General features: G+C 46.4%; 1 protein-coding gene across 4 annotated transcripts; it reads right to left on the reverse strand.

Annotated features, from left to right (window-relative positions):
* Positions 1-10,134: 10,134 nt before the first annotated feature.
* On the reverse strand, positions 10,135-204,392 carry ANO1 (anoctamin 1). 4 transcript variants are annotated; one of them, XM_088461500.1, is made up of 26 exons: positions 204,184-204,392; positions 108,955-109,127; positions 79,493-79,825; positions 62,513-62,611; positions 60,003-60,154; positions 59,431-59,485; positions 58,502-58,553; positions 52,810-52,865; positions 49,833-49,871; positions 47,605-47,669; positions 47,364-47,498; positions 45,221-45,381; positions 37,758-37,840; positions 35,302-35,373; positions 31,553-31,630; positions 24,611-24,685; positions 23,772-23,973; positions 23,412-23,523; positions 23,141-23,198; positions 22,802-22,902; positions 22,563-22,708; positions 18,888-19,040; positions 16,154-16,206; positions 13,606-13,790; positions 13,384-13,489; positions 10,135-12,841 (listed from the first exon to the last, which is right to left on the reverse strand). In XM_088461500.1, the coding sequence occupies exons 1-26, from the start codon at positions 204,245-204,247 to the stop codon at positions 12,581-12,583; spliced, it is 3,069 nt and encodes a 1,022-aa protein (XP_088317626.1). In that variant the 5' UTR covers positions 204,248-204,392; the 3' UTR covers positions 10,135-12,580. The 4 variants fall into 4 exon arrangements, with proteins under 4 accessions (XP_088317626.1, XP_088317627.1, XP_088317628.1 ...); XM_088461501.1 differs by lacking the exon at positions 31,553-31,630; XM_088461502.1 differs by lacking the exons at positions 108,955-109,127; positions 204,184-204,392 and adding an exon at positions 91,644-91,772.
* Between the last annotated feature and the right edge of the window lie 83,966 nt (positions 204,393-288,358).

Raw genomic sequence — 288,358 nt, forward strand, 5'->3', positions numbered from 1 at the left:
TATTGAGTACGGGACCACTGGTATCAACACTGGTGAGGGAAACCCATTGGCGCCCCTGGGTGGTGACTGGGAGATGACCAAAAGAGAATGCACAAAAATCTGTCACGTTGGCTTGTTAGTGAAAGCTGCTGCGTTCTCAGACACAGAGCCGCAACCGCAGATGCAATGTTCCAATGAAGATACTGCACCTGCAGGGGCAAGTGTTGATGGTACGCCGATGGTGGAGTGTTTGGAACCACCGGCGGAGTTGCACCACCCATGGGCATTGAAATCGGACATCTCCTAGGTTGCACAGTCCAGTGATGTGTATTATCGCCGATGCGGCTCCGCAAAGAGACGCAACCGCTGTGACGACTATGCGCACATCTGAAAAAGGCCCATAATTACTAATTTCAGGCCCCCCCCCCCCTTCCCTACCCCATTAGTTAGGGCACGTAAAGGATGTCCTTGATTTTTAAAAAAAAATTTCTTATTTATTAAAGTCACAATTGAGAGATGCCGCAAATACTGTTATTTTGTTTGATGGTTCTTTGTAAGGAGATGCGGCCTTTAGAAATCTTAATTCTGGATGTTCTGTGCTCACTTCAAATCTTTGAAACAGTGTAATCCAGTGTCTGAAAAAAAAATACTGCGGATCCTTTTCTCCAGCAATAAGCGAGAGGTCTTGAAATTCGGATGTGATGCACTGAGTGAGTAGTAATGGCGAGGTGTAGGAAGCTGGTTTAGAGAATTTATCCCACATTACGTAAGCAAATGTCATAACTAGGTCGAAAATAAACAGTTCTAGCCCTATAGATTTGGGGTATAGTAAAGAGTCTTCCAGAGTTACCCATGGGGGAGCTTATTGTTCCATTCTTACTTAATTTTGTTGATCCAAATGACCACATTTAAGTGCGACACCCGTTTTTTTATTTTTTTTATTTTAATCTACATTTTTACACCATGACGTCAAATTCCAAAAGCTAGACAGTAAAGCATCCCCATTGCAGGATCTTACTAGGCAACACTGCCTATTGCAACAGACAATGTTAGATCACGACACCTTCCTTACTAGGGTCCCCACTGACCCTGCGGTCAGTGGCAAGTTGTGACAGCAGATGTTACCCCCTACTTGATGACAGGTACCCTGTGATCTAAACCTAAAGCCGGAGGATTTTCAGAAGCTCTGATATAAACCTCTCTTGCTCTTGAGAAACAATGGAAATGTGCTACATATAGCCAATGACAAAAACAATCAGAATCTACTGTAGTCAGGACCGTACAGAGGGCCTAATTCAGACCCGCTCGCAAGCGCATGGGCACGACGGAGGCGGCTCTGTTGTGCGCATGCGCGAGACCCGAATAACAACGGCCAAGCCGTCGTTATGGGTCTCGCACCAAAGGAGGTGTGCTGTCGATGGTGAGTGACAGCACGCCCCCTTTGGTGGGCGTGGCTGCCCAGACGGAGGCGTTCCCATGGGAACGCCTACCGTCTGGGGCCGGCCCCACTGACATCACAAGTGATGTCAGTGGGAGTGCTTTTGGCTATGATAGAGCCAAAAGCACTCCAGGGCTTGCGGCAATGAGACCCTACCGCAAGGGTCTCGTCGCAAGCGCGATGGTCGCGATGGTCTTGACCATCACAACCATCATTTTGGCCTCTCGCTATTACCCACAGCTATGCAAGTGGCCAGAAGGCCGCTCTTAAATTCAGAAGGCCGGCCCTGATTCAGAGCGAGCGCTCTGTCAGAGCGTCCATCGACAGCACCAATCACTCACCATCGACAGCACGCCTCCTTTGGTGCGAGACCCATAGCGACGACTTGTCCGTCGTTATTCGGGTCTCGCGCATGCGCACGACGGTGCCGCCTCCGTCGTGCGCATGCGCACTTGGCCAACATCGACCCGCTTGTGAGCGCTCAGCGCTCGCAAGCGGGTCTGAATTAGGCCCAGAGGGCATTGCAAACAATGTCACTGCCCAGTGTGCAACGCGGAGGGGCAGCACTGTTACTACTTTGGTGGCACCTGTGTGGTGCCTTGATATGTGGCTGGCTGCCTTCTCAAGACTTCCTCTTAGCAGTCCAGGTGACATCATGACCTCACATGCACTGGTGACGGAGGTGATGGCCTTACCAGGGTCCTAGTACAGCACTGACTATAGTAGGTCAATCTTATAGAAGAGGGGTAGTTAACTGACGCATTTCAGTGGTGGGCCAATAACTTAGTAGTGGCTGCATATTACCCAGAATCTCAGTACAAAGTTAAAACCATACATTTAACAAAGAGACACTTCTCTGTAATAACATATTGGCAGGCATTAACAAACAAGCCATAACAAACACCTTTGATAATAAAGAAGGAAGACTCAGGGTTGTCTGTTACCCATTATTATCATAGAATGTTATGGTTCCTAATTTACCAGATTTAATTATCACCAGTGTCGTTAAGGTGACATTTCCTTTTTTAGGATAGATATTAACATACAGGGAGATCGATACCGTACTTCTATTCACACAGACATTACAGCCAGCCTAGCACCTTATTATTTTATATGAAAATATTCTTCAGCTGTTATTTTGTTTCCAAAGCAAAGTGACCTCAGCAAAAGAGAAACATTTACATTTGTTAACACCAGGCAGCGAAAATGTCTCCTCGGATCACAATAAGCCCATACATGGACATGGCACAAGCCAAAAATGATACACATACATCAATAATCACACTAAGTTTATGCAACACAGGGATCATCTGCAGCCTCGTCCGGCCTAGGAAGTAACACACCAACAAAGCGTGACTGCTCACATTGCTCATTCTACTGAGAGTTCTCTAGAATAAGCCTGGAGCAGTTTCTATCCATAGTACATAGCGAAGGCTACAATTACACAAGGTATAACAGTAGCAGGTTCTGCCTTGCACTATAATTACACCTTTATTCCTATGGGTGGATGGAAAATAAGGATAATGGCCATCATGGACAAGCTATTACAGAACTCTTTTTGGCAGAGTAATATGGATTTAGCATGTGTCATTGCAATCACACGCTGGAGCCAAAAACCTAACAAGTACCAGAAATAACAATGATATTGTTTAAATTATATTCTTTATCTACAAGGCTGCAAAAAACTGCAAATCACTCAGTCCCAGTATAAAGCATATAGCACACAATAAACGTTTGTACAGAGCTGCTCCTTAAAACAAGTATCTGTTATTGTCACTTCAGGTCCCATTTATCATTGTATAATTGCGCTGATTGTGAAGCATTCCGGAGATTAACCCCATGGGCCACACATCGCGGATTCAACCGGCAGAGGGTTCCCCCGCAACCTTACCCGGAAATGTGCGGGAGCGCCTGTCCCTGCGGGTGCTCTATGATACATCCAGCCAATGTAATCGCATCCTGCAATGCGATCATGGGCGCTAATATCACGCCCAGAACGCATATTGCAAATGCCATTAATAATTAATGGGCCCCCAAGACATTTACTGATAACCCATTGTGGCAAAACAAGGGGTTAATGTCACCATAATCTGCCTCTCTCACATCAATGGGGATATGATGCTATAATCATTTAGGTTGTATACTGGTGCCAGAGAAAGCTAGCTTTTTATTATAGTCACCAAATCGGAGTATAGCGGGCTGCACAGAGGTGATTTACTATCCAAACGGAGCTGCTGCGGAACTACTGCACCCAGCAAAACACTGTCTTGCATATGCCAATGTAACAAGTAGTTTTTAAAAGGAAAACTGTATTTGTATTTTATTCTGAGTTTATGACATATTTAGGATGCATCTGTGGTGTATTTCTTAATTATGTTATTGCCATTACATTGCTGCCAAGGTGAAATGCATACAGAATAGTCATGTAACCTCTATCCTATATATGTACGTATATATGAACTGTATTCCATTGTGGTGTATTGCGGAAGCTGTGTATTGTTTATCGTCTAGGCCAGAGGTTCCCAAACTCCACCATTACAGTCCTTTGTTTGGAAAACTCTGTTGTAGGTTGAATGGTGTGGTTGTGGTTACATTGTTGTTACAGTGTTATAATGTGTCCAAGTGATTTATGGGTAACTATCAGGAGGGTCCTGATCAATGACGTGTGCGGTATCCTCCCCTAACACCCAGAAGATGAGAAGTCCCATTATCAAGGGAAAGTGCGTAAGGGGTTAACCATGGAGTCAGATACATCTAAAGCCACCCATGTCTGGACCTGGGAGCATGGAAGATCTAACTAACTAAAAGTAGGGCCCAGCCCTCAAACAGGTAATTCTGCAGTATGCAGAGGAGATTGTAATTTTTGGAGTAGTCCATGCTGTGGAGTCTGGGACTCCTGTTGGGCTAAGCCATACTTACCTACCCTCACACAGAACACCCATAGGATACCATCATTGTTGGGGAGTTCCACAGACTGCTGAAGGAGTAAGTCACCCTCCTGCATCCCACCCACTTCCTAATGAAATAGGTGGGATTGGGGATCATGATGGATGCAGTCAGTGGCATCACTAGGGGGGTGCAGACCGCACCAGGTTACACCATCTGAGGGGCTGATACCACAATGACGGAAGCCAGGCTGGGAGAGTCTCTGGGGGCGGCCCTGCAACTCTGGGAGTCCTGGGCATGCCCCCAGAGGGATGAAAACGGGGGCATGCTGCAAGGCCGTACCCCCCCCCCCTTTTTCGGGAGCACACTAGGTGACACCAACCCTAGTGATGCCACTGGACATCAGGGAATCATGTCATCTTGGCCCTTCCCCGTTTGTGTACTGTGATTTGCTACATTATGTGGGGCCCAGTGACTAAATCTGCCCAGCCCCGCACCCCAACGTGCTCAACTACATCTCCCCTCCCAAAACTCTCACAGAGGGGAAAATGTAACATCCCGCTACCACTGCTGCAAGTCATTGTACCTTGTGAGTCTTGTAACTAGGTGGCTGGTAAGCAGGGGAACTTTATACTTGGCTCCTACTATTTTGTTAGAGAGGTGGAAATCTGGACTCTAGGATCCGGACTATAGTCCCCTAGAGCTAGAGCGGGAGGGTACAGGGTATCTGCTAAAACGGTTATTATTGAAATAATATACCAACGTCTCATTTTTTTTTTATTTTAAATAATGAACCAAAACAAATTCATTACATTCCACATTTTATTTAGATTGAGAAAAAAAAAAAATAGAGTTGCTTATTTAAATTTTAGCAGAATTCTGAAATCTATAATATCATAGTGTATGGTCTCTCCCATTTTAGTGATGCGCAGTGGGAACTGGCACTCTTACCCCCCCCAAGGACCCCCACAGCTGTGACGGACGGGGTATAGATGGGACACCTGCAACACTGACCCTACTAACTACAGTATGAAGGGTCAAAAATACTAGCATATATATCGAACAACATACAGTTGGAATATATGAATCAGATTTGCAGATGCTAGCCTTACCAAGCTTAGCCTTGATGGATTTATGCAAGTAAAGCAAAATGCACCTTGCATTTGAGATTTAAACACAGATTCAGTCAACACACCAAGAGCCCCATAGTGTGTATTGGAAATTGTGCAAATTAAACTCATACCAAATGAATAATGAAAAGAGGCTGATCATAATTAAAGTATTCTTAGTCGTTTTAGTCTTCTCTCCTCCATAAGTTAAAATCATTTCCTTACACCTAGGGAGAGAACTGGTAGGTGCACTAATTGCAGGTTAGACTCTTGGGGGTAAATTTACTAAAGTGAAAGTTTTTAGAAGTGGAGATGTTGCCCATAGCAACCAATCAGATTATAGCTATTATCTTCTAGAAGGTGCTAGATTAATGTTAAGTAGAATTTGATTGGTTGCTATAGGCAACATCTCCACTTCTAAAAACGCTCACTTTAGTAAATATACCCCTTGGTTTGTAACAAAAAAACATGTAAAGCAGGAATAGGATTTTGGCATTTCAAGTGTAAGGTTGGGGAAGAGATTGGTGTACGGTAGATCTGCAAGTGGCCAAATTCAAAGCAAAAATTTGTGTCAGCTGACTAATTAACCCTGAGCGGATTGATTAGAAAGTGTATAATATAATGCTACATGTTTATGCATCATATTTATTTTTATTGTATTTGGAAAACAAAGACATTTAAATTGATACTCATTTACACCTAGGCAAAAGTGCTACATAAATAATCCTGGGCTTCCTGAAGCATCTTTCCGTGTTGGATTGGAGAAATCTGTATTTTCCAACCCAACACACAAGGTTTTGTAATTAAAAATAAATAATTGTAGCTTTAAATCCCGCTGCAAAAATCGCTGAAAAAAAAAGATCAGAGATGTTGCAAAGTCAAATCATATTAAATAAACCCCGGAAAGTAAGCTTGTGCCTGGGGCACAGACATGTGAGAGTGCCCTATAGCTATCCAAACGTGTTTTATTACTTTCAAGCTAGGACCCCATCCATAATTGTGTCATTGTATACCCCCAATTTACCCCAATTTGAGGGGACTGTCCCATGGAGCTGGAAAATACCAGTTTTTTGGAAATACTGCTCAAGACCCAAGGGGGATATATGGCGCACTCCATGGCACAAGCTCACATGCCGCGTGACCATGCTCAATTTGCAACCGTGAGAAAGACTGGGAAGTATGTTAGCAATCTGGGACCCCCAAAGTCAGTTCCAATAGAATGTGTCACATATCTGACAATCGGGGGAGACACCAAACACAGGCCCAATTGTTGGCTCTTTCTTCTGCCACAGAACTTGGTTTCTTCTACAGTAGCACGAAAGGTTGTTTTGCAATAAAAATATTAAGAAAAGTAAACTTGAAAATATAAAAAGGTCCCGGATCAGTATTTTTAATCACGCAGTATGGGACATAAAATTACATTACACCGCGGCCTGATTTATCAACGAGAAGTCTATGTTACACTGAAGCTTCCTTGTCCTGCACCTTCCACCCTGCGTCATTATTTCATGTTTCCAATTAATTCCAGTGAAGAATAGGTCAGGGTGTATTCTGTTCCTGAGACAGGAAATACCTTTCCATCCTGCTTTCTGTCACCAGTGTCTCAGAGATTCTGTGTGCGAGTGTGTTCCGGACAGAGCGTAAACGCTCCAGTTTTCTAGTACTCAAAATAGCCACCAATACTTCATTAAGTTTCTCACTGGAAACATCTCGGCAATAAAACTAAAATGCATGCCAGCCGTCCGAGGTCAATGGCTTGCTAATTCATAACTTTCAGCCGTTACATAAAAAAAAAGCTTATTTATGGACCTGGATTCCACACGTTGAAGTTAGCGAATGTGATGTTCTCATCTGGGCTTCGAACATCTGGCCAAGTTGTTGAGTCACTCGGCCACAGTATAATGAATAGGAGAGAATCTGGGCTGGAGGCTGCGTTCCGCCAGGCACTGCCCTAGTGATGACTGACAACTCTGCCATCATATATTTTATTAATGAAATCAACATTCCAGTCTAGACTAGCAACGAGGATATTCCTGGGAATTCGTCCTCGGCTCAGACTCTTCATCATTCCTAAAAAACGAATATTGCCAGGCTGTGACATGAAAGGCCATAGAGTCGTCAGTGCCTGCAGCATGTTGCGAGCGGAAGGATTTTGACAAGTCAGATTAGAGGCCTATGCCCCTCTGCCTAAGGAGCTGTACAGATCCAGAACATCTCAACACATACAGACTTACAAGCTGTGAAATCAGGTTCTGCGGACCGTGAACACTCCCTGCAGGCTATTCGTACCAGCAAATGATTCATTTTACCCAGAATTTTGATGAAATACCTGTTTGTAAGCCACCCATCATCCACGGTCTCTTTTTTTTTTGGAGCACATTGTCAGATTGCGGTAATAGGTTTTCTAACTGATCAGAGGTTCTTTAAAAAGATATCTATATCATGATGTCACTTAAACAACTTTTTGCACATGCGGTGGAATCTGGCAAACACAGTGCATCTGCCAGTATGGTCAAGGGAAGATGCATGAATTTTCCTTTTTAATTTATCTTGATGGCAACTGTTGGGAGGAGAACGTATCACAATAGTGTATAAAAGTCTTTCGTTTTTGTCCTAGTCACGCACAAATAAATGTTGAGATATTCCAGACACCCCATACCATTCCTTACAGATCTCTATTACCTAAATTCCAAGTACTGTTGACAAAAGATTTTGAAATGGCCGATTTCATAGTATACCACCGGCTGAGGTCTCAGCCTCTTCAACCCGGGAGCCAGTTTGTAAAAGCACAGGAGTGACCAACATAATCTTAAAGCACCTCATGAACCTAGTGGGGAGGCGTCAGTCCTTCATACAATATGCATTTTAGAATACAAATAAGGATTTATCTTAAATGCTTTTTATGTACTTAATAGTAAATCACAGTAGACTTGTAACAATGTAGACATTAACATTGGCCTCCGTGCTAGTGCTGGACATGACTGTACTCTAAGCTATTGTACAATACAGAACACTGCAACCAATCTTACCAGCTGTAACGTGTGTGTGTCATCGGCAGCTAAATAAGAGAAGAACATATTAGAAGCCAGATGAATAAGCCTACCAACAACCTTGTTTCATAGGTGTCTCAGGGAGGGCGGAAACTTACAGTATTGCGACTATTGGCACACTAGCACTGCAGTCCTGCATGCGCAGATCACTAAACTTCGGAGATGTGCACCAACCATCGGGTTGGCATGCATCTCTGAATCAGGCCCTGCGTCAGTTTACGGAGCCGGCTGATGCTGTGGGGGAGAGATTGGGCTGATCCCTCTCCTGCAAGTCAGGTCTCCATAGGCTTAAAGCGGTTTACACCATCTGAAGAGTTTGGTACATATGGGTCAGATCGTAGGCCCCAATGTAGTGCTGATTAGCATTCTGCAGGGGATTTGTGTGAAAACCTTAAAGCTGCACTTTCTACATAATTCTTTAAAATAAAGAAAGCTTGATAAATAGGCACCTATTCAGTATTACTGGCGTCGTTGTCCCAAATATTAATTGGGCTATATAGTCACGATTTTTTTTTGCAATCATCAATTTTTCAGCATTATGGTATGCAAGGACAGCAGTTGCGTTATCATGCTGTCCCTGCAAAGTTACAGACGACATTGTTTTCGGACTTCCAAAAATAAAAACCCACCTACCTCGTCAGTCATGCACAGTGTGATGGGATATAAATTTAGAGATAAAAAAAATATATATATTCCATATTTACATATCGCATATTGATAAATGCAGAATGAGTAATATAAAACCCTTGTAGACATTTGTCTTAGAACACTGCAGACACTGTTTGCGGCTTAAACATGGACTTACTTCCCGCGGAGCACAAAGGAAGTAAGGCGGCCAGTGGGGCGGAGCTACACGATCCTGCAGGGACTGATAGGAACGTTTCCATCAGTCCATGCAGTTCTCGTGAAAGAAAAGGATTTTCTTCATACAACGGCATTCTCAGATGGCGTTATAGAAAGTGAACATTCATGAAGGAGTTTAACACTTTAATGTTATTTTGCTATTCAGCAAACCAAAAAGCACTGGTGAAAGCAATGACTTGCTCTCTACAGAGCAATACTCTGTGATGGGTATTAACGGAGAAGGTAATAGCATTATTTTTTTTTCCATTAACAGATTGCTGAACAGTGAAAATGCGTGAAAAAAAAAAATTAAGTAAATAATTAATTGCTGAACAGAGCCCTAAGTGATTTAATTCACTAGGAGATAAACAACTTGCACCTTTGCTGTATGCCTCAAGGGGCGCATCCACTAGCAGACTGTGAAACGACTGCACGATTACGACATTGTAATCGTGCAGTCGTTTCACAGCCTGTGCTGTGCGATCGGTCGTTCAGTGTAGGCACCCTCCCTCATCCCCAAACATGGCCAATCTGTCGTTATCAGCAGATTGACCAGTATGTTCGGGCGATGATAGAGGTCAAAAAACGACCAGCGGGAGGGCGCATCGCTGGTCGTTTTTGACATTTGCATGCCCGATTTATGCCAGATTAACGAGCGTTTGAACGATAACGATGTCGATATCGTTCATTCGCTCTGTTTAATCGGGTAGTGGATGTGCGCCTTCAGAAACGTAACTAGTTCCCCAGTGAGCGACTAAGAACGTCCCTACAAATTGCTGGTCATTAGCATCGTCAAACTGGAAAAGAAAGACATTTTTATAGAACTGCATCTTAAACTTTATTATGAATAATATTTACATCCTTATCTAGAACAGGTTTGTATAGCTTTTTAACTTCTTTAAAAAAAAAAAAAAAACATTTGAGGAACTTCAATAAATCTCTTAATGTGCCACGGGTACAGCATATACAGAATTCCATTTACATTCAGAGGCAATCCATGTTACGATTTCTTCTACAGCAGTCTTAGATGTACATTGTCTGGGATTACACAAATATGCAGGAATGTCATTGTTTAAAAGTCACTGAATGGCGTAAGCACCAAAAGTTTAGTCACAAAGGCGTAATATATAAAAATAACGACCCAAGCTCATCATGACCTGAATGTGAGTGTTCTCTCTCTGCGGAATTACCGTCGCTTTTTACCGTGTACTGCCCAATGTGCGCTGTAAAATAGTACGCCAGTATTCCACTACTGGGGTACAATCAACATACGGCATTTGTCTATTAATTGAGCAGGTAGATACATTTTCCAGGCAATGGATCGTGGAGAACCTCAGACACTGAACGCTTATTACAAAACGGTAGTAGTGATGCTTGATAGTAACCTGTGGACTCTGTATGGACCATCCGCTTGCAACAGAGCGTAGAACAGACCAGTGTTCGTTTAATGTGAGTTTCATGGTACTGAATAGTCACACAGAAGTATTTTTAAATAATCCATCAGTCTTCCACCCTCCATTTAAAAATTTATTTTTACAGTTTAAAAAAACAAAACATTTTGTATAAATGAGAATATCCCAGAAAAGGTTATTCCACAGCTCTGGCAGAACATGAGACATAACAGAGTGATGAGCACAGTATGAAACGCGTCGTGCACACTCTCTGCTGACACAAACTTTGTTTGATCTTTGCCCAAAATTCCCATTCAAGGCTTTAGAAAGCTTGGCGTGTCTGCAAAATACATCTCTAAATACAGTATGCATGTGTGAGGGACTCTTTCTTACACACGTATGACACATCACAGGCTGTATAGCCAGCTATACAGTCAGTCTTCAGTAAAGATACATCCCCAATGAACAACATTCCTGTCAGATTCCCCTATACAACTGCTAAACCCTTTTACTTCTTTGGTAAGAAACAAGTAAGTTCCAGGAAAATACGTTTAAAAGTCCAACTATTGCCTACAGTAGGGGGGCATTCATTTTGTACAACGAAACAGTATGGGTGATAATTCAGCCTATTACCTCACAAGGACCTAGTGACAATCCAAGAGGTACTTTCTGAAGCACTTCTAAATGGATAGGCAGTTTTTTTTCAGGAAAATTGGTTGAGCCCACAAAAATGGCTGCCGCTACCCTGACGTACTCCACCGTTATGTTTTATGTTCCTGCTTATGTGAGAATGACGAAGATTAACCTACAAGACGTTGTGACTCAAATCGGATCCCAGCTCATATAACCTCCGGGATGCAATGGAGAACCACTAAAAAAAGACACATCATTTATATATATAACAAATACAAGTACCATATAATATAAAAGTAACTCGCAAAATTTGCTACCAGATCGCTGAATATCGCAGAATTAACTCTTTAGGCGCTAACACGAGGCACTGAAAAGAATGGACGCCCCGCCAGCTTTACCACTTCATAGGCTAAAACAAGAATTGCAGTTTTTGCTTCCCAGCAGGAATAGATCAGTTACACCACCAAAAAAACAAAACAAAAAAATGTATCAATAAATAGGTATAAAAGTTTTGTATAAAGAAAAAAGTCGTCTTTACATTGCATAGGTAGTATCTAAAAAAATATTTTCTCTGCGAGCGCAACCCCTGAAGTGCCAGAGGAGAGGTTCCTGCCAAAAGGAAGCTGAGGAAAGGATCGTCCATGGCCACAGAATTGGGGGACCATAACTTGAAAGCTGGAGCAACTAACAACAGACCTTGCAAACAAGCTCACGTTTGGCTCTTAAAAGAGAACTCCCAAGATTCTCGTACGATAGGATTCTCTGGGTGTGTTCAAAGATGGCTCCTCTGGAATGTCAGCAATAAGCTGTCCATCATTGTCAATGGATCCATGAAATCATGCGTCCTTGTCCCATCCAAGCGTTACTTGATATAAAAGACCTATGTGCAGCTTTATTGTTCTTTTGCCTATAGTGGTCTGCAATACACCCCAGCAGATGACCAGGCTGATTTGTTTATACAGGCTTGAACAATTTTGCAAATGACTCAGCAGAAGGCACAAGGTATATAATACAGAGGAATTGTATTCTACTGCTACTGTATAACACAACAGCAGGGTATACCGGTCACCGAGCAGTAAAGAGATCCCTCCCACTGCTCATCTCGGAAACATGGTCCTCTGTCCACACGAGGATGGAACCAAGAGAGGCTGCAAAGACAAGAGCTCAACGGATACTCAAGAATCAGCTCTCAAGCGGCGTTTCTGCCAGTGGAATGAATGTCCGATCATTACGTCCTCTGGGCTGCTTGCCCTAAACGTCCACACGGTACGAGTATGCCGAAGTCGTACTCCCGGTGTTGCTGCGGGAGAGTTTGGGGCTTTGGTTGTTACAATTCTCACCTCTCTTCTTATCTTGTTCTCTCCAGGTTTCCAGCATTTGTAATTTCCCCTGCTCCTCTTTCAAAAACACCTCAACCATTAAGACCTTCTCCCGGTGAATCTGCTCGCTGATGTCTTTGGGAATGTCTGGGATGATCCAGTCAACAAAATCGCTCATGAACATGACCAAGTTCTGCAACAGAAACACAGATAGAAACACAATGAGACTGGGGAGTACGGAGCCCACATTGTTGAAATGAAACTTAATTTCCAAGTACGGGTCCCCTCTGTAGCATTTCCAACCCTAATAGGACTATAATGGCTGCTGCCAGAACAATGGCTTCTGATGGCCCCAGCTTCCCTAAGGCATTAATGGACTCTGATGACATCGCGTTTCCAAATACAAACTGCACCGAAGAATATGCCATAAAACTGTGCAATGCTATTAGTTATATTGTACGTCTAAAGGCCACAAAAACATGTTGGAGCAGCTTTATTTTAATACAGTAATCTAGAGTTGAGCTAGAAAACTTTTTGATACGTTCACACATTTTAAATCTGCCCCCAACCCCCCCTACCCGTAGCACAAGCTTTTCACAGGTGGAAAATCACTTCCAAAAATGAGGCCCAAGGTGATTACGATGCAAGATATTTCGACAGACCTTTTATAGTTTTGCTATAACAGGTTTATCAATCATTTCTACGGGAATAGCTAAATCTATGAGCGGAGGATACCTGAAAAACGATGACAAATGCCAGTCTTGCAGCCAGAACGGCCCAGAATTCCTTTGTGATATCGTATTTATTGTCGGACCCCGGTGGCTCCCTGTAATCTTTGTATCTGAATATAAACAAAAAAAAAAAAGTTTTTTCAATGAATAGGTCACTCTTGTGATCACGGAGCCAGCGGACGAGGCGAGAAGGCGCAGTCTTATACACACAGCCCTCCATGTCTACCTGCATATCTCCACCGGGTATCCTGGGTCCTGCTCAATGTTGGGCCCGGTGCCAGGTACAAAGTCACTGACATTAAAGTAGGCGAGCGTGTTGTTCAGAAAGCCATGCATGGTGCCATCAGGACTGTACATGTACAGGTAGACCAGGCGTGGAATGAAGTCAGAGGTGAATGATATCACAAAGGCCTGAGCGGTGACAACAAATTACATCTGTTAATCAACTTGCGACGGCTTCTTACCGTAAAGATCTTTCGCCAACTTTTTTTTTTTAAAAACACCCTAAAAATGACAGTAGTACCCTCCAACATGCCCTGATTCACTGTGGGCCCGATTCACTATGGATCGCAATTCTGCTTATACGCACACACCGCAGTTGCTAATATCAGTGGCGCTATTTATATGTTTGCATTCACATTACGATCGCAAGCAGACATAAGGACGCCCACTTCCCCTTACATCCGTATACTAGGGCAACAGTGAAACAGTCGGTAACATCGGACCCATTTGCACAAGCCCTGACCTTACTCAGGGATTGATAACAGCCACGTCCGCTATCGGTGCTTAGGCAGCTTATGGCAAGGGTCTTCAACCCGTGGCCCGCCGATGGTTACTGTAGTGCAGAGCGCAGTAAGTGCAGTCTGCACTACACACAGAAACAAACACACCGGCGCCGGCATCAGCGTGTTTGTTTTGACAGCCAGCCAATGAGAGTCAGACAGACTCTCATTGGCTGCTGCGCCCACTGCAGGAGCCGGGGCTAAAGCTCACTCATGAGCTCCATCTTCCGGCTCCCGCAATGGGTGATGGGAGAGACGTCCCATAACTCAGAGCAGGCTGGCGGAGCGGACGGTGGCGGGAGCAGGAGCGGGGATTCAGGTAAGTGTTTTTGGTTTTTTTTGTACATGTGTGTCTTTGTCTGCACTGCTGGGGGGTGGTGGGGGGTGGGACACCACTACTGGGGGCACTGCATCGGGGGTGAGGGGTGGTGACTACTACTACTTGGGGCACTGCATCGGGTGGAGGGGGGCTACTACTACTTGGACCACTACTGGGGCACTACTAGGGGCTTGCATAAGGGGGAACACTACTGGGGGCGCTGCATAGGGGGACTACTACTGGGGGTACAGCAGGGGGTGATTACTACTGGGGGCACTGCATAATGGGAACCACTACTGTGGCCACTGCATAGGGGGAACCACTACTGGGGGCACTGTATAAGGGGCACTACTGAGGGCACTGCAGAGTGGGGCACTTATGGGACATAATTAAAATTGAGGAGGGGCAGTTATGGGTCATAATTGTGTGAGGAGGGGGCAGAGTTTAAATACCGCAGTATAGCTTAGTGGCCTTGGCTTCGTTGAATTTTTTAATGTGGCCCACACTGCCTTAAAGGTTGAAGACCCCTGGCTTATGGCCTCGCATTGGATAATTTATGCAAGCCCCTGCAACGGCATTGCAATGCACTAGCACGCCTGCGTTTGCCCGATCACACCCCGTCAATACCCATAAATGGCACTTCCGGTCAATCACTCTGCCATTGGTCTGCTTACCCTCTGCAATCGCAGTTCCAAGCAAAGTGGCTAGTTTGCACATGCGCACTGTGATGCAGGCGCAGTACGTAACAATCGGCCAATTGCGTGCGTATAAGCAACTGTGTTCCTTGCTGAATCAGGCCCTTGGTACCAAGTGACCGGCTGCAGATTTTCACTTTTTTTTTTTTTTTATCGCAGGAAACTTGGCCGAATTAAGTTTTTTTGTTTGTTTGTTTTAATTATAATCCGCATAAAAAAATTTTTTTAAAAGGAAAAATCAAGAGCAAATGTGTCCTACAATGTTGCAGATATTGCACCTACGCTATGACATGTTATAGGGCGACCAATAACCAGCTTTTATAGATTTGCTAGGAACCAGCGATGTCACGGAGGTACAAGGCCCAAAGTCAGAAAACCCCAGTGAAGGGGATAGGTGGCAAAATCAGTTTAGCCCACAAAATCGTCCTCAGGGCCACTTCCTTGGGTACAGCCGAGACGGCGTAAAGGAGATCAGAAGCCGTATATCAGTAGAAAGCATGTAACAGCACAGGTGGTGTCCTTTCTATGAAAGCCTATCTCTTATACGGGAACACATGATATTGGGATATTTACAGTATGCAAGTCTAGAGAAAGAGGAGACCGTTCATGTAGATATCTGCCGTCTCCCATTTCTGATTTGAGACGCCACCGAGTGTCCCAATACAGAGCGACTTCAATCATGGTTCCTGTAATCCTTATTTTTTATTTTAACCAATGATTATGTTTTATTAAGATGACCATTTAACGCTCACCAGCATTGCTCGGTAACTATGGGAAAGGCTGATTGACAATATTAAGTGAAGAAATATGGAGCAATCACTTAAACCAGGACCATCAGCGAACAATCTCTTTACTATCTGTACTTTGCAACAAGCTAAGATCCAGGCTCCATGGCATTCTGCTGCAGACAGCCGTGTAACATAAACTAATGAGATAATCACAATGATGACCGTTCCCTGACAAAGTGAAATGACTCACATTTATTATCACTGCAAGCTTGCCAACACCTCGCAGGATGTTATACCAAATACCTGCAAAAGAAACAGTACAGGACAATTAACATCACTAGCCCTAATAGAATGTTTTCCACTGGATTCAGATTTACCATTGCTCCCCTCCAATACACACGTTTTACTGCTCTGTGGAAACATACATCCAATATACATAGCAGAGCTAATCTACGTCACATCCAAGGCCAATGCAAATAAACAGCCCTGGATGATATACAAGGCCTTGTTGGAAACAAGGAAAAGGTAAGCAATTATGATGTTTAATTTCACAATGTGGAGTGGACAAAAGTGATTGGACACCCCTTCGCAAGCTAAATACATACCATTGCACACGAGTTCCAAATGGCCACTAATGTGGCGGTTTCAACAAGATCACTGGACTGGTATACAGTGAATTTGGTACCCTGGATAGACTGGCCAGTTCAGAGTCCAAATGATTACCCCATTGAGAACCGCTGGGACAAATTGGAGCAACGGGTGCGTTCTAGGCCGACTCTATCTTCTTCAATGTCACAGTTGGTCACTGTATATAAGGCGTGATGCCAAAACACACCGCCTGCTATTGTCCAGGAACTTGTGGACAGTTTGCCAAGAAGGAGTCTGCAGTAATCACTGCACGTGGTGGACCTACAAAGTACTGACATCAATAAAATGCTGTAAGTGTCCAATTACTTTTGTCTACAGAGTTTAACACATCTCACTAATTACACCAGTGACCATTCATCACAGACACTTCCCTGAGAACCCCAGCTATAGCTCCGATATCTCTGCTTATGATGCAGTGACTGACTTATTCCGCAGTTACTAATTTGGGCGATTACAGGTACCCATTTTTCTCTCATCCCTTATTTAATCTAAAATCACTTAGGCCCGGATCTGAGCCACATGTAGTCGTCTTCGGTATCCGGTTTGATTAATGGGTATTTTATTCTCAGTTTCTTTGATACAGGTGACAGAATAAGGGGAGGAGTATTCCTCAGAAGACGCACGTTTGTCTCATCAGGACTAGGGGGTGTCTGCACAAATGTTTAACTTGCAGAACGAGATCTTCCCGATAGTGTTACAACTTATTAATAGCAGAGGGCGCAAGTTATGTAAAGTGTCTCATACAGTTTACTCCATGTCAGAGGCACAGCCAAGCCATCCTGTGACCGAGAACATTCTCCCGCAATCCTCACTTTACAATCTCCAGCTGGAGGCTTCTCTACACACTGCACATACCTCTCAGCCAGCGTCACTCCTTAAATGCCATCAAAGCAACACATTGGGTGCAGCGTTATATAGAGCTTCTCAGTGTAATGCATTCTACAGGTTAATTAACCCTCTCAGCGCTGGGGAGACCTTACAAATCCTTAAACTTTACATTAATCTTTATGGATATTAATCCCTGCATAGAATTCAGAAACATCCCATGTTGAGCTTTTATTTTAATTTTTGTAGGTTTGGATTTCTGAAGTCATGCACAGGAGTATCGGATGGAAAAGACAGGGGGGCAGATGTATGAAGCTCTGGGAAGTGATAAAGTGCAGAGTGATAAACGACCAGCCACTCAGCTCCTAACCGTCATGTTACAGGCTGTGTTTGAAAAAATGACAGTTGGGAGCTGATTGGTTGGTCGATTATCACTCTCCACTTTGTCACTTCCCAGAGCTTCATACATCTGCCCCAGAGTCATTTAATTGCCAAATCATTTTCACAGGTGGATCAAAGTAAAGAGTCCTATAAACATATAGAATGTTTGCAGCATGCAAAGAAAAAAAAAAAACTTCAACAAGTTTAATCTTGTTCCATATATTGTAAATGTCAAATATGGAGTGTAAGACTGTTTTATGGCACTTTAACAGACCATGATTAATCAAGGTAAATGGCTAAATGACTGTCTGCACTTCCCACTATCCCAGGGCTGGTTCCAGGGTTCTGAGCATCTTGTGCCAGCTCTTGAGAGCGCGCCCTAACCTCGCGTGACCAAATTTGGGGGCGCGACCTAATTACCATAGGCAATGTCCCATGTGACATTATTTGGAGGCGTGCCCGCAGGGCACACCTCCAAATAACGTCAGGCTGGAGGTAAAGCCCAGCACTCCATCACTGGCTGGGCTTCCCCCAGCCCTCTTCAGTCAGTGAATGGTTTCCGCGCGCATGCGTGCGGCATCCATTCACTCTCTGGGGGTCCGGCACCGCCGCACAGCTGGGGGTCCCCAGCCTCCCGATTTGACCACCCGCGGGCCAGTACTGTCCCGGTGAAATCGGGATGCTGGGGAGGGATGCCACCCTCTACGGGTGGCGCCCCTGTGCGACCGCACTGGTCGAACACCCCTAGAGCCGGCCCTGCACTATCCTGTCTGTCTCACCCTCCTTTAACATTGTAGCCTCATTCTTTAAATCTGGAAATAGATTAGATAGGCCCAGAGCATCACACTGCCTCCGCCGGCTTGCCTTCTTCCCATAGTGCACCCTGGTGCCAAGTCTTCTCGATGTAAATGACGCACATGCAACCGGCCGTCCATATGATATACAAATCCTATAAGAGAAGTCTAAATCCACCCACTTCTCATCACAGGTGTCATTCATTACAGCATTGCTGTTTCCCGCCACGCTATGCTGTTTAGTTAGTCATTTTTTTTTAGGCCTAGACTGGCATTAATAGACCCCTAGAAACCCTACATTAGAGCCCCATCTCTGCCTTGTGGCCAATCACTTACCAATGTCTTTCCCTCTGACCGCTACAGGCCTTCTGAGTTCCGTGATAAATTTCTTGGCATCCAGACGAATTTCGATGATGTTGTTCAGTAAAGCAAAGAGCGGAGCCAGAGGAAAGGAGGCAACAAACAGAGTGACAAATCCAAACTGAATAACTACAAAAGAGGGACAAAAATACAAATTTAGATAAATTCATCCTAGAAAGCAATAACAATATTTAAAAAAAAAAAAAAAAACACACACATTACTAATCAAAGTCGCATATCAGACCTGTGCAAAAATGCTCATTTTAATTGATTTAGAAAAAAAAAAAAAAAGATTCAGCCTCAGTTGACACATGGGGGTAAATTTTACTAAAGTGAGTTTTTAGAAGTGAGTTTTAGAAGAGATGTTGCCCATAGCAACCAATCAGATTCTACTTAACATTTAACTAGCACCTTATAAGATAATAGCTAGAATCTGATTGGTTGCTTTGGGCAACATCTCTTCTAAATTCTAAAGCTCACTTCTAAAAACTCTCACTTTAGTAATTTTACCCCTTGGTTGGGTCTGGAAAATGATGACTGTAAATGGTATTTAGTTTAGAATAGAACCTTGAACAAAAAAAAAGTTGCAATAATTATGTCTTCAAACACAACGTAAAATGCAGATTTCAAACCACAAATTTGGATCATGGAAAATTGGCAACTGTACAGATAGGTTTGTGGTCATCTAGCCAGTGAAATTCGACTGAATCTTCTGAATGGGATCCGGTCTACAGATCTACAGTGAAAAGGTAGACAATGTCCACCTCTCTCCACTACAATTGGTTCTCAATGCTGCTGCTCGGCTCATCTTCCTCTCCAGACGTTCTACATCTGCTTCCCCTCTCCTACAAGCCCTACACTGGCTCCCCTTCCCCTTCAGATGCCAATTCAAGGTTCTTACACCCGCCTACAAAGCCCTCACTAAATCTTCCCCCACATACATTTCTGACCTTCTCTCCCTTCACAGTCCCGCCCATCCACTTCGCTCAACTAATGCATGCCGCCTCTCTTGCCAACTGATTACTTCCTCCCACTCCCGCATCCAAGATTTTGCCCGTGCTGCTCCCTACCTTTGGAAACTCTCTACCTCTCCCTATCAGACTCTTCACCTCTCTACAAATCTTCAAACAGGCTCTCAAGACCCATTACTTCATCAAGGCCATCCAGCTCTCATCCTAACCCACCTCATGCTCTTTCCTCCCTATCTTCCTCTTCTGTGTCACGCATGTCTGTCTGCCCTTCCCAGGGCCAGCTCTAGGGGTGTTCGACCAGTGTGGTCGCACAGGGGCGCCAACCAGAGGGCGGCACCCCTCCCCAACATTACGATTTCAGCGGGACAGTATTGTCTCGAAGTGGCCCGCAGGTGGTCAAATCGGGAGGCTGGGGACCCGGACCTTTAGAGTGTGAATGGATGCCGCACGCATGCGCACGGCAACCATTCACTGCCGGGAGAGGGCTGGGGGAAGTCCAGCCAGTGATGGAGTGCTGGGCTTTACCCCCAGCCTGATGTTATTTGGAGGCGTGCCATGCGGGCACGCCTCCAAATAACGTCACACAGGGCATGGCCTATGGTAATTAGGCCACACCCACAAATTTGGTCGCGCGAAGTTAGGGCGCCCTCTCAACAGCCGGCACAGGGTGCTCAGAACCCTGGAGCTGGCCCCTCCCCTTAGAATGTAAGCTCTCACGAGCAGGGACCTCTTCCCTCCCCGCTTCTCTTTACATTTTCTTCTAGTCTTTACTCCCCATAAGGGCACCTAACACATGACTGCCAACTCCCTGCTGCTTATTGTGGGTGCTTTAATCGCTATTGCAGCAATGTATATAAATCGTGTCCTTGTCCTGCACTGTAATGTACTGTCAGTTACTTGTTTTTCTTGTTCACCTATTAGTTCTATGTATGGCGCTACGAAACACTTGTGGCACCATATAAATAAAGGATAATAATAATAGACACCAGATGTTAGACAGTCAATAGGTCGACAGGGACAAAAGGTCGACGCACTAAAGGTTGACTGTCAAAAAGTCGACATGAAAATGGTCGGCACAAAAAAAAAATATGGTCGACGTATGATTTTTTTTTTAAGGGTTATTCACTTACCCCAACGGTTAGGGTTAGGCACTAGAAGAGACGGTTAGGGTCAGGCACCTACCCCAGCTGTTAGGGTTAGGCACTAGGAGGGAGAGTTAGGGTTAGGCACCAAGGGGAGGGTTAGGGTGAGAAAAAAAAAGTGTCGACCCTGTACATGTCGACCTTTTGACCATTTGTACCCGTTGACCTTCATACATGTCGACTTTTAGTGTGTCGACCTATTGTCCCTGTCGACCTATTGACTGTATAACATCTGGTGTCTATGTAGACATTGTCTACCTTTTTACTGTAGATCTTTCAATCCACATCTCTTCTGAATGCCAAACATTTTGAGGTTTCATGCTACAATGGATGCAACAAAACAGCCAAATAACAAATGTCTTTCAAAGTATTTATCTGTCTGATGCCTCAAATTGGGGAAACGTGAGAAAAACAATCAACTTATTTCCTCTCTCACTATAACCCGTGTATATGGTATATTTGCAGCCATAGCTATAAAAAGACAACCACTCCAAAGAAAGCGGTGGATTTCTTCACCCCAGGGGCGTAGAAAGGGTGGTTCCAGTGGAACTCCTGCTCCAGGCGTCTGCTCCATCCAGGGCGCCGGAGATGAGCCATCAGATGGGTGGAGGATCACCCACTGCTGAACAAAGCCTGAAGCACATAAAGAGATCAGTGCCTCCAGACAGGGTGTGGGCAGAGCACCGCTTGTGGCTCCGCCCACATCATGCCCCTAGTATGGAGGCATAGATCTCTATGTGCTTCAGGCTCTGCTCAACAGCAGGTGATCCGCCCCCCGTCTGATGGCTGATTCCTAGTGCACTGCAACAGTGAGATAGGGGAATGTTAAGGGGAGGAGTGTGTATGAGTGTGTTAGGAGGGGAGATCTGTGTGTGTGAAGGGGGGTGAGAGCTGTGTGGAGGGATTTCAGTGAGTGGGGAAGGCTGTGTGTGTGAGTGGGGAAAGCTGCGTGTGAGTGGGGAAAGCTGCGTGTGAGTGGGGAAAGCTGCGTGTGAGTGGGGAAAGCTGTGCGTGTGCGAGTGGGGAAAGCTGTGCGTGTGCGAGTGGGGAAAGCTGTGCGTGTGCGAGTGGGGAAAGCTGTGCGTGTGCGAGTGGGGAAAGCTGTGTGTGTGCGAGTGGGGAAAGCTGTGCGTGTGCGAGTGGGGAAAGCTGTGCGTGTGAGTGGAGAAAGCTGTGCGTGTGAGTGGGGAAAGCGGTGCGTGTGAGTGGGGAAAGCGGTGCGTGTGAGGTGGGGAAAGCTGTGTGAGGGGAGGAGAGCTGAGGGAGAGGGAAGAGCCGTGTGTGTGGGGGATATGTGAGAGGAGGAGAGAGCTTGTGAGGGGGTACTTGCTGGACATGCCCCCTACCTGGAACACTTGGGGGGGCATGGTACCACACACATGCTCCGGGCGCCATGGACACCCGCTACACCCCTGCTTCACCCTGTAAATTAAGATTGTCCCTCTCACTAACACCACTAATGATGTATTATTCATAACCAGCCCCCTTATTATGAATGGGTTAATGATCTGAGTGATACAGAGAAGGATCTGACATACTCATTTCCATATACTCTGGTGTCAGCCCGGCAAAGGGTTCCAGGTTATAATCCATCTCGTAGCATTGCTTCCTTTTGACGTGCTCCTCATGATCCATGTAGGTTTCCCTCCTTGATTTTATATATCTGATCAGCTTCTTCATCTTCCTAAAGCAATATGTGGGTGTTAGAAACATGCATCAAAAAAACACGAGTCCGTTAAAGCCCATAAGCAGCTCATTAGGCAAGAGATAGACTCACGGGATTCCTATCTCGAAGAGATTGTTCTGGATCAGCTGTTTGCCCAACATGATGATGCTCAGCTGGATACACAGTTCCATTAGACAACCACCGGGGGCACACTGTAGAGAAGATGCACATTAATGCACAACGTCTTATCGCTGCTACATGCGTGGACTGCTTTCATTCTGAGAACACCCAAAGTTACAGAGGACCATCTGGCTTTCTGACAAAAAATACAGTTCAGCTGACATCTGTAATCCCATTCCTCACCAGCTCACTGGAAGACCTTATCCAACCGCTCCCGACAGCCAAAACCCCTTTACACTAATTAGTTTCCAAATCTCTAGACATACGTACCTCTTCCATTCTAAACGACCCAAAAATGTACAAATAGTCCCCTGGACGCCCAACAAACCTGAAAACAAGAGGAGAATTTTTTCTATGTAGGGGTCTGGCCTCTGTCGAACACATGGTCTTAAGATAGGTAGACAAATTCACGGAAATGGCTAGGTTACCAATCACAACACAGGAATTTTACAAGATAGACGGTAACAGAGTTAACAGCAGAGCGATAAATATATCCATTCCACAATACAGCACCCAAAGTACACAAGATGCTTCCACTCACCGGCCCTTGAAGAAAGCTACATAAAAGATGGGTGTATAGGCGTTGACAAACTTCAGGAGGAAAGCCTTGAATATTAAACGTTCTTCAAAAGTCTTATCCGTTTTTGGAACCTCTGTCCAAACAAAACAAACAAGTGAGCGTCTGAAGGCGGCAGTAGGATAAAACAATTACGGATAACTATTTGCAGTATGTGATGTTTATCAGGATGGTGCGGGAAGCCTTTCTTACATGCTCAGAGTGATCACATAGCATTAAAACAATGTGTTATATAATACAGAGGCCAGAAGCCAGTGACCATGTATCTGCAGCTGTATCCACTCTCCCATCCCATCACCACCCAGCTAGAGAAGGGAGACATACCAATCTGGGTGAGCCACCTTGCTATGCACCCATACACTTCATCCAGGATGAGGATCACCACCAGGTTGATGACGACGGCAGTAGCGGTTACGGTCACCCTGACATTGGAGCGGGTGGAGGCACTGGAACTCATGGCCAATGCTGCTGCAGTGGAGACCCGATACACGATGACGCCGAACACAATTGCAAACGTCAAACCAATCTAGTGTAAGAAAATGTACAGATATAGCAAACACGTGTCTATAGTAAGAATAACTAAGCTTCTCTAATGATAGCAAAGTACATATGATAAAAGATAGCAGATTTAGAGGTTGCAGACATTAACGGAAATGTACGAGAAATAGTCAGGAAACATGAAACAGACGACACAAGAACTAGATTCTCCAGGCCGCGATTGCTACAGTACATTGCAAAGTATACAGTATGAATGCGGTCTAGTGAAGGCTGCATATCAAATGACTCCAGAAGACGTACAGTACCTTGCAGGAAGGATCTACCTCCTTTCATTTAACCCTACTGCCATTTTATTTTCTTAAATGAAAGCATCACTTTATAAAGAGTAAGAGAGTAAGGACGTACTTTCCTCTAATACGTATTTGCCATTATCTAGTATTCAGGTAGGAGGCCGGTACATAGGGAAAGGTATGTCCTGCCTAGACTCCCCACTTTATAAAGTGGATATAATTCTACATTTGAATGGCGCACAATCTGTCCATATGTCCTCAAATCAGCCCCCCCGCCTACCAGTGACTCACTGCACTCAGAAATATTCCACAACAGCCATTGGAGGAACACATGCCTTTAGAGAAGACTAATAAAAGAAAGAAAAATAAAATTACCATGAAAAGGATGCCAACCAAGTTTGTAACATAAGCCGGCACTCTGTCCCGCCACGTCAGCTTCTCCTTTTCCGTCTAAAATACAGGAGGGGAACAGAGAATCAGCGGTGCATTCTGGGAAGGAGTGATTGAGTGGAGGACTTCACAATGTGCAAAACAAACAAGACTGATAGATCTATTCTGTAACCACATCCAAACAAGTGTCAGTGTGTGGTGGAATTCATGAAGCGGCTTTGTGATGCAGGGCAGGAGGTGCTGCTAGAAGTCTAAGTTCCCCATGCTTGTGCCTGTTGCTTAAAGCGAATCCTTCTCTCAACTGTGCCCGTGAGGACCTTCCCAGCCAGAAGAGTCTCATTTTGTGGTAAAAGCTACATAAATAAAAATATACACCTCTCACACGGCTATATCGCCAGCGACTACAAGTCCCAGTATAACCCATAAGCATCTGTTAGGGCATGCTAGGACTTTTAGTTCCTCAGTAACAGGAGGGACACTAATTGCTTATGCTAAAAATATAAGGCCTATTAGAATGAAAATGTGGGATCTCAGTCTACAGCCTTCTAGGAAATGTATTGGTATAAGTGACAATCATTCAATGCCATTCGGTTACAATTGGCATAACTGGGAACTTTCTAACCATGTCATTCCCCCATATTGCAGCAGTGACCTACACATGTGGAAGCACCTGGGTGATGGATCATATTGGTTTTAGTCCAATACAGATCTACCACCTTAGTGATGGAACCCACTGTCCGAACACAGAGATTCATAGTAGTAAGGCGAGTCAAGCAGACACCCTTGCGGAATCTTTGCACAGGGTAGGGTATATCCCACACCGGCAAGTATTTTATATGGAACCTCTGGAATCCACAGGATAGGGTTTGATTTGCAGCTACAGTAAATGAGATGAATTATATTGAATGTCTATCTTCTTAAACTTTAAAGGTGAACTACAACCACCATTTATTTTTATTTTTCACTTCAGGACAATAGGACAGGTTCCCATTTCCCACCAGAAACCACAGTAGGGATTATATAGAGTTCTATGGGAGAGGGATGGATAGAATGACTAAATAATCAGTATGCTGTGGGCACACCATGTGATCATATTGCGGCGGCTTCTGGTTTAGAGGAGGAAGAGGGGGGCAAGACCTACAAAAGTGAACTTCCCATTGATGTCACTCCTTGAAACAGTTGTGAATTGCCCCTTGCCTGCCATCTGTGCCATGGAGCAGTTGACAAACCCAATCTCTTCCTTACTGTTGTGTAATATACCAATTCAGCTGGCCAGGGCAACCAATCACATAAAGGGAGAGAATGGCATTGCCGGGAGAAAAAATTTAACGTCTTGGTGAAGTTCCCCTCTAAACATAATGATGAGGTAGTAGGTTTAGATTATATTAATTATGGCAAAAACTAACGTTTGTTTTCGCCATCGGATTTTTGACAAAAAAAACAGGCAAAAAGTTCTCTCCATCCCAGACCAGGAGAAAAAAAAAAAGCAAAACCCGTATTTTTGGCTAAAAATGTGGGGATTTCTTTCAAACCCTTTGGACACCAGAATGATAAATTAACCCCCAAAATGTTCCTAAAGTTGCGTATTTTGGCAATAAAAAATAACTGCGCAAATTTTGGCTGAAAAAAGCTCCGTAGTGAGACCTCCTAAAAAGGCTCCGACACGCCATACAGTCACCTCCACCGGGCATTACTATCACCCGCAGACATTTCCCCGGTGATGAGGCAGTTCAGGATTTATTTCTTAACCCCCCAGAGAGGCTATTTCTGCAGGGCCTACCACGCCTGCGACCTCCAGTTTACAGCCGGACCCGCCGCCCTCCAGACCTACACATCAAAGACCCCAGCTTGACAGACGGGTGAATCCCTGTATACCCCACCACCCCTCATTGTGGTTACCTAGTGGGCCCCGACAGCTGCCGCTGCCTATTGATCTCCTAGCGTCCGCACCCTATCCGGGACCCGCTTGCCTCCTCCGAAGACTGCTGACTGTGGAGAACAGACATAAAACTGGCTCCCCTTAATTAACTATTTCCCCTCCAGGATGCCTAACTCGCCTGAATAAGGTTCTTGCAGCCCCCAGGTCAGACCAAATTTTAGAAAGACTGGCTCTTAAAAAGATAGGCTGTGGATATTTTTTTAATCTAATCCATCAGTTAAGAGACCTGCTCTTCTCTGAAAATGCAGAAAGCTACTTAAATTCAATACCAGCAGGGAGGACCTCTTCTGCTATTTATTGATGCCGTCTACTTGATTACATTGACCTTCCACACTTATCATTGGTGTACACTTTTGCCATTACTACTCTACTGATATTCAACTCGCCTAAGATGCATTATGTCTAACAGACATAAAAAGTCCGCCCCGGGAGAGTCGGCTGATTTTTTTCGAGCCAAGGATAAGGGTAGAGCTACCTCCACAACTGCTCACTCTTCTCCCCCTTCCTTGGAAGCTGCTCCTCGATCTCCAGACAATAATCCTGCGATCGTTCTCTCTACGGCTATCACTAAAATGATAGAGACAACGATACAAACTGAGCTCCGCTCTCTGTTCTCTTCCTTAAATCCTGAATTAGACTCACTGGGTTCCAGAACGGACTCTCTGGAACGCAAAGTGGATGTCTGCCAATTTCAGGATGTTACCAGTCAAGAAATAGCTGATATGCGTTCTGAGATTGATACCCTAAAAGAGCAAATGGAAGATGCAGAAAATAGATCCAGACGCAATAACATCTGGATCTATTTTCTATAAATCCTAGGAACGTCTGCTGTACTTCTGCTATATAGGGGTCAGTTAACACAACTTTCGCACTCTCAAATGGCTTCAGCAAAGGTTCTATGAACCTTTGGACCGTGGTTGGGAACCCCTGCTTTTACTCATTACAAAATCGTGTTCTCTCTCCTTCTTCTCTCTTGGAAGCTACCCATTCGTACCATTGTTCCTGCAAACTACCCCGACTTTCCCGATAAGGCAGTCACTGTCGAGGATCTTGAGCAAACAGTGAAATCTATGAAATCTTCTTCTGCCCCTGGCCCAAATGGCTTTCCTGCGGCCGTCTAGAAGAGATTTCTCTCCCCTCTCTCCCCCTTTCTGCTGAATCTCTATAACTCAATTCTGTCTGACCTGAAATTTGATGAGGCCACCACCAGGGCAGAAATTGTGGTCATCCATAAAGAGGGCAAAGACCCAACCTTGTGTGCCAGTTATAGGCAGATTTCACTCTTAAATGTAGTGTCTTAAAATTTTCGCTAAAATTCTTGCCACCCGCCTTTCCCGTGTCATTCCCTCCCTGGTCCATTTAAATCAAGTGGGGTTTATTTCCTGGCCGTTAAGCCTCTGATAACGCTTGCAAGATTATTGACCTCATCGCTTTATCTGTCTCTAAATCTCTCCCAGCCCTGGTGGTTACCTTGGATGCGGAAAAGGACTTTAACAGGGTTGATTGGCATATCTTGAAATCCACTCTACAGGCCTTCGGTTTGCAAGGTAGCTTCTTACATGGTGTGGCCTCCCTTTATCACAATCCTTCCGCTTTGGTCTTGGCCAATGGATTTGCCTCTTCTTCTTTTAACATACACAATGGGACTAGACAGGGATGTCAGTTATCGCTCCTTCTCTTTGCTTTAAATTATGGAACCCTTAGTAGCTAGTTTACGTAATTACATTGCCATTACGGGCATCCAAGTGGGACCTACAGATCATAAGGTCGACTTATATGCGGATGATGTCCTGCTCACCCTGACTCATCTCCTACCTCCTCTCTCCCCGCTGCCTTTGAGGAAATCCACAAATATGGACGTCTGTCTAATTTTAAAATTAATCAAGGTAAATCAGAAATAATGCCCTTCTCTTTAGATATGAATACTATGTGTCAGTTACAATGCTCTTATGATCTCCGGTGGTGTACTCGCTCCCTGAAATGCTTAGGAATCCAACTGCAAACTCCTATGACAAACTTTTTGCTGCAAACTTTCACCCACTATTGGATAAGATCCACAGAGACCTGAATACTTGGGTAGCACATTTTACTTCATGGATCGGGCGTGTTAACGCTGTTAAAATGAACGGTCTCCAGAGATTCTTATATCTATTTCAAACGCTCCCAGTCGGGGTCCCTTCAAAATTTTTAACCACTCTCCAGCAACTAGTGTTGATATTTGTTTGGGCGGGTCGTAGACCTCGAGTCAGATTTCGCATCCTTTGTCACCACTCTAATGAAGGAGGATAAGGCAAGTCTAATTTCCACAAGTATTACCTAGCTGTACAGCTTACTCAAGCAGTTCTCACGCATGCTGACTCCCATACTAGAGGATGGGTAGATTTAAAGGCCCACCTACTTCATTTCCTTTCCCCCTAATCGCTTTTCTGGATGAACCACAAACACAGACCACCTTACTCGAATATCCCTCCCCCTTCACGCTTTTCTCTATCAATATGGGACAACTGTGATAGAACCTTTTCCCTTATACAAAATCAACCTTTTATGTCTCCTCTATGGAACAACAAAGGTTTTTTACCGGGTCTAGATCCTAAACCCTTTGCTCCCTGGATTATCCACAATATTAAATTAGTTTTATGGTCTATTAATTGCTCATAATCGCCCTGTAAAAGAACCGCATGAGTTGGCTTGGGAAAAGAACATGGGGGTGACTCTAGAACCAGCGGAGTGGCTGTGAAGACGTCAGTGTGTGTGCGGATTAAAGAAAACACATATAAGAGACACTATAGATGGTATTTAGTGCCCACTCGTATTCGTGCTATTGTTCCTAATTCCTCCGATAGATGTTGGAGGGACTGTGGAGAAGAGGGTACCCTAGCTCATACCTGGTGGACATGCCCCAAAGATCAAGGCTTTTTGGTCGAAAGTCCATCATCTTATTCTAACAATTACAAACGTCTCCCTCCCCTCTTGCCTCTTCTACTACCTGCTCCCTAGACCCATTTGTGGATGTGACGAACACACTCAAATACTTATCAAGCATTTCCTTAGCGCAGCTAATTGTGCAATTGTGGCCCCCTGGAAAAAGGTAGACCCCCCCCTCTAAAACTGCTCTTCATAACTCTATTTGGCACACATACAATTAAGGAACATGTTACTAGCCGATTACATGAGAACTCCCATAGACTCGGAGATTTGGGCCACCTGGCTTACTTATCATGAAGCCCATTCTTGATGTCACTGAATCTTAGATGATTTTCCTGTTACCAACCTCCCTTCTCCTTTTCCCTTATCCCTCTCTTTCAGTCCCCTACTAACACTTCCCCACCTTCCCACCTCTGACAGTCCCCCCTCTTTTCTTGCTCTTTCTGTGCCAATGTTTTTTCTCAATAGACTATATTTGAGTTACCAGGAGGCTATAGCCCCTATTTGTTATGACAAAATGTAACCAAGTTACTGTTTTCTAGCATATTCAGCTTATCTTGTGCTGATGTTTTATGCGGTGGCTTACATTTTTTATTTTTACGGTTATACCCTGTAACACTGAAAAATTTCTAATAGATCATTTTCTCATAAAAAAAAAAAAAAAATTGTTGAAAATGGTTTTAACGTATTGAATCTGATTTTTCGGTGGGTGGTGTGGATGCGTCAAGTGTTTTAAACATTGCACATGGCTGACGCAGGCGGTTCTTAAAGTTTTTTAAAATTGCATTTTTACGACACGAAAATATACTTGCTCCCATTTTAACGTACCCCCAATTCACGTAGAACAGTAATTACCTGGAAAAAAATAGCTTTCTATCATTTTCAACTATTTTTTATTTTTTTTTATGACTAAAATTTCCGCTGACATTTTTTGCCAAAGTACGCAACTTACAAATAATGTTTGGGGTAATTTATCATTAGGCGGGGTGTCCAAAGGGTTCTGAATGAAATCCCCACATTTTTAGCCCAAATTTTTTTTCTCCTGGTCTGGGATGGAGAAAGCTTTTCTCCATTTTTTTTCCTCCATTTCCGCCTGTTTGACGTTTTTTTTATGAAAATAGTCCGATTTGGCCAATGGTGGAAAAAAATTACGTTTTTGCCGCTAATTGAATATGGCCCTAATGCTGGGCATACACTATACAATTATCTGTCAGATATCTGTCCAATCTGGCCGGTTGGAATGAAAACCTGGTAATATATGGGAGCACGTGACAGTTGATCATATGGTCTTAAACACTGGAAAACGGACAAAAAACATTTGTTCAAATTGGTTAAATTTGTGTGTTTTAACCAATTTGTCTGAGTGACTATTTTTGTCTGTTTTCCAGTGTTTGTGAGTAAATGGACGATTGTCATTTGCTCCCATATATTACCGGATTTTCATTTCAACCAGCCAGATTGGACAGATAATTGCATAGTGTATGCCCAGCATTAGATGGATGTCCTAATAGCCAAGTATCATGAGATCATTATCATTCCCCCCAGAGCAGTGATAAACCATCAGCCTCAGTTCTTAGCTCCAGAGTTCCCAGATAGGCAATCCATAGATTGCCTTTCTTGGCATAACAGCGATGTGAATGACTTTGAAGTAACAAAGATCCATGTAAAAGCTGTGGTGTATAAACATACAAGTAATAGAAGACAACACTAAACCAGTCCACTTGTGGCATGCACAGTTACACAGAACACGTGACAAGTTGTGCAGCAACACACAGTCATCCACAGTGAGTATTAGCCATGCACTAACCGAGCTTGGTGACCGGGGCAAGAGGACATTGATGTGATGAAAATAAAATGTAAAACTGTAGCAGCCTGAGGGGATCATGTGGCAGCTTCGTTGGCAATGAAACAGCAGTTTATGGCTTAAGATTGACCCTCCGCAGTCTGGCAGAGTCTACGCTTCACAATAATCCCCTCAGTTTGCTGAACAAAATAAACCATGAAGTGATTTAGTTTTCTCAATAAACCATTATAGCTCCAAGGAAATTGGGTGTAGAATGTACCAATTTCACCCCAGCCATTGCTGTCTTAACTCTCTTCCTCCACTTGTTTGAGTTGTCCTCAGGATCAGGCTGATTCTTCTGATGGCATTTGAAGGAAACAAAAATGACCATGCAATAGTGTTATAAACCATCGGTCAATCAGCAGCAATGAATGAGAAACAACGTATGTTCGCACTGCACCTTCATATTACAGGCCAAGCCAGGAAGCGCCCTGGTTAGCCGTCAGGCAGATTACAGTGTCTAATCGGTAGTAGTGGTCTAGAGGATATTTATGTAGAATACTCGGGAACTGGCCTACTCTCGATATCGTACTGTCCATCAACACAGCTATCACAAGACTTTCCCCATCTAGGACACCAAAGAGGCGGCTGGACTATTATATATGTACTCTGGCTGATAGCCAACCAGGGGAAGAATGGGGGTGTTCACAGCAACATGGGTGCATGGTTGGCATATCCAGACATCTTTTAAAGTGGTTTTATGCCACGTCCAACTTGTCCAGTTTTATTTTCATGGAATGTCAAAGGAAGGAGTCTGTTTTTCCAGCGATTTGCAGTTTACATATAAAATCTTTGAACACACTTAGGGGGAGTTTTCAATTACTGGCAATGTCATATGAACTATAATTACGCTGTGGGTGGTCACAGGGTTTCAAAGAAACAGAACACTGGCACCTTGCAGCCATCGTCACTAATTGAATTGCCCCTTAAAATTAGTAAAAAAATAAAAAAAGCTAACAAACTCTCCTGACTTGCCTCGGATATATACTTATTGTGCTAGAATAACTCTGTATAATTGAATTCTTGCTACTGTAAGTTTCCTCTTCCTTTACAGTGTTTTGTTATCACGTCCCCAGGTTATTTACCCCAACGGACTCCTCTGACCATCCCAGTCAAGCCCATGGAGACTGTAAGAGGTGTGTATTTTATCCAGTGTACTAGAGGGATTTCAGGTCACACAATGTCAGGTATTATACCAGTCTTAGTTCATGTTTACAGTGGATACCATCACATAAAGTCATGTGGTATTGGGAAATATAGGAGGAGGCAGCTACCTTAATTTCCTGATATCAACTACCGCAACCGGTTTATATAAAGACTTGGCTTCAAAGAAAATCGTTAAGATGGCTTTAATATAGAGGTTTCCTCGGGAAAGTTAAGCTTTCCTTAGACAATGTATAGTTTTCTCACAGACCGTTTTATCCACAGTCCACTGTTGTCCATTTCCACCGTCTGGCCTTCACATTGAGATAATGGTGACCAGTGGAGCATGGTGACCAGTGGCAGTACTGAAGGATTATCGTAGCCTGGTCCTCATACGGTGGACAATGGTGACCAGTGGAGCATGGTGCTCAGTGCAGTACTGAAGGAGGACCGTTGCCTGTCTGGTCCTCATATGGTGGACAATGAAGGCCAGTGGAGCATGGTGCTCAGTGCAGTACTGAAGGAGGACCGTTGCCTGTCTGGTCTTCATATGGTGGACAATGGAGGCCACTGGTCAGTATCTAGCTAAGGGGGAGCTCCATATGCATGTTTTATCCAGTAACATAGGTTCTCTTCTCAAAACATCTTTAGAACTATTGTATTAGAGTGAATGTTAGTAACATGCGGCTACTAATCTACACAAAATACATGGAGCTGATCCCAGTCACATCTTAGCATAATCATAATGAACAACAGGAGATTACAATAGGACCATTTCCTCAATTTACAGGTGAATGTGCATTTGCTCTCTGTAACCTGATCTAAGCCGGCAGATCAGATTCATTTGTACAAACATGGATGCCACATTAACGCCGTCATACACGACAGGAACCCGACTGGTTTAGGATCACATTACAGAACAAACGACAAAAAACACAATAAAAGCACGAACGACTCACAGCCGTCCATTACTTGTGTTTATCCATATATATGTTGGAGAAATGAACACGCTCAGAGACGTTACATAATGAGAGGAGTCTGGACCTGATGTGACCTGCAAGCGATGCAGTGTTATTAATCTGTCACAGACAATCTAATTGGCCGCTGTATTGATGGCTTTGTTAATTATGAATGCCAATTAAGGTCAAATGCAATAATAGACAATTTAGAATAGGACTCAAACAGGCCTCAAAATTCCTGTCACTCATTAGTGGAATGCTAACATTTAGTTTAGAATCTGGCACATTAGAAATAACTATCTTGTGTATATCTGAATATTCCGCTGCATACGTTGCAGATTGCACACTGAGCCTGATGAGCGTACGCCCGTCTACATTATCTTGTATGTTTTCACACTGTACGTAATCCAGAGCCAAGCTTCTGCAAACATGGGAGATGATACAGAGTGTAACTGTGCTGAAGTGGGGCGCTGCCCTGTAGGCAAAGTTCAGAGGGCACAGTGGCACTGCGGCAGACTACGCAGAGCTGCACAGAAGCGTCAATTGTAGGGGGTATCATTTGCACCAAGTACAGGCTGGCGCATGTGCGCCCTGATGAGGACGACATATACCATGCAAAGGGTACGGATAGGGGGTGGTCTAGCTTAGAGATATGTACAACTCACAGGGGAATAGAAGTACTTATCTCTATGCAAGCAATTACGTCCGGGTGTGATGCAAAGTGTGGACGCTCAGAATGCCGACATGGTTGGAATATTGACAATTCGAACGGACGTTATGTCACCAGCCGGCATGTTGACATGGACATAATGTCAACAGTCGGCATAACAAATTTTACTGTTAAAGCCCTAACCCTACTCTAACCGCAGCCTAAACCTAACTCCGTAATGTCAATATTGTGGCTGTCGACGTTCATAAAGTTAACACAATGACCATGTCAACATTCTGTCCATGTCGAGATTCTGAATGTCAACATAATAACTAAAATACCATTACGTCCAACTTGCATTCAGCATCAGGCTCACAACGTTACAGAGATGTCCACATACATCTTTCCTCCGTGCGCAACGAGTCGCATTATACAGAACGTGTGAGCGAGGTGCGGCTCTGTAGCACCAGTCGTCTTTTCGTGCAACTTTTTCCATTAAAATTAGTCTTATTTGCACAGCGATGCGAATAGGACATACAAGAAGCTTCTGCTGATTAAAATGACATACAACATGCCTATATTCTGTGTGTGACTGCCGATGTATCTGCATGCGAAATGCTACATTATATTACAGAATCAGCAGCTGTGACACTGTAACATAGCGTTTCGCATACAGATACACCTGCAGTCACACACAGAATATAGGTATGACGCATATCATTTTAATCAGCAGAAGCGGCTTGTACCTCCTATTCGCATCGCTTTGCAAAATAAGATGCATTTTAAGGGAAGAAGTCGCACTAACAGACGCTTGGCACTACCAAATCGCACCATGGCATGGCGAGACTAGAAGGGCTGTTTACTGCGCAAGGAGGCTAGATGTATGTGGCCACATGTGTAATTACTGCTCCTAAGCCACATATCCCAACACATTTGGCAGATTTATTGTGCAAAATGAACTAAAAATTCTAGGCAGTCATGTCCGCCACTCAGCATTAGATGCGATTATAGAAGGGGTAGGTAATATTACAATAGCTAAGCTAGACCACCATTTATAGAAACCACCAAAATACACAAGAGCGAACAACGGAACTGCGCAATTTTCTGCCGGACTGTTAGAAGAAAAGAATTAGTCTGCAGTAAAAACTTGAAAAATTAGAATTGATATTAGGACATGAAGTGCTAGTCCTAGAGCAGCGTGTTAAAGGCTTTCCATACCTCCTTGCGCCTGTATTCCTTTTTCAGGGATTTCTGAAGGACTTTAGCCTCATACTCTGCCCTCGGGTGGTCCTGTAGGAGAAAACAGTTGAATTAGACAATGTGGACACTTGTCTCGAAGCCCGACGAGGCTCCTCTCTAGGATTACAGCGAAGATCTGAAGCCACATGCTGTACAGGGAGCAGATCAATACACAGAAGTGGCGCGGTGCAAGTATCTTCTGCTAACACGCAGCGTTGTGAAAACTCACGTAGTGATTTGTGATGAGCACAGACATGATGCAACATAAAAACGACCAGCCAACTGGCTGGAAAAAGACAACACGGACCAATAGTAGACGAGGTGCGAGACGGTCATTTGTTTTGGTGGCATCAGCAAAAGAATAGGGAAGAACACACGCAAGGCACATACATGTAGCACTTTGTTGGACAGGACGAGATTTGTGCGATTTGCAGCAGGATGCAAAGTAAACTTGTGGAAGGTGGAAGAAAGGTAAAAGTATTAATAAATAAGTTTTCAAACCTTGACTGTTCCCTTCAGAAAATAAGACACACGAAAAAACAAAACAAAATAAAAACGATTACTACTTTGGGCTTCAGGTAATGATACAGTAGGAGTTTGGGGAGCTCATGATAAATGGTATGAGGGCACAGTGGCTAGTATTGCAAACAGAAAAACAACACATTACATTCAGTGGGGGTTACATGTAGCACATAATATAATGTCACAATGCTTACATGTAGACAGGGGAAACTCATATACATCACACAAAAGTGTCAAATTTTATTTATCTGGGTTCCTTCATTATCTATTAGGTTGATGACATCATGGCGACACAAGACCAGTCATTTAATACAGGAAAGTCCACAAGCAAACACAGGATTATACACACACAGTGGGATGCTTTTAGGGTCGCCGTGAGTTCTATTGGAACCCCAGTACTAGGAAGCACGGCCACATTGTCTTTATACCTGTCCCCCCAACCTGCGTTCAACTCTGCCTTGGTCCCAATGTAGAAAATATAAAAGAACCTAGATCCTATTGGTACTAAATATGAGCCAGTGCTACATGGAACATGTTGTAAAGCGACTCATTTATCCACTAAAGTGCCTGATCCAATCCAGCACTTGTTGAATCTGTGTGTTGCAAATTTTGCTGGCGTTTCAACTAATTAATTACTGGCATGGGCCACTGTACTGGGTACCATTTCCACTCTGCCTGGCTGGCATCATGGATGGTCCATACAAATCAGCAGTGGCAGCGCCATTACCCACATGCTAGTTAATACCCATGACCAGTGGAGACTACGAAGGGGGATCTGTAGCAGGGACGCCATCACAATACCGACCGCGGGGATTCCGGTGCTCAGAATGCCGGCGCCAGAAGCCCGACACCTGTCAGAATCCCAGCGCCGACATCCTGAAGGAAAGTAGCGAGGTTAGGGTTAGGCACTAGGGGGAAGGTTAAGGTTAGGCACTAAGGGGGGAGGGTTAGGTTTAGGAAGAGGGAGAGTTAGGGTACCGACCAACAGGGGTGAGTATCCTAACCCTGTTGGCATGCCGGCGTCGGGATTCTGACCGCCGGGATCCCGGAGCGCTGACATTCCATACCCAACCACTGTAGCATGGTCCAAAATTCAAATAGGGGAGCAACACCAACTGCCAGCGGTGTTTGGCAGCATTTGGGGGGACAGTTAGTGTGACTTCCCCATTTAAATTTTGGACCTCATTGCAGCCCCACCTAATGAGGATGATTTTTTTTTTCTTTCTATTTTTAATTGTATGAGAGGGAAACTGTTATATTATAGAGGGGTTTTAGGTAAAGCAAACCTAACAGCGAATGTTTCTACAAAAACAATTCAGACATTTTCTAAAAAAACGTACCTCGTGGTTATGAGCGGGTTGGGTGTATCTGGGCGCAAGAAAACGGGACATAAACCTGGTGCTTACACTACTGGTACAGAGCCAGACGCATCTTCAGCATATAGGGGTAAATACGGGCAGCATTTTTTTTTTTGGGTGCCTATGTGGCCATCTCCGCATTAGGGCCGCCGTAAGCATATGTCGCCATCAGCACGCAGAGCCAAACGGGAAATTTTATGTGTATTTGGGGAGCAAAATAAGGGAGTTACGGAGTAATACCAGGTGTGTAAACGTGCATTGTAACCTATCCCCGTGTTCCTTTCTCTGTACTGTACACATTAGCTACTGTACAGACAACATTAAGGCAAACAGAATCGTCACTTACAAGAAATCGGAGCAGATAATCCTCGCATTACAGCTGCAGGAGTTGTACACAGAAACTGGCATAGCAAAGTCACTGGCAGGCAAATATGAGCTTCTCTAAACACAGCTAATAGACAGGAGTACTGGAGCGTAGACTTCCCCTAATGCACGAGACCTATTGTATCCTGGGAATATGAAATCTGCAAGGTGTTTTGTTTTCCTATTACTCACTTGCTCTTCCTCAAAGCCGGTTAGATCCCACCTGTAGTTCAGCCTCATCTGTCGTCTCTTCCAGTGCTCCATGAAGGTGGCAGCTGTAAAGAGACAAAGACACTGGGTGTCATTCACTGAACAGTTACTTAATTAAGAAACGGAGTTTATAATTAGTAGCCTAATAACCTAGTGATGGAATATGGTGATAATGGACAGGATTATGGTGTGCCGGGAAACTTCTCATTTGGACTATGACGGATCAGTAATTAAGATTTAATTTTATATTGTGTGCATGTTTTATGTTTACTCTTTTTATATAATGGTCAGGGGTCTTCAGGACCTGCATACATTGCACTGGGACCACTGGCGTGGCAATACGCTGTCAACATAGGGATCACAATCCTCTACATTAGCCTGGTCCATCATTCCAGGGTTCTTTGCAGCTGCCACAATAGGTGGGCCACATTTGGCTATGGCAGGCTGACCCCCATGCTCTCTGTTATAGTGGAAACCAGCCCAGGCTGTCTCCTAATATTGTGTCAGTTTCCATTGCAGAAAGTCTAGCTGCCCATCAGATGCATTATGCTCATGTAGCTGTCCCTGGGAGGACATGCCTGGGCGAAGGAGAATGGCGCTGACAATTAACGAAGAGCGGCATTAGATTCTAAGGGGTATTTTGAGATGGGAGCAGACCAGTGATTGTGAGTGCATGGATAAGGAATGAAGTTACAGTCATTTATGGCATAGCCATATGTAAGTTGTGGGTGTGGTATATTAAGTTGACATTAGAGCTTGATCCAATATGGTGCAAAGGGGTCGAATTGACGGGGTGTGATATGAGATAGACAGTAATTAGTTAGACAATGTCTAGATAGACACCAGACGTTAGACAGGGAAAAGAGTTCGACATGGAAAAAAGTCAGAAACACTAAAGTTAGACATGTAAAAAGTTCGACAGGTACAAAAGGTCGACAGGGTCAAAAGGTCGACACAAAAATGGTCAACAATTTTTTTTTTTTATCCCTAATCTTCACCCTAGTCTTAACCCTAACCCTCCCCTCGGTGCCTAACCCTCCCTCCTGGTGCCTAACCCTAACCCGAACAAAAAAATAAAAAAAAAGTGTGTCAACCATTTTTGTGTCGATCATTTTCATGTCGACCTTTTGTACCCGTCAAACTTTTTACATGTCTAACTTTAGTGTGTCTGACTTTTTTCCGTGTCGAACTTTTATCATGGTCTAACTATTGACAGTCTAACATCTGGTGTCTATCTAGACATTGTCTATCTAATTACTGTCTATAGTCGGGAACCCGAATTGACGTTGCAACGATGTAGAAACGACAGCAATGGCATAGCAATTCGCCACCCAAGGGAATGTCACCCCGGGCTCTTACCTTTGTATTCAGCCCTATGGTGCTCTGAACAGAAATTTGCGAGAATACAGGGGCGCTCACTCGCATGTACGAGTAATTCACTTTCAACTGGCTCGAGCCCCTAGAATGTCGACATGGCCATAATGCCGACATGCATTGGCATGTCAAGATTGACCACGTTATCATTTGTGTTGAGACTGATGAATTCTCGACATGAATAGAATGTCAACAAAATGTCCCAAGTGGTGACTTATATGGTGCGGTGGCTCCAGCAATATCTTCCGGGTCCAGCGGTCAGGTGATGACTACTTCCGGCAGATACAGCGCCAGTGGCAAACGCAGGATTTCTAGAGGGGGGTTTCCAAATGCTTGATTTTAGAGCGAGTGTGGCCAGTCCATGAAGAGGGCATAATTACCACTTATCCAGCTTTAATATGTGTCATACAAAGTGTATTATGTGTCATAATTCCAGCATATACAGGACCAGTGATCACAGTAACCCATTAGATGTGGCAGTAGGGCCATCCTGCCTGAGCTCAATGTTTTTATTTTAGATGTGGGCACCATTCCAGGGCATGGGAGCAAGTTCGGGAGTCTGGGGGAGCAGCAGAATGACCTAGCACTGCCCTGGTCATATACAGTATGTACATATTGGGCTCTATAGCAGCACATCCCTAACAGTGCATGTTTTCCAGATCCCCTAGTTGGTACACAGGTTATTTATTACTGACCGATACATGTTAAAAGATCCACAGGTGGTGCTAATTATTTCATTTATGATACTGAGAAGAACATGCAGCGCTAGTAAAATTCCATTATATTACTATTTCTATTGTGGTCATGGTGTGGGCTGGGGAGGGGGGTTTCCAGGCAGACAGAACCCCCCCTGCGTTTGCCTATGAGCGCCTAACCCTAACCCCCCCCCCCGGTAACTTGTATGTAGGACTATAGATATACTGTCTAAAGAGTGACTAAAATCTATATGCAACACAAATCACCACACTGCGATTTCATCATTAGATCCCCCGGGAGCATTTCATAGCCTGAGAAAGCACATGAGAGATTCAGCAGCCTTATACAGCTTTCTGCAGCAGATACCACCCCAAACATGTCCTGTGAGCCATGTAACATACATCAGGCATATGCTGTAAGGACACATGTGACAATGTACTGATAACTGGTGCTCTGCACAATTCATTTCTCAAATTACATTTCAATGGCTCGCTGAATGCACTGGCTCCCGACCAAACCCCTTGTATGAAACCAGATCAGAGATTATGTGAGGCTCTTTGAAAAGGGCTCTTTGTAAATTAGCACCAGTGTCATTGTACTTGGCGGGTAGATGCTCGGCAGCATCACTACTACAGATGCACTTGCTGGGCGCGGGGCACAAGCCTCTCGGTGGAATCACTTAGAACGCGGGAGGCTTATTTAGTTTAGATACAAACTTCCCAGCTCCATCCTTCACTCATGTCACAGTAGTATATACACAGAGCCGCAGTCTTTAGACTTTGTGGCACTGTACAAAAGCTTAACATCTTGTAAATGTAACAAAGCCAAATACAATGAATGCATCTGAGATAAAGAAGGTCTCCGCGGCTGGCGTTTGTTGGGATTTTATGCTGCACTAGCTGCTGTCCCTGGCACTGCCTGGGGTTCTCTCTCCCTGGGAGAGATGTATCAATCCTTGGAGAAGGATAAAGTACCAACCAGTCAGCTCCTGTCATTTTTCAAACACAGCATGTAAAGTGACATTTAGGAGCTGATTGGTTGGCACTCTTTCCAAAAAGTTTGATATATATCTCCCCCTCTTTATCCTAATTGAATAAAGTACACGGTATGCGTTCGGCATCCCTGCGGTCTGGATGCCGATGCTCCCATTACCGGCACCAAAATCCTGACGCCGGTCAAGCCCAGCGCCGTCATCCCACCCGCCGGGATACCTAAGGTAAGTATCGGGGGGGTTGCGTGCGGGGTAAGGCACTAGAGGGAGAGTTAGGCACTAAGGGGAGAGAGTTAGGCACCGGGGAGGGGGGAGTTTAGGTTCAGGCACTAGGGGGGTGGGGGATGGAAGGGGCTTTTAGGTTCAGGAACCAAAGAGGGGGGTTAGGGTAAGGAGAGGGGAAGGGTTAGCATACCGACCAACATGTGTCGGTATGTTAACCCTTTCGAGATGCTGGCGTTGGGACTCTGACAGCCGGGATCCCGAGCGCCGGTATCTCATACTGATTCCCAGTACACAATCTGATTAGGAGGAGGAGGAGGAGGAGGAGGAGTAACTGTTTGAACATATTCTAAGACACTTCTCACCGCTTCCTATACGGTTATGGAACATACTAATGTGATCTCCAGTGATAGAATAGTTGCATCTTATTTCTGCAATAAGCTCCATGATAAGAGACAATTAAACTGTATTCCTCTCATTTATTTATTATTCCAAAATACAATTTATTAAATAACGCAAATCACAAATGCGTGCCACCTACTGGTCTGCATTGGTTCTATAGAATATGTTGCAGAGCCGGATTAAGGGGAGGGGCCCACCTCCTTCAGCCAGTGTGGGCCGGGATCAGGGCAATCACCCCTTCCCATAACACTTTTTTCCAGCCCACCACCGCTAGCTGCTATACAGCAGCGCAGTGGCATATCAGGCATGGAGAGAGCAGGGGCTACAGCTCTGAGAAGCAGCCCCCCCCGGACCCACCCCAGTCCAGCACACAACAGCGCGTGTTGGCCTTGGGAGTGGGGCTGCACTGCTATATAGCAGGCAGTAGTAAAGTGTTACAGGGGTCGCTGCTGATCCCTCCCTTCCCAACCGGATCTGCCCATGCCTTTGAACCATTAAGTTACAGCTATGGAGCTGTAAGCAGGAATGGGAGGGGAGGTGTCTGAGTAGGAGGATGGGAAACACTGCACCATGGCACCATGGGAGATGGCAGGGGGTGGAACTGATACAGTGCTCAGAGGGAGGTGGACACACATGCACTATATTTTGTGCTCTAGTCTGTATCTCCGTGTGACCCTGTATGTGTCTTAGGCCATCATGTGTATGTATCACCCTATGTATTTCAGGGTTGAGCTGGAAGTAACATCACTGACACAGGTGGGAGGGAGTCAGAGGTCGGACTAATTACATTCCAACATAATTTATATCAGCTGTCTATTTTATTATATACATTAGATATATGTTAACCCCTCGCAGTTGTATTTAGTAGGACGCGTGTCTGTAAAGAGACCCTGGTACTACTATCAAATGGCATATTATAATATACTCACACATGCGCACACATACATTCTGCCATGATTATCATGCTCTAGTGTTTCTCAAAGGAAATGTCGCTCGAATCTAGCTGGGAACAGCTCTCCAGCATATGGCAAACACAGTAATTGTTAAAGAGGCAACTCCATGGAGAAGGAATGATCTCCGGGGATGTACGGGGAGCTAAATGCTAACAGATGTGTCATTTTCATCCTCGTGCATATAAAAATATAGAAATAGAATAAAGCTTGGATTGTGAAATAAGGACAGTAAATAAAGATCCTAGAGGGACACGTGAGGACGGGCGCGGAGGGTGGTGGGAGATTCCCCTGGCACTGTCGTGGAAGGAGATGGACATTTCAGAACATGAGAAATGTACATCGATCGGAAGTGCCGCTGCAGCTGGGACACTTTCTCAGATGAAAATAAAATGTATCTCCGGCTACTTATTTAACAAATGGTCGTGTTCCAAAATGACATAATCCTGGGAACAATCATTGATGCGCATCAGCCGGGATCTTGTTCTCTCGTGCAAGACAACGCGAACACTTCATCACTTCTACCCCTAACAGGACGCAAAATAGAAAGCAGCAACCTAATTGGCGGACAGGGAGACTCTGTAAGGGAGCATGGGGCACAGATTGAAACACATCATAAGACATGGGCGTAACTATAGCGGGTGCAGGGGGTGCCTATGCTATGGGACCCACTTCCAGGACCTGGATCCCCGCGTCTAGAGTATATAGAGTTTGGCCTATTTCCCAGGCTAAAAGGGGGACTCATTGGTGCTCATATAGGTGGTATTCTCTGTCCCTCCCTGTCAGTAAAGTGACACACTGGTATGATCCATCTCCCTCTGTACTAATCGGTGAGCCCGGCGATTGCAGCCATTGTGAAGATAACTGGGGGTCCGGGATTGAGCTCTGAGAGTAGCACTGTCCCAGAAAGGGACACAGAGCTGGATTCTGAGTTGGGAATAAAGCAAGAAAGAGGAAGTAACTGTATCTGGACAAATAATGTAGCAATGCAAGGGTTGCAATTACATTGTTTTGCATGCATGTTACATACTGGCTGATGTAGTCCATAAATGCTGGATAGCTTTATTATATTACACTGCAACTTAGATTTACGTTCAGACACGCCCCTCCCACATCTAAATCTCTCTGCACATTATACATCTGCCCCACCTGCAGTGCAGCATGGTGTCACCAAGGTGCACAGTTACTTGCACTTTCTTGCTTTTATTCCCAACTGAGAATCAGGCCTAGAATGGCAAAATGAAGATCTCCATTCAAAGTGGAATTTCCGGCATTTAGGAAATATTCCCCTTATATAGGAGCTGGTTGGGCCCCCGCCCCCTCCTCCCGTTTTTTAAAAATACTGTAAACTGCCTCTAGGCCCTGCAGATGTGAGGCTGCTATGTGAGATTCAAAAGCTGGCAATAAAGATGGAGCGCTTGAAACATCGCCATTGGCAAAGAAGGTGACATAACATAAGAGGTCAATTTGATATAATATTTTAGATGTCTATGTAGTATAAGGTTGCCTAGTGGGGTGACATTTCAATTTTCAGTGGGTGCTATGTAGTTATAATAGTACAGTACGGGTGGTGTGTGTAGTGGATGTTTTAATGTTACTGGGCACTGCAATGTGGCATAATCTGAACCGGGGCACTGCAATGTGGCATAATCTGAACCGGGGCACTGCAATGTGGCATAATCTGAACCGGGGCACTGCAATGTGGCATAATCTGAACCGGGGCACTGCAATGTGGCATAATCTGAACCGGGGCACTGCAATGTGGCATAATCTGAACCGGGGCACTGCAATGTGGCATAATCTGAACCGGGGCACTGTAATGTGGCATAATCTGAACCGGGGCACTATAATGTGGTATTATTTGAACTGGAGGTCACTGTAGTGTAATACAATATGACCTGGGGCACTGTAATGTGGCATAATATAAACTGGAGGGCACTAATGTAACAATATGACCTGGGGCACTGTAATGTGGCATAATATAAACTGGATGCATTATAATGTGGCATAATCTGAAATGGGGGCACTATAATGTGACATGAATTCAGGTCATTACAATGTGGTACAATATGAACTGGGGTCATTACAATGTGGCATAACATGTACTGGGAACACTTCAACGTGGCAAAATATGAACTGGAGACACTGTGAATTTAGGGCACTCTGTGGTATAATCTTAACTAGGGCAGTATTATAGGTCATAAAATTAACTACGACACTACTATGAGGAGTAACATTAAGGAGAGCACTACTATGGTTCATCAAATGAACTAGTACACTAGCCGTAGGCATAAAATTAACTATGGCACTACTATTGGTCATTAGTTGGACAACCACAATGGAGAGGTGTCTCTTGAGAAGCATTGGGGTGTGGGCCCTTTCCAAATGTTGCTATGGGGCCCACAGAGCTCTAGCAACACCTCTGCATCATAACCCAACCCAGCAAATTGGATGGTTTACGTCAGACATGTGAAGTGGCTGATTTAGTGGAGGCAGCCATTCTGTGGGCTGAGCCAATAGTCAGGAGACTTCAGCTAACCAACACTAGGAACCAGTATAGTGACTGAGGTATGAGGCACTGCATAGATGCTGAACGAATGATAAGTAGCAGATGCATGCTTTATTAATGAGGTATAATAGTGCATGGTCCAGCCTAGTATAGACCCATAGGGACCAGCGATGACGCTTTAGCCTCCCAGAATAAACTGAAATATGAAATTATGGACACGAATACATGAATACGCTTCCCATATGCTCTAATCTGGAATAGTACAGCATCATCGTTACATATCATTCAGGGGATTCCTTACCCCACAGAGCCATAAAGACGGAGAAGAAGACTGTAGCTGGGTTGTCAAAGAGATGGCTGGCACGGGCGGTGGCACAGGCAGAGCTGATCTTCCAGTAGGCACATGTCTTGTCACATAGGGGGCACATAGTAATATTGGTCCGCTGGTCACACATTTCCATGCTGGGAAAATAAAGAAACATGGTTTATACAGAAGGATTAGGGGCCCCAGTCAGGTCCAATGTATCCTATTTATATTAATAAACAAATGGGTCTCTGCTATAAAAAAATACAACTATATAAAGCAGTAATGAGCGACAGGAGGCCCCTCTGAGCCTCCACTTGCCTGCAGCCCCTTCATACTTGTTTGCTATCGCTTATAATGCTTATTTAAAAGCCCTACTGATATGTAATTATGGATAGGTGTCTTATTACTTAAATGTATTCATTTAACTAAACCTAGATTAAGGATCATTTGCTGCCCTTTTAAAAGTTAGAGGGCCACCAGATGCAGCCCCCCCCCCCCGAAGTGTATCCGGCTCCCGAACACTGACGTAGACTGAAAAAGCTTCCAGCCCTTAATTCTCCATAGGTGCACTTTAGCTGGTCCATGTGTTGATTCTACAAATGATCCCTATGACTGTGTAAGGGTCTGTCAATCATGAGTCTGCTGCAGACAATTAAGTGCGAATCCTTTATTAGAGGATTAGGTTAGATAAAAGGGAAACGAGTATGAGGCTGCTGCCCTGGCTGTACAGCTGATCTGTATAAAAGGACATTGTTGTACAGGATGTTTGCCCTCAGATTGTCAGTATTAAACCATCCTTGGTTGCCTGGTTATACACTGCTCACAACGCTGCTTTCATTTCTCCTGGCGCCTGTGTCAGATTCAGGTCTTACAGTCCTGTTTCACATTCTCTCGTGCGCCGGGGATACATCACCATGTATTATGCCCTCTATCAAACACTTACACACAAATATTTCTCTTATACTGCTATAAATTGTCCTCGTATGAAAGCCAGAAAGAGGAGGGGTACTAGACCTTTTCTGCCAGGGCTTTAATTAGGTTTGTAAATCAGTACTGCAACCCATAGCTCAATGTTTCATTAGCAATGCACTAACCTTTTAATTACTTCACTGTCTACAAATTAAGTAATTGGTTGATAAAAAAAGATAATAAGGGGGAACTGGAGACATGTATAAAAATATTAAAATGTGATTAGTAATATAGGGCCTTATTTATCAACAAGTTTTATCAAACAACGACGAGTGATCAGACTCAATGCTTATGATAAATGGTGCTCCAGCCAAAGCGTGCCATCACTCGTTGCGTATGATAAATGGTGCTCCAGCCAAAGCGTGCCATCACTCGTTGCGTATGATAAATAGGCCCCATACTAGCATACGTGCCTATCCTCCCGGAATTTGCGGCAGCCTCTCGATTTTTCGGGTAACCCCCCGCATCCCCAGCAGGACAGGCACTTCTCCAGCATTCTGCTGACTTCCTAGTGAAGTAGGCGGAATGGGGAGACTTAGCGGCGATCGGTGGGTGCGGGAGTTGGGAGCGGGGCCTAATGATGCGATCCTAGGAGAATCGCGTCATTTAGCCCCACCTCCTAATTAAAATGTGCGCCATGGCGTCGAATTGCTGTTAAGGAAACGGGGCTTAATGACGCGATTTCAGCTGGCACCACCCCCAACTCCACCCCCCCAGGCTTCTCCCGGGGAGGAGAAATACGGTCGGCAAGTACGCCCCATAGTTGGCAGCAAGGAATAGGTTTGTGGAGGGATGATTGTGGTGACCTATCCTAAATGCAGTGGCAGCACTGGGGTCCACGTCACCCAGTGCACCAAATAGAGTCCCACACGTGTGCAAAAAGGGATGTGGTCTTGTGGGAAGGGGCGTGACTTTGCAGCATGACCTGGTTTTCATCACTCTGGGGGCGTGCCTAACACTCCCGGAGATGCATGCCGACCTGCTCCTAGATACTCTTCCCGCACTGCAGGCTCCTCCTCCGTGACCAGGAGCCGAGCGCTACATATGGAGAACGCAACATATTGGTGTCACCCCCTCTGTGTGCTATGCACTCCTCACCAAAACACAGTCATTACGGGGGATATTTTGCAGATCTTCAAACAGGATATCCAAGAACCTAGAGTGGTACCTTGGGATGTCGTAATCTACAGTAGCACATCCGTAAAGGAATACGATAATCCCGACGAGGGAAGCTGGAATAAGCATCTGAGTGTACACTCCCAGCCAGGCAAAGTACAAGGCAATCTTCTCCCCAAAATATTTCCTGAGAACAAATGAATGAGAACATGTACAACATAGAAGAACCGTGCTTCTTCCGAGACATTCTCGCACTAGTTCGGGACCCCCCCACATGACGGCATGGCACTTACCGGACCAGGTCGATGGGTTGATACTTGTAGAACACGCCGTAACTGGCCCACTCGTCGCACAAGAGCTGAAATATAACGTAAAAGTGGTTATGAGACCATACAAATATTGGCACCATGAGTGAAGCCAACGTGAGGTTGGACTGTAAATCCCACCTTCCGTTCTGAGGCAGCAAACAAGACTATTGTTTCTGTGTATACATAAATACCGACATTTGTGATGAAACAAAAACATTTAAAAAATCAGGAACCACCAGAGTGGAACTTCTCTTCTTATGCTCTTTGCATGAAAAGTATTTTATACTATGGGACTCTGGAGCACAGGAAAGCCAGAGCTGGGAAGAGCCACATACATAAGTGCTCTGTAACAAATGTGTTAAATTATCCAGTGTCACAGTTTTTGTCCTATTGCCTGGGTTCTGTAAAGCTGCGGAACGCTATATCATCGGGGATTACAGCCTTGTGGATTTTGGCCAGTGTGAAACAATGAAGCACATCTGCAAAGAGATCTCCTGTTGGTTTACTGACAGTATCCGCCAGAAAACACCCCTTTAATAGCACAAAGGCATCAATGTTTAATTTTCCCATCAATCTGAGAACACCCACGCTGAACTCATGGTAAAGGTTCAGAACAAGTAACGGGTAACAAGGGATAAAAAAACAGAAACATACATCTCTTATATCTGTGCCGATGACAGAGATTGCATATAATTAGAGGATGCTACCTTAGACATTAAGGAATTATGTATCCCCAATACTTCTAGCTCTCCCAGCTCTATTTAGCTTTAGTTGTGAAAAAAGGGTCACTTGTGATTGGCAGAGCTGGGGACCTCATTCAGAGTCGGTCGATGCGGCCGCACGGTCGTGCGGGAAAAGGGGCCAGATATGCAAATGATTCCCTCGCAAGTTGCATCCCTAAGTTCGGATCGGTAGCTGGCCGACCAAGGGGAGGAAGCGGCCGGAATTTAAAAAAAAAATACGCCCCCTTCTCGTACGCATTGCACGTCATCTCCGGGCATATAAGGATTAATCGAGACCATCGCGAACCATCGGAACTGGTCGTAGAGCTTAAGGTTGACCATACCCTCTCTTAAGGGAATTGGTATGAAATACCGTCGGCCGCATGGCCGGCGGTTCGATTCCCGTCAGCGGCAGCCCGACAGAAGCAGAGAGGGCGATGCAGCGGAAGCCCGACAGCACTGGAAATCCCGATCGTGGATAGGTAAGTATCCACTAACCTAACCTAACCCCCCTAACCCTCCTTAGGGGTGCCTAACCCTAAGCCCCCCCCCCCGGGGGTGCCTAACCCTAAGTCCCCCCCCCCGGGGTGCCTAACCCTAACCCTCCCCCTAGCCTAACCCTAACCCTCCCAGGGGGGTGCCTAACCCTAAGTCCCCCCCGGGAGCCCTAAACCTAACCATCCCCCCCGCGGCTGTCCGCTCGCGGCGCCCGGCATCACTACGATCGTGATGCTGGGCGCCGGTCTCCCGGCGTCGGGGAAATGCGGGCGTCTACATCTAGACGCCCGGCATTTCACCCTTGCCAGGATAAGACAGTCGGGAAGCTGCCTGCCGGTATTTAGGCAGTCGGCTTCCCGATTGCCTCCCCTCTTAAGCTCTACGATCATGTCAGTGTAAAAACCTCCCATGTCACATGTGCCATGACACTACTTTGTTAATTATGCACTCCCATAAACCGTATGCACTCCCATAAAACACCGTTCGCATAATTAGGCACGCCTGCGTTCGGATCTCCACTCCCCCGTTTTCAAGCACCTTCCCCTGTTACCACCCACAAACCCCTCAATATGTCACTCAAACTACCAACCTGGCTGTGTTCAAGGAGAGAGAAATTTCTGATCGTAGCGGCTAGTTTGCGCATGCGCATTGCGAACTTTACGCATGCGCAGTATAGCGGACATCGATGGCGTACGACCGTGCGGCCCCTTCGACCGACTCTGAATGAGGTCCTGGTTCTCAAAAAAAAATCTCTGTCCAACAAGTTCAGTGAAAGGAGGCAAGAAATAGAAATCCAGCTTTGCCAAAACAAGCGTTATACCTGCAAATTAATTGCCGACCTGGTTGTTAAGCAAATAGACAAAACTAGATCTTCCCATGCCATCCATTGTTAAAGGTATTTATTTGCTTTACAGAAAGCATGTGACAAGTTTGAAAACCACCGATTTCAAATATTAAGTAACCTAACAATAAAACATACAATAGGAAACTCACCTTTCGGTCATTGGGTTCAGCCTCATTCTCGTAATCTCCCTGTGAACAGGAAAAGTCTGTTACTCGGGTGAGCGCGCTGCACTAGAGAACAGGTTAAGCAGCCCCAGCACTCTCTTCCGTCACTTGCTGTGTGAATGCTCATACCTTATTGTGTCACGATGCGTCATTGATGAAAGGAAAGTGCACACACAGAATGCTGCAAGTTTAGGGGATGAATGATCCCTACTACCCGGATGTGGTTGTAGCTCTCAGAATGAGCAGTGTTACTGGTAGAATGTGGGCAAATAGTCAGTGCACTAATATCAGCATTATATCCTCTGATCCCTTATCCTGCAATATTGTGTGTGTGTGTGTGTGTATGTTGCTTAAGTCCCCATTATGTTGGTATTGTGATGTGATGGCATCACAAAAGGTGCATTTAACCCACTACACCAGGGGTGGGGAACCTTTTTTCTGCCGAGGGCCATTTTGATATATATAACATTATTTGCGGGCCTGGTGCAGACCACGCTCCCTCCACTTGACATCACACGGGGCGGGGCCACGATCGTCTGTGATTACAGCAATGCCTGGAGCATCCTGAGGATGCTCCGGGGAGCTGTAAGGGCAGCGGTGTGACCGTCTGAAGCGTCCTAAGGACGCTCCAGGTATCAATGCTGCATAGATTCTGGCTGCAGGGTCCCATTCTAGGCACACGGCTAGCTAGATGAGGCTAGCAGAGAAAAGCTCTGAGGGCCAGACCAAAATGACTCCGCAGGCCTTATACGGCCCCCGGGCCTGAGGTTCTCCATCCCTGCACTACAAGTACTACAGATGTTCCAACATGAAGCAGCCAGATCCCATTCTTCTAAACATTAATTTTGCAGTTGCAATATCTGGACATGAATTGTTGTCAGCAAAAAACAAAACAGAAAAAAAAAAAAAAACTACAATCATGTCAGCTCAAAGACAAACAAAAAGTAACAGAAGAGATCTAAAACAAGCTCCGTTACCTGCTTAGACTTGCAAAAAATGCTAATGAGTCAATTTCTCAGTTACGGAAAATGTCAGTACTACTGTTATGCATATGTTGCATAGCGCCGACCCACAAAGATGGGTGTTCCCTCATATTATTAAAGCAGAGATTGACAATAGGATCTACATTAAATGGTTTGCGTGCGCAGATACCCACAACATGCACGTCAAGGTCAGACTCTGTATAACAAGTCAGACAGGCGCAGTAAAATGCAATAGGCCTTTCTCAGTACTGTGGTAGAGATCTGATTCAATGCATGAATGTATTCTTCATTTAAACTGCAACCTCTGACTTTGAATTATGTATGAGAGTTACGCAAAATGCAAGAAAGTGGTTGCTATTATATATATGAATGATTTGGAATAGCTCAAGTTCCTAATATTGAATGCACTATAGTTACATAAATTCAGTATTGCTTCTTCGTATAGAAAATACTCGGACAGGAGTATTGTACAGCAGGTAACAGTGGACAAGTTGCAAGTCAACATAATATTGAACAGAACGTATTCTATAAACAGCTTAATGTCTCTCTTACAATTGCACAGTAGTGACCCCCGTCCTCTCTATCCCATCACAGCTCTCTGGCTGCCTGCTAAACACAACCAAAGCCTCACTTCTCCCCCACCCAGGACCTGCAGTCAGCACCCCACACACACCACTGATGAGAAGAGGGGGACAGGTGACACATGGAGGGGAGGGGGAAACAGAAATAAAAAAGAAAAACACGGGGTAGCAGGAGCCTGGAGAGATACATGGGGAATGCAGGAAAGGCTGAAGAGGGGGGCCTGGAGAGACACAGGGGGAAGGCAGGAGGGGCACAGGAGTGGCTGGAGAAGCTGGGGGGGATAAAAGGCTGGAGTGAAACGGGGAGGCAGGAGCCTGGAGATGCAGGAGGGACGGGGTGGTAGGAGCCAGGATAGACACAGGAGGAAGGCAGGAAGGGCAGAGGGCATACTTGCCGACTTTACAGAATTCCTCCCCGGGAGCAGCCCGCAGAGGAGATTCTGCAAACATCTTCGTGGGGGGGGGGGCGGACTGTAGACGTCATTAGGCCCCACCACAAAAAAGTACTGCAATTTTGTGGGTTCGCGAGGAGGGGGCGGGGCTAAATGGCACAATTCGTGTCATTTTAGCCCTGCCACCCCACGGACCCGTGAATTCCTAGTAAAATTTTTCCATGCTGCCCACTTCACTAGGAAGTGGGCGGGATGTGGGAGAACTGCCTACACTTTCGGGTGGTGTGTGGGGGTTACCTAAAAAATAGGAAGCCTCCCGCCCTTACCAGGAGTTTAGGCAAGTATGGCACAGGGGTGGCAGGAGGCTGGAGAGACTGGGGGGCAGGAGGCTGGAGAGACAAGGGGGTTTGGGTAGGAGGCTAGAGTGACGAGGAATGTAAAGTCATTGCGGGTAAGAGGCTGGGGTGACACGGGAGGGAGATTTAAATTGTGCACGTAGAGATTTAGATTGAAAGGGTCATGTCCAATGGCGTATCTATAATGGGTGCAGGGTGTGCGGTGCACACGAGCCCACACAGCACCCCCTGCACCCATATAGGTTTATACTTATTTATTCACAGTCTCCATAGTGCTGCTCTGCAGCGCCAGCGCTTGTGTGCAGAGAGGAGGGGGCTGCACATGGGCCCCCTTCGCTCTTAAAATGCCCCTGGTCGTGTCCAAACTTGTATTGCAAAAATAAAGTTGACCAGCATTTGTGAGCTACATGCAAAAGCAGTCAGTATTTACCCTGTATGTAATATAATAAATGTATTTGTACATTATAAGGCGCTGCGGAATCCTTGTGGCGCCATATAAATAAAGGATAATAATAAGAATAATCATTTGCACTCCTTGCATTGTAGCATGGTTTTTCCAGGTGCAAAGTTACTGCTTTTTTTTTGCTTTGCTCCCAACTCCAAATCAGCCCCAGACTATTCATATATAAAACTTGCACCATAATACTCACGTCGTGCAGAGGATACGCAGCACTGTACACAGCATTAGCGAGTAGACTGGTAATACCTGTATTAAAAAAAAAAGTCTGTTATACAAGGAGAGCGAGGGGCACAAAGCACATTGTACATGGAGATCTACTGTATGGAGGGAAGGATTAGGTTATGTCTCTAGTATAGACACAATGTAAATTCCATTGTGCAGTTTCCGAAATATCTCTGCTCTAGGGATCCCCAGCGCTGCACGCTGTGTTCCTCCCCAAAGAGGACGAGTCTGCTTTATTATTAAAGCCAAATTAAATATAATGATAGTGCAGGCAGCTCTTATTACGTCCGGCAGGCGCATCCTCGCTCTCACCGACTTGTTATTCACAGTAAGCTGTGTAATTATCCTATGTTTAGCTGCATTTCTTTTCTTCTGTGGAACCTCAGGATAAGTGCGGCTTACACGGGTCAGCTCGCTCCGCAGCACAGAGAACCTATTCTTCATTTGGACAGGCACCTATGTCTGAGGTCCGGCGTGCTCGCTGGGAACCCCATTTATAGGAATGAGACAGCATGGACTGTGCTGTCAGGGGGAAAGGTTTAGCAGCAAGTGTGAGATAGGAGTTCTCAGCTACAGATTTTATCACACTATTACTCCCGAAAGCACATGTGCAGGCGTGTTTCTTTTATTTTTTTTACTTTGTTTTTCTTTAGGTTTCTTTTTACCCTGATCGCATTGCAAAATGCGATCCTATCTGCCGGATGTATTATCTGGGACATTATCCGGGACATGCAGGGAGACGGGCTCCGAAAAGAGCCCGTCCCTGCGATGTCTCCGGAGGGCAGTCGGGGCTTCTGCGCATGCGCAGTCCCGCGGACTGCACATGAGCGGCGCCCATTGCCGGCGGAGGGATCTGGCAGATCCCTCCGCCGGCTGATATGCGGTAAGTGCCCATAGGCTACAGCGGCTAACGCTATCGTTAGCTGCTGGGGCCAATATCGGCAATGCTTCGCATTCCTGATATTGATACATTTTGCAGCATCGCATCCCCCATAGAAAACTATGGGGGAGGCGGCTGCCGGCGGCAATGGAGGGATCGCAGCAGGTATCGGAGATACCTACTGCGGTCCCTCCTTCATACATCCGGGGGATACTTAGTATTTGTGGTAAACCCCCGAAAACAGGTGTTTTCGGGGAATTTACCTAAAATTCCCTTTGATAAATGGGCCCCATGTCCCATAAATCAGCAGTAGAAATAGAAAGCCAGCAAGTAATCTGCAACGCTCAGTGACGGCATAATGAATACAGAATGTGATATCCTGGAGACTGAAATAGATGTATGTAGACATGATGGGAGGGAATTCTAATGCAGGTGATGTCCCTACCGCCGCCAAAACACCGGCACCTCGCAGCCGCCAGCATCGACAATTCCACCTCGCACCCAAGGGGAGATTTATCAAACCTTGGAGAGAGATAAAATGGGGAGAGAAAGTACCGACCAATAAGCATCTAACTGTCATGTGACAGGCTGTGTTTGAAAATTGACAGTAAGGAGCTGATTGGTTGGTACTTTATCTCTCTCCAATGTTTGATACATCTTACCCCAATAGACTAAGACAGGAGTTTTAGCGATGATGGGCCAGCATAACTCTAAGGGATGTATGCAGCCGTACATCATTGCAGCACACTGCAGAGAACCGAATACCCTCCGAGACCTATGCCTTTTAAATCTGGCTCTTGAAACATATCTATCTATATACCTTATAAAACAAAATTAAAAACTTTTTACCTCTCTGTAGGATTCCCCACTAATTTTGGGAGGTGGTAGCGGTGGGGTTATAGTATATCAATAGTTGTTATGTTTATTATCACCCAAAAGCAAAAAGGTACTTCCACGATTTTCAACATATCCACCGACCCGCGCCCCCCCCCCCCCACCCGAAATAGAAATGTGACGACTTTTCTCCGCTTCATAGGAAAAGGGGCGCAGACAGAATGAGCTGTGTGACCGGAGCTGCCGGCAGTCTTGTTATTCTTCAAAACTATTTATTATCCAAAGTGATCCAAGTTCTCACACGTTTATTTATTTTATCAGACTGAGCTGCACGCCATGAATATTATATTGATACATGCTTTGACCCTAGTGAGAACATTTTGCCATATAAAAGAGTTTACGGAGAGTGACCGGAACAATGCTGGAATAATGGGAATATATCTGGCTGCATTTGGCCTGTGCACTGTCAGTTGGACAGTCTGATAGATGGTATGCAGGAAAAGGGTTTTTGGGGCGTTCCAACAGTATAGTTTTAGCGCTCTCCAGACCGTTCCTCAATAATACCATAAAACATTCAGATGGACGCCTATGGAAATTTGTATGCTGGAAAGAGGTACTAACACAGAGTATTTGGCGTCATATTTCCAGCTTAGAAAATGACCCGAATAGTCCGACGGGCGATAACGTTATTGGGGGCCACTGCCGCTCCATCGCTGGCCGGCATCGGCCTGTGTGTATGCACAACGGCTTCGTACACATTAGACATCGTCTAGTGTGTACCGGCCTTAAATCTTGGCTCTCAGTTCCGCTGTGCAACCATCAATATTCCCCATCCAAAGGAAGTACATTCTCCATGGATTTGCAGGTATTTGATGGTTTGCCAGCCATTGGATGCTGCTTTCCGAAGCCCATTGGATGGCTGGCAGGATTGCATGCAGCTGTGAAAACCAGGAAAGTGTTGTCCGCAGCTCAGTGTCTGTGCGCATGCACGAATCTGACTGCTTCTGCGCACATGGTAACCATCGATGGACGATGGTTATACCATCAAATGGTTTTGATGCAATGCCTTAATATGCCCAGCAACCATTCATTGCCGTGCTTCCGATGTTCATCCCTACTGAGCAACTCAAGCATTGGGAGACTGGCACGGCGAAGCAGCAAGTTAACGCTTACAGGTCTAGGCCAGTATCGTCTCTACAATATATTTCTGTTATATTGCTGCAATAACTGATTTTTTTTTTGATTTTTTTTTTAAATATCCATTTTAACGTGATTGATCACTTTGCTCAGGGTTATGATGAATACGCCCCTAAATGTGGATACTTTGCTGCACAGGAAGTATACGAGGTGGTGATTTAAACAGACTGTCAATGTTTGCCTGAAGCCTCCGCTGTACACAACATGAATGGAGCCCATTGAGTTTTCATAACATAAATGATGCCAGTATAGGGAGGGGAGGCTGATCAGATAATCTGTTCTTAGAAAGTTCACAAGGTGGGAAAGCCGAAAGCCAAGAGACGTCTAATTACTGCCTGGAGGGGGATGAAGGAGATTACTGTGTCTAGCTGTAACTAACCAGAAGCGCAGTGCTGCTACAATGCATGGATTAGATGCCGGGAGAAGGGGCGCTGTGTGTAACACACCTCCTTAGGGCATCACCTGAGCAGATGACGGAGCTTCTCCATAGACGAGGTGTCACGGAATATGAAATCATGCATCACGTGTGTGGGCGGAGGGGGCCACACCTTCTCTATACAGGTTTCACGTCACATCAAAGTGTGAGCATGTCTTCATGTGTGCGGCATCCAACCTCAACCCATCAGCAAATACATAACACACAATGAACCTCATTCAGAGCCGGTCGCACAGAGCGTGCGGTCGGTCTGAATGAGGGGAGGACGTCTTGAATTTTCAAGACGTCCTCCTTTGCGGTGGTAAGGCTGTGGGTTAACACCCACAGCCTTACAACCGCCTAAGGTGATGGTCGCGATGGTCAAGACCATCGCGACCATCGGGGCTTAAGACGAGACCCTAGGGTAGGGTCTCCCTTGTCGTAAGCCCCGGAGAGCTTTCGGCTCTGTCTGAGCCAGAAGCTCTCCACTGACATCACTAGTGATGTCAGTGGGGCCGCCCCCAAACGGTAGGCGTTCCCATGGGAACGCCCCCGTTTGGGCTGCGACCCCCCCGGCCCGCCTTCCAAACGGGGCGAGCTGTCAATCAACATCGACAGCTCGCCCCCTTTGGATCGAGACCCGCCACGACCGGCGCTGTCGGTCGTAGCGGGTCTCATGCATGCGCACAACGGCGCTGTCGTGCGCATGCTCTGTGGGGGGCCATCTACCCGGTCCGAGCGCATCGGTGCTAACGACCGGGTCTGAATGACCCCCAATATCCGGGTATCCGATTTCACAATGGCAGCTGGACGGTCAAAGGAAAAGGCTGTGTGGGTGTTTTTGATTCAGTCATTGAAGTGTTTATTTGATTTATTGCAAAAGGCCAAATAAAATTAAGTTTACGGATGGCATACATATAACATGGTCATTGCTGGATAATTTGCCTGCAGGTTAATTGCGGCTTCTCCTACATACAGGGGGGCTGAGATGGTGGTAAAGCAAAAAAATCAGCACAAGACACTGCACCTTGGCAAAACCATGTTCCACTGCGGAGGGGGGCAGATGTAAAACGTGCAGAGATATTTAGAATGGGAGTGTAAATCTAGAACTGCAGTGTAATAATAAAGCAGTCCAGCATTGTGGGCTACATGCAGAAGCAGAAAGTATTTACCCTGCATGCAAATTAAATGTAATGGATCCCTTGCATTGCAATTTGCAACATGGTTTAAAGTTACTTGCGAGTTTTTTGCTTTGTTCCCAAATCATCCCCCCCCCCCCAAAGAACCCGCATTTACCAGAGAGTCCTGTTCTGCTTTCATACAGCCTAGGCCCCCTACTCACTCCACTCCCATTCAACTATCTTCCACAAGCACATACGGCCTGATTCAGAGATGTGCGCAATGTCATATTTACGCAGATGAGCGATTGTCAGTAACCTGCGTATGCTTCCGAGTCTCCCTGCACATGGCGTCAAGGTACATTACCATAGTGGCTCGCAGCGACTATTCTCTCCGCAGTGTGATTGACAGTCAGGGGAGTGTTTGAGGGAGGTAATGGGAAAAATGCAGACTGTGACCGCTTATGTACAAAGCATGGCTCCGTCGTCTCAGTTCCCGCACATATTCTGCTGTGTTACCCAGAAGGCCGATTAGCGAAGTATCTGCGACTGATGATGCGTCATTATACACAGTCGCTTGGATATGCGCTGCTGCCGGTGGGCGTCTTCATACAAATCCAGGCACTGCGACATCTGTATATTTTCGTACAGCTGCTGTGTACGGGATCGCGGCTGAGGTGGCATAAATGTCCGTCGCTGAACCATGCCCATAGACCACATCCACATTTCCTCTACACCAGCCTGCTCTTCCCATCGGTGCCAGATCACCCCCCCCCCGGACATCCTGGCCTTTCATCCGTCACCCCATATAAATCTTCTCCCATCTTTGGCCCAAACTCCATTCCAAATACCCTTCTTTCTCCCAGTACAGGCATTTACAACGTGTCACTCCATTAACCCAAATTCACCCCCGATACTGCTTTCTCCCCCATCTCTCCTCCAACGTACCCTGCGCCCAGCAAGCTATTGCAGCCAGAACACAGATTCACAGAATGGATTTCATTCTAGGAAATCAGCATCCAAATCACAACTTGTCTGGACATATTACTATCTGTTTTTAGAAGGAGACTTAGTAGAAAAAACAACACAAAAAAAACGACTTTTCAGGCCCTATAATGGTAGATTTGTCCCCCTCCCTGGCACATATATAATAACTCAGAGGGCAGGCACTGGCGTATCACATGCTCAGCTGTATGATATGTGGAACGGTGCTCACCCATACTGTACTTGGCTTTTGTACACGTCGTCCGCTTCAGGATTTCATACACCTGGAGGAACAAGATGGTGGATAGCATGTTACCCATCCCAGGTATACAAGTCAGTAGAGCGAGTGAAACAGATTATTGTGAAGTCCGGCTGAATCGAAATCCTTGTCTGGAGCAACACATTTGTGATTGGGATCACAACAAAAACAATGTAAGGGAAAACCAACATCTACATTAGATCTTAGGCCCTGATTCAGAGCTGAACGCTCTGACCAGAGCGCTCGCTCTGAATCAGGGCCCTCCTCCATGAAAATGGAGCGGCCTCCTGGCTGCTCGTATAGCTGTGGGTGACCACCCACAGCATATGCAAGCTGCCAAAAAGATGGTCCTTGCGACGGAGACCCTGCGGTAGGGTCTCCCTGCCACAAGCCCTGGAGTGATTTTGGCTCTATCAGAGCCAAAATCACTCCCACTGACATCACTAGTGATGTCAGTGGGGCCGGCTTCAGACGGTAGGCGTTCCCATGGGAACACCTCCGTCTGGCAGACACGCCCACCAAAGGGGGCGTGCTGTCAATCAACATCGACAGCACACCCCCTTTGGTGTGAGACCCGGAGCGATGGAAAGCCCGTCGCTCCCTGGGTCTCGCGCATGCGCACGACGGAGCTCCCTCCGTCGTGCGCATGCGCAGTGGGGAACATCGACCCGCTTGCGAGCGTCCTGACGCTCACGAGCGGGTCTGAATGACCCCCTTAGTGCTCAGCCACCTGCAATGCACAGTCGAGGTCCTCCAAAATGGAGACAGTACTTCCTCGGGCTTTGCAGATACAACCACAGATGACATCAGTGTCATATATATACATACACACACACAACGTGATAACTTCTAATTGGAGTGCAATTAGCACCTGATCAGCAAGGGATGAGTTTAACACTTACAATTGAACTTCTTGTTTTGCTGTCAAAGAACAAGTCTTTGTCGGCCATGTCAAACCTGTGGAAAGATGCGAATAGTAACCAGATTAATGATGGCTGGGAGAGAGCTGAACTGGAAGATAGACTTGTACTCTGTACACTTTTATTTGCATTACTCTATTCTCAAAGGGGGGAGGGATTGATATAAAATGAAGGTAAATTAACTCTAATCAGTATATTTACTAAAGTGCGGGTTTTTAGAAATGGAGATATTGCCCATAGCAACCAATCAGATTCTAGCTATTATCTTCTAGAAGGTGCTAGATAAATGTTAAGTAGAATCCGATTGGTTGCTATAGGCAACATCTCCACTTCGAACCACCCGCACTTTAGTAAATATACCCCTAATAGTCTATAAATATAATAAAACGTATTATAATCTGCAGGTAAGTGTTAAGCCATGTTTTATTGTGCATGGAGAGTATTCACCACCATTTTAATAATCTACTTTCCGCAAAGGTATAGAAGGTCCCACACTGCAGCGCAGAGGAAAGAACCAATCACGCGGCTGGGACGATGGCATCCGCTATACTCACAGGTGCTGCTTCTCCCTGGAGAAAGGGTACGAGAGATGCTTGACTGTCTGTGGTCGGTGACTGGCGACCTTGGGCTGGATGGGCTCCGTTATTTTCTGAATGACAGAGTTGAGTTTGTGCATCAGACCTTGCGTCTGGTTTATGTGATAGACCTGGAATAACGACAGAGCGCTGTTATTCAGTTTTCTGTGGGAAATGCAAGTAACGCATTCATTAGGCAGCCAATTAGCAAGAGTCACATGATCTGGAAACGTGTGTAAATGGAGGGTCACTTATTGCTACGCTGCTTAAAGGAGGGGCTCCAAACTATGAGGGGATAATTGCGATTGTATCCCAAAAATAGAAGGCAACAGGTTTTGTGTGGCTAGTACATATTACCCTGGGTGGGGGTTTATTTTATGTGTAAAATATGAGGAGTAAAATCTTTTAGGAATGACTAAGAATTTGAGCCTCGTAGGGATAGAGGTGGAGTTGGCCTTGAAGAGATTGTGCTTAATATAGATCATAATATATTCTATGGGGCCTATTCATCAAATGATAAATGGCCTGGTAACCATGTGGAAATGCATATTTAGGTTATTGGGCTATTCATAATCAGGGGTCTGGTAGGACCACCTGATATTAAGCAAACTCCAAAAACTTCCTTTTGGCTGCTGAGAACAAGCGCCATCTTCAGACGGCGCTTGTTCTCAGATTCCCGCTCTTCCTGCGGGAAAGAGTTCCGAGGATGCAAAGAGGGATCCGAGTAGATCCCTCCGCCGCCTCCTCACTACCTCCCCGGCGGCTTTACACATGCGTGACCTCGGGCCAACGGGGAAGAGTTCAGTAACGCAGCTACTTCTGTGATACTAACTGAGGGGACAGCCGCTTTTCGGAGCAGCTGTCCCCTCACCGGAGCAATGATGAATTGCTCTGGTGTCAAGTTTCCCCCGCTGTGAGTTGAATACTATCCCTCGCAGTGAGACCAATACTTAATCATCGATGATGATGAATAGGCCCCTCTGTCTCACTAAAATAAAATAAAGTCTGGAGTAATAGGTTTCACGTTTACTATTTAAAACAGCAAATTTAGTTGCACATTATTAATAAGTTGCAAGGTTTTTTTTGTCAGCAACTTTGTTGTATATACACAAGTGCTGCTTAAAACCAGTACACCAGTGATTTATTATCTATTGCCAGTTATTCATATAGCGTATATACATATTACATAGCACTTCATAAATTTCACCATTCACATCAGTCCCTTCTCCAGTGGAGCTTACAATCTATACAGTATTCTCTACACACATACTGTATACATTTATTTTTGTCAGAAGCCAATTAACCTTCCAGTATGTTTTTTTGGTTATGGGAGGAAATCAACGCAAGCACTGGGGAGAACATACAAACTCCACAGATAGGGCCTTGGTGGGAATCCAACCCAAGACATTAGTGCTGCGATTCAGCAAGTTACCACTGTGCCACCGTACTGCTCACTGAAAAGACCAAAAAGAGACAGAGGCTCCTTGAGAATTGTTAGTACCGCTGTCATAGATACAAGAACATAAGCGTGATAGAACCCACACGACAGCTCAGGCTAATGGTATAATTGGCCCACAGACTCCGTGAGAGCGCCCAATGACCGATTAACGGCCTATTTGGCCACACACATAGGTGGTTAATGTGGACAAGATCCAGCATTGGGACCCATAAGTGGAATCAGAAGAGGCCCTCATGTGCAGGTAGACAGAGCCATCATTGGGCTCTCCAGACCACATGTAGGAATATTATTCAGTTACATAGCACCAATAGCTTATCAACCAATTTGGAACTAGTGACATCACTGAGTCGGAAGACCCTTTGCTGATGTGGCCTCATCAGGTCCGGATTTAACTTCCTCAAGCCCTTGGGCCACTTTTCACAACGGTCTGCAGGGTCCCCAGTATCCCAACACACTTCAGGCTAAACTTACTATGTGGTGCTTTTTGAAGCAGTTACTTCTTCAGCGGTTTCGGCCACTGAAGTTAAGGGGCAAATATATGCAATATAAAACCAGACACGTTTTGTGTGCAGTATAAATGCCCCTTTAAATCCCTCGGCTGAGACCGCTGAGGTCACGGCAGCTTTGAAAAGCGTTGCATAGTAAGTTTAGCCCCTTATCTTTGTAAAACAAGATAAATGTATTATAGTGGTAATTAAAATAGGACATGAATTCTTTATACTGAAGGGTTTCCAGAAAATGTTGCACAGATGATGAAACAGAGGAGCAGCGTGCTGGCCCTGCCATCCTGCTGGCATGTGCCGCCGGAGCCTATGAGACCTGCTTACCAGAAATCAGGGCCCAATTCTCCACTGTGTATATCTAATGGGTACTCTAACATTTTACTTAGAGAAAAATTCAATATTCGAATACTTTTCAGTTTGTTACAAATCATTAGTTTCACAGAAGCAGCAGACGCCATGCATCAGTCACTATATATAGCTGTGTCCAGGGTTATTTACGGGTGACCGGCCAGGCCGTGAGCACATACCTTCTTCGTGGGCATCTTGAGTTTCATAAACTCAGCTTCTCTGCACAGGACATTCCAGGGAGCGTGGATCTTTATGAATCCCACACCGTGCATTTTAGTCTGTGGCAGGAGAAAAAGAAAGTGACAATGAAAATCCAAAACCCAAAAAAACCCAACAACGGAAAGATGTGGAAGAGTTCCTTAGATGTACGAGAGTACGTTTTGCGCTGTAATAATGCTTCGTTGTCTACTGTTAGGGAACTTCCAGGAGACTCCCGGATTAGGGTAAGACGTCCTGGGCTCCTGGGAGAGCAAGCTATGCTTTTGGGAGGGCACTTACTGGCCTGCAAGGTGGATGGCGACGTGCCTCCCGCAGAGATTTGTGCAGCTTGTCGCACTAAACCGTACACACAATTATCTAGTATGAACCAAGCAGACGGCAAAAACTAGATCAAAGAAGAAACTGCTAATTTGACTGAAGCTGTGGATAGAGGACCCGAATCAGAGACCTACACAATCTAAACATTTACGCAGATCGAGCGATCGGTTACCATAGCGCACGCCTATAAGCCGCACTGCGCACGTGCTGCGATTGTTTTGCAATTATGTTGGCACACAGAATGCACATGCATAGTGAGTGGCAGGTAGTCCGCATTTGAGGGTGGTCACGGGGAGTGGCTAGGCAAACTCAGGCGTGTCCGACTGTTCAAACACTGTTTTATGGGTTGCATACATTAGCCATTGCGCTCGCTTTCACAGAATGAGACCTGTCCTGCGTGTTAGAAGAGCTGCAGTGTTTGCGGCTAGTCAGACTTGCCGTACATGCTGCATAACTGCGTGTTGAGCGTCTATGGTACCGATGTTTACGCAGGAGTGCGGAATTGGACAGATATGAGAAGGCAGCAGTGGGCGACCCTATGTTCCATTACGCTTTGGATGCATTAGCCTATTTTTGCAGCTGCGATTGCATTATCATCTATCTCTGAATTAGGCCCAAAGTCAGGTGACAAAGACCCTGTTTCCAAAAGTAAAAGCACCATAACTTGAGTGCGATTCCCGTGTCCAGATATAAACAAGGAGAAGGCGCCCCTCCCTTTGTGAAGTATATATACGGCTGGATAGCCTGCGTATCAGGAGGGAGGCTACTATAAAAGACAGCAGACAGGGCAAGACTACTTATACCAGAGGCATTAAGTGCCGGCTCCTGGGTAACATCAGTTTGCTGCTACATTTTATTACAGCTGACAAGCCTGTGCAGGAGGTGTTTAATGAGGCGTGGGTTAGATGGAGAGATGGCATGGCACCCGTCATTACACAGACTATTATGAACAGTATTAATGCACATATGATGTTCCATTATTCAGCCATTTACAAACTAGCATGTGCAGGTGCCCTATTACTACACTTCCCAGGGATGTGAGGAGGGGTCTGAACTAGCCTAGACTTACATGAGTAGAAAGATAGGTATGCTGGTAGGGATCGAACCTAAAGATAGGGACCAGTTGTGCAGCCGCATCACCTACACCTTCAACAAATTCCAAATTCTCAGCATATGTTCATCATTTATGTTGTTGAGCCATGGCCAGTGTTCTCCCCAGGCTGTTTTTTGCGGGTGCACCACCCGGCAAGAACCCACCTACCATCCAGCACTTTGGGAGCCTGCAAGTGGGGACAGTATCTGGGAGCTGTATAAAAAGGACCAGATCCTACAGAATTTGCAGCTTTTTCATAATCAGATGACTGGGCTTCTAATAAGAAGAGGCAAATTAATACATAAAATGTTATTTCAAGCTTAAATCACTATAAAAGGTCAGGGTTTAAAACATTTTATTATTGCGAAGGCCCCCACCTGGCTACTTCTTGATGCCGCCCGACTGGAAACATTTTCTGAGGAGAACACGGATGGCCATATAACAAAGCAACAGGGCAGTAATACAAACCAGGGATATCTGTAGCCATACAATTACAGTATATGAAAACCTGAGGCTGTATCTGGAATGTAGGGGGGGCACATATAAGTACAGCATTCAGTATCGGTTTTTGTGTTGTTGCTGGATGTAGATATGGTCGTCACCATTTTCCTAGGGGGCCCAATGCAGAGTTCTCTGTACACAATGCACAGGAACTTCACTGCATTAATAACATTTCAATTAATAATTGAATTACAGTGTGTTTGGTCTATGAGTGACTAGTGGGAAAGAGTGAAGGCAGATATTTAGTACATGTGGTATCTGAGCCAGTTTGGAGTTAGTGGGAACATTTTGTGGAAATTTGAAAGTATGAGGGGCAAGTGGGTTCTCAGATCTAAGAGGTTATTTTATTTTAAAGACTGATATTAATGGTAAGGTGCGACCCCTAGGAAGGTTGGAGGAGCACACATGCGGCCCTCAAAGGGTTACTGGCCGTCTATGACTGGTGTAGAATGGGTCTATTCTGTTTAGAAGGGTGACGGGCAATGGCTCCAGCTTACTGGTATCCCACACCCCACAGAGAAAGATAAAAGAGAAGTTATGTGGGAAACTGCATGGTGTCAGGACATACATGTGCCCAGGGCCTGACGATTGCTTTCCTCCATTACAGAGGGCTTAGTGGCACTATATATAGCATCGTTCCCCAATGCCCACCGTCATGTACCCAGCAGTAGTGCACAAACCACATGCATGTAAATAAACTATTACATGAGTTAGGGAATACAGATTGTAAGCAGGAACTAATGTGAGTGAATGAAATATTCTCTGGAAAACACCACAGACTGCGTGTGCTACATAACTGTATAGTGATCAGAGAAGTTATACTAGGATCAGCAACAGCACTGGGATCTGAACCAGATACATCACTAGGATCAGCTCTGGGGACATCACTAGGATCAGCTCTAGGGGCATCACTAGGATCAGCAACAGCACTGGGATCAGCATCAGATACATCACGAAGATCAGCACCAGGGACATCACTAGGATCAGCTCTAGGGGCATCACTAGGATCAGCAACAGCACTGGGATCAGCATCAGATACATCACTAGGATCAGCTCTGGGGACATCACTAGGATCAGCTCTAGGGGCATCACTAGGATCAGCAACAGCACTGGGATCAGCATCAGATACATCACGAAGATCAGCACCAGGGACATCACTAGGATCAGCTCTAGGGGCATCACTAGGATCAGCAACAGCACTGGGATCAGCATCAGATACATCACTAGGATCAGCTCTGGGGACATCACTAGGATAAGCACCAGATACATCACTAAGATCAGCAACAGGTGCATCACTAGGATAAGCTCTAGGGGCATCACCAGGATCAACACCAGGGACAACACTAGGATAAGCTCTAGGGGCATCACCAGGATCAGCAACAGCACTGGGATCAGCACCAGATACATCACTAGGATCAGCTCTAGGGACATCACTAGGGTCAATACCAGGGACATCAGTAGCATAAGCTATAGGGGCTTCACTAGTATCAGCAACAGCACCGGGATCAACACTAGGGGCATCACTAGGATCAGCAACAGCACTGGGATCAACACTAGGGGCATCACTAGGATCAGCAACAGCACTGGGATCAACACTAGGGGCATCACTAGGATCAGCAACAGCACTGGGATCAACACCAGGGACATCACTAGGATCAGCTCTAGGGACATCACCAGGATCAGCAACAGCACTGGGAACATCACTAGAGGCATCACTAGGATCAGCAACAGCACTGGGATCAGCACCAGATACATCACTAAGATCAGCTCCAGGGACATCACTAGGATAAGCTCTAGGGGCATCACTAGGATCAGCAACAGCACTGGGATCAGCACCAGATACATCACTAGGATCAGCAACAGGGACATCACTAGGATCAACACCAGGGACATCACTAGGATAAGCTCTAGGGGCATCACCAGGATCAGCAACAGCACTGGGATCAGCACCAGGCACGTCACTAGGATCAGCAACAGCACTAATCAGCACCAGGGACATCACTAGGATCAGCAACAGCATTGTGATTAGCACGGTTTTACACCTGTTTCTTATGGTGCTTTTTCTAATTTCCAAAGTTATCAAGAACGAACAAAAAGCGGACTGAATAATGCTTTCATAGACAGCACGGCCACCTCCAGTGTGTGTGTAGGAGCACACAAACGTTTGGGTGCAACCATAGAGATTGTGCATCTGCCCAAGTGATTAGGGGAAACACTGTAGTGATTAGGATTGTTGACAGCAATGAGGTCAGGAGTTCACTTGCCACTCACTGCTTATATCTGTGGAGTTTATATGTTTTCCCTCTGCTTGCGTGGGTTTCCTCCGGGTGCTCCCGTTTCCTCCCACACTCTAAAATACATGCTGGTAGGTTAAGCGGCTTTTGACAAAAAAAGTAACCCCTAGTATGTACAGTACATGTGCACTTGAACGCTATGGAAAAGACTGTTAGCTCGTATGGGGCAGAGACTGATATGAATGACATTATCTTTATATCTTTACAGGGCTGCATACAATTGGTGCAGTTACATGCTCCAATATTCAGAGTACCAGTGACACAAACTCTACGGAACGTCCAGTGCAGCGGTTTTCAACCGCTGTGCCGCGGCACACTAGTGTGCTGTGGGCAGTTGTGAGGTGTGCCGCAGCGCCATTAGAAACAGCGGTCAGGGCCACTGGTCACATTGCAGACCTGTGAACCGGGCAGTGCTGCCGTTGAGCTCCTCTGGGAGACTCAGGTGAGCCCAGGCTGTGACCTGCATGGATGCGGTGGCGTGACATCACAGGTCACGCACGCCGCATTTTTAGCCCGCCCATTCCCGATCCGCAAGCCAGCCCAGTCACTGACTCACCTGCTCACCATGCCCGCTCTGCAGGACAGAGAGTCTGCTATCCTGTCCGCTCTCACGCTGCTGACCGCTCTGCACTAACAGGTATGTGGATTATATTTTCTGTGAGGTCAGACAATGTTTTAATTTATTTGTGTGAATGTGTTTTTAGATTTATTCTGTGGGGCCTATTGATGTGATTGTTTTTTCCTGAGAGCAGCAATGTGTTTTTTTTTTTGTTTCTGTGGGGGCCAATGTATGTATTTTATTCCTGTCGGGGCCAATGTTTTTTTTTGTGTGGGGACCAAGGTATGTGCCTTTTATTCCTGAGGAGGCCAATGTAGTGTGTTTTATTCCTGAGGAGGCCAATGTATGTATTTTATTCCTGAGGAGGCCAATGTATATGTTTTATTGATGAGGAGGCCAATGTATGTGTTTTATTCCTGAGGAGGCCAATGTATGTATTTTATTCCTGAGGAGGCCAATGTAGTGTGTTTTATTCCCGAGGCCAATGTATGTATTTTATTCCTGAGGAGGCCAATGTAGTGTGTTTTATTCCTGAGGAGGCCAATGTAGTGTGTTTTATTCCCGAGGCCAATGTATGTATTTTATTCCTGAGGAGGCCAATGTAGTGTGTTTTATTCCTGAGGAGGCCAATGTAGTGTGTTTTATTCCCGAGGCCAATGTATGTATTTTATTCCTGAGGAGGCCAATGTAGTGTGTTTTATTCCCGAGGCCAATGTATGTATTTTATTCCTGAGGAGGCCAATGTAGTGTGTTTTATTCCTGAGGAGGCCAATGTAGTGTGTTTTATTCCTGAGGAGGCCAATGTAGTGTGTTTTATTCCTGAGGAGGCCAATGTAGTGTGTTTTATTCCCGAGGCCAATGTATGTATTTTATTCCTGAGGAGGCCAATGTAGTGTGTTTTATTCCTGAGGAGGCCAATGTATGTGTTTTATTCCTGAGGAGGCCAATGTAGTGTGTTTTATTCCCGAGGCCAATGTATGTATTTTATTCCTGTCGGGGCCAATGTTTTTTTTTGTGTGGGGACCAAGGTATGTGCCTTTTATTCCTGAGGAGGCCAATGTAGTGTGTTTTATTCCGGAGGAGGCCAATGTATGTATTTTATTCCTGAGGAGGCCAATGTATATGTTTTATTGATGAGGAGGCCAATGTATGTGTTTTATTCCTGAGGAGGCCAATGTATGTATTTTATTCCTGAGGAGGCCAATGTAGTGTGTTTTATTCCCGAGGCCAATGTATGTATTTTATTCCTGAGGAGGCCAATGTAGTGTGTTTTATTCCTGAGGAGGCCAATGTAGTGTGTTTTATTCCCGAGGCCAATGTATGTATTTTATTCCTGAGGAGGCCAATGTAGTGTGTTTTATTCCTGAGGAGGCCAATGTAGTGTGTTTTATTCCCGAGGCCAATGTATGTATTTTATTCCTGAGGAGGCCAATGTAGTGTGTTTTATTCCCGAGGCCAATGTATGTATTTTATTCCTGAGGAGGCCAATGTAGTGTGTTTTATTCCTGAGGAGGCCAATGTAGTGTGTTTTATTCCTGAGGAGGCCAATGTAGTGTGTTTTATTCCTGAGGAGGCCAATGTAGTGTGTTTTATTCCCGAGGCCAATGTATGTATTTTATTCCTGAGGAGGCCAATGTAGTGTGTTTTATTCCTGAGGAGGCCAATGTATGTGTTTTATTCCTGAGGAGGCCAATGTAGTGTGTTTTATTCCCGAGGCCAATGTATGTATTTTATTCCTGAGGAGGCCAATGTAGTGTGTTTTATTCCTGAGGAGGCCAATGTAGTGTGTTTTATTCCCGAGGCCAATGTATGTATTTTATTCCTGAGGAGGCCAATGTAGTGTGTTTTATTCCCGAGGCCAATGTATGTATTTTATTCCTGAGGAGGCCAATGTAGTGTGTTTTATTCCTGAGGAGGCCAATGTAGTGTGTTTTATTCCTGAGGCCAATGTATGTATTTTATTCCTGAGGAGGCCAATGTAGTGTGTTTTATTCCCGAGGCCAATGTATGTATTTTATTCCTGAGGAGGCCAATGTATGTATTTTATTCCTGAGGAGGCCAATGTATGTGTTTTATTCCTGAGGCCAATGTATGTATTTTATTCCTGAGGCCAATGTATGTATTTTATTCCTGAGGAGGCCAATGTATATGTTTTATTCCTGAGGAGGCCAATGTATGTGTTTTATTCCTGAGGCCAATGTAGTGTGTTTTATTCCTGAGGAGGCCAATGTAGTATGTTTTATTCCTGAGGAGGCCAATGTATGTATTTTATTCCTGAGGAGGCCAATGTATATGTTTTATTGATGAGGAGGCCAATGTAGTGTGTTTTATTCCTGTGGAGGCCAATGTAGTGTGTTTTATTCCTGTGGAGGCCAATGTAGTGTGTTTTATTCCTGTGGAGGCCAATGTTGTGTGTTTTTTCATGGGTCGTGCATGCCGCATCGCCGGATGGTGTGCCTTGCGTAGTGTGCCTCGCGTCGAAAAAGGTTGAAAATCACTGGTCTAGTGGCTGCAGACACCCAAGCACAGAGCCATGAAATGTGCTGCCCTGACTCACTAAACCCATCTTGGTAATCCCCATAGTGATTATCCGGCCGTAACAGTCCACAGGCCAACATTTAATAACCTCAGAAGATTCACTGTACTTACCAACACCACCCCAGTTACATAACCAGTCCCACAGACTGTGCAAAAACATTAGCTCAAACCTGTCATATGTTCAGTAACTCTACCCAGAGCCAGAAGGAAAGCTGTAATCCAGGTGCTGATCTCTGTAGCTTGTTCACAGAAGGTTTACACAGGGCTGGACAGGATCTCTCATCCAGTTTAACTTTAATGTTTAAATGCAACTATTTATGTAGAGGCCCGGATCCTGGCTATAGGATTGTATTCTTTAATGCAAACACTACAGAACACATTTCCCCAACGCCACCACCGGTGAAACGCAAAAGCCAGTCTTGGCAGTGCCATCGTCTACATACCTGGAGCGCTGTGCCTCCACCACGGCTCATTACAAAGCTGTTTCTCTACTAATGGGCCTCCGATATACCAACTGTATCAGCTGAGGATTGGAAAGTTCTTTTCATACGGTTACAAGTAGATATTCTCATAGAATTGTAACCAGTGTACAATCTGATTGGCTGGTTCAGTCTTGCTGTTCGTTATTTATTTTATTTTAAGTTTAAGGGGTCTACTTACTAAGCAGTGTTAGGAGACAGAATGAAAAGTGATAAGAAAGTGATAAGGTGCCAGCCAATCAGCTCCTAACTGTCATCTCACAGGCTGTGTTTGAAAAATGACAGTTGGGAGCTGATTGGCTGGCACCTTATCACTTTTCACTCTGTCTCCTAACAATGCTTAGTAAATAGACCCCTAAATATTAAAGGAAAATATATAATGTTGCATGTTAAAGCTTGTTTCTTTGAATCATCCTTCCATAGTCCCCCAGAGGGGATGTAGTTGACATCCCAGCGTTCGGGATGCCGGCCACGGAATACCAACCGCCGGCATCCCGATGGTAAGCATTAGGGTTTGGGGGAGGTATCAGAGGGTGGAACAGTTACCAGAGGGTAGATGTGGGTGGTCATGTGGCGAAAAGGGCAAATTGCATCATTATCCATTTTGCTCAACTTTCTTGTGCCCATATTTCCTGTACCTTAAGGTGCCCATACACGGTGCGATAAAGCAGCCGGTCCGACGGATTGGTACGATTTAGCTGCTCTATCGTACAGTGTATGGGCATGATATCGGAAAGAGCACGCACCTGTGGGGTTGTACATTGCACCCCCAGATCTTACTGCAGGTTCAGTCGATGTGCGATCCCATGCAGTGCTATGCAGGTGGGGGAGGGGGGAGTCAGCCTATCGCACCGTGTGTTGGGATATGTCAGATCCCCATCGCTTCGCACAGTCCATATCGCATCGGGTATGCAACACCCTGAGACCGGTTAGTATGTGCCACCTAAGGAGTCTTATGAAACTAGCCAAGAGGATTAATTGGCTCAAACAACAAACCCAATTCTGTTTTGAGCACTCAAATCTTATTCCACAGGGTAAATACATAAATTCCACCAATCAGTAAGAGTATTTGCTGTCTCAGTGATTGTGATAGGTAGCCAGCTGATTGGTGCATTTAGCCTAAATCCACCAATCAGCTGGCTACCTATCACAATTAGGGATACATTATGAAACTCTGAAAAAGTTGCATAAGATTTATTTCAATTTATAAAAGGGTATCGCTGAGTATCACCGGTGGCAGCCATTGTTGGGTATCTTCTTTATCACCATCTCCTATTACTTAATAGTCTGTGCAGCTAGAGGAGGGACCTGGACTGGCCGCTGAAGCAGTAAAGTGGGCCATACACTGTGATAAAGCAGCCGATCTGACGGATTGGTACGATTTGGCTGCAATATCGCACCGTGCATGGGCGTGATATCGGACAGAGCGCGCACCCGCGAGGTCGTACATTGCAACCCCAGATCTTACTGCAGGATCAGTCGATGTGCGATCCCACAGTGACTATCAACTCAAAAGCTATTTCATGGACAGGTGTGGGCTATTCCCTCGTTATTTCATTACCAATTAAGCAGGTAAAAGGTCTGGAGTCGATTCTAGGTGTGACATTTGCATTTGGAAGCAGTTGCTGTCGACTCTCAATATGAGATCCAAAGAGCTGTCACTATCAGTGAAGCAAGCCATCATTAGGCTGAAAAATCAAAACAAACCCATCAGAGAGATAGCAAAAACATTAGGTGTGGCCAAATCAACTGTTTGGAACATTCTTAAAAAGAAAGAACGCACCAGAGAGCTCAGCAACACCAAAAGACCCGGAAGACCACGGAGAATAACAGTGGTGGATGACAGAAGAATTATTTCCCTGGTGAAGAAAAACCCCTTCACAACAGTTGTCCAAATCAAGAACACTCTCCAGGAGGTAGGTGTTAATGTGTCAAAGTCAACAATCAAGAGAAGACTTCACAAGAGTGAATATAGAGGGTTCACCACAAGATGTAAACCGTTGGTGAGCCTCAAAAACAGGAAGACCAGATTAGAGTTTGCCAAACAACATCTAAAAAAGCCATTATAGTTCTGGAACAACATCCCATGGACAGATGAGACAAAGATCAACTTGTACCAGAGTGATGGGAAGAGAAGAGTATGGAGAAGGAAAGGAACTGCTCATGATCCAAAACATACCACCTCATCAGTGAAGCATGGTGGTGGTAGTGTCATGGCGTGGGCATGTATGGCTGCCAATGGAACTGGTTCCCTTGTATTTATTGATGATGTGACTGCTGACAAAAGCAGCAGAATGAATTCTGAAGTGTTTCGGGCAATATTATATGCTCATATTCAGTCAAATGCTTCAGAACTCATTGGACGGTGCTTCACAGTACAGATGGACAATGACCCGAAGCATACTGCAAAAGCAACCAAAGAGTTTTTTAAGGCTAAAAAGTGGAATGTTATGCAATGGCCAAGTCAATCCCCTGACCTGAATCCGATTGAGCATGCAGTTAACTTGATGAAGACAAAACTGAAGGGAAAATGCCCCAAGAACAAGCAGGGACTGAAGACATTTGCAGTAGAGGCCTGGCAGAGCATCACCAGGGATGAAACCCAGCGTCTGGTGATGTGTATGCGTTCCAGACTTCAGGCTGTAATTGCCTGCAAAGGATTTGCAACAAAGTATGAAAAAGTGAAAGTTAGATTTAGAATTGTTTAGTTTGTCCCATTACTTTTGGCCCCTTAAAGAGTGGGAGGCACATATAGAAACCGTTGTAATTCCTACACCGTTCACCTGATTTGGATGTAATTACCCTCAAATGAAATCTGAAAGTCTGCAGGTAAAGCACATCTTGTTTGTTTCATTTCAAAGCCATTGTGGTGGTAAATAGAGGCCAAAATATGAAAATTCTGTCAATGTCCCAATATTTATGCACCTGACTATGGGCTCTATTTATTAACATTATTTTTACTAAAATAAAGTGAAAAAGGGTGTTTTCACACCCTTTTCACATTATTTTAGTTTCACCTGTATTTATTACAGGGCAATTGGAGTAGAATTAGTAAAATTCTACTCCAACCCCCAGTATCACTTATTTTTAGTAAAGCAGATCGCATTTCCCATGATTGTAATGGGAAATTTGATCTGTGTGTAAGTTACTAAAAATAAATTAAAAAAAAATACCGGGGGAAGCCCTGTGATAATAACGCCACATGGAGGTGGCGTTATCCAGGGTCTCTCCCGGTTACCGGGCTCCCACTCTGCTCTAACGGGGAGAGCAGAGGCGGGAGCCGGTACCAGTAATCAGCTGTGTGGTCTAAATAGACCGCAAGCTGATTGCTGTAAAAAAAAGAAAAAAAAAATTAAACATTTTTTTTTTCACTTACCTGAATCCAGGGACCGGTGATCGGGCCTCCGGTGATGGCTCCTCTCCGGTCAGCTGGTCTCCCACAGTGCACTGGGGCCCGGTCATCAGGTGATCGGGCCCCAGTGCAGTATGGGAGATCACCTGATCGGGAAGCCCGGAGAAGACCACCGGAGGCCAGGAGGATGCAGGTAAGTGTAATGAAGGGAGGGGGGGGTCGCGGGGGGGGGAGGGGGGGGGTCACGGGGGTCCGCGATCGCGGGGGGCGGGGCTTAGCACCGGGGGGCGGGGCTTAGCACCGGTGGGGGGGTAGTAGCGGTGGTCGGTCGGCGCATGCGCGGGCTCTTAGTCACGGTATTTTTTCCGAAAATACCGCGACTAGAGTGCGGATGGGATCCGCAGGGACAGAGCTTTATCGCAAGCTCTGTCCCTGCAAGGGATTTATAGTAAATCCCTGTGATATTACCTGAATTCGCAATGCGAATTCACTCGGTAATATCACACTACAATCCGCATTCAATATGCGGATTGTAGTAAATAGAGCCCTATGTCTGAAATCATTATGTGTCTGAGGGGCCTATACATCATAACTTAAAAATCGATGGAGGTAATTAGGTTTAGAATTCGCATGGAATTCTACCTCATTACCAGAGGAATTAATCATTCCTCCTCCCCATAACTATCTATTTAGAAAAGCTGTCATTTTTGCGATGACAACTTTTTGGAAAATAGTTAGCCCTGTCCACACTAGCTTACCGCAGCTGGAATAAGTGCTGCGCATGCGCTGTTATATTCGTAAAACCAGCGCATGCGCAGCACTGCCTACAGCTGCGGTAATTTTGAGTGTCCTCCCCCTCCCCATACCTCCCCCCCGCCCTGCACTTACCTGCCCGCTGCAGCGCCTCTGGCTCCGGTGTCTGCACTGACACGTGTTCTCCCAGCAGACCACAATACAGTTTAGAAAAAAAAAAAAAATATATATATATTTTTTTCAAAACTGTATTGTGTTCTGCTGGGAGAACACAGTGTCCGAGCAGCCACCGGAGCCAGAAGAGGGACCAGAGCGCCGGAGGGAGACGTCGGGGGACCTGCACACGCTGACTCAGGTAAGTGTCACCTGTTATTCGCCACCTCACAGTGGCGGATAGTAACTCAAATTCCGAAAATACATAATTTTTGGAATTTGATGAATACTATAATTTCCACATCCCCATACTAATGTACTAATATACCCATACTAATGTACTAATGTATGGGGAGTGTGGAAATTAATGCAGGGGGACTTAGCAAGGAGATATCAGTGATATCTCCTGTATTAAGTTTCTTCATGAACACTAAAATAACGATAATTAAGGAAAATGTCCTTAAAAACGTTATTCTAGTGTTGATGAATAGGCCGCTAGGTCACCAGTGACTATGACAGGTAGGGATTTAAAGCCAAATTGAACAACAGATGCTCACTGGAAATGAAAAAGTCTAATTACGAAAACTTGGGTGAGTGCAGTCATCACCTGTAGGGTCCCATGGGATGGGGCTACTTGGCAATTATGCCGAATGTCCTGATGTGCGCTGGCCGCACAAATCAGGACACACCGGTACTTGTGTTACCACAAATATCAGTAACAGATTGGTGGATTCAGATCTTCCGTTCATACAGATCCATCAGTAACAGTGACCAAGACCATCCATCCAAATGTTTCCACTTAAGTTTCCGATTGTATAGAAGTAACTTGTTGGGTGATATTGCATCTCTTATACTATAATTTGAATAATACCAGCCTTCATAATACCAGCCTTCATAATATCAGCCTTCATAATACCAGCCTTCATAATACCAGCCTTCTACTAGTAGGTATGTTTAAATCACCAGGTGATGTCTCCTTCCTGCTATAAACATCTCTCTGTACCAGGGTAGCATAGCACAGCAATATAATAAATAAAAGATAAACAGTTTCTGCCCTGCCCTGATAGACCTAGAGAAACGTTAGTATAGTGCAAATCCAGAGCTGTCTCCGCCTCCACAAAAAATGGCTCAACTGTCCCGTCTGTGAGGCTGTATAATAGTTCTATAGTTAGCAAGCTGTAAAAACTCCACAGGACTTGGAAAGCGCAGACAACTGCAAGTGTGGCGGCAGCCTGCTGACATGCCAGAAAGTAAGGGAAACCACAAAATGATTCCATCCATAGCTGCCATGCTAGAGAGATCTGATGCGTATCCCGGTAAAGGAATACTCCCCTGTAAGGCATAGCAACAATTTCTGATGCCAGCCCCATGGGCTGCCATCAGAAACTGTGGGGCAGATAGCTCCAAGTGTCTGACTGCCAGGTGAGAGGTGATGGGTTTGAGTCCCGCGTATGACAGCATTTTGAAATGTGTGTGTTAAATAAAAGAGGATGTGACTGAAGGTGCTTGGGGAGATGGCCAGATGGGAGTAGGAGTCAGCCAGGGTGGAGATAGGGGAGGCCAGGAGATGTCGGGGATAAAAGAAAAGGAAGCTACAAGTGAGAATGATTATAAACAAAAAATTGAGAGGCCCAAACCACGCCAATTGCCCTGCAACATGCCCCATGTTGCACCAATATTAATTTATATATATATATATATATATATATATATATACACATATATATACACACACATATATATACATACACACACATACACTCACAGTATAAATATATACATACAGTATAAATATATATATATACACATACGCACGCATACATACACACACATATATACACACACAATGATATTGCTGACTGGAACATTGTCTGTCCCTACGGCCGTACCTTATCACCAATAGCTGCACTTGTTATCTTGTTATACATCCTGTATTACTTACTTACATTTGTGAATGTTATCAGTAGCTCGTTAATGTGAAGCAGCTTCTATTTTATACTTCGTGGTTCTTTAGAAAAACTGAACAGGACCAGACTAATACTATATTCCTGTCCAGTATCCCCAGCTGCAGGGACAGAACTGAACAGGTTATCCTGGGATGACTGGTTTATAGGGCTACCAGGTCTATGGAGACTTTGAATGGGGATATTAGTTATATACCAATACGCCAGCCAGTGGGTGCAAGTCAGAATGTCAACATTCAGAATCAAGATGTCGACACATGCAATTAGAATCAGCTGCAATTAGGGATAGCTTTAGGTTAAAATAGCAGTGTTGCCATTGACCAGGTCGACATCAGGTCAGTGTCGACATTGTGGGCATCAACATGTCACCTGCCGATGTTCTGAACATGTCGACATTGTGTTGTTCTGAACATGTCGACATCTGAAGCCCCTGTCCCTGCGGGTGCCAGATGATACATGGCAACGGTAAAAATCGCATTTTGCAATGCGATCTTGGGCGATAACATTGCGCCCAGGTTGCAATGGAAATGCGATTTTTGATAAATGCCCCCCCCCTATGTCGACTACCAGATAGAGATGGAAAAGGGGCAATTTAAATGGAGGTGAGGTCCCGGCTGAGTCCTCTTTCTCCAGTAAAGTGTCCTGGGCAGATGTGAAGCGCGATGAACCATTAGATAGTTTGATAACCTGATCTGCTCAACGCATGTCGAGTAATCTCTGTTAACAGCGTTGTGGACTAAAGTCAGATAATTCCCCTTAAATGTCAGTTTCGGAGATAGGAGCTATCCATCAGTAACAGTGTTAGAGGAGACGGGCAGCAGCGATTTGGGCTGAGTAGCGGAGGTTACTTCAGTGATACATTGGAAGGCCAGTAAGGGGAAGGTGGCATTAATTGAAAGGAGAGAAGAAGCAGAATACAATTTGTCTTTGGGTCTTGAGCGAGTAACAGAGGAATATACTATTTTGCAGCATTTTGCTAGGGATTGTCTGTAGAGCAAAAGCAGCACCAAGGTAAGGACTTGAGAGGTAGAAATAATGGTGAAATTGTTAAACTACCAGATTGATTGAGCAGCTGCCATTTTTTTGTTTGTGGTCATGAGATGCATGAATGAGCCAGCATTAGCAGGGCATGCTGGTTCTAGTGGTGCTAGTTGGAGTTCCCAAGGGTGACTTCCCAAATAAGCTGGCTTTCAATTTGGATGCATTTATGTATGTGCCTTTATCATGAGGCCTTACGTTTGCCAAAATATATATGTGCCTTTATTATGAGGCCTTATAATTGGTATATATTACATTTGGGGTGGGCGTTTGGGCGTAGGGCACCCGAGGCTACACTGGCTGGGCCTCCTCAGGGCATCACCACTTAATACACAGTTACTTTTCATATCACCTTTTATGTTTTTTTTATATTCATGTCATTTTTTCACATACTGTATATTTTAACCTTTTTCAACACTTATTAACTACTCGCACACATCTATACTTTACACTGCACTGTCACTCTCTTTCCATATTCGTGTGATGCTGTTGGGAGGTCCTGGGCTGGACGTTTTTTTGGGGTGCTCTGTGACCCGGACATGATCCCCTTAATGTTAGGGACTGCTAGTGACAGAGAAGCCGTGACGTGGCCTAGCAGCTTCCCATGTATTTGCAAATGCATGTAACCAATATTATTATTTTGTTGCAAGTATAATTCAGTGTGCTGAGGAACAATAGGGGGTTAAACCCCCCTCCCTATTCTACTTGGTATGACCCCTCCCTTTCATGCATCTGAAAAGAACTACCAGATTGATTGAGCAGCTGCCATTTTTGGGGGTTTTTTTTGTTTAAATTGTTAAACTCGACAGTGGGTAGGGGCAGATCTATTAGATTGAGGGAAGACAAAAACTTCAGTTTTATACTTTGTTTAATCAGCAATAAACTCAGGTTCATGTTGCACCCGGGAAAGAAGGCGGCTATCTGTAACTATACAATGCGCCCAGTGTACATATGCCTACTGGCTCCTGGTGGCTGGCATGGAGTAAAGAGATTTGTGCAGGTGTTAAACATTATTTTAACAGTGTAATTACTGTAAGTACATTTCTGTGCTGGCAAGGGCATTGTTTAATATACGCAGTGGCTGACTTTCTCACAATAGTTGTATTGTGCCGTCATTTGGGTGCGTCAACCTGGGTAAGGTTTGTCAGAAGCAGAACCAAGAGGAGCAGAAGCACCGCAATGTAAAACGCCCATGTGATAATAACAGAATAATACTGTAGGTACACATTGGAATCCTCGCTGTGGGTGCCAGCACTAGTTGGACGGTGGTGTTAAAATATACGTCTAAGAGCAGCTCCTGTACTCACATCCGCGCCCCCTCCGGGCGCACACAGCTGCCGCGCCCCCCTCCAGGCGCACACAGCTGCCGCGCCCCCCTCCAGGCGCACACAGCTGCCGCGCCCCCCTCCAGGCGCACACAGCTGCCGCGCCCCCCTCCAGGCGCACTCTCACTCCAGGCATGTCCCTTACAAATAATCTAGAGCGTAAAAAAGCTATAATAAGAAATATGGGACATTAAGTTGGCTCAATTAAATGTACCACTCGGAAAGCTGGTACTGAAAACAGTGACACGCCTGTCCAGAACACCCTTATCGGCTCTATAAGATGCTTTATCTGTATATTTAGGAAGCAAGGTGTGGAACATATCTACGTGGGTGGATTTTAATCATTTCTAATTTTTTCCAAATATCACATAACCAACTTACACAACGCTAAGGTCACTTGTTGAGTCACACACACACCCATATTATGTTGTTTGATCGTCGCTAAGCATTAAACAACTCTCACGCCAGCCAAAGCTTCTGGTTACTGAGTGCCTTTGGGTGTAGGCTAGGAAATCCTTCTGTTCTCAGGGACATGCATCCTGCCCCTGTTTTAGATACTTATGGACCATTTACCTCTTCATCTTTCTCCAACTCCAGACCAGTCTCTATCAAGTTTCCTTCAAACTCCTCCCTGCGGAACCTCTTGTCATCTTCGTGATAATCCATTTTACTCTCAGTCTCGGCTAACTCTACATCGCCAGCGCCGCCGGGAAGCTGGTAACTGTCTTTGCCACTCCGCAGCGACTGCACGGAGTTGTTATGCAGGGACTTTTTACTGTGCGTTCTGCTGCTGGAGGATTTCTTGTAGGTGTAGGCCAAAATGTAGTCCACTTTCCTCTGCCCATCTCGGAAGAGCAAGCCATGTTTACAGGCAGATTCCTGGTCCGCACCCAGAGAATTCAACAACTGCAAAGGAAAGGAAAAAATAAACTGATGATTCTTTGTTATAAATGTCGAATCAGTTTCGGTCAAGAAATAACCCTCTATTATTGTTGAATTGATTGTTACATCGGCAATGAGGACAGCTTGTGCTGTGCTGGTATTTTAGTTTTTTGGTGGCCACAAACATTTTTAGAGGGAAGCACCTGGAGCAATGACATTAAACGTAAACCATTTAATTATTTGCATTGCTCGGAATGAGAGAGATGAATGCTCGGGTTGTGTGTTACCTGAACCCTGTTTGTTGTCTGCTTGCAATGTGACGGTACTGGAGAGTGTTCTAGGTGAGCCACCTCCTATCTATAAGGCATGCATGCCTATTGTTGAAAAAGCATTTCACGGAATATTATATATATATATATATATATATATATATATATATATATATATATATAGGCTGTGCCTTGTACCAACCAAGTATTTAAGTTTTCCAAACCTTGTGCATATGTATTAGTGAAAATAAAAATCTGAAATGGTCACAGAAAGAGCCTGCTCAGAAGGCCAATTAGTCTGTTCTTTACCCACTAACACTACATGATTTACTATAGGTACGACTGACACTGTGCATTAAAAATATGTTACATGCTACTATTTTGTAGCATCTTAAATGACCCCTCTAAAGGCCCCCATACATCAGCAATTGATTGCAGCAATTCTGCATTTTGCAATTGTGTATAAAAAAAAAAACTTTCCCTTTTTCAAACGATTGTGGCAATTCTGCAATCGATTGAAAAAAGGAAAGAATTTTATACACAATCGATTGCCGATGTACCAGGTGTAATGCAGCACGCATCCCCCCCCGTAATGCAGCACGCGTCCCCCCCGTAATGCAGCACGCGTCCCCCCCCGTGATGCAGCACGCATCCCCCCCCGTGATGCAGCACGCATCCCCCCCCGTGATGCAGCACGCATCCCCCCCCGTAATGCAGCACGCATCACCCCCCGTAATGCAGCACTCATCACCCCCCTGTAATGCAGCACGCATCACCCCCCTGTAATGCAGCACACATCACCCCCCGTAATGCAGCACACATCCCCCCTGTAATGCAGCACACATCCCCCCTGTAATGCAGCACACATCCCCCCTGTAATGCAGCACACATCCCCCCTGTAATGCAGCACACATCCCCCCTGTAATGCAGCACACATCACCCCCTGTAATGCAGCACACATCACCCCCCGTAATGCAGCACACATCACCCCCCGTAATGCAGCACACATCACCCCCCGTAATGCAGCACACATCACCCCCCGTAATGCAGCACACATCCGCCCCGTAATGCAGCACACATCCGCCCCGTAATGCAGCACACATCCGCCCCGTAATGCAGCACACATCCGTCCCGTAATGCAGCACACATCCGCCCCGTAATGCAGCACACATCCGCCCCGTAATGCAGCACACATCCGCCCCGTAATGCAGCACACATCCGCCCCGTAATGCAGCACACATCCCCCCCGTAATGCAGCACATATCCCCCCCCATAATGCAGCACACAATAACAGTGTCCATTTCACTTGTAGCACACATCCTCATTCTATTTCCCAGTGTTTCCTCCACGGAGGGTGGAAAGTGATTACATAATCGGAATCAAATCCCAACACCCGGAGTCCGATGGTTCAAAATCCCAGTTCAAAAGCACAGGTAAGTATACTATCCCTAACCTCTCTTTCCCCCCTAACCCTACCCTAAAGGGTGCCTAACCCTAACCTCCCCCTCCCCGCTCCCTAATCCTACCCTCCCGGGGGGTGGTGCCTACCCCTAACCTCCCCCCAGGGGTGCCTAAAAATTAAACCCCCCTCCCCGCACCATAAACCTAACCCTAACACCCCTTTACCCTAGCCTAACCCTCCCAGGGGGGTGCCTAACCCCAAGTCCCCCCAGGGGCCCCTAAACCTAACACCCCCACAGCGGCTGTCCGCTCCCTACGCCCCGGCTTACCTTCATTCGGTATGCCGGGTGTCGGGATTTTAGCGGGTGGATAATAACAGGCGTCAGGATTTTGACGCCTATTATTAGTCCCATGCCGGGATATCAGTCGGAAAGTCGGCGGTCGGCATTTCGACCGCCGGCTTCCTGACCGCATACAATGGGCTACAGAGGATAGTAAGTACAGGGAGAGGGTTCCGTAGGAGCTGCGATGTCACTAATGATCTGCATTAATTAGCTGCTGGGTTCTCCCAGTCAGTCCCAGGGGCTATCCAGCAATCAGCAGCAAACACCAATGCAATCTTCAGTCTTATGTAACAATTATACAATGTTTATTAAAGGTGTGAAAACTTCCTTCTGCTAGAATAGACACATTTAGCACAACAAGCAGCCCAATTAAAAGATGTTCTGTGGATTCTAAAATGTGCATTATATATATATATATATATATATATAAAAAATTGTACTAATAAAAGTGCTTCACCACTATTAATGCTGAATGTGCAATGATTAACCCTTATAGGTTCTTTCCACTCAACACTCCCGTATTCACGGTGGCAGCTTTCTATTTCTCCAATGAGACCGTTGTTGTAGAGTCCCACAAAGATTATGTAAAACAAAAGGTGAGAAAGAAGTGCCTCATAGTGTAGTATTTCATAAATAAATGCTGATGGGGGGGTAATGTATATGCGTACCGTATATAATATCAAATCATGCACATAGTTGTATCTTTTGTCTCCACTTCCCGCTGGTTATGTGGTAGTTTGTTCCTTCCAATGGTCACATACATATACTTTGTTATGTGCATATGTGGAATAGCTGTTTCTAGGGATGTCTCACCTGTGGTAATCGGGTGTAAGATGATAATTAGCACCGATAGACGAGCGCTTTGTAAATCCCAGGTAATCACTATGAGGGGCTTCTTTCTCACCGTTTGTTTTACACACACACACATATATATATATATATATACACAATACACATATATATATATATATACACACACACACACACACACGCACACATATACACACATACACAGGGGCGCGGAGAGGGGGGGGAGCAGGTACAGATTACCCGGGCCCGGGCTTCCTGAGGGGCCCAAGTCCGGCACCGCTCCCCCTCCCTCACAGCAGCCCAGCACACAGCGTGTGATGAGCTGCAGTGAAGACTGATCGTGGCTACCAAGCAGCAGCCACAGCAGTCTCCTAGGCCTGTGGGGGGAGCGATCACACTGATCACGCCCCCCCTGGCTTTGCGCCGGGCTGAGGGGGCTCAGAGCGCCCCCTCTTCGCGGCGCTGCATATCTTTTTTTTTCCCGGGAAAGAGGCGTGGCCACGCCTCCTGCGAATAGGCCACGCCCCCTATTACCCGGGCCCGCCGCAGCTCTCAGCGGGCCTGCACATACACACACACACTCCGGACTTGCCTGTTGAGTAGAAGACCCCTCGTGCAGGCAAGTCCGGATTGTCGCCCATGGGTTCGTATATTACAGCAGGTCTCAATTGAAGACAAACTGTGGGGGGGGGGGCACGAGAGAGAGAGAGAGAGAGAGAGAGAGAGAGAGAGAGAGAGAGAGAGAGAGAGAGAGAGAGAGAGAGAGAGAGAGAGAGAGAGAGACACACACACACATACATACATATACACACACACACACATACATACATATACACACACATACATACATATACACACACACACATATATTATATATATATATATGTATAAATTTTATTTTTTTTTTCCCTCAAGAAGAGGTCAAAGCACTCTTAATCAATTGCTGTCTAGTTGGCATTGAACAGCCAGAATCCCGACGCCAGTATCCCGGCAGTGAGTATTGGGGTAAGTGGGAGGATTAGGCTCTAGGTTCAGGTTTAGGCAGTGGCGTCATGAGGGATGTGCAGGCCACTCCCGGGTGTCGCCTTCGGAGGGGGTGACACCAAAATGCCGGCTCCTCTGCAGTGATAGGAGCTGGGTGCTGCATGGTGACATTCTCCTGCAGCTCCTGTTATAGAAGAGGAGCTGACAGTGCAAATTGCCAGTCTCCAGGGGGGCAGTCCAGCATGACCGGTGATGCTGGACTGCCCCCCAGAGTGATGTTATTGGGATCCCCTGTTAGGGTTAGGCTGTGGGAGGGAGGTTAGGTTTAGGCTGCACGGGGTGGGGTTGTTAGGTTTAGGGTACTTACCGGCAAGTGTCGGTATCCTAACACGCCGTCACGATTCTGACCACCGGCATCCCAAACCCAACCCCTTAAGGGACCACACAACGGTGCATTCGTAGTCTGAATATTTGCCTCTCACACCATAACATTGAATTGGGGGTAACTGGGACTTCCAAGGACAGTGATGTCATTCCACAACTTACTAATGGTCGGGGACTCCAGTAGGTATCCCTAAGTTTGCACCCTAACTATGGTCAGCGCCTATGACAGTATCACCATTACTGACATTACACTAGCATCAGGACTGTGATTGAACAGATCACCAGGTAGTGAGGGAAGCACTGAATAGAATACGCACAATGAATATCACTCTGCGCGTTATACCATACATCTCTGTACTGCCACCATTCAGGATACACAGGTCCCGTAACAGTCTATCACCATTAAGCAGGCTCAGCAACACAGGCTGCCAGCTGGTCTCCCCCTGCTTCTAGTATTAAATAATCATTATAGTTAAATCTTAGCGATCTAATAGCTTCCTCAAAGACTGGGTTCTGGAGCATATATGTAATAGACTAAGGAACACTTTATTAACACAAGAAAGTACAATGCTTAGTTGCAGAAATTGTATAAATAAAAAAAAAGGGTTACAGATTACCTAGACACCCATTCAATATAAAAAAGGAGAAATTTAAACAGAAATACACTCAGCTTTTCTGGGCCAGGGAGCACGGCAGGGAAATGCAGGTATAGGCTTCAACTCAGAATTGTTCCCCCAAGTCTGACCCAAAAACATAATGCTCCCATATCTTTTATCACCTGTTACCCCACCCCATAAGTGATGACTGTCTGGCTTGTACAGACTTCTGGTATATTCGTGTAATTTTGGAAGCTGCCAGCTATTATAGAAATATAAATTTTTGTCAGAAACAAACAAAATATGGTGAGGCTTTGATCTATGCTCATAGTCTGAATACACATTTAGTCAAATAGCTGTTTCAATGCCCCAACATGATTAGGACTTAAAGGGGCATCAGATCTGCACAGGTAATTGCTTTATCCTGCTCACAGCATATCATAAATGACGTACATTTCAATGAAGCTACACAAGGCCACTTCATGCTTACAGAGTATAATTAAAATCCAATTGATCTGTATGAGTTGAATTTTAACAGTACAGCAAAATGACATAAAGGGCATTCAGATTACCTGCCCTCAAAGACCTTACATTTACAAAATCCAGTTCATCTATACAGTTATCATTTGAATAATAGTTGAATTATTATTAATGGGAGACATTTTCCTCTCTACAATGTCTTGACCATCACACTAATAATAGTAACGTAAATTGAATAAGACAATATTCCCGTAAAGCACTTGGGTATTGTCAGAAATCAAATTCCATAGATAGGCTATTCCTTTACAACTTTTCTGCTTCTAGTATGGATGAAACCACTTCCAGTAGTGGTTGGACTGGAGCATATACAATGTCCCCTCTGGTTCCCAGGAAGAAAACTTCTAACATACAGACTCGGATTGTAAATTTCAGTGTACCATCTACTTTGCCATCATGTCCAACCCCTTGATTTTGGGCTTAACTCCAATTTGGTATTAAAGACCGTTCCGTTCATCTCACACAGAGGCGTAAGTTCATCCCAGATGCCCGGAGACAAGTTAGAATTTGGTGCCCCCCGTCACAGCAGCGGACACTGTAATGTAGCAATTTGCATGCAGACAGGCTATAGATAGATTAAGGCAGCAGCTGATGGTCTGACATGGAACTCTCACTAGTGTATGGTGGCTTCTCAGGTGCCGGGAAGGGGTGCCATGTATTGGGCAGCCGTGATGGTATTCTCTGGGTACATAGTTACAGCCCTAAGTGGGGTGGACAAGAAGAGGTGCCCCTTCAGTGCTGGAGCCCATCGGCAAGCATCTCCATTGTCTCCCATAGTTCTGCCCCTGATCCCACAGCCTACAGATATTGGAGTTTGGGAGACAGCTGCAGAATGAGAGTGAATCCTGAGAGGAGGTAGAACCAGAGGGGAGAAAGAGCCGAGGAGCGAGAGAGAAAGTGGTTTAAAGGGGCTTGTCTACCTTTCTCTCTATAGGGCCCATTTATCAAGGTGAAGAGGTCTGTTACACAGTAGTTTCCACAGTTTTAAGTAACAACCCTCAGCATTTTGTGACCTGATGTGGCCCTTCCTGTTTTCAGCAAACAGGAACTGATGTCATCTTCAGATGGAATTAGTTCCCGGTGCCCCACTCCTTTCTATGGGAAGGTGGCCTGAGCTTCAAAAAAGAATCCATTCGCACCCCTCCGTCCCCCTTTGGCAGTGCGCATGCATTTACACACGCACAATAACACTGCCGGATCAAACCGGTATTACTCAGCTGCGTTGGTATCCACTGAAACAATTGTCTAAGAGTTCGGGAGTCCTATTGTGGCTGGATAATGAACAGGCCTGTAAATAGTAAATACTTATGGGGCTACAACTGTCAAACTTTACAATTGTCCGGATGTTAACAGTCACAATTAACATACCTCAAAAATGTGTAGTTCCTGTCAAAATAGTTACATTTCCGACCAGCTGGGGCATAGTTTGAGTGGATTATTTTGTCCCGATGGTGCGTGTCTAAATATTGGGCGGGTATGAACCTGTTATACTTCCAACGGTGATATTTATCAAGCATCGGCCAGAGTATGTACCCCTACAATGAATGTTCTGTATAGGTCATTATCCAAAAGGAAAACGCAGAAAAAAAATTATTAATGGATTGTTTTTCTTTTCTGTAAAACCTTCTTAAAATGAATTAGGCTATTTACTTGTCCCCCATAAAATAACAATAAAAGCCTAACACTTTTTTTTTGTCATCAGCAATGAAACTGAAAGTTGATGTCCTCATTACCAGTTCCACCGAACTAAGCTTACAGCATAATAACAAAATTACCTTTCTAACCTCGGGAAGGCGAATGATAAAAATGCCCCTCTGACAGATTTTAAACCACCGCGGCTATATTAAACAAGATATGTGCCGCGGGTCCTCAGTCTACTGTTAATTATGAAATTTTTAATAAACTCGTCAATTTCCAACCGATTGATGTTTAAACAAAACGTGAAAGTTGTATACATTGTGGAATGGGCTGGTGAACCCCCTTTCATATAGAGAACACAAACATCGCCATAGTTTATACAAGCGTGATATACAATCAGGGTAGAATTACAATACAAAGACACTGAACTTGTATAACCCTCTTTGAAAGATCTGATCCCTCTTAGATTCCTCTTTGTACCAGCTTACAACATTACAGACTTCAAGTGTGTTAAGTCAAGAGCGTATTAGACTGTAAGCTCCACTGGGGCAGGGAATGATGTGAATGATTTAAACGCTCTCTGTAAATATAATATTGAAATCACCTCCCAGCAGAGACTTAAGAAGTCCAGAAGGTGATAGTATGCAGACACATGGAAATAAGCCCCATTCCGTCTGAGTGTTATAGCATTAATGCAACAGTCACAGGAGACTGGCGGTGTGTTATCTCTATGACAGCCTGTGTTCTTATAAGTCTAGTAACCGCTACAATTGCTCAAGTACAGCTCAGACGCTCAGTTCCTGCATCTGGGACAGTTTTAGCCCTGATAAGACACAGAAGAAAAAGGAGGATTTCAAAACACTGCAGTAACTCAAACAAGCAAACTAGCAGCTATATTAGTAGTTTCCTGTGTACGGCCATGGGGTCTCTAGTGGGAATGCATTCAGTGTAGCTATGCCACTTTGTAGATCTTCAAGTTTCCTCCTTTATTATATAATAGCAGTTGTCTACGGAGCTGCCTGTTTTTTACATTTTTTTTTATTATTATGTATATATTTAATTGGATGATCATTCCCTGTACATTAATAACCACAGTACATTAATAGGGGGGTTAATAGATAGAAGAGCACTGCTGGTCTTTACAAGACTCCACAAGTTTAATTAATGGTTTCCACAGAATTTAATTCTATATTTACACCTGAGATATGCAGAGTAGGCGATCGTTCTAGTCGGCCACTCACGTCCTTAAGACCATGGAGAGAGAGAAGAGGTAGTGACAAGATTAATGCAGAGATAGGTCCTTCAACTTGTGTGGAACTACAAGTCCCCTTATGCCTATCCCTATTCTCAAAGAGACCTGCATGAAAAAAACAACAACTTAAATGAATTTGTATTTTGTCAGTGCTTCCCTTTGGATAATATCGTCCTGAGATGGCTTTAACAAGTCAGGTATTGAGGCGTAACAAGCACGAATGGGACAGTTACATATAAAATAGCGAATATGGGTCTTTTACCCTTGAGATGCGCTGGGATTTGTAGTTCCGCAATAACTGGAGCGCCGCAAGCTTCATCTGATTGTTGTCAGTCCCTCCCTAACAGGGTCTATATCCGTAGGCACTCTGAAACACCTAGCATACATGTCCTATTGATTCTCCTGAATGTAGAAGCAAGGCTAGTTATTAAGACCCACACGCCGAATTCCCCAGAATGCTAAACACTTCAGTTCCATCTTCCATGATTTTAATGAACTAAGAAATTCCAGCCTCACAGCAGCACAGGGAACTCTCAGAAATGTAGGTAACAAAAGGTATTTAAAACTCTAACACCACTTGGACATAACGCTGAAGCCAAGACAAAAAGTTAACAAAAGTAACTGACCAAAGGTAAGTCCTCTGAATACTCACAGTTGGTGACACCATTGAGATCTAGGATCTAAGCTGGATCTCCGCCTAGGACATGCAGAGAAATGAGACCAGCAACGTGCGACTCTGGAAAACTAACTACAGACAGATCAGCCCAAAAGTGGGTGGGTTCCAAAGTCACCCAACACCTCTCATAAACCCTTTACACATACTACAGACATGTCACATGAATCCCACTAAACACAGAGTATGCACTGTACAGACACGCAGGTCTCTGGTTCTGTGACCTGTGCTCCCAGCCAAAAAATAACACACCCACCTAATTCAAGGAGACATTCCCCAATGCAGTGATCAGGCACTGCCATCTACGGGCCAGTAGCCCCTCGGTGTCACATGCAGCGGCCATCAGTCCAGGTGGTAACGTTCATTTATATAGTGATAATTTCAGCATAACTGAACAAATATAAAAATTTGCACTATTAACCATTTCCTCCAAAACATGCTGCGTTAACAATTTGCAGGCATCACTAGGAACTTGTAGCAAATTAGAGAACTTATCAGTTACATGTACATAGCAACTGGAGGTTTTCTCTAATAGAACATGCATACTGTTATTATTACACATTTACAATCTACTTAAACAAATCTAATACAGCTACTGCAGTACCATGTGTGGACCGTAGATGGTGACACAAAGACTAAATATTCTCTTGTGAACTATTTTACGGTAAAGTCAATAGACTAAAACAGAGGTTCCCAAATGCGGTCATCAAGGCTCCCCAACAGTACAGGTTTTAGAGATATCCATGGTTGAGCACAGGTGGATAAATCAAATTAATGTACATGGATATCTTTAAAACCTGGACTGTTGGGGTGTGGCCTGTATGAGCCGCATTGGCGTGAACAGGACATCACCGAACTGTGCCTATGTGGAAATGACCCTTTCCACACCGGTTACGCCTCTCTGGTTGTATGATGAGAAGTGTTCAAAGCATGCATTGGTCTGTATAGACGTATTACTGTGTATTCGCCTTCTGATCATGCGCAGTGCAAAATCACTTAAGGTACGCCACGCAACCATACGCTACTTATTGTATATCAGCCCCATACAGCGTAACGCCAACTTTTATATAAGAAATTGTAAAGGTGAAGTTTTCCCCAAAATTTCCTGTACGAGGGCAGATTTACTATCACTGGATGGAGGTTGTTTGGTTCTCCGTAGGCCGTCTGTACAGAAGAAGTACTATATTCCCCCTTTATTTTAGGACTGATATAAGCAATGTGTAACGTGGTAGCTCAGTGCCTTTCAGTATTACTGTTCTACACTTTGGCTCATGCAGCCCTTGTACAAAGCTGAGCTGGAATGCCAATGGCTGCATGGATACATGGTAGGTAACAGAGGAAGACTGGTGTCATTGTCCGTTACAGTTGCACAAATTAATATGTAGATAAGATAACACAAGGTAAACAATGAGCGAGCAGTAGCTTCTATGGTGATTCAAGACGCTCACTTTCTAACTTACACAGCCACAGTAAGTTTAAGAAGTAGCCAAACGGAGGTTAAGTAACTTTATAATGTTGCTCCCATAAGCAGGGGCTTCAGGACCATCGCTGGGAGATACTTTGTGCGATGGCATTACTTATAACCGCCAATGGGGGACCACGGGAGACCGGAGAAGTTGCCGGTGAGGAGAAGACCGTGGCTGAAGAGTGGGATTTTCGCTGGGGCTTCCAAAGAAGCACTGGCTTGTTAGACTACAGCAGAATATCATTATGTAACATGCAGCGATACAGAATGATTGGCACTGCACGGTCTTTTTAAGTAGGGATACTGTACATACATACGATTTGTCGTCAGTTCTGGTTGTAATGTTATTTATAGCATTTTGACCATGTCAGCAATTTAACTTTAAAGCATGATCGTAAAGCATCGTTTAAATTTATAGTGCTGACACGATTAAAATACTTTGAACAGCATGAAAACCGATCGTCTTTCTCCCAATGACATCACACTGTGGACATTTTGACCATGGACAAAATACCTGTAGACTATGTAATTACAGCACGATAAACAGATCCCTAAATACTTTCATAGACAGAAAGAGAAACTGTGGAGGGCACCAAAGAAAACTAACTGCATTTTTATTTACATTTTCCACAACTAGAATGAGTTTGATCGTAATACTCTCTAAAGGCCCCCATACATCAGAGATTGATTGCAGCAATCGTGCAACTCTGCAATAGATTTAAAAAGAGAAAGATTTTTATACACAATCGATTGCAAATTGCACAATTGCTGCAATCAATCTCTGATGTATGGGGGCCTTAAGGCAGGGTTAGGCGGGTTCCGGACTGTAAATAGACCGTGATTAGATAGACAATGTTTAGATAGTCAATAGGTCGACAGGGACAAAATGTCGACAGGTACAAATGGTCAACAGGGTCAAAATATCGACACAAAAATGGCTGATGCAAATATGGACGATACAAATAAAAAATGGTCAACATTTTTTTTGTTAGGGTTAGGCACTTACCGGGGGGTTAGGCACTAGAAGGGAAGGTTAGAGTCAGGCACCTACCCCGACGTTTAGGGTTAGGCACCAGGAGGGAGGGTTTGGCACCAAGGGGAGGGCTAGGGTGAAGATTAGGTCTAGAAAACAAAACAAAAATAATGTCGACCTTTTGACCCTGTCGATCTTCTTACAGGTCTACCTTTAGTGCGTCGACCGTTTCTCCCTGTCGACCTTTTGTCTCTGTTGCCCTATTGTCTGTCTAACATCTGTTGTCTACCTAGACATTGTCTATCTAATTACTGTCCATCTTTATACCACACTCGGGTTAGGCAGCGTACAGCTTTCTGGCTGTTTTGAAACTGCAAGTCCCAGCATTCCCTCCCAGTCAGCAGCTGATAAAGCAATAGGGCTCAGACCTCTTTCTGATATTGTGTATAATTAGCAACCAGACCAAAGTGAGTGAGCTGAGCCGCTCATATGTGTAAATAGAATTACTTAACTTACTTGTACCAGTCCAATCTGTTTGGGCTGATCGGTGCATTTTGGGGCCAGAGGCAAAGGAGATTCATATACACACAGGTCATCCTCTGCTGAGCCCATCTTCACATGCACTCTGGACAAGTAACAGGGCAAATGGAGCACCTAATTCCCCAGGGTAATTAAACACCCAGCTGTACAGGGAAACATAACCCCTCCCAACAAACTTACCCTGACAGCACTTATCAGGCTCCAGAACTGCAATCCCCTTAATGACAGAATGCACAGCTCCTGTCGAATCTTCATAAGAGGGACCTTATAGAATCCTACGGATTCTGGGATGTAACAAACAAGACTCATCCCTGGGTGTATATAATAATCCAGCACATAGGTTGTTAGTAAAACTACAGAGTTGCTTTTTATCTATAACTGGAGTCAGCCAAGAATACACAGAGGGATCTATTTATCAAAATCCAGCATCTCTCCATCATTTAATAATAAAACATCGCTGGAGCTGCTGAACGATGCAATCTCTATGGTGATGCTGGCCTGGTAGAGGTCAGTACAGATTTAACCTTTCTGCCAGCCGGTCAGAGTCCTTCTTCGCATGCAGGACCTGTATGTAGATATGTGCACTGGCTTGGAAGTCTGGCCGTAGGTCTCCAGTGCTGATTCTGCACACACAAAAAGTAATACATTGAAAAGACAAACAAACAGGAAAATAGGATTTATTTAATGAAATAAAGTTACCCAGCAATGACTGCCACCAGAGATACCCAGCAATGACTGCCACCGGAGTTACCCAGCAATGGCTGCCACCAGAGATACCCAGCAATGGCTGCCACCGGAGTTACCCAGCAATGGCTGCCACCAGAGATACCCAGCAATGGCTGCCACCAGAGATACCCAGCAATGACTGCCACCGGAGTTACCCAGCAATGGCTGCCACCAGAGATTCCCAGCAATGGCTGCCACCGGAGTTACCCAGCAATGGCTGCCACCGGAGTTACCCAGCAATGACTGCCACCAGAGTTACCCAGCAATGACTGCCACCAGAGATACCCAGCAATGACTGCCACCGGAGTTACCCAGCAATGGCTGCCACCAGAGATACCCAGCAATGACTACCACCAGAGTTACCCAGCAATGGCTGCCACCGGAGTTACCCAGCAATGGCTGCCACCAGAGATACCCAGCAATGGCTGCCACCAGAGATACCCAGCAATGGCTGCCACCAGAGATACCCAGCAATGACTGCCAAAAGAGTTACCCAGCAATGGCTGCCACCGGAGTTACCCAGCAATGGCTGCCACCAGAGATACCCAGCAATGACTGCCACCGGAGTTACCCAGCAATGACTGCCACCAGAGTTACCCAGCAATGGCTGCCACCAGAGATACCCAGCAATGACTGCCACCGGAGTTACCCAGCAATGGCTGCCACCAGAGATACCCAGCAATGGCTGCCACCAGAGTTACCCAGCAATGACTGCCACCAGAGTTACCCAGCAATGACTGCCACCAGAGATACCCAGCAATGACTGCCACCAGAGATACCCAGCAATGACTGCCACCAGAGTTACCCAGCAATGGCTGCCACCAGAGATACCCAGCAATGACTACCACCAGAGTTACCCAGCAATGACTACCACCAGAGTTACCCAGCAATGGCTGCCATCGGAGTTACCCAGCAATGGCTGCCACCAGAGATACCCAGCAATGGCTGCCACCAGAGATACCCAGCAATGACTGCCACCAGAGTTACCCAGCAATGGCTGCCACCAGAGTTACCCAGCAATGGCTGCCACCGGAGTTACCCAGCAATGGCTGCCACCAGAGATACCCAGCAATGGCTGCCACCAGAGATACCCGGTGATGGCTGCCACCGGAGTTAACCAGCAATGACTGCCACCAGAGATACCCAGCAATGACTGCCACCAGAGATACTCGGTAATGGCTGCCACCAGAGATACCCAGCAATGGCTGCCACCAGAGATACCCGGTAATGGCTGCCATCAGAGATACCCAGCAATGGCTGCCACCAGAGATACCCGGTGATGGCTGCCACCAGAGATACCCAGTGATGGCTGCCACCAGAGATACCCAGTGATGGCTGCCACCGGAGTTAACCAGCAATGGCTGCCACCAGAGATACCTGGCAATGGCTGCCACCAGAGATACCCGGTAATGGCTGCCACCAGAGATACCCGGTAATGGCTGCCACCAGAGATACCTGCCAATGGCTGCCATTGGAGATATCCGACGAGGGTTGCCACAGGAGGAGATACCTGATGATGGCTGCCACTGGAGGTACCTGGCAATGGCTGCCACCGGAGAGATCAGGCTATGGCTGTCACTGGCAGAGATGATTGGTAAATGGACAGAATCCATCTTCTCTGATTGATAAATCAGCCCCTAAAATACTCTTCAGAAGGTTATGCTAGGACTTATAGTACTACAACAACTGAAAAGTCACAGGCTGGGTTATACCAGTAAGTTCCTAGAACTAGTATAACAAGTCTTACACTGTCTCAGGACTTTTCCAGCAAGTCATGTAAACAGTAAAGCAAATACTGGAGGATACGTGAGAAATGTTATAGCAGCAGGAAGCTCCTGAGGTCAGCGGGGACCTGCATTATGCCCTCCAGGTGTTATTGTGAATCTCAAAGCCACTTGTAGTGTTGTAGCTATACACAGTATTCCTGTAGTTACAGAGTTTCCGCAGACACTTACACATACACTGAAACTGCACTTTAAATATTTCACTTATAGAGAACGCTGTATGGAATTTTACAGCGATAAAATAGGGACATTTCTAGTAACATTTGTTAAAAAACTGGGGATGTCCTTGAAAAGCAGTAGGGTGGCCTAAGGTCAGTGATTACTTTGGATAGTCCATAATAGCAAAATACTGTGGGGTCCATTCATCATCGCTTAATTCCTACAAAAGCAGGTGTAAATTAACATTTGTACCTACTTTTATAGAAATTAAGGATTGGAGCTATTCATTATAAAGGTAATGGAGGAGATATTACTGCTTACCTTTCAGCCCCGATCTGTCCCGCAGTCCCCATACACTAGTATGTGGACCTAAATTCATCAAGCTCCGAAAATACTATATTCATCTTCAGAATGGATCCCTCTTTTTGATCCATTGGTCTCATGAACTCAAGTAGATTTCACTGCCACTAAGGAGTCCCGGGTTGTGAAGAGGGACTTTCGGATCCCTCCGCCCCAGTTCGACTCCTTCAGCTGGACCATGCTTGCCTAACCCCCCCCCCCCCGGAATTGACGGGAGGCTCACGATTGTTTCGGGTAACCCCCAGCACCCCCGAAGGGTAGGCACTTCTCCCGCATACTGCCCACTTCCTAGTGAAGTGGGAAGAATGGGGAGGATATTACGGTGTATCGGCAGGTCCGCGCATTGGGGGTGGGGCCTAATGACGCAGTTGTATGAGGATCGCATCATTAGGCCCCGCCCCTCTTGTAAATATCCGGCGGTAGCGGGTAATTCCTGCGGGGGAGCAGGGCTTAAGGCCGCAACTTGGCCGGCCCCGCCCCCAACTCCACCCACCTGCTTCTCCCCAGGCTTCTCCCGGGGAGGAGAAATTAACAGTCGGCAACCCTGAACTGGACGCAGGGGCTTTGTGCGCCATGTTAAGCCCAGTTCACGCAGGCGCACCAGCACTGCTAAGTCAGATTGGGCAGTGCTAAGTTCCACTGCTTAGAAAGTAGCAGTGAAGGAAATCCTGGAGACAGCTGATTTTCGGATCAGTTGTCCGCACCTTAGCAATGTTGAATTGCATCTATGACTTGTATCCTCCTTAGCGAATGCGCAAACCTCTGCTTGCTTTAGAAGCGATAGTCACAGGGGCATATTATTAATGCCCGATTGGGCCCGTGTGCAGCGAGCCCCCCTCCTCTGAGCAGTGGACCCATTCTACCTCGTCTCTCCACATCCAAACTGGTGCCGGCCAGTGGGTCCCCCCACCTACAGTACGTGGCGCTATCTTTCCAGTGATATTCAGGAGGATGGTGCATGCAAGATAGCAAAGGCTCTGGCACCAAAGTTGTCACTGGGAGGGTGGTGCTGTGTAGGAGGCGGAACCCACTTTCTGGCACCAGGTAGGTATACTCTGGGCACAGGGTGTGTGGCGCACACCCTGCACCCATTATAAATACGCCTATGGAGAGCCAGATGCCATCACAAGGCATGTTGCAGCTGATGATGATTGTACAGAGACGCCCACCGGCTGCCTACAGATGCATCATCGGTCACACTATTCATCTTCTGAGCAATCCTATGGTCGTTCAGAATATCCATTGGAACTAAGGCGCAGTACTGCAACTGCGACACGAAACACTCATGACACGCCCATAAACGCACTCTGCCTGTCAATCACTCAGCGCCCAAATCATTACTGCAACTGCATCAGTAATCTATTGCAATGAATGCACAGTATAGAAAACATTGCTCAACTGCGCAAACATCCGCGTAGCGGTCACCTCTGAATCAGTACAGGACATGGAACATACAGTACAGGACGTGGAACATACAGTACAGGACGTGGGACATGCAGTACAGGACGTGGGATATGCAGTACAGGACGTGGGACATACAGTACAGGACGTGGAACATACAGTACAGGACGTGGAACATACAGTACAGGACGTGGGACATGCAGTACAGGACGTGGAACATACAGTACAGGACGTGGAACATACAGTAAGTGGACTGAGTATGGTGAAGAAAAGCTGTGAGCTTACACATGAGAAACCATTAGGAATGCCGGGTGCTTTGCTCCTTTAAAAAGACCTTAAAGAAGAAGAACATAGATAGCAGGTAGATAGGGCCTCATTCAGAGGCGGTCGTAGGATGCAAGGGGTCGTCCTGAAACAGGGCGGCCGCTTGCATCCTGAACGGCCACCTCCATGTCGGTCGTTAGGCTTTGGGTTAACACCCACAGCTCTAACGACCGCTAAGGGTGATGGTCGCGATGATCAAGACCATCGTGACTAACGGGGCTTATGACGAGACTCTAAGGTAGGGTCTCATCAACCTTAAGCCCCAGGGAGCATCCTGCTCTGTTTGAGCAGGAAGCTCCCCACTGACATCACTGATGATGTCAGTGGGGCCGCCCCCAAACGGCAGGCGTTCCGACAGGAATGCCTCTGTTCGGCCGGGCACGTCCCCGGCCCACCCAGCAAACGGAGCGAGCTGTCACTCAACATCGACAGCTCGCCCCGTCTGCTACGAGACCCCTAACGACGGATCACCCATCGTTAGCTGGGTCTCGCGCATGCGCACGACAGAGCCGGCAACATCGACCGGGTTGCAAACTCGTAGAGCTAACGACCGGGTCTGAATAAGCTCCATAGTGCTCTCTAACATCAATATAAATGCAGCTCAACTAAAAGCAAATGACAGGCCACCAATCCCTCTAATCAACAGTAAAAATAAATAGTACAGATTTACGAAGTGCACAAAATATGCCTGTATTCAATTCCTCCTTATTTCCCCACCCGGTATTCTTCCTGGAAGTCTCTCTAGTTTCCTTGCAAGAGGACAAAAAACATCATTCAATGTTCAGAAACTGACACCCTGGTGGTGTGTGTAATAAATAGATCTGTGGAAGGAATGGGTATGTAATGCCGGCTATCGGGATGGCTCCTGTCAGAATACTGACGATGGCATCCCGATGGTTGCTATCCCGACAAGGGTTGGGTAAGTATACTTACCCTCCCCCTTACCCTCCATTCTTGTAGCCTAACCCCACCCTGCACCCTAACCCAGGCTTGCCTACCCTCCCGATTTGGTCGGGAACCTCCCAACTATCGTGTGCCGCTCCCGACCCCCTGGAAAGGAGGGCAAGCCTCCAGGCTGCCATCTGCCTACACGGACTACTAATATAATCCACCCGCAGAGGGGGGGGGGGAATTACGCCATTCACGCTGAATTGCGTCATCGTGGTCCCACCCCCTGCATCACAATGCCTTTAATTTTGGCATTGTGAAGAGGGGCGGGGCCACGATGACATGATCGTGCTCTCACGCCCCTGGCACCGCCCCCAATACTGAGTCATTACCCGGCCACACCCCCACTGTATGCAGACATTCTGCTCCCTCCCGGAAGGAGGTCGCCAATTATGCCCTAACCCTCTCCGTTAGTCAATAAAACCTAAGTCTCCCCCCTTATTGCCTAACCCTAATCCTCTCCCCTAGGAGAGCCTAACCCAAACCTCCCTCCCAAAACCTAACCCTAACATCGCTATGCTCCCTAAACCTTACCTCGTTCGGCCTGGCGTCCTTCAGCATTCTGGCATCGGGATTAAGATAGGCGTCAGTATTTCAACGCCTATCTTAGGTCCCTTGTTGGGATTCACCTGTCGGTATTCAGACCGGCAGCATCGCAGCCGTTGGTCTCATAACTACATTCCAGGTGAAATATCCAAAAAAAAACAGCAATAGGCCCAGCCTCTTATCCCAAATTAGATTACACCAACCATTTAGCGATGGGTTCACAGGGCTCTGTTAGTGATCTGTTTGATAATGGACCAATTGATTTTGACTGGTTTATTATGGCCCATCTGAACCATACAGGGGCCACACACTGCGGAGCTCATTCAGACCCACTCGCTAGATGCATTCGCTCGCTCACAGCATATGCAAATCCTGCGCACGCCCAGCAAGGCAGGCGATTGTACCGCAAGGCATTAGCACACCCACTATGGACCTCATTCAGAGGCGGTCGTTAGATGCAAGCGGTTGCTCTGAATGAGGGCGGCCGCTTGCATCTTGTAGTGCCGCCTCTTAGTCGATCGCTAAGCTGTGGGTTACCACCCACAGCTCTAGCGACCGACCAGGGTGATGGTCGCGAAGGTCAAGACCATCGCGACCATCGGGGCTTGCGACGAGACCCTAAGGTTGGGTCTCAGCACTCGCAAGCCCCAGGGAGCTTCCTGCTCTGATCGAGCAGAAAGCTCCACACTGACATCACTGCTGATGTCAGTGGGGCCGCCCCCAAACGGCAAACGCCTCCGTTTGGCCGGCCATGCTCCCTGCCCGCCTCCCAAACGGGGCGAGCTGTCACTCACCATCGACAGCTCGCCCCCTTTGGTGCGAGACCCCTATCGACGGAGCGCCCGTCGCTAGCCGGGTCTCGCGCATGTGCACGTCGGAGCCGGCTCCGACATGCGCATGCTCAGTGGGGGAACATCGACCCGGCTGCGAGTGCTCAGCGCTTGCGACCGGGTCTGAATGACCCACTATGTCTTGGCGTGCAATCACTTTGTGTATGCAGACGCCCATTTGCGCACATCATCTCTTGGAAGTGCTTGAAAACTTTGGTACATCGGGTACCATCGGATGTGCTCGCAGTGTTTGAGGTTGACTATACCTTGCCACAAGCACTGCGGTCACTTCAGTGTGAAATCCAACCAGGTGACGTGTACTATGATGCTGCATGTTAATTATGCACGCCTCTGAAACGGCGTTGAAATACACAGGCACGCTTGCGTTCGTACTTTCACTCCCCCGATTCTAGTAGCCTGCCCCTGTTACCACCCACGGCTTCTCCTGTCACTCATTCAGATGGGCTGTCTATGCTGGGCGAGCGAGCACTTCCCGATCTTACACAGTGGTTTGCGCACGCGCATTGCGATGCATGCGTAGATTGCAAATATCGGCCAGCTACGAGCGATCGCATCCTAGCAATCAGGTCTGAATCAGCTCCTGTGACTTCAGACAAACTGCCTTATATTACTGAAGATAGGGCCTGATTCAAATTTGACCGCAAATGCAGATGTTTATTCAGATTGAGCGACCGTTAGCCATTACTCAGCACGAAAGCTGCTCTGCGCATGCGCAGCAATTTATTTACAATTACGCTCACACACAGGATTCACTCGAAAAGTGAGGTAACGGAGGGCAACTAGGCAAGCGCAGGCTTCTCAGGACCGTTTAAACTCTGTCTCATGGGCGTGCATAAATTAGCTATTGCGATTTTCTTTGTAGCATGAGAGCTCTCAGCATGTCAGGAGAGCCGCAGGGAATGAGATGGGTCAGACTTACTCAGAAGCTGCGTGGCTGCCCGATCTGCGTCGATGTTCCCGATGTTTACACTGTTGCACGTTGTCGGACGGATATGAGAAGACAGCAGTGGGCGTCCCCATATTTTCGCTATTGCACTCTGTAAGAGATCGCTGCTGCAATTACATTTGCGTGCGGATCTGGAGCAGGCCCATAGAGTAGTATGTATGGCCAGTATTATACAAACAGCAGCAGTGCTTTAAAAGTACTCAACAATGGACTTTGGGCCTGATTCAGACCCGGTCGCAAGCGCTGAGCGCTCGCAACCGGGTCGATGGTGGCCCAGAGCGCATGCGCACAATGCCTCCGGCTCCGTCGTGCGCATGCGCGAGACCCGGATAGCGATGGGCAAACCGTTGCTCCGGGTCTCGTACCAAAGGGGGCGAGCTGTCGATGTTGAGTGGGCCGGGGGGGTGGCAGCACAAACGGAGGCGTTCCCATGTGAACGCCTACCGTTTGGGGCCGGCCCCACTGACATCACAAGTGATGTCAGTGGAGAGATTCCGGCTCTGTCAGAGCCGAAATCTCTCTGGGGCTTGCGGCAACGAGACACAAGGGTCTCGTCGCAAGCCCGATGGTCGCGATGGTCTTGACCATCGTGACCATCTTCCTGGCCGCTCGCTATAGCTGTGGGTGGTCACCCACAGCTATGCGAGCGGCCAGGAGGCCGTTCTAAAAAAAAAAGACCGGCCCTGATTCAGAGCGAGCGCTCTGTCAGAGCGACCGTCTCTGAATCAGGGCCTTTAATCTCGAGGTTACACTATGAGGTATATGTAATAAGCTGAAGACTGCAGGCATCTACGAGTCCCGTGCCCCATGTTTTAAAGTAGCGGTCATTTAAAAAGCAAAGCCAGGTAGATTTCACCTTTTAAATGACCGCCAGGGGCGTATATATAATAATGGGGTGGAGGGTGTGCGAGGCACATGGGTCCAGGGGGGCCCACACCACACACCCTGCACCCATATTATACTTACCTCTCCAGAGTCCCACATCAGTGCTGGTGTCTGCGCTGTAAAGAACGGCTGGAAAATGGCCGCCGTGGCCATTTTACCGTCGTTTGCGCAGTACAGGGAAAATGCCTGATGCGTCAATTTTCCCGGTGACCTGCGCATGCGCTATAGACTCTGGGCACACTCTAGTGCGCTGCCGGCCGCTGGACGGAGAGGAGGGGTCTGACTGCACACGGGCCCCCTCCTCTCTAGAAACGCCCCCGATGACCGCTACTTTAAAACATTGGGCAGCCTGGCACAGGACTTGCCGATGCTTGAGGTGCGAGCCTATTACATACACCCCCATATTTGGTTACTGTGTCATAACATTTTAACATTATGCTATTATGAATTTGAAGTTTCTTACATTTGGAATATTTTTTTTTTCTTTTTACATTTCCATAAGCATCAACCTGCTCATTATTAGAACGTAAAGCATCGTGTTTAAAGTTATAATGCAAACACCGACACCATTGCAGTGCCTAAAATAACATTACAACAGTGGACCTGGGGCCTTATTCAGCAAGGCTCAAAACTGCACGTCCGGGAATGCCTCTATGCAATCGGAAGGTAGTACACAGAGCCATCGCTGAGTGATTGACAGGAAGCACTGTTTGGGGGTTGTGACGGGGGGGGTCAGAGAAATGCAGGCGTGCCAGTGCATTTGAATGCCGTTGCAGGGGCTTGGATAAATTAGCCACTGCGAAGTCTTATGCAGCAATGTCAGGCCTGCCTTAAATGTGCGAGTGGCTCCGATGTACTTTGATGTTACCAATGTTTTGGCTGGATTGCAAGGTATTATGGATGTGCGAGAGGGGAAGTGGGCGTCTGCGTGTTGTTCGTGCGAATGCTTTGCGATTGCAATTATTAGCACACTGTCAGCGATCCTTGCTGAATGAGGCCCCTGAGTCAGACGCCATTCTGATATTCATGCAAAAGGTCAATGTTTTTTCGGGTATCCGGCTGATAGATCTACAATAAAAACATCTACAATGTCTAGGTAGACACCAGATGTTAGACAGACAATAGGTCGACAGAGACAAAAGGTCGACACACTAGATGTCGACATGTAAGAAGGCCGACATGCACGAATGGTCGACATGCGCAAAAGGTCGACATAAAAATGGTCGACTTTTGTTTTTTTAGGGTTGGGCACTTACCCCGACGGGTAGGGTTAGGCTTAATGCTACAGTGCAGCACCCGGCTCCTGTCACTGAGGGAGAGTCTGCACCATGGTGTCACCCATCGGCGGATGACACCCAGGTGCAATCCGAACCCCCTGCACACCCACTTTGTGACACCACTGCTCCCATGAGACAGATCTTGTGCTTGTTGCGGCCCAGTTCCTGCCAGGTTCAGCCCATTTCACGTAAATCGAGATCTGGCAGAGATGATAAGTGTCAGACTCACACAGATCTACATGCGTGCATATGTCTGCGGCTGTTTTCTAGGCAAGTGCGGAACTAATTAGCGTATTTTACATTACACAATCTAATGTACTGTTGGCCCATCTCAGTATCTTCAGAATGCCCTGCTTTCTGATTGGAACATTTGTTTAAATGCCCAGTGTCGCTGACCTAGCAGCCAAAAGTCAAACGGGGTAAGAGAGTCTGGGCTGAGCTATGCCAACATTTTGGCTATACACCCAGAGGTTGAAATGTTTTAATAACTGAGGCCCTGATTCAGAGTTGGACGCTCTGAATGAGCGCTCGCACTGAATCAGGGCGTCTTTTTTTTTTATGGAGCGGGCTTCTGGCCGCTCGCATTGCTGTGGGTTGCCACCCACAGCTAATGCGAGCGGCCAGTATGATGGTCGCGATGGTCAAGACCATCACTACCATCGGGCTTGCAATGAGACCCTTGTGGTAGGGTCTCGTGGCCGCAAGCCCCAGAGAGCTTTCGGCTCTAACAGACCTGAAAGCTCTCCCACTGACATCACTTGTGATGTCAGTGGGGCCACCCCCAAACGGTAGGCGTTCTCATGGGAACGCCTCCGTCTGGGCAGCCACCCCTCCGGCCCGCCCACCAAAGGGGGCGTGCTGTCACTCAACATCGACAGCACGCCCCCTTTGGTGCGAGACCCAGAGCGACGGATTTCCCATCGCTATCCGGGTCTTGCACATGGGCACGACAGAGCCGGCTCCATTGTGCGCATGCGCTCTGGGCCACCATCGACCCGGTTGCGAGCGATCAGCGCTTGCGACCGGGTCTGAATCAGGCCCTGAGTCTCAGGTTAAAACTTAAAACCACAAGTGGAAAGAACTGGTCTCTGGCAAGTCCTAAGATGTGCCCAGGGTGTTACATACCAGAGCCTGCAACCAACTGCAAAATCAAATAGTACACAACATATTAAACCTTCTATCGGATGAGGTGTTGTCATGTGTGCAAACCACTTATCATACTAACATAAAATAAAGACACTGAGACGTGGATTTGGCAGATAACTTGATGGCGATTTATTGGAGCAATAATAATTATTATTTATTTAAGGATGTATGGTGGCAAAGAAAGGACGGCCAGAAATCAGCCAGATCTGCTATGCCCACACACAAACAACAAAAGGCATAGCAGGCGTAGATCGCCCAGAGTGCATACACATAACCATGTAACTCATATCATCAACAAAAGGTAACGCTCACCCCCATCTTGACTTCCCACCCGTTTAGGTGGTGATACTGCCCCCCGTTAGGTTGGTACAGCCAACTACCAGTCAACGAAGGGAGCGCCCTTAAATCATAATTGCACCCGGACTGGCGACCTGCCGTTCTTTCCCGCCACCCAAAACCAAACCCACAACATACCAAAATTTATAGGGGAGGGAGGGTGGGGAATCTGGAACAAAGAGGCTTTGGCCCACACTTTTATCCCACTATATAATGTTCCTGTTACAAACCCGCCCCTGCTTGCCATAGGCTAACTCCCACAAGTAATTTGCATACATGCCTGCCCCCATCCTAGAGGTTTAAAACAGCTCTTTTCTTATGCAATCTTTCGGTTTCTCAACAATAACAATGTACAAATGTTCCAGCAAAACCATTAGCCTGTTACTGAGATGCCAAACAATGTAAAAAACAGTATTTACAGAGTGGGACTAGCACATTGGTGAGTCCACCCCATTCTGCAAAGCATTACATAACACACTCCCTGCTCACTTCTATGTTTGGGTGTGAATTTCATTCACTTATTTTGTTTTAATATTTGTACATAACCAAATAGAAAACAATGAGAATCTGTGTGTACAGTATTCGTGTTAAAGTGATCCCACAATCATGAGTAAAGCTGTTTATCTGTTGCTTATATGTTAGGTTAAGTTTCTGCTGTCAGACAGGAAGCACTAGATTAAGCTCATCAACCTTTTTCATTATGCAATTTGTATAATATTATGTATAACTGAACCTGGTTGGTTAATCTGTACTAAAGAGCACCTGTCACCTACTCCACTTGTGAGTGGAGCCAATGTTCATTATAATGCAGCCTATGAATTCACTAGTAATAACTAGAGACCTCACTAGTGGTCACCGAAGTAGAGGAGACAACATTCAGGAGAATGTACATCACCTATTCACCAAAGCCAGCGATAACACTGAACTACTTAGGGGTCGATTTAATTGTGGACGACACCCGCGATTCGCTGTTGCCGCGGCGGCACATGAAATCGACCCAATTGAGCCACGTTTTCACCCCCAAATCAAATTTTTTTTGATCTTCAGAACCAAACATACACAGTGTCGGAGCTACCGTAAGTAACCGCACACAATCTTCATGAATGAATCGGCATTTATACCATATATTATCTGTAAGCCTTCCCAATTGGAGGTTAATACCTATTACAGAACAGCATGACCTGCTGCGAGCCTTGAAGAGTACATCTGTTGTTTAATGATCTTATTGACTTACTGAATATATTTGTTCATTGCTCAGTAGTTTAGAAAAAGAACATTTAAGCACATGGAATTTACAGATTACTGTGTAACACGACAGCACTAGGTTCAATTTACCCATTATTCTCTGGTGCCATCATGGGTAGCGTTGCGTGCCACAAGATGCCCGCCCTTCGTGGATTGCCAAACAGAATACTTTAGTAAGAGTTTGTGGTAAATTTGTAGAACTTCACAGGATAGAAAAACAGGCCGGCTTTCCACCAACCGTTCAGATTTGAAGCAATCTCTCATACTTGCTGCAATAACCCGGGTTACTGTGCAGTGTGAAAGGGCCAGGTTGACATAACCCGTCATTTCAACCCTGGTCATGAGCAGGGTTTAACACAGGTTCAAACCCGGCTCGCGATGCAGTGAGAATGGGTAACCCGGTTCGATGCAACCCAGGTCCCTTTCACTGCTGAGTTATAATAAAGTGGCAATAAGGTGGGTCGGGCCGACAGTCTGAAAGGGGTCTCAGCCGGGTTGCACCCGGGATGGACATGTGAACAAAATCCCTGGTGCGACCCGGCATTGCACAGACCCTCCAATATGACCCCTTCCATCAGGTACAAAATGATCCGCTCCTGGAATTCCTGCTAATACCCCTTTTCCACTAGCTCCAATAACCCGGGTTTTTGCGCGTGCCGCAGCAACTCGGGCTCCTGTGCTGTGTGAAAGGGCCAGGCTGAAATAACCTGGGTCAAGCGACCCAACATTTCAACCCTGGTCACGAGAAGGGTTGAACGCGTGTTGATCCCGGCACATGATGCAGTGTGAACAGGTGACCCGGCTGGTTGGACCGCCTGTCTGACAGGGGTCTCAGCTGGGTCGCGTGGGATGGGCGTGTGAACATAATCCCGGGTGCAACCCGGTATTCTATTGGAAAAAGAGGTATTAATTTATGGTTGCAGCCACCTGTGTTGAAACCTTTCTCATCAATTAACTAGTTCAGCACAGGTGACTGCAATCATAAATAAAGAGATAAGTCCAGGATGGAAGCATTTTGTACTTAGTGGAAGGGTTCATAGAGGGTCTGCATTGCAATCTGAAAGGGGTATAAGTCTGGGGTTAAATAAAGGTGTAAATGACTGTGGTTTGAGCCGCAATAATTATATATATGGTTATATTAAAAGGCAATTTCAGATTTTTAACCACTTAACTGACATGGACGTATGGGATGTGTACACAGCCAGCTGTGCTGCAGTGTTTCTGTAGAGGCGATTTGTTCTACACATGGCGCAGAACTGATCTCCTCTTACTCCCGCCCCCTCCTGGGGACCCCGAAATTCGGATTTGAAGGAAAAATCGTCAGTCAAGTGGTTAATGCTGTTAAACCTTTCAATACATTGTTTGCCCAAACCAGCTACGGTTCTAGACTATCACGGCATGGCGTTTTATTGTGTAAATAAAATGCAGATTTGGGGAAGTTTCTCCCATAGTTGTCCTGTTCTCTGAAGGGGAAACATCAGATCACTATTCTTCTCAATTAAATCATCACAGACAGTAAATGCTTGTATAGCACCAATACCTCTCCCCTTATGTGTCTGGGGAAAAGGGACAGAGATAGATTTGGTTCTCAAATGCAGGAGGGGGGTCAGCAAGATCCGGTGACCCAAGCTTAGGTAACAGGGGTCCCTCGTTTTCCCCACAAAAAAAGCAGAAAGTTAAGTAAATGCCCAAATTTGGACAACTCCATTAGCTGATTTTTACTTTTTGTCCCTGGTTGGACTTATAATTATCTGCTTGATGGTGAGAGTTTGTTCCCTTATGTGCTGCTGTCCGTGCGTTTCCCAGGATGAGAATGCGAGCGTGCTGTATAAGTGCCTCTTTACTCACCGACTCCGTGTGCAGTTACATTGTAAACTGTGATTGCACCACCCATGTACAGACCTGCACATACATCACACCCTGGGCCTTATACAGTATAACACCAGCAATATCTAACACTACAAATTATTACAACTCAATATAATGCATTTAGTGCCTGATTCGGAGATGTACGCTATTCCGATGTTTTTTCCCGAGTTGAACGATGATCAGTAACCTGCGCACAATCCTCATGCGTCAAGGTACATTTTACTCGCAGTGTGATTGACAGTCAGGGATCGTTTGGGGGAGGTAACGGGGAGTGACGGCAAAGAATGCAGGTGTGTCACGACTGTTTCAGAGGCATGTCACATTCTACGTCTGCTATCCCATACACAAGAAGTAAGGCTCCGGCGTCTCATTGCACGCGGCCATTCTGCGGGATCATAGTCTGACTCAGGACTGCGATAATCTAATGATCTGTTGGCCTGATTCAGCCAGGATGGTAGTTGCTAATATGCCCGCAATCGGCCGATTGTTGCGTTATGCGCATGCATCGCAGTGCACGTGTACGAACACTCCACCACTGTGATCGGGACTGCGAGACAATGCAGACCCATCGCAGAGTGATTGACGGGAAGCGCCGTTTGTGCGCGGTGACGGGGGGGGGGCGAACGCAGGCGTGCCAGTGCATTGGGACAGCGTTGCAGGGGCGTGTATATATTAGCCACTGCGATGCCATATGCAGCAAGAGGGCTCATAGCGTGCGCTGAAGTTAGCAATTCCTGAGTGAGGTATGACCTGCCTTACCTGTGCGTATGGGTCCCATGTTACTCGATGTTACCGATTGTTTCGCTATATTGCCAAAGTATACGGATGTGAGTAAGGGGAAGTGGGCGTCCTTATGTTAGGCTGCGATCGCAATGCGAATGCAATTATTTGCATACCACCACTGATAAAAGTAACTGCGTTGCGTGCGTATTAGCAGACTAGCGGTCCTTGCTGAATCAGGCCCTGTGATCGATACTACGTCTTTGCCACCAGATGATTCGACATTTAACACAGATTCTTGGATTTGCAAAGCACAGGTGACTGTCTCAATACATCTCCCAGCGTCTGCGACATTAGCAAATTTTCGCTTCGCAGCTACTTACACAGACGCAGCAGTGGCAGCATTAGGGTACATCTCTGAATCAGCCTCTTAGTCATGTATAATAATATATTGCCATATTAAATGCAGACATAGTGAAAATAGTTGTCTGTATGTAACTAATCCCAAAAAAAAGAATATTACGCATGAAAATGGCGGCCTGGGATTATGCCCAGATGGCACTTCTTTCAAAACACGTGTAGGTGGTAAACCTGGCAGAACTGCAGCAAAACTGCCCCTTTGAGCTTTCCCTACTCCCACAACCACTAAGGGCATGGCTTGTGGGTGCACAGATGTCTGCCTTACCTGCGATTGTATTAATACTCTATGGGGCATATGTATCAAAGCTTGATGTGAGATAAAATTGTGAGATATAAATCACCAACCAATCAGCTTCTAACTTACATTTTGCAGGCTGTTTAAGACATTATAGTTTGGAGCTGATTGGTTGATGATATATATTTCACAATTTTAACTCACATCAAGCTTTGATACATATGCCCTATAGCTGCTAGTTCTAGGATATGAACTACTAATGTAAAATGACACAGGAGGAATAAGCACAGCACACCCTGAATCCCTACACTGACAATATGCTTACAAAGTCTGTGTAACAGCGTTAAATAATTGGAGGTAGTGGCTCTAGTGATCAAGTGGATGGTTGCAAACAGGATATTTACTAAGAAAGAAAAATTAAATTTGCTAAAAACAGACCAAACTTTTCACGTTAATAAATGGCTAATTAGGCGGCACCTGAACACTGGATAATAACACTGGATAATAAATTGCTTTTCTTACTCCTCTTTGATCTCATACAAATTGTGCATGTAAAATACTTTCGCCATTTTTATATTTTAATTCAGCCGGTTAAAAAAATATTGCCCCTGATTTGTGTAGTGTGCTGGAAGGGCAACTGAGTTATATACAAGGCGGGCATGTGATAATCAGATTATTATTATGTATATATCCCACTAGTAACCCTGTGTGCGGCAGGGGGAAGGGGCGTTGTGGAAAGGAGATTTGGCATTGTCAAAGTTAACCCCTTCATCCCAGACCTCTTACTCTTATATGTCACCGGCTATTCTATTTTGGATTGTCAGCTCCAGTTTCCCTTGTCTCTCCTGCACATGTACTGGTGAACACAAGAAGGGTGACTGATGTGGACAAACTCAGAACTGTCATTAAACATATCACCTGGGTCTCCTATAACAGTCACTGGGAGATTGTAACGGAATTCTCATGGGACTGCGAAGGGGTTAAACTTATTGTACAGTGAAACCCCAAAGGGCTTGTTCTCCAGCTGCAGACAATGTAAAAGAGCATTGCGCTCCGCACAGATATACACAGTGTGCTAACATATGTCATGCAGAGCATCTGCCACTTACCAGTGTGTCAGGTTGGATGTAGCCAATGTCTTCTATAGCCTTGATGTTGATGATGTGGATGCCCTTCTCCTCATCCGCAGTGACATGGTACTTGTCGTTCTCCTTCATTGTCTCATGGAAACTTTCTGCAGCCAGAGGATCGCCCTGCAAGGCTCCGCACACAGTGTGCTGTTCTGCAAGACACAAGAGCACATCCAACTGAGTCAGTGATCAGTGCCTGGCTCTCCCACGCCTCTTAAAACCTACTCTCCCAAGCTCAGCCTCCCAGCTCTGCCCAGCAGCTTGTGTAAAGTGAAAAGCCTGCGGGGATTCCTTGTCACAAGGTGTTACTCAGCAATCAGACAAGAAAATCACACTTTTGTTTATCTAATCAGTTCTTCCCATTGGTCCCCCTTTTCCTAGAGTATGGGTAACTTCTGTACTGGGATACGTCGCACAGTTGGGTGATGATCACAATGTTGTAACAAGGTTACTGCACCTGTTTGGGCTCCCCCTGCTCTGTTCCTTATTAGTGTTTGCGGAATGAAATCATCATACAGCAGATATGTCCTATAATGGTGTATACGAGTTTCTATTTGATCCGTTCACATCCTCTTCTCTGTCCCTAGGCATTTAGGGAATTCGCCACATAAATATGTTGTAACAAAAACTTCAAAGGATATAGAATGAGCTTAAGAAAACTTTATGGGACTGCAGCAAAACAAACATTAAGATGAATAAATATATATTATATATATATCTTGTAAGGAGTTGCGGACCTCTTGTGGTGCATTATTTAACAGATAATAATAATTGTTTCTAGGAATATCTATTCATATTGTGCATACAGGGTGATAAGAGTACCACAGTGCTGACATGGCTGCTGGTGATTGGAATGAATTCTACGGGTATGTGTATATGGCAGGCACTCCAGCATGGAAGTCACTATACCATCTTGCCTGGCAACTAGACCTGAGTTCACCAACCATCTTCCAATGTCCACTCTGGGTCAACTAGTTTTGAAAAGGAGTTACCCATTACACACACCAACCTTCTCCTCTGCTGCTTTTTGCTTCTTTTATTTTGCAAATACAAAACATTGTCTACATCCTTATCTGCTAAATGACATCTTGTTGGTGACAGTAAAGTTGCGCGTATATACTGTAGTAGGCAGTCATGAGTGGTCCTCAGGGGTCCCTACTACTTCCACTCCTAGAGGTGTATTTACTAAGGAATCGGTATGTAATGCCGCCGGATGTGTTCCCGGCAGATGTAATACCGACACTGGAAGCCCGAACAGTAGAGATCACGACTGGGGCTAGTAAGTACCCTAATGGGGGGGTATCCACTAAGCCATTTAAACAAGCGATTGCACGATAACGTTGTTGTTATCGTGCAATCACTTGCAAATCACGCATCCATCGTGCATGCATCGGGGATGTTTTGGATGGAAGCGACCCACGATGCGCGTGCCCGCGGGTCGCTTCCGACATCCGACATCACCCGTACATGCAGGTCAACCTGACGATCTCATCTGGTTCTGCATGTGCGGGGATGAGGGATGTGTCGGGACTGAACGAGTGAACGTTCAGTCTAGGCACATCACTAGCTATACAAACGACAGCACGATTGCAATGTCGCAATCGTGCTGTCGTTTGTATATCGCTAAGTGGATACCCCCCTTAACCCTCCCCTCTCCCCCCCCTAACCCTTAGTGGTACCAAACCCTAACCTCCCCCTGGCAGTGCCTAACCCTAAGTCCCCCTGGTGGTGCCTAACCCTAACCCTCTCTTGCCGCACCCTAAACCTAACCCTCCGGGGGGGCTAACCCTAACCTCCCCCCAGAAGTGTCTAACCCTAATCCTCCCTGGGGGGTGTGCCTAACCCTAACCCTCTCTTGCCGCACCCTAAACCTAACCCTCCAGGGGGGGCTAACCCTAACCTCCCCCCAGAAGTGCCTAACCCTAACCCTCCCTGGGGGGTGTGCCTAACCCTAAGTACCCCCGGGGGTGCCTAAAACTCACCTTCCCCGCCGCAGCTAACAGTCCCCACTTACCCTTGTTCAGGATGTCGGCTGCCAGTATTTCGGCGTCTGGCTAAAGATAGGCGTCGGGATTTAGACACCTATCTTTAGTACCAGGTCGGGATTCCGATGACCAGCATTCCGGGCGGCGGTAAGTTAACCGCATCCTTTTACTAAAGTGCAGGTTTATAAAGTGGAGATGTTGCCCATAGCAACCAATCAGTTTCTAGCTATTATCTTCTAGAAGGTACTAGATAAATGATAAGTAGAATCTGGTTGGTTGCTATCGGCAACATCTCTACGTCTATAAACACACACTTTAGTAAATATACCCCTCCTATCACATGCTCCATCCTCTAAACAAATGTCTGATAGGGAAATAAAGTCCAACGATCTGCAGTGTGGAAGAAGAGAGGCTCTGCGGCAGGCGCTGGGGAGGGAGGGGGGGGGGTATTTAGCACCCGCAGGTGAAGATCTTATCTGGAAAGACTATAAGGACATTGGAGGGGCTTCACATGAACACTTTGTGTAGCAGGTGCAATCAGGGAAGTCACATAAAGTCCTCCTGTACAATACACTATATGGTGCAGCTTTATTACACATGGGGATAGTGCGCCTTTAACTTGTAATTCCTGAGGGCTGTTGACAAGCAGAAGCGGCTCAGCTCTTCCATCAACGACGGACATGACATAAATAGTGGCAGTGAGGAAGGATGGAGCTGTTAGTGTGCGCCTCTCCCACTGGCTGCTGTGTTATGCTAAGACTTCATACCATCCCGTCCTGAGACAATCTGCACCATCGCTGCTACACTCTCATCTCCTGACACTTCCGGTAACACGAGCTGTGGATGTCTCGCTCTCGTCCTTTATGTCTCCGTCAAAATGACACCAGTGAAATCTCAAACAGCAGCTGTTAATGCCCCTGATGGTCCTACTGGTACAGCATGATAAATATGGCTACAAATGATAATAAGAGTATATACAGATATGTGCACATACACTTATCCTCCGTGTGCTACAAGTCGCGTTATACATAATGTGTGACACTGTAACGTAGCGTATCGCATGCAGATATAACCGCAGTCACACACAGAACATAGGCACTGCGCGTATCAATGTAATCAGCAGACGCCTGTCCTATTCGCATCACTTTGCAAATAATATAGATTGTAAGCTTACGAGCAGGGCCTTCCTACCTATATATCTGTGTGTTATTACCCAGTTTTGTTCTATTTATGTTTCCAATTGTAAAGCGCAACGGAATATGCTGCGCTATATAAGAAACGGTTAATAAATAATAAACAAATAAGACACATACAGGCGCAGTAGAAGGTGCGGCACTACCATACAGGCGCAGTAGAAGGTGCGGCACTACCATACAGGCGCAGTAGAAGATGCGGCACTACCATACAGGCGCAGTAGAAGGTGCGGCACTACCATACAGGCGCAGTAGAAGGTGCGGCACTACCATACAGGCGCAGTAGAAGATGCGGCACTACCATACAGGCGCAGTAGAAGGTGCGGCACTACCATACAGGCGCAGTAGAAGGTGCCGCACTACCATACAGGCGCAGTAGAAGGTGCCGCACTACCATACAGGCGCAGTAGAAGGTGCCGCACTACCAGATTCTGAAATAAAAACTCAGGTTGCCGACATGCAGATCAATGTTTCAGTTTAGTCTACTGTTATCAAGATAAGATACAGATATAATTATATCAGAAATTGACATATTGGGGCCTATTCATCAACACTAAATTAACGTTTTCCTTAAATAACGTTATTTTAGTATTCATGAAGCCACTTAGCACAGGAGATATCACTGATATCTCCTTGCTAAGTCCCCCTGCGTTAATTTCCACACTCCCCATACATTAGTACATTAGTATGGGGACATGGAAATTATGGTATTCATCAAATTCCGAAAATTATGTATTTTCGGAATTTGATGGAGGTACTATCCGCCACTGTGAGGTGGCGAATAGCAGGTGAAACTTACCTGCTGCCAGCTGGACAGGTCCCCCGGCGTCTTCCTCCGACGCTCTGGCTCCGGAGGCTGGTCGGACACTGTGTTCTCCCAGCAGGACACAATAAAGATTAGAAAAAAAAAACAAAACCTTTTTTTCCTTTTTTCTTATCTGTACTGTGGTGTGCTGGGAGACCATGTGACACACCAGCAGGACGGAGCCGGAGGCTGCTGCGCGGACAGGTAAGTGCTGAAGGGGGGGGGGTGAGCCTTCAGGTGAGCGGAAGGGGGGGACACAAACTTACCGCATGTGTAGGCAGTGATGCGCATGCGCTGGGTTAACAAATGTAGCAGCGCATGCGCAGCACTGTTTCCAGCTGCAGTAAGGTAGTGTAGAGAGGGATAACTATTTCCTGAAAAGCTGTTATCGCAAAAATGACAGCTTTTCGGAATAGATAGTTATAGGGAGGAGGAATGATGAATTCCTCTGGTAATTAGGTAGACCTCCATGCGAGTTCTAAACCTAATTACCTCCAGGGAAAGTTTAGTAATGATGAATAGGCCCCATTGTCTAATGGAGTAAAGAAAGTGGGAGGGTCAGGGTGAATCATATAATGCCCTCTCACGCTTCTGAATGAATAACTACAAAGTGCAAAATGCTTTATTTCCATGTCATGAGTTTCATTTTAGTTTATCGTTAGATTGCTTTCATCACAAATAATTCTTTTTTTTAGTTTGCATTTCCCGAGGGGTCTATTCAGCGATAATTTTTTGACATAAACTATGATTTCCATATTTTTAATATAAATCCCCTATAATGGGGATTATCTTCTCCATTGATTTCCATCTCGCTGAATACCGCACTGTAAGGATCAGCCATTGATCTCTCTATTCAGCAAAGCAAAAAGTGTTAAAACACTCGATACATATTTACTTTATATAACTCCATCTCAGAATGGCGTTACATGAAGAAAATACTTAAATATCCTGAAAACTGCAGGGACAGAGGGAATATTTCCCATAAGTCCCTGCAGTATCTTGTAAGCCCGTCCAGTCTCCGTGCCTGCTTCCCGGTGATCGGCGGCAGGTAAGTCCGCCTAGAGCCTTTTAAACCTGCCGAAATTGATTGATATGTGTATACAGGCTTTATACTAGCCTGTGTACATGTATATTTATATGCGATTATATATAACATTTATATATACTGTAAATGTTAAATATAATATCACATAAAAATACATGTATACAGGCTAGTATAAAGCCTGTATACACATGTCAATCAATTTGGATAGGCTGGAGCTGTACTTACCCCGTCAGCGGTCACCGCAAGCAGGGACAGAGGGGGTCATTCAGACCCGGTCGTTAGCGCCGATGCGCTCGGACCGGGTCGATGGCCCCCCACAGAGCATGCGCACGACGGCGACGGCGTGCGCATGCATGAGACCCGCTACGACCGACAGCGCCAGTCATAGCGGGTCTCGATCCAAAGGGGGCGAGCTGTCGATGTTGATTGACAGCTCGCCCCGTTTGGAAGGTGGGCCGGGGGGGTGGCAGCCCAAACGGAGGCGTTCCCATGGGAACGCCTACCGTTTGGGGGCGGCCCCACTGACATCACTAGTGATGTCAGTGGACAGCTTCCGGCTCAGACAGAGCCAGAAGCCTCCGGGGCTTACGACAAGGGAGACCCTACCCTAGGGTCTCGTCGTAAGCCCCGATGGTCGCGATGGTCTCTGACCATCGCGACTATCACCGGAGCGGTCATTAGAGCTGTGGGTGTTAACCCACAGCCTAACGACCGCAACAGAGACGGCCGGTCAGGATGCAAGTGGCCACCCAGTTTCTGAGCGACCGCTTGCATCCTCCGACCGCCTCTGAATGAGGCCCAGAGACTGTTCCCGAGTGCATGACTGAGCATGCGCAGAGGAACAAACAGAAGGGATTGTTTTCGGAATCCCGGATACAATTCCTTCTGTGACATCGCAGGGACAACGTGTTACCGCAACCGCTGTCCCTGCTCAATATATTGCTGCATAGCTTACATATTTTATCATAATTGATAAAATCTTGTGACGATGTTGCCCGATAATATCAACATCGTCACTCTTGCTGAATAGACCCCTGAGTGAGAGTGAACCACACGTTACACACACCTTGTAGCAATGACGATGACCATTACAGCAATTCTACAGTACAAGCACATAAACAAAAGTGGTGTAATGTTGTTTAGATCACGAAATAAGTATAATGATTACATGTATATGAAACAGTCATTTTGAAACAAACAATACTGTAGAAAAGGCAGCACGGTAGTGAGATGTATTGTTACGGAAGGCTGTAATATATTATCATTGCGCCAGCCAGGGGTTAGATCTTGCTAAGGACCAATTTCCAGGTTTGGGTGTCCGGACATTTCCAATGGGTGCTAATCAGGCACCTGGTTTAGCATTTATTACTGTTGATATTTTAAATCGGCAGAGGCTTTTACAAACCCTTAAATAGTAAACCTACCCCCATGGGCTCTTGGGGCCTCATTCAGAGGCGGTCGGAGGATGCAAGCGGTCGCTCAGAAACTGGGCGGCCACTTGCATCCTGACCGCCCGCCTCTGTCGCGGTCGTTAGGCTGTGGGTTAACACCCACAGCTCTAACGACCGCTCCGGTGACCATCACGACCATCGGGGCTTACGACGAGACCCTAGGGTAGGGTCTCCCTTGTCGTAAGCCCCGGAGAGCTTCTGGCTCTGTCTGAGCCGGAAGCTCTCCGCTGACATCACTAGTGATGTCAGTGGGGCCTCCCCCAAACGGTAGGCGTTCCCATGGGAACGCCTCCGTTTGGGCTGCCATCCCCCTGGCCCACCTTCCAAACGGAGCGAGCTGTCAATCAACATCGACAGCTCGCCCCCTTTGGATCGAGACCCGCTACGACCGGCGCTGTCGGTCGTAGCGGGTCTCACGCATGCGCACGACGGTGCCGGCGCCGTCGTGCGCATGCTCAGTGGGGGGCCATCGACCCGGTCCGAGCGCATCGGCGCTAACGACCAGGTCTGAATGACCCCCTTGGTCTCATCCCAATAAGAAGTTGGACAGTCGCTGTGTACGTATTGTAAGGTAGATAAATCCCCTGCTGCTGATGGCACTCACACATGCCGGCATAGAGAATACTATTTATATAAGACCACTATCTGTTCTATTATAGGACTACTTCATAGACCAGAAGCAACCTGTCAATCCTAGGTAACCTGCACCAGTGTCTGATTGTCTCTGACACCAACCACTCAACCCATAGCGTAACATAAAGAGAACTGTGGCTATGTGACTATTACAGAGTTCAGCTCATTCTAACATCAGGACCACGACCTGCGGGGGGTGCGGCTGCCAGCGGTAATGGAGGGATCACAGCAGGTATCGGACCTGCTGCGGTCCCTCTTTAATACATACAGGGGATACTTAGTATTTGAGGTAAACCCCCGAAAACAGGTGTTTTCGAGGATTATACTGTACCTCAAATACACTTTGATAAATCGGCCCCAGTGTATTCAGAATTTCATATATAATAAATGAGCAAAAAGCATGTAAAATAAAAATTGAATAAGATGCAAATACAAATTTTTTATTTTTTTGCAAGTGCACCACCATAAACCTCAGAAGTGTGAAACACTCGCTATTTACACTGTAAGCCGCTAATGTGACAATATCAGCGCACTTGGGAGGAATGTAACTGGATTCAGGCAATCGGCTAGCGAGCATCATCATCATTTGCAACTTGCACTTGGGGTCCAGCACCCACAAGTGGTCCGCCTCCAACTAGATGCATCTGGGTTTGCCTGTTACTCTATTTTCGGTAGGCTCTCGGCCAAATCGGGAGGGTGCATTCCAGATATTTGCCCCCGCAACTAAAGCTTATGGGCTACACCGGGCACTATTAGCCAGCGGAGGCATCCGCCGGAACCATCTCCGGCTATGGCGGATGTGCATGTGCAGTACACGAGACTGCGCATGCACAGCAGCCCCTGCGCTGCCCGGCAGCTCTCCGGAGACATTGCAGGGACGGGCTTTCGGAGCCCGTGTCCCTGCATATCCCAGATGATATATCTGGCCGATAGGATCGCTTTTTGCTAAGCGATCATGGGCGCTACTGGCATGCCCTGATTGCGTTCCAAAGCGATCATTGATAAATGGGCCCCTCTGTCTGGATGTGTACTAGGGATGACCATCAATCATTGATGGTTAATAACTATTGATGGTTAACCCCTGATGCCAGATACTGTAGTTTTAACATCAGTGTTTTTTTTTTTTCTTACTTACTGGTGCCTGGATATGGAGCCTAGCTCCGCCCCCTGATGTGCCCAGGTAAACCACTCCCCTACCTCTGATTGGCCCACTGCCCGTGAGTAAGGGGGTAGGGATAACTATCAGTGGGTGGTTTCATGCCATCAGTATTAACCAATAAAGGTACCATCAATGGTTAACCCACCGATGGCCATCCCTAATGTGTACTATAATGCATGGCATACTGATTTTGGGGTATTTTTCAGTATCACTGTAAAGCCACTCCTCCGACCGTGAAGCCACAGCTCCTGTCACATTCTGGGTGCATCTGCTCCTGGCGTCCGCTGATGGAAGGCGCACTTTGTTAGGTCTGCCGGGCTGGACGCATCTTATGTTTGTGGGCAGCTCTGTATGGTTAGTAAAAATGCATTTTTTTCCAAACTCATTTTACATTTCCGATTAAATGAGAATTTCAGACTTTGCATAAGACCCTATGTAACTACATTATATAAAAATAATCCTCCTTTTGTCTGATAACAATACTACAAAATAACTTTATGGGGTAAATTTACTAAGAATCGGATCGAATGAAATGAACGTGGGAGTTTTTTATCCTCGTAAATCCGGAAATTTACTAAGCACCCGTGTTTCCCGGAACCGTGTTTTCCGATGGTGTATGCAGTTGTATTTGTGAAACATGTTTTACTTGCGAGTTCACAAACACTCCCGTAAATGTCAAAGTTTTGGTTGTGGTCCGTGTTTTTAAATTGCAGCCGCATTAGGAAGAATCCGGGAGTGCACGTAAGTAGTTTTTGATTGGTAGAAAGTGTCAGAGTGGGAGTGACATGCCTGAGCCAGATAAAAACGCCCCAAACCGTCCAACCCTCGTGGATTTAGTGAGAGGAGTAGGGAGAGGTTAGTGGTTAGTGGAGGTGTGTTGGTGATTTTTCTGATTTGAGAATTCTAAATGCTGTATTGTGTCTGAAAGTTGTCTTGTCTCTTTTTTCCAGTGTTATTTCGAAGTCTGTCACATTTTTTTGTCTTTGCTTTTATTTCAGTGTACTGTAATTGTTTGTTTGTGTGTGTGTGTGTCTGTGATGTGTGTGGTGGTAGTGTAGGGGTCTGTTTGTCTGTCTTTAATGTTAAGTGTTATTTAGTGTATAATGTCAGGGGCAGAGGCTAGTGAGGTGGAGGAGGAGCCCAGGATCCGCACTCCTCTGAGGCAGAGAGTGTAGTGCAGGACAGGCCCCGTACAAGGACCAGAGCAGGCCGCAATGTGAAATTTTCATTTGCGAAGAATATGGCCCTGGTCACGGGGGTCATGAACCACCACCGGCAGCTGTTGGGCCAAGAGGCTGCACGTGTCAGCACTAGGCGAAATAACGACATATGGGAGAAGGTGGTGGCGTCTGTCAATGCCGAGGGACATGTGTACAGGACAGTCAATATCTGGAAGACGCGGCTGTCCGACATCAAACGCCGGATGAAGGCAAAGTTGGGGAAGGAGGCCAGGTCAGCATTTGGGACAGGTGGAGACTCCCTCTATATTGCCATCAGCATCATGTGATGAGCAGTCGCTTAGAGATTATCGCATCTCCGAGCGACGGGTCTCCCTATGCAGAGAACGGGACCCGGGTCACATCGACCAGGGTTACCCGTTCTCACTGCTTCATGAGCCGGGTTGAACAGGCGTTCAACCCTGCTCGTGACCAGGGTTGAAATGCTGGGTCACTCGACCAAGCTTATTTCAACCTGGCGCTTTCACACTGCACAGTAACCCGGAATGCTGCTCGCTCACGTACAAACACCCGGGTTATTGCTGGCAGTGGAAAAGGGGTATTAATCAGATGTTGTTATACAACCTTGTCCAGCATTGCCAGACACAGTGTCATTATTTTGAACAATACCTAATAACCATATATAATTATTGAAAGGCAAGATGGCTCTTGTTGTTCCAGAGAACTGAAAAGACATAACTTAAGAAGATTAGACTTTACATTCAGTAAAAATGTCTGTATAGCATACAAATTCACTTCACTTCAGAAAGTATTTTTGTGTTGCAAAATGTCTTTCACCTACTCCTTTTTTTAAACACAAAAGTAATGTGGTACTGGTACCTAACACACATGTAATGTGGTACTGGTACCTAACACAAATATAATGTGGTACTGGTACCTAACACACATGTAATGTGGTACTGGTACCTAACACAAATGTAATGTGGTACTGGTACCTAACACAAATGTAATGTGGTACTGGTACCTAACACAAATATAATGTGGTACTGGTACCTAACACAAATATAATGTGGTACTGGTACCTAACACAAATATAATGTGGTACTGGTACCTAACACGAATATAATGTGGTACTGGTACCTAACACGAATGTACTGTGGTACTGGCACCTAACACGAATGTAATGTGGTACTGGTACCTAACACGAATGTAATGTGGTACTGGTACCTAACACAAATATAATGTGGTACTGGTACCTAACACGAATGTAATGTGGTACTGGTACCTAACACGAATGTAATGTGGTACTGGTACCTAACACGAATGTAATGTGGTACTGGTACCTAACACAAATATAATGTGGCACTGGTACCTAACACGAATGTAATGTGGTACTGGTACCTAACATGAATGTAATGTGGTACTGGTACCTAACACGAATGTAATGTGGTACTGGTACCTAACACAAATGTAATGTGGTACTGGTACCTAACACGAATGGAATGTGGTACTGGTACCTAACACAAATGTAATGTGGTACTGGTACCTAACACAAATATAATGTGGTACTGGTACCTAACACAAATATAATGTGGTACTGGTACCTAACACAAATGTAATGTGGTACTGGTACCTAACACGATGTAATGTGGTACTGGTACCTAACACGAATGTAATGTGGTACTGGTACCTAACACGAATGTAATGTGGTACTGGTACCTAACACGAATGTAATGTGGTACTGGTACCTAACACAAATATAATGTGGTACTGGTACCTAACACGAATGTAATGTGGTACTGGTACCTAACACGAATGTAATGTGGTACTGGTACCTAACACGAATGTAATGTGGTACTGGTACCTAACACAAAAGTAATGTGGTACTGGTACCTAACACGAATGTAATGTGGTACTGGTACCTAACACAAATATAATGTGGTACTGGTACCTAACACAAATGTAATGTGGTACTGGTACCTAACACAAATGTAATGTGGTACTGGTACCTAACACAAACGTAATGTGGTACTGGTACCTAACACGAATGTAATGTGGTACTGGTACCTAACACAAACGTAATGTGGTACTGGTACCTAACACAAATATAATGTGGTACTGGTACGTACTGGTACCTAACACGAATGTAATGTGGTACTGGTACCTAACACAAATGTAATGTGGTACTGGTACCTAACACAAATATAATGTGGTACTGGTACCTAACACAAATGTAATGTGGTACTGGTACCTAACACAAATATAATGTGGTACTGGTACCTAACACAAATGTAATGTGGTACTGGTACCTAACATGAATATAATGTGGTACTGGTACCTAACACGAATGTAATGTGGTACTGGTACCTAACACAAATGTAATGTGGTACTGGTACCTAACACGAATGGAATGTGGTACTGGTACCTAACACAAATGTAATGTGGTACTGGTACCTAACACGAATGTAATGTGGTACTGGTACCTAACACAAACGTAATGTGGTACTGGTACCTAACACGAATGTAATGTGGTACTGGTACCTAACACGAATGTAATGTGGTACTGGTACCTAACACAAATGGCCATCTATCTGCATAAACTTAATTTAAACACATTAAAATATGTAAAATAATTGTCTAAGGGGCCTATTCATCAACACTAAAATAACGGTTTTAAGGACATTTTCCTTAATTACCGTTATTTTAGTATTCATGAAGACACTTAACACAGGAAATATCACTGATAGGGTCTCAGCACTCGCAATGCCAAGTGGACTTCCTACCCCAATAGAGCAGGAAGCTCACTACTGACATCACGAGTGATGTCAGTAGGGCCGCCCACAAACGGCAGGCGTTCCTTTGGGAACGCCTTCGTTTGTACAGCCACCCCCCCTCCCCGCCTACAAGACGGGGCGAGCTGTCGATCAACATCGACAGCCGCCCTGTTTTGTTGCGAGCCTCGGAGCGAGTGATGTGTCACTCGCTACGGGGCTTGCGCGCATGCGCATTGGCCCACTATCGGCCTGCTTGCGAGCGCAATGCCATCAGGCCCTAAATACATACACATAATTGTGTTCCAAATTTAAACCTTGAAAAACAGGCCAGTAAGGACATATGCACACAATACTCCATGGTCTTTGGTTTCATTTGCTTTAGTTCAGTTTGAAAGTCAGAATCAATCATGGTCTGAGAATTATTACAAAAACAATTCTTCTGCTTACAGTAAGAAGTCTGTCTATAGGCCCACTCCACCCCAGCAACATGTAGGTGATGGGGAGAGACCAGGTAAGTAGTGACAAATGTACGTTTTTTGTGGAGGAACATACAGAAATGTGTTTAAAAAAAATATGTATATACATTATTGTTACAGGCCCTTCTTCTGCAACACCTGCACCCCGACGTCCGCAAACAGTGGCACCATCCGGGCCCCAAATGATGCCGGAAACAGAGGAGCAGCTATTACATTCTCCACTTCTTCTGCGTGAGTCTGTTAGCAGAAAAAACATTTGTTAGCAGCATTGCAGCACACACACTTTGGCCCTGATTCAGAGCCGGACGCTCTGACCAGAGCGCTCGCTCTGAATCAGGGCCCACCTCTATTAATATGGAGCGTCCTCCTGGACACTCGTATAGCTGTGGGTCACCACCCACAGCATATACGAGCGTGCAGGATGATGGTCGCGATGGTCTTGACCATCGCGACCATCGAAACTGCGAGCAAAAGCCTGCGGTTGGGTTTTTCAACCGCAAGGCCAGGAGTGATTTTGGCTCTATCAGAGCCAAAATCACTCCCACTGACATCACTAGTGATGTCAGTGGGGCCGGCTTCAGATGGTAGGCGTTCCCTTGGGAACGCCTCCGTCTGGCAGGCACGCCCCCGGCACGCCCACCAAAGGGGACGTGCTGTCAGTCATCGACAGCACGCCCCCTTTGATGAGACACTCCGAGCGAAGGAAAGTCCTTCGCTCGTCGGGTCTCGCGCATGCGCACGACGGAGCTCCCTCCGTCGTGCGCATGCGCAGTGGGGACCATCGACCCACTTGCGAGCGGACAGCCGCTCGCGAGTGGGTCTGAATGAGGGCCTTTATCTACAAAGGTTTGGCTGTACTCATATGTTTTGCACACAGTATGCCTGGGAACCTAACAAAAAATAATGTGTAAATGCATTTTAAAGCATGTAGCCAGACATACTAGTGCAACACACAGTATTACTTAGCTGACGTTGCATTGTAGTGGCTTAAAATGTTAAATACAACTTGTTGCCTTCCTTAGGCTGGGTACACACCTGAACGACTTGTAATCGGACCGATTTCATATCCAATTTCCCTTGAAGGCAGAACATACGACATTGAGCGCACACACTGTCCAATATCGCATGTGATCTAACGATATATTATATCGTCTGATCGTATACGATTTATCGTTGCCACCATACACACTAGAACAACCGTCCATAGGATCCCCTGGAAATTAGAATAATGGGCTGTACAGTGTACAGTGGGCTGTGCTATAAAAAAGGAAATAGGGAAAACACCATTTTATCTGTGCAGTATTGCTCTGTATTTGCTGAGGGCTCGCAAGAGGAGGAGAGTGGAGAGGGCCTGCTGGACCAAGGAGTGGCTGCTGCAGAGAGACTCCATGCCTCACGTGCCCTTGCTCACGGAGATTCAGGAGAACAATCCTGATGACTTCAGGAATCTTATGCGGATGGATGATGACACCTTTGACGAGTTGCTTGCTCTGGTGACTCCATACATTGAGAAGCGAGACACCAAGTTCTGTAAGGCCATCACTGCTGAGGAGAGACAGGTGGTAACCCTACGCTTCCTGGCTACTGGCAGATCCCTGGCTGACCTAAAGTTTGGATCGCTCATATCTCCGCAAGCTTTGGGGATCGTCATCCCAGAGACGTGTAAAGCCATCGTACATGTGCTGAAACAGCGATACCTCAAGGTCAGTAGAAATAAGGACCAAGTTTTTTGTGTTTTTTAGACATTTATTTCAAACGCTGCAATTGGTGCAAACAATGTAGCTTATATTAAACATTGCGCTACCAGTGCATAACATTTGGGAATATTTTTTTTTGTTTCAATAAAGGACATTATGTCCATCATAGTATATACATACATATATTATAAATTACCTATACAAATTAGCTATACAAATTATTTGCGGTCAGCAAACATATAAAGCGGATGTTGATAACGCACTTAGCAATCAGCTATTTTACTAATCACATGTTGATGTATCAGGCAGTGCAGGGATTTGGGCCAGTGGAGAAGCCGCCCATAGCAAAAAAACGGTCTCTAGTCATCAATCTAGGGGCGAATTTACCAGCGGTCCACCTCCCTGCACTGCACAGTCCACCTCCCTGCACTGCGCGATCCACCTCCCTGCACTGCGTGATCCACCTCCCTGCACTGCGTGGTCCACCTCCCTGCACTGCGTGATCCACCTCCCTGCACTGCGCGATCCACCTCCCTGCACTGCGTGGTCCACCTCCCTGCACTGCGTGATCCACCTACCTGCACTGCGTGATCCACCTCCATGCACTGCGTGATCCACCTCCCTGCACTGCGTGATCCACCTCCCTGCACTGCGTGATCCACCTCCCTGCACTGCGTGATCCACCTCCCTGCACTGCGTGGTCCACCTCCCTGCACTGCGTGATCCACCTACCTGCACTGCGTGATCCACCTCCATGCACTGCGTGATCCACCTCCCTGCACTGCGTGATCCACCTCCCTGCACTGCGTGATCCACCACCTTTTTTTTATGATGATTGTTGAGTGCTGTATGTCCATCACCTTTAATGTGATGAAAATTATTAAACTGAACATGGAAGTCATCCTGTGCGCTATATAATATACCACTATAATTTGCCGTATGTACGTGACTAGCGGCCCATCGTGTACTGTTGGTCTCTCCATCATAGCACTTTTTTTTAATATATAAATCTCTGTAAACAATACAGCTCTATAAAAATGTACAGTGCCTGTGCACAACAAGGGCAAAGCCAAAATTTTACATAAGGAACATTTGGTCCAACATTGTTTAAACATACAAGTATTAATACAAAAACAGTATGGGGCTATAAAGATTACTGAATTTTACATGTGCTGAAAATTGGACTGACCATGATTGTCGTCCTGTGACCCATATAGCATACCACTATAAGTAGCTGAATGTATGGGAGTAGAGGCCCGTTGTGTACGGCTGGTCTCTCCACCATAGTTGTGGTATTGCTGTAACGTGTTTGGGGGGATTGTGGTTGGGGCTGAGGCGACAGTGGCATAAATGTATGCTCAGGCCTTGTTTGGAGGTTGGAGTGTTGTGTTAATTGACCAGCTAACCCTATCCTAAATACATCAAAAATAATGCGCTCTGCGTGGGTGCGTTGATCATCTGTCATGCAATGCATTTTAAAGGCCATTGTTGTTCCGAATGCGTCACACTCGTCAGGGGGCTTTTGTAGAACATTTTGTGCTGCTGTCAGCACTTGGAGTGTTAGTTGGACGGTATCGTGTTGAAGGTCACTTTCTGGCTGAGCTACCCTCTTTCGGCGGCCTGGGGGTATAGGCTCCACCATTCTGACTGTGTCACTTTCAACATTGACGCTTGACACGCCACTTTCTTGTGACAAGTCCAAGGGATCCTCAGATGGTGAGGACAAAGCAGATGGCTGGAAAATAAAAATAAATATTACATGAATATTTGTTTTTAAGTATATATGCTATGAAATTGTCATGTAAAATGAAAACACTGACATATATATATATATATATATATATATATATATATATATTTGTTTTTTACAGTTTCCTGCAACTATGGCGAAGTGGAAATCTATTGCGGAAGAATTTGAGGTTCGCTGGAATTTCCCGAGTTGTGTAGGAGCCGTTGATGGGAAGCACATCAGAATAACACCACCTCCCAACAGCAGAAATTTTTTCTCACAACTATAGGGGATTCTTTAGCATTGTACAGATGGCTGTGGTCATACTCATTACTAATTATGAGTTTATTTACGTGGATATTGGTAAGAATGGGCGAGCTTCTGACGGTGGCTCCTTTCAGCAGACATCATTTTATGACAAACTGGTGTCAAACACTTTACGCATGCCATCGGGGGAACAAAATAAGCATGGACCACTGTTTGTGTTTGTGGCTGATGAGGCAATCGCTCTGCATGAGAATGTTATGAAGCCATACCCCCAAGGACACTTACCAGAGAGAGGTGAATTTTTCATTATAGACTGTCAAGAGCTCGTCGTATTGTGGAGAGTGCTTTTGGGATTTTGAACAATAAATTCTGCATTTTCCATGGACCAATCAATCTGAGGGTGGACAAGATTGACTGGGTTGTCGTGGCATGCTGTGTGTTGCATAACCTACTATGCTCTAAAAGCCAACAGGAAAGGAACACTAGAACATTTATGCCTGATCAAGTGGATCAACCAGAAGTGGAGGACAGGTGGACATTACTTGGTGTTTCAAGCCTGCAAACACTCAGTGCTCGTGCAAAGCAGACACAGGAGGACTACATGGCATACTTCAATGGTGTGGGGGCTGTGCCATGGCAATAGGAGTGTATTAGTTAGATATAAATGTACACCTTTTATTGCCAAACATATATATATATTTTTTTTCTGTTGCTCTGTTTGTTCACTTACCATCTCCATTCAGCTATTTTCTAAATCCTCTTCCTCATCCCTTTCTATCAGGTCAATTGAGTAGAGCGATGTTCTTTGTTCCCGTCGATCCAGGGTAAATTTCATCAAATTATAATACCATAATGTAGGTATATAGATGTCATCAGTGCCAGCCCCAGATCTTTTTGAAGCTAAACTTTTTTTGTGTTCCTTTAAGAAAACTGTTTTGAAATTTTGAATTATCTTCTTTACCCATTTGGGATCTGCTTCACTATGGTACGGCTTACAAATGGATGCCGATCTCTGGATAGGTGTGGCTCGCATTTCTCTTTATTACAGCAATCTTTGGACCGTATTTTCCAAAGACATTCAATGTCACAATACCCTTGTATAAAATCTTTTATAAATTCAGAGTTTTTCTCCAAAGGCATTTGGAACTGCAAAGTAGGACACAAAATGAATATTATAACACACACATGCAGACACACACACACGTGTTCGGCCGGATTTTGCTTCGGCTAACGCAAAACACACCCGTGTTTGCCTGTAGTAATTTTCTGTGTTGGCGAAAATGGTAAATTACTCCCGTGATTGCAATCTCGGACCAACACGATTCTTAGTAAATTTACCTCTATTTGTCTAATTTGCATTAAGTTTGCAAGAGGAAAATAGTATATTCATGAATGTGCATTTATTATTTTGTGACTTTAATAGTTTTTAGATAATTTTTTAAACTGTTTATTTAGATTGCATGAGCAACAAACGTGGGGAAAGACTATGGTAAAAAAAAAATAATTAAAATGGGCAATTACATAAAGAGGTACAGGGAATTCAGTAAAACTAGCGTTGTTGGTCAGAACCTGGGAACAAACTATATGATGAGTGTATCCAGCGCAGAACGATGCAATGTAATGATATATCGCACGTACCATACAAACTATACGATGAGTGTATCCAGCGCAGAACGATGCAATGTAACGATATATCGCACGTGCCATACAAACTATACACGACGGCGCAATATATCGTTACATGCTGCATCAGATGGAACGATGCGATGAACGACCTCCGTGCACGCGCAATTGGGCGTACACACTATACGATCTGCACAATATATTTTTCCAATCCACATCGGGATGATATATCGTATTATATATTTTTCATTGTGCACCCTGGTTTAAGCTTGCCACACACTAGACCAACTTACATCCAACCAGCCAACTAGTTGATTGGTTGGAATGAAAATCTGGTAATGTATGAGAGTAACTGATGATCATCAATTTGCTCCTAAATGTCAGAAAACAGATGAAAATGGTCATCAGACAAGTTTGTTAAATGTTTGATCTAAACAATTTGTTCAAACAACAGTTTTTGTCCATTTTCCGGCATTTGGGATCAAATTGCTGATTGTCATTTGCTTTCTTTCCTTACCAGGTTTTCATTCCAACCAATCAACAAGTTGGCTGGTTGGATGTAAGTTGGTCTAGTGTGTGGCCAGCTTAACTCTTTAAATGTATTGGTGCAGGGTGGTACAGGGGCAAAAGTGAGAGGGAGAGCAAAGTCAGTGGTGTAGAGTAAGGTTGGGCGTTACTTGCTGATAAAGGGAGTGTGAGAATATGTTTAGACCATTTTAAACACTTTCTTATTCTATTTAAAACAATGTCGCTGTGCAGTTCACCATGGGTTTCTCTGCAGCCAGAAGATATGTACAGTGGGGCAAAAAAGTATTTGGACAGCCACCGATTGTGCAAGTTGTTGCACTTTAAAAGATGAGAGGTCTGTAATTTCCATCATAGGTACACTTCAAGTGTGCGAGACAGAATCGGAACAAAAAATTCCGGAAATCACATTGTATTATTTTTAAACAATTTATTTGTATATTCTTGCGGAAAATAAATATTTGGACAATCAAAAAGTTAAACTCAATACTTTGTAAAGTAACCTCGGTTGGCAATTACAGAGGTCAAACGTTTCCTGTAATTCTTGACCAGGTTTGCACACACTGCAGCAGGTATTTTGGCCCACTCTTCAAAGCAGATCTTCTCTAGATGTGTCATGGCTGTAGGGGCCTGATTCGGAGATGGTTAGCGTACATCTCCGATTATTGTCAATCAGGCTGCAGCGTTTGGAAGGCAGAGCGGGGGGTATTCCTGGGCAGCGTTCCCCGAAACGGGGGGCGTGTCGCCCGTTTTCTGGGAGGGACGAGGCCAGGGTCTGCATCAGTGGACACAGATTTCCTGGCCTCACAAGCTGCTAGGACCCAGTCAGACTGCTGTAAACTTTAGCTAGTGTACCGCAGCCTGGCCAAAGGGGCAACCATCACAACTGGGATCGCAGATGCAGCAAGGAGGTGTCTGTCTCCTACATACACCACCTACTGCATTTGCATTTTACATGGACGGAATTGCACAGCTGCTTGTGTGCAATTCTGTCCCTCCCTCAATCAGGCCCCCTAGCCCGGAGACCAGAATACTCACAGGCCCTCGGGGATATGATTTCTATACACCTCTTTATGGTTATGTATTTTATTCCTGAGAATCTTTAATATTACTTGAGTGCAGGGCCAGTGCAAGGTTCCTTGGCACCCTAGGCAATGCTTCAGCATACCACCCGTACTTTCGATCAAGACCACTTTCACTACTTTCATCACATACCCTGTGCTGCCTACCAGCTTTTACCTCACATAATACCCCTCTGCCCAACTTGTCCCTGACATGCCACTGAGCACAGTAGCTCATCCATCACATGTACATCTGCCCGCCAACATTTCACATGCCCACCTGATCACCATCTTTACCCCACAGCATACTTGCCTACTTTTGAAAAAGCATTTCAGGGAGATTGTGAAAGCAGCACCTATGAGCGCTTCGGTAAAGTGGGCGTGTCCTGCTACATCTGAGAGGCGTGTCTTAAAATTGATTTACATCCAAATGTAAATGAGCCCCAAAGCAGTTAGTAAGATCTACTTGTTGATGAAAATACACTGATACTTCTTAGAAAATACATGTAACCACAGGGATCATTGTGCCTTATACCCAATGCAGGGAAATTATACTAATGATCCCATTTGAATGTATATATCTATGTTTTTTCTTTTATATAACAGCTTCATAATGCGGGTAAGGTGAAATGAGGGAGATTGGTAGACTCTTCAGGGAGACAGGGAGATTGCTGATATTTCAGGGAGTCTCCCTGACAATGAGGGAGAGTTGGCAAGTATGCCCCACAGTTTTTACTTACATACTCTATAGCCCCAACCAAAGAAACAAGAAGAGTTAGTTAGATCAGTATGAACCACTACTATAAATTTAAATATTCATACTTTATTGAATGTCCCTTAAAACACACAATTAGTTAATTTACCCTAAATTGGGATCCTGGTAAGTAAAGTGCAAAAATTATTATAGATAAAGAATGTGCAAAAGAAAAGCAATAAGTGAATTACAATCTATATCAACTTCAACCTGCTCAGGATATAATCATAAGTATATTTTAGAATATCTTATTTACCACTTTTTATGAGTGCTTCCCGATTACAATTTTATCCCTACCCCATACATATAATAAAAGTAATAAACTAAATATTTTAAAATATGCACATTATGATATGCTGAACAAGGGTCAGGGACTATTTTCCATTCTTTTCCTTACTTATCAGGATCCTAATATAGGGAAAATCATTTATGTGTTTAAAAGAATAATCAATAAAGTATTTAAAATAATACTAGTACCAATAGTGGTCCATACCATAGTGAGCAATTTAGAAAGAGCTCCTCTTGTTTTCCTTGTGTGGTTGTGGTAACAAGTCATATGATTGCAGGAGAGGCACCAAAAACATTTAATAAAAAAAACTAGACTGTATATACCATGTTTTCCCCTTACATAGCCCTCTCCACACTCGTACTTCCTTGGATTTCCACCCCATGTGCGGACCATGCTAATTACTTGTACCTGATTCACTGCTCCTGACAGCAGGAATCCAGGCATGACGGCATCCTCCTACCGCCTCTGCATTTCAGCAGCCAGTCTGACTCACACAGGGGAGGGGGAAACAGCACAGCTTGCTCCGCTTGTGTCTGGAAGGGGAGGAGAGGGAGCCTGCGCTGTGCTGATGGCATCACAGCAGCTGCACACATGTCAGTCATGTGACCAGCAGTGCTGCCGTGCTGTTGTTGCCAGCGCTAGATAGACCACCAGCCCAGCAGACATGTGCAGGGTTATAGTGGAGCTGACGGTGGCTGCAGTTAAGACCCGTGGTCGTTGCCGGCCAGTGTTAATTTATTGCTGGTAGACTCAGCAGCGCCCTCCAGCTGCCGTCGCCCCTAGGTAGCTGCCTAACTCTGCCGAATGGTGGCGCCAGCCCTGCTTGAGTGAACATCTCTATATATGTTTAAATATATAAAATAAAGTTTCCGGGTTCTAGAGTCTGTGTGTTCGAAGGTTTATGTGTATGAACCATTCATCTGTGACAAAAGGGAGCTGAGCAGTGACTATTTTAGTGAAGCAGTCACAGAAAAAAAATCTAATCTTTCACCACCCTAAAGTGGAGTAGCTGTCCGTGGTGTTGAAACAGCAAAATGAGAGCCAATCAGAGCTATTAATGTGCCCTGTTGCTAAACAGCAGACTAGATAGGGGAAGGAGTCAGGGACTGAGCAGCGTCACGTCTGAGGCAGACAGAGAGTGAAAGACAGCCTCCAACGAACCCATGAAGATGCCCTGATGCAGTCACAGTAGCCAGGAAGCAGCCAGGGAAGGCATAGCTAGCAGGAATTTAAAAAAAACAAACAACCATTGAAACACCATCAAATGGTAAAACACTGCCATCGGAACAGAAGCATTTATGGTTCGTAACTATCAGATTCCGATGTCCAACCTTGCACTGAACCTGCAGGCTGACTCTGGTCACCACTCCCTCTTCAGCGTGATATTCCCACTCAGCCATATGTCCTCGGTAAACAGGAGGCAGTGCTGCTTTTGGACAGGGGCATCATGGCTAGAAGCTCAACAGGAAGCCCAGGAAATACAGGCGCAAAGAGGACATTGCTCATCACCATGTGTGTATGAAGGCTGCTGAAATATGCACAGGTGCCCCAGGCACATGTGGCTGATAATGCTTATTATAGCTGCAATACAAATCTCTCATCTATGATCCCCCTGCCCTTCCCAGCACATGCCTTTGGCCGGGCTCCAGCCAGCAGTGGGGGTTGTGGTGACATTGGTGAGATGCAGAGGACAGGAGTGAGAAGCAGGGGGTTGTGATGAGATGCAGTGGCCTGTGTTGTGAAGCAGGGGGCTGTGGTAAGAAGCAGGAGTGAGAAGCAGGGGCCTGTGGTGAGATGCAAGCGGCTGTGGTTAAACATATGATGCTGTGGTGAAATGCAGGGGGTAGGAGAAAGACGTAGGGGGCTGTTGTGAGATGCAGAGGGCAGGAGTAAGAAGCAGGAGGCTGTTGTCAGATGCAGGGGGCTGTGGTGAATGCAGGGGACTGTGGTGAGATGCAGGGGACTGTGGTAACATGACATAGGTTGTTATGAGATGGAGGGGACTGTGGTGACATGACATAGGTTGTTATGTGATGCAGGGGACTGTAGTGACATGACATAGGTTGTTATGTGATGCAGGGGGCTGTAGTGACATGACATAGGTTGTTATGAGATGCAGTGGACTGTGGTGAGATGCAGGGGACTGTGGTGACATAACATAGGTTATGAGATGCAGGGGACTGTGGTGACATGACATAGGTTGATATGTGATGCAGGGGACTGTGGTGAGATGCAGGGGACTGTGGTAACATGACATAGGTTGTTATGAGATGCAGGGGGCTGTGGTGCGTTGACGTAGGTTGTTATGAGATGCAGGGGGCTGTGGTGACATGATGTAGGTTGTTATGAGATGCAGGGGACTGTGGTGACATGACGTAGATTTTATGAGATGCAGGGGGCTGTGGTGACATGACGTAGATTGTTATGAGATGCAAGGGGCTGTGGTGACATGACGTAGATTTTTATGAGATGCAAGGGGCTGTGGTGACATGACGTAGGTTGTTATGAGATGAGGGGACTGTGGTGACATGACATAGGTTGTTATGAGATGCAGGGGACTGCGGTGACATGACATATGTTGTTGTGAGATGCAGGGGACTGTGGTGACATGACATAGGTTGTTATGAGATACAGGGGACTGTGGTGACATAACATAGGTTGTTGTGAGATGCAGGGGACTATGGTGACATGGCATAGGATGTTGTGAGATGCAGGGGACTGTGGTGACATGACATAGGTTGTTATGAGATGAGGGGACTGTGGTGACATGACATAGGTTGTTATGAGATACAGGGGACTGTGGTGACATGACATAGGTTGTTATGAGATGAGGGGACTGTGGTGACATGACATATGTTGTTGTGAGATACAGGGGACTGTGGTGACATAACATAGGTTGTTATGAGATGCAGGAGACTATGGTAATATGACATAGGTTGTTGTGAGATGCAGGGGACTATGGTGACATGACATAGGTTGTTGTGAGATACAGGGGACTGTGGTGACATAACATAGGTTGTTATGAGATGAAGGGGACTGTGATGACATGACATAGGTTGTTATGAGATGCAGGGGACTGTGGTGACATGACATAGGTTGTTATGAGATGCAGGGGGCTGTGGTGACATGACATAGGTTGTTATGAGATGCAGGGGACTGTGATGACATGACATAGGTTGTTATGAGATGCAGGGGACTGTGGTGACATGACATAGGATGTTATGAGATACAGGGGACTGTGGTGACATGACGTAGGTTGTTATGAGATACAGGGGACTGTGGTGACATAACATAGCCTGTTATGAGAAGCAGGGGTGCAGGGGACTGTGGTGACATGACATAGGTTGTTATGAAATACAGGGGACTGTGGTGACATGACATAGGTTGTTATGAGATACAGGGGACTGCGATGACATGACATAGGTTGTTATGAGATGCAGGGGACTGTGATGACATGACATAGGTTGTTATGAGATGCAGGGGACTGTGGTGACATGACATAGGTTGTTATGTGATGCAGGGGACTGTAGTGACATGACATAGGTTGTTATGTGATGCAGGGGGCTGTAGTGACATGACATAGGTTGTTATGAGATGCAGTGGACTGTGGTGAGATGCAGGGGACTGTGGTGACATAACATAGGTTGATATGTGACGCAGGGGACTGTGGTGAGATGCAGGGGACTGTGGTAACATGACATAGGTTGTTATGAGATGCAGGGGGCTGTGGTGCATTGACGTAGGTTGTTATGAGATGCAGGGGGCTGTGGTGACATGATGTAGGTTGTTATGAGATGCAGGGGACTGTGGTGACATGACGTAGATTTTATGAGATGCAGGGGGCTGTGGTGACATGACGTAGATTGTTATGAGATGCAAGGGGCTGTGGTGACATGACGTAGATTTTTATGAGATGCAGGGGGCTGTGGTGACATGACGTAGGTTGTTATGAGATGAGGGGACTGTGGTGACATGACATAGGTTGTTATGAGATGCAGGGGACTGCGGTGACATGACATAGGTTGTTGTGAGATGCAGGGGACTGTGGTGACATGACATATGTTGTTGTGAGATGCAGGGGACTATGGTGACATGGCATAGGATGTTGTGAGATGCAGGGGACTGTGGTGACATGACATAGGTTGTTATGAGATGAGGGGACTGTGGTGACATGACATAGGTTGTTATGAGATACAGGGGACTGTGGTGACATGACATAGGTTGTTATGAGATACAGGGGACTGTGGTGACATAACATAGGTTGTTGTGAGATGCAGGGGACTATGGTGACATGGCATAGGATGTTGTGAGATGCAGGGGACTGTGTTGACATGACATAGGTTGTTATGAGATGAGGGGACTGTGGTGACATGACATAGGTTGTTATGAGATACAGGGGACTGTGGTGACATGATATAGGTTGTTATGAGATGCAGGGGACTGTGGTGACATGACATAGGATGTTATGAGATACAGGGGACTGTGGTGACATGACGTAGGTTGTTATGAGATACAGGGGACTGTGGTGACATAACATAGCCTGTTATGAGATGCAGGGGTGCAGGGGACTGTGGTGACATGACATAGGTTGTTATGAAATACAGGGGACTGTGGTGACATGACATAGGTTGTTATGAGATACAGGGGACTGCGATGACATGACATAGGTTGTTATGAGATGCAGGGGACTGTGATGACATGACATAGGTTGTTATGAGATGCAGGGGACTGTGGTGACATGACATAGGTTGTTATGAGATGCAGGGGACTGTGATGACAAGACAAAGGTTGTTATGAGATGCAGGGGACTGTGGTGACATGACATAGGTTGTTATGAGATGCAGGGGACGGTGATGACATGACATAGGTTGTTATGAGATGCAGGGGACGGTGGTGACATGACATAGGTTGTTATGAGATGAGGGGACTGTGGTGACATGACATAGGTTGTTATGAGATGAGGGGACTGTGGTGACATGACATAGGTTGTTATGAGATGAGAGGACTGTGGTGACATGACATAGGTTGTTATGAGATGCAGGGGACTGTGGTGACATAACATAGGTTGTTATGAGATGCAGGGGACTGTGATGACATGACATAGGTTGTTATGAGATGCAGGGGACTGTGGTGACATGACATAGGTTGTTACGAGATGAGAGGACTGTGGTGACATGACATAGGTTGTTATGAGATGCAGGGGACTGTGGTGACATGACATAGGTTGTTATGAAATGAGAGGACTGTGGTGACATGACATAGGTTGTTATGAGATGAGGGGACTGTGGTGACATGACATAGGTTGTTATGAGATGAGGGGACTGTGGTGACATGACATAGGTTGTTATGAGATGAGGGGACTGTGGTGAGATGACATAGGTTGTTATGAGATGCAGGGGACTGTGATGACATGACATAGGTTGTTATGAGATGCAGGGGACTGTGGTGACATGAAATAGGTTGTTATGAGATGAGGGGACTGTGTTGACATGACATAGGTTGTTATGAGATGCAGGCGACTGTGGTGACATGACATAGGATGTTATGAGGTACAGGGGACTGTGGTGACATGACATAGGTTGTTATGAGATACAGGGGACTGTGGTGACATGACATAGGTTGTTATGAGATACAGGGGACTGTGGTGACATGACATAGGTTGTTATGAGATGACGGGACTGTGGTGACATGACATAGGTTGTTATGAGATGAGGGGACTGTGGTGACATGACATAGGTTGTTATGAGATGAGGGGACTGTGGTGACATGACATAGGTTGTTATGAGATGCAGGGGACTGTGATGACATGACATAGGTTGTTATGAGATGCAGGGGACTGTGGTGACATGACAGGTTGTTATGAGATGCAGGGGACTGTGGTGACATGACATAGGTTGTTATGAGATGAGAGGACTGTGGTGACATGACGTAGGTTGTTATGAGATGCAGGGGACTGTGGTGACATGACGTAGGTTGTTATGAGATGCAGGGGACTGTGGTGACATGACATAGGTTGTTATGAGATGCAGGGGACAGTGGTGACATGACATAGGTTGTTATGAGATGAGGGGACTGTGGTGACATGACATAGGTTGTTATGAGATGAGAGGACTGTGGTGACATGACATAGGTTGTTATGAGATGCAGGGGACTGTGGTGACATGACATAGGTTGTTATGAGATGAGAGGACTGTGGTGACATGATATAGGTTGTTATGAGATGAGGGGACTGTGGTGACATGACATAGGTTGTTATGAGATGCAGGGGACTGTGATGACATGACATAGGTTGTTATGAGATGAGGGGACTGTGGTGACATGAAATAGGTTGTTATGAAATGAGGGGACTGTGTTGACATGACATAGGTTGTTATGAGATGCAGGGGACTGTGATGACATGACATAGGTTGTTATGAGATGCAGGGGACTGTGGTGACATGACATAGGTTGTTATGAGATGCAGGGGACTGTGGTGACATGACATAGGTTGTTATGAGATGCAGGGGTGCAGGGGACTGTGGTGACATGACATAGGTTGTTATGAGATACAGGGGACTGTGGTGACATGACATAGGTTGTTATGAGATGATGGGACTGTGGAGACATGACATAGGTTGTTATGAGATGAGGGGACTGTGGTGACATGACATAGGTTGTTATGAGATGAGGGGACTGTGGTGACATGACATAGGTTGTTATGAGATGCAGGGGACTGTGATGACATGACATAGGTTGTTATGAGAAGCAGGGGACTGTGGTGACATGACATAGGTTGTTATGAGATGCAGGGGACTGTGGTGACATGACATAGGTTGTTATGAGATGCAGGGGACTGTGGTGACATGACAGGTTGTTATGAGATGCAGGGGACAGTGGTGACATGACATAGGTTGTTATGAGATGAGGGGACTGTGGTGACATAACATAGGTTGTTATGAGATGCAGGGGACTGTGGTGACATGACATAGGTTGTTATGAGATGCAGGGGACTGTGGTGACATGACATAGGTTGTTATGAGATGCAGGGGACTGTGGTGACATGACATAGGTTGTTTTGAGATGCAGGGGACTGTGGTGACATGACATAGGCTGTTATGAGATGCAGGGGACTGTGGTGACATGACTTAGGTTGTTATGAGATGCAGGGGACTGTGGTGACATGACATAGGTTGTTATGAGATGCAGGGGACTGTGATGACATGACATAGGTTGTTATGAGATGCAGGGGACAGTGGTGACATGACATAGGTTGTTATGAGATGAGAGGACTGTGGTGACATGACATAGGTTGTTATGAGATGAGGGGACTGTGGTGACATGACATATGTTGTTATGAGATGAGGGGACTGTGGTGACATGACATAGGTTGTTATGAGATGCAGGGGACTGTGATGACATGACATAGGTTGTTATGAGATGCAGGGGACTGTGGTGACATGACAGGTTGTTATGAGATGCAGGGGACTGTGGTGACATGACATAGGTTGTTATGAGATGCAGGGGACTGTGATGACATGACATAGGTTGTTATGAGATGCAGGGGACTGTGATGACATGACATAGGTTGTTATGAGATGCAGGGGACTGTGATGACATGACATAGGTTGTTATGAGATGCAGGGGACTGTGATGACATGACATAGGTTGTTATGAGATGCAGGGGACTGTGGTGACATGACATAGGTTGTTATGAGATGCAGGGGACTGTGATGACATGACATAGGTTGTTAAGAGATGCAGGGGACTGTGGTGACATGACATAGGTTGTTATGAGATGCAGGGGACTGTGGTGACATGACATAGGTTGTTATGAGATGCAGGGGACAGTGGTGACATGACATAGGTTGTTATGAGATGAGGGGACTGTGGTGACATGACATAGGTTGTTATGAGATGAGGGGACTGTGGTGACATGACATAGGTTGTTATGAGATGAGAGGACTGTGGTGACATGACATAGGTTGTTATGAGATGCAGGGGACTGTGGTGACATGACATAGGTTGTTATGAGATGCAGGGGACTGTGGTGACATGACATAGGTTGTTATGAGATGCAGGGGACTGTGATGACATGACATAGGTTGTTATGAGATGCAGGGGACAGTGGTGACATGACATAGGTTGTTACGAGATGAGGGGACTGAGGTGACATGACATAGGTTGTTACGAGATGAGAGGACTGTGGTGACATGACATAGGTTGTTATGAGATGCAGGGGACTGTGGTGACATGACATAGGTTGTTATGAAATGAGAGGACTGTGGTGACATGACATAGGTTGTTATGAGATGAGGAGACTGTGGTGACATGACATAGGTTGTTATGAGATGAGGGGACTGTGTTGACATGACATAGGTTGTTATGAGATGCAGGCGACTGTGGTGACATGACATAGGATGTTATGAGATACAGGGGACTGTGGTGACATGACATAGGTTGTTATGAGATACAGGGGACTGTGGTGACATGACATAGGTTGTTATGAGATGAGGGGACTGTGGTGACATGACATAGGTTGTTATGAGATGAGGGGACTGTGGTGACATGACATAGGTTGTTATGAGATGAGGGGACTGTGGTGACATGACATAGGTTGTTATGAGATGCAGGGGACTGTGATGACATGACATAGGTTGTTATGAGATGCAGGGGACTGTGGTGACATGACAGGTTGTTATGAGATGCAGGGGACTGTGGTGACATGACATAGGTTGTTATGAGATGAGAGGACTGTGGTGACATGACGTAGGTTGTTATGAGATGCAGGGGACTGTGGTGACATGACGTAGGTTGTTATGAGATGCAGGGGACTGTGATGACATGACATAGGTTCTTTTGAGATGCAGGGGACAGTGGTGACATGACATAGGTTGTTATGAGATGAGGGGACTGTGGTGACATGACATAGGTTGTTATGAGATGAGAGGACTGTGGTGACATGACATAGGTTGTTATGAGATGCAGGGGACTGTGGTGACATGACATAGGTTGTTATGAGATGAGAGGACTGTGGTGACATGACATAGGTTGTTATGAGATGAGGGGACTGTGGTGACATGACATAGGTTGTTATGAGATGCAGGGGACTGTGATGACATGACATAGGTTGTTATGAGATGAGGGGACTGTGGTGACATGAAATAGGTTGTTATGAGATGAGGGGACTGTGGTGACATGACATAGGTTGTTATGAGATGAGGGGACTGTGATGACATGACATAGGTTGTTATGAGATGAGGGGACTGTGGTGACATGACATAGGTTGTTATGAGATGCAGGGGACTGTGATGACATGACATAGGTTGTTATGAGATGAGGGGACTGTGGTGACATGAAATAGGTTGTTATGAGATGAGGGGACTGTGGTGACATGACATAGGTTGTTATGAGATGCAGGCGACTGTGGTGACATGACATAGGATGTTATGAGATACAGGGGACTGTGGTGACATGACATAGGTTGTTATGAGATGAGGGGACTGTGGTGACATGACATAGGTTGTTATGAGATGAGGGGACTGTGGTGACATGACATAGGTTGTTATGAGATGAGAGGACTGTGGTGACATGACATAGGTTGTTATGAGATGAGGGGACTGTGGTGACATGACATAGGTTGTTATGAGATGCAGGGGACTGTGATGACATGACATAGGTTGTTATGAGATGAGGGGACTGTGGTGACATGAAATAGGTTGTTATGAAATGAGAGGACTGTGTTGACATGACATAGGTTGTTATGAGATGCAGGGGACTGTGATGACATGACATAGGTTGTTATGAGATGCAGGGGACTGTGGTGACATGACATAGGTTGTTATGAGATGCAAGGGACTGTGGTGACATGACATAGGTTGTTATGAGATGCAGGGGTGCAGGGGACTGTGGTGACATGACATAGGTTGTTATGAGATACAGGGGACTGTGGTGACATGACATAGGTTGTTATGAGATGATGGGACTGTGGTGACATGACATAGGTTGTTATGAGATGAGGGGGACTGTGATGACATGACATAGGTTGTTATGAGATGCAGGGGACTGTGATGACATGACATAGGTTGTTATGAGATGCAGGGGACTGTGGTGACATGACATAGGTTGTTATGAGATGCAGGGGACTGTGATGACATGACACAGGTTGTTAAGAGATGCAGGGGACTGTGGTGACATGACATAGGTTGTTATGAGATGCAGGGGACTGTGGTGACATGACATAGGTTGTTATGAGATGCAGGGGACAGTGGTGACATGACATAGGTTGTTATGAGATGAGGGGACTGTGGTGACATGACATAGGTTGTTATGAGATGAGGGGACTGTGGTGACATGACATAGGTTGTTATGAGATGAGCGGACTGTGGTGACATGACATAGGTTGTTATGAGATGCAGGGGACTGTGGTGACATAACATAGGTTGTTATGAGATGCAGGGGACTGTGGTGACATGACATAGGTTGTTATGAGATGCAGGGGACTGTGATGACATGACATAGGTTGTTATGAGATGCAGGGGACAGTGGTGACATGACATAGGTTGTTACGAGATGAGGGGACTGAGGTGACATGACATAGGTTGTTACGAGATGAGAGGACTGTGGTGACATGACATAGGTTGTTATGAGATGCAGGGGACTGTGGTGACATGACATAGGTTGTTATGAAATGAGAGGACTGTGGTGACATGACATAGGTTGTTATGAGATGAGGGGACTGTGGTGACATGACATAGGTTGTTATGAGATGAGGGGACTGTGATGACATGACATAGGTTGTTATGAGATGAGGGGACTGTGGTGACATGACATAGGTTGTTATGAGATGCAGGGGACTGTGATGACATGGCATAGGTTGTTATGAGATGAGGAGACTGTGGTGACATGACATAGGTTGTTATGAGATGAGGGGACTGTGTTGACATGACATAGGTTGTTATGAGATGCAGGCGACTGTGGTGACATGACATAGGATGTTATGAGATACAGGGGACTGTGGTGACATGACATAGGTTGTTATGAGATACAGGGGACTGTGGTGACATGACATAGGTTGTTATGAGATGAGGGGACTGTGGTGACATGACATAGGTTGTTATGAGATGAGGGGACTGTGGTGACATGACATAGGTTGTTATGAGATGCAGGGGACTGTGGTGACATGACATAGGTTGTTATGAGATGCAGGGGACTGTGATGACATGACATAGGTTGTTATGAGATGCAGGGGACTGTGGTGACATGACAGGTTGTTATGAGATGCAGGGGACTGTGGTGACATGACATAGGTTGTTATGAGATGAGAGGACTGTGGTGACATGACGTAGGTTGTTATGAGATGCAGGGGACTGTGGTGACATGACGTAGGTTGTTATGAGATGCAGGGGACTGTGATGACATGACATAGGTTCTTATGAGATGCAGGGGACAGTGGTGACATGACATAGGTTGTTATGAGATGAGGGGACTGTGGTGACATGACATAGGTTGTTATGAGATGAGAGGACTGTGGTGACATGACATAGGTTGTTATGAGATGCAGGGGACTGTGGTGACATGACATAGGTTGTTATGAGATGAGAGGACTGTGGTGACATGACATAGGTTGTTATGAGATGAGGGGACTGTGGTGACATGACATAGGTTGTTATGAGATGCAGGGGACTGTGATGACATGACATAGGTTGTTATGAGATGAGGGGACTGTGGTGACATGAAATAGGTTGTTATGAGATGAGGGGACTGTGGTGACATGACATAGGTTGTTATGAGATGAGGGGACTGTGATGACATGACATAGGTTGTTATGAGATGAGGGGACTGTGGTGACATGACATAGGTTGTTATGAGATGCAGGGGACTGTGATGACATGACATAGGTTGTTATGAGATGAGGGGACTGTGGTGACATGAAATAGGTTGTTATGAGATGAGGGGACTGTGGTGACATGACATAGGTTGTTATGAGATGCAGGCGACTGTGGTGACATGACATAGGATGTTATGAGATACAGGGGACTGTGGTGACATGACATAGGTTGTTATGAGATGAGGGGACTGTGGTGACATGACATAGGTTGTTATGAGATGAGGGGACTGTGGTGACATGACATAGGTTGTTATGAGATGAGAGGACTGTGGTGACATGACATAGGTTGTTATGAGATGAGGGGACTGTGGTGACATGACATAGGTTGTTATGAGATGCAGGGGACTGTGATGACATGACATAGGTTGTTATGAGATGAGGGGACTGTGGTGACATGAAATAGGTTGTTATGAAATGAGAGGACTGTGTTGACATGACATAGGTTGTTATGAGATGCAGGGGACTGTGATGACATGACATAGGTTGTTATGAGATGCAGGGGACTGTGGTGACATGACATAGGTTGTTATGAGATGCAAGGGACTGTGGTGACATGACATAGGTTGTTATGAGATGCAGGGGTGCAGGGGACTGTGGTGACATGACATAGGTTGTTATGAGATACAGGGGACTGTGGTGACATGACATAGGTTGTTATGAGATGATGGGACTGTGGTGACATGACATAGGTTGTTATGAGATGAGGGGACTGTGGTGACATGACATAGGTTGTTATGAGATGAGGGGACTCTGGTGACATGACATAGGTTGTTATGAGATGAGGGGACTGTGGTGACATGACATAGGTTGTTATGAGATGAGGGGACTGTGGTGACATGACATAGGTTGTTATGAGATGCAGGGGACTGTGATGACATGACATAGGTTGTTATGAGATGCAGGGGACTGTGGTGACATGACATAGGTTGTTATGAGATGCAGGGGACTGTGGTGACATGACAGGTTGTTATGAGATGCAGGGGACTGTGGTGACATGACATAGGTTGTTATGAGATGAGGGGACTGTGGTGACATAACATAGGTTGTTATGAGATGCAGGGGACTGTGGTGACATGACATAGGTTGTTATGAGATGCAGGGGACTGTGGTGACATGACATAGGTTGTTATGAGATGCAGGGGACTGTGGTGACATGACATAGGTTGTTATGAGGTGCAGGGGACTGTGGTGACATGACATAGGCTGTTATGAGATGCAGGGGACTGTGGTGACATGACTTAGGTTGTTATGAGATGCAGGGGACTGTGGTGACATGACATAGGTTGTTATGAGATGCAGGGGACTGTGGTGACATGACATAGGTTGTTATGAGATGCAGGGGACTGTGGTGACATGTCATAGGTTGTTATGAGATGCAGGGGACTGTGGTGACATGACATAGGTTGTTATGAGATGCAGGGGAGTGTGGTGACATGTCATAGGTTGTTATGAGATGCAGGGGACTGTGGTGACATGACATAGGTTGTTATGAGATGCAGGGGAGTGTGGTGACATGTCATAGGTTGTTATGAGATGCTGGGGACTATGGTGACATGACATAGGTTGTTATGAGATGCAGGGGACTATGGTGACATGACATAGGTTGTTATGAGATGCAGGGGACTGTGATGACATGACATAGGTTGTTATCATTGCTCCGGTGCGGGGACAGCTGCTCCGAAAAGCAGCTGTCCCCTCGGTTAGTATCACAGCTACTTCTGTAGCTGCCTTATTGGCACCAAGTATTGATATGCGGCAGTGTTGTGATACAGAACCATCTCCGGTATCACTCCCGGTTACTAATATCTTGAAGGTACGGGAATGTCTGACATCGGGATCTCCTGCAGCGTGACCACTCTATCTACCAGCAGATTGGTGACTATTAAGGATATATATTACCAAAGGGGGATATTAAATGAATTATAAGTGGTACCTGAAAATACCAAAACTGTGTGCACTAGGGCGCTGGTGACAGAGGGATTGTTTTTCTCTGCTACACTCTGACCGGTTCTGATTTGTCCTGCTTGATGGAACTTTTTAACTGCTATAAATCGAACGAATTACTATGTTGCAGATGTTCTACAAAATTATAGCTATTTTAAGTGATACATTGTTCTGGATATTTTGCTGGAAGTTATCTTGCATACTTCTCAGACTTCACTGTTCACTGGGTATAAATCTGAGTTCATTGCGTGTAAATTTGTGAATTGTATTACTAGGTTGCAGGCTTACCAACAGATACTGCAACTAGAACATATTGTTCTGTATATTATATGAGAATTTTCTTTTTATATATTTTTCACAGATTTTGTTATTTAAATTTTTTTATAATTTTTTTTATTTTTTCTGGTAATATTTTTATTGCTGCTATATATGTGCATTGTTATATGTATATTTTAAATAAACCTAAGCTTGGTATGATTAAACAAGCCTCCTGTCAGATAATAGAGAGCATACGTTTACCATATGAATTTTCAGCACCAGCGCAGTAATTATTGTTAATTACTTACCAGTTTTTGGAGTTTACTGAATATCAGGGGGTCCATTTGGTATAATGAATAGCATGGTAAGTTGGTAACCTAGCGTTTCCGCATGGTTACCGGGCCATTTATCGGTTAATGAATAGGCCCCATAATTCCTTTATTGGTTACTTGCAGTAGTGATTGTTTGATTACTGGTTTGGTGACCAAGGTTATGTGCACAGAGGGCCTGATTCAGAGCTGAATGCTCTGACCAGAGCGCTCGCTCTGAATCAGGGCCCTCCTACCTTTTTTTGGAGCGTCCTCATGGACGCTTGCATAGCTGTGGGTTACCACCCACAGCTATAGCGAGCGTCCATGATGATGGTCGCGATGGTCTTGACCATCGCGACCATCGGGCTTGCGACGGATACCCTGCGGTAGGGTCTCGCTGCCGCAAGCCCTGGAGTGATTTTGGCTCTATCAGAGCCAAAATCACTCCCACTGACATCACTAGTGATGTCAGTGGGGCCGGCTTGAGACGGTAGGCGTTCCCATGGGAATCTCCGTCTGGCAGGCACACCCCCGGCACGCCCACCAAAGGCACACCCCCGGCACACCCCCAGCACGCCCACCAACATCGACAGCACGCCCCCTTTGGTGCGAGACCCGGAGCGATGGTGAGCCCGTCAATCGCCGGGTCTCGCGCATGCGCACGACGGAGCTCCCTCCGTCGTGCGCATGCACAGTGGGTAACATCGACCCACTTGCGAGCGTCCTGCCGCTCGCGAGCGGGTCTGGATGACCCCCAGAGCCAGCACGGTAGCAATATTAGGGTGTCTGCATCTAGGAGATCTCATTCTGCCCGTGTTCCTTTCTGGTTTCATTTGGAATCAGTAGAGATGGATCCCTCCATCTATAGCGGGTGACCGACCTCTGCTGCACCGACCCACGCTGATGATCATCCGTACAGACATTTACAGTGTTACAGTTACATAATACAAAAACAGTATGGCATCCAACTCTCTCTCGTTCTCCCTCTCATTCTCCTTCACTCATGTTCTCCCTCTTTCTCTCTGTCTTTTCTCGGTCATTCTCTCTCTGTACCTCTCTTTTGGCTTTATCATTCTCATTTATTCTTCCTCATTTGCGCAACTTATTTGCGCTCTCTCCATCTTATGCATTTGTTTGATTTTTTTTTTCCTTTTATTAGTTTGTTCTCTCCCCATTTCACTCTTTGGAGTATATTTAGTAAAGAAGGATTTTGAAATTTTTGGTGTATTTATAGCTGATTCTAAGTCGATTTTGCAAATCAGGGATTTACTAAACATAAAATTGACTATAAAACCGATAGGCCAAAAATTCCAGGGCTGGTTATGGGTTTAGGTGGGGACCGCACCCAGTTTTGTTTTTATTTTTAACTTTTTAGGCTATTTTATGCATAAGAACACGTACAGATCACTATGATCTGTGCATGCTTCTTTGTCTAGATGAGTTTATATTCAATCTTTAGGTTCTATTTGCATTCAGTTTTGAACAGAAAGTTTAATGCACTTACACCTGCCAAATCCGACTCACATTGTATTCGATTTTGAAATCAGTAAATGAGCGATTTTGGCCGTGCATTAGACAGTCTATTTTGAGGCGATTTCAGTCGATTTTAATCGACATAAAAATTTACTCAAAAATCGACCTTTAGTAAATATTCACTTTCATTTTTTACTACCTTGTTCCAGAGGTGCTTGAAGAGAGGAGGGGGCCCGTGTGCAGGCTCTGATCGGGCCCCTTCCTCACCGACTGTGCAGTAGACTCTGGCATTGTGCATTCGCAGGTCTCCAGGAACATGGCGCCTGCGCCGCGTTCCCGGGACATCTCTATTGCGCATATGCAAATCACCGGGAAAATGGCCACGGTGGCCATTTTCCTGGTGATTTCTGCAGCTCTGCAGCCAGCGCTGGGCAGACGGAGAGGTAAGTATATTTAATTAAGTGCAGGGTGTGCGGAGCCCCCCTGGACTCAGGGGCCCGTGTGCACTGCACACCTTGCACCCATTATAAATGAGCCCCTGTCTTGTTCTCTCAGATCATTCCTGCTCTCTGTCTGTCTTTCTCTAGTTCATTCTCTCGCTCTACCTCGTTCTCTCCTGTTCATTCTCTTCAATTCATTCTCTATCCTCCCTTCTCTCTTCTGGTTTTTCTTTTGCTCCATCCTACATTCATGTTATCTCTCTCAAGTTAATTTTCTCTCTTTAGGGGTAGATGTACTAAGCCTTGGAGAGAGATAAAGTGGAGAGAGATAAAGGCCCTCATTCAGAGGCGGCCGCTTCTTTTTTTAGTGCGGCCTCCTGGTTGCTAGCTAAGCTGTGGGTTATCAACTACAGCTTAGCGACCGACCAGGTTGATGGTCGCGATGGTCAAGACCATCGGGGCTTGCGAGGAGACCCTAAGTTTCAGTCTCGGCAACCGCAAGCCCCAGGGAGCTTCCTGCTCTGATCGAGCAGGAAACTCCCCACTGACATCACTGCTGACATCACTGCTGATGTCAGTGCGGCCGCCCACAAAACTGCAGGTGTTCCTTAAGGAACGCCTCCGTTTGTGAAACCACCCCCCCTGCCCCGCCTACAAAACGGGTCGAGCTGTCGATCAACATTGACAGCCGCCCCTTTTGTAGTGAGCTCCGGAGCAAGAAAAATTATCTCTCGCTCCAGGGCTTGCGCACGTTCATCGCTTGCGACCGGGTCTGAATGAGATCCAAAGTGCCAACCAATCAGCTCGTAACTGTCATTTTTCAAACATAGAGTCTGATTCAGAGATATACGCAATGCTCATATGCATCTGACTCAGAAAGAGGCCACAATGCCAGCCTTTGTGGTGCCATACATCCTTTCATTTGTATAAAGTTAAGAGGCAGCTAAAGCTAGGTACACGCTGGGCGATATATCTGCCGTTCAATCGAACAGCCAAAATATATAGCGAGCGTTTCGGCGGGTGTGTACCTCCGATATGTCTGTGAACGATGTCGTACACAGCAGTGGCGTATCTATAATGGGTGCAGTGAGTGCGGGGAACACGGGCTCCCGGGTCCAGGGGGGCCATGCACCGCACACCCTGCACCCATATTAGTTTAAACTCACCTGTCCATGGTCCCGCGTCGGGTTTCAGCGATGCTCAGAAGACCGGAAAATGGACGCGGCGGCCATTTTTCCAGGTGTTCTGCGCATGCGCAGTAGACTCCGGGCACACTCTAGTGCCCAGAGTATACTAATGCTGTGGTGGCTGGCCAGCCACGTCAGTCGGCTGCCGGCCATCGGGGAGAGAGGAGGGGGCCCCACACGGGGAGTGCACACTGGCCCCCTCCTCTCTTAAGATGCCTCTGGTACACAGACATCACAATATATCAGCCGGCCGCCCGTGCACTTGCTGCAGGGACCGCCGATGAATGCCAACTCAACTGGGAGGGCAAATTCAAATGCCCGGCCGTGATGTCAGGGAACACACATTGAGCGGCCGATCGGTAAGTCTGTATAGCTTACCTGATCATCCGCTGTGTCGGTGGATCCGCCTTTTCGGGCAGATCCGTCGGCACAGTGTGTACCCAGGTTAAAGCCACAGAAGCTATGGGTGCCTTCTCCTTGTGCACTTCCATTACCCCCTGTTGTTATCGTTTTGCCGAATAATATAATCATCTTTTCCTGCAAGTCATGTTACTCTAGAAATCTGAGTCCATAAAACCTTATCTCCAGTATCTGCTCCAGCTGCTCTCTGCCACATCTGAGGACATTGAACAATGCTTCGGGTTTGGATACTTTGCCAAGTGACTTGTTAGACTGGATCCGACCTGACTACCAGCGTACAGCAGCTACGCCCAGAAAGTAATCACAGCCTTTTAATGGACAAATATCCTGTAGGGATATGGGACTTAAACAAACCATTGCAATAATTCCTCCTGTTCTATTAACTTTACTTTATTGAATATTTTACGCAGCCTGCAGCTAGTTTCCTATATTTCCTGGTCATAAATCATTAGACTATAAATCTCATGCAGGGTGTGTGCCCCTAAAGCATAGCCTGCAATGCCGCCTATTATTATAGCCATGCAGTGTCCTGTGTGGTGTGATTGCCATTACCAGGCATTGTTTGGTTGCTATTAGAATCATCTCCTATGGCAGAGGTGCATTGGTCATATACAGTCAGGTGCATAAATATTGGGACATTGACAGAATTTTCTTATTTTGGCCTCTATTCACCACCACAATGGCTTTGAAATGAAACAAACAAGATGTGCTTTAACTGCAGACTTTCAGATTTAATTTGAGGGTAATTACATCCAAATCAGGTGAACGGTGTAGGAATTACAACGGTTTCTATATGTGCCTCCCACTTTTTAAGGGGCCAAAAGTAATGGGACAAACTAAACAATCCTAAATCTAACTTTCACTTTTTAATACTTTATTGCAAATTCTTTGCAGGCAATTACAGCCTGAAGTCTGGAACGCATAGACATCACCAGACGCTGGGTTTCATCCCCGGTGATGCTGTGCCAGGCCTCTACTGCAAATGTCTTCAGTTCCTACTTGTTCTTGGGGCATTTTCCCTTCAATTTTGTCTTCATCAAGTGAAATGCATGCTCAATCGGATTCAGGTCAGGGGATTGACTTGGCCATTGCATAACATTCCACTTTTTAGCCTTAAAAAACTCTTTGGTTGCTTTTACAGTATGCTTCAGGTCATTGTCCATCTGCACTTTGAAGCACCGTCCAATGAGTTCTGAAGCATTTGACTGAATATGAGCATATAATATTGCCCAAAACACTTCAGAATTCATTCTGCTGCTTTTGTCAGCAGTCACATCATCAATAAATACAAGGGAACCAGTTCCATTGGCAGCCATACATGCCCACGCCATGACACTACCACCACCATGCTTCACTGATGAGGTGGTATGTTTTGGATCATGAGCAGTTCCTTTCCTTCTCCATACTCTTCTCTTCCCATCACTCTGGTACAAGTTGATCTTTGTCTCATCTGTCCGTAGGATGTTGTTCCAGAACTGTAATGGCTTTTTTAGATGTTGTTTGGCAAACTCCAATCTGGTCTTCCTGTTTTTGAGGCTCACCAATGGTTTAACATCTTGTGGTGAACCCTCTATATTCACTCTTGTGAAGTCTTCTCTTGATTGTTGACTTTGACACATATACACCCATCTCCTGAAAAGTGTTCTTGATTTGGCCAACTGTTGTGAAGGGGTTTTTCTTCACCAGAGAAATAATCCTTCTGTCATCCACCACAGTTGTTTTCCGTGGTCTTCCGGGTCTTTTGGTGTTGCTGAGCTCTCCGATGCGTTCTTTCTTTTTAAGTATGTTCCAAACAGTTGATTTGGCCACACTTAATGTTTTTGCTATCTTTCTGATGGGTTTGTTTTGATTTTTCAGCCTAACGATGGCTTGCTTCACTGATAGGGACAGCTCTTTGGAGCTCTCATATTGAGAGTCGATAGCAACTGATTCCAAATGCAAATGTCACAGCTAGAATCAACTCCAGGCCTTTTACCTGCTTAATTGATAATGAAATAGCGAAGGAATAGCCCACACCTGTCCATGAAATAGCTTTTAAGTTGATAGTCCCATTACTTTTGGCCTGTTAAAAAGTGGGAGGCACATATAGAAACCGTTGTAATTCCTACACCGTTCACCTGATTTGGATGTAATTACCCTCAAATGAATCTGAAAGTCTGCAGGTAAAGCACATCTTGTTTGTTTCATTTCAAAGCCATTGTGGTGAATAGAGGCCAAAATATGAAAATTCTGTCAATGTCCCAATATTTATGCACCTGACTGTATGTGCCTACTCTCCTCAATGTCCGGGAGACTGCTGAATTTAGCAGTATAGATGACGGGCGCTGTTCGCCTTATGATGGCCTTCACCCCTTGCCGCCAAAAATGACAGCACTTAGTTCTGGGGCATATTGCCGCTCCTTGTACTTTCCACTAGTCCATGTCCTTATTGTACGACTTTTACATTTCAAATGCCCTTGAATAGCACAAGTGGACCACAAGCTACTTGTACTGGCTCAAGTTGTGCATTTACCATGTATAGCTAATTGTACGTGGCATTCAAAATTATGATGTGGAAATATTTAATCAATGTAGGTAAATACAATAGGATAGCTATTCATAGGTTATTATTCCAGACCTACGGAATGTATGCAGGAAAATCCACCACCCGCAGGGACTGCCTAGCATTGTGGCAATGGCTTCCTATTGTGGGCAATCCCTGCTAATCACAGCTGGCCAGGCAGTCTCAGGGGAGGAGCTTTCTACCCCTAGGATAGCCTGTCCGGACGGCAATTAGCACCAAGAGTGATTCCAATGGGATGCCACTGCCTGGCTATAATGACTGCCCTATTTGACTTCTAGAGTCTGCAGCCGATGCAGTCCTTAGATGTCTGCTTGTTGATTTGTGCGCATGTACGAGATTGCGATCGGTCCACCAGTGGGCACCAGAGACCTTTGTAGGTAATAGTAGGAGTCGCCGCTGCCTGTAATATACGGCCAGATGGTGAGATGCATCGAAACAGGCTGTATACTGTATATATGTTCCTCATTGCGTGCATGTATTAGTCTGCATACACCTTGAGGAGCGCCCACGCCTTTTCCACAGGCTGCACAACCCGCAGTCCTGCTGACATGCCCTCACTGAATGTTGCCTCTGTCAGAACGCCCATTACATGACCGTTACATCTCCCTAGTCGCAAGTCGAGATGTGATTGATATATGCACCACCCAGCAATCTCAGCACCTCCTGTCCATGCACAGTGCAAAAACATGCACCACACGCACTGCCAACAGGCGTACCATTCAGCTCTGCATTAGATTTATACGGGCCCATTTATCAAAGTGTATTTGAGGTAAAATCCCCGAAAACACCCATTTTCAGGGGTTTACCTCAAATACTAAGTATCCCCTGTATGTATGAAGGAAGGACCGCAGCAGGTATCTCCGATACCATGCTGCGATCCCTCCATTACCGCTGGCAGCCGCCTCCCCCATTGGTTTCTATGGGGGATGCGATGCTGCCGAATGTAAAAATATCTGGAATGCGATGCACTCCAGATATTGGCCCCCTCAGCTAACGCCATGTGAAGGTGATATTAGCTGCTATAGCCTATGGGCTACGCCGCGCACTATTAGCCAGCGGAGAGATCCGCCGGAACCCTCCCCAGCTATGGCGGATGTGCATGTGCAGTCCACGGGACTGCCCATGTGCACCACCCCCTGCACTGGCCGGCAGCTCCCCAAAGATATCGCAGGGACGAGCTCCTTTAAGAGTCCGTGTCCCTGCATGTCCCAGATGATACATCCAGCCGAAAGGATTGCTTTTTGCAATACGATCAGGGGCGTTTCTGGCATGCCCGCATCGCAAAAACGATCACTGATAAATGGGTCCCTTAGTATCCTTTCTCTCGTTTCCTATCTTTAAACTGATTTTAAAGCCTGTTCAACGTGTACGGTGCGGTGGTCCTGTTCTACATTTACTACACATGTGTCTCGTAGGAATGTCTCTGCCATGGGGAATGATGGAGGCAGCAGAATGTAGGTGACAGCAGAAGGGGGAATATACAGTATTATAGAAACACTTTACATTCAGGGGTAAGGACCAAGTGACAGCCAACTCTCCGTTTGCCCTTCTTACAGTCTCTGGGCATGATTCAGCTTTGGGAATAGAGTAAGATAAAGCACGTACTGTAACTGATCATCTTGGTGAAACCATGCTGCACTGCAGGGGGGGCAGATTTATAATGTGAAGAGAGATTTAGATTTGGGAGGGGGGTGTCCAAACTGACATCTAAATTGCAGTGTAAAAATAAAGCTGTGCAGTATTTGTGGGCTACATGCAAAAAGCAGCCAGTATTTACCCTACATATAAAATATTATGTATGTATTTGCACCCCTTGCATTGCAAAATGGTTTGTCCTGGTTCACAGTTACTTGCTATGGGGCCTATTCATCAACACTAAAATAAAGTTTTTAAGGACATTTTCCTTAAATAATGTTATTTTGGTATTCATGAACAGACTTAGCACAGGAGATATCACAGATATCTCCTTGCTAAGTTCCCCTGCGTTAATTACCACACTCCCCATACATTAGTACATTAGTATGGGTACATTAGTACATTAGTATGGGGATGTGGAAATTGTGGTATTCATCAAATTCCAAAAATTATGAATTTTCGGAATTTGATGCAGTTACTATTCGCCACTGTGAGGTGGCGAATAGCAGAATCGACTTACCTGTATTCGCGTGTGCAGGTCCCCCGACGAGTCCCTCCGGCGCTCTGCTCCGTCCTCAGGCTCCGGAGGCTGGTCTGTCATGTGTGCTCCCCAGCAGAGCACAAGAAAGTATACAAAAAGAAAAAAAAAAATATTTTTTTTCTAATCTGTCATGTGGTCTGCTGGGAAATCACATGACAGATCAGCAGGACGGAGCCGGAGGCTGCTGCGCGAACAGGTAAGTCGGGCGGGGTGGGGGGGTTGGGTACACAAACTTAACGCATCTGTAGGCAGAGCTGCGCATGCGCTGGTTTTACAGATGTAACAGCGCATGCGCAGCACTGTTTCCAGATGCGATAAGGTAGTGTAGGCAGGGAAAAGTATCTATTTCCCCGAAAAGCTGTCATCGCAAAAATGACAGCTTTTCGGAATAGATACTTATGGAGAGGTGGAATGATGAATTCCACCTATAATTAGTAGAACTCCATGCGAGTTCTAAAGCTAATTATCTCCATCGAATTTTTAGGTTTAATGAATAGGCCCCTATATCTTACTCTATTCCCAAAGCTGTATCAGGCCCTCTGGCCCCACAGGGACACGGGCTCCCATGAACAACAGGAGGACAAATGACCAAAGGCGCATGAGGAGTGGTAGGAGCTCTTCCAGATATCAGGGGTGAGCCTGCTGAAGGCGATGAGACTCTGAGTTGCCTGACTGAAGACACAGCAGATTAGCGGGACCAAGGCCCATTCCCTGGAGGAGTACAGAAGATAAAACTAAGTGGTTGTCTGTACAATTGCTTTCCCAGTGTTAGTGATGTCTGTGTATTTAGTATATTTGTTATAACATTTTCTATGAACCTTTTTGTAGTTTATAATAAATATGATTAATTGCTGATCAGTCTTGAGCTATTATTCTGCATCCCAAGGATATCTAGTAGTACCTTACTGCCTAGAACAAATTTGCAGAGGTTACAAGGATAACCTCTCCCTGTGTATCATGACGACCTGATGAATGGTCATGTCTCCTCCTTCTAGAGAACCAGGTGAACTGACGACACGTCTGCGTGGATAGTTGAGCAGCTGTCCAATCAGAGATCGCAACACAAGGGGTGTCACAGCACCCAAATTGTAAATTCTACTACCTCCTGCTGGACATTTGACTGCTCTTCAAACTTGAACATTGGTTCAACCTACAGAATGGCTCCTTCCACCGGGTGGAGGTGTTGAGTCTGCTTTAATAACCCCTGTAGTTCGGAGTGCATTATCTGTTGAAATCCCTCAAGACTTGGTGCTTTCTGCCTGTTCTATTTCTGTAGAGTTTGTGCAATGTTATTGTACAATCCCTATAAACATTGTGCCGTACCCCGGCTATATTTACGCTGGAGTATTTTGCAATATTGTTCCTTTGGAAGCCACAAAAAAAAAAAAAAGACCATTATCTTCGCTTATAACTTTAGGAACAAATACATTCCGGTCTGGCCACAAAGAGGCCCCAATAGGACGTTTGTCCAGAATTGATTTATGTATTTGATTCATAGCCATTTTCCCATAGAAGATAACATTATAAATAGCAACAGATTGAAAGATTGGGTTTTCCTGCACGTGGACACTTCCTGTAACAGCTGGGTGACAGCATCGTTAGGAGAAGCTTTCTGCAGATCGCTCTATCCCCAAATATCCCAAATCATTGTAGCTTTACTGGCACCATATTCATATAAAAAGTGAAGAGTCAGTACATGCAAAGGAACCTATTGTTTACAGAGTAAGAAACCAGTTTGGGATAACTAGAGCAGCTATCTCTAGCATAACTAGTGCTCTGTGATACCGAGATGCCCGAATCCCGCCGCCCTGCAATATGCCGACGCCGATATCCCGACGGTGAACAGGATACCGACGTCGGTATCTCGAAGCGCTGCAATCCCGATCGTCCGGACGGTTAAGTAACGGCTGTGTCCATGGGGAAGGGGGGGTTAGGTTTAGCCACCCCTGGGGGGAGATTAGGGTTAGGCACCCCCCAGGGAGGGTTAGGCAAGGGGAAGGGGGGGTTACGGTTAGGCGCCACTCGGGGGGAGGGTAGGGTTAGGCACCCCCCGGGAGGGTTTAGGGTACGGGGAGGGGGGTTAGGATTAGGCAGCCCGGGGGGGAGGTTAGGCGCTAGAGGGGGAGGTTAGGGTTAGGCACCCCTAAGGGAGGGTTAGGGGGGAAGGGGTAGGTTAGAGTACTTACCTACTGCTGTCGGCATACTGTACCATGCGGCCTTTCCACTGTTGGGATTTCAGCCACCAGCATATCATACCGATTCCGTGATACCTACCACCAGTACTGTGTGGTGGTGGCTAAAAGGATGTAGGGCCTGTTGGAAAAAGGGATATGCCCTTGCCTGACATGGGTGTGGTTTGGGTGGATTGGCAACGTGGAATGTATTGTTAAAAATTTCCATTTGGGAATGATGGCAGCTATTCCCTCTCTGCACATGCAGATGTGTCCTCATACCCTACTGCTGCAGTCATGCCAAGAATAGCCTCTCCAGGTGCACCAGGTCCCGTGCCACTCTACTTGCTCCAAAAGTCTTTTTTGCTCGAACATGCGCCTTAGTCGCAATGCAATGTGACTAAGACGGACCTAGTAGACCTTGCATCATGAAGTCTGAATCTGTATACGAAGTCCATCAGTCAAGTGGTTAAAGGGAGCTCTGCGTGATTAAATATACCCCAAGATTATTATTATTATTATCCTTTATTTATATGGCGCCACAAGTGTTCCGCAGCGCCTTAAAAAGTACTTAAACAAATAATTAGACCAGCGACTTACAGTGCAATACCATATAGGACAAGTACATGGATAATATACATGGTTACAATAGTGACCATAACACCCACATAAGCAGCAGAGCTAAAGCAACCAAGTGTTAGGTGCCCTAGCGGGGGGTAAGAAGTAGATGAAAGTAAAGTAAGGAGAAGCATAAGAGGGTAGAGGGCCCTGCTCGTAAGAGCTTACATTCTAAAGGGGAGGGGCAGACAAACAGGTGTGACACAGATTGGGTAAACAGGGAGGAAGGAGCATATGTAGCAGCAAGTTAGGATGGGAGCTGGAAGGCTTTGATGTAGAGTGTATAACCTGAGGCAGCTGCCTTAGACAGCAAATTACGTTTTATGGGGCAGTAATGTCACAGGTATTACAAGAAATAATACAAATGCTACAAACATCTAAATGAGAGCTATTGTATTTGTAATATTTGCTGATATAACAATGCTTAAAAATAACTATATATATATATTTTTAAGTGCACACAATAAATATTTCTGGTAGTGTGTAGTAAATAGGAGTGGAAAGGGCACTAGCTTAGTTGCTGCCTTTGGTAGTAAATTACTGGGAAATAAACGTACGTTGGCTGCGCTCCGTCTATCCACCATATATAAAAAAATTAAATCTAAAAACAAATATATTGCAGAAACCTGATGCATTAAAGTAAAAGAATACTATTTTCATAATGTAATAATAATGCACATATCAAAATATAACAGTAGGACATATACTGTAAAACAATACAGAAAAACACCAATTAACTGAACTAATTGAGATAAAGGGTACAGTAGTTCGGAGAATGAGTATATTCGGATAATAGGACATGTGCCTCCATCTTTCCAGTGATATGTCTGAAAGATGAATCCACACAGGGCCTAGCAATGACTCTGAATATATCACCAGAAAGATGGCTCCACACAGGGCCTAGTAATGACTCTGAATATATCACCAGAAAGATGGCTCCACACAGGGCCTAGTAATGACTCTGAATATATCACCAGAAAGATGGCTCCACACAGGGTCTAGCAATGACTCTGAATATATCACCAGAAAGATGGCTCCACACAGGGCCTAGTAATGACTCTGAATATATCACCAGAAAGATGGCTCCACACAGGGTCTAGCAATGACTCTGAATATATCACCAGAAAGATGGCTCCACACAGGGTCTAGCAATGATTCTGAATATATCACCAGAAAGATGGCTCCACACAGGGTCTAGCAATGACTCTGAATATATTACCAGAAAGATGGCTCCACACAGGGTCTAGCAATGACTCTGAATATATCACCAGAAAGGTGGTTCCATACAGGGTCTATCAATGACTCTGAATATATCACCAGAAAGATGGCTCCACACAGGGTCTAGCAATGACTCTGAATATATCACCAGAAATATGGCTCCACACAGGGTCTAGAAATGACTCTGAATATATCACCAGAAAGATGGCTCCACACAGGGTCTAGCAATGACTCTGAATATATCACCAAAAAGATGGCTCCACACAGGGTCTAGCTATGATTCTGAATATATCACCAGAAAGGTGGCTCCACACAGGGTCTAGCAATGACTCTGAATATATAACCAGAAAGATGGCTCCACACAGGGCCTAGTAATGACTCTGAATATATCACCAGAAAGATGGCTCCACACAGGGTCTAGCAATGACTCTGAATATATCACCAGAAAGATGGTTCCACACAGGGTCTATCAATGACTCTGAATATATCACCAGAAAGATAGCTCCACACAGGGTCTATCAATGACTCTGAATATATCACCAGAAAGGTGGCTCCACACAGGGTCTAGCAATGACTCTGAATATATTACCAGAAAGATGGCTCCACACAGGGTCTAGCAATGACTCTGAATATATCACCAGAAAGGTGGCTCCACACAGGGTCTAGCAATGACTCTGAATATATTACCAGAAAGATGGCTCCACACAGGGTCTAGCAATGACTCTGAATATATCACCAGCAAGGTGGCTCCACACAGGGTCTAGCAATGACTCTGAATATATCACCAGAAAGATGGCTCCACACAGGGTCTAGCAATGACTCTGAATATATCACCAGAAAGATGGCTCCACACAGGGTCTAGCAATGACTCTGAATATATCACCAGAAAGATGGCTCCACACAGGGTCTAGCAATGACTCTGAATATATCACTAAAAAGATGGCTCCACACAGGGTCTAGCTATGATTCTGAATATATCACCAGAAAGGTGGCTCCACACAGGGTCTAGCAATGACTCTGAATATATCACCAGAAAGGTGGCTCCACACAGGGTCTAGCAATGACTCTGAATATATCACCAAAAAGATGGCTCCACACAGGGTGTAGTAATGACTCTGAATATATCACCAGAAAGATGGCGCAGATAGGATCAGGTACGGCGAGGCTGCACAATGGGGGTTGGACCAATGCACATGGGCCTCCAAAGCTTTTGAAACGCCCCTGGCCTCAGCCATGTCATCAGTTCCTATTGAATCAAAAGACAGCATTGTCCTAAATCTTGGTCCAGTTAGTACATTGGCCGGTAACACTGGGCCAAATGTAATAGGGCGTGAGCTTAGAAAATGTGAGCGTTTAGCAGTAAATTCTCACACATTTTAAACTTAGCCAATGTAATATAGTCCAATAATAGGCAACTCGCAGGTTTTTAGAGTAAAAAACTGTAAATTCTCATCCAGATGTTTTCCCATATTAAAGATAAAACTGGTCCAATGTGAGAGCTTACTGCTAAACTCTCTCATTTTTTAACCTCTCATCCTATTACATTTGGCCCACTGTGTGGAAGTGACAGGCCTACACTAACTAATAAGGCTAAGAGCCTGACTCAGGTTGGTTCGCAAGGCTGCGTTCGCACGCATCTGCTGTATAAAGCCGCCCACTTCTCATGACAAGCATCCACAAGTCAGTGAAAACATCGGTAAAATCGAACCCATACGCACAGTTGTGGTTGACAATGACCTGCCGCACAAACTGCTAAACTTCCTGTCGCCAACTAGATCTCTGGCTACATATACAATCACAGGGGCTTAATTATGCACACCCCTGTAATGGCGTTCAAACGCACAGTCATGCCTGCGTTCGCCAGACCACCCGCCCCCCTCTCCACCCCTAAACAGTCACTTCCTGGCAATCACTGTGTAATGGGACTGCGTGCTTGCTGCGATATTTTCCCGAACGCATCGGTGGGTTCGCCCATGCGCACTGCGATGCATACGCAAGCGCAGAATGCAAACATCGGCCGGCTGCCTGCGAACGCAGCCTTGCGAACCAACCTGAATCAGGCCCAAAGTTCAAAGTAAATTCAAAGTATTATAAATTATAATTATGAGCAGCGTATTAGATCTGCAATACAATCCATTATGAGCCGCCGCTTTTGCGCCCCTGAACGATGACACCCTGGGTCTGATTGAGAAGCGGATGCAAAGGCTGCTGCCGCTGCGCCTTCATTCGTCGCCGTCTTTTGTACAGAGATGCCCACCTGCGTCTTCTTAGAATCGCTGCTTGCGCGTAAAGACGCAGCCTCGGAGCTCTGGGTAATCCCATGGTCGCTCAGAACAGTGGGCGCAAGTAAGACGCCGGGGCCAGTAGCACCGCGTAAAAGGACACAGTCGCTGGCTGCGACACGTCCCCCAAAACATTAGCAAGACACCCCTTTTAGTGACCAATCCCCCGTTACCTCCCCCTAACGGTCCCTGCCTTTCAGTCATGTTGCGTGTAAATCTTCACTGCGACCGCCGTCGCGATAGACCATTGCGGCACATGCGCAGGGAGGCTCAGAGCCATGCGCAATAGACAAAACATCGGTCAGCAATCAAAACGGTGTCCACCTATGGATCAGACCCTCTGACACTGGGGTTCCCGGTGTGCGCTGAGCAGTACTTGGCTAAGACATCTATAATGTGTGCGGTAAGGAGTCAACACTTCCACAGAAATGTCTGTACAGGGGGGGCCCCCGGTGAGTTAGGTCCCAGCAATGTGCATTATACAGTATTACTCAGACATCTCCCACGTACAGCATTACATTAATTCTGTAAGTTACATGTTTATCATGTGATTCATGTTTCTTAAGAAAGATCAGCATATAAACCTGATTGGCTCATCACTAATACATGTATGAACAGGTTACAGAGGGCCACTCATTATCAAGCACCCTGTGACAGAGTCTTACACTGCCTGGAGAGTTCTAATAGTATACAAAGCAGACAGTGACTAGAGTAACATTCTAATGCTGGGTACACACTTGCCAATGTTTGCCCGGACGATATATGTCGGGTAGACGGGCCGACATATGGTACCACGGATACACATTGAGCGATGTAATGAACGACAGGGCAATCCCTCGATCCATCCTTCATTACCTACAACGGCGCCGCATGCGATACTGTCCGGTTTGCCGTGCAGCATGGCCGACCGGACGATATCGCATGCAAATGCGGGAGCGCACAGATAGTCCGTACATGCTACGTGATCCGTATAATCTGGCGTTACAATCTGCATCGTAACGATAAATCGTTCAATGGATCGCATAGTGTGTACCCACTTGTACAAAGGTAATGTGATAAAAGATGGATCAAAGTGATAAGATGGATTTTCTAGGGGGAGTGAATGACACTGGGCAGGATAAATCAGAGATGGGCGCTAATGACGTCGCAGCCATGGGCGTATCTATAATAGGTGCCCCGGGGGGCCCGCACCGCACACCCTGCACCCATATTATCTAAAACTTACCTCTCCGAGGTCCCGCATTGGGTCTCAGCGCCGCTCAAAATGCCGGAAAATGGCCACCACGGACATTTCTCCGGCGTTTTTCAGGAAATTGCCTGAGAATGGCGGCTGTGCAGTAGACTCTGGGCACACTCTAGTGCCCAGAGTCTACTGATTCTGCGGTGGCTGGCCAGCCGCGTCAGTCGGCTGCCGGGGTGAGAGGAGGGGGCCTGTGACGGGGATGCACACGGGCCCCCTCCTCTCTAAAGACGCCCCTGGCCGCAGCTGCAAATTTGTACGCTGTGCAAAAATATGCTAATGTCACAGTCAATTGGATTTGTATTGAGATGCCCACAGGCAGCTTCGTAAATCTAAGTGTCTGCTACAAAGACGCATCATCGGTCACAGATCAGTAGATAATCCTTTGGTCGCTGGAACTGAGATACTGGAGCCATTTTTACTGTGTACGGTATCGCAGTCGCAGGCAGACACGCCCCGAAAACAGTCACGGAGCGCCTGCGTTGGAGTTGCCGCCTCATTGCTGCCTGTCAATCGCTTTGCAAATAAATATTCACAGCAAGCAACATTGGTGATGGATCTCGACTCGTATGCCTGCGCAGATTACCGATAATCACTCAACTCCATAAACATCGGCTTTGGGTCCCTCTCTGAATGAGGACCATGGACTGATTATAGATGGGCGCAATGTCTTACTAGGGAGGGTTAGGACAAGTGACAGGCTAATGCCCGATTCATAGATCACCTGGGCCTGCCACCTTCTGGATGCAAGATGCCAGCTCTTCCCCGGAGTTTATAATCCTGGGTGACCACGCAATCGGCAATGCTCACATTTTATACCCAGGAAACTCTTTTCACTGTAATAAGGTAAAAGTATTTAGCTTTGCGCTAAAGAGTGGATCATGATGCATGTCATAGTGATTGTTCATGTATTCAATATAAACAGTTCACAAAAATGAGGAGCTCATACATAAAGTACAGGAGAGAAATGAATGTAGAGCACTATGAATATACGGTATGGTACCTGAATATATGAGCACTATGAATATACTGTATGGTACCTGAATATATGAGCACTATGAATATACTGTATGGTACCTGAATAAATGAGTACTATGAATATACGGTATGGTACCTGAATAAATGAATACTATGAATATACGGTATGGTACCTGAATAAATGAATACTATGAATATGCTGTACGGTACCTGAATAAATGAGTACTATGAATATACTGTATGGTACCTGAATAAATGAATACTATGAATATACGGTATGGTACCTGAATAAATGAATACTATGAATATGCTGTACGGTACCTGAATAAATGAATACTATGAATATACTGTATGGTACCTGAATAAATGAATACTATGAATATACGGTATGGTACCTGAATAAATGAGTACTATGAATATACGGTACGGTACCTGAATAAATGAGCACTATGATGAATATACTGTAGGGTACCTGAATAAATGAGTACTATGAATATACGGTATGGTACCTGAATAAATGAGTACTATGAATATACTGTACGGTACCTGAATAAATGAGTACTATGAATATACTGTACGGTACCTGAATAAATGAGTACTATGAATATACGGTATGGTACCTGAATAAATGAATACTATGAATATACGGTATGGTACCTGAATAAATGAATACTATGAATATACGGTATGGTACCTGAATAAATGAGTACTATGAATATACTGTACGGTACCTGAATAAATGAGCACTATGAATATACTGTACGGTACCTGAATAAATGAGCACTATGAGTATGAATATACTGTACGGTACCTGAATAAATGAGTACTATGAATATACGGTATGGTACCTAAATAAATGAATACTATGAATATACGGTGTGGTACCTGAATAAATGAGTACTATGAATATACGGTATGGTACCTAAATAAATGAATACTATGAATATACTGTACGGTACCTGAATAAATGAGTACTATGAATATACGGTATGGTACCTAAATAAATGAATACTATGAATATACGGTGTGGTACCTGAATAAATGAGTACTATGAATAACCCTGAGCCGGCTATAGGTTCTCCCTATCTAATGCTGGGCGTACACTGTCAGACCGCGGCGTCTATTAATGTTACATTAATTCTGCTCTTCCCAATCCATATGCTGCTGATTTATCAAGCATTGATCACTGAAATGAGAGGCAGTATGGCCGGCGTAATGACAGCAGGCGGGGTACGAGGCAGCGGCCTTATGCTGGCCGCACAATGTGTGCCTCGCTCGCCTCCACTCTACATAGAAGAAATTGCAGCATTGTGTCATGAAGGGGCCTAATGACACAAATCACCTAATCCCGCCCTCCACGATGATCACCTCCCCCCACCGGAACTCTTCCAGGGGCGGAACAGCTGGTCAAAAAGTGCATCATGTGATGACCCCAAAATATCTTCTCATTGTTGTACATGATGTTACTAAGCCCAGACTTGCTATCACCCTTGTGTACCCCTAATTGTCTTACCACACTAACAGGTCCCAGTTACACTGGAAGCGACCCAGCATGTTGGGGTCTCTCATTACTTTGTCTGATGATCACTCAGCATAGGAGGAGAAACACTGAACTATTAGGGGTATATATTTACTAAAGTGCAGGTTTTTAGAATTGGAGACGTTGCCCATGGAAATCAATCAGATTCTACTTAACATTTATCTAGCACCTTCTAGAAGATAATAGCCAGAATCTGGTTGGTTGCTATAGGCAACGTCTCCACTTCTAAACACCCGCACTATAGTAAATATACCCCTTGGTGCATACCTCCTAACTGTCCCGCATTTAGCGGGACAGTCCAGTTTTTCTGGGACTGTCCTGCTGTCCCACCCATGGGCCGCAGTGTCCCGCAGTGGGGGGGGAGTTGGGGGAAGCATACACCGCTGCTCTGCATAGCAGAGCAGTGTGTATACAGAGCGAGAATAGATGCCGTGCGCATGCACAGCATCTATTCACAGTATGGGGGGAAGCTGGGCACGCCCCCTTAGTGATGTAAACAGGGGCGTGCCATCAGGCCACGCCCACTTTACAATCAGGCCACACAACCTTTTCGGGCGTGCGGAAGTCTCGATTCAACTGGGACAAATGTTGGGAGGTATGCTTAGTGTAGATCAATCATACATGAATTTTTATATACAGCGCCTTGCAAAAGTATTCACCCCCCTTGGCTATTTACCTTTTTTGTTACATTATTTACAACCTGTTATTTATTTATTTTTTTAATCTGAATTTTATGTGATGGATCTGCACAAAATAGTCTAATTTGGTGAAGTGAAATGAGAAAAATATATATAAAAAAGAATCTTTATAAATAAAATTCTGACAATTGGCATGTGCATATGTAATCACCCCCTTTGCTATGAAGCCCCTCAAAAGTTCTGGTGCAACCAATTACCTTCAGAAGTCACATAATTAGTGAAATGAAGTCCACCTGTGTGACATCTAAGTGTTACTTGATCTGTCAGTATAAACGCACCTTTTCTGAAAGGCCCCAGAGGCTGCAACAGCACTAAGCAAGAGGCATCACACCATGAAGACCAAGGAGCTCTCCAAACAAGTCAGGGACAAAGTTGTTGAGAAGTACAATTCTGGGTTGGGTTATAAAAAAATATCCAAATCTTTGATGATCCTCCAGAGCACCATCAAATCCATCATCATCAAATGGAAAGAACATGGTACCACAACAAACCTGCCAAGAGAGGGCCGCCCACCAATACTCACAGACCGGGCAAGGAGGGCATTAATCAGAGAGGCAGCACAGAGACCAAAGGTAACCCTGAAGGAGCTGCAGAGTTCCACAGCAGAGACTGGTGTATCTGTGCATGTGACCACAATAAGCCGGACACTCCATAGAGCTGGGCTTTATGGAAGAGTGGCCAGAAAAAAAGCCATTACTTAGTGATAAAAATAAGAAGACACGATTGAGTTTACCAAAAGGCATGTGGGCGACTCCCCAAATGTATGGAGGAAGGTGCTCTGGTCAGATGAGACTAAAATTGAACTTTTTGGCCACCAAGGAAAACGCTATGTCTGGCACAAATCCAACACATCCCATCACCACAGTGATTACAACCAAATAATTATTAGAATCGAAGAACTAGGATTTCCGCCATGTTGGAATTTGCCGATTTTGTTTACAAAATCATAAGCAAAACACAGAATTGGCCCGATTGCTGATGTATGGGCCATACACTGAACGATAATCCAAATTAGCCGATGAAAAGACTAAATTGAATCCCTAGTGTGTGTACATGAATGATAATTATTTACCGCATGAAAATGGATGAAAAATTGTTGGGATAATGTTATTGGGAAAACATGTCTGATCTTTCAGTCGATTCTATGCTGTGAAATGTGAATCGTTCCCATACATTGTGCAGTGTATGAAGGAACGGCGATTATCGGACCATCGATCTGCCCCCTCCCGGTTTCATCTGATCGTCAGCACAATCGTGCAGTCTATGGCAAGCTTACAGTAATTCAGTCATTTCTCATATCCACTGATCTGCTGAAGAATCAACTTTGGTGCATCTGATAGACATCTAAAAAAAAAGTCGATGGGGCCTGTGGACTGCTGGAGAAGTAGAGGTCAGCAGTTTGGTTGTACTTGGTTCTGTTTGCCAAATTAGCACACATTCGGATTGATCTTATCGGCTACCCAAAACACGTGGGAGCCGGGTAGCCAATAAGATGATGTTTTTCAGATCTGAACGTAACCAAGTAGAACCGAACAGCTCATCTCTATATAGAAGTATCTGATAAATGGAATAAACCCTGCGTCATATAAACACCATACAGGTCTATAGACATGAACAAACAGGTATAAGACAAAAATGACAAAGAACGTTAACACCAGCACAGTAGTTGTCAGAACTGTCCTCTGTGCATCTTTGACCTATGACCTATGGGCCTGATTCAGAGCCGCTCGTAAGCGGCCGCTCGTTCGTTCCGACCGGTGTTCGCACAACTGCGCATGCGTACGGTTTTTAATACGCATGCGCGAACCAATCAGTGCGGCCAAAAATCATGTGCTCGCTAAATAGCGAATTCCTGCTATTTTGAGTGACAGGAGGAGGCGTTTGTGGGTGGTAACAGGGGAAGGTGCTTGAAAACGGGGAGTGGAGATCCAAACGCAGGCGTGCCAAACGGTCAAAACGAGCGTTTAAAGGGTGTGCATAATTACTAAAGCAGCGTCATCGACCACGTCACTTGGTTGTTTTATAGTCAGAACTGCTCGCATGATTGCGGTAGGAAAAACCAACCACAAGAATAGCGAGCAGGTCAGACGCCGTCCGATGTACTCGATTAATCTAATAAATAGCGGACATGACGTATGATGCGAGCGGCCAGGGGGGCGTTTTTTTCAAAATTATGTTTGCATGTTGTGTTCGCTCGTTCAGACAGAGGCGTCAACAGACCGCAAAGAGCGAAGGGTCAATTTAAATAGCCAGCCCCTTTTTCTGGACGAGCGAGCGCAAATAGCGTCCGGCTCTGAATCAGGCCCTATGTTCCTGAGGAGCGGCACCTAATGAATTATTAGTATCAGATAAAACATTTGCCTTCGGCAGGGATTAATATGTCTGCGCTTTGGACCACACCGCTACTAAGCAGCAAAAGGTATTTACTGTAGTTTGGAATTGTCCCTATTGTGTTTTAAACTAAATTCTCTCCCCCTCCCACAGTGTGCAGGGTAAACCAAACACACATTAGGAATGCGCCAAATATTTTTTAGATAATAAATCCCAGTGAAGCAGGAGACAGGTTTATTTTAAGTCATGTTTTACCAGATCAGTAAAAATGTTTATAGTCTGTGTGAAAAAAAGGCACCAGAAGATTATATCCAAAAAAAGAGAGTTGCGTAGAACAGGAAAAATATTGAGATTAGCAAAACTGCTTTTACATTCTCGCTGGAGACTGAGATTATCTATGGTCTATGGACAACCAAAATCTACCTCTGTACAGGAGAATGCACTAATTGCCGGTACAGCCACTTGCTGGGACACTCGAGATAAGTGGACAAGAAGGAGTAGAGTCTTTTCGACATGTAAATAAATAAATTCTGCACTATACAGGGACTAAAGGGTCTATTTATTAATGTGTGATCAGCCAAAAATCAGGAGAATACGGAATTGTTCTCTATGACAATGGGAGAATCAGACATTTCTTGGTCATTAACCAATTTACTGACAGGTCTCCTATAGACCTCTTAGGATGTATTACCTCCATTTTAGTGTGTGACGAGTGCAAATGTTCATCTTTGTAAACTTAACATAAGGATCCATTCAAGAAAAAGTCATAACCGCTTTAACAATAAATTTTTACGCTAAAAGGGGTTGTGACATCCATTCAGTATTTATTTAGCAAACAGCATACCCTATGTGCGGTATGACACATACAGCATACCCTATGTGCGGTATGACACATACAGCATACCCTATGTGCGGTATGACACATACAGCATACCCAATGTGCGGTATGGCACATACAGCATACCCTATGTGCGGTATGGCACATACAGCATATCCTATGTGCGGTATGGGACATACAGCATACCCTATCTGCGGTATGACACATACAGCATACCCTGTGTGCGGTATGGCACATACAGCATACCCTGTGTGCGGTATGGCACATACAGCATACCCTATGTGCGGTATGGCACATACAGCATACCCTATGTGCGGTATGACACATACAGCATACCCTATGTGCGGTATGACACATACAGCATACCCAATGTGCGGTATGGCACATACAGCATACCCTATGTGCGGTATGGCACATACAGCATACCCTATGTGCGGTATGACACATACAGCATACCCTATGTGCGGTATGACACATACAGCATACCCTATGTGCGGTATGGCACATACAGCATACCCTATGTGCGGTATGGGACATACAGCATACCCTATGTGCGGTATGACACATACAGCATACCCTATGTGCGGTATGACACATACAGCATACCCTATGTGCGGTATGGCACCTACAGCATACCCTATGTGTGGCATGGCACATACAGCATACCCTATGTGTGGCATGGCACATACAGCATACCCTATGTGTGGCATGGCACATACAGCATACCCTATGTGTAGCATGGCACATACAGCATACCCTATGTGTAGCATGGCACATACAGCATACCTATGTGTAGCATGGCACATACAGCATACCCTATGTGTAGCATGGCACATACAGCATACCCTATGTGCTATGAATGTAATTGGAATGCCACCACAGCACAAAATGCAGAGGTCCAGCTCTACATAATGCCGCCCCCTTCCCTTTACTCACGTCCGCAATACCTCGCTAGACATTGGTAACATCGAGAACGATCGATCCTATTAGCATAATAGTGTTTACCTGACCTCACTCAGGATTTGGGACGCTTCCTGTGTGCATCTAGAGCTCTGGCTGCGTCTTCCATCGCAGGGGCTTAATTATGCACGCCCCTGTAACGGCACTCCTGCGTTCGTCCGACCACCCCCATCACCACCCACAAACGGCACTTCTGAGTCTGCATATAGACTGCGCTTGCTTCCCCGATCACAGCGACTAGTTCACACACTCGCACTGAGATGCATACGCATGCGTAGAACGCAAACATCAGCCGGGCGCGTGCAAATTCGCGGCTGCGTTCCTTGCTGAATCAGGCACTATATCCAGTGTACGCAGCGGCTGTGCTACATTATGCAAATGTCGCAGTTGCCTGGATTTGTAATGAGACGCCCACCGGCGGCTACACAAATCCGAGCGACTCCGTACAAAGACGCAGCATCGGTCGCAGATCAGTCAATAATCTGACTTCTGAGTAACCCTATGGTCACGCAGAATGGCTGCCGGAACTGAGACGCTGGAACCATTTTTACTGTGAACGGGATCGCAGTTGAAGACTGAAACACGCACCAAAAATGGTCATGAGGTTTTAGTCGCCACCCCTCCCACCATTGCCGCCCACAAAAGATCCCTGTCTGTCAATCACGTTACGTATAAATACTCGCTGCGGTAACTGAACTTAAAGCATTCACAGTGCAACCAAGACGCATGCGCAGATTACCGACAATCACTCAAGTGTGCAAATATCAGCATTACCACCATCTGTGATTCAGGCCCTATATCGCCTACGCCATCTATAGATACCATAAGCGGTAGGGTCCTCATTGCCAAAAATAGGGACCCAGCGAAGCCTTCCAGAGTTTTGTGAGTTTGCACCGAGCACAATGCATATCTAGCACTAGTCAGCAGCCCGTCGCCGACAGCGTTAGTCTGCCAGCACAACACCAGGACATCACGAATAAGGGGGATACTGTTGGACCAGAATATATACGATTTACTGGCGGTTGGGATCCCGATGTTTAGAATCCCGACGAGATGGTAAGTAGTCTAACCCTCCTCCTCTTCCCCCCTAACCCCCCCCCCCCCGGTGGTGCCAAAACCTAACCCCCCCTTCACGCACACCCTAAACCATACCCTCCCTGGGTGGTGCCTAACCCTAACCCCCCTCAATGTAGCCTAACCCTAACCCCCCCAGGGAGGTCCGCAAACCTAACCCCACCATCCCTGGCCTAACCCTAACCCTCCCTCTGTGGCGCCTAACCCTCCCCTGGTGGTGCCTAAACTTAATCCCCCCTTCCTGCACCCTAAACCTAACCCTCCCTGGGTGGTACCTAACCCTAATCCCCCCTCCCTGTAGCCTAACCCTCCACGGTCGGTGTCTAACCCAACCCCCCCCCCCCCCCCCGGAAGGTTTGTAACCCTAACCCCACCATCCCTGGCCTAACCCTAAAGGTGCGTACACACTGGGCGATAAAGTGGGCGACTGAACGATAACGATATCGTTATCATTTACTAATAGTCCATTTTTTACACCAAAACAATGAACGATAAAGACGTTGCGCGGGTCGTTCGTCATTGTCGTACATCGGGCAAACATGCAGGCCATCCTGCCAATATTGTCAGGTTGCTGCATGTTGGGGAATAGGGGAGAGAGCTGGGCGCTGATCGATATTGTTAATGATATCATTCAGCGGGTGTGCTCAATGTCATGAACGACATTGAGCACACCCTGCCGGGGACACACTAGACGATATCACTCAGGGAGCATATCGTCTAGCGTGTAATTATGCTACTTAACTCTAACCCGCATACTTACCAGCGACGTTAGTATCTTGATCTCTTCGGGATGGCAGCGTCGGACGGCATCCTGACTGCATCCTGTTGGACCTTGCTGGACAGCGCATAGTGATAGGTATCAGACTGATAGTAAATGAAATAAGCTGCTGGCAATAGTATATTTATTAAATAGAGCCCATAGTCTTATTTATACGTTTCTGGACAGCAGAGGCAAACACATCGCCCCTCTGCGTTCCTCATTTGGGCACCCAGCATCCTGCCGGCTCTATAGTGATATCCTTTGTGTACCTATAACCTGCGAACACACCAAAGAGTGGTACATGTGAAATGTAAATATTTATCGGGCCTCCTCGGCGTACGTCTGGGCGGCACAGATACCATCTCTGCACTTGTCCTATCTGGCAGTGCGCTCCCTGCTCACACTCTGTGCTCCTGCTGCTGCAGATACTCATCTCATAGCGGAATTTGTCCTTTAGGGGGCTCCAGGGTGCAGCCAATATTATTTTGGGATTGTTTATGCTCTATAAATATGTTATCTCAGGGCCAGTGGAGATATACAATAAAAGAGTAATATTTTATTTCGGTCCAGCTGCTTTGTGTCTGGCTGATTTCTTAGGAATGTTTTTCTTCTCTGTGAGACATGCTGGCTGCTGCGCTCCGCATGGTGACTGGCTGGTGCGGCGCTCGCAGGCAGAGTTCCAGTGTAATAGCCGCCGCTGTTTAAACAATCGTTCAACGGAACTGCAGCCTCCGTGGGAATTAGTTGGGAAATTAGCAACTTGTAGGGCTCCCCGTGAGTATTTTTAGCATCAGCAGCTTTTAGCTGGAAAACATGGGAATGACACAGAGACATAGGCTATTTATAGGCCGTCGTATCATCGATGGGATCCAGCAGTCATCCTGATGGCATATGATAGCTGCTATTCTATGACTGGCCGTCACCTGTGCACTGAAATAGAATATAGTCAGCGGTTGACTCAACAGATCTAGTGCAGAGGAGGCTGCTCTTCAGTACTTTGGGTGCTGGAGCCCTGGAGCGCTCCCTGTATGGGCGCCATTTAAACTGATACTAACTTCCAGTGGCATATATATGTGTGTGTGTATGTATAATGTGTGCATACAGTATGTATGTATAATGTGAGTATATGTGTGAATAATGGGAGTATATGTATTTATATACATAAGTATATGTGTGACTGTATATACAATGTGTGTCAATGTATGTGTATGTCATACCTACTTTTTGATTTTCCTCTGCGCTAGAAGAAGCAGGTGGGCGGTGATGGGGGGCGGGGCCAGACTTTCCCCATAATTAAGCCCCGCCCCATAGCAGTAAACTGCTGCGAATACCACATATTTAAATAGGGGCAGGGCGGGGCCAAATAACGTGGTTCTTATAGAAACGCTCCGACACCTCCTCGCGGACCGCCAATCTGCTGGAAAATTCTCCCCACTTCACTAGGAAGTGGGGGCGGGATGCAGGAGAAATGCCTACTCTTCCCGGGGTGCGAGGAGTTACGCGAAAAATCGTGAGCCTCCTGCAGGTTCCGGGAGAGTGTGCATGTATGGGTGCAATGTGTGTATATGTGACATGTGTCTAAAATGTGTATACAGTGTGTACAGTATGTATGTTTTATGCTTAATGTGTGTATAATATGTGTATATTATATGTATATGTGTCTATAATATGTGTGTATAATAAGTGTATATATGTGTATGTGTGTATATATGTCTATATGTGTATGTGTGTCTATAATATGTGTCTAGAATATGTGTATATATGTGTATGTGAGTATATGTGTATAATATGTGTATATATGTGTGTGTCTATAATATGTGTATATATGTGTATAATATGTGTATATATGTGTATGTGTGTATATGTATATAATATGTGTATATATGTGTATGTGTGTCTATAATACTTGTATATATGTGTATGTGTGTATATATGTGTATGTGTGTATATGTGTATAATATGTGTATATGTGTATAATATGTGTATATAATATATGTATATGTGTGTATAATATGTGTATATGTGTGTATAATATGTGTATGTGTGTGTATATATGTGTATAATATGTGTATAATATGTGTATGTGTGTGTATATATGTGTATAATATGTGTGTATAATATGTGTATATATATGTATATGTGTATAATATGTGTATATATGTGTATGTGTGTCTATATGTATATGTGTCTATAATATGTGTATATAATATATGTATATGTGTGTATAATATGTGTATATGTGTGTATAATATGTGTATGTGTGTGTATATATGTGTATGTGTATAATATGTGTATATATGTGTATAATATGTGTATGTGTGTGTATATATGTGTATGTGTATAATATGTGTCTATAATATGTGTATATAATATATGTATATGTGTGTATAATATGTGTATATGTGTGTATAATATGTGTTTGTGTGTGTATATATGTGTATGTGTATAATATGTGTGTATAATATGTGTATATATATGTATATGTGTATAATATGTGTATATATGTGTATGTGTGTCTATATGTATATGTGTCTATAATATGTGTATATAATATATGTATATGTGTGTATAATATGTGTATATGTGTGTATAATATGTGTATGTGTGTGTATATATGTGTATGTGTATAATATGTGTGTATAATATGTGTATATATATGTATATGTGTATAATATGTGTATATATGTGTATGTGTGTCTATATGTATATGTGTCTATAATATGTGTATATAATATATGTATATGTGTGTCTAATGTCTGTACAGATGTGTCCTCATATATCTATGCCGCATTCACGACAAGCAGCCCCTCTTGGAGCACCAGGTCCTGTATGACTCTGCTAGCTCTGGGCGTCTTTTTGCCCGAAAATGCATCTGTGGAAGCACAAAGAGACAGCGCTGATTACTATGATATGTGAGCGACTATGTCTGTGTGAGTCTCTGAGGCTGTATATATGAAGCGCTATGATGACATTCAGACTACATCCCCATGTTTAGGACAGTGTCATCATCAGTGTTCATAATGAGATACGGGGGGACTTTGCCACTGAACCACTATAATGAGATACGGGGGGACTTTGCCACTGAACCACTATAATGAGATATGGGGGGACTTTGCCACTGAACCACTATAATGAGATACGGGGGGACTTTGCCACTGAACCACTATAATGAGATACGGGGGGACTTTGCCACTGAACCACTATAATGAGACACGGGGGGACTTTGCCACTGAACCACTATAATGAGATACGGGGGGACTTTGCCACTGAACCACTAGTACTAGTATGGAAGCCTTTAACAGATGAACGTCGTCTTCCCTAGAGGAAAACAAATTGGCTATTCAGACTATGGGAAGGAGATCTCCATATTTCATGGACTAGCGATAATTGGGAATTTCTGTTCAAACATATATTTACAATGTCTAAATGTATCAATCATTCTGAAATGCTGTTTAAGGTTATTCATAGAACCAATCTTACCCCTGAAAGATGACATAATATCTGGCCCTCTTCCGCTAAGCTTTGCTGGGGAAACTGCGGAATGGTGAGCTCCCTGATACATATTCTCTGCTCGTATCCAGTAATCCAGCCATAGTGACTAGATACGTGTCATTTACTCTCCCAGGTCACTGCGGAGCAGGGGTGTTTTAAGAGAGGAGAGTAAACTCACGGCCCTAGACTGTGCCTGGAGTCTGTCGCACATGTGCAGGTCACAGGGAAAATGGCGCGGCAGCCATTTTCCCGGTGATTTCCCTACTGCGCATGCACAGAATGCTGGGAAAATTCCCGCGGTGGCCATTTTCCAGGTAGTTTTGTGTAGTGCCTCTACTGGACTTCGGAGAGATAAGTATTAAAAAGTATGGGTGCAGTATTAAGTATTAAAGATAAGTACTAAAGTATTAGAGATGAGTATTAAAAAGTGTGTGGTGTTGGCCCCCCTGGACCCAGGGCCCATGTGCACCGCACACCCTGCACTTATTATAGATACACCACTGCTGCAGAGTCCCTGCCCCACCTCCCTGAGATAGCCCTTCTTCATCACATCCCCCCTTCTGTTTCATCCCATACCCAAACCGTCACTGACCACATTCTCACAGCCACAAGGGCGGCAATAGCCTAATAATGGAAGAGACCTGAGCCCCCTCCCGACTTAAAATCCTCTCTAATATCCAACGTAGCTATGATATGGAAACACTGGGTTTTAAGTGCTCCACACGAGGCTCTTCCCCTTTTATAGAACGGAGCCTTTGGTATGACGGAATCGGTATGAAATACCGCTGGCCGCATGGCCGGCTGTTCGATTCCCGGCAGTGCCTGGCCGACCAAAGCAGAGTTCCCGGCAGCGGAAGCTCGACAGCGCTGGAAATCCCGATCGTGGATAGGTAAGTACTGACTAACCTAACCTAACCCCCTAACCCTCCTTAGGGGTGCCTAACCCTAACCTACCCCCCCAAGTGCCTAACCCTAATCCCCCCTCTAAGTGCCTAACCCTAACCCCCCCTTCCCCGCTGCCTAAACCTAAATCCCCCAGGGGTGCCTAACCCTAACCCTCCCTCCCCCTAGCCTAACCCTAACCCTCCTGGGCGGGTGCCTAACCCTAAGTCCCCCCTGGGTGCCCTAAACCTAACCCTCTCCCCCCCCCCTGCGGCTGTCCACTCGCGGTCTCCCGGCATCGGGGAAATGTCAGGCGTCTACATCTAGACGCCCGGCATTTCACCCTCGCCGGGATATGACAGTCGGGAAGCCGGCTTCCCGATTGTATACCGGTATGACTGTTCTGCTACACATCATGCCCTGTCCAGTAGCTCTATATTTCCTCAGTCTCATTAACTTTTAGTATCTGTACACTGAAGCGAGAGATTTCTCATCCTGTGATGTGAATTGTGTTGTTTATGTACTACTGATGCCCTTTCCTGTTTTGTTTCCCCATTATAATCTCCACGTTCCTTTATCATCTTCTTTTTTCTCTCTACTGACGTTGTTCCTTTCTACAATTGGTCTAAAGATCTTTGGGCCTGATGGCCCGCTCGCGAACACGCATATCGCTCGCAAGCGGGTTGATGGTGGGCCTGTGCGCACGCGCAAGCCACATAGCAAGTGAGAAATCACTCGCTCTGGGGCTCGCAACAAAACGAGGCGGCTGTCGATGGTGATCGACAGCTCGCCCGTTTTGTTGGCGGAGGGGGGGGTGGCTGGACAAACGGAGGTGTTCCCGAAGGAATGCCTGTCGTTTGTGGGCGGCCCTACAGACATCATTCGTGATGTCAGTAGTGAACTTCCTGCTCTATTAGAGCAGGAAGTTCACTCGGGCTTGCGGGAACCGAGACCCTACCACAAGGGTCTCGTCGCAAGCCCAATGGTCGTGATAATCACGATCATTGCCAGGCCGCTCGCAAAATCTGTGGGTGGTCACCCACAGCTATGCGAGCGGCCTGGAGGCACATTTTTTTTTTTTTTTAAATCCGCCCTGATTCAGAGCGAGCGCTCGCAAATAGCGAGGGCCTCTGAATCAGGCCCTTTGTTCCTTTATTTTGCATAACTTGTAATGCTCTTTTCTTCAATAAATTGACTTGGTTAAAAGATGAACGTCTATGTCATCCTCTGGTGTCCTACAAAGATTACAGACTCCTGGTTTCCAACAGTGAGTCTCAGGGGTAAATTTACTAAAGTGAGAGTTTTTAGAAGTGGAGATGTTGCCCATAGCAACCAATCAGATTCTAGCTATTATCTTCTAGAAGGTGCAAGTTAAAAGTAGAATCTGATTGGTTGCTACTGTATGAGCAACATCTCCATTTCTAAAAACTCTAACTTTAGTAAATATACCCCTCACTGTCTAATGTATCATAATTGTTGTTTGACCCTTCTTGGCGCACCAGGTCCCGTGCCACTCTGTTAGCGCCGGGCGTCTGTTTTGCAGCATTTTTTTTTGCCAAAAATGTGTCTTAGGATTTTTTTTTACAAAGCGGCGGGTTGCGGGTAAAAATTTTAAAACGGCAGCCACCGTCAGTGTAAAGCACGCCGGGCCTGCGGGTGCTGTTTTAAATTTTTTGCATGCAACCTGAGGGAGTAAGCCGCTGCTTCATAAATTAAGCCCTTAGTCGCAATACGATGGCCTTAGTCGTATTGTGATGTGACTAGGACGCACCAGGAGACTGCGCTGATTACTTTGATATACAACACTTGTATACCTGTATGTGACTGAGCCTGAATCTATATAGGAAGTGGAAAGATGCAGCGGGCGCTGCTTTTCTCCACGCCAAGCTCCATTGCGCTTCATATACAGACTCAGTAACACAGATATACAAAAGTCACTTATCACATGAATCAGTGCATTCTCCTGGTCCCATCGCGTTGCGAGTAAGACGCAGTTTTGGCAAAAAAGATGCTTGGCACTAGCAGAGCTGCATGGGTCCTGGTGGCTCACTCTTGCCACGTGGCGTATTGAGGCTAGATGTATGAGGACACATCTGTAGAGAGCCAAGGACCTTCTGCCATCCTCACGTATAACTCTGAAACCTGGATAGAAGTAACTATTATGCAACTTGGGGTGAGGGTAGGTTAGAGGAGATATCAGGTGTGAACCGATTTACAGTAACAAGTAATATAGTTATGTCATACTTGCCTACTTTCAAAAACTAGTTTCAGGGAGCTTGCAGTTGGCAGCAGAGTGTGCCGCGCGGGGGGCGTGTGGTATTACACCCAAAGGGCGTGTTTAGCTCCACCTATGGGCTTGTCTATTGTCACTGAGAGGCGTGTCCTGCAGTGGCAAGTAAAAACTATAGTGCTAAGAGCAGCATGCCGCTAGAGCTAGTTTTTGTATGGGTAGCATATTACCAGAGGTTGTATAGTCAAAGCTGGCAATCATGTATCATGTGTTATTTCATTTATGTATTGTTGTGATGTGATTGATAGTTGTGACGTACCGTATCTGTATATATAATATGTACAGAATGATTTCAATCAGGTTAAAAAATTATAAATAAAATAAGTTTTTAAAAAAAATTGCCTCATTGGTTTTTTGTACTTTATCTTAACATTTTGTTTGAAATGCTTATTGTTAATACATATAGGCACATAAAGACATCATAGCACATAAATACTACACATAAAATCTGAATGTATTCATTTATTGCCTACCCTTCTACCACACATCTTCCTTTATTAACCCTGTCACTCAAAACAAATCTCTACCAACTAGTTCTTCAACCAGGCCTCCATATCTTCTCTCTAGTAATCTAATTTATGCTCTCCATGAGCTCAATGAAATGGAGGTCAAGCCCCATAATTATCTAGAATAGTGAATTTCTAAAGTGCTGGCAGCCGCAACAATTTACCCTTACTGATTGCATATTATAGATATGAAGTAGAAATAAAAATCTAAAATAAATATACTGTCCTCTGGAATAAATATACTGCTCCCTGAAATAAATATACTGCCCACTGGAATAAATATACAGTACTGCCCCCACTGGAATAAATATACTGCCCCCCTGGAATAAATATACTGGCCCCTGGAATAAATATACTGCCCCCTGGAATAAATATACTGCCCCCTGGAATAAATGTACTGCCCTCTGGAATAAATATATTGCTCCCTGGAATAAATATACTTCCCCCCTGGAATAAATATACGCCCCCCCTGGAATAAATATATGCCCCCCCTGGAATAAATATACTGCTCTGCAAGAATAAAGATTCTGCCCCCCCTGGAATAAATACACTGACCTCTGGAATAAATACACTGCCCCCCTGAAATAAATATACTGGCCTCTGGAATAAATATACTTCCCCCCTGGAATAAATATACGCCCCCCCTGGAATAAATATATGCCCCCCCCTGGAATAAATATACTGCTCTGCAAGAATATACTGCCCCCTGGAATAAATATACTGCCCCCCCGGAATAAATATACTGCCCCCTGGAATAAAGATTCTGCCCCCCCTGGAATAAATACACTGACCTCTGGAATAAATACACTGCCCCCCTGAAATAAATATACTGGCCTCTGGAATAAATATACTGCCCCCTGGAATAAATGTACTGCCCTCTGGAATAAATATATTGCCCCCTGGAATAAATATACTTTTCCCTGGAATAAATATACGCCCCCTCCCCTGGAATAAATATACTGCTCTGCAAGAATAAACATACTGCCCCCTGGAATAAATATATTGCCCCCCAGGATAAATATACTGCCCCCTGGAATAAATATATTGCCCCCCCTGGCCCCTGGAATAAATATACTGCCCCCCTGGAATAAATATACTGTCCCGTGGAATAAATATAATGCCCTCTGGAATAAATATACTGCCATCTGGCATAAATATACTGCCCCCTGGAATAAATATACTGCCCCCTGGAATAAATATACTCCCCCCTGGAATAAATATACGCCCCCCCTGGAATAAATATACTGCTCTGCAAGAATAAATATACTGCCCCCTGGAATAACTATACTGCCCCCTGGAATAAATATACTCCCCCCCTGGAATAAATATATGCCCCCCCTGGAATAAATATACTGCTCTGAAAGAATAAATATACTGCCCCCTGGAATAAATATACTTCCCCCTGGAATAAATACTCTGCCCCCTGGAATAAATATACTTCCCCCTGGAATAAAGATACTGCTCCCTGGAATAAATATACTGTCCTCTGGAATAAATATACTGCTCCATGGAATAAATATACTGCCCCCCCTTGGAATAAATATACTGCCCCCTGGAATAAATATACTGTCCCCTGGAATAAATATACTGCCCCCTGGAATAAATATTCTGCCCTCTGGAATAATTATACTGTCCCCAGGAATAAATATACTGCCCCCTGGAATAAATATACTGCCCTCTGGAATAAATATACTGCCCTCTGGAATAAATATACTGTCCCCTGGAATAAATATACTGTCCCCTGGAATAAATATACTGCCCCCTGGAATAAATATTCTGCCCTCTGGAATAATTATACTATCCCCTGGAATAAATATACTGCCCCCTGGAATAAATATACTGCCCTCTGGAATAAATATACTGCCCCCTGGAATAAATATACTGCCCTCTGGAATAAATATACGGCCTCCTCCTGGAATAAATATACTGCCCCCTGGAATAAATATACTGCCCTCTGGAATAAATATACTGCCCCCTGGAATAAATATACTGCCCTCTGGAATAAATATACGGCCTCCTCCTGGAATAAATATACTGCTCTGCACACCCTTGTTACCACCCCCAAACACTGACTACCTGACACTCACTTTGTGAATGGGCTCTATGTGCATGCAGAATCTAATAGCAATTGCAGCTTTTACGCATGTACAGTGGCAAATCGCTCTATCTGCGTAAATATAGCCATTGCGTCCATCTCCGAAACAAGCCCAATGTTGCTAGTCGGTGTATTTACAGAAGTTAACCAGCAGAGGTCCCCAGTAATCATTCCATGAGCTGCTGGATTAGTATCTGTGTGGTTCCCAGTGCAAGGAGTACCAGCAAATAATATGGAAAGTAGTGGGCAAGGCAAGGCCAAATTTATTTAGAAATTATACTGAACCTTTTGCTCCCACCTAATACAGACTTATAGATGATTTATTGCTTTTATGTGAGCTTGTGAGGCCACTGTATGAGAGACACTGCTAGATTGTCACAGACCTAAATAATTAAATGCTGACAGGAGAAAGGGAAGATAGTGCTGAGTGTCACAGGCATGACCTGCCCCCAGAGAGGGCACTCACTGATAGCCATGGAATGGATGGCTGTTACTGAGTGCCCTTTCAGAGTGCAATTAATGCCTGTGCCCTGTGACACTCAGCACCCAGCCGCCATGGACCCTCAGCTCTGTTGGTTTACTAATTTGATTCATAATTCCCTTTCCCTTACATGTAACAGGGCCACCGCCACCGTAGGGGAAGCCGCAGATGCCGCTGACGTCCGCCGTCGTGTTTGCCGCTGCAGCTGCCAGGCACACAAGTGAACTGCGCACAGTGATAGGTGGCCACCGCTACCCATAACCCCACGGTGGCAGACCTTTAATTAACATTGCGTTGTGACGTTGCGACGGCTCCCGTGCAGGCCACGCCCCCCCCCGGCATCTCCGGACTCTCGCATGTGCAGTCTGGATTTTAACGGGGCTACACGGGAAACCTGGGAGTATCGCTAGGGTTTGAGGGGCAGCGGGAGTCTCAGTTCAAAATCAGAAGACTCCTGCTGAAATTGGGGGGGTAGGCAACCCTGAGTTATGCATACCAAAAAAAAAAAATGAATGGAAGGGTGCTTTACTGTTACTTAATTCCAGGAATGTGCAGTCTGGGTAGGCAGAGCCTCCCCTGTCATGCTTCCTGTCAGACTGCAGAGTTTTGACTATAAAAATGATTTGAATAATACAAAGATATTTATACCTTACAAATATCTTCTTTGTATTATTCCGATTGTTTTTATAGGCAAAACTCACCAAAATTGTAGCACTCCCTGGAAATACAGGGAAACATGAGAGATGAGGCAGTAAGAGCTCAGCCTCACCTCTGATAGCTCAGACACTGTCTGGAGCTGAGGGCTGGACCACGAAGCAGCCAATAAAAAAACAGAGAAAAAGAGCTAATGGAGGCATGCCTCACTGTCAGGGGGGCGTGCCTTGAGTTCTGATGGACACCTCTGACGATCAGGTGACCAGTCCAGGGAGTACTCAGGCATCGGAGCTCAGCAGCAGCACTGAGGAGGGAAGGAACAGGAAAGTGGAATATGCAAACAGGAAACATGCAAATGAGAAAAAGGTGAGGAGGGTCTGCTGCTAGGTTGAGATCTGTGTGTGTGTGTGGAGGAAATCTTTTGTGCCAGGGGGGGATCTTCTGTGCTAGAGGAAGATATGCGTGAGAGGGATCTGTGCTACGGGGAATGTGTGTGTGTGTGTGTGGGGGGGATATGTGTCGGGGGGGAGATCTGTGCAAGAGGGGCAGGTTCATCATATATGTGTGTAAATCTGGCCCTGATACTAGCCAGTGCCTCCCCATCCATTGACCTCACCGCACGTCCCTGCTTATTTCTTACAAGTTATTGTTATATGACTATTATGAGTTTTGTTTTGTTTTTTCAATTACATTTTTTTTTCCACCTTGCTTTTAATAAAATGTACATAAGTTTATGTGCAATAGTCAAAACAGGTGAATGCTTACACACTGATTGAATATAAGGGGGGCATCTTTTGTCCTGTTAGGTATCAGTGATTCCTCACACCCTCATTGGGGGTGCACAATTTGTTTTGAGATTCGCTACTAACAGAAGTGTTGTCGCACCTATGTCGGATTTATATTTTGCTCTGTGTTTTTTTTTCTAATGTGGGAATATTTTACATATATTATACCAGTGGCAGGCAACATCTGGCACTCCAGCTGCTGTGGAACTACACATCCCAGCATGCCCTGCCAGTTTTATCATGCCCTAACAGCAGAACAGTGGCAGGGCATGCTGGGATGTGTAGTTTCCACAGCGGCTGGAGTGCCACAGAGTGCCTACCCCTGTATTATACAAAGAGTGCCCCCAAAGCAGAGCTTCCTTCCTCCGTCCATATATAAGTCACTATTGTCCCCATTAGCCCAATCACTGGGGGTGCGGTGACACTGCCAGTCTTGTCCTGGTGTATGAGTCACCGGGAATATCATGTGCAGTATCCGGCTCAGTAATACACACCCTTCCATATATACCTGTCATAGCTTTACTGCTTCCAAAACTGCTGCTCAGGAAGAATATATGTATGGAGAAAGAGGAAGTCAATCTGATATTTACAGTGTACAGGAATACAGTGATCTCTATACTATAGTAGTGTGTGTACATAGCAAGTTATCAGGACACAGATGTCACGGGCACATTTATCTAGACTTATATGCCAACGCTTTTAATATATATGGCAATAGGTAGACAGATGGGTGATTTGCTGGTATCAGGTTGCAATTTCCCAGTCATGTGTGTGAACCTTACAAGATGTGTTCTGCGGAGATTAAAAGACTGGCTTCAGTATTGCTTTGTAATACATTGGTAGCCTTAATGTCCCATGCACTGATTTCTTATCTGTATTCTTAATCACTGCAGCACTAATCTGCTGAGCTGGGAGGGTGATGTTCTGTATTCTGCACGTGAACATTTACTGAACGCGGCCCGGCTTACATCCCTTATTGTGATAACTTTCTGCCTTTAGTAGAACAATGTCACCCTGCGGAAGGATCTGTGGGCCAATGATAGGCTGTTGGCTTGAGACATTGGGTCATGACTCAGATCCGCAAATAATGCCGATATTTATGCAGTTTGAGCGATTGTTAGCCATTGCGCAATGCGTGATAGCCGTACTGCGCACGCACAGCGATTGATTTGCGATCATGTGTGCACAGAGGATTCACTCCCAAAGTGAGTGACAGGTGGTCAGTGTTTGGGGAAGGTAACAGGGGGGGGGGGGGGTTTAGAAAAATGCAGGTGTGATGGACCGTTTAAACACTGATTTCTGGGCGTCCATAAATTATCCACTGCGTCCTCGCTGGCAGCAGGAGTGTCCTCTGGGTGTCTGGAGACCCGCTTAGACTTACTCGGAGGGCTGATGGTCGCCAGATCTGCGTTCGAGGTTTCCAGTTTTGTGTATGTGCGGCAGATGTGAGATGCTTTCAGTGGGTGTCTCTTAGCCCTGGATGGCGAGTGGGTCATTAGTATATTTGCGCAATTGCGTACCGTGAAAAATCTCAGCTGCAATGGCTTTTACATGCAGATCTGAACCAGGGCCCACTGAAGCAATGTCTTGGGATCGGTATAAAATACCACCGGACCGATGTCCGGCGGTTCAGATCCCGACGTCGAAAGCCCGGCACCAGTAAAAATCCAGACCGCTCTAAAGGTAAGTACTAACTAACCAAGCCCGCCCTAACCCTCCTTTAGGGGTGCCTAACCCTAACCTCCCTCCCTAGTGCCTAACCCTAACCCCCCTCTAAGTGGCTAAACCTAACCCCCCCTTCCCCGCAGCCTAGACCTAACCCTCCCGTGGGGGTGCCTATCCCTAACCTCCCCCCGGGGGTGCCTACCCCTAACCCTCGCTTCCCCTAGCCTAATCCTAACCCTCTCGGGGGAGTGCCTAACCCTAAGTCCCCCCCGGGAGCCCCTAACCTAACCCTCCTCCACCGCGGCGGTCCACGCCCGGAGCCTGGCTTATTTTAGATCGGTATGCTGGGCATCGGTCTCCCGGCGTAGGTAAAAGGACAAACGTCGGGATATCGACGCCTGTCATGAGACCCCTGCCAGGATTAGACAGTCGGAAAGCCGGCGGTCGGCATTTCAACTATCGGCTTCCTGACTGCATCCTGTCTTTTTAATATTGGTGTTACCTTCTATTCCATGTTACGTTCTGGGGTTCTAATTCGTCATGACAGATATATGGCAGCTTAGCTGTATCATACACAGTAGTTTGGCGGACAAGGTGTCCACTATAGACCCTGGGTAATGAGATATTTAGAATTTTAATTTGTAGTAAATCCCTTCCCTTCTCCATAATAGCACCTTGGTTTGCATTAAATGTCAGGGCTGCTGTGTTGGATCTCCCCGACTATAGAGAGACCTGGACAGCGTTGAAGGCATCTGACAGAGGTTCCTGGTAATTAGAACACATGGTTCTATTATTGGGAAGGGAGGTGACATTATTATTATAAGTATTATTGTTTAGTTATGATAGCGCCACCAATTTATACATTTTGGACTAGTAAAATGCACAAGTACCCTGAACACTACTAACAGCATTGCGTGCAGCAGCGGCGGTGTGATGCTGACGTGAGAAAAAGACAAAACATAGCGGGCCCATACACATGAGCCGCGCCATGCATCCTGCCGGTCAACGCTATGGTTAATGTGCGACTTTATAACAACTTTATTACAACAGAAAAAATACAAATCCTAGGCTGCCAGTACGCAATAAGCAACTTCAATGCAGCTACGATACAACACAAAAGTATGAACGTCACTACTCGATGCTGAGTGTCTAAACCACGCCATGTGTCAATAGCGCAAAAACATTGGGGACCCCTTGACACCCTGCACCCATTGAATTTCTGAATTTTATGCCTCTGTACTGTGCTACCGAACCCTTGGGGTGCTATATAAATGAAAGATAATAATAATAATTAATAATAAGGGAAGACATTGAGATTAGAAGTTTGGAATTCACAAAATCACAACCTCATTCAAAGCACAAATGTGATTTGTGATAAATGGGTTTTGTAGTGCCCATGGTATATGGAAACACTATGTACAGTACCTGTTAAATGAAGGTTTGACATATAAGCAACCATGGTAGTGACTACAAGTTACCACAATGTAATAGCATGCCTCCAGAGTCAGAACATGACACATTACTATAGGGTGTGGGCCACACTTTTGGGTGCGCTGCTAGTGCTGAAATGCGCTAAGCTGCCCCTTCACACCATCACCTTACACTGCTGCATGCACCACAGGCAGGTGCGAGCGGCACCCGTTAGCCGCTGCTCAGCTATGCAAAGCTGCGTGACTTGGTCATACCTCCCAACTACTGGGAAGAATGGGACAATGCAGTCGAATCGTGACATCAGGACACAGAGCTCAAACAGGAACGGTCCCTCTGGAATGGGGACAGTTGGGAGGTGTATGATAGTGTATGATAGTGGACCTTGTGCTGTGTTGGACGGTCCCTCTGGAATGGGGACAGTTGGGAGATGTATGATAGTGGACCTGGTGCTGTGTTGGACGATCCCTCTGGAATGGGGACAGTTGGGAGGTGTATGATAGTGTATGATAGTGGACCTGGTGCTGTGTTGGACGGTCCCTCTGGAATGGGGACAGTTGGGAGATGTATGATAGTGGACCTGGTGCTGTGTTGGACAATCCCTCTGGAATGGGGACAGTTGGGAGGTGTATGATAGTGTATGATAGTGGACCTGGTGCTGTGTTGGACAATCCCTCTGGAATGGGGACAGTTGGGAGATGTATGATAGTGGACCTGGTGCAGTGTTGGACAATCTCTCTGGAATGGGGACAGTTGGGAGGTGTATGATAGTGTATGATAGTGGACTTGGTGCTGTGTTGGACGGTCCCTCTGGAATGGGGACAGTTGGGAGGTGTATGATAGTGTATGATAGTGGACCTGGTGCTGTGTTGGACGGTCCCTCTGGAATGGGGACAGTTGGGAGGTGTATGATAGTGTATGATAGTGGACCTGGTGCTGTGTTGGATGAAAAATGTGTTAAGAAAAACCAAAAGACACAATTGCGTGTTTATTGAATCGCACGTCTTTAGTTATGTGCAACTCATCATAGTATGTACTGTATGAACGATGGAAACATGTTATATGCATTAATGTATCATTCTACTATTGAGAATGTTTTGATGAAGACTGGTGTATCGATATAGAATTATAAGATAAATAGTCATAAAAAGGTACCTACTGGCCCATACAGTGATATTGATACAATGTATTTTGTTCAAACATTATTTTGAAAGTTCATTGACAAAATGTATCATTGCACTATATGGTATCAGTTAGACCATGTGTGGGATATCTAAAGCTGGCCATACATGGTGCGATATGCACCGTACGACGTGACGGGGGATCCGACGTCCGACATATCGGGCGGTCCCCGCACACGGTGCAATTGGGTGGCTGACTGCCTGATATGCCGGCTCCCCCACCCGCATAGCGCTGCATGAGATCGCACATTGCATCCCCAGATCGACTGATCCTGCAGTAAGATCTGGGGGTGCGATGTAGGAACCCGTGGGTGCGCGCACTGTCCGATATCATGCCCATACACGGTACGATAGAGCAGCCAAATCGTACCAATCCGAAAGATTGGCTGCTTTATCGCACCGTGTATGGGCAACTTAACTGTAATGCTGAGCATACACTGCCAGATAAAATGCCTCTCAGACCGACAGACATTTTATCTGGCAGCCTATCACCTTGCAGATATCACGGGCATACACTATGAGTTATCTCACAGTGTATTGGCCCTGATATCTGCTCTCTGCCCCCTGGGAGGAAACATTTCCTCGTTCCTTACCTGTGAAGGAACAGGGGAAATATCTGTCAGTCAGCCGCGGCCTGATGTGGCCGACATTTAATTTACAGAATATCGCATCGGATGGGCATGCTGGACGATTCAGCAAGGAACGCTGTGGCCTATACGCATGCAATCGGCCGTTTGTTGCATACTGCGCATGCAGACCCATGGCAGAGTGATTGACAGGAAGTGGCATTTGTGGGTGGTGACATGGGGGTGGCTGGGGCGAACGCAAGCGTGCCTGTGCATTTCAACGGCATTGGAGGGGCGTGCATAAATTATTCACTGTGATACCATACGTAGCCTGAGGCCTCATAGCGTGCGCTGAAGCACTTTCTGTGTGATGTCTGACCTGCCTTATCTGTGCGTATGGGTCCGATGTTACCGATTGTTTTGCTAGGTTGGCCAAGTATACGGATGTGAGTAAGGGTAAGTGGGCGTCCTCATGTTAGGCTGTGATCGCAATGTGAATGCAAACATTTACATATCCGCGCTGATATTAGTAACTGCATTGAGTGCGTATAAGCAGAATAGCGTTCCGTAGTGAATCAGGCCCTGTGAAAGGGGCACACATACTGGATGAACAAAGGATAAATACATGCAATCCAGACTATAATTAAACTGTAGATCTATGTCCACTTTAAAACTTATGTTTGTTGCACAACTTTTGTTTAATATCAATATGCATTTCACACAATCTCTCTTCCATTCTCTGTTATGCCTCTATCCATTGTTTTTTTACAGCCTTTCTCTATCTTTCTGGATTCTCATCAATGCACACCCCTCCTTTATTCCAGTCTCCCTCTCTCCCCTCCTTTATTCCAGTCTCCCTCTCTCCCCTCCTCTATTCCAGTCTCCCTCTTACCCTCCTCTATTCCAGTCTCCCTTTTTCCCCTCCTCTATTCCAGTCTCCCTCTCTCCCCTCCTTTATTCCAGTCTCCCTCTCCCCCCTCCTTTATTCCAGTCTCCCTCTCTCCCCTCCTTTATTCCAGTCTCCCTCTCTCCCCTCCTCTATTCCAGTCTCCTTCTTCCCCTCCTTTATTCCAGTCTCCCTCTTACCCTCCTTTATTCCAGTCTCCCTCTTACCCTCCTTTATTCCAGTCTCCCTCTTACCCTCCTCTATTCCAGTCTCCCTCTTCCCCTCCTTTATTCCAGTCTCCCTCTTACCCTCCTTTATTCCAGTCTCCCTCTTACCCCTCCTCTATTCCAGTCTCCCTCTTACCCTCCTTTATTCCAGTCTCCCTCTCTCCCCTCCTTTATTCCAGTCTCCCTCTCTGCCCTCCTCTATTCCAGTCTCCTTCTTCCCCTCCTTTATTCCAGTCTCCCTCTTACCCTCCTTTATTCCAGTCTCCCTCTTACCCTCCTTTATTCCAGTCTCCCTCTTACCCTCCTCTATTCCAGTCTCCCTCTTTCCCCTCCTCTATTCCAGTCTCCCTCTTACCCTCCTTTATTCCAGTCTCCCTCTTACCCCTCCTCTATTCCAGTCTCCCTCTTACCCTCCTTTATTCCAGTCTCCCTCTCTCCCCTCCTTTATTCCAGTCTCCCTCTCTCCCCTCCTCTATTCCAGTCTCCTTCTTCCCCTCCTTTATTCCAGTCTCCCTCTTACCCTCCTTTATTCCAGTCTCCCTCTTACCCTCCTTTATTCCAGTCTCCCTCTTACCCTCCTCTATTCCAGTCTCCCTCTTTCCCCTCCTCTATTCCAGTCTCCCTCTTTCCCCTCCTCTATTCCAGTCTCCCTCTTACCCTCCTCTATTCCAGTCTCCCTCTTACCCTCCTTTATTCCAGTCTCCCTCTCTCCCCTCCTTTATTCCAGTCTCCCTCTTTCCCCTCCTCTATTCCAGTCTCCTTCTTCCCCTCCTTTATTCCAGTCTCCCTCTTACCCTCCTTTATTCCAGTCTCCCTCTTACCCTCCTTTATTCCAGTCTCCCATTTACCCTCCTCTATTCCAGTCTCCCTCTTTCCCCTCCTCTATTCCAGTCTCCCTCTTACCCTCCTTTATTCCATTCTCCCTCTTACCCTCCTCTATTCCAGTCTCCTTGTTTCCCTCCTTTATTCCAGTCTCCCTCTTCCCCTCCTCTATTCCAGTTTCCCGATCTCCCCTCCTTTATTTCAGTCTCCCTCTTCCCCTCCTTTATTCCAGTCTCCCTCTTTCCCCTCCTCTATTCCAGTCTCCTTGTTTCCCTCCTTTATTCCAGTCTCCCTCTTTCCCCTCCTCTATTCCAGTCTCCCTCTTACCCCTCCTCTATTCCAGTCTCCCTCTTTCCCCTCCTCTATTCCAGTCTCCCTCTTTCCCCTCCTCTATTCCAGTCTCCTTCTTCCCCTCCTTTATTTCAGTTTCCCTCTTTCCCCTCCTCTATTCCAGTCTCCCTCTTCCCCTCCTTTATTCTAGTCTCCCTCTTACCCTCCTCTATTCCAGTCTCCTTGTTTCCCTCCTTTATTCCAGTCTCCCTCTTACCCCTCCTCTATTTCAGTCTCCCTCTTTCCCCTCCTTTATTCCAGTCTCCCTCTTCCCCTCCTTTATTCCAGTCTCCCTCTTAACCTCCTTTATTCCAGTCTCCCTCTTACCCTCCTTTATTCCAGTCTCCCTCTTACCTTCCTCTATTCCAGTCTCCTTGTTTCCCTCCTTTATTCCAGTCTCCCTCTTACCCCTCCTCTATTTCAGTCTCCCTCTTTCCCCTCCTTTATTCCAGTCTCCCTCTTACCCTCCTTTATTCCAGTCTCCCTCTTAACCTCCTTTATTCCAGTCTCCCTCTTACCCTCCTCTATTCCAGTCTCCTTGTTTCCCTCCTTTATTCCAGTCTCCATCTTTCCCCTCCTCTACTCCAGTCTCCCTCTTACCCCTCCTTAATTCCAGTCTCCCTCTCTCCCCTCCTCTATTCCAGTCTCCCTCTTACCCTCCTTTATTCCAGTCTCCCTCTTTCACCTTCTCTACTCCAGTCTCCCTCTCCTCTCCTCTATTCCAGTCTCCCTCTTGCCCCTCCTCTATTCCAGTCTCCCTCTCTCCCCTCCTCTATTCCAGTCTCCCACTTTCCCCTTCTCTATTCCAGTCTCCCTCTTACCCTCCTATATTCCATTCTCCCTTGTTTCCCTCCTCTATTCCAGTCTCCCTCTTTGCCCTCCTTTATTCCAGTCTCCCTCTCTCCCCTCCTCTATGCCAGTCTCCCTCTTTATCCTCCTCTACTCCAGTCTCCCTCTTTCCCCTCCTCTATTCCAGTCTCCCTCTTTCCCCTCCTCTATTTCAGTCTCCCTCTTCCCCTCCTCTATTCCAGTCTCCCTCTCTCCCCTCCTTTATTTCAGTCTCCCTCTTCCCCTCCTCTATTCCAGTCTCCCTCTCTCCCCTCCTTTATTTCAGTCTCCCTCTTCCCCTCCTTTATTTCAGTGTCCCTCTTTCCCCTCCTCTATTCCAGTCTCCTTGTTTACCTCCTTTATTCCAGTCTCCCTCTTTCCCCTCCTCTATTCCAGTCTCCCTCTCTTTCCCCTCCTCTATTCCAGTCTCCCTCTTCCCCTCCTTTATTTCAGTCTCCCTCTTTCCCCTCCTCTATTCCAGTCTCCCTCTCCCCCTCCTTTTTTTCCAGTCTCTCTCTTACCCTCCTCTATTCCAGTCTCCTTGTTTCTCTCCTTTATTCCAGTCTCCCTCTTTCCCCTCCTCTATTTCAGTATCCCTCTTTCCCCTCCTTTATTCCAGTCTCCCTCTTACCCTCCTTTATTCCAGTCTCCCTCTTAACCTCCTTTATTCCAGTCTCCCTCTTACCCTCCTTTATTCCAGTCTCCCTCTTACCCTCCTCTATTCCAGTCTCCTTATTTCCCTCCTTTATTCCAGTCTCCCTCTTCCCCTCCTCTATTTCAGTCTCCCTCTTTCCCCTCCTTTATTCCAGTCTCCCTCTTACCCTCCTTTATTCCAGTCTCCCTCTTACCCTCCTTTATTCCAGTCTCCCTCTTACCCTCCTCTATTCCAGTCTCCTTGTTTCCCTCCTTTATTCCAGTCTCCCTCTTTCCCCTCCTCTATTCCAGTCTCCCTCTTACCCCTCCTTTATTCCAGTCTCCCTCTCTCCCCTCCTCTATTCCAGTCTCCCTCTTACCCTCCTTTATTCCAGTCTCCCTCTTTCCCCTCCTCTACTCCAGTCTCCCTCTCCCCTCCTCTACTCCAGTCTCCCTCTTTCCCCTCCTCTATTCCAGTCTCCCTCTCTCCCCTCCTCTATTCCAGTCTCCCTCTTTCCCCTTCTCTATTCCACTCTCCCTCTTACCCTCCTATATTCCATTCTCCCTTGTTTCCCTCCTCTATTCCAGTCTCCCTCTTTCCCCTCCTTTATTCCAGTCTCCCTCTTTCCCCTCCTCTATTCCAGTCTCCTTCTTTATCCTCCTCTACTCCAGTCTCCCTCTTTCCCCTCCTCTATTCCAGTCTCCCTTGTTTCCCTCCTCTATTCCAGTCTCCCTCTTTCCCCTCCTCTATTCCAGTCTCCCTTTTTCCCCTCCTTTATTCCAGTCTCCCTCTTTCCCCTCCTCTATTCCAGTCTCCCTCTTTCCCTTCCTTGTTTTTTTCTTCACTGATCGTTTACTTTCACGATGAATGAATGGAAACAGCATAAAAATACATGAAAACCCCTCTGTAATGACTGCGTTCTGGCCAGCACTTGTAAAAATACACATGTCCCTCTGTATTAGCATCAAACAGTGGACACATCGACACCTCTGACCTTAAAAATGATTACAATAAGCACTGACACCTTTATCATTTATAATGTAACCACAGGGGAATGCACTTTTGACACATATGTATATAAAAAATACAGACTATGAATATATACAGATTTTTGGTTTTCTTTTTCAGATTGTTATAAAAATTTATGTTGATATTTGGAGTCTGACAGTGCCAACAAAATAACACATTTGCCGTGCACCATACATTCACATAGAACATGTTTTTGCAGCAATGGCTGGTGCTGTGAGTCTGATCTAAATCCAGCTGTTAGATGATTATAATGACCATAGTATATATTGTAAATTGGCTGTTCTTAGGGTAGGGCCAGTAGAAAGTTCTGAGACTTTACTTTGAGAATATGGGGTCTACATATGTACTAAGTCTAGTAAGGAGATAAAGTTGATGGACATAAAGTACCAACCAATCACTTCCTGTCATTCTTCAATGACAAAGTGTTTCAAGTGACAGTTAGGAGCTGATTGGTTTGTACTTTATCTCCGTCCACTTGATCTCTCTCCAAGGCTTAGCACATAGGGCCTGATTCAGCACGGAACGCACGGATGCAGGCGTACGCACCCGTCCGCTGCGAGAATATGCTAATGAATGCAGACGCACGGCAATAGAAGCAGAATAAGCAGATGCCCAGCACTACATAATACCACCCACCTCCCTTTACTTGCGTCCTCTATACCTGTCAAGACAGCGGAAACATCGGTAACATCGAGAACCATCGGACCCATACGCATAAGTGGTTGACCTGACCCTCCCGCAGACATAGCGAGACTTCCTGTGTGCAACTAGACCTCAGGCGGCGTCCGCCGCCGCAAGGGCTTAATTATGCACGCCGCTGAAACGCCATCCTAACGCACAGGCCCTCCTGCATTTGCCCGACCACTCCCCCGTCACCACCCACAAACAGCACTTCCTGTCAATCACTTGTCCCTGGGGCTGTGGACTCTCTGCGTACGCATACTCCATCGCACTGGCCGGTTAGCGCACACGCACTGTGATGCATACGCACATGCAGAGGAAAACCATTGACCGATTGCGTGCGTCTGCATCCGTGCGTTCCTTGCTGAATCAGACCCATAGACCCCTCTATTTGAATGCTGTAACCATTATGTGGCTCTTCTGAAGTTCCTGCATAACACCAGTGGAGCATTACCTGATTGCTGGACGGTACAGATGTGTCCACATACACTTATCCTCAAATTGCAGGGTTATTTGGCCATCCATGAAGAATGCACCAAAGCCACGCCGTGCCACTTTTTTGTTCAATAATTGACGTAAATTTGCACACAGCTAGTGTGACAAAAGCACAAAGGACCTCATTCAGAGGCGGTTGTTAGTTGCAAGCGGTCGCACTGAATCAGGGAGGCCGCTTGCATCCTGAACGGCCGCCTCCTTGTCGATCGTTAAGCTGTGGGTTACCACCCACAGCTTAACGACCGACCAGGTTGATGGTCGTGTTGGCGATCACCATCGTGACCATCGGGGCTTACGACCAGACCCTAAGGTTGGGTCTGGGCACTTCTAAGCCCCAGGGAGCTTTCTGCTCTGATGGAGCAGGAAGCTCCCCACTGACATCACTGATGATGTCAGTGGGGCCGCCCACAAAACGGTTGGCGTTCGTAAAGGAATGCCTCTGTTTTGGAAACCACCCCCCCGGCCCGCCTACAAAACGGTGCGAGCTGTCAATCAACATCGACAGCCGCCCCTTTGGTAGCGAGCTCCGGAGCGACAGAGTTTCTCTGTCGCTCCGGGGCTTGCGCACGCACAGTGCGGCCGCTGCGCATGCGCAGGCCTAACCATCGAGTCGGTTACGAAAGCATCGGCGCTCCCGACCGACTCTGAATAAGGTCCAAAATACCCTATACCCTACCAGTGGATTTCATGCTGTAGCTATGCGAAAAACAATCTGATAAAAAAAAGGAAGAGGGCAGAGACAGACATGACTGAGCCGCGCCATGGATTCCGACACACAGCATCATGCGAATTTACACTGCCATGATCGTGAGAAAAGCGCAAATCCTAAATCCCCAGTATATCACAAGTTTGTTGGCATGCAGCTGCTGTGTGAAAAAGACACATAAATGCGAAAGCACGAGACTTTTTACCTACGATGCGGGATCTAAGTCGCACCACACGCTCTGTGGCATAAAAGCACTAGGTGAAGGAAGACACATCTGTACTAGGTAATCATCAGGTCTTTGGCAACCTGTTACAGGTGTATCATGGAAAATAATATGAAGGGCACTTATGTAGATTAGTGTCCGTTAATCTGTTATTACAATAAAATGGATCACAATAATCGGTACATAGGGCCTGATTCAGAGCCGCTCGTAAGCGGCCGCTCGTTCGTTCCGAGCAATGTTTGCACAACTGCGCATGTGTACGGATCGTAATACGCATGCGTGAACCAGTCAGTGCGGCCGAAAATCATTTGTTCGCTAAATAGCGAATGCCTGCTAATTTGAGTGACAGGAGTAGGCGTATGTGGGTGGTAACAGGGGAAGGTGCTTGAAAACGGGGAGTGGAGATCAGAATGCAGGCGTGCTTAAAGGTCAAAACGGGCGTTTTATGGGTGTGCATAATTAATACAGCAGCGTCATTGACCACGTCACTGGGTTATTCTATAGCCAGAACTGCTCGCAAGATTGCGGTAGGAAAAACCAACCACAAGAATAGCGAGCAGTTCATACGCTGGTCGATGTACTCGATTAATCTAATAAATAGCGGACATGACGTAGGATGCGAGCGGCCAGGGGGCGTAGTTTCCCAAAAAACGACCGCAAGTTTTGTTCGCTCGTTCAGACCTAGAGGCGTGAACAGACCGCAAAGAGCGAACGGTTCATTTGAATACCCACCCCTTTTTTCTGAACGAGCGAGCGCAAATAGCGTCCGGCTCTGAATAAGGCCCTTAGACTCTATATTACTAATTGGGGGAGGGGAAACACGGAGATGTGGCTACCTCGACAGCTAAACGTATAAGTTCTTGTTTCATTTCATAAACATATATACTGTACAGTACTATGGCTACTGAGCCTACTGAGCTCAGCCACCCATCTACCCAGCCTCAGATCAGAGTGACTTAAGGTGCATAAAGACCATTGAGAAGCCATTGTGGGGAGAAGGGAGAGAACTTGTTGAGGGGTCTGGAGGGCAGCCTAGCTCCTACAATCGGCTAACCAGACCTTTTATGGGCTAGGAGCACCCACTTAGCCGGCTGGCAAGCCCCCTCTACTGACTTGTGACAGCGCTTAATATTGCATCTAACAAGATTGGGGGCATGGGGGTGTTCTCTCTAGCCCGGGGCACTACAATGTCTAGTAATACATTTGCTGTTCTGGTCCATAAGAAATGGTACAAACAATTGGGAAAGGAATTTAGAAATCCAGGTTAGAAGTGAGCCCTGGGGCTAGATTTACTAACCCGCCGTTGGTCAGAGCTGACGATGATTGGCGGCCTTGACTGTTGGATTTAAAGCGGCAACGGAAATAAATGCTAAACCAGGATGGTTTCGCATTTATTTCTGTTTCTGCTTTAAATTCATCGGTCAAAGCTGCCAATCATTGGCGGCTTTAACAAACCAACCAGATAGTAAATCTAGCTCCTGGTCTGTAAGAAGGGAACGCTCTACTGTACAACCAGTGCGTCAGTATATATTTCCCCATCACACTGCTGGGCTGCATGCGGCACAAGTCTTAAAAAAAAAAAAATAATAATTGGTTAAAGATTTTAAATAAACGTATTTTGAATAAAATGGAATATAAAAGTTTCTCCTTACATTCTCATATTTCCATTATATATTTATTAATTATCCTACGTGTCACGAAAAAAAAAAAAAAAAAAAATTGCCACTATTGTGTCACCACAAAGGACTGTAAACCAAAGCTATACAAGATGCTCATATAAGGCATGGCACAAATATAATGTCAGAAAGGGTGCGGGATGCCAGAGCTCGGGATCCCGGCGGTCAAAATCCTGATGCCGGCATCCCGACAGGGTTAGGATACCGACACCTGTCGTTAGGTATCCTAACCCCCCCCCTCTCCCTGAACCTAACCTCCCCTCTAGTGCCTAACCCTAACCTCCCCTTCCCACACTCTAAACCTAACCCCCCTAGAGCCTATCCCTAACCTCCCCTTCCCACACCCTAAACCTAACCCCCGCCAGTGCCTATCCCTAACCTCCCCTTCCACACCCTAAATTTAACCCCCCCTAGTGCCTAACCCTAACCTCCCCCTCCCCACACCCTAAACCTATCCCCCCTAGTGCCTAACCCTAACCTCCCCCTCCCCACACCTTAAACCTAACCCCCCCTAGTGCCTAACCCTCCCCCTAGTGCCTAACATTAACCTCCTCCTCCCCACACCCTAAACCTCCCCTAGTGCCTAACATTAACCTCCTCCTCCCCACACCCTAAACCTAACTCCCCCTAGTGCCTAACCCTACCCCTAGTGCCTAACCCTAACCTCCTCCTCCCCACACCCTAAACCTCCCCTAGTGCCTAACCCTAACCACCCCCTCCCCACACCCTGACTCTCCCCTAGTGCCTAACCCTAACCTCCTCCTCCCCAAACCCTAAACCTAACTCCCCCTAGTGCCTAACACTAACCTCCCCCTCCCCACACCCTAAACCTCCCCTAGTGCCTAACCCTAACTTCCCACTCCCCACACCCTAAACCTCCACTAGTGCCTAACCCTAACTTCCCACTCCCCACACCCTAAACCTCCCCTAGTGCCTAACCCTAACTTCCCACTCCCCACACCCTAAACCTCCCCTAGTGCCTAACCCTAACCTCTCCCTCCCCACACCCTAAACCTAACCCCCCCAGTGCCTATCCCTCCCCCTAGTGCTTAACCCTAACCTCCCACTCCCCACACCCTAAACCTAACCCTCCCCTAGTGCTTAACCCTAACCTCCCCCTCCCCACACCCTAACTCTCCCCTAGTGCCTAACCCTAACCTCTCCCTCCCCACACCCTAAACCTTACCCTCCCCTAGTGCCTAACCCTATCCTCTCCCTCCACACACCCTAAACCTAACCCTCCCCTAGTGCCTAACCCTAACCTCCCACTCCCCACACCCTAAACCTAACCCTCCCCTAGTGCCTAACCCTAACCTCTCCCTCCCCACACCCTAACTCTCCCCCTAGTGCCTAACCCTAACCTCTCCCTCCCCACACCCTAAACCTCCCCTAGTGTCTAACCCTAACCTCTCCCTCCCCACACCCTAAACCTCCCCTAGTGCCTAACCCTAACTTCCCACTCCCCACACCCTAAACCTCCCCTAGTGCCTAACCCTAACTTCCCACTCCCCACACCCTAAACCTCCCCTAGTGCCTAACCCTAACTTCCCACTCCCCACACCCTAAACCTCCCCTAGTGCCTAACCCTAACTTCCCACTCCCCACACCCTAAACCTCCCCTAGTGCCTAACCCTAACTTCCCACTCCCCACACCCTAAACCTCCCCTAGTGCCTAACCCTAACCTCTCCCTCCCCACACCCTAAACCTAACCCCCCCAGTGCCTATCCCTCCCCCTAGTGCTTAACCCTAACCTCCCACTCCCCACACCCTAAACCTAACCCTCCCCTAGTGCTTAACCCTAACCTCCCCCTCCCCACACCCTAACTCTCCCCTAGTGCCTAACCCTAACCTCTCCCTCCCCACACCCTAAACCTTACCCTCCCCTAGTGCCTAACCCTAACCTCTCCCTCCCCACACCCTAAACCTAACCCTCCCTAGTGCCTAACCCTAACCTCCCACTCCCCACACCCTAAACCTAACCCTCTCCTAGTGCCTAACCCTAACCTCTCCCTCCCCACACCCTAACTCTCCCCCTAGTGCCTAACCCTAACCTCTCCCTCCCCACACCCTAAACCTCCCCTAGTGTCTAACCCTAACCTCTCCCTCCCCACACCCTAAACCTCCCCTAGTGCCTAACCCTAACCTCCCACTCCCCACACCCTAACTCTCCCCCTAGTGCCTAACCCTAACCTCTCCCTCCCCACACCCTAACTCTCCCCTAGTGCCTAACCCTAACCTCCCACTCCCCACACCCTAAACCTCCCCCTAGTGCCTAACCCTAACCTCCCACTCCCCACACCCTAAACCTCCCCCTAGTGTCTAACCCTAACCTCTCCCTCCCCACACCCTAACCCCCCCTAGTGTCTAACCCTAACCTCTCCCTCCCCACACCCTAAACCTAACTCCCTCTAGTGCCTAACCCTAACCTCCCCCTCCCCACACCCTAAACCTCCCCTAGTGCCTAACCCTAACCTCCCCCTCCCCACACCCTAAACCTAATTCCCCTAGTGTCTAAACCTAACCTCTCCCTCCCCACACCCTAAACCTCCCCTAGTGCCTAACCCTAACTTCCCACTCCCCACACCCTAAACCTTCCCTAGTGCCTAACCCTAACTTCCCACTCCCCACACCCTAAACCTCCCCTAGTGCCTAACCCTAACTTCCCACTCCCCACACCCTAAACCTCCCCTAGTGCCTAACCCTAACTTCCCACTCCCCACACCCTAAACCTCCCCTAGTGCCTAACCCTAACCTCTCCCTCCCCACACCCTAAACCTAACCCCCCCAGTGCCTATACCTCCCCCTAGTGCTTAACCCTAACCTCCCACTCCCCACACCCTAAACCTAACCCTCCCCTAGTGCTTAACCCTAACCTCCCCCTCCCCACACCCTAACTCTCCCCTAGTGCCTAACCCTAACCTCTCCCTCCCCACACCCTAAACCTTACCCTCCCCTAGTGCCTAACCCTAACCTCTCCCTCCCCACACCCTAAACCTAACCCTCCCCTAGTGCCTAACCCTAACCTCCCACTCCCCACACCCTAAACCTAACCCTCACCTCTCCCTCCCCACACCCTAACTCTCCCCCTAGTGCCTAACCCTAACCTCTCCCTCCCCACACCCTAAACCTCCCCTAGTGTCTAACCCTAACCTCTCCCTCCCCACACCCTAAACCTCCCCTAGTGCCTAACCCTAACCTCCCACTCCCCACACCCTAACTCTCCCCCTAGTGCCTAACCCTAACCTCTCCCTCCCCACACCCTAACTCTCCCCTAGTGCCTAACCCTAACCTCCCACTCCCCACACCCTAACTCTCCCCCTAGTGCCTAACCCTAACCTCCCACTCCCCACACCCTAGCTCTCCCCCTAGTGCCTAACCCTAACCTCTCCCTCCCCACACCCTAACTCTCCCCCTAGTGCCTAACCCTAACCTCTCCCTCCCCACACCCTAAACCTCCCCAGTGCCTAACCCTAACCTCCCACTCCCCACACCCTAAACCTCCCCCTAGTGCCTAACCCTAACCTCCCACTCCCCACACCCTAAACCTCCCCCTAGTGTCTAACCCTAACCTCTCCCTCCCCACACCCTAACCCCCCCTAGTGTCTAACCCTAACCTCTCCCTCCCCACACCCTAAACCTAACTCCCTCTAGTGCCTAACCCTAACCTCCCCCTCCCCACACCCTAAACCTCCCCTAGTGCCTAACCCTAACCTCCCCCTCCCCACACCCTAAACCTAATTCCCCTAGTGTCTAACCCTAACCTCTCCCTCCCACACCCTAACTCCCCCTAGTGCCTAACCCTAACCTCTCCCTCCCCACACCCTAAACCTCCCCTAGTGCCTAACCCTAACCTCCCACTCCCCACACCCTAAACCTCCCCTAGTGCCTAACCCTAACTTCCCACTCCCCACACCCTAAACCTCCCCTAGTGCCTAACCCTAACTTCCCACTCCCCACACCCTAAACCTCCCCTAGTGCCTAACCCTAACCTCTCCCTCCCCACACCCTAAACCTAACCCCCCCAGTGCCTATACCTCCCCCTAGTGCTTAACCCTAACCTCCCACTCCCCACACCCTAAACCTAACCCTCCCCTAGTGCTTAACCCTAACCTCCCCCTCCCCACACCCTAACTCTCCCCTAGTGCCTAACCCTAACCTCTCCCTCCCCACACCCTAAACCTTACCCTCCCCTAGTGCCTAACCCTAACCTCTCCCTCCCCACACCCTAAACCTAACCCTCCCCTAGTGCCTAACCCTAACCTCCCACTCCCCACACCCTAAACCTAACCCTCACCTCTCCCTCCCCACACACTAACTCTCCCCCTAGTGCCTAACCCTAACCTCTCCCTCCCCACACCCTAAACCTCCCCTAGTGTCTAACCCTAACCTCTCCCTCCCCACACCCTAAACCTCCCCTAGTGCCTAACCCTAACCTCCCACTCCCCACACCCTAACTCTCCCCCTAGTGCCTAACCCTAACCTCTCCCTCCCCACACCCTAACTCTCCCCTAGTGCCTAACCCTAACCTCCCACTCCCCACACCCTAACTCTCCCCCTAGTGCCTAACCCTAACCTCCCACTCCCCACACCCTAGCTCTCCCCCTAGTGCCTAACCCTAACCTCTCCCTCCCCACACCCTAACTCTCCCCCTAGTGCCTAACCCTAACCTCTCCCTCCCCACACCCTAAACCTCCCCAGTGCCTAACCCTAACCTCCCACTCCCCACACCCTAAACCTCCCCCTAGTGCCTAACCCTAACCTCCCACTCCCCACACCCTAAACCTCCCCCTAGTGTCTAACCCTAACCTCTCCCTCCCCACACCCTAACCCCCCCTAGTGTCTAACCCTAACCTCTCCCTCCCCACACCCTAAACCTAACTCCCTCTAGTGCCTAACCCTAACCTCCCCCTCCCCACACCCTAAACCTCCCCTAGTGCCTAACCCTAACCTCCCCCTCCCCACACCCTAAACCTAATTCCCCTAGTGTCTAACCCTAACCTCTCCCTCCCACACCCTAACTCCCCCTAGTGCCTAACCCTAACCTCTCCCTCCCCACACCCTAAACCTCCCCTAGTGCCTAACCCTAACCTCCCACTCCCCACACCCTAAACCTCCCCTAGTGCCTAACCCTAACTTCCCACTCCCCACACCCTAAACCTCCCCTAGTGCCTAACCCTAACTTCCCACTCCCCACACCCTAAACCTCCCCTAGTGCCTAACCCTAACCTCTCCCTCCCCACACCCTAAACCTAACCCCCCCAGTGCCTATACCTCCCCCTAGTGCTTAACCCTAACCTCCCACTCCCCACACCCTAAACCTAACCCTCCCCTAGTGCTTAACCCTAACCTCCCCCTCCCCACACCCTAACTCTCCCCTAGTGCCTAACCCTAACCTCTCCCTCCCCACACCCTAAACCTTACCCTCCCCTAGTGCCTAACCCTAACCTCTCCCTCCCCACACCCTAAACCTAACCCTCCCCTAGTGCCTAACCCTAACCTCCCACTCCCCACACCCTAAACCTAACCCTCACCTCTCCCTCCCCACACACTAACTCTCCCCCTAGTGCCTAACCCTAACCTCTCCCTCCCCACACCCTAAACCTCCCCTAGTGTCTAACCCTAACCTCTCCCTCCCCACACCCTAAACCTCCCCTAGTGCCTAACCCTAACCTCCCACTCCCCACACCCTAACTCTCCCCCTAGTGCCTAACCCTAACCTCTCCCTCCCCACACCCTAACTCTCCCCTAGTGCCTAACCCTAACCTCCCACTCCCCACACCCTAACTCTCCCCCTAGTGCCTAACCCTAACCTCCCACTCCCCACACCCTAGCTCTCCCCCTAGTGCCTAACCCTAACCTCTCCCTCCCCACACCCTAACTCTCCCCCTAGTGCCTAACCCTAACCTCTCCCTCCCCACACCCTAAACCTCCCCAGTGCCTAACCCTAACCTCCCACTCCCCACACCCTAAACCTCCCCCTAGTGCCTAACCCTAACCTCCCACTCCCCACACCCTAAACCTCCCCCTAGTGTCTAACCCTAACCTCTCCCTCCCCACACCCTAACCCCCCCTAGTGTCTAACCCTAACCTCTCCCTCCCCACACCCTAAACCTAACTCCCTCTAGTGCCTAACCCTAACCTCCCCCTCCCCACACCCTAAACCTCCCCTAGTGCCTAACCCTAACCTCCCCCTCCCCACACCCTAAACCTAATTCCCCTAGTGTCTAACCCTAACCTCTCCCTCCCACACCCTAACTCCCCCTAGTGCCTAACCCTAACCTCTCCCTCCCCACACCCTAAACCTCCCCTAGTGCCTAACCCTAACCTCCCCCTCCCCACACCCTAACCCTCCCCCTAGTGCCTAACCCTCCCCCAAACCCCACTACTTACCTTCGGGATGCTGGTGGTCGGGTTGCCGGTGCCGGGATTCTGACAGGTGTCCGGCACCGATATTCTGAGCGCCGGCATCCCCTGCGCTGTGATACTGAACGTATCCCTGTCAGACAGTGCATATTATTGGTATAAGGGAAGAGATGTTGGGTGGTGCAGGTTTATGGGCAGATAAATTCATTTCCTGTAAGAAACAATATTACTGGCACTCCTGCCCATAATAAATGTGGTGAGGGTATTCCAGCAATAACAAACACCGGGATGGTGATAACAGACCAAAATAATGTCCTAGAATAAAGCATTTATGAAATGTAATTACTGTTTAAAACTATCTCAACACAAAAAAAAAAGGTATATTTTTAAACTAAGTTTATTTTTTTATTGCGTGCCGGCAACCAACACTTACATGTACCCAATAGATGCCCCTTTCACACTAACCTTCTGATCCGGGATTGGGTCCTGGCTTGGTGTGAAAGGGGCAACCGAGGTTGTGTGTCGAACAAGGGATCGACCCAGGTCCTATGCGGTGTGAAAGGGCTGGCCTGGGTTATATGACATGGGTTGTGTCTACAAGCTGCTCATTGGCGGATGGATGGCACCCACTTTTCATGGCTCATCTTTGTGAGCCTGTAACATCCGCTTCTAATGACATAGGGCCTGATTCACTACGGATCGCTATTCTGCTTATACACACACAGCGCAGTTGCTAATATCAACGGTGATATGTAAGTGTTTGCATTCGCATTGCGATCGCAGCCTGATATAAGGACGCTCACTTCCCTTCACTCACATCCGTATACTTTGGGAACATAGCGAAACAATCGGTAACATAGAGTAACATCTGACCCATATGCACAGGTAAGCCAGGTCAGCGTACGCTAGGAGGCCTCAGGCTGCCTATGGTATCACAGTGGATAATTTATGCACGCCCCTGCAATGCCGTGGAAACGCACTGGTGAGCCTGCGTTGGCCCGACCACCCCCATTACCACCCACAAACGGCACTTCCTGTCAATCACTCTGCCATGGGTCTGCGTAGTAGTCTCGCAGTCCCGAACGAAGTGGCTAGTTCGCGCACTGCCATGCATGCGCAGAACGCAACAATCGTCCAATTGCGTGCGTATAAGCAACTGCGTTCCTTGCTGAATCAGGCCCATAGACAGTTTTGCATGGCTGACATGGGTGCAGTGTGAAAAGGGGCAACCTGGGTCCAACCTGCGGTGTTATAGGGGTTTGAGCAGCTGTTATACTAGTTAAAATCATGTTCAATAACCCAGATCGGACCCGGGATTTAGGTGTGAAAGGAAACTTATACCCATTTTACACTGGCCAAATAATCCGGGTTACTGTCATGGCTCAGTGTAAACAGCTTCCTGAAAAATAACCCAGGTACTGTCACTGTAGTAATTGTAGCCAATTGCCACATAATTTAGTATCAGGGACATTTTACATAAGGGTACCGTATCAGCAGCAGTCCCTTTATTTCTGTTGGCATAGCTGTCCTGATAAAATGGGCAATTTACCAAGCTCACCCAGCAGTTAATGCCATTTTTATATGGCGTTAGCAACTGTATCCTATAGGCCACCTATTCTCAATTCTTTTTAAAGGGCTCCTCGTATCAGGATCTTATACTTGCCCATGTGCCTCTCCATGGACACGCGTGTGCAGTAGCCAGCCAGGAAGTAGAGTGATATCATAAGTAAGCTATCACTTTGCTTTTCCCTCTAGACCGGAACAGCTCTTTTTATAGCCAATGTCACAGCAAGATCATTTATTAAATAGCTCCTGAAAAGATAAAGCTTTTCGCTTTGATATTCAGCAATAATCAATGACATTTTTTGGTGCTACACTGCAAAGGGTCAAGAATAGACCTCTAACCCTTCACTATTAATAAATATGCCCCAACTTAGGACACCTAGCTCTATGTACTAGGGCTAAATCCTAGCTCTATATACTAGTGTTGGCTGTGCTCCAAGTATGGCAGCCCAGGCTCCAGGGCAGCTCCATTAACTTAGCTCCTCCGACACCCGGAAGCCCTTCTCCAGCTTCAGAGCTTCTCCTTGGCAGATCCAGACTGCTGTCCCAACTCCAGTACCTATCTCCAGCTCCTGACATAATAATATGTTGATTTTCTTTTCTTTTACTGTCCATTTTTGGAAATGTAGTGCATGTTAGTTATGTTTAGTAAATGCTGATCTAATTTTACATTGTATTAAAAGAAAAAAATCTGAAGCCAACAGTAATAGCAGCGGCTACAGAAGCTCTGAAAAACTTGCTCCATTCTGAATTCTGCTCCAGATTTCCGGTTCCAGATTTGCTCCGGCTCTGGAGCATAGTTAAATAAAACTCATAAGCTCTGGCTCCAGGGGGACTTGGTGCTGGCTCTCAGCCCCAGAACACCAGCTGGACACAATGCAAAGAGAATCGCAACAGATGCTGCTGCAATCCTATCTATATGTGTGTTCCAGGTTTCTAATTACCTGAGACTAAGGAGAAGCCAGGTCACTTTCTCTCAGAAGTAATAATTAAAGCTCTGTGAGTTCAGCTAGGAAATATTCATATATGTAAAGCATGTGGGATTGCCACTTGGTAGCAAATATTCACTCTGACTCACTGGGTTTCCCCAACAATAAACTTCAGCTATCCTGTAACTGGAACCCTGGTCCCCTATAGGTTCCTGGTCAGATCAGAATCGGGATTGCATAGCTACAGCGCTTCCTGGGGCCCAATACTAGAACTGCTGACTCACCGGGTTGGGGTCAGTTTAGGAGTCAGCAAATATTTATTTAATGTAAAGAGAAAACACATAATGAGGGAAATCGAATTCAGCCTGTGCACATTACCATTTTCCACATTGCTAATTTTGATGTGCACTTCTATGGGGGGGCTGAAAAAATTATCAATGTTATTGGTCATAAAGTGCTGTCCCCGACTGCTCCAGAGGCACTTTGCACCTCTTAAGGTGCCAATCCACTAGACGATTAAGTTGAGAGATTGAACGATAACGATCGTTCATAAAACATTTGCAAAAATGTCTAAAACAGCCAGCGATGCGCGTACCCGCTGGTCGTTTAGACATCTATCATCGTGCAAACATGCTGGTCAACCTGACGATAACGTCAGGTTGAGCATCTTTGCAGATGATTGATGAGCCTGCACTGAACAACTGCTCGTTCAGTGCAGGCTCATCACAGACTGACAAACGACTGCACGATTACAATCTCATAATCGTGCAGTCGTTTTCATGTCTGCTAGTGGATGGGCACCTTTACAGTCAACTGAATTTGCCTCCATGGAGTGGACCAGTATCAGCATATGAAAAATACGTTTGGAACAAAACATATGTAAAGGTCTACATCAGTGATTCCCAACCAGCCTGTCTGGAAACATTTGGGTATAACAGGTCTAAGGTGGATTTTCTAAAGCACAGGTTCTCAAACTCGGTCCTCAGGACCCCAAACAGTGCATGTTTTCCAAGTCTCCTCACGGAAGTAATTAGCTCCACCTGTGGATCTTTTAAAATGTGTCAGTGAGTAATGACTACACCTGTGCACCTGCTGGGTGACCTGGAAAACGTGACCTGTGTGAGATCCAGAAGACAGAGCTTGAGAATCACTGTGCTAAGGTAATTTAGATGTGATACAGTATGTGAAAATGCTATGGTACTATACAGAACTGAAATATAGGCAAATGTATTATTTTAGTATAACCAAAATGTTTTTCTTTTTTTTCACATATTTTGTCATATACAATTTATTACAATAATATATTGAACGGCTGTCATAAATATATGGATTAAAACACAGATACAGTATAACAACACTGCGGCCACTGATATATAGAAATCTGAATGCACATTTCCCAATACAACAGAAATGTGGATATTATTTTTAAACCTAATCTTTTCTACTGTCTGATTGTTATCAACACTATGTGAAAATAGTCATTTTGAATAATAAAACATAACTTGGGTAACTCTGAGCTGGCCTACCTCCCACTAGCGTTATGTTGTGCCCAGAAAGTGGAACCTCACACCTCACTTATGTGCAAGTAACCTCTTCATGTACAAAATGTATATCTAGTTACACAATTAATTTTGTCCTGCCCTATTGCTTAAATCTGAGCTCTCCAATTAGTCACCCAGCTCTCTATCACCCACTGATCCACGAAATCAAACTACGCCTCAGTTGCTCAGAAGTTCCCAGTGACTCAAACTGATTCCTGGAACCTGCGGCTGGTCGGTGCACAGCCCGGCGTCCACTGACCTGCAGCTGACCACGCGTCTGTAGTAGGAGGGTCCTCATGTCCAGCAGGCTCCTTCTCATCCATCCTCAGCTTTCAGCGGATTGAGGAGTCACAGTTAGAGATCACTGAGTTTCCTTTTTTAGGTCTTTTTATGAAAAAGTAAACAAATGTCACCCTTCACGTGTCTTCATCCCAAGTACAGTCCCCACCCTCACATGCACCTCTGCAAATCACAGGCAGGACCCAGAGGAGCAGGGGGGAGAATCAGAAAACTCCTGGGGGGAATATTGTCTTTGGTCAGACAGTGACTCACGTAGTACAGAGATTATAGAAGCTGTCACCAGTCAGTAGTCAGCAAGTGACAGTGAGGTGACCAGGCAGGGTCTCACCGTGACACAGTAATGACAACACCTTGGTCAAGAGGACAGCTGATTCCCAGCCAGTGATTAATACGCTCAGTGAGTGTCACTCATCCAGAAAAGGAACTACAGATCCTTCCTGCTCCAGCCGAGCGCAGTCCATCACTGCAACGTTCTCTATTGTCTGTCTTCCATCCTCTAGGAACCTTGTGTGGCTTCCTTCTCTCAGGTGACCCAGACACCTGGATCTCCTCCTGTTGATTTGCCTCCTGCCACTGTTCCCTTCAGGTTTCCCCCTCTGACTCTCTCCCTTTAGCCTCCACACACTGCATTCACTTTTTCGAAGTACTCAGCAGAATCTTTATGTTGGGAGGGGGAGAGGGAGATGCTGTGTGTCAGTGGCAATGAGATACGCAGCCTTTACTGCCACTACTCTGATAAATATTTAGACAGGACCCCAGCGAGAGAGTCTTTTGAGAACATCAGACTCTTATTTGCTGTGCTGCAAGTCCCTGCACTAATGTGCTCTGTATGGGATGCAGAAAACCCCCAGTAAAAGCCATACAGGCAGACTTTTACGTATCTGCGTTAGTCCTGTTTTTCTATAACAGCTCTGTGAGACATCAAGTTCTGTCTTACACTTTTCTGCAGACGTGCTCTGGAGACCTGCCTGCTGCTGTTGTAGTGTTCCCATCCAGGCCGGATTAGGATTTTAGGGGGCTCCTTAACGGCATGAGGAGGACCACTGCCACTACTAGTTCATAGTCAAAAATAAGTTTGCAACTGTGCATTATTGATGGGGGGGAGCAAATACTGCACAGTCTGCTGGCAGTTAATGCAGTTGGGGCTTGTTACAGTTGTGGACAGTGGGCACACAAACCTCTCTAAAAACAATGGACGCTGCACTGTCAGACCATGAGAGCGGCAGTTGGTGTTGAGTTGGAAGGGGCCAGCTAGTTAGATCTTGCACCTAAAATAAGTGACTGTTAAAGTACTGGTCCACTATAGCCCTGGTGGGATGGTCAGTTGCATGGAGGAAATACAGTTAGTGCCCACGTGCCCCTGTTGGTCCTGTACCCATAACCTACTCACAGTAGAAGCAGCCATTTGTGTGAGTAACCAATACTCATGAGAACGCACAATATAAACGAAGTAGTTTTAATGGCATCGCTTAGGGGTCTATTTATCATTGGCGGCAGGAGGCTCTTATAAATTATAATTTCTTATCACCACATATCATGGTAATAACAAATGATATTTGTCTGCCTATGTATCAAAATCTTCATGCCGGCCAGGGGACTCCGATAAGAGCCAATCCTGGCGAAAAGTGAAGTGTCTATTCTAACCTATACAAGTATAGGCAGCTGGGAAGGTATCCGAAGATCCAGCTCTGTGAAAAAATAGTAAAAAGGTAACCTATAGGCTACAGTTACTAATAGCAGCAAAAGGTGGCATCAGCTACTAGGGGTCCATAATTCATTCTCAATGGGGACTTAGCTGAACGTAAGAAACATGTCAGCGTTCAGCCTTTGTTAAATAGCCCAGATACTAAAAAGGTGTTTTAGTCATGAGAGCACAGCTGTTTCCCCATGATTTGGGCCTTTTCTTTAGGCCCCTAAGGCACAATGGTCCCCACCATTTATGACAGTTGAAGGACTTCATGTTTCAAATTTAAAAAACAGAACTTATCATCATTCCCTTTAGTTGCACCTTATCACATAAACATTATTTTCATCACTAGTTACTCATGTCGCCATTCCCTGAGGGTGTGAAATCAGATTCCTTCCCCTATACTCCAATTACTCCCCCCCCCACTATCAACACTTTATGTTGCAATAGCGATTACGCACGCAGTCTCACTGCGATAGTATGCTAGTCCACTGCGTTCGCTATGCCGTCGTAGCACCACATAAGGATGCCCACCTTACCTTACACACATCCGTAATCCTTAGCAAGACTGCAAAACCATCGGTACCATCGCAGCCTCACGCACACTTGCACAAGCCCTGACCTTACTCAGGAATTGCTAACCTTCACCGAAGGCAGTGAGAGCTTAGGCTGCCTATGGCATCGCAGTGGATAATTTATGCACACCCCTGCGTTCAAACGCACTGGCACGCCTGCATTTTGATGTCCACCCCCCGTCAACCCCCCAAATGGTACTTCCTGTCAATAACTCTGTGATGGGCCTGCCTAGTCACTGTGATCGCAGTCCCAATATAATTAATTGAAGGTGTGCGCTGAGGGTCACAGTGCAATCCTGAAAAAGTTGCTCCATCAAGGAACTGCGTCGAGCCGCCTAGAAGGTTCCACTGGCTTGGATGAGTGGTCCGTCACCGAGTTTGGAACAGGCCTGTTTGCAAAGGTGTAGGCCTAGGGGATGCTTGTTGACATCATAAAGCCACAGGTTCTATCAATGTCGGTCCGTAGAGCCCACACGCTATTCAAAGACTGCAAGGTCAACCAAGGATCCTGCTAGTCCACCTCAGGTGAAGAAGGACTGTGATTATTTGGTTAAAAAGGAACTGGGACCCCATGTTTAGGAAAAAAGACCTTCTCCTTCGCAAGACCACCTTGTCATGGTAGAATCTGAAATGGAGACCTCTCTGAGGCAGGGCATTAAGTTCTGAACCCCACCCAGCTGAAGAAATAGTCAAGAGGAGCAACCGAAATTAAATGTGCAACTAGGACCAGCTCCATTAGGAGAGACGGTCTGTCTGGAATGCCCTGGAGTGGAGGTGGGCAAATCCCACCATGTCGAAAGGTCAACAGCATCTCGCCGATGACATCATGTAACGTGCGTGCAGGTAGGGCCTAAGGGTCTGTCGTGGAAAAGAAAAGGCCTTCAGGTTATTGGACTAAGAAGACCCAGACCACTACAATGTAAAATGAAAGTGAGAGGGAAGAACTTTGTTAGAGCGCTGGCTATCCTGGGTCCAGATCAACACCTGTTTCAGTACTGAAAGGGATTTATGCCCCAATGTGATCCCCCCCGTGAAGGGAACCAGTCCTGCAAAAAGTTTGTCAGGGAGCCTAGTGTAGGGCTGCGGCCAGTCTGCCATTACCCCTGTACATTAGTGCTGCTGACGGCAGGGAAGGAATCCTAGCAACAAGTGCCAAAGGACAGCAGCATCCATCAATTATGAAAATAAAAAGGACTGCCTAGAGGGAAGATATTCCCAGCCGTCCCTGATATCTGCCTGCTGCGAACATCACCAGAGCGTGTCTTGCTGAGACCATCAGCCTTACAGCAGGTATCTTGCTGCTTCCTCACCTATTGCCGCCCAGGAAAAGACTCAGAGTGTGGCTGACAAATCTGAGGCCATTCGGTAGGTGTTTTGTCAACTTACAACCGAGAGAGACAGCGTGACATCTGGACACTTGTACTCCTCCAGAGGATCGAGTCCTTTTTTGTCCTCTTAATGAGGAAAAGATGGAGCCTGCCAGCATTGCAGTCTTCTACGCTTTAACTAATACTTGTATAGATTGTGATAAATACTGAACACAAGGGGTCCTACAGTAGTAGTTTGATGGATGATCTGAGACACTGAATTGGTATGACCAGAGAGCATCGTTGCCGGAATATCTCAGTGGCGGTCCATATGCCTACTGGCCGGCCTCACCAAGGGCCCACCGGTCCGGACTGGCATCAGAATGTCTGGCCTGACACCATTTACAGGAATACAGTAGGTACTGTATATGCCACAGTGGTCCCGTCTAGGAACGTCATGGATGAAGTCTGCTTTTCAGACATAAAGAAAGTAAATACAATGTACTTATTTTAGGCTAGATATACAAGTCCAAGAGCACTCCATCCATACCCCCATGATTCTGCATAACAATGCATTCAAGGCCACAATGAATTACTAAGCAGTAACTTAGATACCAATGGTTAGTAATACATACAGGTATAGAGACCACCCCAGGACATATTATAACAAGAGTGGTTCTGGGCATCATAATAATTTTTTTACCTAAAGCAAGTGCAGCAAAGGGCACACTAACAAGTGTGGCTTTGTGTTGTGGAATTATACACATCAGGTAATTAACCAAAATGCAATTTGACATAGACATTTGCAAAGTTCACTTTATAGCAGAAATATGGCTTTGTACCTTGTAAATTCACATCAGAGGATAAACACTATGATGAATAACTATAATGCCATTAAATGCAGACATTAACAAATAGTACACCCGAACATTTAGATTTATTATTACAAGCCACAATACAATGTAAGTGTGGTACTGGGTAAAGTACAGTTTTACCTCAGGTAACATAAGTCCTGTCATACATAACACTACAGACGAATAATAACAGTAATAACACTCACAAAATACAAAACCTGCAATCGCACGGCAAGGCATTAGCACGCCCACTATGTCTTGGCGTGCGATCGCGGTGTGTATCTAGACGCCCACCAGCCTGTCTTAAGACGCCCACTTTCCCACGTCATCTCCAGGAAGTGTATGCAACAATCGGTAACATCGGATCCATATGCAGCACTTGTGGCTGACCATACCCTACCGCAAGCACTGCGAGCGCTTCAGTGTGTAATTCAGCCATGTCATGTGTATTATGATGCTGCATCTTGATTATGCACGCCTCTGATACGGCGTTAAGATGCTCAGACACGCCTGCGTTCGCACCACCACACCCCCGACCATCCAATCACCACCCACAAGCGGCTCGGTCCTGTCACTCATTCTTGCAAGGTGACTATGCGCTGCGAGTGAACGCTTCCCAATCGCATGGACTAGTTTGCGCACGTGCACTGCATCTTATACGCATGCCCACATTGCAAATATCGGCTGGCTATGTGTGAACGCAGCCTAGCGAACAGGTCTGACTCAGGTCCTGTTTTTGCAGTGAGCACATGTGCAGTGTATCTGAGCAGTAACCAGAAGCAGGTATTGTAGTGTACCACCCGCATTGTGCGTCCGGAGTGCAATGAGCACATTTGTAGTGTATCACATGCTTGGTGTGTCCGGAGTGCAATGAGCACACTTGTAGTGTACCACCCGCATTGTGGACCTGATTCAGACACGCTCGCAAGCGTACAGCACTCGCAAGCGGGTCGATGGTCCCCCACTGCGCATGTGCCGCCTCTAGTGTGCGCATGCGCAAGACCCGTCCAGCGATGGCAGCTCCATCACTACGGGTCTCGCTACAAGACGGGGCGGCTGTCGAGTGACAGCTCGCCCTGTTTTGTGGATGGGTAGGGGGGGTGGCTGCACAAACGCAGGCATTCCCTTAGGAACGCCTGGCGCTTGTGGGCGGCTCTACTGACATCACTCGTGATGTCAGTAGAGGACTTCCTGCTCTATTAGAGCAGGAAGTCCACTCGGGCTTGCGAGAGCCATGACCCTACCACAGGGTCTCGTTGCAAGCCCGATGGTCGCGATAATCGTGACGGACTCCAGGCCGCTCGCACAAGCCTTGCAAGTGGGCTGGAGAAAACAAAAAAACACGCCCTGATTAAGAGCGAGCGCTCGCCAGCAGCGGGCGGCTCTGAATCAGGCCATGTGTTTGCAATTAGCACACGTGTAGGGTAACTGAGCAGTAACCAGGAGCACATACTGTAGTGTACCACCCGCATTGTGTGTCAGCAGTGCAGTAGGCACACTTGTAGTGTACCACACGCATTGTGTTTGCAGTGAGCACAGGTGTAGTGTAAGTGATCAGTAACCAGCAGCACATACTGTAGTGTACCACCTGCATTGTATTTGCAATGAGCATATCATGTGTAGTGTAATTGAGAAGTAACCAGGTGAATATCCTGTATTTATGCTAAACAAACAGATACCAGGAATCTAGAGTTATCGAAAAACAATGAGAACAGACCCAGCCTTCAGGCAGAACAGAGATGCAGTCTGACCGGGAGTGCATGTTTAGGTGCAGTGATTGTCATGGCTATACAGCAACACTAGGACAGTGCGGTATACAGAACTATGCTTTAAACCCTTATTTGCAACTTTAAAAACATAAACAAAATAACGAAAGGGACTTAGGGCCTGATTCAGCAGCGATCGCAACTGCGATTACACACGCAATCGGCCGATTATTGTGTTCTGCACATGCGTATGCATTGCAGTGCCTGTGCAGGATTGCGATCACAGTGACTACGCAGACCCATCGCAGAATGATTGACAGGAAGTACCGTTTCTGAGTGGTGGTCGGCGAAACGCAGGCGTGCCAGTGCGTTTGAACGTCGTTGCGATGCCATACGCAGCTTGGGCTTTCACTGCGTGCGATGAGGTTATAGTAATTCCTGAGTGAGGTTAGAGCTTGTGTAACTGTGCGTGAGGCTCCGATTGTACTCGATGTTACCGATGTTTTCGCAGTCTTGCTAAGTATTACGGATGTGTGAAAGGTAAAGGGGGTGTTCTTATGTTAGACTGCGTATGGCATTGCGATCGCAATCATTACCATATCTTCGCAGTGAAACTGCGTGCGTAATTGCTATTGCGATCGCAGTTGTGATCCGTACTGAGGGGTTCATTCAGACCCGTTCGCGAGCGCAGGACACTCGCAAGCGGGTCGATGTTACCCCAATGTGCATGCGCACGACGGAGGGAGCTCCGTCGTGCGCATGCGCGAGACCCGGACAGCGACAGCCAAGCTGTCGCTCCGGGTCTCGCACCAAAGGGGGCGTGCTGTCGATGGTGACTGACAGCACGCCCCCTTTGGTGGGCATGCCGGGGGCGTGGCTGCCAGACGATGGCGTTCCCATGGGAACGTCTACCGTCTGGGTCCGGCCGCACTGACATCACTAGTGATGTCAGTGGAAGTGATTTTGGCTCTGATAGAGCCAAAATCACTCCAGGGCTTGCGGTCACCGAGACCCTACCGCAGGGTCTCGTCGCAAGCCCGATGGACGCTCGCATAGCTGTGGGTTACCACCCACAGCTATAGCGAGAGGCCATGATGATGGTCGCGATGGTCAAGACCATCGCGACCATCGGGCTTGCGACGAGACCCTTGTGGTAGGGTCTCGTTGCCGCAAGCCCAAGAGTGCTTTCGGCTTAAACAGAGCCGAAAGCACTCCCACTGACATCACTTGTGATGCCAGTGAGGCCGGCCCCAGGCGGTAGGCGTTCCCATGGGAACGCCTCCATCTGGGCAGCCACGCCCCTGGTCTGCCCACCAAAGGGGGCGTGCTGTCACTCAACATCGACAGCACGCCCCCTTTGGTACGAGACCCGGAGCGATGGTTTGCCCGTCGCTATCCGGGTCTCGCGCATGCGCACGACGGAGCCGGCTGTGGGTGACCACCCACAGCTATAGCGAGCGGCCATGATGATGGTCGCGATGGTCTAGACCATCGCGCCTATCGGGCTTGCGACGAGACCCTTGTGGTAGGGTTTCGTTCATCGCAAGCCCCAGAGAGCTTTCGGCTCTAACAGAGCCGGAAGCTCTCCACTGACATCACTTGTGATGCCAGTGGGGCCGCCCCCAAATGGCAAGAGTTCCCTCGGGAACGCCTCAGTTTGGGCAGCCACCCCCCTGGCCCGCCCACCAAACGGGGTGAGCTGTCACTCAACATCGACAGCTCGCCCCCTTTGGTGCGAGACCCGGAGCGACGGATTGCACGCCGCTAGCTGGGTCTCGCGCATGCGCACCACGGAGCCGGCTCCGTCGTGCGCATGCGCTGTGGGCCACCAGCGACCCGGTTGCGAGCGCTCAGCGCTTGCGACCGGGTCTGAATCAGGCCCTCTGTATGGACTTAATAAGCCCTGCACACAGAGGATTCAGAGTCGGCTGAGAAGCATTGGGCAAAAACGAAGCACCCGCGGTATCTGAGGGAGACTTGCAGACAAAGCCAAGCCTGACCTAGGACACAGTGGAAGCTCATAATGGATCTCCGCTACCGTGGACCCAGACTGCTGCGATGCTGCCGAGCAGTCTGACAAAGCCCACACAGTACTGTATATGGCTTTGACCTGGAAGGAAACTAAAGCTGGGTACACACTTATCCAATCCTCAGGGGACCCAACTCCCGACCAGTCTGTTGAAACAACCCTACTGGAGACCCAGGGCCTGATTCACTACGGTTCCCAATTCTGCTTATATGCACACACCGCAGTCGCTAATAACAACGGTGCTATTTACATTAAATGTTTGCATTGCTAACACAGCCTGACATACAGTAAGGATGCCCACTTCCCGTCACTCACATCCGTATACTAGGGGAACATAGCAAAACAATCAATAACATTGAGTAACATCGGACCCATAAGCACAAAAGTCCAGGAATGATGATGTTCGTCCATGTAAGATGACATTTAGCCTCTTTCTGAGTTCCGTTTTTTTGGAGGGAAAAATCCGAACTCAACGTGCAAACTCGAACCTATCCGAGCCTGCACATCCCTAGTTACCATAGTCTCCTGTCACTAATATGTACTCACCCCCAATGTCCTGTTACCATAGTCTCCTGTCACTAATATGTACTGATCCCCAATATCCTGTTACCATAGACTCCTGTCACTAATATGCACTGATCCCCAATGTCCTGTTACCACAGTCTCCTGTCACTAATATGTACAGATCCCCAATGTCCTGTTACCATAGTCTCCTGTCACTAATATGTACTGATCCCCAATGTCCTGTTACCATAGTCTCCTGTCACTAATATGTACTGATCCCCAATGTCCTGTTACCATAGTCTCCTGTCACTAATATGCACTGATCCCCAATGTCCTGTTACCATAGTCTCCTGTCACTAATATGTACTGATCCCCAATGTCCTGTTACCATAGTCTCCTGTCACTAATATGTACTGATCCCCAATGTCCTGTTACCATAGTTTCCTGTCACTAATATGTACTGATCCCCAATGTCGTTACCATAGTTTCCTGTCACTAATATGTACTGATCCCCAATGTCCTGTTACCATAGTCTCCTGTCACTAATATGCACTGATCCCCAATGTCCTGTTACCACAGTCTCCTGTCACTAATATGTACTCACCCCCAATGTCCTGTTACCATAGTCTCCTGTCACTAATATGTACTGATCCCCAATGTCCTGTTACCATAGACTCATGTCACTAATATGCACTGATCCACAATGTCCTGTTACCACAGTCTCCTGTCACTAATATGCACTGATCCCCAATGTCCTGTTACCACAGTCTCCTGTCACTAATATGTACTGATCCCCAAAGTCCTGTTACCACAGTCTCCTGTCACTAATATGTACTGATCCCCAATGTCCTGTTACCACAGTCTCCTGTCACTAATATGTACTGATCCCCAATGTCCTGTTACCACAGTCTCCTGTCACTAATATGTACTGATCCCCAATGTCCTGTTACCATAGTCTCCTGTCACTAATATGTACTGATCCCCAATGTCCTGTTACCATAGTCTCCTGTCACTAATATGTACTGATCCCCAATGTCCTGTTACCATAGTCTCCTGTCACTAATATGTACTGATCCCCAATGTCCTGTTACCATAGTCTCCTGTCACTAATATGTACTGATCCCCAATGTCCTGTTACCATAGTCTCCTGTCACTAATATGTACTGATCTCCAATGTCCTGTTACCATAGTCTCCTGTCACTAATATGCACTGATCCCCAATGTTCTGTTACCACAGTCTCCTGTCACTAATATGCACTGATCCCCAATGTCCTGTTAACACAGTCTCCTGTCACTAATATGTACAGATCCCCAATGTCCTGTTACCATAGTCTCCTGTCACTAATATGTACAGATCCCCAATGTCCTGTTACCATAGTCTCCTGTCACTAATATGTACAGATCCCCAATGTCCTGTTACCATAGTCTCCTGTCACTAATATGTACTGACCCCCAAAGTCCTGTTACCACAGTCTCCTGTCACTAATATGTACTGACCCCCAAAGTCCTGTTACCACAGTCTCCTGTCACTAATATGTACTGACCCCCAATGTCCTGTTACCGCAGTCTCCTGTCACTAATATGTACTGATCCCCAAAGTCCTGTTACCATAGTCTCCTGTCACTAATATGTACTGATCCCCAATGTCCTGTTACCACAGTCTCCTGTCACTAATATGTACTGACCCCCAAAGCCCTGTTACCACAGTCTCCTGTCACTAATATGTACTGACCCCCAATGTCCTGTTACCACAGTCTCCTGTCACTAATATGTACTGATCCCCAAAGTCCTGTTACCACAGTCTCCTGTCACTAATATGTACTGATCCCCAATGTCCTGTTACCATAGTCTCCTGTCACTAATATGTACTGACCCCCAATGTCCTGTTACCACAGTCTCCTGTCACTAATATGTACTGACCCCCAATGTTCTGTTACCACAGTCTCCTGTCACATTATGTACTGATCCCCAATGTCCTGTTACCACAGTCTCCTGTCACATTATGTACTGATCCCCAATGTCCTGTTACCATAGTCTCCTGTCACTAATATGTACTGATCCCCAATGTCCTGTTACCATAGTCTCCTGTCACTAATATGTACTGATCTCCAATGTCCTGTTACCATAGTCTCCTGTCACTAATATGCACTGATCCCCAATGTTCTGTTACCACAGTCTCCTGTCACTAATATGCACTGATCCCCAATGTCCTGTTAACACAGTCTCCTGTCACTAATATGTACAGATCCCCAATGTCCTGTTACCATAGTCTCCTGTCACTAATATGTACAGATCCCCAATGTCCTGTTACCATAGTCTCCTGTCACTAATATGTACAGATCCCCAATGTCCTGTTACCATAGTCTCCTGTCACTAATATGTACTGACCCCCAAAGTCCTGTTACCACAGTCTCCTGTCACTAATATGTACTGACCCCCAAAGTCCTGTTACCACAGTCTCCTGTCACTAATATGTACTGACCCCCAATGTCCTGTTACCGCAGTCTCCTGTCACTAATATGTACTGATCCCCAAAGTCCTGTTACCATAGTCTCCTGTCACTAATATGTACTGATCCCCAATGTCCTGTTACCACAGTCTCCTGTCACTAATATGTACTGACCCCCAAAGCCCTGTTACCACAGTCTCCTGTCACTAATATGTACTGACCCCCAATGTCCTGTTACCACAGTCTCCTGTCACTAATATGTACTGATCCCCAAAGTCCTGTTACCACAGTCTCCTGTCACTAATATGTACTGATCCCCAATGTCCTGTTACCATAGTCTCCTGTCACTAATATGTACTGACCCCCAATGTCCTGTTACCACAGTCTCCTGTCACTAATATGTACTGACCCCCAATGTTCTGTTACCACAGTCTCCTGTCACATTATGTACTGATCCCCAATGTCCTGTTACCACAGTCTCCTGTCACATTATGTACTGATCCCCAATGTCCTGTTACCATAGTCTCCTGTCACTAATATGTACTGATCCCCAATGTCCTGTTACCATAGTCTCCTGTCACTAATATGTACTGACCCCCAATGTTCTGTTACCACAGTCTCCTGTCACATTATGTACTGATCCCCAAAGTCCTGTTACCATAGTCTCCTGTCACTAATATGTACTGATCCCCAATGTCCTGTTACCACAGTCTCCTGTCACTAATATGTACTGACCCCCAATCTCCTGTCACTAATATGTACTGATCCCCAATATCCTGTTACCATAGTCTCCTGTCACTAATATGTACTGATCCCCAATGTCCTGTTACCATAGTCTCCTGTCACTAATATGTACTGATCCCCAAAGTCCTGTTACCATAGTCTCCTGTCACTAATGTGTACTGACCCCCAATGTCCTGTTACCATAGTCTCCTGTCACTAATATGTACTGATCCCCAATGTCCTGTTACCACAGTCTCCTGTCATCCCTATGTACTGATCCCCAATGTCCTGTTACCAGTCTCCTGTCACTAATATGTACTGATCCCCAATGTCCTGTTACCATAGTCTCCTCTCACATTATGTACTGATCCCCAATGTCCTGTTACCACAGTCTCCTGTCACTAATATGTACTGATCCCCAATGTCCTGTTACCACAGTCTCCTGTCACTAATATGTACTGATCCCCAAAGTCCTGTTGCCATAGTCTCCTGTCACTAATATGTACTGATCCCCAATGTCCTGTTACCACAGTCTCCTGTCACTAATATGTACTGACCCCCAATGTTCTGTTACCACAGTCTCCTGTCACATTATGTACTGATCCCCAATGTCCTGTTACCACAGTCTCCTGTCACATTATGTACTGATCCCCAATGTCCTGTTACCATAGTCTCCTGTCACTAATATGTACTGATCCCCAATGTCCTGTTACCATAGTCTCCTGTCACTAATATGTACTGACCCCCAATGTTCTGTTACCACAGTCTCCTGTCACATTATGTACTGATCCCCAAAGTCCTGTTACCATAGTCTCCTGTCACTAATATGTACTGATCCCCAATGTCCTGTTACCACAGTCTCCTGTCACTAATATGTACTGACCCCCAATCTCCTGTCACTAATATGTACTGATCCCCAATATCCTGTTACCATAGTCTCCTGTCACTAATATGTACTGATCCCCAATGTCCTGTTACCATAGTCTCCTGTCACTAATATGTACTGATCCCCAAAGTCCTGTTACCATAGTCTCCTGTCACTAATGTGTACTGACCCCCAATGTCCTGTTACCATAGTCTCCTGTCACTAATATGTACTGATCCCCAATGTCCTGTTACCACAGTCTCCTGTCATCCCTATGTACTGATCCCCAATGTCCTGTTACCAGTCTCCTGTCACTAATATGTACTGATCCCCAATGTCCTGTTACCATAGTCTCCTCTCACATTATGTACTGATCCCCAATGTCCTGTTACCACAGTCTCCTGTCACTAATATGTACTGATCCCCAATGTCCTGTTACCACAGTCTCCTGTCACTAATATGTACTGATCCCCAAAGTCCTGTTGCCATAGTCTCCTGTCACTAATATGTACTGATCCCCAAAGTCCTGTTGCCATAGTCTCCTGTCACTAATATGTACTGATCCCCAATGTCCTGTTACCATAGTCTCCTGTCACTAATATGTACTGATCCCCAATGTCCTGTTACCATAGTCTCCTGTCACTAATATGTACTGATCCCCAATGTCCTGTTACCATAGTCTCCTGTCACTAATATGTACTGATCCCCAATGTCCTGTTGCCATAGTCTCCTGTCACTAATATGTACTGATCTCCAATGTCCTGTTACCATAGTCTCCTGTCACTAATATGTACTGATCCCCAAAGTCCTGTTACCATAGTCTCCTGTCACTAATATGTACTGATCCCCAAAGTCCTGTTACCACAGTCTCCTGTCACTAATATGTACTGATCCCCAATGTCCTGTTACCATAGTCTCCTGTCACTAATATGTACTGACCCCCAATGTCCTGTTACCACAGTCTCCTGTCACTAATATGTACTGATCCCCAATGCATACTTGCCGACAATCAGCTCCAGCCTTCCTGGAGGGAGCTGATTGTCGGCTAATAGCGGGGGCGGGGGCGGCCATTGGTGGCGGAGCCGGGGGCGGGGTGGCCATTTTGGGTCACACTGGGAGTGGAGCCGCACGATCGCATCATCGTGACTCCGCCCCCTCTTCACAATGCCGTGATTTTCGGCATTGTGAAGCAGGGGGCGGGGCCACGATGATGCGATTCTGCGCGAATCGCGTCACCGGGCCCCCCACTGTGGGGATTTCTGTTTTTTTCAGGGTGGAGGTGGGGAGGGAGTGAGACTTCCGGGAGGCTTGCCTGCCTTTCCGGGGGGCCGTGAGCGGCACCCGAGAATCGGGAGGCTCCCGGACAAATCGGGAGGGTAGGCAAGCCTGCCCCAATGTCCTGTTGCTATAGTCTCCTGTCACTAATATGTACTGATCCCCAATATCCTGTTACCATAGTCTCCTGTCACTAATATGTACTGATCCCCAATGTCCTGTTACTATAGTCTCCTGTCACTAATATGTACTGATCCCCAATGTCCTGTTACCATAGTCTCCTGTCACTAATATGTACTGATCCCCAATGTCCTGTTACCATAGTCTCCTGTCACTAATATGTACTGATCCCCAATCTCCTGTCACCATAGTCTCCTGTCATACCTATGTACTGACCCCCAATCTCCTGTTACCATAGTCTCCTGTCATCCCTATGTACTGACCACCCAATGTCCTGTTACCACAGTCTCCTGTCACTAATATGTACTGACCCCCAATGTCCTGTTACCATAGTCTCCTGTCACTAATATGTACTGATCCCCAATGTCCTGTTACCATAGTCTCCTGTCACTAATATGTACTGATCCCCAATGTCCTGTTACCATAGTCTCTGTTATGTTCTGGGTTGTTTGTGGACCCGGGGTGGTAGCAGGAGCGATCACAGAAGCAGATTTGAAAATAAAACTAGGATTTTTAATAAGTGCTTGAGTAGACATATAATGTGGCAGTAAATAAAAGTCCAGGAATATATAAATGCGCACAAGAGTTCTGTGGTGGGAGTAAAAGGGTTAATGTCCAAGTAGAAACAATTAGAGCTGTCCAGGTGTGCAGGTAGTGAAACTGAAAATAATCAAACCAGGTATGCAGGTAGTGAACTGAAAATAATCAAGCCAGGTATGCAGGTAGTGAACTGAAGTGCAGGATGTCAGCAGGCTCAGGCACTCAGGTATGGGCAAGGGTGATGGAGGAAGTGGGGTAGTCCAGTGGGGGCTAGGAGCTGACAGGCAGACTGGCAGACAGTGAATTCACAGGAACAGGATAAGCACAGAGAACTCCCTCTCAGCTAGGCTGAGATACACGTTGCACTGGCAAAGAAGGAAGGCACTGACCCTTCCTAAATACCCCATGCCGTGCTGTTACTGGCGGGAGGGAACATGTGACTCACCAGGATTGGCCAGCCGCATCACATGGCCAGAAGGCAAGATGGCAGCAGCCATGCCAAACGGAATGGAGACGCCGCCAGGCCTTACCAGCGCAGAGTGACAACAGGCCCGCACAACAATGCGCGCAGCCAAAGCCCCCCACCAGACACCAGCTCCGCCACCAGACAGCCCGCTCCACAATGACCTCACAGGTAACACTCGCCTAGCGCCATGCTGAAATACCCTGGCCGTGACAGTACCCCCCCCCTTTTGGGTGGCCTCAGGACACTCACCAGGCTTCTCTGGATGGGCAGAATGTAATCTCCTGATGAGCGTGGGAGCGTGGACATCACGAGCATCGGTCCAGCAACGTTCCTCTGGACCGTAACCTTTCCAGTCCAGCAAATACTGTAGATGACCTCTGCGTAGACGAGAGTCCAAGATCTGGGCGACCTCAAACTCAACTCCTCTCTCCGTCTGGACTCGAGGAGAAGCAGGTAGAGCACTATGGAATTTATTCAGAACCCGGGGCTTCAATAAGGAAATATGGAAGGAATTAGGGATTTTTAGGTATGGGGGTAACTGTAGACGATAGGCCACTGGATTAATGACTTCTGTTATGGAGAAGGGACCAATGAAGCGTGGTGCAAATTTCATAGAAGGAACCCTCAGACGAAGATTCCGGGTGGATAACCAGACCTGGCTTCCAACTTGCATGCGTGGAACTATTGTACGCTTTCTATCGGCCTGGGTCTTATAGCGAGAGGATACCTTCAACAAATCAGACCGTACTTGAGTCCAGATGGCAGCAAAATTCTGCACCGTGTCCTCCACGGCCGGAACATCGAAAACAGGCAGGCTTCGGAATTCGGGAACACGAGGATGAAGGCCATATACAACCTGAAATGGCGTTTGGTTAGTTGACGAGTGGTAGGAAGCATTATGTGCAAACTCAGCCCACGGCAGCAAGGCAACCCAATTGTCCTGGGAAGATGACATAAAAGTTCTTAAGAAAGTCTCTAGATCTCGATTAACTCTCTCGGCGGTACTCCAGAATTTTGCAGTAAACTGCACACCATGGTCAGAGACAATTTCAGCAGGAAGGCCATGTAGACAAAATATGTGTTGGACAAACAACTGTGCCAGGTCAGGGGCAGAAGGTAACTTCTTCAACGGTATATAGTGGACCATCTTAGAAAATCGGTCTATTACAACCCAGATAGTGTTGAAACCTTGAGAGACTGGCAGGTCTGTGACGAACTCCATGGAGAGATGCGTCCATGGACGTGATGGAGTAGGTAATGGAAGCAATTCCCCAGCTGGAGCTTGTCGTGATGATTTATGCTGGGCACAGGAGGAGCAGGAAGAGATGAACTCCATTATATCTGCCTTCATAGAAGGCCACCAATAGTGTCTTTTCAGGAGTGCCCTGCGAAGCGAGAGGAATGTGCCCAAGTGAGAAGCAGCTTCCTTAATTCCGGGGCCACAAATGATTTTCCCGTAGGAGGCTGAAGTTGTAATGCGGCGAAAACTCTTGATTCCAAGACAGGGGTATTGCTTTGATTTTCAGATTGATCATCACAGAGGAGAGATCTCGATAGGGCATCAGCCTTCTGATTAAGTGCTCCAGACCGGAAGGTCAGGGTGAACTGAAACCTGGCAAAGAATATTGCCCAGCGGGCCAAACAAGGACTCACACATTGGAGGTTTTTGAGAAAAAGGAGATTTCTATGGTCCGTAAATACAGTAAATGGAAACTTGGCGCCTTCTAGCAAATATCTCCATTCCTTCAACGCCAACTTTATAGCTAGTAGTTCTTGCTCACCTATGGCGTAGTTCCTTTTGGCAGGTGAGAATTTTTTCGAAAAGAACCCACACGGATGAACTCGGTTGTCCTCATAACGTTGAGACAAGACTGCTCCCACAGCTTCAGATGATGCTTCTACTTCCAACAAAAAAGGCCTGTCCAGATCTGGTTGTCGAAGAACTGGTGCTGAGATAAAGGCCTGTTTTAGAAGATGAAAGGCAGACTCTGCCTCAGGTGACCATTGGGCAGGATTAGCACCTGTGCGGGTCAAGGCTGTAATGGGAGCCAGCAGTGTAGAAAATCCCTTAATGAAGCGTCTATAATAATTGGCGAAGCCCAACAATCTCTGGATGTCCTTCAGTGTCTGAGGTCGGGTCCAATCCAGAATTGCTTGTACCTTCTTGGGGTCCATTTCTAAACTGGAGTCAGATATTACATAGCCGAGAAAAGGTACACTGGGCACTCCAAAGACGCACTTCTCCAGTTTGCAGTAAAGGTGGTTTTCTCTCAAACGGGTCAGAACTTCTTTAACATGTTCTTGATGTTTAGCCACAGAGTGTGAAAAAAATCAGTATGTCATCCAGATAGACAACAACCGAAACATATAACAGATCCCGGAAAATCTCATTAATGAAACTTTGAAAGACAGCAGGGGCGTTACACAATCCAAAAAGCATTACTAAATAATCTAAATGTCCATCTCTGGTATTAAAAGCGGTCTTCCATTCATCGCCAGTTCGGATACGAATGAGGTTGTAAGCCCCTCTCAGATCTAATTTTGAAAAAATGACAGAGCCCTTGACCCTATCAAACAACTCAGTAATCAGGGGAAGAGGGTATCGATTCTTTACAGTAATGTCATTAAGGTCTCGATAATCGATACATGGTCTTAGACCACCATCCTTCTTGCCAATGAAGAAAAACCCAGCTCCGGCAGGTGAAGTAGAGGGGCGAATGAACCCCTTTGCCAGGTTGTCCCGGATGTACTCGGTCATGGCTTGAGTCTCAGGCAAGGACAGCGGATAGGTACGACCATGAGGTGGTATCTTATCAGGTATCAATTCAATTGGACAGTCCCATTCCCTATGAGGGGGTAAGATATTTGCTTGTTGTTCAGAGAAAACGTCGGCGAACATCTGATATTCCTTGGGAATGGCAGAAGAAACTAATGGAACTGTCTTTCTCACAGGTCGAATTTTTGGAAGACAGGATTTCTGACAGTCCATACCGGATGACAGAATCTGCATAGAACTCCAATCAATCCTGGGATTATGTTGATGTAACCAGGGTAGACCAAGAACAATTTCTTGAGAGGCCTCTGATATCACCAGGAATTTTAAGGACTCAGAATGAAGTGCCCCAATTTGGACCAATACTGGTTGAGTCTCTTTGGTGACTATCCCGTTAGTTAGAGGGCGTCCGTCTATAGAGGTCAGAGAGATGGCATGGTTGAGAGACAAACAAGAAATCTGAAATTTATCTATGAAACTAGACGTTATGAAATTTCCGGCTGCTCCCGAGTCGAGTAGAGCAGTAGCAAAGACAGGTTTGGGTTTAAGATCCAAGGCTAGGGTAATCGTGAAATCTTTAATTTTTGGAGACCGGTTCATAACTCCTAACTTGATGTCTCCAGGGTCAGTTAGGATTTGGCATTTCCCGGTTTACGGGGGCAGGAGATCAGCAGGTGACCGGCTACTCTCCGCAGTACAGACAGAGGTTCTTTTGCATTCTTCTCTGACGTTCTTCTTTGGAGAGGTGTGTATGATTCACCTGCATATGCTCCTCTTCAGTAGGAGAAGGAATGGGGCGGGTAGAAATGGAGGGGATAAATGACCTTTGCCGGTCAGTTCTGTTTTTTTCAGCCTGACGTTCCGTGAAGCGTAGGTCAACTTTGATACACAACGAAATCATGTCGTTCAGATTAGTAGGAAGCTCTCGAGTGACTAGATCATCCTTTAGTCGGTCTGACAACCCATGCCAGAAGGCCGAGGTGAGGGCTTCCTCATTCCATTTGAGCTCTGATGCTAAAATTTGAAATTGCTCGGCATATTGACTGACAGGACGGACCCCTTGTCTCAGTGTCATGATGTTTGATGATGCTGATACAGTACGCCCAGGTTCATCGAAAATCCTCCTGAAGGATGACACAAAGCCTGCGTAATTATCCAGCAGCGGATCTGAGCGCTCCCAGAGTGGGGAAGCCCATTCCAAGGCCTGGCCGGATAACAGAGAGACTATATAAGCCACTTTAGTTCTTGCAGTTAGAAAGTTGTCAGGCTGCAGGGTAAAATGTCACACTGATTTAGGAATCCTCGGCAGAGTTTAGGATTGCCGTCAAATTTATTTGGTAAAGGAAGATGTAAGCGGGGAGATGATCTGCCTCCTGTGTTCCCAGATGCTGATGCGGATGTAGATGCTGGTACTTCAGGGGTAGAAAAGGAAGATTGCAAACTATCCTGTCACTTGGACATCTCTTGCAGAAATTGAGCCATCTGATGCTGCATGTTTTCCAGATTTTCTAAACGACCAGAAATGCATCGGAACAAATCCACTCCTGACTCCTGATCCGTAGCCGGCTCCATGGGGCCAGTGCAAACTGTTATGTTCTGGGTTGTTTGTGGACCCGGGGTGGTAGCAGGAGCGATCACAGAAGCAGATTTGAAAATAAAACTAGGATTTTTAATAAGTGCTTGAGTAGACATATAATGTGGCAGTAAATAAAAGTCCAGGAATATATAAATGCGCACAAGAGTTCTGTGGTGGGAGTAAAAGGGTTAATGTCCAAGTAGAAACAATTAGAGCTGTCCAGGTGTGCAGGTAGTGAAACTGAAAATAATCAAACCAGGTATGCAGGTAGTGAACTGAAAATAATCAAGCCAGGTATGCAGGTAGTGAACTGAAGCGCAGGATGTCAGCAGGCTCAGGCACTCAGGTATGGGCAAGGGTGATGGAGGAAGCGGGCTAGTCCAGTGGGGGCTAGGAGCTGACAGGCAGACTGGCAGACAGCAAATTCACAGGAACAGGATAAGCACAGAGAACTCCCTCTCAGCAAGGCTGAGATACACGTTGCACTGGCAAAGAAGGAAGGCACTGACCCTTCCTAAATACCCCATGCCGTGCTGTTACTGGCCGGAGGTAACATGTGACTCACCAGGATTGGCCAGCCGCATCACATGGCCAGAAGGCAAGATGGCGGCGCCCATGCCAAACGGAATGGAGACGCCGCCAGGCCTTACCAGCGCAGAGTGACAACAGGCCCGCACAACAACGCGCGCAGCCAAAGCCCCCCGCCAGACACCAGCTCCGCCACCAGACAGTCCGCTCCACAATGACCTCACAGGTAACACTCGCCTAGTGCCATTCTGAAATACCCTGGCCGTGACAGTCTCCTGTGACTAATATGTACTGATCCCCAATGTCCTGTTACCATAGTCTCCTGTCACTAATATGTACTGATCCCCAATGTCCTGTTACCATAGTCTCCTGTCACTAATATGTACTGCTCCCCAATGTCCTGTTACCATAGTCTCCTGTCACTAATATGTACTGATCCCCAATGTCCTGTTACCATAGTCTCCTGTCACTAATATGTACTGCTCCCCAATGTCCTGTTACAATAGTCTCCTGTCACTAATATGTACTGATCCCCAATGTCCTGTTACCATAGTCTCCTGTCACCATACCTCCCAACTGTCCCGCTTTCAGCGGGACAGTCCCGTTTTTCTGGGACTGTCCCGCCCGCGAGCCGCAGTGTCCCGCGGTGGGGGGGAAGTTGGGGAGAGCACACCCACTGCTCTGCCTAGCAGAGCAGCAGGTGTGCAGAAGGTGAACAGATGCTGTGCGCATCGCACGGCATCTGTTCACTAGCGTAGGGAGAGCCTGGGGGGCTGCCCAGCATCTCGGAGAGTGCTGGGCACGCCCCCTATAGTGACAAAAACGGGGGGAAGCCGCGAGGCTCCGCACCGTTTTCATTTAGCCACGCCCCCTTTCCAGAAGCCCCACCCCCTTTTTCGGATGCGCGCTCCCTGTCCCTCCTTCCCATCTCCAAAAGTTGGGAGGTATGTGTCACTAATATGTACTGACCCCCAATGTCCTGTTACCATAGTCTCCTGTCACTAATATGTACTGATCCCCAATGTCCTGTTACCATAGTCTCCTGTCACTAATATGTACTGCTCCCCAATGTCCTGTTACAATAGTCTCCTGTCACTAATATGTACTGATCCCCAATGTCCTGTTACCATAGTCTCCTGTCACCATACCTCCCAACTGTCCCGCTTTCAGCGGGACAGTCCCGTTTTTCTGGGACTGTCCCGCCCGCGAGCCGCAGTGTCCCGCGGTGGGGGGGAAGTTGGGGAGAGCACACCCACTGCTCTGCCTAGCAGAGCAGCAGGTGTGCAGAAGGTGAACAGATGCCGTGCGCATCGCACGGCATCTGTTCACTAGCGTAGGGAGAGCCTGGGGGGCTGCCCAGCATCTCGGAGAGTGCTGGGCACGCCCCCTATAGTGACAAAAACGGGGGGAAGCCGCGAGGCTCCGCACCGTTTTCATTTAGCCCCGCCCCCTTTCCAGAAGCCCCACCCCCTTTTTCGGACGCGCGCTCCCTGTCCCTCCTTCCCATCTCCAAAAGTTGGGAGGTATGTGTCACTAATATGTACTGACCCCCAATGTCCTGTTACCATAGTCTCCTGTCACTAATATGTACTGATCCCCAATGTCCTGTTACCATAGTCTCCTGTCACTAATATGTACTGCTCCCCAATGTCCTGTTACCATAGTCTCCTGTCACTAATATGTACTGATCCCCAATGTCCTGTTACCATAGTCTCCTGTCACCATACCTCCCAACTGTCCCGCTTTCAGCGGGACAGTCCCGTTTTTCTGGGACTGTCCCGCCCGCGAGCCGCAGTGTCTTGCGGTGGGGGGGAAGTTGGGGAGAGCACACCCACTGCTCTGCCTAGCAGAGCAGCAGGTGTGCAGAAGGTGAACAGATGCTGTGCGCATCGCACGGCATCTGTTCACTAGCGTAGGGAGAGCCTGGGGGGCTGCCCAGCATCTCGGAGAGCGCTGGGCACGCCCCCTATAGTGACGAAAACGGGGGGAAGCCGCGAGGCTCAGCACCGTTTTCATTTAGCCCCGCCCCCTTTCCAGAAGCCCCACCCCCTTTTTCGGACGCGCGCTCCCTGTCCCTCCTTCCCATCTCCAAAAGTTGGGAGGTATGTGTCACTAATATGTACTGACCCCCAATGTCCTGTTACCATAGTCTCCTGTCACTAATATGTACTGATCCCCAATATCCTGTTACCATAGTCTCCTGTCACTAATATGTACTGATCTCCAATGTCCTGTTACCATAGTCTCCTGTCACTAATATGTACTGATCCCCAATGTCCTGTTACCATAGTCTCCTGTCACTAATATGTACTGATCCCCAATATCCTGTTACCATAGTCTCCTGTCACTAATATGTACTGACCCCCAATGTCCTGTTACCACAGTCTCCTGTCACTAATATGTACTGATCCCCAATGTCCTGTTACCATAGTCTCCTGTCACTAATATGTACTGACCCCCAATGTCCTGTTACCATAGTCTCCTGTCACTAATATGTACTGATCCCCAATGTCCTGTTACCATAGTCTCCTGTCACTAATATGTACTGATCCCCAAAGTCCTGTTACCATAGTCTCCTGTCACTAATATGTACTGACCCCCAATGTCCTGTTACCATAGTCTCCTGTCACATTATGTACTGATCCCCAATGTCCTGTTACCATAGTCTCCTGTCACATTATGTACTGATCCCCAATGTCCTGTTACCATAGTCTCCTGTCACTAATATGTACTGACCCCCAATGTCCTGTTACCACAGTCTCCTGTCACTAATATGTACTGATCCCCAATGTCCTGTTACCATAGTCTCCTGTCACTAATATGTACTGACCCCCAATGTCCTGTTACCACAGTCTCCTGTCACTAATGTGTACTGACCCCCAATGTCCTGTTACCATAGTCTCCTGTCACTAATGTGTACTGATCCCCAATGTCCTGTTACCATAGTCTCCTGTCACATTATGTACTGATCCCAATGTCCTGTTACCACAGTCTCCTGTCACTAATATGTACTGACCCCCAATGTCCTGTTACCACAGTCTCCTGTCACTAATATGTACTGATCCCCAATGTCCTGTTACCAGAGTCTCCTGTCACTAATATGTACTGATCCCCAATGTACTGTTACCATAGTCTCCTGTCATCCTTATGTACTGATCCCCAATGTCCTGTTACCATAGTCTCCTGTCACTAATATGTACTGATCTCCAATGTCCTGTTACCACAGTCTCCTGTCACTAATATGTACTGATCTCCAATGTCCTGTTACCATAGTCTCCTGTCACTAATATGTACTGACCCCCAATGTCCTGTTACCATAGTCTCCTGTCATCCTTATGTACTGATCCCCAATGTCCTGTTACCATAGTCTCCTGTCATCCCTATGTACTGACCCCCAATATCCTGTTACCATAGTCTCCTGTCACTAATATGTACTGACCCCCAATGTCCTGTTACCATAGTCTCCTGTCACTAATATGTACTGATCTCCAATGTCCTGTTACCATAGTCTCCTGTCATTAATATGTACTGATCTCCAATGTCCTGTTACCACAGTCTCCTGTCACTAATATGTACTGATCTCCAATGTCCTGTTACCACAGTCTCCTGTCACTAATATATACTGACCCCCAATTTCCTGTTACCATAGTCTCCTGTCATCCTTATGTACTGATCCCCAATGTCCTGTTACCATAGTCTCCTGTAATCCCTATGTACTGACCCCCAATATCCTGTTACCATAGTCTCCTGTCACTAATATGTACTGACCCCCAATGTCCTGTTACCATAATCTCCTGTCACTAATATGTACTGATCTCCAATGTCCTGTTACCATAGTCTCCTGTCACTAATATGTACTGATCTCCAATGTCCTGTTACCACAGTCTCCTGTCACTAATATGTACTGACCCCCAATGTCCTGTTACCATAGTCTCCTGTCACATTATGTACTGACCCCCAATGTCCTGTTACCACAGTCTCCTGTCACTAATATGTACTGATCTCCAATGTCCTGTTACCATAGTCTCCTGTCACTAATATGTACTGACCCCCAATGTCCTGTTACCATAGTCTCCTGTCACTAATATGTACTGATCCCCAATGTCCTGTTACCATAGTCTCCTGTCACTAATATGTACTGACCCCCAATGTCCTGTTACCATAGTCTCCTGTCACTAATATGTACTGACCCCCAATGTCCTGTTACCATAGTCTCCTGTCACTAATATGTACTGATCCCCAATGTCCTGTTACCATAGTCTCCTGTCACTAATATGTACTGATCCCCAATGTCCTGTTACCACAGTCTCCTGTCACTAATATGTACTGATCCCCAATGTCCTGTTACCATAGTCTCCTGTCACTAATATGTACTGATCCCCAAAGTCCTGTTACCAGTCTCCTGTCACTAATATGTACTGATCCCCAATGTCCTGTTACCATAGTCTCCTGTCACTAATATGTACTGATCCCCAAAGTCCTGTTACCATAGTCTCCTGTCACTAATATGTACTGATCCCCAAAGTCCTGTTACCAGTCTCCTGTCACTAACATGTACTGATCCCCAATGTCCTGTTACCATAGTCTCCTGTCACTAATATGTACTGATCCCCAATGTCCTGTTACCACAGTCTCCTGTCACTAATATGTACTGATCCCCAATGTCCTGTTACCATAGTCTCCTGTCACTAATATGTACTGATCTCCAATGTCCTGTTACTATAGTCTCCTGTCACTAATATGTACTGATCCCCAATGTCCTGTTACCATAGTCTCCTGTCACTAATGTGTACTGATCCCCAATGTACTGTTACCATAGTCTCCTGTCACTAATGTGTACTGACCCCCAATGTCCTGTTACCATAGTCTCCTGTCACTAATGTGTACTGACCCCCAATGTCCTGTTACCACAGTCTCCTGTCACTAATGTGTACTGATCCCCAATGTCCTGTTACCACAGTCTCCTGTCACTAATGTGTACTGATCTCCAATGTCCTTTTACCACAGTCTCCTGTCACTAATGTGTACTGATCCCCAATGTCCTGTTACCACAGTCTCCTGTCACTAATGTGTACTGATCTCCAATGTCCTTTTACCACAGTCTCCTGTCACTAATGTGTACTGATCCCCAATGTCCTCTTACCATAGTCTCCTGTCACTAATGTGTACTGATCCCCAATGTCCTGTTACCACAGTCTCCTGTCACTAATGTGTACTGATCTCCAATGTCCTTTTACCACAGTCTCCTGTCACTAATGTGTACTGATCCCCAATGTCCTGTTACCACAGTCTCCTGTCACTAATGTGTACTGATCTCCAATGTCCTGTTACCACAGTCTCCTGTCACTAATATGTACTGATCCCCAATGTCCTGTTACCACAGTCTCCTGTCACTAATATGTACTGATCCCCAATGTCCTGTTACCACAGTCTCCTGTCACTAATATGTACTGACCCCCAATGTCCTGTTACCACAGTCTCCTGTCACTAATATGTACTGACCCCCAATGTCCTGTTACCACAGTCTCCTGTCACTAATATGTACTGACCTCCAATGTCCTGTTACCACAGTCTCCTGTCACTAATATGTACTGATCCCCAATGTCCTGTTACCACAGTCTCCTGTCACTAATATGTACTGATCTCCAATGTCCTGTTACCACAGTCTCCTGTCACTAATATGTACTGATCCCCAATGTCCTGTTACCACAGTCTCCTGTCACTAATATGTACTGATCCCCAATGTCCTGTTACCACAGTCTCCTGTCCCTAATATGTACTGATCCCCAATGTCCTGTTACCACAGTCTCCTGTCACTAATATGTACTGATCCCCAATGTCCTGTTACCACAGTCTCCTGTCACTAATATGTACTGATCCCCAATGTCCTGTTACCACAGTCTCCTGTCACTAATATGTACTGACCCCCAATGTCCTGTTACCACAGTCTCCTGTCACTAATATGTACTGACCCCCAATGTCCTGTTACCACAGTCTCCTGTCACTAATATATACTGACCCCCAATGTCCTGTTACCATAGTCTCCTGTCATCCTTATGTACTGATCCCCAATGTCCTGTTACCATAGTCTCCTGTAATCCCTATGTACTGACCCCCAATATCCTGTTACCATAGTCTCCTGTCACTAATATGTACTGACCCCCAATGTCCTGTTACCATAGTCTCCTGTCACTAATATGTACTGATCTCCAATGTCCTGTTACCATAGTCTCCTGTCACTAATATGTACTGATCTCCAATGTCCTGTTACCACAGTCTCCTGTCACTAATATGTACTGACCCCCAATGTCCTGTTACCATAGTCTCCTGTCACATTATGTACTGACCCCCAATGTCCTGTTACCACAGTCTCCTGTCACTAATATGTACTGATCTCCAATGTCCTGTTACCATAGTCTCCTGTCACTAATATGTACTGACCCCCAATGTCCTGTTACCATAGTCTCCTGTCACTAATATGTACTGATCCCCAATGTCCTGTTACCATAGTCTCCTGTCACTAATATGTACTGACCCCCAATGTCCTGTTACCATAGTCTCCTGTCACTAATATGTACTGACCCCCAATGTCCTGTTACCATAGTCTCCTGTCACTAATATGTACTGATCCCCAATGTCCTGTTACCATAGTCTCCTGTCACTAATATGTACTGATCCCCAATGTCCTGTTACCACAGTCTCCTGTCACTAATATGTACTGATCCCCAATGTCCTGTTACCATAGTCTCCTGTCACTAATATGTACTGATCCCCAAAGTCCTGTTACCAGTCTCCTGTCACTAATATGTACTGATCCCCAATGTCCTGTTACCATAGTCTCCTGTCACTAATATGTACTGATCCCCAAAGTCCTGTTACCATAGTCTCCTGTCACTAATATGTACTGATCCCCAAAGTCCTGTTACCAGTCTCCTGTCACTAACATGTACTGATCCCCAATGTCCTGTTACCATAGTCTCCTGTCACTAATATGTACTGATCCCCAATGTCCTGTTACCACAGTCTCCTGTCACTAATATGTACTGATCCCCAATGTCCTGTTACCATAGTCTCCTGTCACTAATATGTACTGATCTCCAATGTCCTGTTACTATAGTCTCCTGTCACTAATATGTACTGATCCCCAATGTCCTGTTACCATAGTCTCCTGTCACTAATGTGTACTGATCCCCAATGTACTGTTACCATAGTCTCCTGTCACTAATGTGTACTGACCCCCAATGTCCTGTTACCATAGTCTCCTGTCACTAATGTGTACTGACCCCCAATGTCCTGTTACCACAGTCTCCTGTCACTAATGTGTACTGATCCCCAATGTCCTGTTACCACAGTCTCCTGTCACTAATGTGTACTGATCTCCAATGTCCTTTTACCACAGTCTCCTGTCACTAATGTGTACTGATCCCCAATGTCCTGTTACCACAGTCTCCTGTCACTAATGTGTACTGATCTCCAATGTCCTTTTACCACAGTCTCCTGTCACTAATGTGTACTGATCCCCAATGTCCTCTTACCATAGTCTCCTGTCACTAATGTGTACTGATCCCCAATGTCCTGTTACCACAGTCTCCTGTCACTAATGTGTACTGATCTCCAATGTCCTTTTACCACAGTCTCCTGTCACTAATGTGTACTGATCCCCAATGTCCTGTTACCACAGTCTCCTGTCACTAATGTGTACTGATCTCCAATGTCCTGTTACCACAGTCTCCTGTCACTAATATGTACTGATCCCCAATGTCCTGTTACCACAGTCTCCTGTCACTAATATGTACTGATCCCCAATGTCCTGTTACCACAGTCTCCTGTCACTAATATGTACTGACCCCCAATGTCCTGTTACCACAGTCTCCTGTCACTAATATGTACTGACCCCCAATGTCCTGTTACCACAGTCTCCTGTCACTAATATGTACTGACCTCCAATGTCCTGTTACCACAGTCTCCTGTCACTAATATGTACTGATCCCCAATGTCCTGTTACCACAGTCTCCTGTCACTAATATGTACTGATCTCCAATGTCCTGTTACCACAGTCTCCTGTCACTAATATGTACTGATCCCCAATGTCCTGTTACCACAGTCTCCTGTCACTAATATGTACTGATCCCCAATGTCCTGTTACCACAGTCTCCTGTCCCTAATATGTACTGATCCCCAATGTCCTGTTACCACAGTCTCCTGTCACTAATATGTACTGATCCCCAATGTCCTGTTACCACAGTCTCCTGTCACTAATATGTACTGATCCCCAATGTCCTGTTACCACAGTCTCCTGTCACTAATATGTACTGACCCCCAATGTCCTGTTACCACAGTCTCCTGTCACTAATATGTACTGACCCCCAATGTCCTGTTACCACAGTCTCCTGTCACTAATATGTACTGACCCCCAATGTCCTGTTACCACAGTCTCCGGTCACTAATATGTACTGACCTCCAAAGTCCTGTTACCACAGTCTCCGGTCACTAATATGTACTGATCCCCAATGTCCTGTTACCACAGTCTCCTGTCACTAATATGTACTGATCCCCAATGTCCTGTTACCATAGTCTCCTGTCACTAATATGTACTGACCCCCAATGTCCTGTTACCATAGTCTCCTGTCACTAATATGTACTGATTAGGGGTGAGCGGGTTCGGATTTCTGAAATCCGAACCCCCCCGATCCAAGGCCGATCCGAGTCAAGCTCGACTTTTCCCGCCTGACTCGGATCTGAAATCGAGGCAAAACGTCATCATCCCGCCTTCCGGGTCTTGCGGGTTTTGGATTCTATATAAGGTACCCGCGTCGGCGCCATTTTCTCACTCGGCTGTGGACAATGAAGAGGGAGGGTGGGAGTTAGGGCTGGCTGGGCTGTGTAGTGTAGTGCAGTGTAGTGTTGTGCTGTGCTGTGCTGCGCTGCTGTTGTCCATAGGGGCTGTGTCCACTCCTCCAAAGTCCATAGGGGCTGGACTGTGTTGTGCAGTCAGTTATCCATAGGGGCTGTGTCCACTCCAAAGTCCTGTGCAGTGTCCCAGTCCTAAAGGGGTGCTGTAGTGTTGTCCAGGGGGTGCTCCCTCCAAGTGCAAAGAAAAAAAATATATTTTTTCTGTGTTTGTGAATTGTGTGCGCAGTAGCCGCACGTGCATCAACAAAGTAGCGCCAAGCGTGCGCCTGTGTCATAAGCAAAGGGCCGGCTGGCTCGTCCGTTAAAGGGTGCTGTAACCCCCAAAGTGCACTCCAAATAATATATATTTTTTTCTGTGTTTGTGAATTGTGGGCCTGATTCAGAGCTGGACGCTATTTGTGGACGGTCGTTCCAAAAAAGGGGCCGGCTATTTAAAATGAGCGCTCGCTCATTGCGGTTTGTTGACACCTCTATGTCTGAGCGAGCGAACGAAAAATGCGCTTGCTATTTTGTAAAGACGCCCTTTTGCAGTCATCTCTGGTATTTATTAGATTAATCGGGTACCTCGAAAGGCATCTGAACTGCTCGCAGTGCTTGTGGTAGGTTTTTCCTACCGCAATCACTGCGAGCAGGTCAGGCTAAAAGACAACTAATGACTGGTTTGCGCATGCGCATTAAGACCCATACACATGCGCAGTTGTGCGAACATCGCTCATAGCGAACGAGCAGCCGCTTACGAGCGGCTCTGAATCAGGCCCACAATTCACAAACACAGAAAATAATTTTTTATTTTGTTTGGAGTGCACTTTGGGGCTTACAGCACCCTTTAACGTTCAAGCCAGCCGGCCCTTTACTTATGACACAGGCGCACGCTTGGCGCTACTTTGTTGATGCACGTGCGGCTACTGCGCACACAATTCACAAACACAAAAAAATATATATTTTTTATTTGTTTTGGAGCACCCTTTAACGGACAAGCCAGCTGGCCCTTTACTTATGGGACACAGGCGCATGGTTGGCGCTGCTCCTTTGTTGATGCACATGCAGCCACAGTGCACACAGGGCCTGATTCTGACCCGCTCGCGAGTACTGAGCGCTCGCAAGCGGGTCGATTTTGCCCAAATGCGCATGCGCACGAAGGAGCCGGCTCGACAGAATGTACCGTTTGTGGGTGGTAACGGGAAGGTGCTTGAAAATGGGGGAGTGGAGATACGAACACAGGCGTGCCTAACGGTCAATAGGGCGTTTAATGGGAGCGCATAATTAGTAAAGGAGCGTCATCGACCACGTCACTTGGTTGTCTTTTAGCCTGAACTGCTCGCAGTGATAGCGGTAAGAAAAACCTACCACAAGCACTGCGAGCAGTTCAGATGCCTTTCGATGTACCCGATTAATCTAATAAATACCGGAGATGACGTGTGATGTGAACGGCAAAGGGGTGTCTTTACAAAATAGCGAGCGCATTTTTCGTTCGCTCGCTCAGACATAGACGCGTCAACAAACCGCAAAGAGCGAGCGCTCAATTTAAATAGCCGGCCCCTTTTTTGGAACGACCGTCCGCAAATAGCGTCCGGCTCTGAATCAGGCCCTGTGTGCACTGTGGCCGCACGGTTATCAACAAAGTAGCGCCAAGCGTGCGTCTGTCTGTTAAAGGGTGGTGTAACCCCCAAAGTGCACTCCAACAAAAATAAAATATTTTCTTCTGTGTTTGTGAATTGTCTGCACTGGACGTGCATCCCCAAAGCAGCAGCGCCGAGCGTTCGTCTGTCTGCTAAAGGGTGGTGTAACCCTCAAAGTGCGCTCCACAAAAAATAAAAAATTCTTCTTTTTTTTTCTGTCTTTGTGAATTGTGTGCACTGTGGCTGCACGTGCATCAACAAAGGAGCAGCGCCAAGCGTGCACTTGTGTCCCATAAGTAAAGAGCCGGCTGGCTCATTTCTTAATGGGTGGTGTAACCCACAATGTGCAACAACATAGTCTCCAACAATAATAAAAAATAATTTTCTGTGTTTGTGTGCGGCTTAGCCGCACGTATATACCAATATAACATAAATGGAAGACTAAACTTTCTCCGATAAAAATAAAATAGGGAAAGATCAAGAACCACTTGTTCCTAGTGCTAAAGATGCTGCCACTAGTCATGACATAGACAATAACATACCATCAACGTCGTCTGCCAAGGCCGATGCCCAATGTCATAGTAGAGGGCATATACAATCCCAAATGACAAAGTTCAGGAAAATGACCTTAAAAAAAACATTTAAATCATCTGAGGAGAAACGTAAACTTGCCAATATGCCATTTACGACACGTAGTGGCAAGGAACGGCTAAGGTCTATCACTATGTTCATGACTAGTGGTTCAGCTTCACATGACAATGGAAGCCCTCCTCCCTCTAAAAAAATCAAACGAGTTAAGCTGGCAAAAGCACAGCGAACAACTGTGCGTTCTAAGAAGATATCACAAATCCCCAAGGAGAGTGTGGTGGCGGTTGCGTTGCCTGACCTTCCCAGCACTGGACGGGAAGAGATGGCTCTTTCCACCATTTGCACGCCCTCTGCAAGTGCTGAAAGGAGCACCCACAGTCCACTTGCTGATATGCAAATTGAAGATGTCACTGTTGAAGTACAACAGGATGAGGATACTGGTGTAGCTGGCGCTGAGGAGGAAGTTGGCGAGGAGGATTCTGATGGTGATGTGGTTTGTTTAAATCAGGCTCCGGGGGAGACAGTTGTTGTCCGTGGGATGAAAAAGCCCATCACGGTCATGCCTGGGCAGAAGACCAAACATTCCACCTCTTTGGTCTGGCAATATTTCTATCCAATTCCAGACAACAACTGTCTTGCCATATGTACCATATGTAAAGGTGAAATAAGTAGGGGTAGGGCCGTTAACCACCTAGGAACATCCTCCCTTATACGTCACCTGCAGCACGTTCAAAAAAAGTTACTGTCAAGTTCAGAAACTTTGGTTAAGACCGTAAGCAGTCCAGGGACACCTAAATCCCTTTGTCCTGTTGTATCCAAGCGCCTGCAAACCACACCGTCAACTCACTCCTCGTCAATTTCCTCCTTAGTCAAGATCGGAAGTAGTCCTGCAGGCCATGTCACTGGCATGAATGACTCTCCTATCCGGGATTCCTCCGGAGGATCCTGCATTGCTACGCCTACTGCTGCCGCTGCTACTGTTGCTGCTGGGAGTCATTCATCATCCCAGAGAGAAAGTAGGAACACCACTACTTTTACTAAGCAATTGACCCTCCAACAGTCCTTAGCGAGGAGGATGAAGTACGACAGCAGTCATCCTGAAGCAAAACGTATAACTGAGGCCTTGACTGCTATGTTGGTGTTAGACGTGCGTCCGGTATCCGCCATTAGTGCAGTGGGATTTAGACAATTGATGGAGGTAGTGTGTTCCCGGTTCCAAATCACATCTAGATTCCACTTCACTAGGCAGGTGATACCGAGACTGTACAGAAACGTCAGAAAAAGTGTCCTCAGTGTCCTGAAAAATGCGGTTGTACCCAATGTCCACTTAACCATGGACATGTGGACAAGTGGAACAGGGCAGACTAAGGACTATATGACAGTGACAGCCCACTGGGTAGATGTATCATCTTACGCAGCAACAACAGCAGCGTCACCAGTAGCAGCATCTCAGAAACGCCAGCTCGTTCCAAGGCAGGCTATGCTGTGTATCACTGGTTTCAGTAAGAGGCACACCGCCGACAACCTCTTAAAGAAACTGAGGGAAATCATCGCCCAGTGGCTTACCCCACTTAGACTCTCCTGGGGATTTGTGATATCTGACAATTCCACCAATATTGTGCGGGCATTACATCTGGGCAAATTCCAGCACGTCCCATGTTTTGCTCCCACAATAAACTTGGTGGTGCAGAATTTTCTGAAAAGCGACAGGGGCGTGCAGGAGACGCTTTGGGTGGCCCGAAAAATTTCTGGCTTTCGCAATTCAGCGACTGCGTGCCGAAGACTGGAGCGCCAGCAAACACTCTTGAACCTGCCCTGCCATCACCTGAAGCAAGAGGTTGTGACGCGGTGGAACTCAACCCTCTATATGCTTCAGAGGATGGAGGAGCAGCAAAAGGCCATTCAAGCCTATACATCCATCTATGACATAGGCAAAGGAGGGGGTATGCACCTGACTCAAGCGCAGTGGAGAATGCTTTCCGTGTGGTGCAAGGTTCTCCAGCCCTTCGAGCTTGCCACATGTGAAGTCAGTTCAGACACTGCCAGCTTAAGTCAGGTCATTCCCCTCATCAGGCTTTTGCAGAAGCAGCTGGAGAAAGTGAAAGAGGAGCTAAGACGGAGCAATTCCGCTCTGCATTTGGGACTTGTGGATGAAGCCCTTCATTCGCTTTGCCAGGATTCCAGGGTGGTCAATCTGTTGAAATCAGACCACTACATTTTGGCCACCGTGCTCGATCCTATGTGGTGTCTCTCTTTCCGGCCGACACAAGCCTGCAGAGGTGCAAAGACCTGCTGGTGAAAACACTGTCAGCTGAAGTGGAACGTGACACGTCAACAGCTCCTTCTTCATTTTCTCCCGCAACTGGGGCTGCCAGGAAAAAACTTAGGAATCCTAAGCAACCCGCTGGCGGTGATGCAGGGCAGGCAGGACCAAGTTTGGACATCTGGTCCGGACTGAAGGACCTGGCAACAATTTCTGACATGTCTACTGTCACTGCATATGATACTGTCACCATTGACAGAATGGTGGAGGATTACATCGGTGACAGCATCCAAGTAGGCATGTCAGACAGTCCGTACCTGTATTGGCAGGAAAAAGAGGCAATTTGGAGGCCCCTGTACAAACTGGCTCTATTTTTACCTGAGTTGCACCCCCTCCAGGGTGTACTCCGAAAGAGTGTTTAGTGCAGCCGGGAACCTTGTCAGCGAAAGGCGTAGGAGGTTGCTTCCACAAAATGTGGAGAAGATGTTGTTCATAAAAAATGAATTATCAACTCTTCCAGGGAGACCAGCCTCCAGAACGTACAGAGGGACCTGTGGATTCCAGCGGGGACGAATTAATACTCTGTGAGGATGAGGATGTACACAACACTGAAGAGGGTGAGGATTCGGTGGATGAGGAGGACGAGGACAACATCTTGCCTCCGTAGAGCCAGTTTGTGCATGGACAGATTAATTGCCAGCTTGTTTTGTGGGGGCGCAAACGAAGCAATCATTTCAGCCACAGTCGTGTGGCAGACCCTGGCGCTGAAATGATTGGTTTGTTAAAGTGTGTATGTCCTGTTTATACAACATAAGGGTGGGTGGGAGGGCCCAAGGACAATTCCATTTTGCACCTCTTTTATATCTTTGCATTATGTACTGTTTGGGGCTGAGTTTTTCAATATGCCATCCTGTCTGCCACTGCAGTGTCACTCCTAGATGGGCCACTTGTTTGTGCCGCCCACTCGTATCGCTTAGCATAGTCATCCAGCTACCTCGGTGCAACCTTTTGGACATAAAAACACTATTGTGAGGTGTGAGGTGTTCACAATAGACTGGAAATGAGTGGAAATTAAGGTTATTGAGGTTAATAATAGCATAGGAGCAGAAAAACCCACAAATTCTGTGATTTTAGCTGTTTTTATGCTTTTTAAAAAAAAAATACAGATCCAAACCACAAAACCCAGAACCCAAAACACGGAAGGGTGGTTTTGGCAAAACCAATCCAGATCCAAAACACGAAGAAAGATCCAGATCCAAAACCAAAACACGAAAAGTGGCCGGTGCACACCCCTAGTACTGATCCCCAATGTCCTGTTACCACAGTCTCCTGTCACTAATATGTACTGATCCCCAATGTCCTGTTACCATAGTCTCCTGTCACATTATGTACTGATCCCCAATGTCCTGTTACCACAGTCTCCTGTCACTAATATGTACTGATCCCCAATGTCCTGTTACCACAGTCTCCTGTCACTAATATGTACTGATCCCCAATGTCCTGTTACCATAGTTTCCTGTCTCTAATATGTACTGATCCCCAATGTCCTGTTACCATAGTCTCCTGTCACTAATATGTACTGACCCCCAATGTCCTGTTACCATAGTCTCCTGTCACTAATATGTACTGACCCCCAAAGTCCTGTTACCACAATCTCCTGTCACTAATATGTACTGACCCCCAATGTCCTGTTACCATAGTCTCCTGTCACTAATATGTACTGACCCCCAAAGTCCTGTTACCACAATCTCCTGTCACTAATATGTACTGACCCCCAATGTCCTGTTACCACAGTCTCCTGTCACTAATATGTACTGATCCCCAATGTCCTGTTACCATAGTCTCCTGTCACATTATGTACTGATCCCCAATGTCCTGTTACCACAGTCTCCTGTCACTAATATGTACTGATCCCCAATGTCCTGTTACCACAGTCTCCTGTCACTAATATGTACTGATCCCCAATGTCCTGTTACCATAGTTTCCTGTCTCTAATATGTACTGATCCCCAATGTCCTGTTACCATAGTCTCCTGTCACTAATATGTACTGACCCCCAATGTCCTGTTACCATAGTCTCCTGTCACATTATGTACTGATCCCAAATGTCCTGTTACCATAGTCTCCTGTCACTAATATCTATGTACTGATCCCCAATGTCCTGTTACCATAGTCTCCTGTCACTAATATGTACTGACCCCCAATGTCCTGTTACCACAGTCTCCTGTCACTAATATATACTGATCCCCAATGTCCTGTTACCATAGTCTCCTGTCACTAATATGTACTGATCCCCAATGTCCTGTTACCATAGTCTCCTGTCACTAATATGTACTGATCCCCAATGTCCTGTTACCATAGTCTCCTGTCACTAATATGTACTGACCCCCGAATGTACTGTTACCACAGTCTCCTGTCACTAATATGTACTGATCCCCAATGTCCTGTTACCACAGTCTCCTGTCACTAATATGTACTGATCCCCAATGTCCTGTTACCACAGTCTCCTGTCACTAATATGTACTGATCCCCAATGTCCTGTTACCACAGTCTCCTGTCACTAATATGTACTGATCCCCAATGTCCTGTTACCACAGTCTCCTGTCACTAATATGTACTGATCCCCAATGTCCTGTTACCACAGTCTCCTGTCACTAATATGTACTGATCCCCAATGTCCTGTTACCATAGTCTCCTGTCACTAATATGTACTGATCCCCAATGTCCTGTTACCACAGTCTCCTGTCACTAATATGTACTGACCCCCAAAGTCCTGTTACCATAGTCTCCTGTCACTAATATGTACTGATCCCCAATGTCCTGTTACCATAGTCTCCTGTCACTAATATGTACAGACACCCAATGTCCTGTTACCATAGTCTCCTGTCACTAATATGTACTGATCCCCAATGTCCTGTTACCATAGTCTCCTGTCACTAATATGTACTGACCCCCAATGTCCTGTTACCATAGTCTCCTGTCACTAATATGTACTGATCCCCAATGTCCTGTTACCACAGTCTCCTGTCACTAATATGTACTGATCCCCAATGTCCTGTTACCACAGTCTCCTGTCACTAATATGTACTGATCCCCAATGTCCTGTTACCATAGTCTCCTGTCACATTATGTACTGATCCCCAATGTCCTGTTACCACAGTCTCCTGTCACTAATATGTACTGATCCCCAATGTCCTGTTACCATAGTCTCCTGTCACAAATATGTACTGATCCCCAATGTCCTGTTACCATAGTCTCCTGTCACTAATATGTACTGATCCCAAATGTCCTGTTACCATAGTCTCCTGTCACTAATATGTACTGACCCCAAAAGTCCTGTTACCATAGTCTCCTGTCACTAATATGTACTGACCCCCAATGTCCTGTTACCATAGTCTCCTGTCACTAATATGTACTGATCCCCAATGTCCTGTTACCATAGTCTCCTGTCACTAATATGTACTGACCCCCCAATGTACTGTTACCACAGTCTCCTGTCACTAATATGTACTGACCCCCAATGTCCTGATACCACAGTCTCCTGTCACTAATATGTACTGATCCCCAATGTCCTGTTACCACAGTCTCCTGTCACTAATATATACTGATCCCCAATGTCCTGTTACCACAGTCTCCTGTCACTAATATGTACTGATCCCCAATGTCCTGTTACTATAGTCTCCTGTCACTAATATGTACTGATCCCCAAAGTCCTGTTACCATAGTCTCCTGTCACTAATATGTACTGACCCCCAATGTCCTGTTACCACAGTCTCCTGTCACTAATATGTACTGACCCCCAAAGTCCTGTTACCATAGTCTCCTGTCACTAATATGTACTGATCCCCAATGTCCTGTTACCATAGTCTCCTGTCACTAAGATGTACTGACCCCCAAAGTCCTGTTACCATAGTCTCCTGTCACTAAGATGTACTGACCCCCAATGTCCTGTTACCATAGTCTCCTGTCACTAATATGTACTGACCCCCAATGTCCTGTTACCATAGTCTCCTGTCACTAATATGTACTGATCCCCAATGTCCTGTTACCATAGTCTCCTGTCACTAATATGTACTGATCCCCAATGTCCTGTTACCATAGTCTCCTGTCACTAATATGTACTGACCCCCAAAGTCCTGTTACCATAGCCTCCTGTCACTAATATGTACTGACCCCCAATGTCCTGTTACCATAGTCTCCTGTCACTAATATGTACTGATCCCCAATGTCCTGTTACCATAGTCTCCTGTCACTAATATGTACTGATCCCCAATGTCCTGTTACCATAGTCTCCTGTCACTAATATGTACTGACCCCCCAATGTACTGATCCCCAATGTCCTGTTACCATAGTCTCCTGTCACTAATATGTACTGATCCCCAATGTCCTGTTACCATAGTCTCCTGTCACTAATATGTACTGACCCCGAATGTCCTGTTACCATAGTCTCCTGTCACTAATATGTACTGATCCCCAATGTCCTGTTACCATAGTCTCCTGTCACTAATATGTACTGATCCCCAATGTCCTGTTACCACAGTCTCCTGTCACTAATATGTACTGATCCCCAATGTCCTGTTACCACAGTCTCCTCTCACATTATGTACTGATCCCCAATGTCCTGTTACCACAGTCTCCTGTCACATTATGTACTAATCCCCAATGTCCTGTTACCACAGTCTCCTGTCACTAATATGTACTGATCCCCAATGTCCTGTTACCATAGTCTCCTGTCACTAATATGTACTGATCCCCAATGTCCTGTTACCACAGTCTCCTGTCACTAATATGTACTGATCCCCAATGTCCTGTTACCATAGTCTCCTGTCACTAATATGTACTGACCCCCAAAGTCCTGTTACCATAGTCTCCTGTCACTAATATGTACTGATCCCCAATGTCCTGTTACCATAGTCTCCTGTCACTAATATGTACAGACACCCAATGTCCTGTTACCATAGTCTCCTGTCACTAATATGTACTGATCCCCAATGTCCTGTTACCATAGTCTCCTGTCACTAATATGTACTGACCCCCAATGTCCTGTTACCATAGTCTCCTGTCACTAATATGTACTGATCCCCAATGTCCTGTTACCACAGTCTCCTGTCACTAATATGTACTGATCCCCAATGTCCTGTTACCACAGTCTCCTGTCACATTATGTACTGATCCCCAATGTCCTGTTACCACAGTCTCCTGTCACATTATGTACTGATCCCCAATGTCCTGTTACCACAGTCTCCTGTCACTAATATGTACTGATCCCCAATGTCCTGTTACCATAGTCTCCTGTCACTAATATGTACTGATCCCCAATGTCCTGTTACCACAGTCTCCTGTCACTAATATGTACTGATCCCCAATGTCCTGTTACCACAGTCTCCTGTCACTAATATGTACTGATCCCCAATGTCCTGTTACCACAGTCTCCTGTCACTAATATGTACTGATCCCCAATGTCCTGTTACCACAGTCTCCTGTCACTAATATGTACTGATCCCCAATGTCCTGTTACCATAGTCTCCTGTCACTAATGTGTACTGATCCCCAATGTCCTGTTACCATAGTCTCCTGTCACTAATATGTACTGACCCCCAAAGTCCTGTTACCATAGTCTCCTGTCACTAATATGTACTGACCCCAAAAGTCCTGTTACCATAGTCTCCTGTCACTAATATGTACTGACCCCCAATGTCCTGTTACCATAGTCTCCTGTCACTAATATGTACTGACCCCCAATGTCCTGTTACCATAGTCTCCTGTCACTAATATGTACTGATCCCCAATGTCCTGTTACCATAGTCTCCTGTCACTAATATGTACTGACCCCCCAATGTACTGTTACCACAGTCTCCTGTCACTAATATGTACTGACCCCCAATGTCCTGATACCACAGTCTCCTGTCACTAATATGTACTGACCCCCAATGTCCTGTTACCATAGTCTCCTGTCACTAATATGTACTGATCCAAAATGTCCTGTTACCATAGTCTCCTGTCACTAATATGTACTGATCCCCAATGTCCTGTTACCATAGTCTCCTGTCACTAATATGTACTGACCCCCAAAGTCCTGTTACCATAGCCTCCTGTCACTAATATGTACTGACCCCCAATGTCCTGTTACCATAGTCTCCTGTCACTAATATGTACTGATCCCCAATGTCCTGTTACCACAGTCTCCTGTCACTAATATGTACTGATCCCCAATGTCCTGTTACCATAGTCTCCTGTCACATTATGTACTGATCCCCAATGTCCTGTTACCACAGTCTCCTGTCACTAATATGTACTGATCCCCAATGTCCTGTTACCATAGTCTCCTGACACAAATATGTACTGATCCCCAATGTCCTGTTACCATAGTCTCCTGTCACTAATATGTACTGATCCCAAATGTCCTGTTACCATAGTCTCCTGTCACTAATATGTACTGACCCCAAAAGTCCTGTTACCATAGTCTCCTGTCACTAATATGTACTGACCCCCAATGTCCTGTTACCATAGTCTCCTGTCACTAATATGTACTGATCCCCAATGTCCTGTTACCATAGTCTCCTGTCACTAATATGTACTGACCCCCCAATGTACTGTTACCACAGTCTCCTGTCACTAATATGTACTGACCCCCAATGTCCTGATACCACAGTCTCCTGTCACTAATATGTACTGATCCCCAATGTCCTGTTACCACAGTCTCCTGTCACTAATATATACTGATCCCCAATGTCCTGTTACCACAGTCTCCTGTCACTAATATGTACTGATCCCCAATGTCCTGTTACTATAGTCTCCTGTCACTAATATGTACTGATCCCCAAAGTCCTGTTACCATAGTCTCCTGTCACTAATATGTACTGACCCCCAATGTCCTGTTACCACAGTCTCCTGTCACTAATATGTACTGACCCCCAATGTCCTGTTACCATAGTCTCCTGTCACTAATATGTACTGATCCCCAATGTCCTGTTACCATAGTCTCCTGTCACTAATATGTACTGACCCCCAAAGTCCTGTTACCATAGCCTCCTGTCACTAATATGTACTGACCCCCAATGTCCTGTTACCATAGTCTCCTGTCACTAATATGTACTGATCCCCAATGTCCTGTTACCATAGTCTCCTGTCACTAATATGTACTGATCCCCAATGTCCTGTTACCATAGTCTCCTGTCACTAATATGTACTGACCCCCCAATGTACTGATCCCCAATGTCCTGTTACCATAGTCTCCTGTCACTAATATGTACTGATCCCCAATGTCCTGTTACCATAGTCTCCTGTCACTAATATGTACTGACCCCGAATGTCCTGTTACCATAGTCTCCTGTCACTAATATGTACTGATCCCCAATGTCCTGTTACCATAGTCTCCTGTCACTAATATGTACTGATCCCCAATGTCCTGTTACCACAGTCTCCTGTCACTAATATGTACTGATCCCCAATGTCCTGTTACCACAGTCTCCTCTCACATTATGTACTGATCCCCAATGTCCTGTTACCACAGTCTCCTGTCACATTATGTACTAATCCCCAATGTCCTGTTACCACAGTCTCCTGTCACTAATATGTACTGATCCCCAATGTCCTGTTACCATAGTCTCCTGTCACTAATATGTACTGATCCCCAATGTCCTGTTACCACAGTCTCCTGTCACTAATATGTACTGATCCCCAATGTCCTGTTACCATAGTCTCCTGTCACTAATATGTACTGACCCCCAAAGTCCTGTTACCATAGTCTCCTGTCACTAATATGTACTGATCCCCAATGTCCTGTTACCATAGTCTCCTGTCACTAATATGTACAGACACCCAATGTCCTGTTACCATAGTCTCCTGTCACTAATATGTACTGATCCCCAATGTCCTGTTACCATAGTCTCCTGTCACTAATATGTACTGACCCCCAATGTCCTGTTACCATAGTCTCCTGTCACTAATATGTACTGATCCCCAATGTCCTGTTACCACAGTCTCCTGTCACTAATATGTACTGATCCCCAATGTCCTGTTACCACAGTCTCCTGTCACATTATGTACTGATCCCCAATGTCCTGTTACCACAGTCTCCTGTCACATTATGTACTGATCCCCAATGTCCTGTTACCACAGTCTCCTGTCACTAATATGTACTGATCCCCAATGTCCTGTTACCATAGTCTCCTGTCACTAATATGTACTGATCCCCAATGTCCTGTTACCACAGTCTCCTGTCACTAATATGTACTGATCCCCAATGTCCTGTTACCACAGTCTCCTGTCACATTATGTACTGATCCCCAATGTCCTGTTACCACAGTCTCCTGTCACTAATATGTACTGATCCCCAATGTCCTGTTACCATAGCCTCCTGTCACTAATATGTACTGACCCCCAATGTCCTGTTACCATAGTCTCCTGTCACTAATATGTACTGATCCCCAATGTCCTGTTACCATAGTCTCCTGTCACTAATATGTACTGATCCCCAATGTCCTGTTACCATAGTCTCCTGTCACTAATATGTACTGACCCCCCAATGTACTGATCCCCAATGTCCTGTTACCACAGTCTCCTGTCACTAATATGTACTGATCCCCAATGTCCTGTTACCATAATCTCCTGTCACTAATATGTACTGACCCCCAATGTCCTGTTACCATAGTCTCCTGTCACTAATATGTACTGATCCCCAATGTCCTGTTACCATAGTCTCCTGTCACTAATATGTACTGATCCCCAATGTCCTGTTACCACAGTCTCCTGTCACTAATATGTACTGATCCCCAATGTCCTGTTACCACAGTCTCCTGTCACATTATGTACTGATCCCCAATGTCCTGTTACCACAGTCTCCTGTCACATTATGTACTGATCCCCAATGTCCTGTTACCACAGTCTCCTGTCACTAATATGTACTGATCCCCAATGTCCTGTTACCAAAGTCTCCTGTCACTAATATGTACTGATCCCCAATGTCCTGTTACCACAGTCTCCTGTCACTAATATGTACTGATCCCCAATGTCCTGTTACCATAGTCTCCTGTCACTAATATGTACTGACCCCCAAAGTCCTGTTACCATAGTCTCCTGTCACTAATATGTACTGATCCCCAATGTCCTGTTACCATAGTCTCCTGTCACTAATATGTACAGACACCCAATGTCCTGTTACCATAGTCTCCTGTCACTAATATGTACTGATCCCCAATGTCCTGTTACCGTAGTCTCCTGTCACTAATATGTACTGACCCCCAATGTCCTGTTACCATAGTCTCCTGTTACTAATATGTACTGATCCCCAATGTCCTGTTACCACAGTCTCCTGTCACTAATATGTACTGATCCCCAATGTCCTGTTACCACAGTCTCCTGTCACTAATATGTACTGATCCCCAATGTCCTGTTACCAGTCTCCTGTCACATTATGTACTGATCCCCAATGTCCTGTTACCACAGTCTCCTGTCACTAATATGTACTGATCCCCAATGTCCTGTTACCATAGTCTCCTGTCACTAATATGTACTGATCCCCAATGTCCTGTTACCACAGTCTCCTGTCACTAATATGTACTGATCCCCAATGTCCTGTTACCACAGTCTCCTGTCACTAATATGTACTGATCCCCAATGTCCTGTTACCACAGTCTCCTGTCACTAATATGTACTGATCCCCAATGTCCTGTTACCACAGTCTCCTGTCACTAATATGTACTGATCCCCAATGTCCTGTTACCATAGTCTCCTGTCACTAATATGTACTGATCCCCAATGTCCTGTTACCATAGTCTCCTGTCACTAATGTGTACTGATCCCCAATGTCCTGTTACCATAGTCTCCTGTCACTAATATGTACTGACCCCCAAAGTCCTGTTACCATAGTCTCCTGTCATTAATATGTACAGACACCCAATGTCCTGTTACCATAGTCTCCTGTCACTAATATGTACAGACACCCAATGTCCTGTTACCATAGTCTCCTGTCACTAATATGTACTGATCCCCAATGTCCTGTTACCATAGTCTCCTGTCACTAATATGTACTGACCCCCAATGTCCTGTTACCATAGTCTCCTGTCACTAATATGTTCTGATCCCCAATGTCCTGTTACCATAGTCTCCTGTCACTAATATGTACTGATCCCCAATGTCCTGTTACCACAGTCTCCTGTCACTAATATGTACTGATCCCCAATGTCCTGTTACCATAGTCTCCTGTCACATTATGTACTGATCCCCAATGTCCTGATACCACAGTCTCCTGTCACTAATATGTACTGATCCCCAATGTCCTGTTACCATAGTCTCCTGTCACTAATATGTACTGATCCCCAATGTCCTGTTACCATAGTCTCCTGTCACTAATATGTACTGACCCCCAAAGTCCTGTTACCATAGCCTCCTGTCACTAATATGTACTGACCCCCAATGTCCTGTTACCATAGTCTCCTGTCACTAATATGTATTGATCCCCAATGTCCTGTTACCATAGTCTCCTGTCACTAATATGTACTGATCCCCAATGTCCTGTTACCATAGTCTCCTGTCACTAATATGTACTGACCCCCCAATGTACTGATCCCCAATGTCCTGTTACCATAGTCTCCTGTCACTAATATGTACTGATCCCCAATGTCCTGTTACCATAGTCTCCTGTCACTAATATGTACTGACCCCCAATGTCCTGTTACCATAGTCTCCTGTCACTAATATGTACTGATCCCCAATGTCCTGTTACCATAGTCTCCTGTCACTAATATGTACTGATCCCCAATGTCCTGCTACCACAGTCTCCTGTCACTAATATGTACTGATCCCCAATGTCCTGTTACCACAGTCTCCTGTCACATTATGTACTGATCCCCAATGTCCTGTTACCATAGTCTCCTGTCACTAATATGTACTGACCCCCAAAGTCCTGTTACCATAGTCTCCTGTCACTAATATGTACTGATCCCCAATGTCCTGTTACCGTAGTCTCCTGTCACTAATATGTACAGACACCCAATGTCCTGTTACCGTAGTCTCCTGTCACTAATATGTACTGATCCCCAATGTCCTGTTACCGTAGTCTCCTGTCACTAATATGTACTGACCCCCAATGTCCTGTTACCATAGTCTCCTGTTACTAATATGTACTGATCCCCAATGTCCTGTTACCACAGTCTCCTGTCACTAATATGTACTGATCCCCAATGTCCTGTTACCACAGTCTCCTGTCACTAATATGTACTGATCCCCAATGTCCTGTTACCATAGTCTCCTGTCACTAATATGTACTGATCCCCAATGTCCTGTTACCACAGTCTCCTGTCACTAATATGTACTGATCCCCAATGTCCTGTTACCACAGTCTCCTGTCACTAATATGTACTGATCCCCAATGTCCTGTTACCACAGTCTCCTGTCACTAATATGTACTGATCCCCAATGTCCTGTTACCACAGTCTCCTGTCACTAATATGTACTGATCCCCAATGTCCTGTTACCATAGTCTCCTGTCACTAATGTGTACTGATCCCCAATGTCCTGTTACCATAGTCTCCTGTCACTAATGTGTACTGATCCCCAATGTCCTGTTACCATAGTCTCCTGTCACTAATATGTACTGACCCCCAAAGTCCTGTTACCATAGTCTCCTGTCACTAATATGTACAGACACCCAATGTCCTGTTACCATAGTCTCCTGTCACTAATATGTACAGACACCCAATGTCCTGTTACCATAGTCTCCTGTCACTAATATGTACTGATCCCCAATGTCCTGTTACCATAGTCTCCTGTCACTAATATGTACTGACCCCCAATGTCCTGTTACCATAGTCTCCTGTCACTAATATGTTCTGATCCCCAATGTCCTGTTACCATAGTCTCCTGTCACTAATATGTACTGATCCCCAATGTCCTGTTACCACAGTCTCCTGTCACTAATATGTACTGATCCCCAATGTCCTGTTACCACAGTCTCCTGTCACATTATGTACTGATCCCCAATGTCCTGATACCACAGTCTCCTGTCACTAATATGTACTGATCCCCAATGTCCTGTTACCATAGTCTCCTGTCACTAATATGTACTGATCCCCAATGTCCTGTTACCATAGTCTCCTGTCACTAATATGTACTGACCCCCAAAGTCCTGTTACCATAGTCTCCTGTCACTAATATGTACTGACCCCCAATGTCCTGTTACCATAGTCTCCTGTCACTAATATGTACTGATCCCCAATGTCCTGTTACCATAGTCTCCTGTCACTAATATGTACTGACCCCCAATGTCCTGTTACCACAGTCTCCTGTCACTAATATGTACTGACCCCCAATGTCCTGTTACCACAGTCTCCTGTCACTAATATGTACTGACCCCCAATGTCCTGTTACCATAGTCTCCTGTCACTAATATGTACTGATCCCCAATGTCCTGTTACTATAGTCTCCTGTCACTAATATGTACTGATCCCCAAAGTCCTGTTACCACAGTCTCCTGTCACTAATATGTACTGATCCCCAATGTCCTGTTACCACAGTCTCCTGTCACTAATATGTACTGACCCCCAAAGTCCTGTTACCACAGTCTCCTGTCACTAATATGTACTGACCCCCAATGTCCTGTTACCATAGTCTCCTGTCACTAATATGTACTGATCCCCAATGTCCTGTTACCATAGTCTCCTGTCACTAATATGTACTGACCCCCAAAGTCCTGTTACCATAGTCTCCTGTCACTAATATGTACTGACCCCCAATGTCCTGTTACCACAGTCTCCTGTCACTAATATGTACTGATCCCCAATGTACTGTTACCACAGTCTCCTGTCACTAATATGTACTGACCCCCAATGTCCTGTTACCACAGTCTCCTGTCACTAATATGTACTGACCCCCAATGTCCTGTTACCATAGTTTCCTGTCACTAATATGTACTGACCCCCAATGTCCTGTTACCACAGTCTCCTGTCACTAATATGTACTGATCCCCAATGTCCTGTTACCATAGTCTCCTGTCACTAATATGTACTGATCCCCAATGTCCTGTTACCACAGTCTCCTGTCATCCCTATGTACTGACCCCCAATCTCCTGTTACCCTAGTCTCCTGTCACTAATATGTACTGATCCCCAATGTCCTGTTACCATAGTCTCCTGTCATACCTATGTACTGACCCCCAATCTCCTGTTACCATAGTCTCCTGTCATCCCTATGTACTGACCCCCAATGTCCTGTTAGCATAGTCTCCTGTCATCCCTATGTACTGGCCCCCAATGTCCTGTTACCATAGTCTCCTGTCATCCCTATGTACTGACCCCCAATGTCCTGTTACCATAGTATCCTGTCATCCCTATGTACTGACCCCCAAAGTCCTGTTACCATAGTCTCCTGTCACTAATATGTACTGATCCCCAATGTCCTGTTGCCATAGTCTCCTGTCACTAATATGTACTGACCCCCAAAGTCCTGTTACCATAGTCTCCTGTCACTAATATGTACTGACCCCCAATGTCCTGTTACCATAGTCTCCTGTCACTAATATGTACTGACCCCCAAAGTCCTGTTACCATAGTCTCTTGTCACTAATATGTACTGATCCCCAATGTCCTGTGACACTGCCATGCCCCCAGCTCTAGACTGCATGGGAGCATAAGAAAATACCCTATACCTAACTTGGTGTGGTAAAGAAGCAGACAATCTATAACCAAACCAGTAATGTGAGGTATAAAGGGGGAGCATCACTCTCATGCTGCTAAACTATCTGAGCCGAAGGTGAGAAGATGGCTGCCCAGTGTTTTGAGAGGAGAAGAGAGTAAGGGACCCTTGGCGGGCTGTCTGTGTCAGGGAGTGAGCCATGGGGAGGGAGAGGAGAGAATGGGAAGAAATCCGACTACAAGGGGCGCCCGCCGCTTACTGACAGTGTCCTGATTTTAATAGGTAGAGATGACAATCAATGAGCAGTCCATCAGTGGTCACCATTGATGGTTCCATCGGTGATTACCATCGATGGCACAAACCATCTATGATGAACTATCGATGGGTTGCACCACATGATGTCCACTGTTGCTGGGGTGCATGGTAGCCTGCAGGCCAATCAGAATAGGAGATGGGGCTTAGAGGGCCACCAGGGGGCAGGGCTTAGCTCCGTGCCATGTATGGGGGGGACCATCAGGTCCTAGTCTACCATCGATGGCAAAACCATCAGCCGTAGGTAGTTAACTATTGATGATTGTTAACTATCAATGGTCGATGGCCATCCCTAGTCTCTGGTGGTCCAGTGAGGGAGCGGAGGGTTGGGCCACCACTGGGCCTCCCCCTTACCTGTATCCTTTGTTCCAGACCACGACTGCAGCTCCCTGTGTGCTCCGAAGATTGCCTTGCCAGTGTACTGTCTGCGGCGCTAGAGCTATGGCTGCCAGAGTAGGTATCCGGGATGGGACGGCTGACGTAAGCGCCGCATGTGCAGCCGCTCCGCAGCTTGTCCGATTAAAATAAGAAAATAAAGTATTAAAACTTTACTTTTGAAAAAGGAAAGAAATGTCAGCTGCAAAAAAACATGTCCAGCACCTTTGGGCACTAGGAAAAAACTGCCAGCCTGGGCATACTTCTCTACTGTCCCGGAATGGCCCAGAGACTACTGAAAATTGGGTGGCGCTCCCAGCTGCCCGGAAGAGTGGCCAAGTCCCCCTGAGCCGCCCTCAATCCTGGCCGCCCATTTCCCGAATGAAATGGACGGTACAGACGGCCAATGACATGATTCGTGCTGAACCGCATTATCTTGGCCCTGCTTTACAATGTCAGTAATTGCAATACTGACATTGTAAGTTGCAAGCAGTGGGAGGGAGGGGGCGAGACCAATCACCATGACCCTGCTGGCACCGCCCACTTCTGCAGCTTCACGCCCACCACAGTGCCGACATGGATGCCAGGGGGTGGAGTATAGGAGAGGAGAAGCCTGTGCTGTCAGAACTTAATTCTTAGGGGGCATTCAATTGGTTTTTGGGTGCCCAAACACAAGGGGGTCCCAATGGTGCAATTCAGTTGTTTCTCTGTTTGGGCGCCCGTGCCATGCTTGTGCATGGCCAAAACCATGGTGTTTAGCCACGTATAGCAGCTAACCTCATCTAAAATCCTGCTTTGGGCACCCAAAGTCAAGTTTGGACTCCCAAACAGCCGACTTACCTCACATTTCTGCTTGCCATCGCAGGGGCCTACAAGCAGAAATGTGTCTATCACATTGAGGATTTGTATGATCTCAATATGAGACCCCTAATTGATAAAGTGATAGGAGAGTTATCTAGACGGAAACATCTTTTATTATCCTACCTTGGTAGAATTAATCTGAAGATGATTTCTTTCCCTAAACTATTATTTCCTTTACAAATGTTACCTATTTTATTGACTGTGACGGATGAGAAGCTAATATATAAACGTTTCAGAACATTTATATGGAAGTCCAGTCATCCCCACATAGGACTACTGAAACTTCAACAAACCCGAAATAATGGGGGAGTAAACTTACCTAACCTTAAACTCTATAGCCATGCTGGGATTTGGAGCTATATCAGAGATTGGCTACATAAAACAGATCACTATACGGATTCGGCTTTAGATCAATCCTTTACTCCTCATTGCCATTTGATAGCGCTCTTACATCTTCACAAAGAGGAATTACCAGAAGAGGTTACTCGCAATCCTCTTTTAATTTCAGCTTGGCGAGTATGGCATTTTACACGAAAACAGAGAAAACTCAATAGTCATTATTCTTTATTTCTCCCATTAATACTTCATTTCAAAATGGCACTGCTTCGGTGCCTTTTGGTTCTTGGGAATGAAAGGGGATCTTGTGGGTCCGTGCGCTGATTGACACTGAGACTTGCGAGCTGTTGTGGGTGGCTGACATTTCCACTAAATATAACTTACCTCAATCTCACTCTTGGGCGATCCATCAAGCTCAACATTATGTAAATTCGGTAATTAGGGTGTTCTCACCTTCAGACTGGTCTAACTCTCTAGACCTTTTATTGGCTTGTGCTATGGGGGGAGGAGGGACGATATCCCTACATGATAAGATTCTTCATCCTCCAATGGACCATGAAAAAATAACCACAGGTCTTTCTTCTTGGTCAAAGTTATTCCTTCATTTATCTATGGCTAAAATATTGAATTCACTTTCCTATTCTCAATCTATACTCTCAGCAAGTATTTACAGGGAAATGTTTTATAATATTTACCACAATGGCTATATTTCCCCCCATCGCAGGTTTGTGATGGGAGCATCTGACACTAGCAATTGTCCTAAATGTGGGGTTGAGGAAGCAAATTTTGTTCATTGTCTATGGGAATGTCCACTGATACGAGAGTTTTGGTCATCAGTCAATATATATGCCTCTTCTTGCCTGGTTAACTATTTACCCCTATCGGCGGAATGGGCAATACTGGGCATTTTACCACCTAATGTTCAAGCTCCATCTGAAAGTAAGAAATTGTTGTTGATAATCTCTGCAGTGGCCCGTAAAAGTATACTCCAAATGTGGATTAACCCATTACCTCCATCAATTTTACTATTTAGGTATAAATTATTTAATGTCTTTCGGATGGATTGGTTAAAATCCACCTTACAAAAAGAGGTCAACACAACTTATTTTTTCCAATTATGGGAGGATTAATAGACTCGCTACATACATCTATTAAACAGCAAATTTTCAATTGTTTTCGATACACCTCATGGTATGAGACTCGTATATTGCTTAATGACCCTCCGATTGTTTTTAACACTCCGGGATGATATTAGACATTTGATATGGGAGGGGGGTGGGGGGGGGGGACCCGACAGGCCACGTCCAGTGAAGAGAATCTATATATACAAATTGTGTTATTGTATGATTGATTGTATACTATATGTAATATCAGTTTAAATTGTGATATGTTTTTCTATGCTCTGATGAATAAAGAAAGTTTGAAAAAAAAACGAAATGTTTCTAGACGTGGCTATGCGCGCCCGAACAGAGCAAAAACTGAATTGCTCTGTCGGGCGCCCATTAAAACAATTGAATCACCCCCTTAGTGCCCAGACTCCTCCAGCGTCACCTATACACTAGTGTTCTCCAGTGTCCCCCAAGGATGAAAAAGAAATATGGTTGAAACAAAAACATTTACTGTCTTCGCAATGTCTAAAATTATGTAGAAGGCAGCGTGGAAGGGTCACGCTGAGAATGGAGGTCACATATCCATGAAGACCCTAGACTAGAAGCTTGTACCAGCACTATATCCTTCACTGCACTTATTACACCACTAAGTTATGTAACATGGTGTCATCATGGTCCTGCTCCTTCTACTATGTCATATGTGAGCTGCCACCTTAATCACCAGTACCTGCAGCTCCTACACATAACTTTGGCTTTCTAGCCCTATAGATAATGAACGTACATTCCCGGATGTGTAGCTACCTAATCTTCATTAATCAATCGGCTATTTAAGAGGTTCCCAAATGCGGTCCTCAAGGTTCCCCAACAGTTCAGCTTTTAGATATATCCATGGTTGAGCACAGGTTGCTTAATTACTACCTCAGTCAATTTGATTTAACCACCTGTGCTCAGCCATGGATATCTATAAAACCTGAACTTTTGGGGAGCCTTGAGGACCGCGTTTGGGAACCTCTGGGCTATATATTTATCATAGGAAGAAAGCCCTAAAAACACTTTGTTTCCAGAGAGAGGACTTGTGCCTATATTTGAGGCACCTCAGCCGGGGCGATAGCTACCGATGGGTATTGGCGCAAATAGTGTTTGCTGATTACCTCTGGAGATGGCTTCCATATGCACAGCATGGGGAAGCCTATTTAAAGGGCCCCATACATCTGCGACGGATCGTCACGATGTAGCAATCCTGCAACCCGGCATCGCAGGATCGCTGAAATCCAACATGCTGGATTTCACAGATACGCCGATCACCATCAAAAAATTGTTGTGATTGGCAGATCGGTAACATTTAACATGTAGAATTTCATCGATCCTGTGACGGTGAAATTCTGTGCAAAAAGCGAGCACTCGCTCTGAATCAGGACGGGCGCTGTTTTTTTTCAGCTGCGGCCTCCTGGCCGCTGGAATTGCTGTGGGTGACCACCCACAGCTATTGCGAGCGGCCAGGATGATGGTCGCGATGGTCAAGACCATCGCAACCATCAGGCTTGCGACGAGACCCTTGTGGTAGGGTCTCGTGGCCGCAAGCCCCAGAGAGCTTCTGGCTCTAATAGAGCCAGAAGCTCTCCCACTGACATCACTGGTGGCCCACAAACGACAGGCATTTGCTTGAGAACACCTCCGTTTGTGAAGTCACCCCCCGGCCACGCCTACAAAACGGGGCGAGCTGTCGATCAACATTGACAGCCGCCCCTTTTGTAGTGAGTCCCGGAGCGAGTGCTTTTTGCGCTCACTCCAGGGCTTGCGCACGCCGCGCGTGCGCACTGGGCCACCATCGACCCGCTTGCGAGCGCAATGCACTTGCGAGCGGGTCTGAATCAGGCACAGAGTTTGAGAACCACAGTCCAGGACGTAATAATCTTATCACTATTGGGAATCTCAGGGTGGCCATTGCTGGGTCAGGATGTGATAACACAAAACTACTTACAGAATGATTATTTTCTTTCTTTTTTTTAAACTTTTTATGTTTTTATACTTTTCCCATTCCACCGCACATGCATATCTGTACTTCACATGGTGTTGTAGTAATTATTTATAAATGGTATTATTATATTGTTCTGCTGCATTGAACTTTTCGTGCCACTACTTAAAGCATCCTCTATTCTTGAGCAGAGATTATTTTCATAGAGACAGTAGACCATGGAGGCGACTGAGGCCCTCATTCAGAGCCGTTCGCTATTTGCGTTCGTTCGTTCAAAAACCAGGGGTGGCTATGCAAATGATCCGTTCGCACATTGCAGTCTGTTCCCACCTCTAAGTCTGAACGAGTGCGCAAAACATACGCTCGTTTATTTGATAAAAACGCCCCCTGGCCGCTCGCACCATACGTCATGTCCGCTATTTATTAGATTAATCGAGTACATCGTACAGCGTATGAACTGCTCGCTATTCTTGTGGTTGGTTTTTTCAACCGCTATTTTGCGAGCAGTTCTGAGTTAAAAAAAAACAAGTGACGTGGTCAATGACGCTGCTGTATTAATTAGGCACTCCCTTAAAACGCCCATTTTGACCTTTAAGCACGCCTGCGTTCGAATTCCACTCCCCGGTTTTCAAGCACCTTCCCCTGTTACCACCCACATACGCCTCATTCTGTCACTCAAACTAGCAGGCACTCGCTATATAGCGTACAAACGATTTTCGGCCGCACTGACTGGTTCGCGCATGCGTACTAAAAACCGTACACATGCGCAGATGTGCGAACATCGCTCGGAACGAGCGTACTGCTGCTAGCGAGCGGCTCTGAATCAGGCCCTGAGTTATTGCTTTGTGACTATTAATAAATATGTGAAACAACGGAAAATATATATAAAAATCGAATTTATGTGTATACATGCCTGACCTACATGTGTGTCATATATGACTATATACATTATACACACACTGATCTTGATTATGAGTTGCATTCAATTCCGAGGACCGGATTCAGATCCAGATTCAGACCCGGTCGCAAGCGCTGAGCGCTCGCAACTGGGTCGATGGTGGCCCACAGACCATGCGCACGACTGAGCCGGCTCCATCGTGCGCATGCGCGAGACCCGGCTAGCAACGGGCACTCCGTCGCTCCGGGTCTCGCACCAAAGGGGGCGAGCTGTCGATGTTGAGTGACAGCTCGCCCCCTTTGGTGGCCGGGCCAGGGGGGGGGGGGGTGGCTGCCCAAACGGAGGCGTTCCCATGAGAACGCCTGCCGTTTGGGGGCGGCCCCACTGACATCACTTGTGATGTCAGTGGAGAGCTTCCGGCTCTGTTAGAGCCGAAAGCTCTCTGGGGCTTGCGATGAACGAGACCCTACCACAAGGGTCTCGTCGCAAGCACGATGGTCGCGATGGTCTAGACCATCGCGACCATCATCATGGCCGCTCGCTACAGCTGTGGGTGGTCACCCACAGCTATGCGAGCGGCCAAGAGGCCACTCCAAGAAAAAAAAAGCCCGGCCCTGATTCAGAGAGAGCGGCTCTGAATCAGGCCCACTGTTTTATATAATTCTTCACCACTTTTACAAATATGCTTCTAGAAAGCTTGTAACAAAACTTATGGACACAAAGGACGTTTATTAGGGCTAATAGTACACATCTGTAATGATTTCCAGTGTCAGTGCAGCTTATTTTGGGGTACAGACTGATTCCCCCAATAAATTCATTACTTTCTGTCTGGTATGCATTCACCTATTTGCGTTTATGCCTGTTCTGTATTTGAATAGGGCGAATTTGCATCCCAAACAGGCGAATGCGGCGGAAAGTACAATAGGCGACAAGTATCCGACTTTTTGCGGCTAATTGAATACTGTACCGAGTGCGGAAGGATTGAGCGAATTCTAGCGCACTGTGCATGCGGTATTTACCCTGCATGCAAAATAATAAATGCATTCGCACCCCTTGCAGCGCGGTTTGCTCTTTAATGCAGGAAAATCGTGTCATCGGAATTATCCAGTAAGGCCGTATTTTTCTGGTAATATATCTCACTAGCTGGCTTCCCCCGTGTGTCCGCCGTGCCGTGATTTTATGCAGACACACAGGAGAATGCTGCCTATATTTGCAAGGCAGGTGGTTATATATTGTAGAATAAAAGCTGTGTACTCGTATAGTGACATCAGCGTCTCAGCCTGGGTCATCTGTATGTCATCACGGGTGCAGATACAGTTAAGCATTTGTATATGTGCGATTGTTCTGTGTACAGTAGAGAGGCTACAGGGGAGGGAGGGGAGCTCAGTGTTAAGCCCTAATGTTTCTCAAACATCAATCAGGCAGAAATACCTTACGCAGTCTGAAGGGAAGGCAGCCTGTCTAGCTTATAAACGCAGAGCATAAGGCGCCTGTGTGTGTATACCATTAAACGCAATCAGTGATGCCGCCATGTAAATAGGATAAGCACAATAAATCCTAGTGAGCTTCTACCTTAAGTAAAGTGTTTCCCCCCCCCAGAGATGACCTTGTGGGAGTTGGTGATCTGTGAAGGACGGGAGCAGCTGACAGGGGCGAGCTGAGCTAGATGTAAGAATTAAAGGTCACTACAAGATGTATCACATTCTATCACACACGCATCTGCGCCTGCACATTGCTTTCTAACGTTACCTGCATCTGTACGTGCCTGTATACAGTATGCGCGTCTGCCTTATAGGCATATCTATAGGGCGCCCTTCACCGGGAAAGGAAATATTAGGATGCCACCTTTGACCTGAAGTTTGCACAGGTCGCACAATTCAGGGTCTCAAATAAGGTGAAACTGGTTTTGGGACCTATTAATGTGGGAGCTTTTGGAATATGAGTCGGAAAAATCAATATTTTAAGTTAGAGGTTTCGCAGGTGCCCAATTGTCAGGTATGGGGTAATGCTCTCAAGATGGTGCTACTGGACTACGTCCCCAAGTTCTATTAGCCACAAAAATCATAGCGCGAGGCAAGGTGCTAGTAGCCTCACACTTTTATGCCCGGAGATTTTCAATTTTTGAATAGAATTTGAATTTAATATTGAATTTGATGTGAATTTTAAATGAACATCAATTCCTTGCGCGGTCAATCCACGCCTAACGTGCATAGATTCCAGGATAAGTGCCAGGAGCTATGGGTTAACGCGTTCACAGCACCCGCGATAAGGGCACTTAGCACAGATTTCTGTCCGAGCCTTCCTCAGGCTCGGACAGAAATCCGCGTTACGTGCAGCCTGCGGGCTTGTCCCAGGCTGCCGCAGGCTACAATTGAATAGACCCGGCCACTGCATTAGCCCGCGGCTACTTGCCAAATGAGTCCGGCATTATGAGGAAAGGCAAATTCTGTGATAGGCGAAATTGAATTGTCAGCGAGCGATATTGGTCATTCCTCTGCTGTTTCCCTGTACATAGCGATCGCAGTGATAACCTCTTCACTTGGTCATAAAAAGGGGTGATCACTGTAAACACATATACCCCCCGGTTCTTTCGGACAGGTGCTGAACACCTTATAATGCGTTTTGTACCTTGTACAATGGGCGTTTCTCCTCTTGCCGCGGATCTTTCTCTACCCTGCCGGCTCGTTTTCTGAAACTCTCCCAAAAAATCGATAGTAGCTATTCTATGATCCAATTATCTTATTTTTCTGTAATAGGCAACTCTTAGTGCCCCAGCTCTCTCTCTCATAGGTGGGCAACGCTACCAGTCCCCTCACATTGCAGCGCTCTCCCCCAGCGCCCTTCAGTTACCTCTTCAACCGCTATTTCCTCAACTGACGCTGTCATTTGAATTTGTTTCTCCACTCTCCTCATTGGCTAGTGCGCCCACCCTCACTCTCGCTGTAGGTGGGGTGTCAGTCCATGAGTCGGTGGTTACATTAATAATAGAGGGTAACACTACTGTCTGTTGCTTTAAGTTAAGAGAAGCTTTCCACGGGTTTCCTTCCTCATTTCATGCTCATAAATATTGGGCCTAATTTAATTTCAATAGCTCTTATGTTTCCATTTATGGTCACGTTTTCCGTTATTCCCATGTTTATATCTACGCTCATATATTCAGTTACTCGCACGTTTTCCGTGATTCCCATGTTTATATCTACGCTCATATATTCAGTTACTCGCACGTTTTCCGTGATTCCCATGTTTATATCTACGCTCATATATTCAGTTACTCGCACGTTTTCCGTTATTCCCATGTTTATATCTACGCTCATATTTTCAGTTACTCTTACGTTTTCAGTTACTCTCATGTTTTCAGTTACTCTCATGTTTTCAGTTACTCTCACGTTTTCAGTTACTCTCATGTCTTCAGTTACTCGCACGTTTTCAGTTACTATCATGTTTTCAGTTACTCTCATGTTTTCAGTTACTCTTAGGTTTTTAGTTACTCTCATGTTTTCAGTTACTCTTACGTTTTCAGTTACTCTCATGTTTTCAGTTATTCTCATATTTTCTGTTACTCGCACGTTTTCAGTTACTCTCATGTTTTCAGTTACTCTCATGGTTTCAGTTACTCGCACGTTTTCAGTTACTCACACGTTTTCAGTTACTCTCATGTTTTCAGTTACTCTCATGGTTTCAGTTACTCGCATGTTTTCAGTTACTCGCACGTTTTCAGTTACTCTCACGTTTTCAGTTACTGTCATGTTTTCAGTTGGTCGCATGTTTTCACTAGTTAGGGTGGGTACGCACTTGCACAACCAGCAATCTTGCCGATGGTCGGGGCGATTACCCTTTGCCCAGGACCATGCAAGGTTGCCGGTGCGCACCACAAAGTTTTAACAAACTATGGAAGGATCACTCGTTCCATCCTTCATTAAGCTACACAGCCGTGCAGCGCTGCCAATCACACAATATCCCATGCGACCTGCGGGAGCGTGCAGTCGGAGATACACACCACAAGATATGCCGCAGTGGACTTCTGCAGTGGGTCATGTTGGTAGACTTCTCACTGGACCCAAATAAAGGCAGACCAGGACTTACTCACAGACATACAAGTGATCACCATTTGCAGCTGTCACCTGATCGCTATCATCGGACATATATTTGATCCTTACCCTCATTCCCGATTGTCTCACTATTCACTACTGTCCAGTGACGTATACACACTCCCCTCCCACATTCCCTTCCTCATGTAGTAAGTCTAGTCCATGCATTTATCCCGTCTTTTTTGTTTTGTTCTTTGTTATTAGTTTTTTTTTAATTTTTATGAATTTATTTATTTTTTATATTTATTATCATTACATATATTTTTTTTTCTTCTTTTTCTCTTTTTTTCTATTGTTACCATTTACTTTTCTCAGCATAAAGTCTGCCTCTTTATAAAATTCTTAGCCTCACTGATTTTTAACAACCCTTAACACTTGAGATGGTATGTCAAGAACAAAATAGCTTTTTTGCAGTTTAATTTTATCTATAATAAACGTTATTTGTTTAATTGATACACTTACTGTGTCCATTATGATTGATAGCTCGAAACAACAGAACAAAAATAGGGCCTGATTCAGAGGCGCTCGCTCTGAATCAGGGCGTTTTTTAAAAATTTTTGTTTCGGCCTCCAGGCTGCTCGCAAAGCTGTTTGTGACCACCCACAGCTAGTACGAGCGGCCTGGCGATGGTCGCGATTATTGCGACCATTGGGCTTGTGTCAAGACCCTGCGGGAGGGTCTCGGCTCCCGCAAGCCCGAGTGGACTTCCTGCTCTAATAGAGCAGAAAGTCCACTACTGACATCACGAGTGATGTCAGTAGGGCCGCCCACTAACGGCAGGCGTTCCTAATGGAACGCCTGCGTTTGTGCAGCCACCCCCCCTAACCCGTCTACAAAACGGGGCGAGCTGTCAATCAACATCGACAGCCGCCCCGTCTTGTAGTGAGCCCCGGAGCTGCCATCGCTTGCTGGGGCTCGCGCATGTGCACGCCGGAGGTGGAGCTGTGCGCTCGCGAGCGGGTCTGAATCAGGCCATAGTGACTAACACACACAGGATGAGCACTGCGGACCATTTTTACTTTAATATTATATTCTGTAAATGAGGGTGGTTACCTCATCATCCCTGAGCAGCCCCCACCTCAAGGGAGTATATCTGGAGCGGGCTCACAGACCTAATTACCAATATAGAACTATAGATGATGTGCTGGAAGTTATTGGTGAAAGATATTGGGTGTACACACTGAACGATGTCGTTAACGATATCGTTTAGTGACGTCATCCTGCCACATCCCTGAACAGGAACTTTGTGACGATATCGTCAGATTGGCCTGCATGTTTACAAGACAGCAAATATTGCTACTGTCGAAGCTGGATAATTGGCTGAGACAAGATCAGTTTAAAATTGGTTCGCAGCGACGCCATCTGGCGACTGGCCGCAAGACGCCATCTTGGAAATGAAATCGCAAGACGCCATTTTGCGAATGGCCGCCCAAGCGCCATTTTAGATAAACTCACACTTTAGTACATGTGGCGATATTACTATTAGCATCATGCGATTGCATCTTACACCATTTCTCATACACACATTAATACGCACAATTGCGCAGTTAACTAGTCGCATATTCATGCACGCACATCTGCCCCAAGTTAAATAGCGTCATTACATCAAACCCCACATACTCACACATTACATATTCACATACAAGGTTCCATAAGCTTTAAGGTATAAGATTCAAGTATTGCACATTTATTAAAATTGCTAGGAAATAATGATTATTTTGTAACTAAGGTTTTATATGTGATAAGTAAGCCATGTTTGGTATTGTACTGATGCGTACTCTCTCAACAGTATTCCGGTAACATCGATGTAGAGATCGCAACATGCATTCTCAACTTATGGACCGCAGAGACTTCAAGCAACAAAATGTACATTATATGACCAACTGTTAGGATTTGCATGAGGCGGGAAACCAGAGACCACCAGTTGTTAGAGGCTGGACTGTGTCTATTTGAACCCACCTGTTAGATGCCTTGTAACATATGCCCTCTCCTTTAGGACCAATGGTATTAGCAACAAACTTCTCTATTGTGCTGTCTATTTCTGGGGGGTATAAATATGTGTGCTCTCACCCTGAGTTGCTAGTCTTCGTGCTGAATGCTGATTGATGAGGGGTTTCTTGCTGATGCCTACATCTGGTCCAAAGCGCTGCGTATGTATAACTGTACTTGGGTCTGTATAATTCCTTTGTGCTAAATTGTACTTATAACTAGCATGTAACTGACTGTACTTTTACTTGAATAATACTTTGTGCTTTGGAACCACAGGTTCTAGGTCTGGAGTCTTTATTTACTGTATGACTGCGTACGCAAAATAGCATCATCCTTAGAGGTTTATAGGCAGGATATCAGAAGGTATAGGCAGGGGTGTATAGAGGTTCAAAGGCAGTATCGTTACTAACGACCTGCTGGAGTACGCATCGTTGGTCGTTTGGTGCATACACACTGGACGATATGGATGATATATCTTTGAACGATATCTTTCATATCGTTCACTTTTATCGTCTAGTGTGTATGCCCTATTAGACTCATGTGTCAACTAGTTGCATGCTTTTAGTTAAACTGGGTGCACACTGGCAGATATATTGGCCGATCAATTGATTGGCCAATATCGGGTGCCAGTCGGCCAGTGTGTACCAGCGATATGTTGGTGAACGACGTCATTCACAGACATATCGCGTCGGCTGTGCTGCGCGGCCAATGCCCAATATATCTGCAGATATATCTGTCCACCGTGAACTTGCAGCAGAGGCAGACCCGGTGACAGGGGGGCCAAAGGGGACACCTGTACCGGACCCCGAGATCCAGAGGGGCCCTGATGTCCACATGGACACAAAATCGGGCCGCGGACTAACTGCACCGACTGGAGCAGTGCGGCCACTGCCGGGACCCATACCTACCACTGCGCCTCTCCCTTGTGAGATATGAAGCTTCACTGCGTCTTGCAGAACTACACCGCTGGACCGTACTTAAGTACGCAAAATAGTTTAATTAGGGCTAATCGGGCACTACTACATTGTTCCCCAATGTTTCTGCATCTTTTTTGGGGGTACAGGCTGATTTCCCCGATTCTAACACCTCTTTTCGCCTGTTCTGACTTCGCGTGGCGCCGTTTTTGCGTCTTTTGGAATTGAATAGGGTGAATAGCGGGGGCGCGCACGATAAGTTTCCGCGGCTAAAATATGCGATGTAGGCGAAAAGTACGGCATGCAAAACTTTATCGCGAGTGCAAAACTAATTGAATACGGCCCTTGGTGGGGCTAGTGCTACAGCCAGAGTCTAGGATAACACTGGTGGGTCCCAAAATGCCGGTAAATGTCCCCGAGCATGGCTGGTGACAGCTGTATACATTGGGACCGTGTGCGCAATCGGGGGACGCCCTATCCGCCTTGATTATACTGAACAGTCAGCCGGATGGGAGTCCTTTTACTCAGCTGCTCTGGGCCAACGACAGTAACTGTGGGCCTGATTCAGAGCCGCTCGCTCTGAATCAGGGCCAGGCTTTTTTATTTTTGGAGCGGCCTCTTGTCCGCTCGCATAGCTGTGGGTGACCACCCACAGCTATTGCGAGCGGCCATGATGATGGTCGCGATGGTCAAGACCATCGCGACTATCGGGTTTGCGACGAGACCCTTGTGGTAGGGTCTCGTTCATCGCAAGCCCCAGAGAGATTTCGGCTCTAACAGAGCCGGAATCTCTCCACTGACATCACTGGTGATGTCAGTGGGTCCGCCCCCAAACGGCAGGCATTCTCATGGGAATGCCTCCGTTTGGGTAGCCACCCCCCCGGCCCGCCTACCAAAGGGGGCGAGCTGTCACTCAACATCGACAGCTCGCCCACTTTGGTGCGAGACCTGGAGCGACGGATTGCCCATCGCTAGCCGGGTCTCGTGCATGCGCACAACGGAGCCGGCTTCGTCGTGCGCATGCGCTGTGGGCCAGCGCTCACAACCGGGTCTGCATCAGGCCCTATAACCCTTACATAAGGAGACAATCTTAACCTTTTCCTGACTGTTAAGGTGCAAATTATATACTTAAAATATCCTGTAACCTGGATACTTTATAACAAAACAGATTACTTATATCTATTTGGGAGATACAAAACAATTACTCCCTTGAATGAAAAAAACAGGACTTTTTGTATCAGGTTTATTTATCAAAACCCACATGATGTGTCACTTTAGATAGTCGTATATATTGTGTACTTTTACCCAATGCTTTTTTGATGTTCACTTTTGATGAAAATATTTCTGGTGATTTGTAAGTGAATTGCAGTTTTATATGCTTATTAAATTAAATGCAAATTCTTTAATATTACATGTATTGTCATTTCTAAAATTGTGCTACCAGCGCAGCAAGAGTTAGAGGGTGGTTCACTTGTGGGTACACTCTCTTGACAATAAGGGGTACATTTACTAAGATTCGTGTTGGTCCCGATTTGTCCCGTTTTTTAAACACTGATAGGATCGATCAAAAACGGACGATTTTTTTCACTGATAAAATCGGAAATTTACCAAGCACTCGGTTCTGACAGGATCGCATTGTACGATGGTGTATTTGATCGATCCTGTCCGTGTTGAAGCCTCGAGTTGCCTGCCCGACTTTCCCTCCCGAACAAGCAGCCTGCACATATCAGTGAAATAGGTGCAGGCTGCTTGTGGGTTACTGTCATGTTAAGTGTTAAAAATTTTTTTAAAATGACATGGGGTCTCCCCACCAAAACCATAACCAGCCCCGAGCTGCTCAGCCAGTCCTGGTTCCTAAAATTACGGGGAAAAAAAACATGTAGGGTTCCCCCGTTATTTATCATGACAAGCTTCTTGTTGTTGAAGGTTACCATTAAATACAATGAGACATAATAAATCTTTCTGTATATGCTAATGAAATGCGTCCTTATTAGCAGTAAGATATTCCTTGTGTGTGTGTACAAGACCTGCTAGGCATTACAATATGGTATACACACCGTGGCATCATCTACTTTCACTTTGGCTTTAAAAATGCATTACACTCATTAAACCCACGTTTTATATTCCACCTGTTAAGACATGTGCCATGACCAGGCTCCCACACACCTGTCCTGTGTGGAGCAGATTATATTCCAGAATCGTCCTCGCAGTCTATAGTGTTACTTTGTTGCTGTAAAATAGATGCCCAGATGGACAGATGCCACGGTCAGATTGCTGGGCGCAGAGACACACTTGGTACAGCAGGTGCAAAAGCCGAAGCTCAGTGATCTAATGAAGCAACTTCTTCCTGCAGAGGAGAGAGAATATAATTCAGTGATCTCAGGAATTATTGCTCTGATCTCGTCTGTATATTCCACCCCAGGATTAATACATTTAATCCTCTCTGTTATTAATGGTGATATATACTGTATACATAGAAAAATAGGCACTGGGCCTGATTCAGAGCCGGACGCTCAGAAAGAGCGCTCGCTCTGAATCAGGGCGTTTTATTTATTTTTTTGGAGCGGCCTCCTGGCCACCTGTGACCACCCACAGCTATTGCGAGCAGCCAGGTGATGGTCGCGATGGTCTCGACCATCGGGACTTGCGATGAGACCCTTGTGGTAGGGTCTTGTTCCTGCAAGCCCCAGTGAGCTTCTGGCTCTCGGGAACGCCTCCGTTTGGCCAGCCACCCCCCCTGCCCGCCTCCAAAACGGTGCGAGCTGTCGATCAAAATCAACAGCCGCCCCCTTTTGGTGCGAGACCCGGAGTGGAGGAGCGCCCGTCGCTAGCCGGGTCTCGCGCATGCGCACATCGGAGCCGGCTCCGGCAGTGGCCAAACATCGACCCGCTCGCGAGCGCTATGAATCAGGCCCACTGTACGGCTTACTCAGTCATTTCAGAAAAACAGGGACAATTGCAAGGAAAACATTTTCCAGGGACATCCTAAAGTGATAGTAGGAGGAGCTATGGGAGCTGCCAACTGTCCCTATTTTCCAAGAGCCGTCCCAGCTTTTTATCTCTGTTCTGAGATGGAAACGGTGGAAGATGGATAATGGTACAACTACATGTACATCCTTTCTTAACAGATTGACCAATGTTTTGCATGTGCAAGCTATGGCTGTGAACCCTGGCTATATGTATTACCAGTGCTATCACTGCCCTGTGATCGATAGGCATGGCCCCATAGCGGGCGGATTGTCGCTGAAGTCGGGGCTTTGTTTTCACCATTTAATAAATAGGCCCATTAGCTCTCACGTGTGACTATAGAGCTGGTCGGTGACAGCAAGGGTCCCGATCATTCATCAATAAGGGGGTCCATGCAGTGTGTAACCTCATTGATTTAGCAGACGTTTTGCAGCTTTGCAGCAGGATCGGAGTCTGGAAACCGATAGGCATGAACAGGAGCTCATAGAACAGCATCAAATCCAGTGCTTAGTAAATCCTGTACTTTTAACCCCACAATCGTCAGCAACGACCATCAATTTTTAAAAGACGGGTAACCCGCGGCTTGGCAAATCCCAATGAGCAGCATGTTAATGTGTTACACAGTGTCTATTTTTTTAAACATTTTTTAGAGTAAAGCTGGGTCTGATTCTGATGTCTGACCACCTCGTGAAGCCGCAGGGAAGGGGCTGTGAGTTACCGTCCACCTAAAATGCAAAAGCAGCAGAAGGACCTACACCTCCTGAAGGCATCTGCGATCCGAGTGCAGTAACCGTAGATGCTGCTGCGGATCATCATTGCGACCATACGCAGACCCACGACAATCGGATATGTATGTAAACCACCAGGTTTCCGTCCGATATATCTTTCTGACGTGGATCGGAACAATATATTGGGCCTCATTCAGACCCGGACGCTATGCTGCGCTCGCTCGCATTGTGCGATTTTTCGCAATCTGCGCATGCGTATGGGTCGCAATGCGCGTGCGCGAACCAGTCATTGCGATGAGAAAGTGCTCGTCCGTAGCCCGCAGTCGGGCCTCTATTTTGAGTGACAGATAGTGCCGTTTGTGGGTGGTAACGGGACGATGCTTGAAAACGGGGGGGGGGGGGGTGGATGTGCGAATGCAAGGCATACCCGACCGTCAGAACGGCGTTTAATGGGCGTGCATAATTAGCAAAGTAGCGTCATTACACACGTGACTGGGTTGTATTTTAGCCATAACTGCTCGCAATGTTGTGGTGGGAAAAGGCTACCACAAGCGCTGCGAGCAGCTCCGATGGCTCTCGATGTTCCCGATTAATCCTATAACTGCCGGAGATGACGTGTGTTGCGAGTGGCAAAGGGGCGTCTTTATACAGGTGCGAGCACATAGTGCGGCCGCTCACTAATACTTAGTGGGCGGCTTTACACGACGCAGTGCAAGCACATGATTTAAATAGCGGGCCCCTTTTAGCCAGCGAGCGAACGCAAATAGCGTCCGGGTCTGAATCAGGCCCATTGTACGCAATGTATAGTGTGTATGTCCAATCCATTGTTCCTGGGCGTCGTTCATTGAAATGTTCCATCTGCTGTTCCGCAGATCAGATGGTATGCGGTGTTGTTACATGCTGCATTGCATTGCACGGCGGATCGTGTATTATATATGGCGACTCAATGTATCATTACATCGCAATCTGAGTTGAGCCATCGTAAGGTGTGTACCCAGCTTATGGTCATATCAAATAATTGATAGGTCACACGTCACCCCTGAGTTAGACCTGGATTATTATAAAACTATTGAAGGAACCTGCATAAACCTGGTCACCTCAGTCTGCCCGCTGCTCCGTCCTGCCCCCCTTGCTCCCATCCCACCCTGTGTCACGTCCCCTCCCTGCTGTATACACTTACCCTGGGTCGGTGTGCGGACCTTAATAAATTATTATATACAGTAGATGCGTAGAATCTTTTCTAAAGACCATTTTGGAAAGGTCTGTACTATACAACATTCCATTACCTGGAAAACCGCTTGTAGCTCTGGGACCCCATGTTAGGTATTCCAGATAGTCACTGTTTTTATCTATGTGCACTTTAGATAGTATATTACATTATATATTACTGCACTAAATTGCTGCTATTTCTCTGCAAATATGCATCTATTGAGCTACTGTCTAAAGGGGAAGTAATACCATCGGCAGTCTACAGTCATACCCAACCATTGGCCCAGGTGCCAGCTGCTTGAGCACACACACACACACACACATACACACACACGGGTCTAGTCGTCGTTTTTTCCTCTTCACCTCAGAGTGTCAGGGCAAGCAGCCAGTCAGGGAGAAGCTTATGTCACTGTGCAGCTCAGTCATTGGTTTCTGTAACTGCTGGGAGCCTTCCCCTGGTAGGAGGAATCAGTCTCTGCACATTGCACACATTACTCCAGTCCCCAGCGCTACGCTGGCAGCTCAGCCTGGTCCCAGCCAGGTGGCCCTTGTGCAGCCATTTTTCTACATGTTGTTACACCAGAGAGCAACAACACAGTACCCAGGATTCGAGGAACCCCTGACTGCAGTGACTGAGGAGAGATACCTATACATACCTATGGTTATACACATACAGTATAGGCAGTGGTGGAACTTGTGAGTGGTAGGCCCAGGTCAGGCTTGCCGACTTTCTGGCTGCCCCTTCCGGGAGGGAGCAGCCAGATCGGCATTACAGTGGGGGCGTGGCCATCACAAGGAGGTGGGGCCAGCCAGGTGATGCACGTTTGTGGGCGGGGTGGGGGGGCAGGGCCACACGATCACATAATTTTGGCCACGCCCCCACTACACAATGCCGATATTACAGATATTGTGAAGCAGGAGGCGGAGCCAAAATGACGCGATTCGGCGTGAATCACGTCACGGAATCCCTCGCTGTGGGAGTTTCTAAGGTAAGTGTGGGGGGGGGTTAAGAGGGGTGGGCAGCAGCCGGGAGGATTCCCTGCCTTCCCGGGAGGTCGGGAGCGGCACCCGATTTTCGGGAGGCTCCCGACCAAATCGGGAGGGTAGGCAAGTATGGCCCAGGTGCAAAAATGTGCTTTGGGCCCCCCTCCTCCACCCTACTCCAAATTCAAAGTGAAGTGGGTGACAGGGAGAGGTAGAGGGTGACAGGGAGAGGCAAGAGGTAGCAAAGAGAAGCAGGAAGGTGATAGGCCGTGGGTTACCGAGAGAAGCAGTGGGTGACAGGGAGAGGTAGAGGGTGACAGGGAGAGGGAAGAGGCAGTGGGTGACAGGGAGAGGGTGAGAGGTGACAGGGAGAAGCAGTGGGTGACAGGGATAGTTGATGGGCAATGGGTGAAAGGGAGAGGAGGTAGGCAGTGGGTGACAGGGAGAGAGTGAGAGGTAGAGGTGACAGGCAGCAGTGATAGGGAAAAGCAGTGGGTGATAGGGTGACAGGGGAAGGTGACAGAGAGAGGGTGATAGGGAGAGGGTGACAGGCAGTGTGTGACGGAGAGGGGAGAGGCAGCGGGTGACAAAGAGATGCAGTGGGTGCCCGACACATTATACCACACTGTAGTACCCCCCCACATGTCACACTGTAGTGCCTCACACATTATGCCACCTGTAGTGCCCACATATTATGCCACCTGCAGTCCCCACACATTATGCCACCTGCAATCCCCACACATTATGCCATCTGTGGTGCCCACACATTATGCCACCTGTAGTCCCCACACATTATGCTACTAGTGGTGCCCACACATTATGCCACCTGTAGTCCCCACACATTATGCCACCTGCAGTCCCCACACATTATGCCACCTGTAGTACCCACACATTATGCTACACTGCAGTACCCCCCACATTATGCCACCTGTAGTGCCCACACATTGTGCTACACTGTAGTCCCCACACATTATGCCTGTAGTGCCCACACAGTGTACTCACCAGCACCATCCTCAGGCAGCTGGCAGAGCAGCAGTCACAGCCTCACAATGAGTCACACCCATGAGGCTGCGCTGCTGCTAAACTCCAGGTCAGAGGAGCATGTGATGGGCTCCTCCAATCAGAGCTCAGCACATGCTCATCTGGCTTCACTCCAGAGACTACTGGGGTATATTACCCAGTAATGCACTGCAGTGCTGAGCCTGACTGCATTGTGCCCTGGTCCTCTCTGTGTGGAGCTGCCGGCCGGCTCAGTCACAGCCTTGATGACTGCCCGGCATGCTGCTGCACCTGCCATACAGGCAGTGTGGACCCCAATATTGTGGCAGGCACTGGCTGCATCGCCGGTAGTTCCGCCCCTGAGTATAGGAATATAAACATAAAGTTTAGACGTATACGTGCAGTCAAAAATGTATATAATATACATACTGTACATGCAAGCCGAACTTTTACAAGTTTATGGAATTTGTGCATCAGTTATAATTATATTATATATTTACACAAGATGCCTCCTGTCACATTTGCATAATGTCGCACTGACACACACACACTCTCATACACACTGACACACACTCATACACATACACACTGACACACACTCATACACATACACACTGCCACACACTCATGTACACTGACACACTCTCATACACACTGACACACTCATAGACTGACACACACTCATATACACTGACACACACTCATTCACACTGACACACACTCTCATTCACACTGACACACACTCATATACACTGACACACATACTCTCATACACACTGACACACTCATACACTGACACACACTCATTCACACTGAGACACACTCATAAACTGACACACTCATACACTGACACACATACGCTCATACACACTGACACACTCATACGCACTGAGACACATACTCTTCTCATACACACTGACACACACTCATATACACTGACACACATACTCTCATACACACTGACACACTCATACACTGACACACACTCTCATTCACACTGACACACACTCTCATAAACTGACACACTCATACACTGACACATACACACTGACACACTCATACACACATACTCTCATACACACTGACACACTCATACGCACTGACACACATACTCTTCTCATACACACTGACACACTCATACGCACTGACACACATTCATACACACTGACACACACTCATACACTGACACACATACTCTCATACACACTGACACACTCATACGCACTGACACACATTCATACACACTGACACACACTCTCATAAACTGACACACTCATACACTGACACACACACTCTCATACACACTGACACACTCATACGCACTGACACACATACTCTTCTCATACACACTGACACACTCATACGCACTGACACACATTCATACACACTGACACACACACACTCATACACTGACACTCTCATACACAGGGCCGCCAAGATCCAAGGCGGGCCCCGGTACTAGGGGGCGTGGCCTAATCTCGGGAAGCGTGGCCACGCTCCCTTGCCAAAAAACCCCCAAACAAATAAGATTTGCAGCGCCGCGAAGCGACGCTGAGCGCCGGGGGGAGGGGGGCGCTCTGAGCCCCCTCAGCCCGGCGCAAAGCCAAGGGGGGCGCGATCAGTGTGATCTCTCCCCCGCACAGGCATAGGAGACCGCTGTGGATGCTGCTCAGCAGCCACGAGCAGTCTCCAACTGCAGCTCAGCACATGCTGTGTGCTGGGCTGCTGAGAGGGAGGGGGGGGCGGCGTCGGACCCGGGCCCCCGCCGGGCCCCTCAGGAAGCCCGGGCCCGGGTAATCTGTACCCACTCCCCCCCCCTCTCGGCTCCCCTGCTCATACACACTGACACACACTCATACACTGACACACACTCTCATACACACTGACACACACTCTCTCATACACACTGACACTCATACACTGACACACACTCTCTCTTACACACTGACACTCATACACTGACACACACTCTCTCTTACACACTGACACAAGCACTTTTACACACTGACATGTTCTCATACAAAAACAGAACTGGAGTGCTTCACCCTATAGTGTTTGTGAAACGTGATAGTTGATCTTGCAGGTGTGGTATGAACAATGAATACTAAGTGATATGGTATAAACTTGACAAAGGCGAAAGAACTAACACACCATACTCGTGAGACAGAAGAGAGAATCCTGGATGGCACAAGTCATCCACAATACCCGCTGATACAGCACATCGCGACCCTGCTCTACCACTGTGAACGCATCGAAGACGGAAGGACAGATGGATTGAAGAACAAAACTGAAGACGTCATAAGCCGGCCAGGGGCAGGAGCGGCCACCTGGAAGTTGCGGTAGGAAGGTAAGTGTCTAGCAGGAGGAGATCAACGGCGAACAACTCGGGAGAGTTCCAACTGTTATATCCCCTCCCCAGGCGGCAGACAACCATCCCAGTCCGGTTAACACCGGTATTGAGCTGGGTCACCCAACTCACCCGCTGGTGATCTGACACAGCTGGGATGTTTAGTCAACGCCCAGGACTCTCACCTCCAGCATTACCCAGCATTAGAGCCGTACTCCTACCCCGGGAAGATCCCCCCCGGGGCAACGTATACTTCACACACACGTTTTCTGGACAAACATCTGATTCAGTAAAGCGGGACGCCGCTCATCTGACATACCACTCATTGGATTTGGATTTGGATTCTCTATTCTGCCCATTCATATCCACAGGAATACCCACCGTACTGTGACGGTTATCTGTGACAGTCATGCCGCCATTTACCAGCAGTTCATCATTATTTCCAAGAACGTTACATTAACATGTACTGGTCTTCCATCCAGCGCATTTATTTATCAATCTAGAGATTGTGAATATATTCATGTTATTTCATTTCATGTTTTATTTTAATCTAAGTAAATAATTTATACCATATCACTTAGGGCTCTATTTACTACAATCCGCATATTGAATGCAGATTGTAGTGTGACATTAACGACTGAATTCGCATTGCGAATTCAGGCAATATCACAGGGATTTACTACAAATCCCTTGCAGGGACAGAGCTTGCGATAAAGCTCTGTCCCTGCGAATCCCCTCCGCACACTTATTACGGTATTTTCGGAAAATATACCGTGACAAAGTGCCCGTGCATGCGTCGACTGGCCGTCGCTGCTACCCCCCAGCGCTAAGCCCCACCCCCTGATGCTAAGCCCCCCCACCCACAATCGCAGACCCCACGCGACCCCCCCCAGCGATCCCCCCTCCCTTAATTACACTTATCTGCATGATCCGGGCCTCCGGTGATGTCCTCCATGTCCTCCGGTCAGGTGATCTCCCATACTGCACTGGGATCCGATCACCTGATGACCGGGCAGCAGTGCACTATGGGAGACCAGCTGACCGGAGGGAGGACATCACCCAGAGCCCCGATCACCGGTCCATGGAGTCAGATAAGTAATTTTTTTTTTTTTTACTGTGAATCAGTGTGTGGTCTGTTTAGACCACACAGCTGATTACTGGGACCGACCCCTGGCTCTGCTCTCCCCGTTAGAGCGGAGCAGGAGCCTGGTAACCGGGGGAGACCCTGGATAACGCTACCTCCAGGTGGCATTATTATCACAGGGCCTCCCTAGGTATTTTTTTCACATTTTATTTTTAGTAACTTTGGTCGGATCACATTTCCCATTACAATTATGGGAAATGCGATCTGATTACTAAAAATAAGTGATACTTAGGGGTTGGAGTAGAATTTTACGAATTCTACTCCAATTGCCCTGTAATAACTATAGGTGATACTAAAATAATGTGAAAAGGGTGTGAAAACACCCTTTTTCACTTTATTTTAGTCAAAATAATGTTAATAAATAGATCCCCTAGTACCTTAGTATTCATTGTTGATACCACACCTGCAAGATCTACTATCACGTTTCACACACACTATAGGGTGAAGCACTCCAGTTCTCTATTTTTGTTGACTATTTAAATCTAAAGAGACATCTCTTTTATTGGAGCAGTTCTCTTTTAAGAGCATTCATATTCCATGGAGCGTAGGTTCTCCCTAAACTAATTACCATGTTCTCATACACACTGACACACTCTCTTATACACTGACACACTCTCTTACACACTGACATACACACTCTCTCACACACACACACATACTGACACACTCACACTGACAAACACTCACACACTGACACACACGCACACTGAAACACACACTGACACTCACTCACATCCTCATACATACTGACACACTCTCTCTTACACATTGACACGCACACACTCTAACACACTGACACATTCTCATACACATACTCACACACTGACACACACTCTTTTATACACACTGAAACATACCCTGGCACGCACTGATACACTCTCTCATACACACTGATACACTCATACACACTGACACACATGTTCTTATACACACTGACACACGCTCTCTTACACTGACACATGCTCTCTTACACACTGACACAAACTCTCTCACACACTTTTGTACACTGACACTCTCACACACATTCTCATACACACTGACCCACACTCACACACTTACAAAAACTCTCACACAGTGACACACACTGTCTCTCACACTGACACACACACACACTCTGACACACTGGTACACTCTCACACACTGACACACTCTCTCAAACACTCTCATAGATAATCCATTGGATGTACATTATGATTTAGAATATGTCACTCACTTCGGAATTATGTGCACTAATTAGTATTATATTATATATGGATCCATGAGAATAAAAATTACAAAAATCTGTAATGCATGTATATTGTACAGATGTGTCCACACACATCTATCCTCGGTGCGCTACAAGTCTCATTATACATACGGATGAGCGCCGCGTGACTCGGTAGCGCCGAGCATTTTTTCGTGTGACTTTATTTCCCTCAAATGCGTCTTATTCACAAAGCAAAGTGATGTGATGTACAAGCAGCTTCTGCTGATTAATATGATATGCGGCATGCCTATATTCTGTGCGCAACTGCGGGTGTATCTGCATACGAAACGCTACGTTACTGTCAGCGGCTGTGACACTGTAACGTACGTTATATGAAGATGCACCAGCAGTCACTGTGCCAATAAGATGCACTGTAAGGGAAAAAGTCACACGAAAAGACGCTGGGCACTACTGAGCCGCGCCAAGGCATGGCACGACTAGAAGGGCTGTTTATCGCGCAAGGAGGCTTTATGTATGTGGACACATCTGAATTAGGAATGTGCAGGCTCGGATAGGTTCGAGTTTGCACGTTGAGTTCGGATTTTTCCCTCCAAAAAAACGGAACTCAGAAAGAGGCAAAACGTCATCTTACATGGACGAACATCATCATTCCTGGACAAAAGACAAAAGTCCAGGAATGATGATGTTCGTCCATGTAAGATGACGTTTTGCCTCTTTCTGAGTTCCGTTTTTTTGGAGGGAAAAATCCGAACTCAACGTGCAAACTCTAACCTATCCGAGCCTGCACATCCCTAATCTGAATGGTACAATTGTCACTAAACTCTGTCACACTTTCCATATGATGCAATGATATATTGTGGCACATCCACTGATAGTTGTTGGAACATAATCACCCACAGGTTACGTGTGATTGTAATGAGGTTGCCATAGATGATATTCTAGGATGAGTCAAAAAAATGTTTTCGCTTTCATAGTGTATTTATTTTCAGCTGGCTGTCATGAGTGTACATGTCCCATTATCTTGTACATGTCAGCCTTATGGGCTTGTGCTTCAAGGGGTCAGACTCAGCTGGGTTTCAGGGAATGGTGCTAAATATGTGCTATAAGGCGATTGTGTAGACAAATAGTTTTTAATGCACATTATGGGGTATATTCAATTGGGTGCGAGAACAGCAAAAAACCCGCACCTGGGAGGTTTTTATCTGCTGGTGCAGGTTTTTTGCTATTCAATTAGGTGCCTGTTTTTGTGGGGTTTTTTGTGCGTGCCGGGAGATTTTTTTCCACGCACCTCTTAGAGCAAGCGTGATTTTTCCGCTTTATCCCCGTATTTAATATAAAACCTACGAAAAGAGGAACCTGCGAAGTGGGATCTGCGAAAAAAAAATAAATTTATCTGGAATAAATTGTAGGACCCCCCTAAAACTGTAAAAACATGGGGATCACTATGGGTACCCCCGTTTTAGCCTGCAAATGAAAGTCGGGGATTTAAATAGCCGCAGCAGGTGTTTTTTTCCCGACATTAAAGAAGTGATGCAGAAGAGCACTTAGGTTATTTTTTTTGTTTTTTTAAGCGGTCCCATGAAATTTGGGGTACATGAAAATGGGTACTAGCATATTTTTAAGTCCCTAAAGTCTTTATTTAAAAATTCTGCAAATATGCACCTGCCGCTAATAGCCTATTCTAGAAAACACCTGCCGCATACTTACAGAATAGCCCTGAACCTATTTCCCTATTTTTAAACACTTTTTTCCCTTTTTTTTTTTTCACCCCAAATTTTCAATTATTTTTTGGGGTGTCCCTATTTTTTTTTTTTTTAGCTTTTTTTGACACAGTTTATTTTAAAATGACATTCCCAGGAATGCAGGCTATTTTTTTTAAGCCTGCACCCCTAAACCCCAATTCTGCCATTTTTTTCACCACCTATTCAGTGGTGAAAAGTTATCCCAGTTTTTTTTCAAAGACTTTTCGAACCTGCGAAAAGTCTTCGAAATTGAATACGGTGTAAAATCAAAACCTGCGAAAATTACGTCATCTGTGCGAAAACATCGCAAAGACTGAGTTTTCGCTCCATATTGAATACCCCTGTATATGTTTTTCTACCCAAATTAGCCACACTTAAAACTTGTTGTAGATTGACCTCCAAAGCTGTAACATATGTAATCATTGTTGCAATTTTGTCAGTTATGCCCATTTTTATTGTACTGTTTACTCCCTTGTACCGTATCTGTCTGTGCCGTTCATGGCCAAAAACACACGTAAGTCTGTCCGCAGTGTCCGGACTTCTCTTCTCATCACCTGAAAGATGACAGTCAGTTTCCGCGAATCATATTTGCCCATTAATCCTCTTGGCACTCAGAGCTTTGTTACTAATTCAACATTAAATATTGGAGAAGAAATCTGATTTTTTTGTCACGGCACTAAGCTGACACGGGGATGTCGTCTAATCTCTAAGATCCTCAGTCGGTTTGTTGTATGACACTCAAGGAACTGAATATGTTTTCATGTCCTCAAGCTGCTGATCCAGAGAGAAGCAGAGAAGTGAACAGTAACCATTACTTAGAAATATGGAGCAGCCTTTAATGAAGCATTTAGCTCAACTGACTCCTTGTCTAGAAGGAACATGATGAAGTTTTTCACGATGAAGTGAATGGTCGGTTGCATTGATGTGGCCACCGCAACGGAGACCAGAATCTGAACTATAGTGTTCGGCATCAGTTCTATTAAACTGTGTATTATATGAAATGGTACCATGGACTGCGCCAATATTGTATGCAGAGGCGGGCTGGGCCGGGGGGCAGGGTGCCATGTGCCCCCCGGGCCACAGCGCCATGTGGGCCGTGAGCCGCGGGCAGTCTGTGTCTCTGTGGCACAGCTGCCTGCACCGCGCGTGTAGCGCTGACCGGACGGAGTTTGGTCAGCGCTACACTGTACAAACACACAGCCACCGGCACTGGCAGCTGTGTGCTTGTTTTAAGTAGCAGCCAATGAGAGTCTGTCAGACTCTCATTGACTGCTGCTGCGCCCACTGCCAGGCCGCTCCATCTTCCGGCTCCTGCAGTGGGCAATGGGAAAGACGTCATGACATCATGACGTCTCTCCCATAATGCAGAGCGGGCTGGCCTGGGAGGACAGACGGAGGAGCGGATGGTGGCGGCGGGAGCGTGGATTCAGGTAAGTGTTTTTTTTTTTATTACGTGTGTCTACTGGGAGGGGGGGCACTACAAGAGTGGAAACCACTACTGGGGGCACTACAAGAGGGAGTTCATTACTGGGGGCACTACAAGGGTGGGGGACTACTACTGGGGGAACTACAAGGGGAAGATCACTACTGGGGGCACTACAAGGGGGGGCTACTACTGGGGGCACTACAAGGGGGGGGCTACTACTGGGGGTAACTACAATGGGGAACTACAAGGGGGGGACTACTACTAATGGCACTACAAGGGGAGGGGACTACTACTAGGGGCACTGCATAGGGGGGAGGGGACTACTACTAGGGGCACTGCAGAGGGGGGAGGGGACTACCACTGGGCGCACTGCATCAGTGGACCACTGCTCGGGGCTCTATATAAAGGGCAATACTGGGGGTACTGCATAGGGGGGAGACTACAACTGGGGCCACTATTTAAGGGACACTGCATAAGGGTTACCACTACTGGGGGCACTGTATAAGGGGCACTGCATAGGGGGGCTCACTACTGGAGGCCTGCATAAGGGAGTCCTCTCCTGGGGCACAGGGGGGCACTGCATATGGGCACCGCTACAGGGGGCCGCCCCATATCTTTATTTTTACTTTACATTAATCCCATATGGTCCTGCCTCCTCCCTGGAATACTTGAAGGGGGGGTGCCGTAGCACGCACGTGCTCCGGGCACTGTTGGCTACACGCTACTCCTTTGCCAGGGCCACCTGCATGCATTTGCCCCCCAGGCTAAAAGTTGCCAGCCAGCCCCTGATTGTATGTGTCCTAGAATAGTATTGGTTTTCTTCTTATTTATTTTCCTTCAAACGTGGCCCTGTTGTCCCTCTAAAACTCTTTTTTTTAAATACTGAGCAATACACTTGCTATGGAAATTAGGATGACTGTCCCCAAGCTTTGCTAAGTTTAGATACGCATGATTTGTTGACATGATTTTGAACTGATTAGTACACTCAGGCCTACCGTACAATGCTTATAGGAACAACTTGAACACCTTATGGTGCATACACACGGTCAGATATGTCAGATGAACGATGAACAATTTTACCAACGATTTGAACGATTTTACCAATGATTTGAGCGATTGAATGATTTTAGCCTGTAAATGAATGAAATCGTCCAAATCTGACTGAAAACACATCAGATGTCAGATATCGTTATCTGACAATCGGGAACGTGCATCGTTCATTGTTGAACAATTGAACGATTTTTAAAATCGTTATCGTTCAGATCTGACAGAAAATCTGACCGTGTGTATGCACCATTAGAATTATCCGAATTCTAGGGCCTCAATATAAAAATTAGAGTAGAGGGAAAACTTTGAAGCTCTACTTCTTGGGGAAAATCTTCTTCAAAAGGAGAGGGGGCTTCTGGGTAATGAAAGTTACTGCCCCATCCACTGGTCGTGCTGTCTACGATTTAGCCTAGTTTGGAGGGGATTGTCTACAATGGGACCCCGTGACACAGCAGTACTGCAGCTAGATGAGCTACCAAAATTAAGCCCGCGAGCTACAGATTGGAGACCCATACGCGCACGCAAGGGGGGTTTCTGAGTACCTAGAAACCCCCCCTGGCTGCTGCTCCATCACAGCTGAACCAGTGCTCGTGGCTGCCCATTTGTCCTAGGGGGCCTGGCCCGGTGCCTGCCCGCTGCCACCATAATATTGCTGTAGGGGCAGCCAGGTGTTGTGTGCGGGAACCCACTCCCGGAGCCCCGGCTGTCAGATCATGTGACTGCAGTCGCGTTGCGGGAGCTGTCATCTCCAGGCGGTCAGTGACCACCATGATTGTGCTCGGTGCTAGGGGGAATCTTCCTCCGTTCTCCCCAGACCCAAGGGTCACTTACACAGGACTCCAGCCGGTGGTAGGGAGCCGCCCCCAGCCATCTATAATATCCTAGGGAAGGGAAGTGTGAGCTGCAGGCGCCATGTGTGTACATGGCTGCTGCCGCCTGATTGTTGTGAGAGATGGTAGGTGGGAGTAAGAGGTGCAAAGAGAGAGGGAAGGAGCGGTGTAGGGGTGACAGAGAAGGAGGGAGATAGAGGTACAGGGGTGAGAGCAGGAAGGAGTGAAAAGTGCAGAGTTAAAGAGTGACAGACAGTATATGAGAGGTGCAAGGGGTAACTAAGTAAGGGATGGAGGAAGTAAGAGGAGCAATGGCAGGGGTGACATGTGAGACATTAAAGAAAGGGGAAATAAAACAGATATTGGGAACAGGTGGATGGACACAGGGGAGGTATGAACACAGGTAGGATAACCTTCTATAATATAATATGGTTTCTTTTATCGGGAGGCAATCGGGAAGCCGACTGCCTAAATACCGGCATCCGGCTTCCCGACTGTCATTTCCCGGCAAGGGTGAAATGCCGGGCGTCTAGATGTAGACGCCTGCATTTCCCCGACGCCGGGAGACCGGCGCCCGGCATCCCAATCGTAGGGATGCCGGGCGCCGCGAGCGGACAGCCACGGGGGGGAGGGTTAGGTTTAGGGCTCCCGGGGGGGACTTAGGGTTAGGCACCCCCCCGGGAGGGTTAGGGTTAGGCTAGGGGGAGGGAGGGTTAGGGTTAGGCACCCCCGGTGAGGACTTAGGGTTAGGCACCCCCCCGGGGGACTTAGGTTTAGGCAGCGGGGAAGGGGGTGGTTAGGGTTAGGCACTTGGGGGGGAAGTTAGGGTTATGCACCCCTAAGGAGGGTTGCGGTATTTCATACCAATTCCCTTTTATCCTATATAGTGTTAAAAAGTATCTAAAATTTATTTCGCATGATCAAAATCCCTAAAGCTTTTAGGGTTCTAAGTGTTCCCCAGACGCCCAACCATTCTAGTCAATATTCCATACCCCCCCATTCACTGATTTTATTACTGACGCTCTCTACTGGAGCCGCATGTGTGTGTATCACATGTTGGGGGTCCCGGCGGGGGGTAAGGGGTGAGGGATCTTTACTAAATGATGGTGTACTTATTTACCTACACTCATGTTTTTTTAAGTGAAAGAGGTCTCTATCAATGTCTGTCTGTGTGTGTAGTCTTTGTCAGTGTGTCTGTGTCAGTATGCATGTGCATGTTTTTTTAATGCCAAACTGTCCATTAAATACATATATAGGGAATATTTATTGTGGTTAGATTTTTTCTTATTGGAAACCCCCCTTTCAAAATCCTGTGTTTGCCACTGAGACCACTGTCCTATACTAACACTAATTTATATTCCTTATAGCCAGCCCCTTAAGGAGGGCAGTGTGGCTGGTGCCGTCATAAAGGGCGGAGAGCCCCTGTTGGCGGCACTGTCACAGCCCCATAGCTCCTGCATCTGGCTAGCAGGGTGCCTGGAATGGCACAGACCACACCCCTTTGTGCAGACCACACCCCTATATCAGTAGTCACATCCCCACTGTGCTGGGCACATCTCCTGCAGCAGTTTACAATAGGCCCTTCATAAATTTCAGCTCCAGGCCCATGGTACTGAGAAGGAGAACAGGTGAAGGGGAGGCAACGGGAGGGGAGTAGGAGATGTAGCACAAGGCAAGAAGAGGAAAGTGAGAAATAGGAGGGGAAGAATAGTGAGGGGCAGGGGGTGGGAAAATAGGAATGGAGCCAGACAGATTATTGAAGGAGCAGTAGATAAGCACCCTGCCCTGATTGGCTATGCACCCAGTCTGTCAACCTAGACAGGGACTGATCCCCGCTGAATTTAAAATGGTGGCTTGCAAATATCTTTAGATGCCCCTTTTAGGAGACATAGGGACCGATTCATCATCACATAATTTTCACAATTGTAATTGCAATTGTAAAATTTAAGTTTTCGGGCCATTCATCATGAAGGTAAAGCAGGAGATATCACAGATATCTCCTACTTACCTTCCTCTCCCGGAATGGCCCGCTGTCCCCATACACTACTATCACATATCTTCTACTTATCTTCCTCTCCCGGAATGGCCCGCTGTCCCCATACACTACTATCACATATCTTCTACTTACCTTCCTCTCCCGGAATGGCCCGCTGTCCCCATACACTACTATCACATATCTTCTACTTACCTTCCTCTCCCGGAATGGCCCGCTGGCCCAAAACACTAGTATCACAGATATCTCCTACTTACCTTCCAGTGGCATAACTATACATTTTGCCCCCCATGCCAAAAAAGTTTCAGACACCCCACCCAAAGATCAAATACACCCAAAGACTACGTTTAAGGTGTGTGGTTACATGATACAGCAACGTGCCTTACACATTATGACACACTAAGTAATGCCACTTATAACACAGTGTGCCACACCGGAATGCCCCTTACAACACATTATGCCACACAGCAATGCCCCTTACACATCCCACACAATAATGCCACATATAACACATAATGACATACAGTAAAGTGCTTATAACAAATTTATGCCATGCTGTAATGCCCCTATTTCACATTATGCCACACTGTAATGCCACATACAACACATTATGCCACACAGTAATGCCCCTTACACATTATGCCACACAGTAATGCCCTTAATAGCACATTGTGCACACAGTAATGCCAAATACACATTATGCCAAACAGTAATGCCCATTACATCCCACCCTGACAGATCTACTTCACCAACCCTCCTTTCTGCTCATGCCAGTCCGTCACCTCAGCTCAAGACAGGTTGCACAGTTTTTATGTCCGTGTAGAACCAGATTATTGGGAACATAGTTTATAACCTGTAAACTGTGTATCAAATTAGTGCCCCTTATACAGTGCCCCCTGTAGTTGTGCCCCAAAATGCAATGCCCCCTATACTAGTGCCCCTTATGCAATGCCCCCTGTAGTAGTGCCCCTTTTGCAATGTCCCCTGTAGTAGTGCCCATTATGCAATGCCCCCTGTAGTAGTGCCCCTTTTGCAATGTCCCCTGTAGTAGTGCCCATTATGCAATGCCCCCTGTAGTAGTGCCCCTTATGCAATGCCCCCTGTAGTAGTGCCCCTTATGCAATGCCCCCTGTAGTAGTGCCCATTATGCAATGTCCCCTGTAGTAGTGCCCATTATGTAATGCCCCCTGTAGTAGTGCCCCTTATGCAATGTCCCCTGTAGTAGTGCCCCTTATGCAATGCCCCCTGTAGTAGTGCCCCTTATGCAATGCCCCCTGTAGTAGTGCCCATTATGCAGGGCCCCCTGTAGTAGTGCCCATTAAAGTAGTGCCCCCTGTAGTAGTGCCCATTATGCAGGGCCCCCTGTAGTGCCCCTTCTAGTAGTTATCCCCCTGTAGTGCCCCTTCTAGTAGTTAGCCGCCTGTAGTTAGCCCCCTGTAGTTAGCCGCCTGTAGTTAGCCCCCTGTAGTTAGCCGCCTGTAGTTAGCCTCCTGTAGTTAGCCCCCTGAAGTTAGCCGCCTGTAGTTAGCCCCCTGTAGTTAGCCCCCTGTAACACACTCAGCGGGTACCCGGCAGATGGATGGTGCAGGGGGTGCGACCGCACCCCCTGCACCCTCCGTAGTTACTACTACTGCCCCCGTCGCCCCCAAGCTACCCAGCGCCTCCAAGCCACCGCGGGGGCTGCGGGGGCAGTAGTTACGCCACTGTTACCTTCCTCTTGCGGAATGGCCCGCTATCCTCATACACTAGCATCACAGATATCACCTATTTACCTTCCCCTTGCGGAATGGCCCGCTGTCCCCATACACTAGTATCACAGATATCTCCTGCTTACCTTCCTCTTGCGGAATGGCCCTCTGTCCCATACACTAGTATCACAGATATCTCCTACTTACCTTCCTCTCCTGGAATGGCCCGCTGTCCCCATACACTAGTATCACAGATATCTCCTACTTACCTTCCTCTCCCGGAATGGCCCTCTGTCCCCATACACTAGTATCACAGATATTTCCTGCTTACCTTCCTCTTGCGGAATGGCCCGCTGTCCCCATACACTAGTATCACAGATATCTCCTACTTACCTTCCTCTTGCAGAATGGCCTGCTGTCCCCATACACTAGTATCACAGATATCTCCTGCTTACCTTCCTCTGGCGCAATGGCCCACTGTCCCCATGCACTAGTATCACAGATATCTCCTACTTACCTTCCTCTTGCGGAATGGCCCGCTGTCCCCATACACTAGTATCACAGATATCTCCTACTTACCTTCCGCTTGCGGAATGGCCCGCTGTCCCCATACACTAGTATCACAGATATCTCATGCTTACCTTCCTCTGGCCGAATGGCCTGCTGTCCCCATACACTAGTATCACAGATATCTCCTGCTTACCTTCCGCTTGCGGAATGGCCCGCTGTCCCCATACACTAGTATCACAGATATCTCCTGCTTACCTTCCTCTGGCCGAATGGCCCGCTGTCCCCATATACTAGTATCACAGATATCTCCTACTTACCTTCCTCTGGTGGAATAGCCCGCTGTCTGTATACACTAGTATCACAGATATCTCCTGCTTACCTTCCTCTGGCGGAATGGCCCACTGTCCCCATGCACTAGTATCACAGATATCTCCTGCTTACCTTTCTCTCGCGGAATGGCCCGCTGTACTCATACACTAGTATCACATATATCTCCTACTTACCTTCCTCTGGCGGAATGGCCCACTGTCCCAATACACTAGTATCACAGATATCTCCTGCTTACCTTCCTCTGGCAGAATGCCCGCTGTCTGTATACACTAGTATCACAGATATCTCCTGCTTACCTTCCTCTGGCAGAATGCCCGCTGTCTGTATACACTAGTATCACAGATATCTCCTACTTACCTTCCTCTGGCACAATGCCCGCTGTCTGTATACACTAGTATCACAGATATCTCCTGCTTACCTTCCTCTGGCAGAATGCCCGCTGTCTTACACTAGTATCACAGATATCTCCTACTTACCTTCCTCTGGCGGAATGGCCCACTGTCTGTATACACTAGTATCACAGATATCTCCTGCTTACCTTCCTCTGGCAGAATGCCCGCTGTCTGTATACACTAGTATCACAGATATCTCCTGCTTACCTTCCTCTGGCAGAATGCCCGCTGTCTGTATACACTAGTATCACAGATATCTCCTGCTTACCTTCCTCTGGCAGAATGCCCGCTGTCTCTATACACTAGTATCACAGATATCTCCTGCTTACCTTCCTCTGGCAGAATGCCCGCTGTCTATATACACTAGTATCACAGATATCTCCCACTTACCTTCCTCTGGCGGAATGGCCCGCTGTCTGTATACACTAGTATCACAGATATCTCCTACTTACCTTCCTCTGGCAGAATGCCCGCTGTCTGTATAAACTAGTATCACAGATATCTCCTGCTTACCTTCCTCTGGCAGAATGCCCGCTGTCTGTATAAACTAGTATCACAGATATCTCCTGCTTACCTTCCTCTGGCAGAATGCCCGCTGTCTGTATACACTAGTATCACAGATATCTCCTGCTTACCTTCCTCTGGCAGAATGCCCGCTGTCTGTATACACTAGTATTACAGATATCTCCTACTTACCTTCCTCTGGCAGAATGCCCGCTGTCTGTATAAACTAGTATCACAGATATCTCCTGCTTACCTTCCTCTGGCAGAATGCCCGCTGTCTGTATACACTAGTATCACAGATATCTCCTGCTTACCTTCCTCTGGCAGAATGCCCGCTGTCTGTATACACTAGTATCACAGATATCTCCTGCTTACCTTCCTCTGGCAGAATGCCCGCTGTCTGTATACACTAGTATCACAGATATCTCCTGCTTACCTTCCTCTGGCAGAATGCCCGCTGTCTGTATACACTAGTATCACAGATATCTCCTGCTTACCTTCCTCTGGCAGAATGCCCGCTGTCTGTATACACTAGTATCACAGATATCTCCTACTTACCTTCCTCTGGCAGAATGCCCGCTGTCTGTATACACTAGTATCACAGATATCTCCTACTTACCTTCCTCTGGCAGAATGCCCGCTGTCTGTATACACTAGTATCACAGATATCTCCTACTTACCTTCCTCTGGCAGAATGCCCGCTGTCTGTATACACTAGTATCACAGATATCTCCTGCTTACCTTCCTCTGGCAGAATGCCCGCTGTCTGTATACACTAGTATCACAGATATCTCCTGCTTACCTTCCTCTGGCAGAATGGCCCGCTGTCTGTATACACTAGTATCACAGATATCTCCTACTTACCTACCTCTGGCAGAATGCCCGCTGTCTGTATACACTAGTATCACAGATATCTCCTGCTTACCTTCCTCTGGCGGAATGGCCCGCTGTCTGTATACACTAGTATCACAGATATCTCCTGCTTACCTTCCTCTGGCAGAATGCCTGCTGTCTGTATACACTAGTATCACAGATATCTCCTGCTTACCTTCCTCTGGCAGAATGCCCGCTGTCTGTATACACTAGTATGGGGACAGAATGCATCAAGCTCCAAAAATACAATATCTTTGAAGCTGGACTGCGGTAGCATTCGCCATCTTCAGATGTTAAATGCTCCCGCTAGCGGATCGCAACCCGCTCCTTCCCTATGTGAAGGAAGTACGGGATGCGTCGGGGTTCTTGTGCGCATGTGTGACCTGTAGGTCACGCATGTGCACTCCCGTCACTGCTCCGAAAGGAGCTGTTAAAAAATTCACTGCTCTGAAGAGGAGCGGTGAAGCCGCACGCGGGGACATCTGATTTCGCATCAGCTGTCACCGCGCTGGAGCAACGATGAATGGAGGAGTGGGATAACACCAACATTGCTGGTGAAGGCTTTGCACAGGGCAGCCTATTAATATGTGTAGCTGTGATGGCGTTAACTGACCTAAAGTACTACGTTAGTTTAACTGCTAAATGTGAAAACTTTGTACTTCAAGCTACAGTATAGGCTGCGTTTCCTGGTCCTGTGCAGTGATGCGGGATGCTGGTGTGTCAGGTGATATTGAGGGGAATAGGGGTGACTACAGCCATTCTACCAACCTTTCCATGAGCAGTTGCTCATATGTTTCACATTCGCTACATTTCCAGCCAGGGGCGTCTTAAGAGAGGAGGGGGCCCCGTGTGCACTCCCCGTGCGGGGCCCTTTCTCCCTCCCCGGTGGCCGGCTGCCAACTGACGCAGCTGGCCAGCCACCGGAGCCTTAGTTGACTCCGGGCACTAGAGTGTGCCCGGAGTCTACTGCACATGTGCAGAACACCGGAAAAATGGCCGCGGCGGCCATTTTCCAGGGTTCTGAGCAGCGCTGACACACGTTGCGGGACCACGGACAGGTAAGTTTAAAATAATATGGGTGCAGGGTGTGCGGTGCGGGGCCCCCCTAGACCCGGGGGCCCGTGTGCCCCGCACACACTACAGCCATTATAGATATGCCACTGCTTCCAGCATTGCCTCTGGGAGATACCAGAGAGGGTGACATAAAGGTGGGAGGAGGAGGGGTTGATTTGCGGCACTGTGCAGCAGGGGATGGGGACACAAGGAGAATATTATCATCACCACTGGAGTCAGTGGGCAGATGCTG

This window comes from Taudactylus pleione, unplaced genomic scaffold, assembly GCF_031769625.1.
Source record: "Taudactylus pleione unplaced genomic scaffold, aTauple2 ptg001060l, whole genome shotgun sequence".
Lineage (NCBI taxonomy): Eukaryota > Metazoa > Chordata > Amphibia > Anura > Myobatrachidae > Taudactylus > Taudactylus pleione.

Bases quoted from the DNA above. Each gene is read 5' to 3' on its own strand.
- ANO1 (XM_088461500.1), bottom strand. From the start codon at position 204,247: ATGGATGAGAAGGAGCCTGCTGGACATGAGGACCCTCCTACTACAGAC. The intron at 23,524-23,771 runs GTATGTCTCCCT...TTGTTTGGACAG, and splicing joins AAGGTGGCTCACCCAGATTG to AGGTTCCAAAAACGGATAAG. The intron at 22,903-23,140 runs GTACGTATGTCT...TCTTCTCTACAG, and splicing joins GGTCGTTTAGAATGGAAGAG to TGTGCCCCCGGTGGTTGTCT.